The sequence below is a fragment of the Lathamus discolor genome, chromosome 6 (genome assembly GCF_037157495.1).
Source record: "Lathamus discolor isolate bLatDis1 chromosome 6, bLatDis1.hap1, whole genome shotgun sequence".
In the NCBI taxonomy this organism is placed as follows: domain Eukaryota; kingdom Metazoa; phylum Chordata; class Aves; order Psittaciformes; family Psittacidae; genus Lathamus; species Lathamus discolor.
The window spans coordinates 69,240,381-69,528,738 of NC_088889.1; the positions used below are offsets into that span (position 1 = coordinate 69,240,381).

Here is a 288,358-nt window from a genome sequence, read left to right on the forward strand (position 1 = left end):
CTTAGTTCCACGTTTTCTAATTTATATTTTCTATTGCACAAGCCCCGCGGTTTTCTGAGGGCCGGCAGATAAGTTTATATGAATATTTATTGATTTATTTCCTAAACTCAGCAGGGGAGCGGCAAATAAATTTAGTGCTTTCTTTAAATAATTCTCTTTCTACGAAGCAAGATGTCATTCGAAACTTTTAAATAGGCATTTAATTAGCCTGTGTGTGTTGCCTCTGAACAAAACCCTGCTGGGAGCCTTTGGAGCGCTGTATTCCAAAGAGGCGGTCAATATGCAAAATTGATGACTACACTTTCTTTGTGGCGGGGCCATTGTGCCCCGGTTGCTTATGAAGTCTAATCCAATCATAAATTGCAGCCCCGGACCAATGGAGAAGCCCGGAGCTCACCCTGAATGAAGCTCAAGTGGAGAACTTTGTTGAACCCCATTGTTGGGGCTGTCACTTTTGAAAGAGCCCCAGCGGGGCTGACCAGTATAAAACCCACCGTCCAGGAGGAAGGGGCAGAGAGAACCCCGACAGGCTCGCTGTAGCAGGATCTTTACTAAACGAGGTTTCAAAGCAGAAAACAAAAAGTAGACAGACAGACAGACAAATAAACAAACAGGGGAGCGGCCCCGGCCCTGCTCCGAGGACGGTCCCGGCGATGATGTTCCCTAGCCTCATCGCCCCACCGGCCGTATATCCCAGCCTCCTCCGGCCGACCCCGACCCTCACCCTGCCGCAGTCGCTGCAGTCCGCTTTTTCCAGCCATTCCAGCTTCCTGGTAGAAGATTTGATCCGGATCAGCAGACCCACCAGCTACCCGCCCACCAGGACTGGCGCCTCTGCCAGCATGTCCCCCCCCGCCGCGGCGGCCAGGACGGACTCGGGCACGCCGGAGCTCACCAGCCCAGCCGCCGGCTCCAGGAGGATCTGTTCGCCACAGACTTCCAGCAGCGACTCCACTTTCCTCAAGTTTGGAGTCAACGCCATCCTCTCCTCCGCTCCCCGCACCGGTAAGAGGTTCCCGGACCGTCCCCCTCCCCTCCCCCATCCCCATCCCCAAGGCTCCGCGGAACCCACTGCCTGCTGGAGAGCAGGAAGACAAGGGTAGGAAGGAAAGGGAGAGCCCAGCATAACCCCTCTGCAGCGCCGGTATTTAAGAGCTAGGGGCAGCGCTGACAGGCGGCCGATGGGTCGGACGAGAGGAGCGGGAGGGTGGGGGGCAGACGCCGGGGGTGTCAACAGGGCTCAAGACCGACTCTGTCCGCACGGGTGCCTCTTTGCTGGCAAAACCATCGCCGCAAAAGCACTGCTTTCCCCAGGGCTCAGTCTGGCTCTTTATTTTGGGGGACTGAAAATCACCCCTTGCAACCGTCCCCAGACCAAGTGACAACCCCAGCCGTACCCACTCCAGCCGGTGGTAACCCTCTGCTTAATTGCCTTTCTTTTATTTACTAGAAACTTCTCCTGCGTTGCTTCAGAGCGTCCCTCCAAAGACTTTTTCCTTCCCGTACTTTGAAGGATCCTTCCAGCCCTTTATCCGATCTTCCTATTTCCCAGGTAGGTCTTTAAAAGTCTCTCTTTGAAAGGGCGGACCCATCTTCTCCCCTCCCGGGCACAGCTCGGTGGTGTTTCTCCATCAGCCCGTGTTCCGCCCCGGGTTACGCGCTAGTCGGAGGTTGGAAGGAGTACAACATTCACCCGTCAGTCGCGCCAATTTGATGCCCGATTTAGCACAAGCAGTGACTGCTTGACATTCCCCTGCCCGCTCCGCCCGCTGACCGGCAAATCAACCGGGACTGTTACGGTCCCGAGGCGAGGAGGCTCCGCCGCTTGCTCTTCCTCCCGGGGACGCGCCGCCGCTTTCAGCACCACGAGGGATCGGTCAGCTCCCTGCTGCGCTCCGCACTCGCGCAGAGCCAGGGCCCCGGCTCCGCGGCGGCGGAGGGATGGCAGAAGGGGGGGGGGAGGGCGGGGTTGCACTCCCCGCTCCCCGTCAGCCGCTCCCCGCCCTGTCCCTCCCTAGAACCAGCCCAAACCCTTTGTGCCCCGCCGGGCTGGTGGCGGTTACAGGGGCATGGAGCTCACGGTTAGGCTTCTCTCCTCCGCCTTCACCGCGGGCTAGCCCTCCCCTCCTTTACCTCACTTCATCGCTTCTCCCTCAGCCCGTCCGCCGTGTTCAAACGGCAAGGTACCCGAGAGAAAGCAAGCTACGGCTGGGTGGGCGGGGGTGTGTGCGGTTCTTACAGTGCTGAAGTGTTATGATGCCGATAGAATAATTAAAATAAAATCTAATTACACAAAAAAGCAGTTAATTTAAAAAAGAAAACACGGAGAGGGAAAAAAAAAATAACCCAAGCTCTTCCATTCATCCTCCGGATAATGGAATTTGCTTCCTTTCTCCAGCATGTGAATAGCCTAACAAAAACAACTTGAGCTTTATAAATAGCTTTTCATGTCCATTTAATGAAAATGATTTGAGGAAAGAGACGATTGTGCCATCAGTATTCTCCCGAGGAGCCTGGCATGCCGTTGTGTTTAGTTTGAAAGTGTAAATCTCTTTTGTTCCAATAATATATGGCGTTAGCTGCTTGTCCTCAGTCTTTTTCTGTTAGTTCATTACTACACAATTACCATTCACGCTTCATTAGCGTCTCTGTTTCTCTTGGGGAGGTTCTCCCCCCCCCCCCCCCCTTTTTTTTTTAAGGCGAAACTCTGCCCTTTTTATCATACCAATGCCATTGGGAACCAGGCAATGTGCTAATTAGCTGTTACTTTTCATGTCTTCGGATTCAATCTCCAACTTTGGGGAGGGGGGAAGGGAGGAAGGGAGAAGAGATTAATATAAAAAGATGAATACTGATTGATCAAAACTGCATCTGAAGAGGAGCGGTTTTGTTTGGAATCAGAAAAGTCCTCATTTTCATCTCGAGCATAATAAAGCATCTGAAATAAAAGGGCCTGAAAAAAAAAATCCAATGCTTCTGAGCAGGAGGGAAAGCTGTTTTATTATACCTCTATCTTAGCTGGTACGCCTCTCTTTGCCTTTTCAGGCCAGAGACCTTTGAATCTCTCAACAAAACCAGCCACTATTGATCCATTTTACACATTTGAGTTGATAAATCTAATCCCAGCAATCACTGGCTGAAAGGGGGTGCTTAGTTAAGACTAAAACTCCTTTTCACAGCCCCAGGTTGATGGGTGTCTACCCAAAGGGCAGGGAGGTGGCAGTGGGAGGCTGGTCTTGCTCTGCTCAGTGCTGTGTGTCCCCCACCTTCAGCAGCTGCCTCCACCGTGGTCCCCATCCCTGGCACCTTCTCCTGGCCGCTGGCTGCCCGTGGCAAACCCCGCCGGGGCATGCTACGTCGAGCTGTCTTCTCCGACGTGCAGCGCAAGGCGCTGGAGAAGATGTTCCAGAAGCAGAAGTACATCAGCAAACCCGACAGGAAGAAGCTGGCAGCCAAGCTGGGCCTCAAGGACTCACAGGTGAGTGGGGTACTAAGTGGGTAGCTGGATTCCACACCCAGGGGATCATCCTGGGAGAAGGGGATGGGAGCAGGGAGAACTGTCCATGACCAGGAGAAAGCACAAAGGAAGTTGCGTCAACATGAGCGTCAACAGAGCCGAAAGAGCTGCAAAATTCCCAGCTGGCTGATTAGGACAGGGCAGACCACAATATTATTACCCACCCTGCCCTGACCAATCTCCTAGGGTCCCGATCTGTCATTCCTGCTAGCTTCAGTATGGGCATGAGCACAGTATTGAGGGGGCAACCAAAGGTCTTTTTCGGATCCTGTTTCGCTGAACTGTTTCATTCCTGTGTCGCTTCATCCCCCAGGTGAAGATCTGGTTCCAGAACAGGAGGATGAAGTGGAGGAACTCCAAAGAAAGAGAGCTCCTCTCTTCTGGTGGCTGCAGAGAACAGACCCTACCTACCAAGTTCAACCCTCACCCAGACCTCAGTGATGTAGGCAAGAAATGTTCAGGAGAGGAGGAAGAGGAGGAAGAAGTTCCCCCTGTGTGCCCATCCAGCCCCCAGCATCCCTTAAACTACCACCAGTGCCCAGAACATCTACACTTGAGGGACAGACTGAACTCCCAGATGTCTCCTTCTCCATCCCATTCTAGCAGCCCCAGCAAACCTTCAGACTTCTCAGACTCAGAGGAAGAGGATGATGAAGGTGAAGTGGAAGAAGAGGAGATAACAGTCTCTTAAATCACGTGCTTGCCCCTAAACATCACATGGGGACATTGCAAAGATTTGAATAAAAACAAGTGCTATAAATTGAAGAGGTGATGTCCCACCCAAACGTCCACATGCTTCACCAGTGCAGGTTCTTTATCATATAGCTGCAAGACTTTCCTACTTATGGGTATTCCTTACTCTTTGCCCCATGTGGAGGTTATCATATTCATAGCATCTGCTACCATTTTCATAACACTCTCTGCTTTATAATCAACATACGCTCAATAACCCTTCTCCCAAAAAAAGGCATCAGCAGCTCCTTGCTTCATGGCAGGGAGGAAAGTGTAGCCTTTTGGGAAGGAAACTCCCTGCTCCCCACAGATAAGAAACAACAAAAAATACAATATAGATGTTGTGGCCATTTTTACTGCCTTTCAAGGGAATTTCCAACTACTACTAAGATTTCCAAGCCCCAGAGACTGGTCTGATGTAGCAACCCTCTCCTCAAAGTAAACACTGGGGGACACAAATCAAACACTGCTTCCCTTCTTACCCCCAATATACTTGTGCAACAGACCCATTAAAACCCCTGTAATAACTTCTAAGGTATACTGCAAGCGTGCCTTGTATAATGGAAGCCTTACCTATTTATATGTTTTTCATTGTAATTTATACATTGATATTACATCCCAAGCACTGTCTCACCCACCTTTTCCTCCCCCCCAGGCTTTTGCTTATTTTCCACTTTGCTTCTGCAAATCCATGGTGTGGATGGGGAAAAGTGGATATGCCTCTTCGATTTTTGACTGAACTTTGCTGTCTTTGCACAGCTTATATGAACTGTACACTATTTTGTACACTTACTCTGTATGGATGTTTTATACCAAGGTTATTGTGAATGAATATAACAGTGGCTCAACAAGGCTTCTCTGACAGCTAAACTACAGACAAATGTAGCTGTTTGATTGTGTAACTTATAAAGAAATGCTTTTATTTTGTATTTTACCATGTACAGACTTTAAATATATAATAAAGTGAATGATTGTCAAATAAAAACAAAAAGTAGATTTCTAAATTTGATCATTCAATAATACTTGCTTCTGGTTTACAGGTTATTGTAGGTTGTCTGGGGCCAAACAGGGAAGGAAAAGACAACTACCTTTTATCAACAGTATAGTGATTCAATAAAAATCTATCAGCTTCAAATTAAATAACCTTACAAGAACATCTATCTGCCTTTTAACTAGGAAGAAACTTGACCCAAGTATAGATTTTCTACTGCTAAAATCAATACAGCTTCTCCCTCCTTGCATTTAAATGCAACTTAATTTCTGCTGATGCTGTCCTGCGCTCCCCTCTAAAGCCTTTCTGACTCTCTTCCTTCCTTCCAATTATTGTCCAGAGTGGTCAGAGTGTGGACATTTGGCCTGCATCACCCTGCTTAGATGCTGCAGTTGGTAGACTAGGTGTGTGTCATTAGAATATTCTTCACCTTGCTAAGATACTACAGTTTGCAGACTGGGAGCACGTCATTAAATATTCTTAGGGGGCAGAGAAACAGAACAGAAAAAAATAAACTTAAGACAGCTCTTGAGCCTCAATTCCAGTCAAAGATCACTTGTACAACACAAAGCAAATCCATAACTACCTGCATTTGTTTTTAGATACAAATACACACTGCAGAAATGTCCATGCTTTCTGCCTTGCATACAGGTAGGGTTCTGCTAAAAGAAATTTCATTAAAAGTTCACTTGTTTTCTGCTCCGTAGACTAATGCCCAGCACTCAACACACCAAACCAAAAGAAATCAATGCAGCAAACATAACCTGAACACAGTTGTCCATTTGCACCACTTCACTATGCTACCACAGCCATGAGGAAAGGCATGAAACAGAGCATTTCAGTTGGAAGGGACCTGTAACAATCACCTAGTCCAAATGCCTGACCACAACTTAAAGGATGTTATAAAAAACATGTAACTAAAGGGCACTGTCCAAAAACCTCCTAAATATAGCTAGGCATAGGGCATTGAGCATCCCTCTGAAGACTGTTTCAAGTGTTTAGTTACTTTCCAGGTAAGTAGCTGGACACACCTGGGCCAACCTTCTTCCTTCTCACAGCCAGGTTGGAAATATCTGACACTGGGGAAGGCAGAGAAGGGGATTTAACTTTAACAGTGAGCTCAAGGCAGGAAATCCTCAGTTATTTTACCCCTTAAGAAACCAGCTGGTTCAACATCTGTGCCTCCTGGAACTCTGATCTTCCCCAGCATGGAAGAGAAGCTTTTGGAGAGCGGAAGAAGAAAAATCCCTTTCTCAGGGAGCCTGTGGTGTTGTTACCTGCTATATGGCAACCCCATCCCCTCTGGTCCCCTCCTTGGCTCAAAGGCTGCTCAACCAGTGTCCCACACAACTGGGAGAGCTGGAAGTGTTTTCACCTGTGCCAAAACTGGGGCAGACAAAGCAGGCATCTTCCTGCACAGTCCCATACCAGGAGTGCTGTGCTAATACTGCCATATGCCCATGGAAAAAACACTTATCCATAGGTGTGGAAATCATCTAATAAGCCCCAGATGTTAATACCATATGCAGGAAAGAATGTTTATCCCATCTATATGAAATAATCTTTCCTAACAGAAAGTCCTCTCCAGCCACCCTCAGTTTTGGTACCACAGAGCTTGAGAACACCACAGTTGAGCCAAAAAGAGGAGAAAAAAATAAATTGCCTCTTTTGAAGAACACATGCCCTCCAGGGAATTTTGAAAGTGAAGAGCACCGTAAAGAAATACCGCCCAAGATGCAAGGCCGTAGTTCCCAGAAGCAATCAGTGAGGCTCATGAAGCGCTAAACCCCCACCAGTGCTAAACCGCCACCCTAAGGAAAACCAGACTTCACCGAATCACAGAACCAGCCAGGTTAGAAAAGACCTTTAAGATCCTCAAATCCAACCGTTCCCCCAGCACTGCCAAGGCCACCACTAAACCATGGCACCGAGGGCTTTGTCTACACAGTTTGTGAACACTGTCAGGGACAATGACCCCACCACTGCCCTGGGCAGCCTGTTCCAATGCCTGAACACCCTCTCAGGGAAGCAATTGTTCCTATACCCAGTCTAAACCTCCCCTGGTGCACTTGAGGAAGTTTCCTATTTCCTTGTTCCTTGGGAGCATAGACCAGTCACCTCCTGGCTCCATGCTCCTTTCAGGTAGTTGTAGAGAGCAGTAAGGTCCCCCCTGAGCCTTCTCTTCTCCAGACTAAACTCCCCCCCAGTTCCCTCAGCCGTTCCACATCACACTTGTGCTCCAGACCCTTCACCAGCTCCACTGCCCTTCTCTGGATGTGCTCCAGCAAGTCTGTGGCTCTGTCCTCTAGTGACCCAGCTCTAATCCTGTTGTTTCAATCCAAGAGACTTCTTCAGAGACGCTCAAATTCAGGTCTAAAAACCGCTGATGGTATTTAAAGATCTTTGCCTGGAAAGTTTCAGGAAGAGTTTGACACAACAGCTATGGAATCTACTGTTGTCAAGAGGAACAAGGCAGTCTTCCTCCTGATTGTGTTGCCTCTTCTCCCTGATCCACACACCTGCACTGGCACATAGCTGAGCCTGATGTGATCACTTTGAAGAGCAGAAACCTTCTCTGTTTTCTTGATTTGTTCTCTAAAGGGACAAGTGACAGGACAAGAGGAAATGGCCTTAAGCTGTGCCTGGGGAAGTTTAGTCTGGAGATTAGGAACAGTTTCTTCCCCAAAGGGTGTTCAGGCATTGGAACAGGCTGCCCAGGGCAGTGGTGGAGTCACTGTCCCTGGAGGTGTTCACAAACTGTGCAGACAAGGCCGTCAGTGGCATGGTTTAGTGGTGGCCTTGGCAGTGCTGGGGAACGGTTGGGCTTGATGATCTTGAAGGTCATTTCCAACCTAGGTGATTCTATGATTCTCTGAAGCAAGTCCTCAATGCCTTCAGGAAACCTGATGGCACTGCTGTGCAGAAATAGATTGATTTAGCTGATGGTAAGAGGGCTGGGCAGAGGGCAGGAAGCCGAAAATGGTGGAATGACATTGCCAGAGTTACTGCTGTGGATGGGGTTTAGCAGCTCACCCAAACCCAAGCTTATGAGGTTGTTCTTCCTTCACTGGTTTTGGGCTTGGTGTCCTAACATCTGTTTTGCACTGGGTGGTGCTGGTTCATTATGATCCTTGTAAGAAAGGCACTTGGACTCAGTAAGGTATCAAAGTGCTATTTATTAGAGCAAACACTGTAAGATGAGAATAACAGAGATAATTTTATGTACCCTTAGATGGTGGGAGTCTCAAGTGGTGCAGCATCGAAGGGGCCTCCAATCCACATACAAAAAAACAACTGTATGCAACATTTCTGCTGTCAAACAGAAAGGATGTACTCATGAGAATGTCTGGCTGTATGGTTAGATGAGGGTAAGGACCAGGCTTAATCCCTGGTACTCAGCAGGAGATGCCTTCAGGCTCCTTTGTTAGTATGGGCTGGCTGAGTTTATCATAGAATCATAGAATAGATTGGGTTGTAAGGGACCTTCAAAGCTCATGCAGTCCAACCCCTCTGCAATGAGCAGGGACATCTCAAACTAGATCAGGTTGCTCAGAACCACATCCAGCCTGGCCTTGAATGTCTCTTTCTTTTAAGAACTGAAAGGCCACAATAAGGTCTCCCTGGAGCCTTTGCTTCTCCAGGTTGAACAACCCCAACTCTCTCAGCCTTTCCTCATAGCAGAGGTGCTCCATCCCTCTGATCATTTCTGTGGCCCTCCTCTGGACCCTCTTCAACAGGTCCATGCCTTTCCTGCCCTGAGGACTGCAGAGCTGGATGCAGGACTGCAGGGAGGATCTCACCAGAGCAGAGAAGGGCAGAATCAGCTCTCCTGACCTGCTGGCTACACTCCTTTGGATGCAGCCTGATATATGAACGTCCTTCTGGGCCACAAGCACACATTGCCTGCTCAGACCCAGTCTTTCACCCACCAGTATCCCCAGGTCCTTCTCAGGGCTACTCTCAACTGCTTTTCTCCAGTCTGTATTGATAGCGGGGGTTGCCCCAACCCACATTTATGACCCTCCACTTGGCCCCATTGAACCTCATGAGGTTTGCATTGTCCATTGTCCATTGTCTTAGGGACAAAAGATCCGTGCAGCAAAACACCATTCTGAAGGCAAGGATGCTCTTGCAGCACAGGGCACAGCACAGGCCTGGGCTTACTCAAGTTAACTGTGATGTGGATCACCAACTCCTTGATGTACAGTGGTCTTTGAGGCAGGATTACTACAAGATCTCACTGGAAGCATAACCTCTTCCCAACTGCCTGTAGATCCCATCTCATGTTAAGGTCATTCACACCTCCTAATTGCCCAGCCCTGCACAGGTGAACATCATATAGGAGCAGGAGGAGGAATTACAGATGCTTAGCCAGAGCGTGGTCTCCGTCCCTTGTAACTAACTCAGTCTCCTTGTGTCTCCCGCAACTGAGAAAATCGGAAGTATTTGTGTATCTGAGCAACCTGGTCTAGTTGAAGATGTCCCTGCTCATCGCAAAGGGGCTGGACTGGGCCATCTTTAAAGGTCCCTCCTACTGTATGATTCTATGATCAAGAAAGGAAAGAAGAACATGGATTTCTCTATGTGGCTAAGCAAATGGAGATGTTGATGGGGAAGGATTTGCCAACAGTCAGTCCCTCTGCCAATGGTAGAAATGAGAGCTGTCCTCAGTTGCTGCGCTCAGTTCTAACCCACGAAAGTCTTCTTTACGGCTGTACACCGTAGAGCAGAGAGAATCAGACTGACTGTCCACATTAAAAGCTAGAAACTAATGATGAGTACGTGGTTCCATACCATAAGCACTCAGTTATTACACCTAACATAGAGATTAATATCAGAATTGTTAATGTTAATAAACTGGTAAAATGAGACTGTGCACAGGAAGTGCAGAAGAGACAATGGGAGCTTTAAGGGTGTCAGGAGGCATTTCCTCTCTGGTTCCTGAAGTAACTTCTTCAAGATACCAGTGGAAAAGGTCAGCAGAAAGCGAAGGGTGGAAGTACATGTCACAGGCTGTGCCTGAGTTCATAAGTGACTCCAGGGAATTCCCCTTTCTGTTGCAGAAAGGAAGTCAGCACTGATTCAACGGCTCTTAGAAACGATGAGGTGGATCCAGGAAGGATACAAAATAAGAATAAAATAGGATGCTGGAAACAGAAAAGCAGGGTAATAAAGGTAAAGACAAGATGATGCAAACACACAGAAGAACATGGGGAACGGACAGGGCAGCCAGAAAGAAGAAAGGGAAGAAGACTTCCTGGGAGATATTAAGCATTTTGGTGCCAGTCCAGCACTGATTCAAACATTGTCCAAGATCAGGGCTGGAGCATCTTCCCGGGCCATTTCTAAAACACACGACCCTGTGAATCAAAGGAAGTTTACACAACACAGACAAATCTGTGAACATGTTCAAAACTATTTGCCTCTGGCAAACTGTTGCGGAGGGGCAGACGAAGCCCATCTGAGGTACAGTTTGCACTGCTGCATTGTTGAAAGAAGACTATTTTCAGGTTCAACTGAGTGCAGATCATCAATTTACATAGAATCTCTCAAAACTTTGATACAGGTGGATCTGTCTTACAATTAATAGTTTATATCAGTAAGCAGAGGACACATAACTACAAGGAACTGTTAAAAAACCCAAAGCAAACAAAAGCAGAAATATAAATAGTAAATTGAAATAGGAAAAAAAAAAAAACCCACCCCACTACTACTGTTAGGAATTATTCATTATGTTTAAAATGCAGAGGGGTCTGGATTTATCCTTTCTGAAGACAGTACTTTTATTTTAAGATTCTTTATTTGAAAGAAAGGATAATAGATCCCTACTTTTCCTACTGAGCAATGTGCATTTATTACCGTATATCAAACATTCAAGGCCAGGCTGGAGAGGGCTCAGAGCAACCTGATCCAGCTGAAGATGTTAGACTAGTTGCACGGGCGTTAGGCGAGATAAGCCTTGAAGGTCCCTTCTGATGCAAAACCATTCAATGAGCCTGTAAACAGAATTGCTTAATGCCCGTAAGTTTCCTTCGAATCAGCTCCCTAAAGACGAGAATGAAAAGTTTGAAAGGCCTACCAGAGCAAGTGAAGACTTGTAGATGTTCTCATACTTACACTAGACCTCTTCTTGGAGATCCGCGTGATGCCAACAAATACTCTGCTTTTGCAAAGTTACCAGGAAAATTTTGTCATGTTTTTTTTTTTTCTGCAAATGAAAATATGTCATGGCTTTATTCTAAGTGACAAGTCTGATCTGCCCAGGGTCACCAAATTAAGTACTGCGAGAAGCTCCCATCCCTGGTAGTGTTCAAGGACAGGCTGGACATGGCTTGGAGCAACCTGTTCTAGTGGAAAATGTCCCTACCCATGGCAGGGGGTTGGAACTGGATGAGCTTTAAGCTCCCTTCCAACCCAAACCAGTCTGGGATTCTGTAAAGGTCATTCTGCAAAAGTATGTTCAGACTAGGCCTGACACACACTGCACCTGCAGTCCCTGTGACCTGCAGCGACTTGTCTTGAAGAAGCTAGAACCAGCTGGTATCAGGATACATCCTGATGGCCACGTACTGTTTGACTTTGAGCGTTATGCTGAGACACTCTAAATGGACAGACCAGTCTTGTCTTGAGCAGATCTTGATGTGTGCAAACATTAGCTATGGGCAAGAAAATTGCAGTGGTGTAGTCCCTCCGCTAAATTTCCTCCTGGATGTGGGTAAGGGCTGTTGGCATCTTTTCACAAGTACTTATGGGAAGCCAATACAGCAAAGTGAACCTTACAATCTTCAAATAAAAACCCAGAAAATGCTGATTAAGAGTTCGGGGAAGCCACAAATCTGAATAAATAAGCATCAAATTTATTGAATCATGAATAATTTAAGACTGGTACAATCATCAGCTTTATTCTCCATGACACAGGGGGTGGGGAAGGGGGAGAAACGGGGAGGGTAAGAAAGGGGAAGCATGATCTCAAACAGACCATTCACAAATTCCAATCCTAAATGAGAACTGAAAATTAAATAGGGAGAAGAGCAAATGGAAAACATCATAAACATACACAAAATACTCAATTCCTAGTTTTTTCTCTTTAAAAATGGCTAGAAAAAATTCATCAAAATGCAGCACTTTTAATCAAATATTTACATTTCTATGTTACAATGAAAAAATGTACATCTTATAGAACATATTTCATAAACTGTTCCACTGGAAATGACTAGATCAAAACAGCAACCTTCCATTGAATAGCAACAAAGATTTTTTTTTTTGCTTTCTTTTTGCAGTTTTTTTTTTCCTTGAAAGCAAATTGCCACATTTAGACAAGATTTCATACACATAATACCGAAGTTAAGCATCAACAATGAAATAGCAGTTTGCATCTTCCAAAATGTACAAAAAGGCTAACCAACCCCCCTCCCTCCCCTTCCCCAAATAAACCACATCTCATTTATGGCCTGTATTATTCTTGGCAGTTCTGAAGAAAATGGTTTTCTACTTTCAATTTATAACTCAACACGAATGTTGCATAGAATTTTGCATTTCTTCCTTGATGATTTTTTTTTTTTTTTACACAAGCCAACTTCGTAAGAAACAAAAAGGCAAAAATATAAGGAAGTGTTTTGAAAAAGCCTTAAACAGGAACAAAGTCACTTAAAGAAAGACTTGAATCTATGAAGAGGCTTGATAAAAACTAAGACGTGCGCACAACAGGTAACCCTGCTTCCTGAAGTTTCAGAAGAGACATTGAATATTGTGACGTTTAGAATGACTAGCCTACTCCAAACTGCCTCTCGCTGTAATCCAAGCTAGTGTCAATAAAAAATAAGAACAGAAATTCCTTCCTGAGCTTAAGCACAGGATTAAAAATGAGAAAACCAAAAATACCCCGTTTCCCACAAATAAAACATCATTTTAAACATGTCTTACAGCACCCGGTTAGAGGTTAACTGAGCCGCTTTCTGGGATATCAAGTCCATTTAAAGCCCTAGCCCTGCAACTGGATTTTTTTTTTTTTAACAGGCACACACTCTATCTGCATGGATTCAGTTGGGGGATTAGGTACTGAAATTCACAGTAGTAGCAGGTAAAGTCAGTGCTGGGAAGCAGAATTGTCAAGACTACTGGAAAAATTCACCTCTCTCGAACTCATCATCAGCATGCTATGTGATTCCATACAGATTTATCCCATTTTTACAGTACCAAGAACTGGATTAGAAACATTGACTGAGTAAGCCTTGGTATTTCATTCAGTGAAATAACGAAATAAGAGTTCGTAAAGTTAAAACAGTAACAACACCAAGCTCTTCCCCCACCCCCATCATCAAAATATTTAAATTTTTCTTTTAAAATATTTTTCTTTAAAAACAAAAAAAGTCATCAGCACTTAAAAGTTGTAACAGGAGCAGATTCAAGACCAGCTCAGTAAGACAAAGTACAGTTATGTTACAGTAAGTCATGAGGTATAATAAAACGATCCTCTCAAGCTGAGTCACAGAAGCATGAACTTGTCTGTTACTTAAAACCCACAAGCTCTTAAAAAAGTGTTTGTAGTAAGTTTTCTTTCTGTACATCGAAAAACCAGCATATTCCTGTAATTTATTAGTGACAGCATTTATTACAATTGAAAAGCTTCCCCCCGCCCCCCGCATGGATAAAACAGCTCTTCAGTGATTTATCAGCTGCAGATTGATATGAACCTGAAACATTTTCTCATTTCCTTCTTTTTTTGTCACATTTAAACAAATTCTAGAATCTCTTACAAACAATATTCACAGCAACTTATGATATTCCAAGAGATGACTTTAGCCCTGTTTCTTTAAATAAAACCCCGTCATAGACAGCACTAATTTAATCAAACACAATTAGTACAAAATAAGGCATTGCTTTAAAAATCAGCACCAAAAGATAGCTGGAAAGGCTCGTACAAACCCATACTGAGGAGTGGTATTTTTGCTGAGGTACAGCTGATGCTGTGGTGATGGTGGTGTAAGCTTTTGCTGCCATCAAAAGGAAAGTGCAATTCTTTGGGAGGTGTTCTTGTTCCCAAAACAGAAGTACCAGCCTGAACACCGATAGTGTAGTTGTGTGCGTTCAGAGAGGAGAAAGAAAACCAGGTTCACGGCTCTGCCAAACCTCAAAGCATGGCCCAGCTGAATTTAAAAGTACCTTCCCTCCGTGGTTTCCAGACCTGAATACTGCTGAAGTCCTATCATAGTTTTTAATTTAAAAGAAAAATCACAAATGTTTTTACCAGAGTAGCACTGGAACTGTTACAGAGCTGAGTTTTAACTAACCCATATATATGTTTGTGCTGATTGTAATGAAATCTCTGAACAAAACCTCAAGTTTTTATTAAACAGCTGTAACATTTCATGGCAAGAATTCGCAACTGAGAGTCCGATCAATCAGTTTCCAGAGGTGTAGCTCACCTCTGTGTACAGGGGTCACCAAAGGTCCTTCAGAGCTGTATGACTTCATGGGGCATGGATCTTTTGCACTGACTTCCACGGAGGAGGGAAACTCCCTCACCTCAGTGTGAATACATCAGTGTAATAGAATCATAGAATCAACTAGGTTGGAAAAGACTTTTAAGATCATCAAGTCCAACTTTACCCCAGGACTGCCAATGCCACTGAAGTCAACTGAGTTGGTTACGTGGATGTAAGTGGAAGAGAATCAGGCCTTAACTAGCAAAGGGCTACCTGATCTGTCACTTGTGGTTGGACTGACTGTTACATGGTGCTGGAAAAAACCTGATTTGTTCAGACTGTATATATATTTTTATATATTCCTATATATATATATATCTTTATAAACACACAATGAAAGAGAGCCAAGGTCTCAAACTGGCAAGGAGAGCAGTGCTTCTTTTCCTTTTTTTTTCTTTTCTCTTTTTCCATATTTATTCAAACTTCCCTGTTTTGCAGCTTTGCCTTTATTGAGTGTTATTACCAAGGCAAGTGATATTGTTATAGCACCAGAACTCTATGAAGCTGAGTTTAATCTGCAAAGCTGATTGGTAAAAGTCCAGCCCTCACCTAAATGTGTTTGGTCAGAAGAAGCACAGGCAAATATTTCCTCTCCCCTCTCCTTCCGGACAGTACATGGCACAAAGTTGCTTCATAGCTGTGAAGTTCCCCCTCCCGCCCCTTCAACTTTTACTACTGATGATTACTTTTAACATCTTCAGTATCTTAGGCATGAGAGCTTACAGCAACTAAACAGAAGAAAACAAAGTAATTAGTGCACAGTTCTCAAAAGAAAAAGAATACAAAGGTTGCTTGGGTTGCCTGCACCCAGGTTCAAGACTGATTCCAAGTGTCTTGTTCTTGCAGCTCTAATACTGAGATCCCAGCCCAGGAATGTGTTCTTTTCATGAGTCTGTGAGCAGGACTCTTGCTAAGTGGGAGAGCGATAATGGGAACCACCTCTTTCCATCTGAGGAAAATCACAGCGTCGACTCCAGAGATGAATCAAGGATGTCATCGTGATGGCTGTTGCTGTTAGAGTCACTATCGTAACTCTGAGGACTCGAGTAGTTGGCTGCTTCTTGCAGTCTCATTAGCATGTTCATCTGCAAAGGCACAGGTCATCACCGTTATCTGTATTCTGAGGCAGAAAGAATATCAACTCCATATGAAAGCCCCAGTGGCACTCACTTTGCCAGTGGGTAAAACAAAGGAAAGGAAGAAACAAGCAGCATAACTGATAATGAGACTCTGAAGAGAGATATTAGCTGTAAATTGTGTTACAGCAGCCAGGAAGTTAGTCATAAAAAGACTACTTTTCCAGTGAAGGAGAAAATGAGAAGATTGAAGGGGTTACTTGACAGCTGTATTTGACAAGCATCCTACCCCTCTTCCTCTGACCCATGGAAATATAGACAGATTAAATGAAGCAAATCTAAACATCCTAATACCTAGCTCCATGTTTGCATATGTATATATGAGCTGGTAAAAACTGGAACACACATTTCTATACTACCAACTGCCCAGAAAAATGAACACCTTGACAGAACAGTTTCAGGGTGTTCAGCTGGCACAGCAGCTTCAGTAGCTGTTTCCTACTGGAAGAAAATGTGCATCCAGTGTTGCCTCCAAGCTCAATTTATACTTTCTATACAATTACATGTTAACATTTTCCTACAATCTTGTGTGGTATTTCTGATTCATAAATTAGTTCATGTATTCTTTGAAAATCTCAGTTTTCATTTGGTGTCAAGAATACAGCTCTCAAAGTCACGCGAATTAAAGCAACAAGCCTATTTTGCGATTGTGGCAAAAGAGGCTAAAAGAAAAGGATCCACTGTGCTATTCAAGTATGTGCAACAAGATCACATATTTAATTCCACACAGTAGGAATTAAGTTTATTACAGTCACTCCTCAAAAAATGAGTCCTCAAAGTATCCTCCATGACTGAATGGGAAAAGCTTCTTCCTCCATTTCTTGCAAAACTGAACTGGCTTTCCATGCAAATTCATTCTGAGAGTTCACTTGATGACTTCTCTAGGAACACTGGTTTATCATTCTAAAGCTTTTCATCACTCCTCAGCTGTCCTTTACTTTCTTATTCCTCTTTCTAATCCCTAGAAACAAGGGAAACGAAGCAGTTCTGCCGTTTCAGAAATGAGAGAGCTTACCAAAGGATCTCCCTCGGCATCGCTCACTGGAACTTGTTTGCTAGTTGAGCCTTCCCGTGACATTGAGTAGCCATCAAAGCCCACATCTTCAGGCCGCAGCTGCAGCAGAGGAGGCCACTCATGGTGCTGTGGGGTGGCTGCCCAGGGGTAAGTGTCCATCACCCATTTGGCAGGATCCTCCCAGGGTGCTCTCCTCCCATACAACTGGAAAAGCACAAAACCACATAAAACATTCCTATCAGTGAACCACTTAATTCGGTTCCTTCCTAACCAAAATTAACATACCTGGAGAAAGCTCAGGGAGGACTTGTAACAGTCTTCCAATACCTAAAGTAGGCCTACAAGAAATCTGGAGAGGAATTTTCTACAAGGGTGTGTAGTGACAGAACAACGGGGAATAGCTTTAAACTAGAACAGGTTACATTCAGATTAGATCTCAGGAAGACATTCCTCTCTGTGAGGATGGTGAGGCACTGGCACAGGTTGCCCAGAGAAGCTGTGGATGCCCATCCCTGGCAGTGTTCAAGGCCAGGTTGGACACAGCTTGAAGCAAACTGGTCTAGTGAAAGGTGTCCCTGCCCATGGCAGGGGGTTGGAACTGGATGAGCTTTAAGGGCTCTTCCAACCCAAACCGTTCTGTGACTCTGTGATTCTTGGACTGCAGAAAACACTTGTGAGCAGAGATGAGCATAAACAAGTGACCCCAATGACATACAAAGCAATTTTTAATGGCAACTGATCTGGAAGTGTCTTGACCACCTCCTGTAAGACTGCAGTGTCCTTCTCTTGACACCAGTTGGAAGAAAGAGAGACCTGAAAGTAACCTCACTTAATAAAGTTAACTTAGATGAAATCAGTATATGAAGAGGCCATCAACGCTGGCAACATCCGGGTCACACCAGCAGCTGCCTTATCTGCATTTGCTGTTGTCAGGAAACCACCCTCAGTGGAATGTGTAAGAGGAAATGTGAGACCTGTCATCAGGCAATAATGATGTATGTCATAGCAAAAGGTTTTCAAGTCAGAGGAATTCCTTTGTATTCAACCAACAAAAAGCACCAGTAGGATTTGTGGTTATGTTCCTATTTCAAGAAAGCAAGCTCTGTTCCAAAACCTTTTCCTGTATTGAACAGTGTTACTGAATCCAAACATGTTCCTCCCCTTGTTATATTCAGTTTGCCTCAATTAGCTAAATACACTTGATTTAATGCCACAAGACCCTCTAAAGCATAAATACAGCTTCAAGTGTCTTTAGAAATGCTTAATTCTGCTTTATAAATTTCAGCCTAAACATCTTTCAGCAACTGGAGCTGGTCACTGGCATTTTGTCACTCGAATTCAGAGAACTATCTCCTTGCTGCACAGTGCACAAGGGGAAAAACCAGAGCTCTTACCAAGAAATTCATCAGCTTGCTGACAAATCTAAGAGTATCTCACTTTTCTCATCACTATTTCTTCTTTGGGTTTTTTGTGGTTTAATTTTTTGCATGCCCAAAGTATTAAATTGCTCTAAATACTAATTTCTGCTTTACTCTGAAGCAGCACTCAGCCCAAGCAAAGTGCCCAGCAGATGGTGCTAGCCAATCTTTAACAGCCTCTTCCACAGCCCAAATACTCTTCAGCCTTCAGCTGCACTGTATTATTTTCCCAGAATAACATCTTCAAGCTGTGGTAAACCAGATCTCCTATTTTAAATCTGTTCTTGAATTTACAGCACATGTCAGTTGCTAAGTGAAGAGGATTTTATGTTTTTCATGTCTTTCCTATGTAGGTCTGTGTGGATCCTGGCTCGCTTATGAAAACTAGCTAGGGAGTAAAATTCCCATTTCAGTATATGAAATCATGAGGTACCTTTAGCAGACCAAAGACTGACAAACTCACTACTTCCTTCCAGCAGCCAGGTCTGTCTATCCCTTTCACATGCACTTTTTCTAGGGAGCAATTAAGGCAGCAAGGATCAAACAGCTTGCTTCACAAAGTACTAAAGAGGAATGACTGGAGTATGAGCGATGGTGGCAGGAAGCTACAGGGACTTTGATTCCTCTTTTTGCTGGTGCTGCACTCCATAATGATACACCAAGCAGGAAGAACTTGGGTTTTATCTAACCCTCTAATTTTCAGATCCCTGTTTTGAAGAATAAAAAAGCTCAGCTCCAATAGCAGCAATTATTCTAAGGATCCATTTGGCTTACTCGCCTTTGACCCAAAATAGTTCCCTAAATGAGAAACAGAGATACAAAATTAGTTCCATTTAGCTCCACTGGGATCAGACTGAAATCAACAGTCCACCCTTCCTTTCTGGCATGCAACTTCATGAGAGAAGAGGTGTTCTCAGAGGAGCCACTGTGGGTGTGTGGGGGACAGAAAATAGGCCAAAATGAAACACGCTAGAAAGCATTAGCTTGTTAATACTGTACAACACTGTCTGAAACATTATTCTTATCCATCAACCAAACAAAAGAGAAGTTACTTAAATAGAAATGAATTAGTGAAACTTGGGGAAAAAGAACTGAAGCAGATAAAGAATCTAAAGCACAACATGAGAAAGTGACATCCTTACACCTGCAATGCAAGCCATTCAAATCACCTAAGGAAAGATGCAGGTATCAGGCAAAACCAGCAAGCAAAAAGTTTTATTAACTTTGTTCTACAGGTCTGTTACTAATCTGTTTTTACTTTCCTCACTTACTGATCAGCAACGTGAGAGCTACAAGCAGCCCAAGCACCACTGTGAGTATCAGTTTTCTCCATTTCAGCAGGAAACAGAATCATGTGCGCTCCTTTCTTTTGTTTTAGGTGAAAAAGATTACTGGCTCCCATTACCTTCCTTTATAGGAAGTTTTATGTAACAGTTCTGTTCTAACAAAGTTCCTCTCTGTGCTCTGCACTGTTGGATCTATCCACTGTTGTGTCTAAAAGTCTACCACAAAGAAAATGAGGTTGTCAGGCACTTGACAAATTTCAAATGGCAACAGCAGATTGCCCAAATTTTAACCCAAGCTTGTCGAAGAACTCATGTATTTCACAGATTTGTAAGAAGCCATTAGTAGAAGCTCTTCATGGCAAGGCATCCTAACAAACACTGCAGTGGTGAGCCCTAAGCAGTAGCAGAATGGCGAGAACTGTACTTCATAAACATGAAGGAACCATTCTGCAACACAACTGTTTCTCTATGGAGCTTGTACGTGGAGGTATTCCATGTTTCAGAAACACTTCAGAGACCTGTGTGATGGAGAACCTACAACTTCTGCAAGTGAAGTTTTATAACTGCTAATTATTCTTACCAATGACAAGCCATATCTTTCTTACAAATTGGATTTTTCTGGTCAAAACTTGCCAAACATCCACTAGGCTTTTTTTCCCCATGAAAGGCTAAAGCAGAGGACCAGAGACCAACAAAAATATTTCAGCTTCTTCTTGAATAAACTGAATAGTTTGAGTTTCTCATCTCCCTCACTGAATAATGCTTCCAGTATCTTAATGATACTTACTGCTATTTCCTGAACTTTTTCCACATTTTTATCTTTATAATAAATATTTCTACTTGGAGAAGTACCTTCTTCTCTTCCTAACTGTATCAGATGTAATTATGCCTTCAGAATGGCATTAGTCCTCATATCAAAACACAAGCTCCCAATGCCTTGCCATGATTTCCTATTCTCTATCCATCTTTAGCAACTTTCCAACCTTCTAGACTCTCGCTGTGATCCACCTTTTAATTTCTGTATGTGTGATCTCATGTTTAGCTTTCATGCATGCAATGTCCAGGATTTGCAGATATTTGATGAGGCTATTGCCAAAACTGTCTTTCCAATTACGTGCTGTATTCTGTGAAAAGAGGACCAAAGAATAAAAAAGCCCTTTTTTTTCCATAATTGCATGGCAAGTCCACAGCAATCCTCCACTGAACCCTCCTGAATCCAGCAAGCTTTATAGTTCTGCAGATGCTAAGAATTGCATGGTGATGCTTAAAGCTATCCAAATTGCTAGAGTATGAATCAGTTACTAAGTAGAGGCAATCAGTGATGATTTCACTACGGACTCTGAAAGAATTATAAATGAATCCTGTAGACTGAGAAGTAATCAAAACATCACAGATACTGATCCTGTCACTCATTAATATGTCTCTCTCTCCATATACAGCTTTGTTCCTCCTCTGTTGAAAGGTTTGATTTACAAAGCAAAATTCTGCATAACTAAGTTACTGACCACAAGTATTTTTCAGTGGCATAGTAGAATTTGAAGGTGTGCTTCTGGAACAGATAATTGAAAGATATTTTGGTGTCTGACTCCCCCCACTGAAAATGTCAGCAGTCTGGCATCTGAACACTTCTCAGAAAATCTAATTTGGACTTTCAGTGCTTTCACTGCCCAATTCAAAATTATTTGAAGAGAATAATTCTGCCTAAAATTAATGACAATTTAGATTACCTTTTCAAAGACATGCAGGTGTACAGCGTGCAAGTTATACCTCCAGAAAGTGTTGCCATTATTCAGTTTTGTCTGATGCTGTGTTGCCTTTTCAATGGATACCACTCAAGACCTATGATTTTTCATTTTTGCCTGCTCACCTGCAGCCCTTCTCGAACCGCCTCCAGAAGATATGGGATGATGGAGTAGTTCCACAAGTCAGTAAACCAAACTCTAGAACCATCTACATCTATCGGACAGGAGAGGAAGAGCCGTGGACCTGGAGAGGAAAATTCAGATTATTACACTCAAATTCCAATCATGATATGCTGCAAAAACAGGACCAAACAACTACTTCCAAGTTATCTGGAGAAAGAAGCCAAAGATGTGAGAACATAAGTAGCTAGCTGGTGAACTGCTCTTTGCGAGAGCTCAAAAATCCTCTGAATCAAATTTAAAAACTACAGACTTCAAGGTGAAAACAACCAGATTTCCTAACACAGTCTGTAGCCAGGACTTCTTATTTAGAAGAAGAAAAAAAAAATGTCTATAAAGATTTTGTACAGTTTGCCTCAGAGTACGCTGCCGTCTGAAAGTAGGGGTTTAAACCTTTTTAACCTGATCTAGAACAAAGAAATGTACAGATACACCCCTTATACAAGGAAACAAAACACATCTATTTACATATACCTGGGCATACAGACAGAGCACTTACCAATAGTAACATCAGAGGAGCTGTGAGCCTCCAAGAATTTGTTCAGATGTTGCCAGACCTTGGGAATCCAGTCAATAATTTTAACCAGCTCCGTATTTCTCATCCTCCCACTGATCTCAGTTTCAATTAGTTTTCTTCTCAGGAAACGGCCCAGAAAGCCTTTGACTGGCTCAGTGTGGTTAGCACATAGCACCCATCTAGGGCAGAACAGCAGAGATGTTGGTTCATTCTCTTTCATGCTACTGAACCTGACTATTGTGGATTACATTTGTCTTATTTCTAGATTATTATCATGATCAAAATGGGTTATCCCTGTTGTATATGTTTCTTAGCCAAAGTTACTTTGGGATGATGAGCTCAGTAGCTGCAACAACTTGTACTGTGCATTGTTTCAGCTTATTTCTCATTCAGTTTGCTTAAATATTGTCTTACTTAAAATTTCTTACAAGATGAAATATCTGAACAATCCTCTGGAAGTATTATGAATTGCAGTTACTTCAATTACAGCATCATAACAAAGCTGCACGTTAGGGCAGCAACTACTGGCGAAGGGTATTTCTCCCTCAGTTTGCTATTTCACCTGATAAGAGCAATTTCAGATGACTCAGTAGCCACTATTCCTTTGCCAGCCCACAAACATAAACGAGAAACATGAATAAACAGTACCTGAAATTATGGTGAAGTTGAAGATTAGGTGTTGAGGAGGTGGCTTGGTTCATTGTACCAATAATATACGGACTATTAAAAAAAACCAAAACAAAATCAAGCCAATCAGACTTGTTTTAAAAAACAACAATCTCGACATTACAAAGGGTTACTCAAGCCTCTTCTGTCAATCGTTTTTGAAGTTAATTACGACCGAATAATTTACTGCGAATCTGAGTTCTAAGATCATCAAATTCTCAAAGTAAAACAGAAATCTCAAAGCAGGATATTTCTCTACAAATGGGGCTTCAGTACTGAAGATCTGCTGCATGATGTGAACACGTATTATCCAAACCCTCTACTACTATTTCATTACTGATTTTAGACAAACTGATCGTTTAATGAAGAATAAAACTTCTGGAATGCTGTCCACAATACGGACAGTCCACCCATCTCAGTCCACTTGACCAAATTCATCTAGGTATTGGGTTTGTGATCATATTTTGCAACAGCAGTGGTCTTACTGCAGTACTGAAATGTGGAATGTGTTCTCAGAGTATTTCATTACCATTTGTGGTACTTGCAGTTTAGAAGTCCATTAAAAATCTCTCCTAGGGAGCTAACATGATGCAAATTATCCAAAATTATTACAAGAGGCATATCCACAGCATTGTTTTCACTGTTGCACTGGTCTGCTAGGTTGGACAGGTACTGGCGGAGCTCCTGCAGAGAATATATAAAGAAAGAGAGAAAGAAAGAAAGTAGTTTTCTTCATATTCCTTGAAAATACAGTCAAAATAAACTGCTACCTTTGTAATAAAATCTAAAGCAGAAGAGCCTGAAATTTTACAAATGCATACATTTTCCATGAGAAAACAGAATAATATGGTTTTACTTCTCCTTTCTAAGTTATGCTGAAGATTCGAACGACATCTGTGAGAAAAGGGCTTAAAAGGGGGGGGTAAGATTTTGTAATTTGGTATGTGTTTTCTCATTCATGCTGTCCTAATCTGACACTCAGAGATCTGAAATGTATTTTTCGTTTCAGAAACTTGTTCAACTCTCTCCACAAATGCATTTATTCCGTAGCACACCTCAAATTTTACCAGTCGCCTACAACCACAATTCCTACCATTCCTTTCCTCCAGAGGAAAACGTGCCTAAGGCCATTAAATATAGAGTTTGTTTTTTTCTTTAATGTAGACATTCATTGGAGGTATATTCAGCAAACCCCGCAAAACATCAAAAAGCACAGACATGCCTTACCAGTGCAGGAATGTGTCTGGACAACAGTCACTCCAAACCCAGCATATGCAGATTACAACTGCTGATACATGCAGCTGCAGAAACTCTTCACAGCCTAGAGTTGCATTTGAGGGTGTCTGGAAGAATGCCCACATGCAATAGGGATTGCTTAAGCTTCTGGGAATTTTATGCAGGTGTTTAACTTCCTGGGCAATTCTCAATCTCCTGAACACTTGAAAAACCATGACACCTTTAGGTGTTTAAGTATACACCTGGAAGCCTACTATTTCAGGCCCATAGTCAGGTGAATCTGCAGTTCTGGAACCTTTAATATTTTTCCTATCAGGATTAACATAATGCTTTAAAAAGAGAAGTTTTAAATCAGTTTTTGATGGATTAGTAACAGAGGAGTCCCTTGTTTTTCATTAATCATGCAAGGATGATTTCTGTGTCCTCACCTTACTGGATTTATGGTCCACATTGAAGGTTGCAATAATGCCATCAGTCAACTCCCTGCCCTCTCTAAGGACCATATACTCAGACAGGCGGTTTGCTAGGTATGTTTTACCAGTGCCACTGGGGCCAGATAAGATAATCCGTCTGTGTTCCATCAGGAGAGAGACATAACGCTGCAGTATAGGCTTTGGAATCAGTGATTCAAACACCAGACCATCCAAACTGTTCTCGCAGATACCTGCAACAGGAAAAGATTCCTCATTTAGAGGGATTCACCATCTTTAGCCAAACTGCCTCAGTTTTTAAAAGTAGTTTTCTTTTTTAACCAAGTAGTTATGATGATGAAAAGCAAATCAAGATTTGTTGAATTCTGCCCCATCCCTGGCAGTGTTCAAGGCCAGGTTGGATGGGGCTTGGAGCAACATGGTCTAGTGGAAAGTGTCCCTGCCTGTGGCAGGGGGTTGGAACTAGATGAGCTTTAAGGTCCCTTCCAACCCAAACCATTTTGTGATTCGATGAAATAAATAGGTAGTCAAACCAGAGAATTGGAAAATGTTATTTTGTGACTGTACCAACATTGTATGTTGCAAAAAGTAGGAAAACCCCCCAAAATCACACTTAGTAAATGATTCCAGGCCACACTTTTCACATGCAAACCATCCATTTTACAGTACTTTGCCTTGTACGGTATTAATTAATCCAGAATTTACCTGTTTACTTTTGAATCACTACACAAAACCTCCAGCTATCATCAACTCCCCCTGCTTTCCCAAACACTTGTAATTAAACGTCTCTGTACGCTGATAGTTATCTCTTCTAACAGAACACTACTGATAAGCATTTATGCAATGTCAGCAGTCACTTTAGGCAGAACTGGCTCAGGAAAAACACACTCTGCTTCAAAATAAACAGCAGGAAGGGAAATTGGCAGATCACACAGCGAAATGTTTGCACCTCAATGGTTACTTGGTATATTAAATATTTATACAGGCAGCTTTATATCTCACAGGTATATGTAAGTGATTTTCCATAAACTGATTAAATACATTTCTGTTTTACTGAAAACTGTTATCACAGATGAACCTTCAAAGTACAAGTCAAGTCAATGCAAGTTAAATGTAAAATCAGATTGCAGCTTTACAGATACGGCTAGACCTTAAGCAATATTTCATTTGGGATTTACTATTGGACAATGTATTCCAAGTAAGCAGAATACCCTGGGTTTACATCAGGCCTCAGTAAATTGAGGTATTTCATGGCTTATTTTGTCTTTCCACTGATTTGCTACCCATGGTAACTGATTTTTTTACACTAATATTAAAAAATCAAACTACCCTTAGCCAAATTTCAAAGCTGAGCTGCAGTGTTTGGCAAGGGTCTCTCTGTATGCAGACCTGTGTTTGAGATTTCACTGGTGCAATGTTCAAAATGCAGCAGGTTGAGGGTTTTTAACCCTGAAACCTAGTTTCCTAGTTCAGTTTTCATATAAAAAGGGTTCCCTGAGAAATCAAATGAGAAATTATATGAGAAATGTAAGAAGTAAATTCTTAGCAGTACGATGTAATGAGAATTCAGAAAACCATACACTTTGAAAATAATCCAGATTTTAAGGTATCCCAAGAATTCTGGGATCCCTCCTTATTGGTGCCTAATGGAGGATTCTTCAGCGAGACCAATCAAGCAAGTTAAATCCAAATGTTTTTGTGCTCTGCATGAAGGAAATAACAACTATAGCTCTCACAAAGACGTAATGAAATTCTGAGGCTTTATACATTTGGAAGGTACTTTGCTGCTCAAACAACTCTACCCCATCCCTTGTGGTGTGAGATCTTCTCTAGGACAACTCCAGGCAAGAGTTCAAGATATGTGGAGAAAACTGCTGAGTAATTTTTTCATACTGTCACAGGTTGAAAATCTGCTGAATTTATAGATGCTGCATACTCTAAGTGCTGTCTCTATCACATGAAAATAGAAGGACCAGTAAATAAAAGGCACAGTAAATAAAAACCCACAAGAAAAAGTTTCTACTTCTTTAAGTTTCTTGACACAGCAAGCTTTGATAAAACTGCAACTAGTGAGAGCTACAACAGACAGGTCAAGCGTAACTACCTTTGACGGTAACTGAAATAGTGTTGTTTTCTCCAACTAGATAACCACAGGGCAGCAGCTCAGGTGTCTCTGCACTGTTAGTGCGTTTGATTTCTCCAATGCTGTAGCCCAGAACACTGTCTGAATTCAGCCCCAGCTGGCTCACAGGATCCACGTGAATGATATACTCCTAGGGTGAAAAAGGGACATGGGAAGTTAGGCAGCACTGAAACCCAGCACTGAAAGCCAGGGGGGCCTTCATTCTATGCTCGAATAGCCATCATCACAGCAAATTCAATATTGCTTGGCACCGTCATAACTGAACAGGACAATTCAGGCACCCAGCAAATTGTACTCTCTAACCTTAAACAATCGTCGTACAACCCCATCCAGAACATCCCATTTGGTCTTGCCACTCACTCCAATGCAGCCTATGAGGAAGGTGCGAGGCCTCGAATCCTAAATGCACAGAAATGTGAAGTTAATAAATAAATCCTAACCGTATCAGGCAAGTCTGTTTAGTATTATTAAAAGAGCTTTTTTTTTTCTTCCCTTTCATTTTTTACTGTGGTGCATCTTTACCACTCTCTATGGTGAATTCTGAATGCTATATGAAATCCTTTTTTTCTTCTAAACATCTTCTGCAGTGTTGGAGTAACAAATCTAAAGGACACTTATGCAGTGCTGACGTTAAGCAAAAGGTTTTTATTAACCAACCTATGAACAATCCAAAATGACAGAAAGACTCTTTGGAGAATTCTAGGCAGGAAAGTTCATGGGATGTTCATTTTCCCATGACTTCACAATCAACTCTATTGCTTTTGCAAGGTTTATTCTATTTACTTCCAGAAATGCTGCCACAGACATAGAAATCTACATATATACATAAAAATTATACATGGTTATATGTATAAATAGTTACATAGAGACAGCATTATAATTTACTGCCAATTTGCTTACCCAGGGCTGCAAATATTAACAAAATCTGCTGAGTCAAATTTATTTCTGACTAGTCAGATTTTTTGTGAGTGTGTCCCTTTACAAAAGACACAAAATTATTTCTTAAGTACACCTGTAAAAACAGGTATTTAGGATTCTTTCTTTCAATTACTTGCAAGTGGAGACTGACAGATGTCATTCAAAATGGGATAGCTGTACCAGAGGAAAACCTGAACTAGAATGATAACATACAGATGTCCTAGTTTGGATCCATTAAATTCTTCCAGAATATTGGCGCTTCCAGCATTTCAGTGCACCTTCTACTGACACACTGGATCATTCTCATTATTAGTTCAGAGTCAGGAACTATTAGTTCAGAACCAGTTAGGTGAGTCCATGAGACAACCTGAACTGACAGTGCTGGGTCTCAGCAGTTCCATGGAAGTGGGAGGGAGCTGAGTGCCTTGTCTAAGATTAGTGACACACCAATAAATTTGAATTCCCTGGCACATTCCACAGTCACTTGTATTTTAAAGCTAGGCACAAAACACAACTCACCTCCTTCCATTTAATTTCATCCTGAAAGTTGACAACTATTTTGACGTGTCTGCCTCCTTCTTTCCGGGCAGAGCCATCTCCAGTGTCATCTAACAGCATGTCTGTGAATAGAGAACATCAACGGCTTCATAGCTGTACCTTAATAACAATGAAGACTATCCTGGTCGATGCCAACACACTTACTGTAGTCAAACACAACACATCTGGGCTTCACATGCCCCAAGGTAAAACGTAAGAATGGGTTTACTGACTTCCCTACCAAATATCAGTATCACTTAAAAAGCAAAGGGCATTGAAAATTATTAGTTACTCTGTATTTTCCTTCCTATGATATATCCCCTGGGAAATGTACACTATTAAATGGCTTTAAACATGACTCTTGGCAGCTGAGGTCATAATTGGACAACTCCAATCTAGGGTGTAGCAGACCTATGACAACATTTTAAAAGGAGGCTTTGTGCCAGCTCCTGACATATTTCCACACCTCAACTGTTAATAATTTTGATGCTTTCATTTTTCCATGGCTAACCAAACCAAATCATCCAAGTGCAGGATAAAACCTGCCCACTGCCTTTCTCATTAAACTCACCGAGACTGGTTGACTCTGTGAGGTTCAAACTGTGTTGAGAGAGACCCACTGAATGTCTTGGAGAGGATGAAATGGAAACCTGAGACTGAGCCCTGCTACAGCTGCCATGGTTTTCAGATTTCAGCCGATCATTCTCTGCTTTTAGTTTTTCAATCTCACTCTTGAAAAGAAAGTCAGGAGTTAGAAGGCACAGTGAAAACACACTTAAAAGACAGCAACATAAGTAACTTCAGAAGAAAGAACAGTTCAGCAGAAATGCCATTTTCATATTTTATCTAAATAAATTAATGATTTTAATTCTTACAACGTCCCTTCCATGAAACTTTTCAAAGTATTCTAGAAAACATAAATGTGGAAATTCACTAAACACTGAAATGCAGCTACATTAAGGCAGAGAGCATGGGAGCATTTTAAGAGGCTGCTGACAGTCAAACTGATCTTCCCACATGTTTTCAGGGTTGAAACAGCAGTTGAGGGCAGCAGAATTCATGTGTTCAAGCTGACTCTTAATGAAGGTACGAGGTTTAACGCTTGCAGGATAAACACAACTTTAAGTAAGCATTTAAAAATTTCAAATTTACCTTCTTCCAGATCTTTACTGTGGGGCAGGTTGGCCAGTCTTTAACACATCAACAAAACTGCAATATTTGAGGTGGTTACTTCTTACCTGCATTCTGTTCATCGCCTCACGAAGCTGGTCAAGCTGATGAGCAGAGCTAAGGGCTTCTAGCCGAATGTCAGTCAACTTCATCTCCTTATCTCTCAGCTCATTTCGTAACTGCATAACTGTTTCAGCCTCACTGTCAGTGCATTCAGAAATACTGAAGAAAATGGAAACACAGACATTGAACATGACCATTTGGTACTTTTCAGATGATGCTTCTCCAGCATTTATTAGTAAATGACGAATAAACTCCTTTTATTCTACAGGAAGCAGGCAACAGTTTGGGCTTATCTGATTAGCGATACGTAAGTCAGGTATTAAATATGTCATGGAAAAATTAGAACCTAGTGAAATAAATATGTCTGAGGGTTATTAATCTTGAATCCTGAAACAGAATTCTGGAAATCACCTACTATTGGATAGTTTTAGTTTTTTTTTCATGGTAGTTGCCATAAAGGAAAATGTCTAAAGCCAAAATCTAAATAAATGAGGGGGGTGCAGGCAGTAAGAGCAGTTGGCTGGAGACTGATGAGTTTACAGACAGATTTAAAGCTCACCAGGTGTGCACAGCTGGGTTTCCCTGAACTGTTTGGGAGGGCTTTGGAACTCTACACCTATTGAAGCATGATAAATTCCTGCTCACTTCAAAGCACTCATGCTTAAAACATTTTTGGTGGCATTTTTCTTCCCTCCTCCCCCCAATAAGAAAAAGATTCTGGGTGAGTAACATTTCAGCACATTCATAAGTGTATCTATAGAAAGATCAACTACACAGCTGCAGGCTCTGAAGGAGATTTCAGTTAAAATATCTCTCCCTAAATCAGGTTAATGAGATGCTTTCCCCACCAAAAAGCCAATAAGCCAAAATACAGAAGTTTTACTTGTATTCTGTCCTTCCCTGAGTTTACCTATTTACCTCTTTTCATACAGAGATGAGACACAGCACATAGCATTTTGACTGAGGATAGATGGGATCAGAATTTGACAAGTTTCTGGCCTTAGAATTCTAATGCACAATTTGCTGTTGTTAGCAGAACCTCACTCGGTTAGGCTCAAGACACTGAAGAAGCTTCTAATAATTCATGAGGGATTAGATTCACCTACTAACATTTCATCACTATTATATGGCTGGAAACTATTGCTATTGTTTTCACTTCTTCATGTGAAAACAAGCGATGGGCGAAACATCAAGTCCGGGTACTTACTCAAATGCATTTGATTTGAAATCAGGCTGGAAGCTTTGCATGACATCTTCAAGGTCATAAGGCTGCTTGTAATTACATGTTTCACAATACTACCTCTTACAACTTTCTGTGTTTATTTATCCTACTCAAGTGACAAAGCTACTGACAGAATTAACATAAAATCTGTTTTACAGAGTTACCCAAGCACATTCTAAAATGTGAGTTCAGACACAAGCTAGCATGGTAAGGCAATTAATTAACTTTATTTCACATGTGGCCAAAACAAAGCCTCAAGACTGCCTGTGACCTTCCCACGAACATAATTAAGCAGCACAGCAGAAGTCCTGCCTTTAAAGTCTACCTGCCATTCTCATAGAAACCCAAGCAGAAGGGTATGGTTTGGTCATACTTTAAGCCTATACAATAGCTTGCTACCACCCAAAAGAGTTAATTTGTTTCTCACTCATCTTCCCCAGCCTGCTCCTGGCATTTGCTGCTGTCATGCTTCCATGCCTATGCCAGCTCTGGCACTCATCTGAGTCTGATCAGAGCCCTGAGCTGAGCCAACCCAGCAATCTGGGGGAAAAATCCCTGTTTCTGTCAAACTGTTTTTCACATAATTAGCACATTGCATCAGCTCAGTGGAGTTGTCTGAGAAGTAGCAGAGCCAGCGCAAGGGAAGGAGCAGGCAAGGTGCCTGGGTAGGTATGAAAGAAAAAAAAAAAGGAGTGGATCATCTCCATTCATCAGGCATAAGCTGGTAGATGAGTTCAGCTGTATCATAAAGTATCCTGTTGGATTTCCAATAAATCCTTACCTTTATCTGAATTTGTCAACTTAACTGGGAATTCATCATGGCAGATCAGCCACGTAAATCATCATGGCAGACTAGCAGTCTTTAGCCAACAGAGGAAAACAAAATCTCAGACTTGCCCTGGCTTGTTCCATTAATAGCAAGAGATCCAATTAATTCTGCCCTTTAAGGTCACCCTGGTTATAAATACTCTTCATACTCAATATGTTCTGCTGGGATAGAATCCCAATAAAATATAAATTGTGCTACAGTAACAATGCAATGATTTTTGGCTTCCTGGACACTAACAGGAAAGCACTAGGTTGGGAGTCACCTTACATATCTTTAATTCCCTGAATATAAAATTCAGCTATTCTGTTCTCTGCCTGTAATCTCCTTTGACTACAGAACATTCAAAATAGGCAGTAGGTGTAAGTGTGATCTTCATTCCTTCTTTTGCCAGTGTGACAGGACTAAGGATTTCACCCCATTTAGCAAAACACAGTACCCCTCTGGTCAATAAGGTAAGTGATGCTTGGGAGAAAGACCTATCAGTGGCAACAGACCAGCCCTGATCTACAGCACAGTCTAGCCTACTGCATCTCCTGCTGTGGCCTCATGATGAACAGCTGTCAGACTCTTGTAGTGCTTGTACAGATGTGCAGGTTCTTAAACAGAAGAATCGAAGGTGACAGGGTGGTGTCAGGTACATTTTGCCTCTGCTTGTTTCTGTAAAGCGGCCTAGAGATGTTTTTTCAAGCCAGCAGGAAAAACTTTGGATCTCTTGAAAGTACAGTATTTCTCTTTTCCTCTACCAATGCAGCAAGATGCCTTCCATGGCATTTGCTGTTTAGAACTTAAATCACTTACAGAGAATTGGAATGAGAAGCTCTCAGCAATGATGTTGAAACAGTGGAGTTATGGTGTGGCAGCTTTGGTGAAGAAGGTAATGAAGAATCAGTCATCTCCTCAATATCTGAATGAGAAGATGCTGACTTGGGAGATTTCTTTTTACCGAAAGCTTGCTTGAAGGAGCTGCGTAACTGAAAAAACCCCAAGAACACAACAGTAGGAACATCATTAAGAATGGAACCAGGCAAAAAAAGCTACAGAATAAGAACTTTAACATGCAAATACTCCAACTGATATAAAGCCACACTCATGTACATTTTAATACAGGTAAAAACAAATAAAAAAGCTTTTTTTCCTTGACTATGAGATTAATAATGTCAATAGAAGTGGATATCAATGCTTCTTATTTTTAATTATTTCATAGCAAATTCTGTTCAGTGCAACAAGCTTGACGGCGATGTTCTAACAACTTGCAGTTACAACATGATGTGGCTCAGCCAAGGTTAATGATGCTGAAATGGTTAGTGATGTAAATGGACAAGTTAGCTTTGTGTCTCATAGTGTAAAGTAGGTCTTCCTTACCTCATTGACCTGCCAGAAGAAGCGCAAGCAAAAGGCAGTGGGGGAATGAAAAAAAGACATGTTTTAACAGGAAAGCCAGGAAAGATTTGGCTTTCTAACACAAACATGATCAACAATCAACAAAGACCAACAGTTACTTTAAAACTGGAACTCTGTTATCCATAAACAAGGTGTTTCAAAAGACATATGGTTATTTTTTGTTACTTGGGGGAAACACCAAACCAAAATCTCTTAACTATTTAAATTCTATTTTCTCCTTAGCTCAGACAGAATGTTTTGGCTAACAGCCAAGTTAATATTGTGTTTTTTATTGTAGGAACAGGTATTTACCTACCTGCAATTAAAATAACCTTTTTTCATGTGACTGCCATATCCAAACAACAAAAAGAATGAATATTCATGTCATTAAATTGATGTTATCCCAAAGTTACAGTTTAACAGTGCTCAAGAAGCATCTGGACAACGGTCTTAGATAAATGATTTAATTTTTAGGTTGCCCTGTGTAGAGTCAGGGTTTGGACTTGATGATCCTCATGGGTCCCCTTCCAAGTCAGGACACTCTATGAACACCATTTAATGCTATTGCAAATTAACCGTTGTAAACAGGCTGGCTTAGTATGAGCTGAAAGTTAATTTTAAACTAGACAAAGACTCCTACAGTGAGAAATGTTGAAAAACTGGTGTTTCAGCTCTGAATGGACGCTGTGTTGTTTCCATAGATAACAAAAAAATCTTGGCTGAGAACTTCCTCAGTATTTGTGGAATAGACAACAATGGGTAATCAGACCCAAATTACATACTTTTCTCAGTAAATTATTGACTGAATTTCCATATGCATTTCACGGCGATGATGTACTCACCTTTTAAAACAGCACAAAAAGACTGCCCTTTTTCTCCTACTTCCTGAAAACTTTATTTATTTATTTTTAATAAGGAGATGTTTCCTTAACCTTCTTTAAAAATAGTCATCTGCTTAATGATAAGTGTTGATGTAGGATAATACCTTCTATGTTACAAAAACAAAGAACTGAAGCTAAAGCAAAAACTTAGTGTTTTTCTTAACTAAGGCTGAATGGTTATGAATGGTTTGTATCACCAATTCAGAATTGCTGGCAATTTCAGTTAAAGCACTTTACTTTCTCTATAACTAATGTATAACCTAGCACAAAAAGGATTTGGAGATGACACTGTTTCCATTCAACCAATTATTTCAGGGGCAGAGTGGAAATACTGCTGTTATGAAGGACCTGGAAAGGTATCAAAATTAAACCACTGGGACAAGAGAGAAAGAAAAACAAGAACCTGCTCAGAAAGCTGTTTCCTGCAGTTCAGGAGTTTCACAAGCATTTCTGAGAGGATACTGTGCAAATACAAATCAAGGTTTTACCAGCTCTAACCACATTTTGTATTTATACGGATTTATCTGAACATCCAAAAGATCCAGGAAGACTTAAATTCAGTAGGAAGGAAGGGATGGATTGCTTTACTGGCTACAATAAAGGATCTAGGGAGTTTTGTCCAGACTACAATCAGACTAGGATGCTAAGGCAATTATGGTCTAATTGAAAATGGAGTTTAATATAATGTACCTTTCTTCCAGTATAGGGTACCTCATACACAGTACATGATGTGCCAAGAAGGAAAAATGTGAAATGACAGGTAAGCAAAACTGTTCAAGATTGGTATTTTTTCATTGTAGAACTTCATGGCAATGCTCAAAATAGAGTTCTTAAAGTGTTTAACATGTTCACTTAAAAGCAAGCCCTACAAGCCAAAGAAAAGAAGAATCTCTCACTGTAGATTTGCTTTTACTTTAATGACAAACGTCAGGTTTTCCCTAAGGGGTTGGACAACATATTACTTTTCACCAGAACTGATCTTTGACAGCTATTTCTAATTGACCTTTCAGCTGTAGAAGCTAAAACTCAATACTATGGAGAGTCAACACAAGCATGCACATCACTTAGGAATCAATTAAACCTTCAAAAGAGTTTACAAAGGATTTCAGCAGTGCATAGTCCTTGTGCTAACCTACTGCAGGAGGGGAGGAGGGAGGAGCTGAGCAGCTTGGTTTCACTGGGCATGTTCTGACAGTTTCATAAAGTATACTCACCCAGTTCTTCCTCTTCTTTTTCTTAGAATCACTCTCAATGTTGCTCCCCACACTGGAGTGACTGGTAGCACTGTTAATACTGGAGACGCTATCCGAAGAGTGTTGTCTGCGGATCCGCAGGTCTGTGGGTTGAGCAGCTCCAGGTCCTGCGTATGAATGGAGGCAATGTCAAAATTTGCAATTTGGTGTTAAATTGTGCAATCTAAAAGAAACATTTAGGGAAACAAACACCTTGACAATCACCCCAGCGTAATTCAAACACTGCTGCTAATCACAGAATGACAGAATGGTTTGGGTTGGAAAGGACCTTAAAGCTCATCCAGCTCCAAATCCCTGCCCCAGGCAGAGACACCTTCCACTAGACCAGCTTGCTTCAAGCCCCGTACAACCTAGCCTTGAACACTGCCAGGGAGGGAGCATTTACCACACCTTTGGTTAGCCTGTTCCAGTGCATCACCACCCTCACAGGGAAGAACTTCTTTATATCTAACCTCAACTTCCCCTGTTTAAGTTTAAACCCTTCACCACCTGTCCTATTGCTACAGTCCCTGATGAAGAGTCCCTCTCCAGCATCCTTGTAGGCCCCCTTCAGATACTGGAAGGCTGCTATGAGGTCTCCATGCAGCTTCTGTTCTCTAGACCGAAGAGCCTCAATTTTCTCAGCCTGCTTCCCATACAAACCCTTCTTCATACAGGAGGTACTCCAGCCCCTAATCATCCTCGTGGCCTCCTCTGGATTTGCTCCAACAGTTCCATGTCCTTCTTATGTTGAGGACACCAGAACTGCAGACAGTGCTCCAACTGGAGTCTCACAAGAGCAGAGTAGAGGGGCAGGATCACCTTCTTTGACCTGCTGGTCACACTTTTTTTGATGCAGCCTAGTATATGATAATCACTGTTTCTCGTAAATTACTGGGATAAACATAAGATGTGTAATAGACAGGACTGTATTTTAGACTTTAAAATGGAGATTACTGAAAACACTGAAGAAAATAAACAAGTGTCTGACAGCTCTGAAATGGGGATCTCTGCTCCCTGCTGCTTCACAACAGCAGCTAGATGGGTGAATTACTAAATGATTCTAGTAAGATCAGTGAATTTTCCACACTGAAGGTGGAAAAGCTTTGTTAAAACATCTTCTTGGTTTACTTTTCCATTTTTTTCTGTACAATTTATCATAGTTTACACAGACACCTATTTCAAATCCCCCATGATCCCAAACAAGTTAATTAGAGCATGCTTATGAGACAAAGCTGATCTTTGATGGTTACATCAGCTACTCCTGAGAGGACAAAAGTCTCATGAGCACTGCACAGTTTCTATAGGTGATGCTATACTGCTCACCTTTGCAGTTGAGCTCAGGTGTGTTGATGACTCCGTTGATGGCAGCCTGGGCAGCAGCATTTTGCTTCTTCAGTAGTTCAATTGTCTTCCTTAACTCATTCAGTTCTGAGTCCTTCAATAAGGGTAAAAAAAAAAAAAAAAAAAAGGTGACATGTTGGAAAATGCTGATAGTATGATGGTAACTGCTCCAAAGAAGCCATTTTTCAATCCGGGAATTGGAAGCTGATAGAGAATTTCTGGAACATATGTACAAGGAGATGAAAATGAGGTTTGGCATGCATAGGGAAGCACACCCTTGATAAGCTGCAAAATAGCTTGGTTATTATGATACGAAAGAATACAGAAGCTCTGGAATACAGAAATATTGTGTATATTGAATTGTGTACGCTTTAACATACACTACTTAATTGTGCATATTCAAGCATACTGTCCAAAACCCCAGTGCTGACTGTCTTGCAAGGGTTTTTCTCAGCATTTCTAACATGCACATGTGTGGATGCACTGGGAAGAAATTTGTTGCAAAAATATGCAATAATGAAGATGTGTGTCCAAACCAACAACTTGTAGGAATGACCTGCTCACTTGCCACAACATCCCAGTGCAGAAAATGAGGACTCTCTGAAAAATTTTGATTCTATTTTACTCTGTCACCACAACCGAGGAAAGGAAGCCAAACAGCACAAAACCCCCACAACCACAGAAAGAGCACAAGCAGCAGTGCTGGAAACAGAAGTTTAGACTTCCCCAAATCCTTTCCAAGCTTGCCTTTTGTTCCGCTGTCATTGTCAGGCTCTGCAGTCTGATCGTCATGTTCCCCAGGCTCTGCTCAAAAGCTGCCACGAGGTGAGCCTGAAAGTCAAACCATACAGAAGTAAGATTGTTCTCTCCTCCCCAAACAAGCACATTTCTGCAGCTATTTAAATGGACCACCTAGGGAACTGCACCGTTTGTCATGTAAATGATACAGACTAAAAACACTGATTATAAAAGGTCAAATGAGTAGAGCATGAGTTGTGAAAATGCTTGCAAACAAATTACCAGGAATTATTTATTTGTGGAAAATCAGAAATGACAAAGGTAATCAACCAACTTCAGGATTTTAGCAAACATTAGCCTTTCCTGTACAACTACTACAGCAGCATGCTATGGAATGATACAGTTTTAGGCTATAAACCCTTCCCTGCTCAGCTGCAGCTGCTACCAAATACTTCAGAAAACAGAGACATACGAGTAATACTGTGACCTGGCACATCAGGAGATTTCCTGGAGGTGGCTCCTCACTCAGCTACTACATCCACTTCTTAAAGACACCATGACCGCAATAGCCAGGACAGCTGCCCCAAATTGTGCTGGCTATTGCAATCACATCAATATGCACTAACGAAGGATCTAAGAGTGGTATTGCTTTTTCTAGTTTGGAATTCTCATCTATTCTGTAAAATGTGCAATCCTACATCCAGAATACAAGAAGAACAAAATTACCTCATGGATCCCTAAGGAGTTAGGGTCCTTTGAAAAGCCAATCTCAAACTAATCTAGTTCATGTGCTTTTCTCAGCTGTTTAAAGCTGCTCGGATCTTGTGATAAATGGAAAACACGTTTTTGAAACAGAAAGACTTATTAGATTGAATTTTTTCTTGAAACATCCAATTTATTAACTGAATCTTTCCAAGAATGCTTTAGGGAATACACCTTGTCACCTGAAAGTATCCCTGACACCAAGAAGGCATGGAAGGATGTCCTTGGTTATCTAGCCATGTCCTCAAGCTATTGCAAGCAATGACATGACAAGACACCCTGTCACAAAATGTAGAGAGCAAAAAGAGGCAAACCAATCCATATTTCTGAACATCTGCTGTTCAGTTCTGAAATCAGACTTAATCTTCGACTTTTTATGTGGGCAATTATTAGCATGTATAAGATTACCTACTGATAGTTTTCAGGTGCCCTTCATATGGTTAAGGGAACTCTTGTCACAGAGCTTTTCACAAAAAGTTTAAAGGGGGGTTGGAACTAGATGATCTTACGGTCCTTTCCAACCGTAACTATTCTAGGATTCTATGATTTTAAGTCTTTTTCCGAAGTGTGCATATACATATATATATATATAAAATATATATATACCCCCAAACAACATATATATATTGTACATATATGGGTGTGTATATATATATATATACGCACACCCCAAACAACAAAATGTCACTCCTAAGTTTTAGGAGGACACCCTAGAAAACAAAATAAAACAGAAAACAGTAAATCATAGAATGGTTTGGGTTGGAAAGGACCTAAGATCATCTAGTTCCATCCCCCTGCCACAGGCAGGGACACCTCACACTAGATCAAATCTGGCCTTGATAAAATATAAAGCAAGTTTTTAGATAGAGAAAAGCCAGGTAGAAACATCCCTCCAAATAGATCACTATTTTCCTCATGGAGATTTAAGGCAAAAAGGTGCTGCAGGTTACAGATTTTCACTGTGCTATCCCAAGAGGAGAACTCCAAAAGCCAAGTTTGGCAGTTGAGTCCAGAAATGCCTTCCCTGCAGAGAGGGTAAGGACTACTTCAGCATTGCAGTCAGTCTGCCAGATGCTTAACCGGCCAATATATCTGCACCTAACTCAAGGAAGTTTCCAATATTTGAATATCTGCTTGCAACCAAGGTCCATGTGCTAAATATGATCCAAAATGTCTGGTGCTTGGCCAATTACCCTTTTTTGTTTTCCCATGAAGCACTGAGAACCCAATGTTGACTACATTAAGGACATCAACTAGGAAATGAAAATGATGGTAAGTTAAAGGAAGGAAACACAGATCGAGAAGCTGGGAAGGACCTTGGTAAGAGGGAACTATGCTTCAAGTGAAATGACATGGCACCGTTTTATAGATACATGTGTGTACGGATAAGGATGTGCACAAATAACAGAGACATAGTTCAATATGTATTTGTCTCGTTAGGCACAATAATCTACACAAACTATAAAAAATACTTTATTTTGCTATTGGAAATAATTCTATACACAAAATGACACATAAAATTGCGTGAAATCTTTCCAAATGGAAAAGGACATTCTCTCGCCTAAATATACACAGAACAGCAAAACCTTTCACAGAGCTATTCCTGACTTGTTCAGCAGCAGCACACAGCTGACTTATCCTAAATAACTGTTCTCACATTCACAATGAAAACAAACATGAGCAGTACAATAACACGGGGATGTGCATCTCTCATTCCCATCAGCCCCTATGAAAATAAACAGAGCTAAGCCTGTGAGAAAATAGCAAAAAGTCATTTAGAACCTCATATTACACATGTATGAAAATCTAAATATTTATTTTAAAAACACAGACTGCAAAGCTTCTGTTTTGGAGGATGAACAGGGAACAACAAAACTGATATTCAGGAGTCCTCAGCAATACTTTGCAAAAGCAGAAAAGAAACAGGCAAGCAGGACCACATGGATTAATAATGAGATACAAACCCTTAAAGCTTTGACCTAAACCTTGAGAGAAAGTTGCTCTTTCAAATATGGATCAAGCACCTTATAATTACTCCTATCTGGAAACTGTTCAGCGAACTATGCTAGAAAAGTTATCTGCACCTCCTAGTTGGAGAAAAACCTTTTCAAAGTCTTGCCCCTGCTAGCCTGAGAAACATTAAAAGCTGCAGTGTCTATACAGGAAAATCCAGGAAAAAATAATCTATTAAATAGAAAGATGAATTCAAAATGCTTAAGTTAAAATCACTCTATTAAAAAAAATCTTGTGCAAAGGAAATGTCCCTAAAGCAGTGCCTTAACAAACAGCATTTATGAGTCTTAACTTTTTTAGGGAACAGACCTAGCCTTTTTAATGGAAAAAAAAGAGTACGTTCTCTGAAGAGGTGGCTACAGACTGAAATCTGTTACTAGGACAGTTATAGCAACATCTCTGCAGCAGACCGTTGGTGTTTTATGGACAAATAAGGGGCAATTCCAAGTCTAAGAAGTTTAAATAGCATGAATAAAACCCTACAAATGGAAAAGGGAATATTATACATACTGATGCTAACTTTTTTTGGGGACTCCCCAACTCCACACTCCCCCAAATTACTCCAAACCAAACAAAAATGTGCAGCAGCTGTTAAAAAATATTCTCCTTTTTGGAGACAGTGGTAGTAACCATGCACAAAGTCTTGGGTAATTAGTGGCAGCTTAGACAGGCACAGAGTAGCCTGTGCTACTCACTGCTCTTGGAGACAGGCTACTAACTCCTGTATTAACAGCCTACTGAATCTGAACACTCTATGAAGAGGAATGCAGCAAAAGTAAGGCAGAGCTAGGCTGAGCTGCACAGCTGGTAAGTTCTTTGTTTGAAGGACACAAGCTCACAAGCTTAACAAGGTGATAAAAAAATGCTTTCTCACGTGTAAAGGAAGCTTCTGGATGAAAACCAACTCATGTATTCAGTCCCCTTTGTATATGAAAGGCAAACATTTAAATATTTAAGTTCTGGCAGGTTTTCTAAATTCTTCCTTTTCCTCTTGGGAGAGCAACTGAGTGGTTACATGCAGTCAAAGCCCTTTTACTTGACTTTTCTATTAACTGTGTTCTTGGTTTTGCTTTTCCATTTTGCAAGCTGGATGAAGGACTCTGATGCCTGCAGTGACCACCACAGTAGATTTCCTCTTGAATCCTTCTTGTGATAGGTGTTACTGCTCTTTACTGTGCCAAGTTTTGTATTCTACCTATTCAGAGAGATGGTAGACAGGAATGTCCTCTTCAGTAGCACATGTTCTGATGTTTATTCATTCCCACAAACTAGGATGTCAGTATGATCCAATGACTATTCATCTGTAGTTTATTTACTCTAGCACTGCTTATTTTTCTAGCAAGCTTCTGTATTGCAGATTTCAGCACAGAACACAAACTTACTCAGGGTCATACCAGTGTTGCCTCAATACCTCCTGGCTTCCAAATCTTTCTTTTTCTAAGTGTCTTATAATACTTATTCATCAAATTCCTCAGGGGAAACAAGCAGAAGTAGTATCTACACTGGTTAATAAAAATCAGGTATGTTCACTCTTTAGGCATAACTTGAAATTAGTTCTCATAGCCCCTTATGCTACTATTACCTATCATGCCATTAGCCTACATCTTAATGAAACAGCAAAATATAATGTATTTCAATTCACATTTCTACCAAGTTTTATTCTTGCCAATTACAACCCTCATCTGTATCTTATCCCACAAACATGTGTTTACAAATCCAATGGGATTTATAAAGCAAGACACTATCTATAAAAAAAAGACCCTGTCTTAGTGATTTTTCTCAAGCTCTGAAGATGGTTTACATATATACATATATATATCTCAAAAGCCAAATGAATATTATAATGCAGTATTTAAAGAAAAGCATCAGACAATTCAGTAGGACACGGGATGTTACTTCTGGGAAGGTTCCATACGCATGCAGTTATTTTAAACTGAGTGTTATACACATGAAATCTTTTTGTCACTTATTAAAACTGGGCTGGCAACGGCCACAAAACCTGGCACATTAAATGCATCCCCTGCTAGTGTTTGTTCTCAGAGTTGTACTCACGTTGGCAGTCAACTGAGTTGTCAGAGCTGACACTTTTTCTTGGGATGCATCCAGCTCTCTTCGTAGCTTGCGAATCTATATATTTGAAGAGATCACTTTATTGCACTGTAGTATGGAGAACTAAAACAGCAAGACACGAAATGCAGAGTGCCTTGACAGAACATTTATGCCTGTCAAACATAATGCGCTCTTACCTCTGACTGGCACTTCTCTTCAGGCTGTAAAATAAAAACAAAGGAAAATAAATGAGAATATTACAACATAACCAGCCTGACAAATTTATACAATATTTCAAAAGGTTTTTTTCTTTTAAGTTCTCATGTGAATTCCTTATTTTGGATTCCCATATCCATATTCAATCTAAAATAACCTCTTAGTGTATTTATGTTTCAGGAAAAAGAAACAGGCTGCTTGTACAGTACTTCTTCCTGCAGGAAGGAACTGGGCTCCAAATCCCAGCCTACAGATCAGTGCACCTCCAAGTCTGAATCATGGACTAGTAAAGTGCATAAGGGGCTGCATGAGGCTTCCAAAGAGCCAGGACTGTCACAGAACATGCCTGACCTCAGACAGTAATTCTCTTCCTCCCACGCTCAGCTAGCTCTCCACAGAATGGAGAGCACGTGTTTGCATTCCAAAGTGATATGAAATAAAATGACTCTCACTTGGATGCTGAAAAACTTGAGGACACACAGCTAGTTATCCAAGAATGCAAAGTGGATGTACTGGTCATCTGCTGTGGCCTTGCATGGTAAAACTGTGGCTACTATGGCTTGTTTCTAACCAAAGTTTTCAGCTACAAAGAAATATATGGTAGGAAGTTACACACTCCACTGCCCTTGTGTAAACATGTCCACTAGCAGACACCATGAAAATTATACCCATCAAACCACTCTATTAGAAGCCACTTGTGCTTGGGCAGCAAGCACATAAACCAGAAGCTTAGACAGCAGCTGCTCAGAAGCTTTCATGATTATAAAACAAAAGCCAAGAGGAAAAGGTCTGTTTTCCATCCTTCCAATACCTTCTATCTATTCTGGCTTCATATGGACTTTGCTTGAGCTGAAGTCAATAATGAAAAGTAGTATTTCAATTTATTTTCAAGGTCTTAGCTTATTAATAGTGAAACATGTATGAGAAATAATGATAAATAGCTCTATGGTGTCTTGGGAGACTTTGCAGACAGTTATACATGACCTTCCAAGAGCAAGTTCTTGTATCACATACACTCGTTACAGCAGTGGTAAGCACGAAGACACATCATACTTGCATTAAGAATTTGAAATTGAAGACCCTGTTCAATTAACATATACTTTAGAAGCAATTCTTCTCAGAAGCAGCTTTTTAAGAGGGTTTCATTTTAAGAAGCCAAGCCTGTGACCAAAGCATGTCAGGAATGACTGTAGTTACCACCCCAACCAGCTACAGAAAAGCCAGGGAAGACATGGTCTGCGTGTTGCAGCCCCACCTCCCCATTATAGCACAGGTATAGTCTTATCCTACAAGGTCTTCCCTAGTGTATGTTTAAACAGACATTCTTCATAAGATTTAGAAGAAAATAAGCAAATGCAACACTCATTAAAAAAAACGACCCCGTGTCTTCACACTCCAGTAAGCCTTGTTTTACGATCAGATAACCTAACTGAATATATACTTTTGAAGAACGTATTACTGGCACAGTGAGCAAATGGCTTCTTTAGAATTATTAACATCTGTGCATTAAAAACTTTTGTAGCAAATCATTAATACAAGGCTGGAATGACTTTATTCAGCAAATTCTGGGGTGCTTCAGGTAATGAAGTCAAAATCTCAGATCTACTGAGGTCCTCTGAAGCAAAACTTATTCAGCATAGTTGTAAAATATTGACTTGACAAGTAATCTGGCCATTCTGCAAAGCAGTAATTTGCTTTTAGGCCATCAACATCTGTTTGATGAGGACACTGCTAAATATCCGCAGATATCTTTCTGAATGTAACCATTTCTTTTGTAGCTAGCATCTGGAACACAATCAAAGGAAAAGCCCTTTTTTCGCCCTTCCTTGAATGGCAAAAATAATTAGCACAATATAACTAGTCAATTCAATCATTTTTTATTAGCAAACCCAAACTTTTCACTTCATTATACTTACTGTTGAATAAATAGATGAGGTACTGGATACCAAAGAGAGAGAAGAACCATGCACTAAAAGAAAGAAAATAAACATTATGAATATAAATACAGCAACCACACAGTGGAATCATCACAGATCATCCCCTACCAACGACCAGCCTACTGAAGAAATACTTTCCCAAATTTCATCATCCATCATAAACTTAATTATATTATTGCATCAACTATGTACAGTTTTAAGAATGCATGGTCAGGTAATACAAACCACAAATGATTTGATAAAGCTGTTTTAACAATTTAATAATACCTGGGTTTTGGGGAAATGAGGTCAAGAAGATTAAAAAGAAAAGTTTCAATGTAGATTTGTTCAGAAATAAGTATTTCTCTGTACAGCTTATCTTAAGAAACTTCCAGATGCTCCAGCAGCAGATGTGGAACATGCAGAGAAGAAACCACTGTCTAATTTTGTGGCTCTTAGTTGTCCTCTGAACGCATCTATGTCTTCCTTCTGCTGGGGAGCTGTATTACAGGCATCGATGAGCTGAACATTCCCTATCCCTGCAGAGGTTTTTGGTCTTTGTTTAAAGCAATGACACTTCTTTAACAAGGCCAAGCTCATTCTCTCATAGAAAAACTACCAGAGTAGCATGGCTATAAAACCATGTGAAAAGAACCCATTTCAAGCAGGTTTTCCATTTAAGTACAGATTCATTAACATATATGTGTGTGTGTGTGTGTGTTGATTCGCAAGGATGTTTCCATCACCCCAGTATTAGGATTTACATATAATTTTATTTTTGATTATGCTATTAAAAAAACTACCTGAAGCTATTCTTTCTGGTATTGAAACATGCAACATTACATTTATTTTTAGAAACAAAATACATTTAACTGAAACTTTAATTCAAACTTCAGGTAACTTCATACAAATCATATGAAATCCTGTTAAATCACTTCTTCTTTCATCTAAATCCTCCAGCCAAAAAAAGGGCTTAGAAAAGCTGCCACTTTGCTCATTGCCTACTGCAGTGATCCTACATTCATAATAAATAGGCTCTGCTTTCCCACTTGACATTATATCCTAAGGCAAGGCTGGGAAGAGAAGTAAACAAAGTCTAAGTTGGCTTCTGGAAGAATTTACGACAATTTAGAAAACCCACAAGAAAGTAAAAAAAACCCCTCAAACCCGTTTACTTTTTCTGGTTAATCATACTTTCAATTAAAATGATCTTTCTAGTCAGATGTTAAGGACTGTACTGCATTAAAAACATAAAAATAACCAGTGTGAGTCAGAGCCAGGGGCTGTCTAATCGCATGCTCCATCTCTGGCTGCAATTGCAGCCCATGTTTATGGAAAGAAATGCAAGGAGCAAGCAGATACCCAGTGATTTTTCCCCACGTACACCTTTTCATGTCTGGGAATCAGCAGAGATGGAAATTCCTGAGATGGAAACTGCAATCAGACTGTTACTTTTCATAGTCACTGTGACCTCCCTAACCATTAATTTCCCTGTTTCTGAATTCATTGACATGTTGTCTGTATGAAAATCTCTTCCTGTGTTTAGAAATACAGTTCCTTGCAGTTGTTTTAGACTTGCTGCTACATCATTCAATAAGTTCCTTGAGTGTCTCCACACCCCTGTGATATGAAAAGTAACGGATAAACCACCTCTTCTTAATGCACTAAATTAGGTATTAACACCTCGCCTCAGACATAATTTTTCCAAGCTGAAGATTCCTTATCAACCCTCTTCAACATAGAAAGCCCAAAGTACAGGCAATATTGCACAAAGCCACCACTGGACTCATCCAGGGAATATAAGATTATTTTCTGGTTTGCCCCTCTCTTCCTCTGTGAAGTTTTTACTACTAGAGATATATTCAAGACAGGAACCATACCAACTGGCCAGAGAAGAAACAGATCCCCTTAAAATGTACCGAGACACACACATTCTTCAGTTGACATCAACCGGAACTGTCAAGATCACACTGGGACTTTAAAGGAGGAAATAAGACTGAAAATGGAAAAAGTGAAAGAATATGTAACTTTGGGAATCCTACTGCTTTGTAAGACATTATCACTGCACTGTTTGAATGTATCTAAGTTGAGATTTCTAGTCTCAAGGACAACTTAGGAGTTAATACTTTTGTACTATTTCTTTTTAAAGTATCTTCAGATGGCTACTTTAAGGCTATTTAATCAGGAGCCTGAAGGCAGTTAGGCTCTTGATGTGATTCTTGGGTTTTTGCAGTTAACATGCATCTGCACGCAGGCTACAAACCCAAAATTGTTTTGGAGCTATTATTTTCAAGCACTATAAACGCATATGCAAGCATGTGTTATTTTTAATCATAAAATCATAGACTGGTTTGGATTGGAAAGGACCTTAAGTTCATCTAGTTCCAAACCCCTGCCATGGGCAGGGATGCCATACACTAGACCAGTACTCAAAGCCACATCCAGCCTGGCCTTGAACACTGCCAGGAATGGAGCATTTACCCCTTCTTTGGGTAATCTGTTCCAGTGCCTCACCACCCTCACAGTAAAGAACTTCTTCCTTACAGTTAATGTTGGAAAAGAAATGGTCTAGCTGTGATCAGCTGTCTGAAGAGCTACTCAGAAAGAGAACTACTCAAGCCAATAGCACAAAAACGAATAAACATCTATATCCCAATGCCAAATCACTGCATTCCTTTCTCTCTAGGAGGGTGAAGTATCAAGGTGGAGCCAGCAGCAGCACAGCTCCTGGGGAAGACTGATGGCCAGAGAAGCAAGGAAACTGGACAGCCAAGAGATCACATCAGCTTTAGGCTGTTTTCCACCTGAAGTTCAGGATAGTTTGGAGGTTGTTCCTGCTGGCATCTTCCAAGTCCTGAAACCCTTCCTATCAAGAGAGTTATGTACTGCAAAACTAACACTATGGAGACTAAAGAAAAAAAAAAAGGCTTTTAAGAATTAATCCTGGCCCTGCTGAAGCTGATAAGAAACAAATACCTTGTAATCTAACATGCTAATAAGTAATTCAGAAGTAGGGTGGTAAGCTTTATTTAAGACCTGGATTTACGCTTGACTGACACTGCCTGACTACATAAAATCAATCTGGTACTTCTTCGACATATCATGGTAGGGTCAAATTCCTTCCTCATGTATAGAAGTTATCTTTTTCCACTGCTTTCAAGTTCATAACTTTGCAGAGTTTTCTTGGACTTCATTTTTATTACATGAACTCAAAACACTTTGTAGAGCTTTTCACATAGCTCTTCCCTTTTATTTTTTTAAATGGTTCCTCTTCAAACATGCAATGTTTATTAAATATTCTTCCAAATTAGCCTCTCTCCTGGACAAGAACTTCTGAATTATAAGGTCCAGTTTGACCTCCAACATGCCAAAATGGATTTGCTGCAAACCTAAAAGCCTAAGGTTACATTTTTTTGAGGATGTCTTCAATAAAACCCGAGTAAGTTTTGCTGTAGCAGCTGTTTCAGTAAATAATTTAAATTTATTGCAGATGCAGTGGTTTAAATTCCTTCACAGATTACATTAAGGAACTCCTCAGTAAGATCAGACTTTTCATCACAGAATGAAATTCAACTGACTAAGTATTTGGTAACTTTTGACTGTTTACAATCACCCAGCTTTCTGAAACCACGGCACTAACTAATGTTAATTCCTTCACTGACAAGAGTTTTCAGTCCTACAGCATTATTCTAATAGTTTTCAACCTCTTGAAGATCCCCAGCCACAGGCCTCTTAAATGCAGTTAAATGTCATGGAGTTAAATTGGCTAAATTCAACATCAAATTAACCCTGAATTTTCTGGAGCCATATCCAATATACATTTTTTATCTCTTCCAATAGCAGAAAACTGATGGGATAATCAGTATCTCTGGCAAAGATGCCTGGCTCTTGGGGAGCAGCAACAACAGGGCACTGGTATTAACACTGCAGAGTTAAGTGCGGATCTTCAGTGGTGGGGAAACCAAGCCAGCGAAGGCTTGTGTGCCCAAGTGACAAAGTACTTGATAGCCAAGCAAACTTCCAATCCTTGCCAGGAAGCAGATTTAAGACTCAAAGATCTCATGCTGAAAGCACCTCCTATAACCTTCTTACAAACCACTCCCAGCACTCACCCCATGCTTGACTTCTCAAACTGTAACACTTTAGGGTTTTAATCTGTGCTCATAGCTACTCCTGCTACTGTCACTGATCAGTAGCAACTAAACTGTTTCTTTATAGGTAAAGGGCTTTTTCTTGTTATATTTACACGGGGGCTTCTTTTATCAGCTACGATTACATATTTGAAGAGACAACAAGGAATTAAAAAGAAAAGCCTAGATGTTTTGAAGTTTCCCTCCTGCGGAAGCTTTGTGATATCAACCCAGGACACTCAGCAGGAATAAAAAGTAAAGACAATTTGAATACAGATGAAATACTGGAAAAATTAACTTGGATAAAAACAACAAGCTGGCCGATATCAATTATTTATAACACACATAGAACTGTGAAGGCCCAAGTTCAGGAGAACAATCCTATTTAAGGGAACACTTTAATAAGAGCACTTTAAGTGTGAACTAGTCATTTTGAGATTACCAAAAATGATATGCTTATACTTTCTTCAACAGTGATAATCTAGGTACAACACTTGCATACCTTCCTATGCTCAGCCAGAAGGATCACTGAATAAATATAATCAGAACAATGATGACTAGGACTAAGGGTTTTATCTAATAATGAGAGCTCTGCTCAGAGTGAACCATGCTCTGAAGCCACCCTTATGCTGACCTGAAAAGCACCAAATGTATGCTCAGTTTATATGAGAATACCATCTCCTGATCACTTCCAGCACCACCACATACTTTACTGACCTTCTTCAAAGCCATCGCGGAAAGAGCCAGACCGGCTCATAGTTCTGCTTTTCTCATCCAGGGACATGGAGCTGTTCCTGAAGCGCGTGTCGCTATAGGGGTCATAAGGACCATCTGCATTGGAAAGGCTGTGGGTCCGTAGCATGGCTGGATTTGACAGGCTCATCTGGGCTGCAGTGGTTGGGCTTGCTATAAGGTGAAGAACAAACACCAATTTATTTGCTTGAACACAAACTATCATACCTAATTTTTTGTGCAACTACCACAAGAGCTCCTTTTTTTTTTTTTTTTTCAAGATACAAATCTTTGATGTCACCCACTCCAGACCTCTGTTATTTTTCTAAATTCAATGAATTCAAGTCAGAGGTATGCAAACCAAGCTAAATGAGTAAGAAAACTCAAACAAATAGGGTAATTTCAAATATGGCTTGATATGTCTAAGCTCAGTCAACTCAGTTAACACATTGTAGGCACGAACTAACTAATCCCCCCTTTAATTGGCAACAGCCCTTCCTCCAGAAGGACTAAAATGCCCGAAGGAATTGAAACTAGTACTTTGCCTATTCAGAACAGGCCTTGTGAACGATCCCTTCAAAGCCTTCAAGTTCTCAAAACCGAACATTTTCATATGTATTTCAGTCACAAATTTTAAGACCCTAGTTTCCTAGTAGTTTTATATTTCAGAATTGTTTCTTTCCATTGTGAGCTCTGAAGAATTAAACAACTTCAATTTTGCCTCAAGCCAATACTCTCCCAGAGAGCGTTTAGAGTCAAGAACACCTACTGCAATTTCACATTTTTTAAAATAACTTTTCTGCTGAAATTACACATGCTATTTACAAAGCACTAGTTGATTTGGGGGAAAAAATGAGAGCAACAAAATCACTGTTCAATTGGCAGGTTCCTCTTCGTGTGCTGTCAATGCCTGCTTCTATATACAACATCAAATAATACAGACAATTGTAGAAGATAATTTAAAGATGCTCAGCTTTGATATCAACACTTGCTATTTAACTGGTGGCGAGGCACTGGAACAGGTTGCCTAAAGAAGTGGCAAATGTTCCAACCCTGGTAGTGTTCCAGTCCACACTAGACAGGGCTTTGGGTGACATGGTCTAGTGTGCCTGCTGGGTCCCTGTTCACGGCAGGGGGCTGGAACTATATAATCTTAAGGTCCTTTCCAACCCAAACCATTCCGTGATTTAATGCAGTGACCTCTCTTGACTCCCAGTATCTCCAGGCTCTTAAGAACACAGAAAAATTTTTTTTTTTCTTTATTGAAATTGCTTGTGGCAAAAACAGCTTTTGAAGCTTATTAAGGTCAATAATCTTCAATTTTCTCCATAAAGAGTTAACTTTCTGGGCCTATGATGATACTTCTTCGGCATTTTTTTGACCATCAAAGTACTTTCATGAACTTTCATGGCAGTTTGTTAGCTGCTGGCAATGTAATTATACTGGGTGTACAGTCAGCTGAACTTTTGTTAAGTGTCGGTGGTTTTGTTGGTTTATTTAAAGCTGTTTGTTTAATCTGTTTCTTTTGAAAAGTGCACTCCAAGAAAGGCTCTAAAAGGTCACTGCTGTGGTAGAAATAAGTGACTGTGTCTAAGCTGCTGCTAATTCACGTAACACAAGAACTTCATAGGTATAGGCTTAACTATTAACATATTATTTATAATTCTAGAAAAGATGGAGTGGCTTCTGAAAATCAGAAAGAAACAGAAAACATCTGTTCAATGCAGTACTTTCCAAATGGCATTTAACTTAAAGACAATATATTTACTGTTAGGGTTGATTTATATACCGACACAAATTGCAAAGGCAACTAAGTGATATTTAATCAGTGCACCAGAGATGAGCACTACTAGAGCTTTAGATGAGGTTATTTCACCTTTTGATATGGTCAACTAAAATCTGCAATGCTTTATGGATCCTGTCAATCAACTTTTATTGTTTCCTTCATTTAAAAAGAGTTTTCCTTTATCAATGTAGTAAAGTGAAAGAATGGTATTTTTTTCTGAATTAAAATTCTTCTGAGTAGGAGGGCTGGAACTTGATTATCTTTAAGGTCCCTTCCAACCCAAACCATTCTACGATTCTATGAAACATAATTATTACATAATATGTCAGACTGAACTTTATACAATTGTCAAAGAAGCTACCTGTAAAATACATACAAAGATAAAATATCTCAAATTGATAAGACTGGCACATATGGTAAGTAATATTAATAAACAGGGTAAGCAACACCTTAAGTCCTTTAAACACCCCAATGTGTGATAATCACTAACAGCTTTACCAAATAGCTCACAATTATATTAAGGCATCTGATTATCCCCAGAGAAGCATTTTCAAAGAGTTACTCCAAATATGCCATCTTTGGGCATACAGAATCATAGAATCACAGAATCAGCTAGGTTGGAAAAGACCTTTAAGATCATCCAGTCCAACCATTGCTCCAGCACTGCCAAGGCCACCACTAAACCATGTCACTAAGGGCCTCATCTACACAGTTTGTGAACGCTTCCAGGGACGGAAACTCCCACCATTGCCCTGGGCAGCCTGTTCCAATGCCTGAACACCCTCTCTGGGAACGAACTGTTCCTAGTATCCTGTCTAAACCTCCCCTGGTGCAGCTTGGGGCCGTTTCCTCTTGTTCAATCACTTGTTAGTTCGGAGAAGAGAGCAGCCACTTCCTGGCTCCATCTTCCTTTCAGGTATTTGAAGAGAGCAGTAACGTCCCCCCTGAGCCTTCTCTTCTCCAGAAAATGAGAGAATAATGCTAATTAGTCATGCATTTCAATGAACGCGCTTCCTGAGGTTGAATGTGGAACTCAGAGCCGCTAGAAGAAAATTATATTGTGTAATATGCTTTTTGCTAGACACATGAAGTATTGCTATGACAATTCAAACAGGTAATTATTCACCAAGCTGTGAGAAGTTAAATCTAGTTCCAGAGGGTGATGTTACGCTGGATCCAGACGAAAAAGGGGAATTGCCAGCAGTATCCTGAAGTCCTCCCGCTGAATGGGAGCGTAGCCATTCCTTAGCATCGTCTTGATTACGGAGCTGGGAGGACGGAGCATACCTGCAAAAACAGTTATTTAAGAATGGCTGACATTTACTTATTTAAAGTAAAAGAAAACCCTAACATGAAATGTCACAAGACCTGGGGAAGGAGAGAGGGAAAGAAAGATGGTGGAAGAACGCTCATGTGAAATTTAAGGATTAAAATTATATAAACCCAATGTAACTCTAAATTAAGGACCTGCTCCAAGCTGTTTTTAAGCTGTTCCTAATTCATTCCCCCTCTCTTTAGGGGAAAAAAAACCCCACAAACTCCATTCCTATGGCTTCGGAAGTAGCCAAACTAGTAGTGAACAAAAAGCTACAGACAGAACTTTTGCACTCTGGCACTGTAGAGTGAAAAATAGGGTATGTTCCATATGTATGATTTAAAAATAAAGCCATAATATGGAAATCCTTTCCTTACCTAAGGTTATACTAAAATTCTATCACTAGTTTAGTATCCTGGTACATCACTAAGCTTATCTGGCTTTTTGCCATATACCCAAATTCAAGTCAACAAAGCCATTATCAGATTTTCAACATGCTGTGACCCCATCATTCATATTCCAGAGACATGAAATACAATGGTCTGTGGAGGTGTAGCCCATTTAGTTCAAAACTAATAGCATTAAATCATCATAGAGGAGACGACGTTTAGCCTTTTCAGAAGGCAAAGAAAAAAGCAGAAACATCGTCTATGCCAACATCAATGGCAAAATACCCACTGGCTTTGGCTTAAGCAAAGTTTTAAATCTGCTTTTGTATATGCCTGAAAAATAGGGATGTTACCACAGGTGTTAAGTGAAATACGTGATAGGATGCAGGTATCAACAGAAAGAGCGTCATGGAAACACTCGTCTGCTAATGGATTTCAGTGCCTGTCTTATGCTCTGCCATTTGCTTTTGAGAAATATTTATGAGTTCCTAGCTCTCCTTCCAAAAAACACTTGAAGCCTATTATTAGTTGATATTATCTATTTAATTAATCAGCTTCCCTCCAACTACTGTACACAGTAAGATACCACTTATGAAGACTGTTTTAAATCCATGTGAACACTACAATAAGTAACATTGCAAAAACTCAAAACCACTTTCAAAAAATGCTTTCATTCATTCTGCTGCTTATGCCTCAACACTTAAGCAACAGTCCTTGACTATCTGCATCTCTTCAACTTTGCACATACATCACTTTATTAAAAAAGGAGCTTTTAAAAAGCCAGTTTAACACACTAAGGCATTCTATTTTTCAGCACTAATACCTACCTGTTCAGCACTCAAATGTTTGGGTATTAAAAGAGAGTCCTTACTTATTAGAGACATACATGAGAACCACAGAAACATTTTAAACCAAATGCCATTTTAAGAACGGCTTTTAGCACTTGGCTTCATGGGCCGAAAAACATTGTTTAAGGCACAGGATAAATTACACCTTCAATTTCAAGGGATCAACTCAGTGATCCCTGAAGCTGCATTAAGCAATTTGGAGGCTGTACTTTTCTACATTGTCTAAAATAGCTTCAGTGAATTTTGCAAAACTTAAAGCATTTAATTAATACACCTGATGTTGATTATTTTGCTAGATAGAATTGCTTGGATCAATGGAAAAATCTTTTTTCGGTGTGCTTTTTTCATGTTAGAAAACCTTACAGAGAGATACAAAATGTATGAGGAGACAACTGCCAAAAGCTTGTTTGGGGATTTTGTTCTCTTTTCTAAAGGAGTAGCAGTTACCCCTAAGAGTCCTCTATCTCTAGGTATTCTGAAGCAAATATTTTTTAATTACTATGTCCGATCTCATCCTAAAAGGTTTGGCAGGAAAATCTTTTCTATTTGTATATCAACATCAACGGTCCTGGGTAGAAAACAATCTCAAGCCATTCCTTGCAACAGCCACAGAAGCTGCAAAATTATTGTTTTCAAGTCATGCCAAGTGATGGTTTATGAGATGCTTTTCAGCAATTTGCCAGCAAAAGCCACAGTTCTTGCTTAAGCGGAGAAGGCACTGGATTTAGAAAAAAACTGACACAGTAGTCAATGCCTTCTTTGAGGATTAAAGAAAGAACAAAAGAAAGAAAGAAAAGAAATAATATTGTTGCCACCTCTTGCAAACTGTGACCATCACCACCACCAGCCACAACAGAAACACAAAGCAAACTCCAAAGCCACAACAAAAGCTGTGTGGAAACACCAATACCTGAGTCCCTTCTTAGGCAAAGTGTTCCTATCAAGATGTGGGTCGCTGCAGAAAAGTTAAAAGAAAAGAACTTCAGAGAAGAACAAATAGGAAGGTATCAGACCAGGATGAAGGACGTACAAATATCTGCATCACCTTTTCAGAGGAAAAGGTGCTGGGGCCTTCCCACAGAAACATGCAAAAACCTTCTTGGACAGGTGTGGATTAGCACAAACATGCATCTGGTGCCATGCCAATGAATCTCATCTGTTCACAATGTGATCTTGCCATTTCTTCTACCCACAAGGAACAAAAATGGTTCTTTAAACGTCAAGCTTTTAAAACTATGCTTTTCAGCAGGCATGAGGTAGACTATTTGTGAAAACTGATGAGCATCTTCAAGTCCAAAACCCACCTTCCTGTCATTTCTTTCAGCAGACACCGTTTGGTGAATGCATCTAATTAATGTTACACAGCTGCGATGTATAGCAGTAGAAGTGTTGAGCCCAGGCTGTTTCAATTTCCAAATCTCAGCTTAAATTCCATTAACACAGCAAAGTGACTCTATCAGTCATCCAAGCCTCACGTATTTAAGTTTGTATTTTCACAACTGATGAAACTGTAACTAAGCAGAATCTGTTAATTAGTTTTTTTAAGAAAATATCCATGCGCTTAAATGAATTCATTTCATGACAATCCTTACAGCTAAATTACAGCATGGGACTAATTAATATCATAGCAGTGAGTAGAAGTGAGCTAGAATGTTTGGATTTGGGTCTTTTCCTAATTTTAGCATTCCTCTTTAGAAGGACGGGTGCACCCAAGTCTCTGCGGAACACTCATGAGCCAAACTGCAATAGAAGACTGACAACACAGAATGACATGGGGACTTCACGACAAAAACGACAGGCCTGAAAGGCAGTGGGAAAAGCAGCGGGAAAAGCAGCATGCCAGAGGAATGCTGAAATGCTAGTGAGAGTTTAGACTGGTAGAAAGAAAAAGCACAAGATTTTCAAATTGCCTTTGGAAAAGAACTGAGGGGGAGAAAAATATACCCTTCCCCCCTTAAATCTAAAGACGTTCCCAGTAACAAAAAGCAACACCAAATCCATGCCAACTCTCCCGTTCTCCAGACTGATTTAGACAGATAGATGAGGTGTTTGAAGGGACTCTCACTGGCATGTCTTTGTGTCAGCTCACACCTGAACGATGAACACAGCAGAGGACTCAAGTGAGCACAGTCTGTCACAAAACAATTTGCTTCACTGAGATGGGCAACAGAACCTACAGCCTTGCGCATACTCCTGTCCTGAGACAGCATTACCTGTCCTGTCTCCTGGGCAAAGTATTTCGGCAGAATTTGGGGCTAGCAGCAGGGGAAGAAAGAGGGCTAGAAGAACCAGTCCAACAAGACAGAAAACAAGAGAAGGTATATTAGAATGAAGAGATAACAGAAAGGAGTTATAATAAAGCACAAACAGAAACCCAAACTCTCAGAACATTATATTCAGCGGTAACTTTTTCCACTGACATGCAACTACAGAAATGTTGCTACCTGATTGCGTAAAGACACATCAGGATAGAGCTGACTTCCAATGCTTGCAAGGGTACTACTGCCTTCTACAAAACATGTCTCAAAGACCATGCACTGCAAGTCATTGTCTGGTTTATCCCAATGTTAGCTCCATGATAATACAGCTCTGATGTTGAAAAAAGCAGCCCCATTCCCTCCTCCCTGCTCAGTCTGTCCCAGGTAATACTCCGTGTGTCCACACAGATACTGATAAATTTTATTGCATAAGGAGCTGGGGAGCTGATCAGTCTGAAACACAATTCAGGTGATCATTTTTCAGTTGGATCCATCTCCCAGTCAGGTTCACTAAGCATTCACATGACCGCCAGCACCAAAAACATTGTAGGGAACACAGCAGCAGTGAGAGGCTGAGAAGGGATGAAGTGACTAAGGAAACAGGGACATACATCTCTTTTCAGCACGACTTCCAGCTTGAAAGCCTACCAAATGTTATAAACGAGAAGTTTAAAATAAAACAGTTGGCTTCTCAAATCAAAGTAACAATAATAATGGGTGTTTTTTTGAATATCACTATCAGATCAACTAACAGAAGGCCTTTTTAAGGATAACAGAGGATGCAAAATTCAAATATTGGGTAGAAAGAAAACCTGTCACGCTGGCTACCACAGCAAATTAAAACCTCAGTATAATCTTTTGAGAAGCACAACTTGATTTCTATCTGCAATGTTGGCTACTGCTGCCAGGTCTTCCTTCACATTTGAGATACAACCAAACATATGGAAATGAGAGAAAAACCCACTAACCTTTCAGACAATGTGGTCTTAACACTGTTGGTTCGGACAAAGGGAGTCAGAGAATCATCTTTAGAGGCTGGAATCAAGCCACTGGAGGAGTTATGGCTCAGCCCACCTCCACTGCTTAGAGAGATATCAATGGATTCACAGCTGGTATGAAGACTGCTGACAGACTGATATCCAATGCCATCCTTGCTAACAGCAGAAGAGCTACTTGCGTTGGTACCCCACGTTAAACTGTTGGAAGGAGCTGAATGTGCTGAACTGGGACTCGAAGCTAATGGAGACTGGTTCAAATCTGTGTTTTTACTATACAGGGGACTGCTGCCCCCACTGCTCAGCATACCACTGCCAGATGGCGAATCCAGATTTCCCTGCTGGTTCATAGTAGCGTGAGGATTGGAGATGACTACTGAGTTTTTCATATTTTCAGCTGTTGTGATGGGAACTTGTTTATTAGGCTTGCCACCAAAAAGTCTGTACAAAAGACAACATGAAAAAATACATAAAATGGAATATGAAATGCAAGAGTATTTTATATCTAGACCATATCTCTTCTTAGCTTCACAAAAATAAGATTAAGTAAATGATTCTAGACTGGACATATGCAACTACAAATTTATGAATCCCCCTGTTTTCATTTCACCTCCAACAAAGCCCAGAAACAGTTACGAGACCTTCAAATCTATCTTAGGTGTGTCTGCTCTGAATCATGAAATACTACTTTCACAAAGCTAAAATACAGCTTCAACAGAACTAAAATACAGCCAGATCATCTTCTGCTCCTTGAAGGAAAGAAGATACCAGAGGAACACTGCACCAATTAACTTGAAGCATGGAATATTACAGAAGTTGAAAGCTTGTCCAGGTAAATTCCATGCAAATCACCAAATTCTCTGTACAGAAGCAGCACTTGTTACGATGTAAGAGGAAAACTACCTACTGATATCAAATGTAGGTTTGTATCATTTCAGGGGCCAAGATGGCTGGAAACTATTAATTTTTGAGTGTAGAATGAGGTTTTACCTGCTTTGGCACCTGGGACTGGCTCACTAAAAGATTAGCTGAGTGCCAGAACTAGTGCAAGAAAGGGGATACAAAAGCACGGCTGGAGAAGGATGACTGCAGCATGTCCAGTTTGCATCACTGCTGCCTGTGATGCAGCTGCACTGCCAATGAAGAAAGTACTTCAGTTCCCTCATTAACAGGCAACAGGAAAGTTCTCAGCAGTGCAAAATTGTCTTGCTTAGAAGTAAACATGCTTCAGACTAGATTATCAATCATTCCAGGACTGATCCTCAAAACTATAAAGGAAGCATTATCTTTTGACTCTAGCTGCAAACATTCACCCCAAAACATTGCTTCTGTTTCTACCACTTGGCTCCAGTAACTGCCTTGGCAACCTTAGTTTTCCTCACACGTATCTATATGGATTTGCTTCTTTGTTATGGACAGTGTGGAGTATTGGGGATGAAATCTTTCAAAGGGGTATCTATCACACTGTAGTCCTCAGAAGAGAGGACTACAGCACTTCTATACAAGAGGTCCTACAGATTTACAGGTGGGTAGGCACCACGCAGAACTTTCTATGCTTTTTAGTACCCCCAGGGTGTCTGCACAACACATGCACACTAAGGCACCTTGTTCAACACTTCTCAGAAACACAAGACCCGTAACAAAGTTGGGCACCCTGCACACAAGTGCAGTAAGCCCAGTGATGCCCACAAGCACTGTACTTACTGCACAGGTGCTACCTGCAGCTCCAGAGTACCTGTGCAAGATACCTGGAACACATCTCAAGTGGATGGCTGCTGTTGCATGCTTGCCACAAAGTACCTGGACAATACTGCTGGATCAGGATAAGATGTACATCTACACCTATCTCATCATCCAGCATTGCTCTGTGCCATCATCAAAATGAGCGTGACCAGCAGGCCAAAGGAGTTGATCCTGCCCCTCTGCTCTCGTGAGACCTTCACTTGGGAGCACTGTGTGCAGTTCTGGTGTCCTCAACATAAAAAGGACATGGAGCTGTTGGAACAAGTCCAGAGGAGGGCCACGAGGATGATCAGGGGGCTGGAGCACCTCCCGTATGAAGACAGGCAGAGGAAGTTGGGGCTGTTCAGCCTGGAGAAGAGAAGGCTGCATGGAGACCTCATAGCAGCCTTCCACTATCTGAAGTGGGGCTACAGGGATGCTGGGGAGAGACTCTTCACTAGGGACTGTAGTGATAGGACAAGGGGTAACGGGTTAAAACTTAAACAGGGGAAGTTCAGGTTAGATAGAAGGAAGAAGTTCTTCCCTGTGAGGGTGGTGAGGCACTGGAATGGGCTGCCCAGGGAAGCTGTGAATGTTCCATCCCTGGCAGTGTTCAAGGCCAGGTTGGATGAAGCCTTGTGTGGGATGGTTTAGTGTGAGGTGTCCCTGCCCATGGCAGGGGGGTTGGAACTAGATGATCTTAAGGTCATTTCCAACCCTAACTATTCTGTGATTCTACAATCCTATCAGCACTTGATGTAAACAGGTATTTGTGGTTCACCTGGACATGACACCATGCCTCACTGGTTAGAAAACACTGACTTAAGACAAGTCAGTCTGAACCATAAAACCCATTCCTACAGGGATTTAGAGACATTTTGAGTCTAGGTTTTACTTAGAGTTAATCTTATTAGAGTATAAGAAAAATGTCTAACCATGGCCTTCAGTGGCAATACCAGTTTAGGGTATTCCTGCTCCTACGCCATTGGACTGAGGGCACTGTACTCTTATGAGATATAATCTTGGAGATTATAAAGACCCCAACCACCTAACCCACAACCAAAATACAGTTTTACAAGCTGCTTTTAAGCTAGGCAGCTTCACAACCTCAAACTGCTTCACAGCCCCTCTTAATACAACTGAAAGGATGCTGCACTGCAGCTCCAAGAGAAACACGTTGCTGCTGCAGCCAGTGTCTGGTTGAACCACAACCTCACAACAAAACACATTCAGATGTGGTCTGGAGAGCATTCCTTTGAGTCCAAAGAAAATCCAACTCAGCAAGACAGTCACATTAACACAGAGATTAACTCTGGCAGGATATACTCTACAAAGAAGGATATCTGTTTACTCCTGTCTATTACTGACATGAATATATCTGAGCTGGCTCTTGGGTCATGAATGTCTCCCATACACAGAAAAGCAGCGTATTACATACTGCAAATCATTAATGGCTAATTTAATAATAAAATATATCAGTATAAATGATGCTTTCACTTAAGGGACATGCCTGATACATAACACTGGAGCTAAAGGCAATACTGAGAGAACAGAGACAGGCCCCCATGGCAGAATTATAGAATTTCACTGTTTGTGACAGCATAAAAGTTACACACATTTACAGACTTACAGGTAACTCTCTATTGTTACAAAGGTATGGTTTCCAATTTACTGGATAATAATAAAAAATTCACAGGGCCAAGAGGAAATATGCAAGAAAACATTTGCAACTCATCTCAACTGACTCGGAAAATTAATATTGAAACCTGTATTCCCATTCTAGAAATCAGTAATAAGCAGACGAGGGAGGTACCATTTTGGTATGCGGCAATTTAGACAGTCTGGTGACAATCCAACAGTGAAAACTGTAAATCGAAGAAGGGAATAGTTAAACTGAGCCTCAGTGTCTTCTCTTTGAAGTTCCATGTATTTCTAATTTGGACTTCATGATCTTAAAGGTCTTTTCCAACCTAGTTCATTCTACGATTCTAATTTAGCATTTCAATTACACAGCTAGCAATGTGGCTTTCTAGTAATAAAAAAAATAATTTCCAATCAAATGTCAAGATTAATGTGCCTTGCAACACTGAAAATCTGCATGTTTCATGGGGTGTACTATAGAAATTAAATGTCTGTTGGAGTTCTTCTCTTTAAGTAGACATTAATGGAAATTAAATGTTCTAAAGGACATGGCCTATCTAATGATAACCAGATATAAAGTATCTTGAATTACCCTCACATAGGCTCTTTAAATAAAACCAGCCATCTAAAAAGAAGCAGTTTACAACTCTTCACAGCATTAGCCTAAGCTGCCATCCCAGCCATTATGCTTGCATTGGTGCTTCAGATGGAATGGGGCTTTCTCACATCACTGGAAGCAGGATGATGTAGCGTAACTGTATGGGTATTATGGGCGTCAAGACAAAATGAAATGCAAAACACTGCAACTTGAAACAGACAAGCTCACTGATGTCAAATTCCACTGAAAAATAATATTAACAGAACCTTTTACCAGTATCAAGGCTTTGAAGCACACCGCATCAATAAATTAATTCCTGACCAACTCAGAGTTAATATTAAGATAATGTGTGGGGTAGTTGTGGAAAAATAGACCACAGAGAAGATTTTTGTTTAAAAAAATATAAGAAAATTTAACCCAACTTAGGCAGTAACTTTTCTTAGGGTTCTTGTACACAGGTGAATAACCTGATGTTGAGTCCCACAAAACACTGGCCTAATGCAGACAGCTGAAAGACTGGTTTGGTAAAGGCATACGAATCTAAGTATAGCAGGTCAATTTATGCTGTTGTCATGATGGAAATCTCAAATACTCTCCTGCTGTCAAGTTATAATTTGATCCACCATTGGAGTATTTCCAGGTTTGTTACACATACATTGGTGCAAGACCTCTTCGGTCACCTTCACGTAAGAAAACTCTTATTCCTTCAGCACGGATGAAGCCTTCAGGTAAGATTTTTGAAATACACTCATAATCACAATTGCCAAATTTTCTCCTCCCCAAATGTTCAATTTTTGCTGATGTTGCGTGATGCACTGAGTATTTACAACACTGGCCAACCTGTTTATGCGAAATTCAATGGAAATACAAAGACCTTGATGCAAGACACTAAATAGTAAGTGCTCCACACAACACAGCCAGGCCTGGCTTGGAGAGTCCTGCTCATTCAGCTTGGACTAACATCATTGCACGATCAACAGATTCAGTGCCTACCTGCGCAAAGTGGGAGAGGCCACATCAGGGTACTTGGCTCCTTGCTGGTGAGTACTTTGAGCTCCACTAGAAGCAGTCTGTGATGCAGGATTCACTTTAACAGAATTACATGAGGCCACGCTTTCGTTGTCAGACGAAATCCCTTTCTCTTTATCAGTTTGATTGACTAATCCTGGCAGAGAGTTTCCAAGGATTACCTTGGCAGGCTCTCTCATTTTTGGGACAGGCAACCCGGCTGACTTGCTGCTTATGTTGGAATCTATGCTACTTGTGCTAGATCTATTCCCAGCTCCACTTCTACTGCTGGATTTACTGGGCCGAGGTAAACTACGATACTGAAGATTAGTTCGGGCACTAAGCGCTAAGTAGCCATCATCCTGGTTCTGGGAGCCATCCACACTAGTCTTCCGACCAGGGGTCCTACCCATGAGTCCAGATGACTTTGGGATTTTTCCCAGGGTAGCTGATCTACTGGTGATCGTTGCCCCACTGGCAGTGATTATAGTCATGCCTAAGGCTGACCCGCTCTGTTTCTTAAATCCAAATGTATTAGCATTAGCAGCAGTTGTTCTACTGTTACTTGTGGGCAGCTTTTTGGATTCATCACCACTGCTGCGTCCTGCATCTGATGGGGAACGCTTAACATGTCCAGCTTTAGGAGATAGTCTACCCTTTTCTGATACCTTGGCGTCATCAGTTTTCCCTACAAAAATAGAAAAAGAATTCTAATATTTAATGACTTGAAAAACATCAAGCAAATGATGAAACTCAAAGCAGCATGAAAAGCAAAAGCGTGCTAGCCACCAAAGTGCAGTTAGAAGTCATGATCTAGTCTGCACTGAACTTAGATGCCACTCTAGTGAGTTATACATGCAGACTCGCCAGAGACAGTATGTGGTGTGTTTGCCCCCAAGAATACAAAAAGCAGAACAGCGTTATGTCATAGTGACAGATAAGAAAAAATGTTTCCCTCTGTAGCTACCATAGAGCAATCCTCTTTAATCATTAGAAAGAAGCAGTGTTAGGCCATTAGTGTAATTTTCCTACAAGGCATTGTTCAAGGAATTATCTAACTTCAACCTTTTCATACACAATTGTGTACATGTCCAAACGAGGAGAGGTATTAACTTATATTACTTGATTATGCAAATTCAATCAATTTCCATTCACACATCTGCAAAAGCTAAAATCACTGTACTTTTCTAAGAAAAGCCAGAACTAAATAGTGTTTAGTATAAATTAACATGCTGGTTTAGTAAAGGGAAAAACAAAATCTCCTTAACCACACATACTGCATGTTCTTACAGTTAACCTTGACTTCAAAAGCTGAAATTATACTACCTATTCTGCATATAGCAGTACTGTGCCCAATAAATAGCTCAGCTTAAGACTAGAGTTGTCATGAAAACAACTTCCACGGTGTATTAATCCAAAATATACATTTTCAAATGAACAGAAATATGGACATAAAAGATGCTGCAGAGGTTAAAACAATAACTAAAAATAAAGATAGCACTACCTGAAGTTCAGGTTCTGCCTCTGGAAAGTATTTAAACTGTTTTCATACTGAACATACTTTTTGGCTTGTTTCTATCTTACACCTTTTCTCACCTGTTCCAGGTGTCTTTAATGTGCCTGAGGTGGTTGAAGGTTTAGTCCTTGGTGTGGTAATGCCAACTTGAGCTGACATGCCCCGTCGCCAGGAGCCCGTCTGTGAAATAACAGTGTTCTTCCTACCAGAAGTACTTTTATCAGATTCATCTGACACATCAGAGGGATTCCGCCTCCATTTAGATCCTGGCTCCATTTTTATGCCGCTATCAGATCCTCCGTCTGATTTCTTGACTTCATCACTGGACCATAAGGAATTCCGCTCAACCTGGGAATGCTTTTCTGCATCAGTCTAGGACAGATAAGGAATTGCAAATACAACCTTCAGAGCAAGCCCTTCTTTTAAGAAGCTTCATAAATGAGAACCATCAAATGATTCATCAACTCAGTAGTCATTTCTAAGTACCAACAAACATAACATACCTTTGATACAGAAGTCACACAAAGAAATTATGTATCTTTTTAATATGCTAGGGAAAAAATACAAAAACCCGTAACAGCCATGCCCCTTAGAATAAAGACAAAAGAAAAAAAAAAAAAGGGAAAAAATCCACTTGATTTATAAAGGACGTATTCAGCTCTATGACATTTATAATCCTCCATCTCAAATTTCTGACTAACTCTTCTACTGCAATGCCAAAAAACCCTTTCAAACCTGTGCAGCCAGCTCCCCTTTGTTCTTGCTGTCTTCCTATCTCTTGTCTAGCAATTTGATCTCCAGGGTATGAGGAGGCATCTTTTTAAACAGATTTGAAGATATGGAATGCTGTTCATTCTAATTTAATGTAGTAGAAGGACACCCACAAGCTGAAGAAAAACGAAACCCCAACAACTTTCTAGCAACATTCAAGGGTGACTTAAATATGTATGTTACCATAGTTTTTAATTCATGTTCAACTCTTAAACACTGTTTACCCTATTTCGCACAGAATGCATTACCAATCCTTTATGGAGAATTTTGCAAAGCTCAAAGTCAAATACAGAATTTTTCCATTGGCAAGCCTTTGCCTAGTTCTCAGAAATGGTTAAATCTATTAGCCTATATAATTATTTCTAATGTATTCCCCATACATTATAATTTTCTATTGCTAACAATTATTTCTGCAGAATTCTACTTCTCCTGTCAGATGATGCTGATTAATATGGGCGAATTTTGTTGTACCTCAACTATTTTGCAGTTGGGCACAAACAATAAATATCCACACATCTGACCATAATCCACACAACCATCCCGGCCCTCAAAAGACAGCTGAAGTGTTCTCCAAACATCGCAGTACCATGAAAGACTGACAATTCAACACTTGATCACGAAGCTCCCAAGTAAGAGGCAATAAATTCTGGAAAGATGCTGGAGTGCCATCTCTTCCCTACAGCCTTAGCAGAAGATGAACGTACAGTAGTCAAATGGTAGCATCACTTATATGGAAATTATTTTAAATACCCCAAAGCATTACAAAGCTCACCACCTTTTACTCCTTTTGGATAATCAGAAAAACACAGGAAAGGATGTGAGATCATCTACCATGCTTTCAAAAAAATTAACTGTTTTATTCTTTAAGTTCCTAAAGTTTAAGAGTTTCAAGCTTATGACTCTTCCTACCAGATAGCACCATTAACAAGAAAGAACCTAGGCGAATTGTGGCTTAATTTCCTCTGCTTTTTACTGTAATTATCTTTTTTCTTAAAGCCTGAAAAACTAGTTAAGCAATCAGAATGTGAAAGCTGACACCACACATCATAATGGTCTTTCTTTATTCACGTGAAATAGTGAGGGCCTGGGTTATTAGTCTGCATATTGAATCATTACACTAACGACCATTTGCTGAATTATGGATTTAGATACTATTTTCTTGTGTTTTCCTCATGCTAAGCAAATGTTGTTCCCCTGCCCCTCCATTCAGAGACAGCAACACAGAATAGCTTGATTAAACACTGCTTCTCTGAGAAACCTGTGCCAGCGCCTCACCACCCTCACAAGGAAGAACTTCTGCTTAAGATCTCATCTCAATCTCCCCTCTGTCAGGTTAAAGTCATTCCCCTTTGTCATTAAATTCCTTTTCACAAAGTCCCTCTCCAGATTTCTTGTAGGCCCAAGAGAGGATAAGCAAGAAGAAACAAATAACCGACCAACAAAACCACCTCATCATCATCCCTCACATACTCTCATTAGTATATTGCTTCAAGTACCTTCTCTGGAATTGTGTATTTACACTGTTCGCTTCCAAGAGCAAGAAATACACCTACTTTGTAATTACAGAGCAATTCTAGCTTTGGTTGAATGAAATATTCCCATACCTTCTATTTACCCACCTCTGCACCTGTAAGAATAGTACAGTCTCAACAGAGAGAGCAGTATTACAAGAAGTCCTCTATTTTTGCCCGCTTCCACTTCATTCCACTACTACACCCACAGCCAAAGTTTTCTGTAGCCTTTGAAACACTGCACACCTACCCTTGAAGCCCTCTGGCCAGAGATGTTTCTGTTTCATGGTAAACACTGAACAGCACAGAAACATGACTAATCAAAACCAAAACACAGCTAAACCTGGCTTGGGGATTGCAGCTGAAACTCCGCCTCCTGAAAGGGCAAAAGTGGGTATATTATTTGCTGGAGGTTATGGCAAGACACAGCAAGCATGAACTGGGAGCAAAGCCTGCATCCGACTCAGCTGGGAGCAGTGGTAACCACTAGGATTTCTCAGCTTCCCCCCACAGTTCTGTAAATCCAATTATGAAGCTGTGAACAGACCCAAACCATCTTTGCTCCAACAGAACTGACAAGCTATCTTATCTAACAGCTTAAAGATGCTCCTACTTTCAATTTGAAGGAATTGTTTCCATCTTCGGATCTTTTTAACATTAATAAGCTCGTTCATGTTCCTCACTCGTATCTTATTTCAGTGAGGTAAGGCATTTTCAAATGCCCACGTCTTAGTTTCTTGTTAAAATGTATGTATGATGTGACTTTAAAGACATATTATATGCAGTGCCATGTAAAAGGTAACTTATCTACGTACACTGTAAGAGAAAAATGTTAGGGCCCCAAATGTCATATATCTGCATTAAGTGCTTTGGTACTTGACGTAATCAGAGCAAGACAAGGGAACATGGTAAGGCAAATCCTGGTTCTTATCACTAGTTTGTTCAGAACCAACTAGTGAACATCTTTACAGCACTGCTACGAAAAAAGGCTACAACTATGAATGTCTACAAACACAGAATTAATATCATATGAACATCTTGCTTCTCAAAGATGGGGAAACTACAGCTTCTCGAGTAAGCTACTCAGCAGCTCTGAAAATCAGTTCCTTAGCAGAGACTTTTTCCCTACTACAACCATGTAGTCTTCCTCTGCAGAGATGATTCTGCATAAGTTTCTGATTTTATCAGCAGACACTGACATGTCAGGGCTCTCTCCCTTTGATGGTGCTGTGTTATTTGTCCAGACTCCCAGTTGAACACACATTAACTTCAAGCTCCCTCTTTAATTTTCTGAAATCATCTGAAAAAGATGTGCTAGAATCACAGCAGCTTAAAAGTGCCTACTATTTAGGAGAACCAAAGCAGTCGACAGCCTGAGCAGAAAAGTCCACACCCCTCTGGAGATGTCTGTCTATCCTTTGTGGCTCACCACCCAGGGGAACGTAAACCTGGGCAAGGGCCATTATACAGTATCCAGGTAAGACACAAAAGGCACACATACAGCATTCACTGTGTCACGAGATCTATTTTGGGCAGCATAAAATCAATCCTGTAAGCTATGAATGGTTCCATCACTCCAAGCTATTTTCATTCCCCTGGTTTACAAGATTAGGATATTCTGTTTAAATGAAAACAAAGTATTTTATGGACAATAATTTGCAGACAATATTAATACCTAGAATAAATAATGTCAGCAACAAAAACTGAAGCAGGTCACAGACACACATGAAAAACCTGCAAACAACTTGTATGCTTTAGCTCCCAGCTTCCTCTTCTAATGACTATGCTCTACTGTCTGTATAAGCTTCAGGTGCTTTTCTTCTTGTGCATGCTCGCTTAGGTGCTGTAATATATGTGGAGGAGGAAGAGGAGTTCGTCAACACAGATTTTGATCTCTCAGAGGTGTTTCCAAGAATCCGATCCAGAGGAAGATAAAAGTCAAATGAGTTTCTATTTTTTTCCTTAGGTTAATGTTAAGTTGTATTTCCCTTTTTTGTCCATTTTTCCCCAATAGTATTATGATGTTAAGATGGTAACAATTGTCAAAAAATACTTCTAGTTGTCTATGCTACTCTCTGTGTTACATACTGAAAACGCACGTGATAGATCTTAACTCCTCTCAACTTGTATGGGACTTGTAGCAGCAGTTTTGAGTGTACATGCAATTGCTGATACACAACCAGAGGCTAACTGGAAACATTTAATGTAGGCTCAAACATGCACCTTGTGGCAAGGGAACAAAGACTAATATGTGCTTGCACCACAGTCCTGGAGGCAGAGCAACACTCCACAGCAACCACACGTCTACATTAAAACTGAAATCAGATTTAAGGTCCAGTCATGAAAAAGAGAGGAAAGAAACAGAGGAGAAGGTCATACCTACACCCCTCTTCTCTACCTGCTGCAATGCCAAGTCACTGCATCCCGGTTGCTTTGACACACAAAACCTTGATCAGGTGGGTTTACAAAGAACAAAGCTGGACAACACAGACCTATATTTTTCCAAACAAAATTACATACAATTGGGAGAAAAAAAAGCTGCTTCTATTACTGGAAATCTCTGCATTCTGCAATCTTATTGATGAATGAAAAGTCATTGGATACCTTCACTTGTTTTACCCTCGTTGGATGCCTGGTGTCTGAGCACAAAATGTACATGTGTGCTGCTCATGGATGTAAAGTTTATCCTCCTATGAAATGCTGCCAAAACTAGAAAGCCTTCAATACCATGCAGCCCTGGAAGTTTAAAGTGATCTATTTTGTTTGCCTGGCACTCCTTCATTTCCAAGGGAAGTGTAAGTAATTTCTAAGTGGTCATGTTTCATGTTGACTTAATTGAACCCTTTTCTTTCAGAGAAAATACAATACTTTTTCCAAAGCTAAAGACAAATAATATAATCCCATCTACTGATGCCTATTTTCTGTACAGCACTGCTGATGGGAAGGCAGAAGATATCTGCTGCCACACCACAGCAGCAGAGATGCCATGGATTCCATGCACAGAGGAAATACTCCTAAATGCCATGTATAAGGTGGTTATTATTTTTTAACATTGCCTTTGCAGTGCTGCTGTCTATACTGAAGGCTGTGTGTTCAAGTCCATCCAACTTAAAACAGTTACACCTATTCCACAGAGAAAATAGCAAGTATCAATGTTACCTGTGTAAATCAGACATCTTACCTGTGCATCTAAGTTTTTGCGGGAGGAGGCAGGCGTGTTGGCATAGGAGCTGATAGAGGAGCTAGTGTTAATGTCATCAGTGCTGAGGTTATCTATGGTGTCACTGATCCCACTGCTGACAGAGCTGCTGTCATCCCAGCTGGAGAAAAACACAACAAAGGTGAAAAAAATAGGGTTAAAAGACAGAAGCATCATCCAAAAGGAGAAGTAGTATTTCTACAAACCTTATCCCACTTGCAGTTACCAATTGAAAACAATCTCACATTTTCCTAACTTACCTTCTTTGCACTTCCGACTCTAAATCCACACAGCTCATTAACTATAGAGTTGCCACAAAGCCTACTGTATACCATCTATTCAGCCAAGAGCACCAATGATACAACTCTTCTTGACTCAACTGGAAGTCTGCATGAGTAAACAGATTTTCAAGTGACCCTCAAAATTTATGCCTGCAGTGCTAGAGTAGGGCAAGATGGTGCTAACAAGTCACCTCCAGGTAGGCATAACACTGATTTGCTAAGCCCTAACACAGAGATGGAACTTAAATGCAAGGAAAAACTTCATCCTGAAGCAATCTTTTGTTAAAACTGAACTGGGCAACAACCTCGATCTACCATCACAGCATCACTGGTCTCAGAAGACTTCAGTAATTGAAAGCTTAGTTGTTCAGATGCTACTTAACCCTCCTGCGCTATACAACACATCCTTTTCAAGGAGATCTATTAACTGCTTACTATTACTATTCAAGGAGATCTATTAACTTACCAGCGTGTGATAGTGTCAACATTTTTCAGTTAAGTGAGAAACACGTAACTGAAATTTAGGACATAGAGAATACCAACATAAAACATCTATGCCGAACACTCGCTATATGAGTGTTAGAACAGACAGAACAAAAAGTCAAGCCAGATGTTCCACTCCTAAAATGCCCTTAAAAATAAACTGCTGAAGGAAAAGATTTATAAACTGGCTTAAAAGCACTCCATCTCAGAGAACAATAAAGCTGGGATTGGCAAGTAGCTCTGTGAAGACATTTCAGTCCACTGATGGATAACTACTACTGGGAACTCATAAACACATATTTCATAGATCATTTGTGAAAGCTAGAGAGGTAAGCTGACAGTTCTCTAGCTATTTATCACCACAGACTCAGATTTTGGAAGCTCCACACTGTATTCCCCTTTACATTTCTGTCTGCTTTCCAAACTTGTAACCAAGACATTGAAGTGAGATTTTTGACCTTAGAGCGAAAGCTATTCACAAGGTGATACATGCATTTTAATACATGCATTTAAAATTTAACTGCACGTTGTCTAATTGAATTCTGTACAGAAAGGCTATCTATCCGGTTTCTCGAATTTTACTCATAGCTTCACCACTGATTTACTATATAGCCTTACTATAACCTTTGGTAACTCTGAAAACTTCGGTCTCACTACAAATGAGCACCCTGTATGGGTTTTAACGATGCTCTCATGCTTTTTAACTGCTTTTTGCTTACTTGGGTGTATTTTGTTCACCCACATCTACGTGAGGCCTTTCAGGGACCTGAGCACAGCTTAACCAGCAGCACAGTTGGCTGAACTGCCTGCAGAAAGGGTTATTGCTTGAAGTTGCTCTTTGCTACTGCTTTGTTCCCGGTTACGGTTCACATCAATCTGCCAGCACAGTTATTTGCGCCAGTTCTCCCATATCACTGCAGACAAGGCCAGCTGGGAAGCTCAGATCAACAGCTTCAGCAAGCCAGATTGATTTTGCCTTCAGGAAATCTGGGAGTGCTCAGCCAGGCTGCTCTGCTGGCAGAGGACAGGGATGGGGATGGACAGGGACTGACACTGAGACACCAGCCTTGAGGCAAAAACCAGCCAGCCAGATTTGACAGACCAGGTCAGTTTTATTTGCTATTTTCCAAAATCTTCCACAGCACAGAATCACAGACTGGAACGGGTGCAAAGAGACCTTAAAGCTCATTCAGTTACCCTGCCATGGCCAGGGACACCTTCCACTAGCCCAGGCTGCTCCAAGCCTCGTCCAACCTGGACTTGAACACTGTCAGGGATGGGGCATAACTGAATAAAAGATGTGCTGACCATACCAAAAAATCCATGGAATCTAAAGAGAAAATCCTATTTCCCTCTCTCCCCCCAGTGCCTAGTGTGGAAAAACTGAAAACTTGGAAAAGAACTGAAAGACTTCTTTGAAGCACCTTTTTTTTTTTTTTTCCTTAAGAGTAGGCAATTACATCTTATAATACAAAATTTTAAAGTTCTATTACTTATACATTTTAGATTTTAAAACCAGGCCCAATAACTGATATTTACGGCTATTTCAAACATAAAGCCATTGCAATTCTTAAATTTTGTAAATGCGTCAATAGTTATGAAAAAATTATTAAAATAACTGCATAAAAGAATAGCTTATGTAACTATAGCTACAAAAGAAGAGCTTGTGTAGCAACTAAGTATCTTTTCTACTTCTGTACCTGTAATAAAACCCTAATAATAACAGTATCAGCAATGACAATGTTTTCCATGTTTAACAGTTTAATTTCCTTCTATGGAGATACTGCAATGGGGGGAAAAAAAAAATCAATCAAAAAACCAACAGAAAATAGACCCCCACAAAACCCCCAAAACAACACCCCCCTCAGCCAAACCCAAACAATAATGATAATCTGTGTGACTCATAGTTCTATCCTGAATGCACAGAAACATTCACCAACCTATCAGATGTCCCTGCTCATCGGCATCTAAAGAATGCAGCTGATGTTAATCGTAAGTAGTTTTACTGGCATCAACCATCCCTGCTGACTTCAACTGGGCAATCTAAGGCATTATGGAAATACCTAAGGGCCCTTTGGAACTGTGACATGTGCCCAAGGACAAAGGTAAAAACATGCACCTGAATACACTGATGGTTGCAGTTTTCCTTTAAGTGTATCCTCAGCTTCAAGTCTTCCATGTTCGGATGGAAACCATGAACAACTCAAGCTTTCTGTTTTCAAGTTAACTAATCTGTTGCTAAATTAAAACAGATTAGCTATTCTGAAGTCCAAAGATAGATATCTAGCATTTTGGCTGCCAGAAGCCAAGCAACACAGCTCTTGTAGGGATGATGGTGACAACAAGCGATGCACACAGCTGTTGTGACAAGGTAAGATGCAAGGTCACATACGCAGTTATTGATGCTGTCCTTTGGACTAAAACTAGAGATGGTTTTAATGCAAGTGTGATGCATGTAGAATTCAGTGAACTCTGTAAATCAGACACCAACGCAATCAACCTTATGAGCTCACAAAAATACACTGCTAAAAAGTAATGCAATTAAAGCACATGTAACTGCTACCAAGGATCCATTTTACACTAAAAGCTCTTCACACACAATAGTGTAAGACATGCCACTGCAGGTCTGTATCTGCATGTGGGGAAACACTGCAGCTTCACAAAAGGACAGAATCTGTGAACACACTGAGGTCTCTCAATTTCATGTTGTTCGTGAAATAACACCAAGTCTTCCATATAAATTAATTCACTTTTACCTTGATCCAGTGCCTTGATGGTTAAAGTCAAAAGCAATGAAGCAGAATGGGGAATCTAACAGCCCTAATTAAGGTGTTCTTGGCTCCCAGCACCAAGATAACATCTTTGTAATTTAGCTGGTGCAATTAATAATTTCTGATGTCAGCAGAAGTCTACTCAACTATAACCTGAAGCTGAAATGTTTGGCCTTTCCTTTCTCTATTTGATCAATCACCTGAAACTTTACTTTGATTACTGAAAATTACAAAAAAAAAAAAAAAAAAAAAACCCAAACCCTTAAAAAGTGTATTACACATGAAAATACACAACCACCCACTTAAAAACTATCACGCCATCACTTCAGAACTCCCACAAAGCTGCCTCCTGCTCTCTATGAAACTAAGCACCCTCCTCTCCCTCCCCATCTCAGCCTGATCACCCTTATGTGACTACCAACAGTGCTACTACAGATCACCTGTACACAGCACCAGGTCAGCTACTCAAAGCTGCTCTTTGAAAGAAGGTTTGCAAAGCAGTTGGGCTCAGGCTCGTATTTGTCCACAGTCTATCAGCACTTTTCCATTTTGCATAATCATCATCCATGGAATTGGCTGCTCTTTGTCAGCTAGGACAGGAAACCATTCTGTGATCCTCAGGACAGTCCCCCTCTGCATGAAAACTTCCCCCTTCACATCCACCAAAGCAAAGGAGTCATTAAAACCCAACTAAATAAAGCTATTGTTAAAGGCTGAAAATGCACTCTTCTCTACAGATGGGTGTGGATTTTAACTTTGCTGGATCTACACTCAAACCCAGAATTACAATGAACTGCTGAAAAATACATTTGTCCAAGACAGGGCCTTGGGGCTTTACAATATTTCAAGTGGAAACATGGTAATTATCCCCTTCTACCTAAAAATTTAACTATTTATGAGTTGATGGGAGAACAACAACAAAAAGTCAAGGTGTAAAATGATGAAAACTTCACAGCATCTTCAAAGAAATAAAAGGAAAAATAAAAAAGCCAGATAAATGTAGATGTGCTATAACTAAGCACTGCGGTTTGTACCATTTTCTTCTGGGATTTCCGACAACACTGACATCACTTTATGAGAAATCCAAAATCTATACACAGCTCATTGCATAGTTTTCCTTTCAAATTGTTCTTAACGGTGACAAATAACCCTTTGTGTAAGAAAGGATGGAAATGTACTTTGAGAAAAACAAATTCAATTAACGTATTTTACACTGTTATTTATCACCCATCTTCCCCTCATCTTCAGTTACTCTCTTCCTATTACAGCTCATTCTAAAATAAACAACTTTTGTTTCTAACCCAAGGTGAAGCCCAGAGACAGGACGGTTACCTTGAAACACTCTGTAAAGCCAGACCATGAAAAGTGAAAAGTAAACCAGGCAAAATGAATATAAACCATTTCCAGCTGTTTTTTTCTGAAGAAGAACCTAATCCTCTTAATGACATTTTCTGGTGCAGAGTGCTTTAAGTGTACTGTGAGCTATTCAGGCCATTTCCATGATCAGTGACTATATGGTTTACCACCACCAAGCTGAAATGCAGGCCACTGTCAAGCTCTGTTTAGAATTCAGCCAAGATGTGGTTTCAACATTTACACTTAAAATACCTATTTGTAAAAAAGAACTCACAGAAGAAAAGTATCAGTGAGTGCCGAATAGGGCTGGGTAAGAAAAGACTGGTAGAAGCCGGAAAACTGCATGCTCCTTTTATCTCTTTATATCAGTGCTAATAACCTTACAAAAACAACTGTATTTTGTCCCCTAAAATCTGACCAGGAATTTGATGAAACCATTGTCAAAATTGAAACCAATACAGCTGAGAACACACACACATTGGAGTTGCTAAACCTGGCTTATGTCAGGGAGTTTACTATCAGAAACACTCTAAAGCTTCATGAAAGCAATCTGACTTTCTACTAAAGCTCATCACCTCCAGCTCGAAAGCAAAAAAACAATGGCACCTTCTTCCCCTGCATACATTTTGCTCAGAGACCCTTCAGCCCATCACTGCCTGGAGCCAGTAAATGCAGCAGCCAGCACAACTGTATTCAGTTGCAAAATACTTGACTGGTGGAACTTGTTTTTTTGGCCATTGTTCACAACAGCAGTTCCCCTGGCATTGCAGAGCCTCAGGGGAAGGTGAGGAACCACAGCAAGGCACCGCCTTTGACCCAAGTCCTGAACGAACACAAACTCCCAGCTAAGTCTGAAAAATTCAGTGTAAAATGTTCCAACCAGCTACCAACCCATTCTCCTGGACTCACAACCTATAAACCTCCTTCAGTGTTCCATCTGGAGACACTGTGTTTATAAAGCAGTTTATAGACCAGACCTACACCTGGGGCACAGGGCACCCCTGCAGACAGCAGCAGACTCAACAGCCATGGGATTAATGCACATCCCTGATTGCCCATGGGATTGATCCTCCTCCATGATTGATTCGGTGCTATTCGACTGACTCCCAATGACCTGCATCAGTGAAAAGCTGGAGAGAAAATCCGCCTTATCATATCACAATAAGATCAGTGTTAAATCTTAGTTGTTACTATGCAAAAAGAACTGTGCTTTGTTATGCCTTTGTTTCCAAGACAGCAAAAAGCGCCAAGGAAAGTCTTCTAATGAAGGTCAGAAATCCTTGTTTGTACAGAAATTCTTTGTTATGTACAAAGCCTCTGAAGCTCTCCAGAAAATACATCCCTGTAAAGCGTACAGCCTGCATGGGACAGCAATGGACTGAGCAAATCCACAGACTTGTCAAACCAAAGCTGCTGGGGATCCTTAGAGTGAAGAAACAGCAAGGAGCTCCCTAGGAAAGATCTAGGTGTGGATCACCACTGCAGTATGCCTCCTCCTCCTCTTACCTCTCAGCCAGGCCCCAGCCCAAACACCTCTCTCCTCCAGGCAATAGAGAGTGAACATAGAAACCTGGGCGGTCCGGTGTTGGGTTTTCTCCTGCCCTTCTTACCAGTTGATACTTTCTTCTCCCTCAAAAGCAGATACCTTCAGGATCACATCACATCTTCACAGAAAGGCACTATTAAAGTTATAACTTCAAGAAGGTGCAGCACTTGTAAGCAACACAGACACGGCTTATCATGCCCAGCTTCTTCCTGTATGCTCTCCAGCACTGGAGTGAGTTGGTGTGAGAGCTCAGCAGCTCATCACCACTTAATGGTACCTGGCAGCCTGAGGCTCCAAAACACAATAGAAGCAGGCTTAGAACACCAAGAATAATAAGAATAGATTAGCTAAATTCTTACAGGACTGATGTAAGTAAAACGTGGAGGGAAAGGAATGAAGGGCACTAACAGAATGAAACTATGCAAGACCCATTTAAATTCCCTGCTGCTCAGTGTGCTTTTAAAGACTCTTGGGGCTGGACCCATTTGCCCCCGGCCAGGGCCACTTGCCCAACTGCTCTCCCAGCACAAATGGCCAACTGGGACCACTGGGCAGCCTCACCCAGTGAAAGGTGGCTATAAGACCTAGTCCCAGAGCCAAAACCTCTAGCAGCTGGCAGGTAGAATATGGCTCCTTTGCTTCCCAGTCTTGTTTTAATCCCTCCTGACACTCTAATCACACACTGGTGACACATCAGTGACACCAATGCAAATCTGTTAAAGTCTGCAGGCTGTAATCCCAGCAGAAAACGCAGAGATACACACACACACATACAGACATATATATGCATGAAGACCTGAAGCAATTCCCAGTCACTGCTGAAGTTATTCCACTCTCAAAATAGACTATAAAGCTTCTACATAAATTGATCAAGGCAAAAACCTGTGCACCAGCAAAGCAGATCTCACACATGAGAATGGCTCCTCTCTCACTCAGCAGTCTGAGCTGCACTGAAGCACATGGAGACAAAGATAATGCCTACACTTGCACACTCTTCTCCCATCAGAAAAAAAGGGAGAAGACCACAAAATTTGTCTTTCTGAGCGCATTAGAACCTGCTGACAGATGCCTTGAAATAAAGCTTGGCAATAGGAGGTGTTAATTTGATCACAGAGCACAGCACTGCTTCTCAGGAAGCCAAATCACTGAAAACCAACCTTGTTATCACAGCAGTGATTTACAGAACAGACATATTATAAAGTGCAATGTTTTATACTCTGTAATATGGAGATGTGTGGAAGATGTCAGCTACTACCAACTCTGAAAGCAGGTTTTTTCCCTACAGAACTGCAACATCCAAAGTAGTACCATTAATTCCTGGTTTCGGTCAGCCTTGAAAATTAGGCTTATTTGAAAGAAACCGTAAAAAGGAAAAACATCTTCTAACCTTACTCAGACAAACTAAGAAGCGAACAGAAATTTGTGCAGGAGAGGAAAAGCTGTGTATTATGTCCTAAAAATCAAGTGCACTCTGGGCTGTGATCTGGCCTGAAAGAGCCTCACACACGCCTTTGTTTCCCTGCAGAGTGTGCTCATTCCCACCGATGTTCCTCTTTCGCACAGAAAGCATACTCACGGTGCTAAAATACAACAAAGCCCCCCAGTTTTCTGAGGCTAAAAGCCTGGAGTGCTAGGGGAAAGATAGGTGGTTAGACTGCAACCTGTGCGACAGGCATAACTGTCCATAAACCTTGCAGAACCCCAAAGCTAAGTCAAAAAAACAAACACAGCAATAGCTGTCCGTTCTTACATAGGGCATTTCCTATCATGTTATTCAAATAGTTACAATCTACTAAAATACATACTGATTTCATGGAGCATACAACGGTTCAAATGAAACAGTGCAGGGAGAAAACTTCCCAGATTTACTCCATCCCCTAACGTGTTCCCAATCGCTGCCAGTATTGACAGAGCTAAAGCTGTAACACAACACACTTCCACGCTTTTAAAAGTGCAGAAAAAAATCTCTTACCTTGAAATATTCCCTGGCCAAAGCACTTCTCCACTTTGTTGTCCATGAATTCCAGCAAAGGGGCTTAGATTTATTTTGCAGGTTGATACCTTCATTAGGCTACCATCCAACACCCCCCTAAATAAAGCAGTTTGTAACTTGACTACGTACCAAGAGAGTTAGGGAAATAAAAACTGGAGCAAGGCTGTTTTCCAGCACATCCAGCAGCTCTGAAAGACACTGCAAAGTAAAGCCTAGCTAGAAGGTGATCATCAGAAACTTCCCCTAGAAAGAAATCTGATCCCTCAGCAAAATTAACCTCTGAAGTGCTGAAAAAGTGCGAGGTCAAGACTTTCTGCTGGGAGTAGGTCATCTGTGAAAAGCTGTAACCTGATGGCAGTACAGCAGGCAGACTGGGTGCCTCCAGAGCGCATATCGTACCCTAGGAAGTAAAAGCTCGTGTCAGCAGCCCTGTGCTTGAAGGTACTAAATGGCACTATTCGATCTCATCTGAAGGACTGCAGGCTCTGGAAGTGTATTTCCTACTCTACTTTTAGAGAGGGATTCAACAACATGGCTGCTGAAACAACGAGTTTCATGAGAATGTAGGAGAAGACATATCCCAAATGTTTTAACATAAAGTATTTGGACTGCTGTTAAAATATAACAGTATATTTGGGGGGGGGGGGGGGATAGAAAAACATTTACAGTGCAAATAGTACTGAAAATAGCAGTTTACCCACTGGTATCCCCAGTAAAGACCTTATGCAACAGGGACAGGATATGTAAGATTTATCTGAGTATGGACTAAACACACTAACCCTTACTTACAGTTGTAAAGTAAGGGGATTTTTCCTTCCCCTTATTTCAATGGGATACTTATATATATTTGGTTGATTTATGGTGGTTAGCATTCAAAAATCTTATTTTAGCATAATATAAATACTTTCTGACAGGATTCTTCCCAGATCTCTGCTGCACACATGAGATTTTCTTTTAATTCTAATAGGGGAAGTTACACCAGCTCTATTTACTGCAGGTAGTAGTGCTCAGAGTCAGTATAATGAGTCTAATGCTAAATGCTGCACAAATGCAACCTGTAAACACTAAAAAACCTGTAGGACAGTGAGGACTGGAAAGCTGGTCCCTAAGAGCTTATGTACGCTCATCATTTGTGGGGTCTCCTGTGTGCTAACAGGCACAGAGCAGGAAACGATCCACATACCCCCCCCACTCCCCCCAAAGAAATACTAGAAATACAAGAGGAATGGCAGTAGCTGAGACAACAGAATGTTGGATAGCCATGACAAGTTTGGCATGGTAAGCAGCACTGGAGCTTGAAGGAGAAGACTTGTGAGAGATCAGGGAGCCCTTGGGTGAATGAAGAACCAAGGGACTGGTTCACTGCGTGCAGAACAGTCGGTGGGAATAATGCTACAAGCAGGTGAGTCTGGGGACAAGGAGTGAGAACAGGGAAAACGAGGTTAGGGGTGAGGAGTTAAGGTGAACTTGACGAACAGTTGCATGCTAGGGAACTGTACTGCAAAATGGAGAAAACATATTAAGAAAAAATGCCTGAGCTCATGAAATTAAGAGCCTAGTACTGTAATATGCACAAGGGAAAAGGATTAAATTCAAGACAGAGCCTATAGTGTTCATCATATTATGTTATTTAAATAGGGACCCACACAAAACACTGCCTCTTGCTGTGTTTTATACATTTACCAGCATTGACCAACACACTGACTTCCAGCCAAGTAGGAATATGTAAATCCATTCCCATTATTACACTAAGCACGAAACTACATTTCCAATCCAGCCAGACTAGATTTCCGTTGTCCAGGTTACCAGTGAGGGATCACAACATGAAAAGGAGATGGGCATCCTTTCAGATGGAGGAAGTAGAGAAGACAATATCATGCTGTTGTCTAAGCCTCACCTCAAGAAAAATATCAATCAGTCATCCCAAAACCAAAGAGAAGAGAAGGAGAGTAGTTAGAAGTCAGCAACACCCATGTATTTACTAACTGTGCAACTTGGGTGCCCATAATAATATCTTATATAAAACCACATCTTTTAGCACAACGCTGCATTTTTGGTTGAAAGAGTTAAAGTGCAAGTAGTCAAAGGCTATAAAATAAAGACTGTGGAGATGTTCTGCTGCCAAGACCTTCAAATAAATGAGCCACAGTCTGAGCTTGCCTTTCTGAGCCGGAGTCTATATTTTAGTGGCCACGGTGTTACTATAGCAACACAGAGGACTGGTAATTTAGGTGCTGGTGAATGTGACAGCTTGCAATTTAGAACAATAATACTAATAAAAGTGGCTTGGGAAAAGCAGTGTTCAACACAAATGCTTGTGTTTAAATAAATAAAAAAAAAAAAAGCTGTTCATTTAATTCTTCTCTTTTTTTGATGATTCAAGTTAGTCTGATGGTGAATAAAAGCCAGAAACATGACTCTTCTGCTTTTTGGTATGTCTGCACCCCAGAGTGCAGTCAACCCAGCCACTTCACGATGTGCGTGTATGTAAATGCAAATCTGCTGATGCCATTATCTTTGTTGAAGATCAGACAAGAATCATGTAGCTCTTTAAAAACAAAAGTAGGTATTATTCATAACGGAAGCAAGGGAAAGGACACTCCTGGACTTGCGTCTGCTTTCCTTTCTTGCCTCTGCTGAGTGTAACTGGTATCCTTTATTAAAAAATCCTGCAGAGTGCTCCTCATTCATTACTTTAATCACAGAATAGTTACTAGAGATAACTCTCAGATATTACATATACTTAAAAGAATTACAACTGGAATAGCAAATCTTTCTGCTCATCTCTAACATCCTTCCTGTCTTAATCAAAGTAGCTCCCACAGATGCGATGTTTCTTAATTATCTGCTTACAGAGTTGTATAGGAAATCGGTGACTGCCCTGTGAGTAACAGTAAATAAGAACAGCCTGAAATACTCTAATTCCATTAATAATCAAATCTGAAATGGCAACCTAGGAAAACAAAAAAAAGAATCAGAACATCCCATCTGTTGAATTGCCAGCTCCAAATAAAACCAAACCCACAAGATTAAGGTACAGCGTTACTCTTTCTACACCAATCTACAGCCCCATTGTCCTTCACTTTTCCTGGCAGCCTTTCCACTGCAAAGGAGGAGGGATTTTGCAACATAATACCCAGAATATTAAATACAGAGGGATATTTCCAGATAAATTTTACATGTAGCAACAATCACATTTTTTATGGGTCAGGAAGTTCAGAAGATTAGTGTGTTATGGCTGCAGTTTATAAAAGTGTTTGTGTTAGAGGTTTCGCATAGCAATCGGGTGAGATATGCAGCAAACAACTATACATTAAGTTCTTTTACGGTAGTTAAAACTGGGGAGAAGTAAAGAGACCCCAGGTATTAATTTACCTAAAGAACAGCTGCTTAGAAAAGACTGCAAAGTATCCTAATACTCAGTGTAATAAAATCATTGCACCTCCAATTGCTTGTTCTCTCTCCCCACACTTGTGTGCTATTCCCATTAACCTTAGCAGGAATTGTGTTCATGGTCTGAACTGAGCTCAAACTGTGTGCCACAAACAAAGACATATCAAAGAAATGTGTGGCTTGATTCTTATTTGAAAAGGTCCCAAACCATAATTACAGGCTTGCACTCTAGGTTAAAGCAGCACAAATCTTGCTGGCTTTCAAACTGTTCCTTAAAAAACACCAATATGCTTGAAAACTGGGGGTTTATGGCAATATGTTAATTTGCTTTGTATTTTTTTTTGTCATTAGCTCAGAGCTATCAGTTAGGAGCTCCTAAAATGTCTGCATTTGATGACCGTAGTGATGGTGAAACTAATGCAAACAGGGTAGACTGTTGTGCAAAGACATGTTGTTCTAAAGACACTGCACTTCAGAGTCCTTGGAAGCTGTTTTGTAAATGTGCAATATGAAGCATCTGCCACATTTCACCCTGGAAGAGACTACTTTACAACTGATGTCCTAAAATAATCTCAACTGTAGTTTTCTAAGCCTTTTTCCCCCCCTTTCTTTCCTTCTCAAGAACACTAAGGTTATTTAAATGAAAAAAAAAAAAACCCCAAAAACATTTCTAAAGCCAAAACACATTCTGAGCAGACTCAAACATGCTTCTGAACACACTTAACTTGAGCTTATAAAACACAAAGATACCTTTTTAAAGTACCTTCACTGATGAAATCTGTGCATCAGAAAAGAAAACGAGGCACACAGCAACACTGCTGCGCCATTAACACTATTAGACATTACACTATAGGGCTGAAATTGTATGTATTAACCTAAACAAACTATGTTCTGTGCTGAAATAAATTAAAACAAAACAAAACCTAACAACTTGTTATACTCTTATGTAACTGTCAGACTGTCAGTCCTGGGAACATATTTCTAGTTAAACCCAGAAGAATATAGGGAGCAACAGAAACCCATCACAAGAGATATGACAGAAAATAGACCCCAGCTGCTATAACCCTCTGAACTTGTGGGGTTTCAGTGTGCTTCCAAAGGGAGCTTGGGAGCAGAAGTGAGTCTGGAAAAATGAATACCCATTTTTTAATTCCCCTTATTCTGCTGAATGAAAGATGCACAACATTTGCAGACTGGTAATGGATATATGCTATGAAATACTCTTCTTCACTTTCTTTAACCTTAAGTGTAAGAGTCCTCTCTCCCCTTAGAGCCTTCCCCAAGAGCAGACATGTATTTTATGCTGGTGCTATCTGGATTTCTATTCAGAAGTGAACGCATGAAGTGCAGAACACATTAGGATTGTGTTAAAATTACTCATATAGGTAGTATCATAGAAAACAAAGTAAAAAAGCAACCATCAGTGTGTAAACTACTGCATGGGTACATATGCAATAAATAGGAACCAACCAGTCATAGATTTCGGGAAAGACAGAGAGATTTTTCTGATCCCAAGGCAAGTCCCTTGCCACCTAACAGCAAAACTTCACTTGACTTGAAAAGTGGGGATTCCAGCCCTGAAAAACTGTGCATACTCAGAGAAGCCAAATATGGGATAAGATTAATGATTTGGAAAAAGATTAGTCATTATTGCATTGATAATGGCTCAGGAAAATAGTACGAGATAAGACTAAGCATCTAACTCCCAGGAACTCCTTTTCACTGACCAACCACTGTGGTTAAAGAAAGCCACAGCTTCCTCTGAAAAGGTGACATGCATGCCTGATGGAGAAGAAAAGACTGCTTATGTATGTGTAACGCATGATAAAAAATGGTTTTATAACATTTTATATTTACTTCAAAGACTGTTTAAAAACCACCAGTAGCCTCCTTGGAGCACTTGTGTTGACACAAGTGTGAGGCATACTTTTCACTATGGCCACTTCAAAAGAATAAGGACATCAGAGCGAATAAACACAAATGGCTACTTTCTAGTGGCAGTGAAGAAACAAAAAAAAGGCATACAACTGGAGACAATCCAATAAAAACAGAGGATGCTGAGCAGTGATGCAGCTTGCACACTATTATCCGATAGGAATTCAAAATGAACACTGAATCCAGGGGTTATACTCAGATGATCCAAACATTTATTTCTAAATTTAAGCACATTACCAATTCTCAAGCTCCTGGAATAAGAAATGTTACAAATGTATGTTCAGATATAGCAAATACTCAAATAAACAAGACTCTAAGAGGACAAACAGCTGTTTAGAAAGAACAATCTATAGGAAATGGAAAAAATTGGTCTTAAAATGCAAGCAGTTTCATCTAGTGAAACACAAGTATGAACTATCATTCCCATTGTTTTAAATACAATTTTCCTTATGACCTTCTCCAAACCATGAACGTCAGTCCTCTTTCCAAAGAGCATAACATTGCCAATCACAGATTTTTACACATATGCCACTGACCAAAGGGAAAAATATAATTCGTCTGATCTAAACTGCTGAATAGAATAACAATTTAATTCTCCACTGTTACAAGACTTTCTTGTTCTCTGCCACCACTAAGATTTTCAGCTTTATCCTCAACATATGAAGTAATAAAAGCAGTGCAGCTGGTATGATTGCTTTCTTCTCAGGACTCTGAAATGAATGGGATGAATATATATGACTGATGTCCACATATGATTTATAGTTTTCTAAGCTTTCTAACATGATGCCTTTGTCAACAAGCAACATAGCAGAGAAATGAAACATCAGCTATGAAAGAAGCTATACAAATGCATAACCTAGGAGTAAAGTTCTTTATGGCCAATGAGGTAGAGAACAAGTCAGAAAGAGAGAAGATTTTAAAGATATGCCAAGCATAATATCTGCACTTTGATACTTCTGGTTGTATAAGCAGCTCTCCAAGTAGTTGTACTATGGTTTTGAGAAGTCCTCTGAAACTTCATTTACAGTCCCCTCCCACCTCCATCCCCCAAAATACTAAATCCTTACTGCTGAATCAATAGCAGTCATTAACCATCTCATGGCATCCACTGTAAAAACACTGCTGTCAACTCTATATATCTTAAGTCAAACCCAGTTCAGCTATAATCAATAGAGTTTGCCCATCTAATTGCTTCGGCCTCCCTCTAATTAGATGCATCTCTGCATTTACAGTTGTTTATTGCTGTCGTGGCTGTTAAAAAGCTAATATATCCCATTAGATAAGTAAAATAATTTATGCTAATTCAGTAGAAATATTAAATCAAGAAAGCATCATTATAGCTTAATCATCAGTGTTTGCAAGTCCTTTGTATTACAGAGTCTATAAACATTCAAACCACATAAACTCTTCAACTGAGTAATGAGCAGCAAACAGAGATGCAAGCTTTCAACTTCAACAAATATTGATTTATCTTTGAGAGTTCATCTGTATTTTTCTAATAAAACAAAGGGATATACCTTACCTGTACAACACAAAGACATTCTAAAGGTCATATCTGAGCCAAAAGACATAAATAGAATGATAGACTGGTTTGGGTTGGAAGGGACCTTAAAGGTCATCCAGTTCCAACCCCCTGCCACAGGCAGGCACACCTTCCATTACACCACATTTCTCCAAGCCACATCCAACATACCTTTCTCAGATTACCTTGCAAAATCTTCGCACTCTTTTAAACATCCTTTCCCATGTTAAATGCTTTTTTCTTATTCTTACTTTTATTGTCTGTCAAGTAGACTAACTTACCGCTTCCGAATCACAGGAGACTATTAATGCAATACAGAGTTTCACATTCCCCCTTTCTACCATTGTTACCCACGTCTGGTTAAGTTTTCTTAAATGTATAATCTTCCTAACACAAAAGGTAACTGAATCAAACCAGGTACCTAAAAGAGAGCAGGTCTAACTAGTGCATACTTCTGTATAAGTCTTTCTTAGCTCTACATTTTCTGGTTTTGTGAATAATGCCAGCAGCTATAGTAACTATTATGGACTAATATTTTTGCTCATTCTGAGAAAGAAATTCTTAATTAAGCAGTAAGAAACCCCCAAGCTTCTCAGCTAAAACACTGACTTTAAACTAGTATTTCAAAACTGCAGCTGATGAGAAACATGTCCTCCATGAAATCCTTATCTCAAACACCTGTGGCAAGCAACTTGCCCACATGAACTTCTGACCTTCACTAAGCCCTAATAAAATTGTAGCTGTAGATCACCAGAGAAGACTAATGGTCCTCTAGATTAGAGTATTGCAGCATACATTTCAGGTAGTTATCATACCTTATGTTAGTTTAACCTTATTATGGGAGCTTCACTGGAGGAAACTTCAGCTGGTAGACCAGCTGGTATCAAAAGGTCAACATTTTAGTTGCAGTGTCACTAAACTGAAAACTTATTTTCCATTGCTCAAAATTTACTCACTTTGAGAGACTTCCTGTGCAAATACAGAGAGCCTAAGGGTGAAATATTCTGCTTTTCTTCCACCAGAAGGACAAGATGGCAGTTGACACGTTCAGACTCCACAGTGTTCCAATTGGGTTTGCCATTTTTGCCTGTGCTCCTGAGCAATGATGATTTGAGTATCAGTTGCACTCCACAACCTTAGAAGTCTTTTCTAACCTAAATGACTCTCTGAATCTATGACTCTGCTAGCTTAATGCTACCTAAATCTCTGTCCTTGCACACATGCTCAGCAGAAGCTACCTCAGGATAATGGTAGTGACCATGAGCCTATTGGTGAGGGACATATGGTTCATCCCCACAGCAGGTTACTCAGAGCAGAGACTGCAGTAAGTACATGAGTAGGCAAAATGCAGTTCATAGTTTCCATACCAGGGATGAAGGTCAATGTAGGTACAGTAGATTATTGCAGTCACAGCACAGAAGAGTATGGGGCTTGGGAAACAGAGGATCTGCAGAAGGAACAGCAAAGTTTAACGGGTGCAAACCGGGCTGGTACAACACCACTTCCTTCAGATCCCACCTGAGTGCTCAGATGGGGCACAGTTCTGCCTATGCTGAGTGAACTTGAGTGAGCAGCACCTCTTCAAAATTATTAAACCCATTCATATTTCTCTTGAAGAGCAAATCCTTTTAATTGCTATAGAGGCTATGATAACTGAAACACACTGAGTGAGCTGCAGTGGGATGTGGAACACCAACGGCAATAGCAACTGGATATTGATGTGGCAGCAAGCTATTGCATTTAATAGTTGTTTTCTTTTGAAACTAAACTACTAATTCCAAACATCTGTGCCTTATAGGGCCCAGATTATCTGACACCGGATGTCATTATCTGATACCTGAAAAATTAATCTGGTAATGACTTGTAAATTTTATACTTTGAGTTTCCTAACAGATAAATATTTCTATTATATACCTTATGAACTATGTTAAATATTTAGTCTGGAATGCCAGATAATAACTCTCAGATCTTTTCCCAAGATACTGTGGGTTTGTGTTTGGGGGTGTTTTTTAAATTTCATTGTAAGTAACAAGCTGAAAGCACAGCTCAGTGGTGTCAAAATACTATCAGGAAAAACATTAATACAGCTATAAATACAGAAGGCACAGCTACATGGTGTTATGAAACATGGGTCAGAGATTGCTGAACTGGTGCTACGCTAGCTTTACCGACGCACATCTGAAGATAATAAAGTGGGTCTGGATGCAATGCAGATTCAGCATGACACAACCTCAGCTGTCACATCATTACATTTTATAGGGTATCATGCATTTCTACTGCCAGGCAGTCTCAGCTACTTGTTTTATTTAAGCTAGCAGGTCAGGAGGACAAGTGGGAAGTTTCAGTTAGACATAATGAAATGAGAAACGCTAAGCATCTAGAAGATGTGTGGGAAAGGAGGGAAGAGAAGAAAGAGTAAGTGGAGCTGCCCTTCAGGCCCAGTTTACAAGTCCTAAAGGTCAGAAATACTATGGTCACAAGATACAAAGCTACAAGATATATCCAACAGGGGAGATTTAGACTAGACAATAGAAAGAAGTTCTTTACTGTGAGGGTGGTGAGACACCGGCATAGGTTGCCCAGTGTCTCACCCATCCTTGCCCAGTGTTCAAGACCAGGTTGGACAGGGCTTGGAGCAACCTCGTCTAGTGGAAGATGTCCCTGCCCATAGCAGGGGATTGGAACTGGATGAGCTTTAAGGTCCTTTCTAACCAACCATTCTGTGATTCTATAAACATGGCTCTGATTCATGTGTTCAAAACTACCCACTCTGTTCCACCATTCCGCAGAGCTAGATCTCACCTTGTCCTCCCCCCCAGGTGGCATAAAGTCAGTATAAACCCATTTAACTTTGTGTTCTGGTAGAAAGGCACAGTAATATTCACAAGTAATTAACCACCAAGGGGTTAATTATTACAATGCATCATCACATTACTATGCATTCATGTCCCCTTTTGTTTAATTTTATTGCCATTATAATCAGGTGCAAGGACAGATGTTTCAGTGCGAGACATGACACTAATCCAGAGCTGCTTGTATCCAGGTCTCTGGTCTGTGACCTTATCTTCAGGGCTTATCTAGCTTGGTATTTATTTGCACTTGAAAACTTTGCAATATTCATTAATGTGATGCCTCATTTTACAAATGAAAATGCTAAGGACAAAACCTAAGATGTGTGTTATTGGCTATGTGCAGTGTGTAATTAACACAGATATTATCTGTATGCAAATCATGTGATTGAAAATAGTGACTATTAGCATAACAAGCACGTATTATTTCTTGAGCTGCAACTCAAGCAGGCATCCTGCTGTGGTCTAACGTCCTTCCTTTAAATAGCACCATCTTTTCTTTCTTCATTTACACATTCTTCATTCCTCCTGATGATTAACAGCACAGAAAACAGGGAGACTCCCTTTTGTGCCTTTGTTTAAAGAGGGAAATCTTGTGTGTTTAATTGCCCTCAAGCATCTGATCCAGTTCAAAGCTCAGTGGAACCTCTCCTGTGGTACATTCCCCTCCCACCCCCATCATCACTGAACCACAGGCTGTTTAAATGATCCTTTAATATATGCAACTTCACCTACATTATCTCTAATTCTTAACTGATAAGTTAAAAGCAGTTACGCATCTTTTTTGGTAGATTGAGGTTTTTTGAAAAAAAAAAAAAAAAAAGAAAAAATGGAAATAAAGTGTGAGAAAACAAAAGCTCAACTATGCAAACTCATAAACTTTTTAAATGTCATGCCACCCTTCTCAGATGAATTTAACCTTTTAAACATTCCAGCCATGAAACATAACAGAAAAACATAATTTTACCTTTTTCTTTTTTGGGAGGTCTGAGTAAAGCTTTCCTGCTGGATCAGTTCTGCTAGCCATGTCTGCTAAGAGTTCTGCATCACTGATGTTGGCACTGCTTCCTTGCTCTGCTCCCTACCCTGCACAAGTCCTGAGGTCTCAGGGTCTCTGATGGACTCTTGAACCTTTCCTATCATTTCTGTAAAAGCAAAAGCTTCCAAAACTGTTCCTTGCCCTGTAATTCCTTCCCTGGCCCCATGCCTGCCGGGTTTTATGCCTCCTGTTTGTTCTAAGGCCACATCCTCTGCTTCAGAGATGGCTGTGTAACAGTAATGAAATAATTAACAGGGGTAATGATAGCAATTATTTATCATTTGCCAAAATTGAGCCATTTGGCCTGAAGTTTTCCAAGCTGTGTGCCAATCTAAGAAATTACTTTGGTCTCAAGTTAAAAACAGCACAACAATTCCTGAGTATCATTAGAATATATAATGATCTTACTATTAAGTTAGATTGATCTTTCCCTGAGAAAACTTGTCTTGCAATACTAATTTCTTGCTTTGCTCTGAAGGGCACTGGAGAACAGGGACAGTAAATCAAGAAGGGAAGATGAGACTGTGCATGGAGAATAAGTGAGAAAGAAAGAAAAGGGAAAACAAATTTAGATGGAAGCTGTGAAGTTGAAGGCTGGGACCTGCTGCACAAAAGCCACAGAACTGGGACAAGAAGCCTCCAGTGGGCATGGAAAATGGAAAAGTAGGTGTGGGGCAAATTGGAAGGGAAATAACAGAAATGAAATTGTCTGTAAATATACATTTTGATTTAGAATCATAGAATGATTTGGGTTGGAAAGGAGGACCTTAAAGCTCATCCAGTTCCAACCACCTGCCATGGGCAGAGACACCTTCCACTAGACCAGGTTGATCCAAGCCCTGTCCAACCTGGCCTTGAACACTGCCAGGGATGGGGCAGCCACAGCTTTCTCTTGGCAACCTGTGCCAGCGCCTCAGCACCCTCACAGGGAAGAATCCTTATACCTAATCTGAAGTTCCCTTGTTTAAGTCCATGACTCCTACTTGACTTCAGGAGACAGATCTGCTGCAGAGGTGGATCACTGCTCTCCCATGAGGATGGCTGGTACTCGGGGAAACCCTATCTGCTTGGCGCAGCAGATGGACCGTGCACAACCTCAGTCTTCTGCTAATGCCATTTTTCATCTGCAAAACATATATATATAGACCCAGACTCTTCCCTACAACTCATTCTCTGAGACCCTGAGGATGTATGTGGGCTTACCTTCTAACCAAACACAACAAAAGGTGACACAAAAGCAGCTTAGAAGCAGTAACTGGAATCCAGCTAGAAATTTTTTATTAAAAAGATGCTTTAGGGCACTCCCCTCCTTTACTTTGGCAAGCTTTAGATACAACTCTCAAACTGCCAGTTCTGCTACTGCTACAGCAATGTTATAGAGATGTTTTGGAATTTTTTATGAAATAGCATTAAATGTCCTGTTGGTTTATACAAAAATGTAACTTTCCACAACACAGACAACTCCCTTGGACTCTTTGTTAATTCTCATAGTTAAATCATCCAGGGGGGAAAGTGTGGGAGTGCAAGGACTTCAACCTTAATTCTTTCCATCCCACTTCTATGACTCCACAATAGCCAAGAGTCCAATAACACCTTTCAATATCTTGTGTTGATATTATTTCCAGCAAATAATTTGGCAGGAGAAACAGAGAGAAATATTCATAAAGAAACAACCCAAACAGAGGAGGCCAAAACTGAGATCCCTGCTCCAATCAGGCAGACGAGAGACCTCAACTCGACTTTTTAGATTAGAACATTAATTGCTGCATCACTCCTCTGTAAGGGACAAACAAGAACAAAAGCCCCTAAACCTTTATTTTCTGTTTTATCCCAATGCAGTGAAATTAAAACAATTTTATACCAGTGTCTCATCTCTCATCTCTCTGTCCTATTTCAACATTGGCAGCATGTGGCCATCTTGTTAAGGCTGAGCTGTGAAATGGTGTCTTACTTTGCTATCGGAGGCTTAACATAAACTAGTACTGATAAAGACAGCTCTATTTCAGTGAATTCCTGTAGAATAAAGGAGTGGTCATTGGATATGTTTGTTTAGAACCTTTAATGAAGTGAACTGCACAAGTAATGATTGGATGAAAGGATAAAATTCAGTAGATGTATCCCCCTGCTACTAGTTAGATTAATGCAAGCATTCATATTTTGCATTGTAACAGGCACCCCTAACAAACTATGAGCAAAGTTCTTGCCTTCTGTATTAATAATGAAATAAAAGATTAGTCTGGAAGGCCCGTCTTTGCTCATTCATACCACTTTCCCTCTAATATGGGATTATACTTTGGTTCATAGAGATTCTAAGGCACAGAGAGTAGACTAGTTTCCAAGTCAGTAAGTACCAGAGAGGTTTTCCTTATAATCACTCCATGTTTTCCTTGTTTCCCCTGAATCCATTCTCCTTAAGTTATAGTTACAATTCACTTCTATTCATGAAAATGTCCAAAGAAAGTCTTATTCTTGTCCCATGATCTCATCCAGACTTGCTTAGCCAACTCCTAAGTTACCTCTGGCTCTCATTTTTTTTCCTTCTAAAATAACCCCTTGTTCCTAAATGATTCAGTAACATATCCATTGCCATAATAAACTTAACCCCATTGCCATGTACTACAACTCCTTCATTCCAATGTTGTGAAAATCTAGAAGTGAAATCAAAGACTGATGTCATTAAGTAAGAGGAGAATGTATCCAAACTGGGGAGTGAGTGTGTGATTCAAACAGGTTTCATGGATGAAGTTGAGTTTCAGTAATGCATGAAGGAAAAAGCAGACACAACAGAAACCCACCATTGAAAGCACAATGCATTGCTTAGAAAGAGATAAGTGACTGCAAGAAAAAAACATTTGACAGCATAGAGGGAAGGATGTAGGAAAGGTAGAATAACTGGGCCATCTATGACGGGAATTGTGGTGGTGGAGGGAGGGGAAAACATAGAGCATGACTCACAGTACAGAATGACTGTTTTATCAGTCACATGTTTACCTCATTACAGCCAATGTAAAGTCAGCTCATAAAACCTTATGAGAGAGAGAAGCAAAATATTGCTAACCCCCCAAATCAGTCAGAAGCTATTGCAGAAAGGGACCCTAACTCTAAGCCACAGAGTGGAAAACACCTCTGAGACTACCGTCTGGATGTTGGAGGCCAAACCACTAGTATGCTTTGACCGAGACAGAATGACAAGCAACTTCATGTTGCCAAATAGCATATTTGCTTTTAATCTATATTCAGAAAGAGCTTAGTGGTTATTGTTGGAAGACAACAAAGAATTTCAGCAGAAAATAGAGCACAGAAGTCATACCCTGACTTCAGTTCCAAATCACAGTCTTCTGATCAGAAAATGTCTGTATTTCTTTTGCATGCACATTTAAAAAATTAGATATGTATAAATGCAGATTTCTTGCCACTACCTGATCCATTCTCATGAGTCCTTTGCTTCAGAAATGCTTTCAAACCACAGATGGATAAATTCACTATCTAGGAGTAGAGAGAAAATATGCACAGTCCCAAAATATAGATTAAGTGGAGTATAAGCTTTTCCTGGATGAACATAACCTCTGTGAACCTCAGTTGGCACAGGATACTCATATTTCTTTCCTAGTCTCATGTTAGTTATTCTTCCTTCTTTTCGTCTTTCCTCTTTTTCCATAGAGATATACAGTTGTCTGCGAATACATCCCTAGCTATTCCCTAATCATATTCCATTCAAGCCTTCTGCATTCCAAACAGGTCCAGTTTTGCAAATGCAACATTGTATTTCAGTCATCCCTGAAAATAAAAATTAAATCTCTGCATAAAAATGCAAATGAAACATTAAAACCATGCATGTGCCTATCAGTCTCAAATAACATCAACAGTTTCAAAGAGATGTTTAAGGCATTAGGTCATGTTATGAAGAGTATCTCTAGCTCCAAGTTTCATAACAAGAATAAATCAATCTTGACAATGAACATGAAAAAGGGAATAAAACCTTTTTGAACACTCAAGGTGGTTTCCTCATTTCCCCCAAACCAAAACAAATTAATTAGTTGATATATATGAAAATTAACTTAAACTAACAACATAATCAGAGAAGGTAAACTTTAAAGCTAAAATTAGATTTAAAAGATACAAAAATATTACTTGGGGCTGATGAGATCATATGGTAAGTCCACAGTGGCTGTTGAGCTGAGCCTTTTGTCAGTTAAGGAACAGCAACAACAACAAAAAAATCATATAGCTAGAAAGAGCTGACCTCAGCCCTTGGACTTCGCTCAGGCAGTAATCAGGCTTCCAATGTTTAGAGCTGATCCTCTAGCTACTTATTGACCATATATACCTGGACACACATAAACGTAGCCTCTAGCAACACAGTAGTTAGTCAGGCTCCCTGTGCTAGCTCTGCACACAGGCTTCACGCTGTTCCAATGCCACTTAGGTCAAATTAGTCTCAAATTGCACCAATCAGTATGAAAAAAATTAGATATTTTGTTTTTAGTGAGAATATAAAATCCTGTTCTAAAAAAAACCAAATTATACACATCCTCATAATACTGCTGTAGCAGCACAATGTAGCTCCAAGTGTTTCCACTGTAGAGCAGGCAATTATTTAACCTAGCCAAATGTATATTTCACTGTATATACTCAAGCAACATAAGACTATAACGTGAAAGCCTTTATGCCTGTTAATGTAACAGCAGAGCATTTTTAAGCCCCATGGAGCTGTGTTAATACTAGGCTGTTTAAGCCTTAGGATGTTGGGGCTCAATTCAGAAAGACCAGGAGCAAAGTGACTACTTGTTCTGTGGAGTCTCAGCTTCACTGTGAGTCCTATTGTCATAAAAAGGTCACAAAGACACCTTATCATGCTGCTGGGAAATCCCTATACCATGAGGAAGGTGAGGAATGGAGAAGAGCAGAACAGAACTTACTAGATAAGACGGGTATAGACCGCAAATATGAAATAGCTTGTTGGCCACCAAGGAAGCTACTGTGACACCAAGGAATGGCCTGATATAAATGCAGTAACTCCAAGAATCCCAGGGCAGCAAAAATATGGTTATGCACTTTGTCCCTGCCACTCCATTCCCTCAGCACCTTTACTGCAAAATTCATTACTTCATTACTTTCTTAACCCAGGAGCTGCCATTCAGGACAGCTGAAGATGAGTGCTTATGAAATACACAGCATGTTAAATACGAGCTCAAAGTTGTGGATACCTTTAGTATCTGTGTGCTATGCTGCAGATTTGGATGTGCACTGGATATACCAGGCTATTAGCACCATCCAACATTTTAGTTGTTCATTTAGTTGTTCAAATGTTTAGAATATTTTAGGTGTTCAAATTAGAAGCCCCATTTCCCTGTATGGATCAAAGCATCTGGATATACTGAATTCCTTGGAGAGTTCTCACTGATGCAATAGAGGTTCTCTCTCACCCCACCTGCAGTACCATGTTTGAAAGCTTTTCACTGGAGGGGACAAGACTGGGAATAAACAACTCAATATTCGATAGACATAATCAATAGAGTAAAGAAAAAGAAACAAGAAGCTCTAGCAAAGCACAGAAGAGCCTGCAGGAAGACACGTGCATCTCACCTTTTGACTGAGCATTTTGCTATTATTTTGCAAGCAATACAATTACAGGAAACAGCCAGCCAGTAAACAGAAAGCTTAGATCCTGGTTATTAACATTAGTCTGTTTATTAACATGTAAGCTAATACTAATAGAATTTTATTCTGATCACAAAAGAATATACAGCTGTAGAACAGAAGCAAAAAACCCCTAATGATATGTACAGTTACAGACAACTTCAAAGCCCCAGCAAACAAAGAAGGGCAAACAAAGACTAAACGGAGAATCGTTAGGTTTCCTGCTAGTGAGATATTTAGTAACACACACAATATCTGAGAAAAAAAAATAAAATCTGTCTTGAAATTTGCTTTACAGCAACAACGAACTTCCATGCTCTTCAGACAGCCCCAAACTGGGATTCTTCTTTTGGAGCTCAGCGGCTGTCTGCTATTAGTTTTATCTATTCAATCTCCAAATCCCAGACTCAGAGGTTACTGGTGTAGGTCAGTTGTGAGACTATGTTGACTCCCTTGACATTCAGCATGGAAAACCAAATAACAAAGTCTGCACTATGTCAGCATGCATTTCACATTCTTTGGTTTGTCATGCAAAGCACAAAGACTCTGATACAGTTCAAAACGGTCTTTGTATCTACAATCTTGTTTACCCTTAGAATACAAGCTTCATTTCCCACATGCCTAAAGTGTTTTAAAAGCCACTTCATACAACAGAGAAGACAGTGCTAATTTCTGGCAATGGAACCAGAAAGAGTGAGGGTTTTAGAACAGCCTCCAATTCAGCAGTCAGATCAACCTGATACTTACACACATCAAGTGGGTGTATGAAAGGAAATGTCACTTCAGGAAAATCTAGTTCCAATGGTGTAGGATCATGATTTTGCCATCCCTAGATGCAAATTATTCAGCTGCTTAAATTTGGCAGGTTTTCCTGTTTCCACAGAATCAGTATCTACAGTTCTGGCAAAGGTAAGTTCACTTCAGCTGTACCCACACCACAGTGCAACCTCTTAGGGGAAGTGACAACCTGTCCACAGTGGAACACACAGGCAAGAAGAAAGTCCTAACTTCACCATGATGAGTTGATCCCTTGATGGCACCTGCCACCTTCCATTAGCTTTGCAGTCAACTTCAGCTCCTGGCTTGAAGCATTTCAATTTTATGCTAAAGCAGAGGTGTCAGTAGCCCCTCAAATACAAAGGGATGCAGGACCAGAATCACAGCAACAAAACCAAGGGGCATAGCACAAGGAAAAGGTTTCAACAAGAAATGCAGTTCCTAAATTCACTCTCTCTTCAGAGTTTACGTCTAAGCAAGAAAGCAATTCTGAAGAAGGGATTTAAAACTACAATGACAGTCAAGCATGTAAAGATGGTCTAATATACTAATCTTGGAAGGAACAGCTTGCAATTGTGGGGCGTTTTGCTTGCTTGGTTGGTTTAGTTTTAGTGTTGAATGGTAGAACTGTACCTGCTCATTGGAAGAAAGTTCTTGAGAAGGGCAAAGAATTGATCTCAATTGCCTTGGCAGCCTGTGGAACTCCCAGAAGAGAACAGGGTAATTCCAGGCTTGCTGGACACACATAGGTCCTAACTGCAGGAAAACCTGCTTTTTTGTTGTGGCCATGGATACACAGAAAAGGGATTCTCCCATAGGAATACAAATTGTATTTTTACAAAAATCAGGCACAAAGCTGCTTTAGGTACCAACCCACCCCCACCTCAATCATGTATCCACTATTGCTACATGACAGGATAATCAAGAGTCTGGATAGAGGCTTTAAACAAATACAACCTCTGCTAAGAAAATATCTGTTTAAGTTGTCCACTCCTCAAAACTCTTTCTAGCCTTCAAAGAGCTCTCAGCGTAAGTTGGCTGTTGGAAGCAAACTCTTTTCTGACCATCATGCCATGAGTAAAATTAGGCCAAGCCTGAGAAACAGACAAATCTTTTCAACATCTCTCTATTCCATCATGCTTCTCTAAACAGAATGGACGTTACCATAAATTCTACATTCCCTGAATGCAGTATACTTCATCCATCTTACAATATGTATTGCGCAAAGCATGTGCACGGACAAGGGTGGTGGTGGCAGGAAGTACTGTTGAAACCACTGAATGAGTTCATATGGAACCTGGTTACCCAAGGGGGGCTGTTCTCAAATAGCCACTTCATCTGAGCCACTTCCCCTCCTTCTTATCTTCAAGGGAGTTCTAGAATCTTCAAAGAATAAACCAGAATATTAAAATAGTAACCCTGATAGATATTAAAAACCATAGATTCAATACGGAGACAGCCTTTACAGCCTGTAATAATGTGCTCCCTCTCCCCAGTTAACCCCTCCATGTTACACAGGTGATAAATCATCCCTCTCTTTTCTATAGCACACAAACATTTTATGATGCTTTTCCTTGATAAATCTTCCTCTGCTCCATAGGTGTTGTCTGTATTTAAGAGTTAGTCTAAACTACTAAACCATCATGGTAAATTTAAACAAGTGTTCTTCAACTTACATTTAGTAATGAAAAGTCTTCTGTCTGTTTTAGACCTGAAGAAAAGCTTACATGCCCAGAAGTTTGTCATCTTTAGCCCACTGAAATGGACCTGCTAAAAGACACGGCTACCCTTGACTAACTTTACCTTGTTTGGAAGTAGAATGTCTTTATTTTTCCCTTTTGGTACTGCTAATTCCAGCCCTCAGGTCAGTAGCCCAAGCTACTATACCTTTGCCTTCAGCTACTATGTCTTGCTTAACTTTGCAATTACTTTTTGTAACTTAAAACCACTTTGGATTACACCTTGTTAAAAGATTCCTTAGAAAATTAAAGTATATGGTATTGTGACTCTAATCAGAGGATCCAAAGGCCATAAACCTCAAAGAATCTTTGCAATGTGAATTTCCCCGTTTCTGTGAGTCAGTTTCTCAAGATAAATGTGGGATCTTTCAAAGACAGATAGGTATCTGTAGGTACCAAGGTACAACTCACATATTTAGAAGCAGTGTATTTCTTTCTAACCTAGTGATAAAATCCCAAAAGATGATCAAGCAGAGCAGAAGATGTGTTAGACAGGAGTAATTTCATCAGTCTTGTGACTTTGCTGTTAAGCAACTATGTATCAGCATGTATTTACTAATTGCAGTGACTCATAGCACAAATACACTGAGCAATGAACGCTCATGTGCTGACATTTTCTGATCTATGTTATCTTAAAACAATTTAGAGGATTTACAATTATTTTCTATAAAGCTATGTTTATTTAGTATATGGGATCCTTCTAAAGGGGTCTTCGCTTTCCTAGAAAAAAATAGGAAAAGTAATATTCATATATTTATACTTTTTTTTTTTTTAATGATAACAACTGAATGCAAATTACAATTGCCAGGGCTTTCTGGAATTGAAAGAACTAGGAACTGATGGCATGAAATCTTCCTGGTAGAGTGGTAAGAGCTTGGCAGCAACTTAGCTGAGATCTCCTGAAGTCCATAGATGATTTCAATTAATACAGTTACTCCTCCTTCTGACAGAAAGGACATCCTCCCTCCACAAACCCATTCACATGAAATACCTGATGAAATTCCCTGCAAGCTCATGTACTGTGGAAGTCTACAAACACGTCAACACTCCTGAGGGAGCACTGCAGGAGCAGAAGATGCTGTGGGGGAAGGAGATGATGGGAATTCCACTACCATTACAATGCAGGAACATCTATTTCTATGTATTTCTATAAGGGTTGGATCCATCTGAATTTTAAGCTATAACCCAGTCATATTTTAACTTTTTAAGACAAAGACTATTCTGTCTATGTGTCTTCCCCTCCTCATCTGCAAAGCCAGGAACTGCAGACACCTACATTTAATTTTAGCTGCATTGTCTCAGTTAAGAAGGAAAACCAAATAAATATACACTCAGGACTTCCAACTGTCTTATCTTACAATGAAACTACAAAAATTTCCTAGCAAAAATTCCTTTTTTTTTTAATCTTTTATTGCAACATTTTTTCATTTTCTACAATAAAGTAGGACCTAAAAAAAAGAACATTTGATGCAGCTTCTTATGTGATACCCATCAATACCATGTCTGTAATTCTGCTTTCAGTGGCATTTGCCTCCTTCCAAAAGCAGTGACATTTCCTTCTCTCCCCACTTTTAAGAACAGGCCAATATTGCCCCCAACTTGATGACTTGCTTCAACTTGCTTTTCAGCTCTTCTGAAGTGTGATCCAAGTTCCCATGGTTATGAAGGCAGTCCAACTATCTCCCTCCAGCACTCAACACTAACCCACCGTTTTAGTCATCACTGTAGCAGGATTCAAGGAATTAAATTGCAGTTAGTGAATTCAAGCAAACTCCAGTCAAAGAGTTGTACTCCATGAATGAATGTGAAGTGTTGACTACTACCTGAGCCCAGAGACATAATCCTAAATAACATTAATCTGTTTTCATGAAATGCAAATTAACAGCAAAATACTACTCTTCAGCTATTTTTGAAAGCCCTATTTTTTTTACCATATGTAGAAGATACTATAAACCACAGCATCTGAAAAAAATCTGCACTTGGTATCAATAGTGATAAACCCGTGCTCTGCATGGAATGCCCTTTGGCTTTCTGCTCTGTTTTGGCTTCACTTCCAGTTCTTCTTTCCTGTTCATCTCCTCTCCTAATTCCACAGAATCCTCTGGGATTATCCAAAAACCTTGCCAAAAGCAGGAAGTGCTACCAAAAATGCTATGTACTGCCAGAAGCCAGCTTCAGTCACAAGTCCTTCTAAGAGTTAAACTGAATATGGCCTTGTTTTTAACTAAGAGTGTGACAAGACTGTCCTTGTAGTCATCATAGACCTGAACCATGAAACAGAAACGCTCCTGAAGGACATGCTAAAGACCCGAGTCATGTTTTACCTACAGTTCACCAATGCTGTAACTGTTGTAAGTATCGTGACAAGGTAATCTGCTATCTGATGAGAGAGGTCCTTATAGTCAGAAGCTGGGAAGACCTTTTTGTGCCTTATACTCTCATGCAACGACATGTAATTCATGCAGCCTTAAATAACATCTGAAAATGAAACAATCCAAGTTAGTCATGCTTGGAAGTAGTTATTTAAGCACTTCGTCACTGAGGATTCTTCGAAAAGCCATATAGACATCTCCCCAATAACAGCATTAAAGCCACCCTTGACAAGCTTACATTCGTTAATATAGTCTTTTTTTCCTATTCACAAGGATATGATAAATCATCATAGGTTGAATTGTCTTTTGTAAATAATAGGTTATACAAGAAAGCAATTATAGAAAGATTTACTAAAACCTAAGCTTCAAATTTCTTTCCTCTTATCCATATGGCTTTATAAATGCAAGTTACGTATATGAAAGTAAGGGCAGTAAGTCTCAGATTAAGCAGCTGCACCTGACAATATGAAATCAACTTAAGTAACCAGATGGTACACACCAAGTCCATATATGTAGAAGATTCAAAACCATAGGTGGCTCATTTGCAACTTTAAAAAGAGAAAATAATTTCACAAACTAAATAAAAAGGCGTTTTCAGTGCTTTTTTTCATTAAAAATGGCTTTGTTCTGGGCAAACACAAATTGTCTTGAAGTGAATAAACAAGCTCAGCTGTGTTGTGCAGTGATTCCATTAACCTGGCAATCAAGCATTAAATTAAATTGCCTTGTTTGGATTTCCCTGCTGCAGGGGAAAAAGTACCTTCTAAGATCTGAGCCACCGAATAAAAGCTTTACCACTAAACTTCTACAATTAGCAACGCAAGAAACTAACCAAGTCAGCATATTGCAAAAATTCCTCTGATAAACCTTTTAATGATTAATCTTATACTCAAAGGTTCATAGCCCCTCACACTCCTCCCATGCATTCAATTAACACCTGCTTTAAACAAGTTGAATGTTATCTCCATCGTGTACCCATAAAACAGCTCAGCACTCCTGCTTCCTGCCTCCAGTCACACCAAGAAGACAGCGATTCATTACCATACTGTTTTATTCAACTCCTTTTCCTTATGCCAGTTTTCATCCCATGTTGCAGCTATACTGCCAACCATACAGTCTTTATTTACTGTATGTGAAGTCCATCCCCTCCATATGAACTCTAAGAACGATTTTTTCAAAACTGAAACAATGGAAACAAACTACATTTCAGTGTGCCACAGTCCCATTCTAAATGGAATATATTTAAACACACAACTAATCTCTGTTGTGGAGCATATGCAATTGGTCCTGATGTGTGGTGTCTTCAGGGAAGAAACTTAGCAAATAAAATGTGAGAATAATTTACATGCCAAAAAAAACTGTTGCAAGCACAAAAAATACTGGACCAGAGAAGGAATCAAGGACGAGGAATGTATCACTAGCTCTCCAGAAGGCTGTCACTTAAACAAGAATATAATCTATATTATTGTATGTTTAAATATACCAGCCTGCTCTTTACTAATATCAAGAGAACACAAAAGCAAATTTAGTACAGCTTTCTTTAAAAACAAGGATAGATTCTCTAGCAGTTGTATTCCCTTAGTAATCTATGCATCACAACCAAGAAAGTAATGGTCTTATCAAACTGAGATAACTACATTATGTCCCTGGAAAGTCTTATCAATAACAAAATGAGAAAACCACGACATTCAGAAACTGGTTCAAACCTGTACCTCAAAATCCATGTTTTATACTTAGGGGCCCCTCACAGAAGAAAATGAATGTGCTGCACTTTACATCAACACCCATCAGGCTTTGAGCTTGGAAGGGAAAGAAGCAGCTATAGGCTGATGCCATTAAAAGCAAAGGTATTTAACCCATATACCTCAGCTCTAACAGAATATAGGTCTCATTACTGTCCATCTCCCTAGCATCATTTATGATCGCACTCCCATAAATTATGGTTTTTAGTCCCCTAATTCTTGATCTTTGGCCTTGACTGTTCACACTGAATCACTGGACTTGGAAGAATCAGTAGAAATGAGAAGAAAATTTGGTCATTTTTATTTCAAACACTATCAAAATAAAAGTTTTATATTTTCTTGTGCTGTATCCTGTGCACAAAAACCTAGATGAGATTCCAGCAAAGCAAATCAGAAGACATCAAAGTCAGCATTTATCCTGACACCTCTATGAACATACAAACCTGAAATACTCTGGAGAAGGTTATATCCATGCATTCAGTATCTGAATTCCCAAAGCTATTTCATCTCTGGGATCCAATATGCATTAGATACAGCGCGAATCAAGCGTGGTTTTACAGGTGAGCACTTGCTGATGAGACCTTACCTGTCAGCATCTCCAAGCCCAAGTGAAGTGTTGCGCTGCATTGTCTCCCGCACTGCAGCCATGCCATCAGGCAGCCGGTTTAGCCTTCGAGTATAGAGCCCCAGACCACCATCGGTCATATACCTTTAGAACAGCAAAACAACAAGTCAAACAGGAAAGCTTTTATATATTATTGTATTATTGCTCCTATCTTCTGCATGTTTTTAATTGTATATTGCAATTTGCTCACCTTTAAGTGAAGAATACTACTCAGAATATAAAGCAAGGAAAACTTTCTTTACTAGTGCAGAAGAATATTTTTTGCCTCTCATTGTTCTCAATAATATCTTGTAGTCTCTCACATCAATAAGAATTGAATTTCAACACATTTCAACAAAGGAAGAATACTTAACTTTCATCAAGGTTGCCTAGCTGGAAGTAATTTAATTTGTGAATGCTATCATTAATGATCCTTTCCTGTCCAAAAAAATGCATGTTTCATATATACCCTCCTGAACTCTGTGTGGGCTAAAACACCATGATGGAAATCTCAACCCTTTGACAAGTTAACTGCAAAAATCACATTGAGTACATCCTAGATTTTGCCAATGATCCATGAACAATGAGTACCCCAAGATTTACGGTGAGAAATCAAATTTGCAGCATGAATGGAAAGGTTTTGTCAGCCTTGTTTTGGCTCCTACATTGTACTCTATCTGCAAGTGTGGCCTAAAGACATCTGCATTTAAAAAGTGTTACTGTTCTTAGATATTAAGTGCCAGGTGCATATATGATACCTCACAAATTGCTAAAACAGCACTTTCTACTTTAGACAAATGAAAAATGAATCTTAAATTTAACAGAGATGGTGGACAAGAACACATAAATGTCACCAAGAGCAACTCCTCACTATAATGCATGTCGTGTCATTCAGCAGTTTTGCTGAAGTCTGTACCAATGTGTACAGCAATTGCCATCATATCATGTAACTTCAGGATGTGGTGATAACCAAGGAAAGGAAGCTTTAAAAACTGTACAATTGCCCAGCAGTTTGATTTATGAATAAAATGTTTTAATATATTAATATTGAAACTAAGAAGTTGAAGAGTAGCTCCATGAGCTGCCCTATATCAATATCTCAATAACGCTTTTAAGCATCTTGCAGCATTTCACAACAGTAGTTCCAAGTAAGGTCCAAGTGGCAGAATAACACAGGAGGATTTATCTTTTGTAATTTCTGATACAGATACATGCAAGCTAGCTTTAAACTAGAAAGTCAGGTCCCCTTTGCCTCTCATGACACTGGCAAGGAGTGAGCTCTGTGCTACCACCACTAGTTTGCCAGCCCAGGTACATTTCCATGAGCATCACCGACAGTTTTTAGACACCTGAGACTGTAGTAATAACTCCAGCAACCCTGACAGTACAGCTGTTGTCTCTGGCATACTGCTGGACACATAACATACCTCACAGAGTTTGCAGCTTATGGGACTGTATCCTCTTAATCCTTTAGCTCTCTTAGCAAATCGACAGCAGTCCACAGAGTAATATCCAGATATGCAGGGATATTCCTCCTGCTTATCAAGGCACAGAGGTTTTTTCCGAATGGCAAGACACCCTCATCCACAGGAAGGAAGGAGAGATGATCCTAGCTGCAGCCAGCAACGTCTTTGCTGGCAAGATGTTACTGCAACAGGCGTACTTCACCCAAGTCAAATCCAACCACTAAATTTATCAAAATGGGCTGGTAAAGTGTCAAGAAGCCTTGAACAATCTGCTGGTTACTGTTTCAGGTATATAAATCTGTACAGGGCCTTCCCAGGAACAACCCAGGAGTCTCTTTGGGGAGTCTAAGAAAGAGGTTGCTAAGGCTGTTAAGTCAGACACAAGAGGATTCCCCATTCAGTAAATCCATCGGGACACAATTCTCCGAACTCTTAAAGCCTGTAAAAAGCATGAGGAACAGTTGCACTATAACTTGTGTAGAATTCACCTTAGGTCTAGCATTCTAACTTCTGTCTGATATAGTACATAAATATTTTGTCATGGAAGAATATATTTTTCCTTTGAGCTACTAAAATAAAAGTGGAGCCTATGACCATATTGTTATACAAACATGCAAACAGCATTCTGCAAAAACATCTAATGCACATACATTAACAGGTTTATTGCAGATACTTGTCTGCACATGAAACATGTCTCTGTATGAATACCCATTGTACATGTACTAGAAAATACAGCTTTTGGCTTTGCTGTCAGATTTTTGGTATGTGACTAGTCCTTTGATAAAAAAGATCAGCTACAGCTGAAATAGATTGTCCTCCATGCTTTTTACTCAAAGTAGGTGAAATGAAATATATTACTCGTTAGCCATGCTGAAATTAATGGAACGCTCTTTCACTACCATCAACAGATTTTATCTTCTATGTAGAAGCTCAGCAAGCTGATCCAAATTAGAATACCTATACAGATAGAATAATACTGCAGTTGCATCCAACTGGAAACTGACAGTCACATTTCCATAAATCTTTCACAAGTCAATGGAAGCTGGATGCTTCTGTCATCTTTGACAACTAGATTGCGAGTTTTTTCTAACCAAGATCCTGTAAACACAAGCATATAGACAATGACTTTTACCCACTATACCAAAAGGACAGGTTTCTTAGAATGCAAAATAGTATTTTGAAACAGGTTTGTGTAACCACAGATTGAAAGCTTTCTATCTTTTCATTACATGCAATGTCCTCTACCCAGGAATGTTTCATTCCAAAAAGGTGCCAAAACTAACAATTCCTTCATGCAGCAGTGAGTTGAAAGAAAAGAAGGAAAAGGTACTAGCTTCTACATTCTGTGGGGAAAAGCAATTTACAGTAAACACACTTTAAAATAAGTGAGAAGAAAAAAATCCCTATTATTCATTGTACAGAGGAGATGAGAAGTTACTGCGGCCACAAATCTCCAGCTGTTGCTTCCTTTTCCTTCCTCCCCATCCCCTCAAACTTAAACCTGTCGTGGCTCTCAGAAACGGTTGTGCCTTTATGAAAACAACTTCATTACTGCTGCAGATTTTTGCTTTATGAGATAGGAGAATATAATGAAGGCATATTTTTCTAAAGACAATCTTAGAAGGTTTCACTCAGGGAGGAATAAACCTAAAAATATTATCCTGCATGCATGTCATTCTAATAGAATTTATAGCCCTACACACATCTACACAATGTGGAATGCCAGTATACTAGCTTATCCTCTGCAATGACATACTGCAGTTATCGATGATGTGTCATGACTTTTCCTATTAAAAAAACCTGACAAATTTGCACTGGATGCCTTGCTAGATTTATGAATCTTGAGAACTATGTAAGTATATTCAGTGCAAAAACAAGCATTTCAAACTATTTTCCTACCTGCCCCAAAGTAAGAAGTTTAAACATATGACCTGGGAAAAAGCATAGTATCCAGACTCTGTGACTCTAATACAGATGGGTAAATACTACATATTCAAAGAATTTAATAATTCAGATGCTTTAGGAACAGTACAAATAGCCAGTGGGGAATAACTGCCTTTAATGAAGTCCAATATAATCATACTTAATGAATGGACAGTGACGATGTTGGTTAACCTGAGTTTCTAATCTTTTCAGGAATTAATGCTTAATTATCTCTACAGGTTCACTTTTCATCAGCAAGGAAATAAAATTAACCAAACTTCTTGGATTATTAAAAGACTTAAGTTAAACAAGAGCAGAATTACACACTTCTAACATACAAGTGGAGCCCGCTTTCTAGGTAACACTATTTTTCTAGGAGAAGGTGGCTCCCTGCCCTGTACTATGGACATAGTAATTTGCTTTGGAGTTCCCTGGACAATTTGGACCTTTAAACTTCTATTTTCTTTAGCCAAATACACCTTTTCTATGCCTCTGAAATCTTCAATGCCTTTAATAAGTCCTTCCAAGTGCAATATTTTGAGGGTATTTCTGATGCTGAAGAGATTTATTTCCCTTTCCTGAAAGGCACACTGAGGAAACAGGAATAGATTATGCCAGGGGTTGGTATAATCCAGCAGTCTGAGTCACAGGACTTCTGTCCACACTCCCTACTTACCCATGTGTGCAGCCAGCCAACAACACACCTACTTTTATAGTCTGACAACTCTACCACTTCATATATATTCATTTCATTCCTTAACGTATGACTATAACATTTTTTTCCAGTTTTGAAAATAGATAGCCAAAGGACAGGCATTCTTTACTTAAGTATTAAGGAGAGAAGGAGCAGCAGGTAAATCAGCAGCACACAACAGACCAGACAAGCCTACCCTGATCTACTCAGCACCACATGGCTCTGTAATCCCAAACCCACAAGCAGGAGAGCAGCAACATGCCCCCAGACTGAAGCGGATTCTGCCAGCCTAGGTGCTCCTGCCTTCCTTCCTCTTGGTGCTTTGGGTTCAAGGTTAGTTTGGAAATGGCGGCCCAAGTGCCTCTTGGTAGAAGACTTGCATAGCAACCCGAGTGCTTGAAACTTGAAGAAACAAAAAGCTTCTAAGTTTTACAGCTTTTGGATTATTCCATAAATCAACATCTGCTTTGACATGCAAAAGTGTTCTCTTTTAGCTGCAGCAATAACAATGTTGTTCTTAGTGTTTTCCTTTAAACATGTATTTTCACTAGGCTTCATCTCTGTTGTCGTTACAGTTAGTTAAACAAGATCAAGAAGCTTAACAAGCTTTGAGTATTAAAGGAGTCTAACTTCGCCAGTTGCTAAAAACCAAGAGCACAAAATTCTCCACTGCTGTTTTGGAAATATGATGAACATGATCAAAATTATTATATTGATGTTTTTATATTAAATATAAATATTATTTTATGTTCCATTTGCTTGCCTCAACTTATTGCCCTTTCTTCAGGCTGTTAATGAGAAGAAAGAGCAAGCTAAAGCCTTACTTATCACTCTTCATCTAGCTTGGAGTTGAATGGTCCTTCAGAAATTAGTGGAGCACCGTATCTTGAAAGAGAACTCTGGCTACAGCAATAGGACTTCAAATGCCAACATTAACTATTAACAGCCCTCAAAGCAGGCTTCAAAGAAGCCAGATGATTAACACGCATACAAGAAGATAGAAAGACCTGAGATAGCAAGACCTGGGAAGAGACAAGGACAGCAGAAATCCACTTATTTTGCAGAGGAATTTGGGTATGAGTCTTCAATGACTTTTCTAGGAGACGAAAGCATTAGGACTTCATTAGGACTAAAAGAATTCTTCCCCATGTAACCAAATGACAAGTAAAAGCTGAATTATTTTCAAGATGCAATCTTGCTTAACTATACTTATGGCCATTTCCCACATTTGTCCTAAACCATCTCTTTGGAAGTATCTTTACGGTTTGGGATCTTCTGAGTAGGTTTAGTTCAATCCAGTGAGAACACCAAGTTAATCCTGTGGTTTGCAGGCCTTGTCCCAGAGCTGTGAGCATTTCCTGTATGCAGGAGTCAGGCCACAGCAAATGTTAAGTCTGGGGGGAAAGCCTTTCTAGCCCAAAGATATGTCCAGCATACCTAAGTTAAAGGTGAGTAGCACAGAACAGTCATTAAAAGACAATTGTTCCCTCCTGTTTGAGGGGATTAAAATCCAGATTACTCATTTTACAGAAGAATTAGTCTGAGAAACAGAGTAACCTAACATTAATGCCAGACTAAATACTCTCTGGAGCACTCTATGGGCATCAACCATCCGCATTATGGAGCTGGGCCAGTGGACAGTGAAACCCCAATGGATCACCTCATTGTAAGATTCATCTGTGGAGAGTAAATCACAACAGCCATTATGACATTTGGAAGGAACCAACCCTGGTGTTCCAACTCCCAGATGGTTTCTGAAATTTATCCAGTCAATCACTAACATGAAATGAATGACCAGAGATGGCAATCTGACAAAATGAGGTAGACAAAACTGGAAAACACCCAAGAGATCAATCCTTTCAGGTGTGCATACACCACTCTAGACCCCAGTGAAACATGGGTGGAAACTCATTACTTAAGAGGACAAGGATCACACCTGCCAAGCATAGGCTACAAGCCTGGAGCAAGCTGAATATCCATCAGAACCAAGTAGCTGTTCAATGGGGTTTTGCATATGCCAATTTTGATTTAAATGCCTAATCCTTTCTCAGAATCTATTTCAATGAAAATCATAGTAATAAGCCATTTTGCATTTGCCTCTTTAATTTTGTCAGAGAGAGGAAGGACGTGTGATGAAAGAGGTGCAATGAGAGAGTGCTGCTTCTCTACGGGTTCTCAGCAGGGTCAGCAGCAGAGGAAGAATTTCTCCTTTGGACGCCCTCATGCATGCTACTTTCCTGCAAGTGAGCCACATGGACAAAATGTGTATGATTGCATCTCCCTCTACTGGTTAGCCCCAGTACTTATTTTGTGCTTTAGAAACTGTCCTTTTGCTCAAATTACAAAAACCTGTTGGCACAGAAGAAGCAGCTCAAACACTGCTGAGGTGTTTATCACAAAAACAAGACCAGATTAGGATAATGGCTATTAAATGGTATTTTGGTAGTCACTGATGTTAGGACAGTATGTACCAGTAAGCAAAAACCACAACACACTACAACTTGTTGAGTTCGTTTTACTGACAAATACTACACATGATCCAATGTGAGTCTTTTTAGCACTATACCAGTAAAAAAAATAAGCCTGACTGCAGCTATCTCTAAGGTTGTGATTTACAGGCCTCTGATGTCTGCCTGTGCTAAATCCTACACTGCAAAAATAAGTTCTATAAGAGCATGTTATGTGAGATACCATTTGTGATAAATGTTCAGTTTTAGTGATTAAGCTGACACCAAAACTATCCCTGAACTGAGTGCAATATTTCAGAATATTTCAAATAATATACATTATTAATATTGAAAACACTTGCAGTACCGTTCTTGGAATATTACTGTGATTCAAACACTGTCCTAATTTTTTCTTCTCATTCTCACAGCACCAGGACATCTATGATTTTAAAACCAACAGCTAGTTCTGAAACAGTTCAACACAACTTATTAAAACAAAAACCAGAAGTCAAGGTTTCCCAATACCTTTCCATAAAAGTCAAGATTTTGAGTTGCCTCAGTCCTTCATTATTTGTGTTAATTATCTATGTACCACATATTGCTACTATGTTGCAATGTTGAAAAGGTCAAAATATAAGCAACCAGTCCTAGCAAGGCAGAAGGCAGCTCAAATAAACACTGCTCAAGTACAGAAGAGAAATGAAATAAACCTCCTAATGATGCTTAGTAATGTTATAAGTGTAAGGAATGCAGTTTTACCCATCCACGGTATTTAGATGAAATTTTATCACTAAAATCATACCATTTAAAGAGCAATGCCCAGTAGAAACAATAACCCACTGTATCTCGAAGTGTGCATCAAAAATACAGTGGTAATCACCATGGCAAAAATTAAATGGGAAAAGGCTATAGGTAGCACTGAATCAATGTACAGGGAGAAACAGATTCTCATTCTCACCATGATTAGCTCAGCCGCTCTTGATTTCCAGCCATCCCTGGAGACATTCAAGGTCAGGCTGGAAGTGGTTCTCAGCAACCTGATCTAGTTCAAGACTTCCCTGCTCACTGCAGGGGGGTTGGACTAGATGACCTTTGAAGGTCCCTTCCAACCCAAACCATTCTATGACTCCTGCTGCAGGCAGCTTAGAAGGAATAAGCTTACCTTAACTCCTGTGACCAAGATCAGGTTCTCATTAGCAGCAAACTGCATAATCTTTCCCTTTCTCTAAAACCTTAGCCCAAGTGAAGGGCTGTTTCACCACACAAGCCTGACATCTGAAAAAGATGCTTCACTGTCTGACTGGTAAATAGAACAAAATCAACTGAGCTGAAAAAGTCCTACAAATACCAATTACACTTCAACATTCAATTAAATCAGTCCTAAATTTCAGCTTTTCCTCTCAAACTGTCCTTTGCCTCCTAAGAGATGTAACACCTAGATTTCAGTCTACAACAGAACTCTATTTCAGTGATGGTTTTGGTGCATGTTACCCAAGGGTAGACAGGCCTCTGCACCACAAGGATGATTTTTACCTAGGGCATGATGCTTGCATGTGGGTTTGACTGAACAGAGAGGATAAAGCCTGATTCCCCAGCCCAGAGTGACCTACTTTCCCTTTCAGCATCCTTTCATTCATGTTTCGACAGGGCTTTGAGCAACCTGGTCTAGTGGAAGATGTCCCTGCCCACGGCACGGGGTTGGAACTGGATGCGTTTTAAGGTCCCTTCCAACCTTAACCTTTCTACGATTCCCTAATTCACCTGCTTGTAGTGTTACCTGGGGAGCATAAAGGCTTGAATAAACAAGAAGGAATCATAAATCCGTGAGCATCACACACACAAAAGCATTAATAAGTTGTGGTGATAGGGATCTGGAATGGGAATGTATCAGCCCCAAAGCATCAAATAAAAGGGGAGGCTAATAAAAAGGTAGAAACTGTCATCATTCCCCCATGGCAACAGCCACCGCACCTGTGGGAGATCTCCTGGAAGGAGAATTTTAGCATAGGCCTCTGAACACCATATGCAGGCTTAGCCCTTCTGTCCTCATCTAATGGCTGAGTGAGGTATAACAGAGTCACTAGGTAATATTTCTTAATGAAATACACCTGAGAGTGAGCTGGGCATGCCCCAAAGGCCAGCTTAGCAGGCAGCAGACCCATGGTGTGTGCATGGGGCAGCTCACATCTGCCCTACCTCCAGGTTACAGCTCTAGGGTGGTTGAGCTGTCAAATCATCAACTCTACAATTTGTTGGAACATAGCTGGAACAGCCATTCTTCTGCAAAAACTTGTTTTGACAAGCTGTGCTTGTGGACACAAAGCCAGTTCCTGAGAAACTTTGCGATCAGCACGAATGGGTATATCCACACCGGCAATTCTGAATCAAAAGCTGCACACTAGGGCAGGGGAAACAGGGGCAGAGGATTAATTACATTAAAAGTAAATAATTTGCAAAGGCTTTTCTGACCAACAGCTCTTTTGCTCCATTCTAAGGACAGATAAAAAGAAAATTAACCCTACATATCACTAGAGAGAACTGAGGGGAGGCAAGAACAATAAGACGTAGGTATGTATATGTTAGTAGTTAGAGGGAGACTGAAGTGTTCAAAACCTCCCTAACAACCCCCCAGAAGCTATGAGAGTTAATGCCCCTACCTGAGACAATCTCTAGGGTTGGTAGGTGACACAGTTCTGGGCTTTGAGGTGAAGTTCTGAAGCCTCAAGCTCAGCCACCAGCTGAGGGAGGAGGGCTGGATGCTTATTTCTCACCTCACACAAATTCTACTCATGTTGCTTTGTCATTCGGTTGATGTTTTAGCTCCCTCAATAAGAAAATTTCTTAACTTTGATCCACCCCCTGGAGACTTTCTTGGTTTAAGAGATATTTTCTGAATGATTGGAAAAGATATTCTTTCTAAGCCTATGAAAGCAATCCTGGGGTCTGCCAGGGCTCTGCTTGAGCAGATTTATTAAAGGAGGCCAAATGAAACTTCCCATGACCCAGTACATTTCAAAGAAAGCATCAGAGCACAGGGCTAATATAGTTTATCTTGGATATTGGATTTATTTTGGCTGTAACAAATAGTTTGGCTTTCTGCCCTATCAGTTTGCCAATGAAAACAAAGATCCAAGGTTTTCAAAATGCAGGGCTGTAGCAAGTCTGAAAAATGACACAGTGAAACACATACCAGCTAATAAAGAGCTATTCATGCTATAAATGCCCTCTTGTGCTGCTTTCCACATACTATAACTCAGCTCCTGGAAATATTGGGCCTGTGCACCCTAACACTGATCTCGGAGATATGTTCTGCAGGGAGTCACACGGAAGCTCTTGTTACAACCTCTCTGACTTCTAAGCAGTGTATTATTCCTCTCCTACTAAGACACAATACCATCCTATTTTTTTATTATTGGGAATAAGTGGACACTGGGGAAGATAACTTCTGAAACAGGCTACCAAAACATTTGTTTGTGCTGGAGATGGTAATCCAGCATGATCAGATGTCAGTGAGACTCAGCAAAGGTAACACTCTCAATTTTTTTTCTCTCTCTCCATTGGTACTGGTATTATATCCAGTGCTGCCACTGCAACTCAGTACTGCAACATTCCCTTTTCAGGAAATACACACACACACGATTGCTCTCCACAGACTATGTAACCCCAATATTGTGGGGCTGCTTCCAGGAATGCTCCCTCCAAACACCCAACAATGAAAGGACCTCCAAACCGCTCAACCTCCAAACTCTGCCCACAACCTGGCAAAAGATCTGGATCTGATGATGGACTGATCTATAATACAGATTCTGTCCTTGGAACTAAGTCAATGACTACAGTAGTGCTATATAAATCAATAAACTAACTCACATTATTTAGCAAAATAGGCTTTTGAAGCTAAAGGCAAAAGATGTAGAAAGAAATATTTGTACACAGAACTTCTTGTCCTAAAGAACTTTAAATGGAGATCTCATTTATCAGTCTGTGGCTGGTTATATGAGTGAAAACTGAAAGTTATCTACCTCCTTTAAAAATCAGTGGGAAGTAAGAGGCATTCAAGTTCAAGACAGAATCACTGAATCCCAGACTGGTTTGGATTTGAATGGACCTTAAAGCCCATCCAGTTCCAACCCCCTGCCATGGGCAGGGACACCTTCCACTAGACCAGGTTGCTCCAAGCCCCATACAACCTGGCCTTGAGCACTGCCAGATAGGGCATTGTTTGAACACTCAAGGTTAGGAGTGAGGTGTTGTGGAGTCTGTGACTCTAAATGTTCTACTCCCCTTTCTTGATATTATTCTTGGTATGTAAGTCACTGCTTTGGTGACAGAGGTACCAACTTGCAAAAATATTTTATTACATTTTAAGTCCCTTAGACCCAGAATCTAAAGACCACTCTTGTATTTACCGACTATGGAGACTTTTATGTTTTTATTTTTTTTTTACCCTACAGGATGAACAGAGACACCCAGAAAAAGAAATAATACACAGAGATGAGTGAAGGCACCGATTTCTCTGGAAATGTCATTCACAAACTCAACAGCTTTCGTATTCTTTCCTTTGCTTCAACCTGGAACCTGAACTTTATACACTAAGTAAAGAGCTGCAAAGACCGGGGCTCCTCTAGGATATGAACAGCAGAAGTCTGAGCTGACAGAATTCTGCTAGGGACACTTATCAGCTCATAGTCCAGGTGTTTCAGAGAAACCATGGAGCTACTCAGAAATTGTTTTTTTCCTCACTTCTAGACCAAAATTACAGCCACAAGTCTGAATAAAAGTCACTGCCCAGAGGAAAAGCAGTAACTGTTAGTACAATAAACACTGCAAAACTCAGGTGTAAGTTGATTTATTTGAGGAAAGCACAAGGTACTTTAGTGACAGGATGCATTGCTAATGCAGCGACAGCTACTGGTGCTTTATCTGAAATAGAATTTTATAGAGGACTTTGCATCAGCTTCTTTACTACAGGTTTCCCTAACAAAAAATTAAAATAAAAGGTCTGATCTTTTAAAAACAGGGCAGTGTGAAAGCATCCAAATATCCCCAACAGCAAGACTTGATGGAGGTTTCCAGACTGGTAACTAAAATGGTTAAGTTAGTGACATGGCAGGAGCTGGATTCCAGCTTTCTATTTCAGTAAGACACTAAATCTTCCAAATAAGCTGATGCTACAAGAAGTGTCACTTACTAAAACCTTAAAGAAGAGCAAAGGATGTAGGAGGGCCAGACAGGGAAAAAAGGCTGCTACAAAAAGAAATATGCCATTTACATCTGAAAGATCAGTTTTAACATTAGTCTAATGCTGATATACTTGAGCTAAGAAAAAATGACTGTACTTTCTAGAAGGAATTGAAAACAGATATATTGAATTGAATACTGACTTTGGAGCAAAGAACACGTGCTTTTTCCACTCAAGAGGTGAAATGTTGATGTAAAACCTTGTTAATGATGTATCAACTCATATTTCTTCACGCTAACTTTTTTTTAGCCTTTATTTTGTGCATGCAGCTATTTTACCCTACACACAGATGTAAACTCATTTCCCTTCAGTGAACTGCCCATCAAAGTCAGGCAGCATAAAGATTCAGTACAAGTACAGAAAATGCCTCACTCTCTCCATCTCGTGGGCATAAATGAATGTTGCAGCATGTGTTTGTCTACCTCAAGGAACCCTGACTCAGGAAAACATTAATCATGCACAACATATGTCCGTATATAGGTATATTTTCTTAACATGCACTTAAAGCTCAAATCATGCGCTTAAATCCCAGTGACTAAATTATCTCTGATAATGAACTGTCTCTCCAAATGCCTATTAAAACTAGGACAGTATCTTTGTTTTGTTTCTTTCTCCAAATAATCACAGAATCACAGAATAGTTAGCTTGAAAAGGACTTTAAGATAGTCCAGTTCCACTCCCCCGCCATTATTTATTAATTCCCCAAATAATCCAAAAATCTCCAAGTAATCGTAGCAGGCTGAAGGAGGTGCTCCTGCCTCTCTACTCTACACCCCACTTGGAGCACTGTGTGCAGTTCTGGTGTCTGCAACATAAGAAGGACGGAGCCGTTGGAGCCATTCCAGAGGAGGCCACAAGGATGATCACGGGCTGGAGCACCTCCCATACTGGTGTTGGCACCGGTCTTGTTTAACATCTGTGTTGGTGACATGGACAGTGGGATTGAGTGCGCCCTCAGCAAGCTTGCCGGTGACACCAAGCTGTGTGGTTTGGTTGATACGCTGGATGGAAGGGATGCCATCCAGAGGGACATTGACACACTTGTGAGATGGGCTGATGCCAACCTTATCAAGTTCAACCATGACAAGTGCAAGGTCCTACACCTGGGTTGGAGCAATCCCAGGCACAGCTACAGGTTGGGCAGAGAAGAGATTCAGAGCAGCCCTGCAGAGAAGGACTTGGGGGTGCTGGTCGATGAGAAAACGAACATGAGCCGGCTGCAGCGTGCGCTCGCAGCCCAGAAAGCCAACCGTATCCTGGGCTGCATCAAAAGGAGCGTGACCAGCAGGTAAAAGGAGGTGATCCTGCCCCTCTACTCTGCTCTTGTGAGACCTCACCTGGAGCATTGTGTGCAGTTCTGGTGTCCTCAACATAAAAAGGACATGGAACTGTTGGAACAAGTCCAGAGGAGGGCCACGGGGATGATCAGGGGACTGGAGCACCTCCTGTATGAAGACAGGTTGAGGAAGTTGGGGCTGTTCAGCCTGGAGAAGAGAAGGCTGCATGGAGACCTCACAGCAGCCTTCCAGTATCTGAAGGGGGTCTATAGGGATGCTGGGGAGGGACTCTTCATCAGGCACTGTAGTGACAGGACAAGGGGTAACGGGTTAAAACTTAAACAGGAGAAGTTTAGATTGGATATATGGAGGAAATTCTTTCCTGTTAGGGTGGTGAGACACTGGAATGGGTTGCCCAGGGAGGTTGTGAGTGCTCCATCCCTGGCAGTGTTCAAGGCCAGGCTGGACAAAGCCTTGGGTGAGATGGTTTAGTGTGAGGTGTCCCTACCTGTAGAAGGGGGGTTGGAACTAGATGATCTTGAGGTCCTTTCCAACCCTAACTATTCTATGATTCTATGATATGAAGACAGGCTGAGAAAGTTGGGGCTGTTCAGCCTGGAGAAGAGAAGCTGCGTGGAGACCTCATAGCAGCTTCCAGTATCTGGAGAGGGCCTACAAGGATGCCAGAGACCCTCTTCATTAGGGACTGCAGTATTAGGACAAGGGGGAATGGGTTAAAACTCAAACAGGGGAGATTTAGGTTAGATATAACGCACACATTCTTTGCTGTGAGAGTGGTGAGGCAGTGGAACAGGCTGTCCCAGGAAGCTGTGGCTGCCCCATCCCTGGCAGCGCTCAAGGTCAGGCTGGATGGGGCTTGGAGCAATGTGGTCTAGTGGAAGGTGTCCCTGCCCGCGGCAGGGGTTGGAACTGGATGAGCTTTAAGGTCCTTTTCAACACAAACCAGTCTGGGGTTCTGTGAAAACTGTCATTAAACACACTTAAAGAATCACATACAGTAGATTATTTAAGATGAAAATTAAAGGGACTTACCCACTTGTGATGTCATCAGCTCTGATATTCTTGCCCAGCACATCCCCATCACTCATATAGCCAGTGGCATCCATGGTGATGCCTTCCAGATCAATTTCATCACTTCCCTTGTCCGAGATGTCCACATGGCAGACACTGCTGCCACGAGATGCCAGCTGCCTCCGCAGCGGTGCCGAATACATGTAGCGTCCTGATTCCGTGTTGATGAAGCGGCTGGCATTACCTCGTGGAGGATACCCATTTCCCATTGATGGAGCGTCGCCTGCCTGCAGGCGAGGGCTGGATTGCCCAAGTCTCCACGATAAAGGGGTCGGTCGTCCTGTCAAGCTGAGGATGCTGCGGCCGCTGATTTCAGTGGTGACGTTGGTGTCAAATGTAGTTTCCAAAGTGCTTAAAGAGAGAAATGCACTTAATGGAGTGTGTCCTGCTGTATGGTTTCAGGGGATTGCAAGACCTTACACCCTGAACATTCACCAAGTTACAGACTGTGAGTAACAGCATTGACAGAACTTACCCGCCACAACACCTTGAGACAGGTCCATTCTTCCAGCACTGCTCTTACATAATGCTACTCTTGCACCCAGGCCACCAAGTGTTCATCATGTATGTATTTCCCTGCCCATGGCAGGGGATTGAAATTAGATGACCTTAAGGTCCTTTCCAAACCTAAGTATTCTATGATTCTGTGGTTCTGTTCTATGAGAGTTCAGCTGATATATAGAGATTGTAGGACAGCTTAGTTGCAGCTAATCCATAGCTGCACCTTCTCATACCCACTGCTTTTCCTTCCCTGCTCAACCAACACAACGTTACTTTTTATTTTACTGTGGATATTTGCTAAAATAAGCAGCATTGTACTAATTGCAATATCATGTTACATATAAACTGTATCTTTCAGTTTATATGTATTTACATATTACATATAAAACCCTACGTATCTCCAGTTAGAGTAACTAAATCATAGTGAGCTGTCACATTAACTGAAAGTTCAGAAGAAAAACAGCATTGAGAGTTCATCTTTGCAAGCTGCGCCTCAATTTTAGATACAAAGCTAAAACACAAAGCGTTTCCCCCCATGAATTCATTTGGGGCTTTAGTCTACATGGCACTGAGCTCCAAGTAGGACCCCAACCTCACTACGTGCTAAAGAGCTTATTCTCCCAAACTTCAACACTGAAAAGATCTAAGTCACAGGTTGTTCAAATGTAATGAGAGTCTTTGTTTATTTAGAGCATATTTTAAATCTAGCTGAAGATTTCCAAATGCTGCTTTACAAAGAAAAAGCAGTTCTATACATGGATGACTAATAATATTAGAGAAATTTGCTTGTGCAAAGATTGGTCAGGAATTCAAGTTATGCACTTTTTCAAGTGGGTCAAGCATAGTTCACCTGCTTATTTAAACAAAATATTACACATTAGGGGAGGGGGGTGTAATGCACTGAAGTTGTTAAAGAGTAAGAAACAACTGAAACTGTAACCTATATTCAAACATCACTCAACACATTTAACAAGCACTGATCATTCCTCACCTTTGATTCTATAGACATTCTATAGACAACCTGCCATCATCAATTACTCAGAATACATCTCAGTAAACACTGAACATGACTCAGAATCTGTGCTTTAAAGACCAAAAGCACAAGATCAGTATTATCCACTGCCAATGGTGATCATTTTTCAAGGATGCGCCCCACCCAGACCTAAGAGATAAAATAAGAGCACAATGATTTCCATGACTTTTTTATAAGCAAAGCCATGCCATTACCTGTGAGTGACCTGGGTTCCTCTCAAACTGGACATGGTTTCCTCTAAGTTCTGCCGGAGATCAGCGATGTTTTTCACTGTTCGTAACCGCCGAGTTTCTGGATCCTCTCCTACAGGGAAAATAAGCCATGAGAAAGGATGAGGCAGGAAAAAGCACACACTTGAGCCATTACCTCTGCCTCGATCTGGCTCAAACACATTTTTTCCTCTGACATCCTATTATTTAATGCTCTAAACTGATGATGATTGACATACCATTCCCCTACAGCCAGCACCTGCTGTTGCTGCAGCCAGGCTGAGAATGAGCCCTGTACTCTTAACTTTATTTTAGAGGCTGCATTTGCACTAGAGCTTTCTGTGCTGTCATTTCCCCATATGACCCAATTTAAATTCTGGTTAACTTTCAACCTCATTAGAAGATCTGCTCCATCAATACCACCCTTTCCATCTCTTGTATTGACACAATTAACATCAACCAGACACAGCCAATCTGTCCAATGCTATATTTTCACTAGATCTTTTTCCCACTTTAAATGGGTATGATTTCTACCACAAGAGCTTTCCAATAAACTAAATAGTGTTCACTAGCTGCTCCGTGCTGAGTAATGTTTTAGGTAAAATGGCAAAACTTTATGCTTGTCAACAACACAACACATTTATCATTACTTAAATGTGCCACATGACACACAGTTGGGGGATAACTTCTGGCTTCCCCCACATTTAGAAATCCCATTCTTTAAATACTCTGTTCTAAACACATTTAGGTACTGTTCTTTAAAATTAGTTTATATTCATTGAAAAAAATCCTCATAGTGCCTCAGCATAATTTATTTTTATAAAATAAAGAATATAATTAGTGCTTCAGCATAATGTATTTACTTGCTCTCAGTTGTGAACTGAGTAATGTCTTGGATGCTAGCTCAATTAAGCTATATATAGATAAACCTTCAAAGAGATTGACAAGAAGTGGATTTCTAGGAATGCAAATATCATCCTTTATAAGCTGAACCAGAAAACCTCCAAAAAGCTGTCACAAAGCTTCTGTTGGGCACAGAGAAAATTATTTCATTCTAAAGGGTTTACAACTCATGACCAAAGAAAATACTACAGCAAATTTAAAACTTGTAAGATTTTGTATCTGCCTTCTCTGCACAAGTGATGCGTTCTTAAGCTGCCAGGATACTGGTCACCCATACAACTGCTAGCTTAGATGGCCACCTATATTACACAAATCAGAAATTGTAAGGACCAGATAAATAATCATAGAATCACAGAATGGTTTGGGCTGGAAGGGACCTTAAAGCTCCCTGACATGGGCAGGGACACCTTCCACTAGACCCGGTTGCTCCAAGCCCTGTCCAGCCTGGCCTTGAACACTGCCAGGGATGGGGCAGCCACAGCTTCTCTGGGCAACCTGTGTCAGCTGCTGTTGGAACCTGCCCCATTATTTGCTTTAAATTTCACGTTTCTGAAAGATGACAGGTTGGTGGCACAATAAAACCAAGTCACAGCCTCTTGCATGCAAAGCAGCAGTAGCACAAACAACTCACCAAAGTGCTGGAGCCCTGATTATGGGGGAACTACCTAGGGAGGGGAATATAGACTTTAATTTTTATATCATAATTAGCCTTTCTGAGATGAACAACAATGGCTCAACAAAAGCTCAGGTAGTGCCCACATTAGTATTTTTTTTTTAATGTGTCTCTACTCCTCAGGAAATAATTTCCCTGAGATGCAATTCACTTAGGCCAAATGATCCAACAATTAAGTTCTGGCTGGAGTGCAAATAACTGCCTCACAAGACCCATTCCTTTAGCCAGCAGATCTCTGGGACAGAAAGCATTGTCTACACTCATGGATCTACAATATTTTTAAGTAAAGAACATCAATTATTTATAGGCCTTTAGCCTCACAAAGGTCACAGTGCTCTTTTACAGATCATTAATCTCACAGATATGAAGGCAAATGGTAGATAACTTTCTAAGAGAACATACATGAGACAAACTAAACCAGTTTCTATTGAGATCACTCCTATCCCTAAACTGATACAAATTTTTTACTGAAATGGCATTCAATTGCTTAAATTGTAAGTATACTTAAAAGACAGACATTGGATAGTGCCACTAGAACTTAATTGTTAAATTCTGTTCATGAGCAGGCAGCATCATTAAACTATTTAGCTTCCTTTCTTCCCTACCTATGCTCTCTTTTGGTTTATACGTGCTTTTAAATTAAAAGTATCAATAGCTGCTATGTAAGGAGAGAAGAAATCTGTCCCTTATTTCTTCTAATTCATTTAGGTTGAGGGACCATTCTGTTTTGCATGCTCCTTTTTCTCCAAGATCCTTCTATGTACTGATGCTGTCAGAGGGGTTTGGTGGCATGCGGCTGGGTTCTGCATCTCCACTGTTTCAGGCTGTCAACCATCTTCTATTTTTAGATACCAAAACTTACATATTCTACTTGAATAAAAAATCTCAAGGATTTTATCCCTTTTGCCATTTATTTGCCTTTTAAATATTTAATCAACCTAGGTATAAATTGTACACACAGATATGCTCATTTATGCATTCTCCTCACAAATGACTCTGCCTCTTGCCTTTGCCACCAGCATATGTGCACCCAGGTGTAAACCCAGCACTGACAGAATATGTAATGCAGTATGAAATTAATTCAGTTGTGAAACTTTTAGCTAAATGATTGTTCCAAGCAGGACAATCAGTTTCAAAACTCACATTAAACTGGAGGACATCGAGATTAAGTGGATGAAAAAAACTTGCTGATGAGAACTACTCCAATAGTATGCAGTAAGCAAAGTCATAGACCCTGAAATTGGAATAGGAGGCTTGACTGTGACTAAACCCGTATCTTAGATCTTTAGCAGAACATGGTTGCTAAGAATTGTTTTGTTATATCAGTAAATTTTTAAATTATGCTTTAAAATTACTGCTAATCATAGTATACTTCTTACAGGAGCATGAATTTAGATAAATATATGAAGTACTTTCTAATTTAGACTGATAGTATTCTAATTACAATCAGTTTCAGCTTCTGTATGCTGGATATAGCAAATTGTAGTTGGATTTTGTCTCCTATTGCTGCAAAGACAACTTCTGAAATTGATCAGATTTGTGTCAGCGATACTGAGATTCCTCCAGACATATAAATGAACCAATATATCAAGAAAATTAATATAATGTCTTCTGTAAGCTCTGAGGCAAAGTTTTAAAAACAAAAAATATGTCAAATGCTTGGGAATACTTAGGATCCTTCAAATAGCTCAATCCTGAAAAGGGGCTGAACACTTCCAAGAAAAACATTAAGTATCCAGCATTCCTAATGATTTCAAGATATCTGGGGGGCACACCACTGTGCAGAACTTGAGCATCCATTATTCAGATTATTGAAACACGGTTTCCATTGCTGAAGAGCTGAAAGAAATATCATAACTCATCACAACTAAAACATTACGAATAAAACCAAATTAAATCCATCCCTAAAGAGGTGACTTCAAACTTGCTTTGACCCATTATTTAACCAGACCACAGTCAGAAGCTCACGTTGCAAGACATACCTGAGAGGTCTTCGAGAGCAGGCTGTCCAGTTTTGACATAAAGAGCAGAATCAATGGTGACCCCTCCTGTGCTGGCCTCGGCTGTTACGTTCCCTTCATTGTCTGTCTGTGATCTGGAAGGCAAAACAAAAGAGATGTGCAGTTACCCTCCATCAGAAGTATCTCAAGTATAACAAGCAGGCACCTCAGTAATAGGCTTCACAGCTTGTCAGACAGGGCTAAAGACAACTGGATTTCCATCTAAATTTTAATTCTCAATAACGTCAGTTGTGGCTAATCTGAGCTTGCACTGCATGAATATAAAGTGGGTGGTGGGTGATGGCATGTTGCATGCCTGCTGGTTTCCCTTCAATAGCTAGCAATGTCACTTATTTGTATTTTAAAATAAATAACTGGGTAAAACCAACTTCAAACTTAAATTTCTTATCTGACATCATGGCTGTCAGTTAATGAAAGGTGATGTTTTAAGACCTTCTTGTCAGATTTGAGTAATACATCTTGATTCCTTTCTTTTTACTAGTTGCACTCTGTTCTGCTCCTAGAGCCACATCAACAAGTGGCTGGAAGCTCTCCTGCCCAAAAGTTAAGTGCTGTACAAAAGTGAAGATAAAGCAGGTAATTACTATTGCAGTATTCTTCATTTCAGCTGATGCTATAGGAAATGTAGAACAATTTCTCATATCTTTTACTCAACAAAACCAGATCTATACTCAAACTAAGATGAACACCAAGTAAAATGCTTTTTTTGTTGTTTTGGCAGGACATTATAGTGATAAACTTCACAACCTAACATACCACGAATACATTTTTGGAGGATATGAGGGATAGACAATACAGCGATCAGTTTGCAATCACAATTTTCTATTTAATTATGGATTAAAATAGTACCACTGCACTGGCAATTATTAACTCGAAACAAATATCCAAAAATTACCAGTATTAGATCCCATCTTCAGACCAAAATGTAACAATAATGCTGATGTATGTTGCAAGGGCAAGGGAAATCAAGAGCACAGAATCTCAGAACTGTTTGGGCTGGAAGGGACCTTAAGGATCATCCAGTTCCAACCCCCAGCCACAGGCAGGGACACCTTCCACTAGACCAGGTTGCTCCAAGCCCCATCCAACCTGGCTTTGAACACTGCCAGTGATGGGGCAGCCACATGTACTATTAACACAAGTTTTAGTCAGATTAATTTTTCCCAACTGGTTCTTTTTCATGGGTCAACCAGCTGGCATTTTCTTCTATACACACAGGGGTATCACTCAAGGGGTCAGAAGAATCAAGGGTCTCTCCCCATTCTGCATTTTTACATGGGTAAGAACAGTACCAGCTCAAGAAGGTGTTAGCATTCTCATCTTAACTGTTAGGAGGATTGGATACAACAGTTATTTACCCTCCTACATATCACAACTTCTGACACATCTTAGTCTGATGGCCTTTGCCAATGGTTTTTGTGTAAATCATAGAATAGTTTGGGTTAGAAGGAACTTTAAAGATCATCACAGTCCAACAACGTATAAATTGTCAACTCTTAAAGCAAGAAACTTTTACAGAACTTCGCAGGCCAGAGAGGCACTCTTCATCAGGGACTGTAGCCATATAAGGGGTGATGGGTTCAAATTTAAACAGAAGTTCAGGTTAGATGTAAGGAAGGAGTTCTTTACTGTGAAGGTAGTGAGAGAAGTATTACATGCCTCACCCCTGGCAGCGTTCAAGGCCAGACTGGACAGAGCCCTGCGTGTCTTGTTCTAGTGTGAGGCATCCCTGCCCAGGGCAGTGGGTTGGAACTAGATGATCTTAAAGTCCTTTGCAACCCAAACCATTCTATGATTCTATGACTCATCTTGCTGTCTCCGCACCCCGCCAAAATGAATGTCCAAAATCAATCTCCTTATCCAAGCATCGTGTTCAAAACAGGTCACTGGAGAAGTTCACCGTACCTGTACATGAAGGGAGCTACCGTAGCAGTGTTCGGGTGGCTGTATTGCTGTTGGGGATGAGGTAGCTGAACACTCACAGTATTGCTCCCTGTGGTGTGTGTCATCGCAGCGGCGCCATTCACAGCTTGGCTGCTGCTGCTGCTGTTGAGGCCTCCAACGCCTTTTCCTTCGGAAGAGGCAAGGCTGGACGAGGAGCTGGAATGCCTGCTGTCCAGCTGAGATTTCTGATGAGAGAGCCCCGAGCTGGCTTTCCCGCTGCGGCTTCTCTCACCTTCCTTTGTAGGAACGGGGGCACTTGAGGATTTCCCTGTGGTGTTTTTTATTCCTGGTTTTGGTATTCCACTGTGAGAAGGGGCAGAGGCCTCCTTCTTGGCACTATTCAGCTTTCCTCCTTTAGGGATAAAGCTTGCGATCTTGGAGGACTTTTTTGGCATCTCTGTTGTCGCTAGTGCTGTCTGTTCTTCTTTTGGTTCCTCTTTCAGGTCCAGCTTTTCGGTGATAGATGTTCTCTTTGCAACGTCTTTACTTTTATCCTTTTCCTTCTCTTTCTGCTTCTCTTTATCCTTCTCATTACCCTTTGGAGAGCTTTTCTTATTAGTTAGTGCCCTGCTAAAAGTCCTTTGTGCAATTCCCTTGAGTGCAATTTTGGGACTACTGGACACGGATCCCGGATTGTTCCCGTTCTGATTTGCGGCATCTATTTCTTCATTCTCTTCAAAGCTGAGAAGCGTCTCCAGCTTTTCACAGCTGTTGTTCTGAGACCCTGGACACTCGAACGTTGTCCCTCCTGCTTTGGAGCCTCCTTTGCTATTGAAGAGTTTTAATTTTTCAAGCATAGATTTCTGACTGTTGGGAGTTGTTTTGGCGATTTCCGAGGTTGGCTTTGGAGGCTCTGGGGTGGGCTGCTTTACAGATAACATGGAAGACGTAGCTGTGTGCTTAGCACTGAGGGACTTGCTGCGCCAAGGTTTAATAGCAGAGCTGGGCTGAGGGATGGCTGATGAGTTATTGCAGCTAACAGTACTGCTGCAGCCTTGAACTGAGGATGAGACATTTTCATTCATTCCTGTGGGCTGGGAAGCAGGACTGTCTGCAGGCTCTAGAAAAACGACAGAAAACAACCCAAAAAACCAAAACAGTAGTACCTGATATTGTAGCTAGCCTGAAATTACTTCTGTATTGAAGCAGTAGGAACTTTACACTAATAACATTAAAAATATAGACACATGTTAGTATATTCAACATCAGTATCACTTAAAGTAAAAGCTTTATTTTCGTACCCAGCAAAACAGGAATGAGCTCCTACTGTATAATTTACATTTACTTGCTGTTTCAAGGAAAAAATAATAAGAAACTCCTCCAGTTCAAACCAAAACGTGTTCTGCAATGTGTTCTCCTTTATTAAGTTCATAATACTTTTTCATTAGCAAAAACACAGCACTATTTTGTAACTAAGGGTTCCCTCTGCTTTTGGCAAAATACTTGCTGGCCAAGTTTGATTCTTAGAAAAACCTCAGGCATATAAAAAGAAATGCAGGAGTAAGGAAAAAATTATAACTGAAGTCCTTTCAGTTATAGGGGAGGGGGGGATGAGAACTTCATATGCAAAAGGTAGAAGAAAACTCCATGTACAGAAAGAAAACCAATTCTGTCCTTATGCAATGAGCCTAAATTAAGTATTACTACATAATCCAGCTGTAAGAAAAACTAGTGGCAGTCATTTACAGTCCTCCCTCCCTCAAGAAAGCAATTCTTTTATTCATTTAGTTCCTAGTTCCTTTTAATTTTATTTGTTCTCATTAAGAAATTAGTTCAGAGCTTAAAGAGAGCTTGAAAAATCACACTCACCTACAAGTGGCCACTTCTCCTCTGAAGTTTCTCTTTGCAGAATTTCCTTTCTGGAGACGTTACTCTCTCAATTATCACAAATGTGTTTTCTGTTAAACTGCTCATGTTTCCAATTAACTTTTGCCATCTATGTCTGTTTGCCTGCCCAGCAGCCTGCTGGGGATTAACGGCTCTTACCTATATTACCCTGCCCTCCAGCAATAAAGTAAACTGTGTATAGAGCTGCATTTTTTTAATTCAAAAATCAACAGCGGTTGGGAGCGTGCGTTTTCGGCAGCAGGAGCAGCCCTGTGAATCCATCCCTGTAAATCACAAGTTGAGGCAACCACACAGGGGCTGGTTTACTTCACTTTCAGCTGCTCAGTGAAGATACGGCTCTGTTAACCTCCCTTCTCTGATCCAAACCAGATCTACTGAAGATTTAAAGCACATACATCTTCCTGACTTAGTGCAGAATCAGGTTTCTAAGAGTATCAGAGACTCCTTAATAAGATCCTCAGTCATTTCATATTATTACAGACAAAGCGGGATAGCAGGAATTAATGACACTTTAAAAAACATTACTGAAGTCAGAAGATTTTTCTGGACTCTGTTATTAACCAATAGCTATTATACAGGCTGGTTTTGCTAGTCCTTTTCCTATGGCAAACTACCCACATGGAGCTGGACGGAAGCAAGAGCTGAATTACAGACACAGAAAGGAATCGTACTTCTTTTAAGCTAGTGCCAGTCTGCTGACTTCCAAGGCACTACTCCTGCTTTACTCTAGTCCAGAGGGAAAACCAAGCCACCAGATGTCCCAAACAGCAATACCACCTGGTCCTCTGGTTGCTCTGTTCAAGCCTGCTTAACACAAGATGGGTTAAACAGGCATGAAGAAGTAATAGTGTAGGAGTTGCAGTGACCCCCAGTGCGAGGGGAAGCAGCAACCCACCATCCTAGCATCCTACCCACAGACAGGAAAGAGGAAGGAAGGTCATAACTACATCAGAAGCTGCTGGAAATGTTACCCCTCTGCTTTCAACAGCTGTGCACCATTGCTGTTCCCTTCATACCTCTTGCTGTACACTGCTGCTTTGTTATTATTTTGACTTCTTTAAATCCTCCTACCCATCAAAATCTACTTCCCATTGCAACCGTAAACCCAGAACAAGCAAGCCTTTGTCTCAGCCTGCCTTCTACAGAAGACGCCCAGCACTGTAATGAGAGTGTCACAAAAATCCCAATTGTGCATCATGTACAATTAATTTATATAGCTTCTTTTAAAGAAATAATAACTGCCCATCTCGATAATGAGATACTTCCACAGAAACCGGAGATTCACGGTACTTTCGACACTAAGCTCCTAATCCAAATGCCCTTTTGCCTAATTATGCTAAATACATCTTGACACAAAGTGTATCCATGCCCATAAATCATCAGAGCTGCCAGTGGTTCATTCATGTTTGGGATGGACTTAGAACTGGGTCCAAGGGATAAACCTAATGCACTCATCAATATGGGGAGGGAACCCTTTGCTTTCTAGGAAAAACTGATTTGCAGGGAGTAAAGGGAATGGGACAATGTGGGGTGACAAACTGGAAGTTACTAGTACTAAAGGATGCAACTACAAAGTAGAAGAGCTGTTTGCACACTTGGTTAGTACAACACATGCAGCAACACAAACCCAGCTCAGGATGAAGCAGCATTCAGTCTTGAGCATACAGCCAACTGAACAGTCTTGGAAAAGAAATCTGAGTTCTTCCCAGACAGGTTCTTAACAAGAGTTTGGAAAAAAATAAAACACAGGCAACGTGTTATTGGTATGGACCAAGCCATCCTGCATTCACCAGAGCTCAGAGCCTATGCAGAGCCCTCGTATGAGCTGTGACCTGCAGGCTGAGGCACACACCTGAGATAAGAGTTACCTGAGTACCAGGTTGTGATCTGTAACCCAGCTGTCACATCGGACTCCATCTCGAACACTGAACTAGCCATTAACACTGCACATCTGCTGTGGGAGCAGAAACCAGAGGCAGCCCACATCAAAACAAGGTTCCTACCAGCTCTACAACATTTTCCTGAAAGTCAATAGCAGGTGTTGGTTCATTTGGAGCATCAACTTCATCCTAAGAGCCCTGGTGGGTGCTCCAGTCCACAGACATTTTGGGGAAGAGCTTTGCTTGGATCAAGTGAAACAGTTGGTTTTCCAAATCTAAAAAAATTGTTCAAAATTTATTTCCCAGAGAAATTGAGAACTTTTTGATTTCTTCTTTCTTTGAACATTTTCAGTTTGTTGTTTTTAGTTCTGTTTGGTCACTACATGGAACACATTTGTTTCAGGTTGTGTTTTTTAAACAGCATTTGCTTTGTGCCCAACTCCCCCACATACACCCTCCTGTTTGGAACTTAACCATGCTTCTCTTGCCAGTGGCACAGGATGAGGACAATGCAACTCCATTTACAGTTGCTCCTTATTTACAGACATGTCAGAGAAATCAGAATTAGGACAACAACAATATGAGCATACCATTAAAAGAAAAGAATACGTTGCAACATTAATGTAGCTTTCAGAGTCTCTATCACGTGTTATCCAGGAGGTGAATTCTGTAAACGTTGGATGCTACACATCCAAAATGAATGGAAAAATATTTATAAACTCTTAAATACACGTTAAGCATCTACACTTCGCAAAATGAAAGAAGATATTTTCTTACACAAGCACAGTGGATTTTGATTCATACTTGGGTCAAATACAGTGAAACTGGAAATTCAAAGTCCTCAGGTTCTTGTTACATGGCACCATGCAAAGTTAATACAAGAAACAAAAGGTTCACTGTAAAACATGCTCAGGAAAAACACCCCCAGCTTAAGAAAACCTGGGTCTGTAAGATTCTCCGTTCCTTTATTACAAACAAGGCTGCTGGCTCTTTTAGTCCTCAGACAAAACTTGGTAAACGAAACAAGTTCTGCTGCCAGAATGTAGATTCAAATGCGAGGTTTACTAATGAAGCAGTAACATTAATACACAAATAACACATCAGCATGCAAAGGGGAAAGTTTTATTTAGCATAGCATAGGCCCTTCTTTCATGAAAAGGAGGGCAGGTTTCATGCATCCAATTAATAAGCTTATTATTTCCCATGTGTTCCTTTGTGAGGGAGATATTTTCTTTCTTCAGTAATCTGCATTAACTAAAACTGACTATAAAAGAAATGTTTTCAAACTCAAGCTACAGCCTACAATAAATAATGATCACTTCCCTCTTTTCAAAGTAAAATCTTGGCCTGAAACCTATTTTGTTCCTAGTATTCCTGTTAAAAAAGATGTTGGTGGTCTAGTTCCGATGCCAATGCACACTGTAGCATGGGTAAATCTGATTTCAGCTGCTCCTGCAAAGTCTTCACTGCATCTGCAAACCTACCCATTTATAATGAAAACAGCAACAACAAAAAAAAAAAAAGGAGTCTGAAAGCTTATGATTTAATTCTTCCACTGAACTCTTTGAGAGCTTACATTATAAGGTCAGGAGAAAACGTATGCAATTTCCCATCGTTTGTCATGTTGCTCTAAACAAGTTGACTTTGATTTGCTGTAACTGAAAACTTTGAAACCCAACCACTGTAAGCATGAAAGGCAATGCAAAGAAAGGATGTTCTCATAGTTACTCCTTCTTAGGAGGGTCAAGAACTTAACAGCAAATCCACCACCAAACTCTAGGAAGCAAAAGCAGATCTCCACTACATGATGGTATCAACTGCAGAAACCACTGTGGCAGTTTCAACATCTTCCATGTAGATGAGTAAGTCGTGAGTGTTGACCCTTCCCATCCACCCACCCACCAGAAGGCTCCTTTGAAACACTACAAATAATGAGTCCTATGGAGAAAAGCTTTTTAGCTGAGCTATTCTCCTCTTCAGTAATGACCTGTCATGCTCAGCAAACCGCTGAAGTATGGAAATAACTGCATTTCTGCCAGGAGCCAACTATAAAGATCACAATCTTTCCATAATCCAAACCACAAGCAGGTAGAGCAGAACATTCCCAACAAGAGCAACCTGGCATGCAGCCCTTCCTCAAAATAAGCACAACTCTTTGGACCCATCGACGTTTCTGTTTCAATTGTAAAGCTGCTGACCCAGGAGAACTACAGGTGGGCGGAAGGGACTGGCTATGGCTCAGGGTGGGCAAGAGGCATGGCCTCCACCCGCATGAGGACTGAAGCTTTATGTTGTCTCTTCTACTCCGGACCATGACAAAAAGCAACTGTTTTTTTTAACCAAAGACTGACAGATAGGGAAATTCTGCATAACCTGAGAAAAGCCCAGACAGGAAACATTTTGCTTTGCTGAGCAGAGTTGGTTCCTTTGACTTCTGTCTACTGCCTTTCCCTTTAGGGGTGATTTAATTTATAGTAACCCAGGACAAAAATTACCTTTATTCCTTGGCATTTTTCTTTCCTTCCATCATATCTATTTCTTCAATCCCAGTGCTGTAAAGCCTGTAGCTTCAATAGCAGTTCCATGTATTCACAGAAATGGTTTGTCCCTCTGAAAACCTGCACTGAAGCCTATGGATGTGGCAGGAACTCAACTATATCTCTGTAAAGTCACCTAAAGTTCACACAGATCTCCAAGCATATGAAACAACAGTTGTGCTGTTGCTTGGTTTTACATTGCCAAGGCTCAGTGTTTTTGCTGAGGTGAAGGGAAAGAAAACTGGAGCACAGGCAATCCATTTCTCATTGTCTTGACATAACTGACTAAGACACTTGAATTCCTTGTTGTTTTTGCTTAGTTACTGTAAAATTCAAAATGCTGTCCACATGATTGCCTGAGAAAGAGGTTGGAGGTACCTCTATCTACCACATAGTGGTAAGATGACCATAAAGATAATGAAACAAAGTTTACTGTGCTGTTCAAAGCAAGTTGCACTCTCCATTTAAGTACTAGACAAATACCATTCTAGTTCATTACTGTTTTCTTCTCCTTGTTTTTACAATCAAATCCCCCAAGATTTCTCATAACAGATTTATTCAAAAGCATTAATGAATTCCAGGCAGGGAGCTGTTATGGAGCCTTTCATTAAACTTTCTACATAGTTGGAGTGGGCAATATGTACACTTAGCAGCCTTGATCTGACACATCTCTCCTATGGGTAGGTTAAAATGAAACAGGCCATATACACATTATATGAGACTTGTACTTAGTAAATTCTGTCCATTGGCCTATTTTGACTACTAGTATTGGCTCCAATGAGGGCTTGGAATTACTGTAGAGGCAGAAATGCAGGCAGATTTTTAACAGAGAAGGGACAGGAGAAACTATCCAAGAAAACTCCCACTGAGCAGTCAATATGCCAAGCTAAACTACGTTTTAACTCAGAAATGTAATTCTCTGCTCCGTGAGAAGTGACACAACTGCCCAGCTGTACACAGTAAAGTGGTGAATGCCATTGCACACTCAAACATGGATATTCTGTGTTTAAACAGAGGAGTTGAGCCAAACTGTACAAAAATGCCAACACGTTACCATCATCTACTTGTGAACATAAATAAATAGGCAGAAATCTACTAAATTTTTATGTCAAAACCAGCTGACAGACACATACTTCTATTCATACTAGGGTCCTCTTCATTTCGTCTCTCTGTCATTGAAACTACAGTCTGTAGTAACAGATCTTTCAAACAAGGCCAACATGAAGGTAAGAATCTACTATTCATGACAGTAACAAAAGGTTGAGCCATGCCTTTGTGCTCATAAGCCACTTCAGAGGTGGTAGCCATCCTCTGGCACCAGTCATTCATTCTTTAGGTATATCTGGTTATGGATGAGGAACAGGCAAAACTCTCAGGAGAGAAGCCACAAACACAAGGACTGGATGGGACTTTGAGCAACCTTGTCTAGCAGAGGGTGGGAGGTTAAGACTAGATGAGTTTTAAGGTCACTTCCAACCCAAACCATTTTATAACTCTAAGACACCAGAGAGGCTGGACAATACTGCTATATAAGGAGAGGAGGCTTCCACAGATGTAGTAGAAACATGCTGGCACTTCCAGAAGCCTGGGACGTAGCACCACTGCTATTTGCTTTCCTATGATTTAACTGTGAATTTTCTTTTCCATGGCTGTTCTTCTGGCACAATTCACCCAGCAATAAATTTACAAGAAATTGTAAATAGTTATTTTAAGAGGAAACATCTAGGAACTGTAAAGGCCATGAAATGCTGGGCCAGCTCTTCAGCTGGTCTAAATTAACATAGTTCCACTGTCTCCAATGCCACTATGCAGATGTACACAGGGCAAGAAGCTGCTTCTCAACATTACGTTTTACTTCAAAGCTCAAATTTTTATCCTCATGAGCTGTACAGTTACAAACATGTCATTGGCTATTGTTTTTGGGGTGGTTTTTTGTTTGAGGTTTTTTTTTTTAGTTTGTGGGGCTTGTTGGGTTTTGATTTTTTTAACTTTATTCAAATACATTTTTTGGCTCCTTTTAGGTATTCTTAAAGCTTATACCAACTATGGCAAAGTGCTGTGGTCTTGTAAAGCTCCTCTTCAGCCATGATTAAGCCTTCAGCTGGCAACTGTTTAGTTAAAAGAGGGCATATTTCTGGATGCCAAATTCAGTCAGTTGAACAGTTGTAAAATTAAGCACGAATACTGTACACTCATATCTTGTCCTATAAATGTGCCATACTGCCTGTTATATTCTAGCAGTCTTTAAGCTGTTTTATGGGCACACATCCAACACAATTATGTCACTAAAGATTCACTAAGATGAGGCAACCGTTAAAAAAAAAAAAATTATTAGAAAAGTGAAAGGGTGCAAGTATTATCCCAGAAGATACACACATGTATCTATCTCATTTGCCCAAAGATGAGTATTTTGTTTGGCACTAATGATTCTCATGAGGGTCACTTTCTGACCTAAGCCAGTAACTTAGGTTTGGGAAATACAGAGGTATTAATACATTTCATAAATTGGAGAAACAGACTAAGCCAGTACAATTACATTCATGGAAGCAGACTGAGAAGTTCTGTGTTTAGAAAGAAGAAATGGAATGCCTAAATAGAAAAAGTCAAACCATCAGCTAGGCAACTGTATTGCAGAAAAGAAATAGGAATTACCCTAGTCCACAGCTGCTCACCTCTCTAATGGGACACTAAGGAAAAACAAATGTCATTCAGGAATGCATTATGAGTATCAGATAGAGAATCATAGAATGTAAGTCAGAGAATGTAATTATTCCATCGTACTCAACACCAGAGTAAGGCATTGGGTAGAGCACTCTGTCCAGCTCCAGCACCCCTCTAAAACTGACTGACTGGAAAGAGGCCAGTAGAGATCAAGACATATAGGAGATTTATCACAAGGAACCTACGAGAAGAAGATTGAAATAGTAGAGACTGTTTAGTCTAGAAGAGAGAAGGTGGAGGGGAGACATTGTAAGCCTTCAGATCCGTGAAGACTTATAAAACAGGACAGAGATGAAAGAATAGCAACAATGTGCTTAAGTTTTAGCCAAGCAGAACCCTGGTGTTCTATTAAGATCAAATGGAAAATGCAAGGGATACACTTAAAGAGACTGTCAAGTCTCTGCCATGAGACAGATGCAAACAGAACAGGGTAGCAAACACCTCTCAGGTACAGGTAAAGTTGATTTTTCTCCAGAGGTGGAGTACAGGCTCCCCTGATTACTTACAGATGCAATTCTATAAATATATAACGTATGCTGCAAACTTATCATAATTTTAAACACAGTTATTTAAACAGACTTAAACCTGGAAGGCATAGCTATGCTGCAAACTTATGACTCAAGTTTATGTAAGAGTATTAAAAAGGGACAAAACAAAACCTCAAGATTTGCCCAGGAAGAAAATACAAACCAAACCATGAGTTTTCTTGGGGCATCTTTCAGATTATCCCACACTCCTTCCTTTTTCTCTCTTATTTTTTGTCTTGCCACAATCTATTCAAGATCACTTTACGATATCAAAGGCAAAATAATACTGAACATTTGGTAAGTACCTTCAATGCATGATACAGTTCAAAGGTTATACCAGCATCTGCTTTTTGGCAGTGCACAAAGAATGACAAAATACCAATTACTCGGGGTATGGATTTGTTGAGACAAATTAAGTAAACTTATCATCAGTGTGATTTACAGCAAAGCCCCTCAGGCAGTACAAACAGTATCTCTTGACTGCCAGCACAGAGGCAGCATCCTAAACACTAAGCAGAATATGCTATTTGCTTCAGACCTGACCTACACCAAACACTTGCACATTTTAAAGGGTGGAATGACTTAAATTTATGAAATTCTCATACTCTTGCTGTGTTTAGTCAATCACATATATTCCCCAGTGAAAATCTGAAAGTATGGGTAAACTGGTTTCAAACTTCATGGACTTACGCCTCTTTATAAAATCTTTTCCACTTTTGCAGTCCTTTTAGTCGCTTTTGCACCACTGATAAAATCCACACTTCATAAGATTAATTCAATTTTCAAAAGAAAGGGAAACCTAAAAATAAAACTAATAACATGGCAGATGTATGTCCTGTCCTTAAACCAGGAAAATACAGAACAGGAGTGAAAGCAACTACTCCAGAAGTCAAAGAAGGGAAGAAATGAATTTTTTTCTAAATCTACAGACACCATTTTCAGTCATAAAGAAAGTTATGACTGCCAAAATAAATTAAAAAATAATAATTAAAAAAAGCAAATCCTTTACTTCCTGTTATCTGGCAATGAGTCAGCTGTTTTATTCTATAATATCATTTCCCAGCTTTATGACACTCATACACTGTTCACTGACAAGGAGAGGAATCTTTCCATCTCAGGAACTCTGCTTATTTTTCCTTTTCTCTAATGAAATGTTAAGCCTTTCTACTGTTCCTGGTTTCAAAAGCCTTCCTCAATCCACCTCTCCCCCATCCTCCCTCAGCAGCCTGGCATAGCTGGGCTCAACACTAATCCTTTGGCACATTTAAAACCAATTTCAATGATGACCTAGAAGTATACACCAAAAGGGGCAATGCCTTTTCAATACAGAATCATAGAATCACAGAGTGGTTTGGGTTGGAAGGGACCTTAAAGCTCATCCAGTTCCAACCCCCTGCCACGGGCAGGGACACCTTCCACTAGACCAGGTTGCTCCAAGCCCTGTCCAACCTGGCCTTGAACACTGCCAGGGATGGGGCAGCCACAGCTTCTCTGGGCAACCTGTGCCAGCGCCTCAGCACCCTCATAGGAAAGAACTTCTTCCTTTTATCCAACTTGAATCTCACCTGTTTACGTTTGAACTCATTACCCATTTATCAAATTTATATAAACTTTAGTATATCAGTCCTCAGTTGGAAGGTCATTGGTCAAGATGCCAGGCTTAATATTTCACATTTCTGTCTTATCTAGCAACAGGTCTGCATGCCACCAGATGTTGCAGTGACCTACTCAACAGGGAGCACTGTAATTAACTTTGTGGATTTGCGTGAATTTTCTTTTCTAGAAGATACCACCCCAGCACTTCAGGACTATTCAGTCTTTGATCAGTAAAAGATGTTATAACAAGTCTCAGCAATCTGAATGACAACTGTTACATATATATATATATATATACATACATATATAATATATATTATAGTAACTGTTACAATATTGTTTAGTCTCGAGAAGAGAAGGCTCAGGGGGACCTTATCACTCTCTACAACTACCTCAGGGTAGGATGAAGCCAGAAGGTGGCTGCTCTCTTCTCCCAAGCAACAAGTGATAGGACAATAAGAAAAGTCCTCAGGCTGCAGCAGGGGAGGTTTAGACTGGATATTAGGAACAATTTCTTCCCCAAGAGGGTGTTCAGGCATTGGAACAGGCTGCCCAGGGCAGTGGTGGAGTCGTCATCCCTGGAAGTGTTCACAAACCATGTAGACAAGGCCCTCGGTGCCATGCTTTAGTGGTGGCCTTGGCAGTGCTGGGGAACTGTTGGACTTGATGTTAAAGGTCTTTTTCAACGTGGCTGAATCTATAATTCTACGTTGTTACACTGTTGGTAGCTTCTATTAGTTGCCAACACTACAATGACTTCCTAAAAAAAAAATCAAAAGTACATTGCAAGTGGTTTTCAGATTGGTTTAATGAAGTCCCCACTGGGCTCTCCAGAAAGTATCCCTTGGTTACTTCAAGATAGTTTTGAACATGAGAGTAATTGACCACAGACAGTAATGAACCTGGAAATCTGGACTTAGTACAATGCCAACGGAAGAACTCTTCTCAATGCTTAAACCTCAAGAAGTTGACCAGCACAGACTGTGCAGTAAGCTACCTGCAAGGCCAAATCTACACAGAGGTCCTACTTTAACTCTTCTTATTCAGCCAAGCAATCCTGCCTAATAACTCCCCTAGCCTGATTACTAAAACGGACAAAACCACATAGGACAACTGCTGGTTTAGGCACAAAGAGATTGATTTGCCAACACTGGAGTTTTATTATTGTCTCCCACAGTGGAATGAAAATGTTACAAGGTGGTTATGGGCTGTAGATACAAATTAAGCTGCTATGAATTGTTACAATAAAATCTGTTCATTTAAACCTTTTGCCAGCCCTAAACCAAGCTGCATCAATGCCACAGGAATTTAACCCAATTTCTCAGCTCCCCTGCCACAGCTCTTATGATCACTATCGCTGTACTGCAGCCAGAGAACATCTTTTGCTTTCATATCCAGGCTTCTATGCTGGATGCTACTATAAATGGGTAAAAGAATTAAAATGCTCACTCTCTAGCAGGAATTTCTATCGTGCTTTATAAGCCTCGGTGCTCTTTTACACCAATTCTTTTTAAAAAAGTTCTTACACTATTATTTGGCACAAAGGCAAAAGCCTGGGTTTTGTCTCTGTTGACTATTACTAATTTACTTGGAATGGAAAAACTGCATGAGGTTAAACAGAACATACGGGTTCCAGTGAGGAAGCTTGTGCAACATCACTTTACCATCCAAACAGTACAGGAGCCAAACCAAGGCATTCAGAACATGAAATATTTCATCTGATTTTATGTGCAGCTACAGAAGAGGGCTTGCCCTGCATTTCTGCATGTGTTTAAATGAAAGATTTTTCATTCAAGAAAACTACTAGGATCATCTGAGTTGATCTTGAAGATAATAAATATGGTTCTGAGAGTTTCACTCAGCAATTTCTGGGCCAAAACTGTAACCCCCATCTGAACATCAGCTCTGGGCAGATATTAAATTATGACTCATTATGTCTGATTTAATCTCTTTCAATGGCTAATGATCCTCATTCTTAAAATTTCTATCCAGTTTGTGGTCTGAATTGGGCTAATTTCAAATTCCAAACAAACTCAATACTCGTACGTTATCTACCGAGGTAATAAAGAATCCATATTGCTAGAAATGTCACTACCTGTAGGTATTTTGTAGATACCAAGTAAGTAATTTTTCTTTTAGACAAAGAATATAAATTAACCTTTTAAATGCCTAACTGCAAAGGAGGTCTTCCACACCTCAGGGCTCTTGTCTATGCTTTATCAGAATTCCTCCTTTTTCAAAGCCCATTTGAATAACTTCAAGATATTACAAGAATTCTGATCTCATCATACACATTTCTCACCTTGCTTCTTGTAAGGGCAAGGCTTTTTCTCCCTATTTCTAATGTAATATTTTTAAATTGAATCCGAGGGCTTAACATCATCCAAATCTGCCACAGAATCTACCCTACAGAATACCCCAGTGGCCTTCTGAGCAGCGCACTCCTACTAAAGCTATGACAAGATATGCTGTGCTCTCTTGAACTGCACTGGTAAATATAACTGTCCACATAGAAAGTGCACACATTTGTCATATGTAACCACACACCGCAAGACTGATTTGCTCAGTAGAGTGGAGGTTATGCATACTTGCTAAGCTTTTAATCACTTGGAAGGCAGTCCTAACAGTAATATTAGCCGCTTACTGCTGGCTCCATACAGGTCTGATCCATGCAAAATTGTCACTGCAGTAAAACCCTGTCTCTTTGGGATCCGTAGATCACAAAGAAGTATGGGAAGGATCCCGTACTTCCCTGTGTCTCTACACCACCGTCTGTACTGGAAGTATTTTAGCAGTATCAGTAGCGTAAATAGGTCTATGGAACGTGTGCCTCTTGTCCTGTCACCATGAGCCCTTGTGAGTATAGTAACTACCCGTTACATACTAAGTCAGTAAACATACACTGTGTTCCCAAGTTAAAAGAGGTTGCCCCACATTTGAAAGAAATAAGAAGCATCAAGTAGAGGAGAACATATTTTTCTTACTCTCCTGCTGGTATACTATATCCGTACCTGAAAAATCAAGATATGCAGAGCTAAGATTATAGCTGAGTCAGCAGGCTCTGGTTTCAGAGCCCTCATGAGACTTACATCATGTCAGTTTGCAAGAATGCTACTATTAAACAATCATTTCTTTCATGTGAGTGCATGAATCTGTATGCTTAGTTAGTTTTTCTAATACTACCTATTTAAGAGAAACCTGCCATGACTAACACTGCCTTCTCCATGAAGTTGTATAGTAAACATTCCCTTGGATCTCATGTGGAAATAGTCAAAGCCTGGTAGTGCTTTTTTCCTACTGATATTTTAGCTAACATTCAATCCAAAGGAAAAGTGTCATTTTTCCCACAGACTTCTACTGCCCTCTGTAGGATTATTTTAAATAAAATAGTAGGAATAAAGTAGAAGGAAAAACTAAAAAGGAAGTGTGTAAGACTGTCACATTACTGTATCACTTCATAAACACACTGGAGATGGCATATTAGTAATGTTTCCTACAGCTTTGGAAGTTCAGGGATTTTATAGACTGTGGATTCAAATCAGAAAGTAATAACAATATTCCCATACAATGTTAACAGACTTTTGAGAATTCAATATGAAAACTGAAGGCCTGAAAAATCAGTGCAAACAGTGGATATATGAGGGTGTTCAGAGCTAGTCAAAAATCCCCTCCATTCTGCAGGACTGCAGGCTGCTTTCAAAAGCATTTCTCAAAAGCATTGTGTACAGCTAAGCACAACACTGAAATATGTTCATAGGAAGATTGATTCTATGAGAGTCTTTACTGAGGTTGTATGCTTCAGTACCTCAGTTTCATTCCTGATACTACCTCAGACACAATTCTACTCCTTGCTATGGACAAAAAAAAAAAAAAAAAAAAAATTTCTTTACTCTGAATTGCACTGTCAAATAAAATTTGGCTGGTTTTTATTTGGTGATTATATTAGACATGGCAATGTGAAGCCTCAATAGAACCAGTAACTCATAATTTACATACAGGCATAGAAACACAAAGTTCATTTTACACATTCATACATGATACACATGATAATTTGAACTCATAATCACTAGTTCAGCAGTGACCTTGGGAGGTGGCTGATGCTTTTCATGATACAGTATGCTTGTGGTCCTGCTTTTGGCTGGAACAGTTTATTTTCTTCCTAGTAGCTGGTACAGTTAAAGAACATCAAAGGACATGAAAGGAGACCAAAGGTATACTTACATACAAGGCTCCATATTTACCCTGCTGTATGAAGGGACTCCAATAACATTACAAATCACAAGCCTGAGTGGCTCACTATTTCCCCACAATCCAAAACTGCAATTAGACTTAAAAATTGCACTTTTCTTTAGGAAAAAGAAGCCTCTAACAACAATTACACACATTCAAATACCCTGCCTAGAATGTTACTGCAATTATAAACAGTCACCTTCAACTAGGCCAGGCTGCTCCAAGCCCCCTCCAACCTGGCCTTGAACACTGCCAGGGATGGGGCAGCTTCTCTGGGCAACCTGTACCAGCGCCTCACCACTCTCGCAGGGAAGAATTTCTTTCTTATATCTAATCTAAAGTGTACCACAGCATGTTATTATTTTATGATGTAAGGAATGAGGGCACTGAAATTTCTTTAAGTTTGGGGGGAATATCACATACGAAGCATGCGGCTAACTCCAAAAAGCAAGTTAAATCTATCACTCCCCAACCTTAAAGCTGTCCAGAGGACTGAGCTAGGTTCCAAGTCCTTCTTACTAGAGAAGGCCCATCTCTTCTCCACATGTTGAAACTGGTGTCAAACAGCATGTAAACATTCAGAAGGTAAAATAAAATACTGAAGACACAGTGTAAAGCTGTAAAGTAAATATAAAGTGGGGAAGCGAGACCGGTAGCTTTTCACGTGCTCCTTTGTTAGGAGTAGGTACAAATCTCAAAACAAATGTGCATGCATCCAATAATCTCTTGTTTTTATGTAATAGTGTAATTCCTTTCAATGTTAGATAAATCCTTTCCCTAAGATTTCTGGAAAAGCAGTGGTCTCATAATTAGTTAATGGAATCTTTCAAAAAAGTAGGTTGTTTATTTTCCAGTAGCTATTCCTCCATGCTCCACTGACTGTCCTTCTCATTCCTGATGTATTCTCTTTCAATTAATGCACTTTTATTGCCACAAGACACAGATGATTGACTAACAAGACTAAGCACATTTGGAGGGAAAGGCCACAGATTAATAACAGATGAAAATCACAACCTACTTTGCAAAGAAATGATTCAAACACAATGCACCGAAGGCTACCCGCTATCACAAAGCGACCACTCGTGCCAAAACGCTCTGCCAAAGCAGGCAGATTTCCCTTTCTCCCATTTCCTTCTCCAAAAACATGCAACAGAGCTGATACTGATTCAAGAAGTGAAAATTTACCAAGACTGGCACACAACATGGTCATGGGAGTCTCATTTCCTCAGGCAAAATACAGGATATGGGTCAGAAAACTTGAATTGTCCTAACACTCTGACAATCAACTTTGGCTGGCAATGTTACAATTAATTTAAAGTAAGCCAAAAATTTGTCAGACCAACTGCTTTTGTTTTTCATGGATGCAGACCAACTTCGTGTCATGATTAAGTAAAGTTCACGTTCCACTTACATAAGCTTTCATTTTATTTATTAAGACTATAATTTATGACTGGAAATTCTGACCAGAGCAAAAGTTTGAGTAATAAATGCAACTTATGTGGGCTGTCAACGTAAACCCCAACCTTGTTTCTTTCAGTCATTTGTAATATTCATAGGAAGCAGATGATGTTGCATGCTTCTTCAGCAACCAGTTTCTCTTTTTGAAGAGATGGATTACAATGAAGAATGAGGGTTCAGAGAACAGGCTGTGTAAAAGCAGCTGACATTTAAGTTACTCAATTGACAAATTATTGTTATTTCTCTGTGTGTGAGGACTTCTTTTCTTTCTTCTCTTCTTTTTAAGACTGAAACCAGCACTTTACTTTCCTTATTTAGTAATGCTGGTAAACTGAGAGAAAGCCAAGAGAGTTCAAGTTCTCTCTTCAATGCAGCCTAACAGCAGACCACCTATATGCAGGTTGGGATCATAGAATCCTATCACAGAATCACAAACTGGTTTGGGTTGGAAGTGACCTTATAGTTCATCCAGGTCCAACCCCCTGCCATGGGCAGGGACACCTTCCACTAGACCATGTTGCTCCAAGTCCCATCCAACCAGTCATCTAGGCAACCAGCATATGCTTCAGGATGAGACACATCCCACATTGCTTCTTCCTAACCCCGGAGTTACAGAATATGATCAAAAGAGGAGAATACTGACAAGGAAGAGATAGAGGGAGGCTGGAAAGGCGTTACACAGGAAAACAACTAGATGATCTTGAGGTCCTTTCCAACCCTAACTATTCTATGATTCTATTGCTCATGCCATAGCTTGTCAAGCTTTTTCTTTGAACTGCAAGCCAGATTCAATTCAGATTTAGAGATGACTGTTACATGCTGATGTTACAGTAAAGGCATTACTATTTGCATAGTGTATCCTTCTGAAATAGTAAGCACGGATTGTCCCTGCCCATGGCACAGGGGTTGGACCTAGATGACCTTAAGGTCCTTTCCAGCCCAAACTGTTCTATGATTCTATGATTTACCAAGGTAGAATGTTGCTACTTTATTAGCACATTATGCTATTATAATATAATGTTATTCAGCTGTAAACTTAATTTTCTTCTTAACGTAAGTCTGATCAGGGTGATTCAGAATGTCCTTGGAGGATGCTGAAGACCCTCCATTGCCACCATCACAAGATGATGTTTGGGGCTGTAATGGCTAGATGGGGTAGCATTCCAAAAGTCTTACGACATGCATAGAGAACAGTTTCTAGACAATGAAAAAAACACAATGTTCTGAAAAGAAGAAACAAGCAAGAGAATCATAAGCAAGCTGAACCAGACCAGTACATTTCCATCAAGCAAAATCCTCATTACTGTTAGCAGAAGTTATGCACAGGCAAGAAGGAGACTGAAGCCTAAAGGCTGTGATTGCCAAGTCACTGTAAGAAGATCTTACTGAAATTGAATGCTGATCTCTCTCTGCAAGCACAATGACTTTGTCAAGGATACAGAATTAGCTGCCAGCCCACGGCAACTATTTGACCATACCAGACTTAAGAGTTATTTGTTCAGTTCTCACCAGCTATATCTCCCAAACTCCACTGGTAAATGCAGCATTATAGAGCTCAGAGCTACAAATTCAAGTTAATGAATGCTGTCAGATTACTAGCTTAGTGAGGGACACGAAGTCAGTAAATGTCATTCAAAAAAGCACCACTTCAGAGAGAACACAGTACTTGGCATTTCCAATGGACTGTCCTAGACACAGTTCCACTGCAACATTTATAAAGTTATTAACATGTTCCTGTTTTCAAATCCCATGCTATACAACTCTTGAAATGAGAATTAAATCATGTACTTTTATAATTTACAGGCTCTTACACAAGAGTGCAAAGCAAACGGTACTATTTATCATATAAAACTACTGAAGAAATCTTTAGTGGTCATTTTCCACTCCTGTCAAACTGCAACTTAAAATGTCTTATTTTCTGATTAATACATTCCTCCTTAGCTGTGTTTGAAGCAAAATGAAAAACCATGTTTTCTTTGAATCTATTTTTCGCATGTACTTTCAGGACAGCAAGCCACAACTTCAGCTATATTAAAGGAGGATTGTACCTTTCTCAAGAAAAGCCAGATAGTTTTTGGACTGCAAATGTCATGTTTACAACACACGTCCTTGAGACAGTCTTACAGCTCCTGGAGCTTACTGGAAATTCAATTTCACCCCAAATGAAGCCACTATTAAGAAAAATTTGAGGATGCCAAAACCTCAAGTGCTTACCTTTGTCATTGGTACTTGTTGGTGTTGGAGGCGGAAGTCCAGGCTTAGATTTGTCATAATTGTTAAAGCTCTGGCTGCGTCGACTGTTGGCACTAATAGAACCACGAGCTTTAGCCTCACTGCCTGCAGCGGACACCCTCGTGGTGGGACCTGGAAGTCTGATGAAAGAATTACAATATGATTAAATATATTTAGGAAGCACTCTGGGAAAGAAACTATGGAATACCATGCATAAGCTGAAAAGGATAAATACCACAAGTATATACTTATAAGGGTCTTTGTTTTTTTATGAGAACAAATAAAAAAAATCATCCCTGATGAAAAATATACATCAAACAAGCTATAGCCTGCACTGGTTTCTATTGGACCCCCCCGCCCCGAACCAAAATTAACGGTCACTTACTCTTCAGTTCCACGAATCAGAAACAGTTCAAAGTCAGTGAAGCAATACCACTGGTACAAGATTAAGGCTACATGAGACACTACTGTTCTTAAACCAATCACTGGACACTTTGTTATTTGCCAGACACATCAGGCTACCCTTCTTTTAGAAATAACAGTGATGAACTCCCTTACTCAGAAGCATATAACACCTCTGCTCTGAAAGCTACAGAGCCTAGCAGCCAAGACCCATAAAACTTGAACTTGATTTAATGATTTGAGCCCCTAAAAATCATGCAGAGCTTAAGTGCTCCTTCTTAGGGCAACCACAAAATCGGTTAGCTGGTGTAAGCCTCTGGTTTAAACTGGGGCAACCTCTTCCAGCATTTGCTTACCGTAGCCTGTATTTACAAGATTTAGGTAGGAAAAGAGAAAACGTAGTTAGGATTCTGCCATAAGTAGACAAGGAGGGATAGTAGTTTCATGCTTTTCAGGCAAAAGGGGAGGAGGAAGCCTCTTCTAAAAAGCCACTGGCGTTGCTTCTCAAAACAGTATACGTTCTTGAGTCTTTCGAAGTCGAAGTCCATACATTTTCATGTTTGTACTGCATTTCATGCACTAATGAATCCATATTTCTACATACCAAATAGATGAAATAAATTAAAAATTGAAAGATTTGGTAGTTCAAAATGCATACCAAAGAGTTAGTGAAAAAGCTCACTGCTTTGAAAAGCAAGGATATTACATTAAAGACTAGAAAACAGAACCAGTTCACATTTCCTACAGTAGCACTGAAAGGGACTGCTCTTTGCCATCTTTATGTTTTCTGTATGGTAGAATCTTTTTAAAACCTCTTTATATAAAACACAAAAATCCAGCTCTCTTAAATAACTTGTGCCAGTAACAGGCTAAAATGAAGAAATTCCAGTTGTCAGAGAGAATGGGGATGCAACCAACCAAATCACTGTTGTTTCTCTGGGAAGGAAAAGAAGCCAGGAAGAAGTCTGGCAGGGCTTCCTAAATAAACTGACTGCTCCAAGACCAGTGAAGAAATAAGGAAATACAAAAAGAAGCATAACGAAAAAGAGCAAAAATGTCAGCAGCTGCATGCGCATGCTTGCAAAGCTCAAGAGAGGATACAACATAAGGGCATCATTCAAATACAAACCCAAAAATTAATTTACAAACTCAAACCACCACATACCAGGCACAGCACATCATGGTTCTGAGACTGACTTTGCTGAAGCCTTTAGATAAGCCCCTCAATTTATCCATCCTTTTTCAACACCAGGGGGTGGTAGAAAATTGTACATACTCATCATTGCAGCAAAGTGTAAATGAGAACACCCCAGAGATACTTCATCCACTGTAGACTATGGGAAAAAGCAGAGGCAAACCAGGGGCAAACACTGTTCTTGAGAACTTGGAAGTCACCAAGATGTAAAACTAAAGTTCATCAACAGCTGGTTTTCGGTTGGTGGGGTTTTTTTTTGGTTTTTTTTTTGGGGGGGGTTTTTTTGTTTTTTTTTTGTTTTTTTTTTAATAGGAAATGAGCTAGGTTTCCTACAGGTAGGAAGATCTAGGGAGACCTTTTAACAGCCTTCCATTGCCTAAAGGGGGCTACAAGAAATCTGGAGAGGGGCTTTGGAGAAGGGTCTGTAGGGACAGAACAAGGGGGAATGGCTTTAACCTGACAGAGGGGAGATTGAGATGAGCTCTTAGGCAGAAGTTCTTCCCTGTGAGGGTGGTGAGGCACTGGCACACGGTGCCCAGAGAAGCTGTGGCTGCCCCATCCCTGGCAATGTTCAAAGCCAGGTTGGATGGGGCTTGGAGCAACCTGGTCTAGTGGAAGGCATCCCTGCCTGTGGCAGGGGGTTGGAACTGGATGAGCTTTAAGCTCACTTCCACCCCAAACCATTCTATGATGCTGTGATTCTATGAAAGAGCAGAAGATATCTCACCCAAATGTTTTTACCCACTGATAAAATATTTTGAGTACAGGCCAACCATTGCTGGAAGGCTACTAGAGCTCCCAGTACTGGGAGGGGAGTTTTCTAGCAGGGCTTGACAGGAGGGAAGGGATAATGTTCTTGTACCAGTGGGTAGGAAAAGGCTCCCACTCACATCCACACAGGCTTTGCAAATCTGTCACATTTTCAAGAAAATAAAGCTACTCAAACCATGTGACTACTCAAAAGGTGGCAAGTTTTCAATTCAAGTCAGTATTGTCACTGCCAATAAAAGCATACCAAGAATAAAAGCCATATGTGTTAAAAACACTCTTGAAGAAGATCTCATTTCTCTTAGATTTCCCCACAGCCTGCAGTTTAACTGACTGTTTTTAAGCCCCTGCTTTTGGTATTAGGCCAAGATATTTCACAGCAGTGCCTGTGAAATCTAGGGAAAAGAAAAATAGGTTCAGGGAGATGTTTCTAACTTCCTACTATGAGAGACAAGTACTGAGCTTGGAGAATACTCTCCTTGCTGCTCTTTACTACCTCTTCTAGGCAAATACAAACTGTCAAGCCATAACTGTGATCGAGGGAGAACATGAAAAGGAGCCATGGAGCATTTTAACAGGGGTCAGCAGAACTCCATACAAACTCGCCAAGCTGAATAAAAGTAATAAGTAACAGTTCACAAGCTTAGCAAAACCAGTATAATTTAGCAATGTAAAACCATATAAAAATTTCTAGTAAAACATCATACTACATGATAACAGTGAAAGTAACCATGATTATCAACCACTTTTATAACACAGCAATCCTTGTGATGACTGATTTGAGATGGTCATATGACCTGACATGCAAGTCATGCTGGAATTCAGGAAAACAACTAAAATACCCATTAATCATTTTAAGGGAGGTCAGATGTACTTGGCTTCAGAGCACTGTGGAGTGCAGGAGCTCTGATGAGGCAGACTCACATGGTGCTGTTCAGGCTCACAGTGTACACATGATGCTCTCCTGACTAGCTAAGCCACTGGCCTGATCATAATGGCTTCAGTACGGCAGATCTAAACACAGTGGGGAGAGCTAAACACAGTGGGGAGAGAACTCCCAGAACCATGTTTTGTTCTCAAAAGCAAAAGCTGATAAGGACAAGAAAACCAAATTATTTTCTTGCAGGCCAGAATGCATTCCACACCTTGAAAAAAACCCAAACCAAATAGTAACAAAAGAATCAAAATACATCTCATCCTTCCACATTGCAGCTGTGTGTAAAGCAGCCTAGTTATAAGCTGTTTTCAACAGGAACCCTAAAACATGCAGCCAGAAATATTGCAAAAGGGTTATTCATGCTTTGCAGAAGATGAAGAAATGCTAACCTAGAGGACTTTTTCTGACCAAGAGAGAATCTGATGACTTTGCTTTGAGATGAGTCCCTGGGAGATGCACTGTGATAGGAAAGAAAAAGTGGAAGATAACATTGAACAAAGGAAGTTAGCTTTTTTTTCTTTTTAAGCCACTGAACTTAGTAACCAGTTGTAGGGAAGACAGAGCCTTTATGGATTTCATGTGATGAAAAAAGCACTTCTTGCCTAAGTATAACTTCAGGTCAAAGCTCCTCCAATCTGAAATTAATTAATTTTTATAGATTAATGAACATGCAATTTTGCATGCAAACCCCAACTTTACCACTCTTCCTTCTCAATCTTTCATTATATGTATTTTCTGCAGAATCTGAGCCAATTAACTTTAGAATATACTAAGACATTTAAGACCTTCAGGGTAGATGTTTTCCAATTTAAAACCCAGCACAATCCACACAATGGACATTGAAGCAATATTCAAATGGTCCCATACATCTCTGCGTATTTTTGATAGAAAAGTTGCAGAAATGTTTAAATACATCTTTGTTTTACTGTACTTATTTCCTGTGCAAGTTTATACATACTATAGCAAAACTATGGTTTTCAATTATATGAAAATGAAGTTTACACCCAAAATGAACCTGATTCACAATGTCAGATATAAGGAAAAAACAAATGAGCTCTGAGTAGCCTCATTTGGAAGGCTTCATTTAAACTGTTTATATCCCTCACAGAGCAGCGCTTAAGCTGGTGTTCACCTTATTTTATGTTATTTTAACACAAGCCTTAATTTGAGATTTATGAAAAAAAAGCCTTCATAATTTAGCAATTGTGCAAATATGGCTTTAGCCTTTAATCCTGCCCACTTCTCCCCACTAAAACCCCTCACTTCTCCTAGCAGTGGAAGGGTCAGACAAGTAGGAGGCTATACATGCATTCACAGTGGTACTGCTGTCATAAACTGCTTTTATTTTAACTTGGAAAGAGCACCCCTATGATTAAAGACATCCAAGGGACAAAGACCCCCTCTATTTATCTGTATTCTGACCAAGGAGCAACAAAATTCTGAGAACTATTTTTCATGTAAGCCAGCAGTGATTATTTTTGACCAGTAAGCCTAGATTTGAACTTGACTGTTACCAACTATGATGAGCTCCATTTCTTTTAGCACTGTTGGAGCCTTCCACTTCTTAGTGAGAACTGAAACTCTTGTGAATTGAGAACCAAAGTTGGTTTTCAGATGCCCAAAGTCTATATCCTGTAATGGCAATGATATATGTGCTTTGCTAGTAAAAAAAAGCAAAAGGAATACTGATAAAAATACTGTGGTGACTTGGTCTAGTAGGTATTTTACACCCATTGGATTGCCTATTTCCACCACAGAGAACATATTTAAGCACATCTGGTTTGATTTCCAAAGGTGTGAAGTCAATTGCTACTCAGTTTTCAATTTCCAACACTCTTGAGTCAAACTGAAGAAAGAAGTTCCTTTGGCTTTTGAAGACCTTTATTAATAAGAAAAAAAAAAAAAACACAAAACAATGAAAAAGAAAAACAAGCAAACAAACAAAAAAAAAAACAATTTAAAGGCAATTTCCCCACCTGGACTGCATTTCTGCTTGTGCTTTGAACTGGTGCGCAGCTTGTGGGGACTGTTGGCACAGAGTCTGGAGTGATGCTGGGACCTGCTGCTGCAGTACCCCAACCTGGCACTGGGATGGAGGCCCTGCTTGCTGGGATGGATGGTGCTGTGCTTGCTGTTTCTGTGGCTGCTGTTGCTGTTGCTTGTATCGAGATAAACTGAAGAAAAGGCCCAAGATGGCCTTTAGATTCCCATTCCTGATTTCTGTAAGGCAATGTTCAGAAGTCACTCATCAGCAACCACTCAAGACTGTACAGCAGGTCAGCCACTGCACTCCTCATAATGCTGCCTGAACCAAGTTCCTTTAGGATATGACAGGCTTTCTGCTCATCTAATCAGCATTACAGCTGATTACCAGCAAGCATCAACTACAAATAAGTAACTAACACCCCCTGTGGTGAGTGCACAGCATCTCACATTTCTGCTATAGTCTCTGTGTTAACACCAGTATGCTTAAAAATAGTTCCTTTAAACAGCTCCTTTTAACTGAAGTAACTAAAAAACCCAATCCTTCCCAAACATCAAGTATATTAATCAACAGCACAGTGTACATGATTTGTCACTCCTAAATTTGCACAAGGAGGAGAAACTACTCAGTTATAACACACTATTATATAATTTCTGGAATATCAGACTAATTGTTTCCATAACAAAAATCTGGTACAACTTTTGCACTAGGAAGTATGACCATAGGATGAAGTAGCTTTATTAAACCAGATAATTACCTGTTTGATACTATCATAAACCAAGAAAGAATGGATACCCAATGGTACCAAATAGATACCCAAGGTACCTAAAGATAGTTTGACAGCGAATGAATAAACATTTCAGTTCCTAAAACTCATCCTGCTCTTCTATGCAATATCAGATGCAAGGATGTAAAACCAAATAGAAATACAAAAGCCATGTATCAAAACATGCAGTTAACTGATTTATCTTAATTAATATGCAAGAGCACCAATTCAGGCTTGCAGACAAACTTAATATTGACTTACCTATTTAGCATGTTTAAATTCCTAAATTAAAAAGTGAATTCAAAGTGCTACATCAAACAGCTGAACTAGTCCATGCACTATATAGGCCACTCAAACCAATAAAACTTACTGCTGCCCTTTGCTTTTAAATCCCTCTCCATGGATTGGATTAGTGCAAGAGGGGAAGAAAAGGACATTTGCCAAGTGGCCAGTAGCCAACCACAAAGGTGAGAACCAGAATCTCAATTTCTTTCCTCAGTTCTAGCTGAAAGGTTGCTCTGACTTTGTGATGGTCCCTGCTCTACCCTTTATTTGCTCTCCCGGCCACATTTCTGCTCACATTGCTCATCTTTGCTGTGTAACAAGCTTCTCTTCATAACCCCGAGCCCTTTACACAACAAATCTCAGGCTCATAACAAAATTTTACTCTGCTTTCTATACCAGCTTCCAGTTTTGGTGTTCTTTTCTACCCATACCTCAGTGTACCTCTTCTTCCCACACACTAACCTAATGCATATTTCCTCCCTTCTTTAATTTTGTTTTGGCTTGTGCCTATCTCCCCAGAGACTCCTACACCATATCTAAATGGTCCTGGTCATTACCCAGACCCAGGATATTCCTTTCCTTCCGCCTCCTATTCTTGACTGAATCTCCTTACCCATTTTTGCCTCCCTGCAGCCCAGCCGCTTCCCCAGTGCTCTCTCCCATCACTGCCCCCATTTCCTTGTTTAAATGATTATAAATCCCAGGGCCCTTGAACTTGAATTTTTTGTCTTCCTTTGTTTTCTTAGCCAGTTTTAGTCTCGTCCTGAATAGTGGGGTCCCAACGACTCCTGCATGTTTTCCCTTTCTGCAGTCCACTCCTGCTCCCATACAGTGCCATGCCTCAAACCCAGACTTCTGCCCCTGCCACCAGCATATGCATCAGGCAGGTTCCTTCTCTAATCCACCTGTGGTTAGCTAGGGAGGACAGGGATGGAAGTACACAATAAAGTAAAACATACACAAAAGACAGCAAGGCACAGTAAAATAAACATTCTCCTTATCTTCAGCAAAGGACTCATGGGAACTGTAAGGAAAGTAGCACTTAATCACAGCAGAAGCAAAAATAAACAGACTCAGAGGCACTGGGAAGTTTAACTGCACAAATACAGGCCAGAAGATAAAAGAAACTACCATGGGTCTGCACGTTTAAACTCTATGCACTTGAATTGAGGACCTGATTTTCATGTGAAGTGAGAGGTTATTCTACAATAACCTACCTAAACCTGTGGCTCTCTATGGCTGTTTATCTTCTGCTGTATTTATCAGAAGAGCAACCTCCTTTTGACATTTTTCTGAGGTGACCAAAAAAGAATAATCAAACGAAAAAACAAGTTTCAAAAGAAGCAGTCTCTTTCCCTCTGGATTTTAAGCAAAATACTTCAAACAGGATTTTGAGAGGTAATTCTGTTCCTCTTATCTTAAAGACAGATTGAGGTAATGCACTTGGAGTCTGCACTTTGTACAAAAAGAGGATTTCAAAGAGTATTTCAACCTCACTGCTCTCTGCTCATCAGGGCAGTCTCAACTGCTTCCTGCTTCAAGTCCCCTCCAGTCCATGCCTCAGCTTACCCTGCGTATTAACTTCAATAAGAATATGTATGTCACCCACCCATTTGAAATTTGGAGCCCAAAATGACTGTCATGTATATTGGAAATAAACACTCTCAACATTTGAGAGGAAACTGTAATTTGGTTTGTTGGAGAATCCCCACAAATCTACTCTTTAGATATTTCCCTCCTGGGATCAATCCATCCCTGCTTGTTTCCCCTACAAGCTATGACTTCCACCACTGCCGCTTGCCCATCATCTTTCTCTGTCTTCACAAAAATACACTGGACTCAGTGGAAATTGGGGAGGGGGAAGGGAATCAGCGCAGGACAAATAAAAGGTAAAGAAAGGTCTGCTGGATAGACTGTGAGAGAAATGTTATCTGATTCCTCTAACTCTTGTGAATGAAATTCCTGTAAATCATCAACTACTCACTGTGTACAGAACACAGATCAAAGCAAACCAATGAAGAAGAAAAACAGTCTATCATTGTTACTTAGTCAAGCTTGTTTGCATCTGCTTTTTTAAAACTTATATCTGATTCTGTAAAGCACATGGGACTAAAAAAAAACCAGAACTAGTTACATAGATCAGACTGGTTAGCCAAACTGGCTAGCAGGAGAACAAAATAAGAATCACTGCATACTCCTTAGCTTAAGGAAGGAAAATGCATGAAATAATTAATTCCTACACCCACATTAGATATGCAGGCATGTTTTGATAATTAAAGAGCAATTACTTGAAGACTGTAGATAACTGTACGCAACATGGCATAATCAAAACCTGGCAGCATGGGAAGTGTCCTACCCATGTACACTTCAAATAACACTGCGGGATAGATGTGCTGCAGAAACAAAAAGTTCTACCCTGACACTGGAAAGGACCTAAACGACCTAAAATGGAGGAACTGCAATACTGCAGAGTATGTCCATTGAAATTCATTTACCTACAGGAGCGGGAATGTAATTTCAGAGGCAAAAGTCTACACTGAATTGTGTTGTTCCAAAGTCTACTGAGACATTTTATTTCATCACTTTATGGCTTCATGGTTTGTTCAGCTGGTTGTTATCCAGCTAATCTGTTACCCAGAAGAGGTGCAGCTGCCTACCAATTTGAGTTTCTACTGCACATTTGTGTTCTCCATAACCTTCAAAATCTTTGACAGCGAGGAGATATTGTGTGAAGGGGGTCAAGTTTAGCTGGGCAACTGCAATTCCCATAATCTAAAATCCACCTTGGTGTGGAAAAAAGTTTAGGAGCATGGGTTTGGAGAGACAGCTCACAGCAATGGGCAACAAAAAAACTGCAGCAGGAAGAGAATTTTCCAGCATTGCCATAGTTTTCTTTAGTAACTACAAATGAAGATTTAAAATCTTGGAGAAGGGAATGACTTTATGGCTCTATGTGCTGAGGAAGAGGCCTGTTTGTAGCATAGTATGGTCATCATCAGTAACTGCAGATCCATGGCATCTTCACTGCATAAATCCAGAAAAAAAATAAAAAGACTATGTATAAAGTGGCACGCAAATATCAAAGCAGTGGTTTTTAACACTGGAAGGATGAGACACATGAAGTCCCAAATTATTTCAACATTTAGGAGTTGTCCAAAATCCAATTTCGAATCATTCACTTCTCTCCATGCTAAAACGGCGCTAGCGAAAAATACGCCTTCTCAAGCAACCCAAGTGAGCCTTCAATGTTTATTCCCATTTGGAAGTAATCACAATCTACTCCTTCCTCTTAGATGAGGAGTTGCCAGTGAAGTAAACAATCTGCAGTTGACCTAGCAGGTCTTGGCAAGTTGTGCAGGAACATTGGCGTGTTTGGTTACAACACTCTTCATTTTCAGTGATTCTATGCTCTCTCTTGTTCAGTTTCCCCCTCCTTCCACAGCAAGTTAAGGAGAGACTAAGAACAGAAATCAAATTGATTGCTGAATTTAAGACTTTGTATTTTATAAAATCTATTCCTTCTCTCCCCACTCCAGCTGTCACTTTTATCTCGATTTAGTGGTAGAGTTAGCAAATGTTCTCATTCCTATGTTGACAGCAAACATTACTGGTATGTTCTTAGCTTCTGTATGAATTAGTATGTTAATTCCTAGACAGTGTAAAAGAAATGGAGACAAACAAATTCAGCTAAGCCATGGGATATATCCTGCTGAGTCTGCCTTGTGATTTGGTGGCAGGACAACGACTATTCATCATGCTGTCCCTAACCCAGTGTGAATAATGCTACACTTAACTTTGCACACCCAGACACTTCTCTCATAAACTAACACGCTGAGATTTTTAGATTTTGCATCATATCAAGACAGGCAAATAATGTGAAATTTATTATATTTTTACAATAAGCACATATCAGGTCAAAGTTGAAATTGGATTTTACAGCAAACCCAGTTGCGTTTGCTTTTTACTAATTTCCTGGTAATCAAACTTTCTGACGTAAAAAGTTTTAGCTCATACTTTCTTTTCTTGACACGAGAATCCTTCTTATTCTAACTGAATTATTGAGGCATAGAATGCAGACAGTAGCTGGGCTGTCTATAGTAAAGCTCCTCTTTGGAGGAAAATAATTGTTACTGGTGTTCTAACCCAGCTTAAGGACACACCACAGAAAAAGACAGCTAACATTCAGCCTCCTCCTCCTCTACTACTAGTTGTGGTATATTCAAGTTAGAACAACGTACTAAATATCTGCTACTTAGCTTTCCACGCTCACAAACCACCTCAAAATTAGTGAAATTACATTTTGATTACACATTTTTGAAGTGGCTTCTAAGATCTCACAGATGAGGATAAGGTAGGAGTCTTTCTTCTGAGGACAGCAAGGAATTCTTGAAGCCATTTTCCAAATTGTCAAAATGCAATTTTAAATTGTAATATTTAATAACTTTTAAAGCTACTAATTTTATTAACTAGAAATGTATATTATATAATAATATAGTAATTGAATAAATGCTTTTATTTTATTTTTTAATTTTAATGTAATGTACGTATGTAAAAGCTGTGGACATGATGGTTTCACCATAAAGTTCATCCCCAGTGGTTATCTGGCATACATTTGATACACATCTACCACTGATAAGGGAAAGTGTGCTTCAGCTCAGACTTCAAATCACTGTCATAAAGTGCATGGTGCTGGGTTTTGGATTTGTGACTAAACCACTGTTGATAAGGAACCAGTGTTTTGGCTATTGCTGAGCAATACTGGCATGGTATCTACTAGCAGGACATGGTGAGTGACTGCCTTTGCATCACTTGGTTTGGTTTTAATTCTCTTTCCTTCATTCATTAAACTATCTTATGTGTTGTCTCACTCCTCCTCTTCCTGTTCTCTCTCCCATCATGCTAGGAGTGAGCCCACCACACCTACACATCCTTGCTTGCCTTCCTTGTATGAGCCACAGGATTCCTTCAGAGGAAGAAAACATGCCTCTAACCGTAAAGGCAACGAAGGATACTACTTCAGGTAAGAGAATAATTGAAAAATGAGAAAATCATGTCTCTCACAAAGCAAACAACTGCCAACAGTTCACTTTAAATGTCTGTGAAATGTAAAATTTAAAAATAACATAATGATATTATTCTGTACTGTGTCCTTTAAAGGACTTAGATGAGAAATTTCTAGGATTTTTAACAGAAAGAAACAAAGAAGTGACTGAATTCCAATACACTCTCACTGATTATTTTTGCAAGTCAGCTTTGTGGAAATTAGATATGTATTTTATTCACCTTCCATATTGAGATGGGGGAAAAGAGATGTAAAGACTGCCAAAAAATTAAATTATCCAAACTAATCTCCCATGACACTCCATGTTCTGGTTGCAATCACAAGCAGTAATTCAGGTTTCTCATTTAAAACTGAAATTTTAAGCCACCGATTGACTCACCTTCTGCTGACAGCCCCTGGATGTTAATTCCCTTAGCAGCCAAGAAACTCAGGCATGCATCTATGTTTTCAATCTGTTCAAGGACAAGTAAAGAAAAAATCAGATAGATACAAAGAGAAAATACATTGTAATAACTGTAATATTTTCACTGCCCGCCACCCTTTATTTGCACCCAGTGTTTGTACCACATCAAAAGTCCCTTTGCTCATTCTCTGGAGACCATAATGTGAAACCTCCTCAGTTACTAAACTGATTAGTTTGTGGGTCAGGACTTTCTGTTATTTGCACTTGCATGAAGCAAGTTAGTTAATACTCTAACCACGGCAGGCGATCTTTACATATCTTACTAAGGGTCAAGGATGTTATGCCAGGATTTTCAACCTACAGTAAGCATAACAAACATGAAACCGAAAATAAACCCGGGGGCCGCATTTGCTTGAGAAGGCAGATTGCCACTTGCTCTTCAGTTGACAGCTGGCAGAAGTTTCCACAAATCACGAAAGCAGTCAAATATAAAAACTGTAACAGGAAACCCCGGCTGGAATCCAAAGTATGTCCACTCGTGACATTCGCTGCGTGTTGGAAATGACAGACAACTGCTTGGTCGCTGTGGGGCAAATCCTGCCCTTCAGAGACATGGTACAAAGATACTAAATCGCATGGGATCAAACTCATTTTGATCAGGTACGGTCTCCTGGTTGCCCAGAGAAGTGGTTAATGCTCCATCCCTGGCAGTGTTCAAGGCCAGGCTGGATGGGGCTTGGGCGACATAGTTTAGTGTGGGACAGGGATGCCTGTCCGTGGCAGGGGGTTGGAACTGGATGAGCTTTAAGGTCCTTTCCAACACAAACCAGTCTGGGATTCCATGATACTGCACAACAGGTCTGACTGTTGGTGACTACAGCTGCTATATACAGGCAGGACTCAGACCCTTCCTAACAAGGTCAACTCAGGAATGGTTGAATTAGGCCTTTTTTCCCCAGTGTACCTCAACATTGCAGCAGTGGTCTTGCAGTGTCTTCACACGTAGTTTCTCATCAAGCTATCACCAAAGCTCTGTTGTCGTCTTCAGAAGATGCAGACAGATGCCTGCTGCCCCCCCACCCCAGACCAAGACACGGTTTTGGTTTTGGACAGCCTGATATAGATGAAGATGTCCCTGCTCACTGCAGGCCACTTGGACTAGACGAGATTTGAAGGTCCCTTTCAACCCAAACTATTCTATGGTTCTATGCAAAAGCCTAAGCTGAGACACCTCAAAAGGCTGCAAGGAACAGCATTTTAGGAGATACCATGTTTCATGTGTGGATGCACAGAAGACTTGGATAATACCATTGAGCAATTTTTTATTTCATCATGATGATCAGTAAGTGACAAAATAGGGTCTCCATGTATGAACAGCTTGCAAACATTAATTTGTTAATTCCCAAAGCATCATAACCAAATACTGCTTCCACTTTATAGACAGGGAAGGATACAGACAGCAAGCCCCACACTTGCTCTCAATGAACCACCTTTCTTCTATGAAGTTTGGAGACATCAAAAGGGAACGTGAAAGATACAGCTTTCCCTCTCAGCTCCTGTCTGCCCTCAAAATATATACAAGTAAGGGCTGTATGGCATTCTGGAGGCTGAGCTCTCAGCCCTGACCTGCACTTTCCATCTTTTTTAAAGTAATAAAGTACAAGGGAAGCTGCCAGAAAACCTCCAGCATGGATTTCTCTCATGGTACTATTGCGGGTTGGAACTAGATGATCTTTAGCTCCTTTTCAACCCAAATCATTCTATAATTCTATGATTTACTGTCTATAAACTTAACAATAAAAGCATTGTCTTCTACCAGAGAAACAAAAAAATTATTGACATCACCTAACTGTGATTTCAACAATTATAAACACTGATACACTCAAAACTTTTATCAACCTCAGTATACTTTGAGATATATATACTTTATACTTCCAAACCCAGACAGACACCAAAGAACACATTTCCTGTCATATTCAGACCTTAAAGACTGTAGCAGGGGGCAGTTCAAAGGTGCATTTATCCACAGTTCAAGATGATACAACAATCTCTACCCATTTCCTTCCTCAGTGCTCAACAACCCTTTCAAGTTTTCAACACGGCTCTTTGGTTGAGGTGTTTGCGACTCTGCCAGAAAGCCAAAGTTCACCTTTGCAAGAATAAACACCATATAAAAGCGTCAATCTAGTTTTGCTACCCGCACTTAACAAGCTGCAAGAACATTTCCAGTCTTCCACAGCTTCTTCCCTAGGACAAAGCCTTGGGTTTTACTGAGCATTTTAGCCATGCCCAGACTAAGGGATGACCCCCCCATCAGAGCACTAATGCTTGAGGTGTGGACGTGGACCACGGGTTGAGTCACCTGGACCTCACTGCCGTAGAAAAAAGACAGACAGTATACTTTGCCACACCAGTAGTGATGCCTAGCTGAAGGCTGTGAGAAACAGGGGCTTTTTGGTGGAAAAAGAATTGAGGGGGGGAGGGATGGAATAGAGTAATACAGAACATGGACTGCCAAAAATCTATGGTGCATTACAGTCAAGAACTCATAGGATATTTTCCTCTTTCTGTAATATTTTGACTCCTATGTCAGTACTTAAACCTACACATGATGAAATAAAGTGTAGTAACAGAGGCTTGCAAAAGAAATCTCTGGTAGAAATTCAAGGTGCTTCCCACACAATGACTGGCTGGTGGCCTACATAAAAGTGATCTGTGACTGCTGTCCAGCTCCAGTGGAAACAGGCTCATGCTCACTTGGCACTCTGGTGTCTTGTAAGCAGCAAAATGCTCAGCTCGGGAGCTGTCTTCCAGCCCTCCAAAGTGCTAAGAATGAAAACAATGATTTTCAGATGTGTCAGGGAAGCAATCACTCTTTTTTCAACACTTTGAAAAAAAATCAACATTTTTTTCCTACTGTAAAAACCAAAGAAAGCTACTGAAACCTTTGTGTGCCAAAGAGGTGTGAATACTATTTTGTGGCCACTAGCATTAGTGAAGAGCCCTAAGCTTGGTTTAATTAGTCTAATGCATTAGAAATCACACTCTTTATTTAAAAAGAAGCATTTCCAACAGTGTAACATTTAATTAATTTCACCTATAAAAGCTCCAACAGAGGATTCTGTCTCTAGTCCCTGCTGTACTAACATAAGAGCTAACTATTTATAATCTGCAAGTAATTGTTTTATGGAGAAAGTGCATAGAGGGTTGGAGATAGCAAGCTAGTCTGAAGTAGTAGCATGGTACTCATACCATTTAGATGAATTTACCTAGGATAGAAATGAAGCTCTCAGATAGATCTCAGCTAAGCAAAGACCTTGTCACCCTGCACTGTTGTGAATTCCAACACAACAGAGCTGCGTCCTTGAAATTACAGTATTCGGCAGCAAATCATCACTGAGACTCCATGAGTTCTTTCTTGGCCAAGTCTATGTATCACTTAAACCCCTCAAAAGTAGATACGAAAAGACTGGATTTGCAAAGGGGAGTGTGTATTTTCTTTTTCACTGTGAGGTTTTTGGCTGATAATTCTGATTTCCCATTTGCTTTGCCAGCAATATTTAACAGAGCAGAAGCAAAACGGGAAAGATGCCAGTTGGATGCTCTCATTTCCCACTTACCCAAAATAGGGGAAAGCTGTGCAAAAGGACAAGGAAAGCCAAGGACAGACATCCACGATGATCATCTCACTCTGACACATGAATAGGAGTGCCCAAAACTGAGCCTGGCCATAAGCAACAAACGAATTTGCAATCTTGAACTGCTGCATAAATAAGCCATCTGAGGTGTAGTCAACTCTCAAACCCCAGTGTCAGTCACACACCCTATATGATGGTATTCCTTCTGAAATGTCCCTTAATGCCAGGCTAGGACAGCTGAGCCCGTACCTAACGGCAGCTCTTCTCTGGGGGCTCCCCCTCCTTTCTTACAGCGAGGAGATAGCATGAAAAAAATAAACTCCTATAGAACTAAACATAAAATATCAAGTGTCACAACTCCAATCTCGTATTCACAGAGGCAAAAGGCATATTTCAGTCAGCTACCTCAAAACATCCTCTTAGCATAAATCTCTGGGCAGCATTTTCTACCTGGCCAGATGGAAGCAGAAGGCATCCTGGCTAACTTTCAAACACCGCACCAGCAGCAGTTGCTGGTTGTACACCAGGAAGGCCATCAGCTTCTTGGTGGAAAACAGGATTAAAAGCTACTGGTCACACATACTTACTGATTTCTAAGTATTTTTGTAAAGGACATCACTACACACTGTCGGGTTTCATTCCCACCAGACCTGCATGCGCCTTGTTCCTTCCTAGCTTCTGCAGAGACATACCAATTTAACTGCTTCACTGAATTCCTATGTATGGATCAGAACACTTAATGCTTATTTCACTGTAACTTTCCCAGGTATTACTCAGATTAACCTCTATTCTCACACGTACCCTACAGTAATTCATGCATTTCCGACAACACAAGCCACAAAACCCACATAAATTTTTGTTCTTATCATGTAATAGCAACTTCAGTTTCTATTCTTGTCAGTGCTAGAAAGAAAACATGCCCTGGCCTGTATAAACAGAATAGGGAATGTAAGAAGCAAAATGAAACCCCAAAACAAATATCTCCATCCTGTAAATGGAGACCCATGGGTGGGCACCAATAGATGCTGAACATTGACTATATCAGACAAAGAGTTGAACATGGAAATGGTCTACAGCCAAAGCTGCCAGTCCAACTCTGGCAAGTCAAACACAGGGGGTAAACTGTCACTAGTTCTGCTCTTGTAAGAGAAACAGCTGTTTTCCTCCAACAAAAAATCAGTATTAAACTTATGGTAGGTTCCTTCACTTAGAAACCATGGGAAGTTATGATGCAAGACCTCTGCTCCCAGCTTTTACAGTGATAGATAGGGAGTTTTTCTAAGCTTATCCAGAAAACCCCCTACTTACATTAAAGCCAGTGCTCTCCATTTAGCTTGAGGCTCCATGTTATGTCCAGTATATTAGTTTTCAAAGGAGAAAAAGAAGATTGATTTCATGTGCAAGTTTTTCAAGTTTCAGAAGCCTTTATGCAATATTCCAGCAGAATTCACATATAATGCAGAAACAAGGAAAAAGCTCACCACAAGCTGTTTCTTGAGGCAAAAATCTATTTCTTTTCTGTATTTTCAGATCTAGCTTTTATACTCAGTATTTTTATACCATAAAGTTTAGGAAGAGCATAAACACTGACAATCCTTACAATGCTAGAGTTTTGGGAGAGGGATGGTTCTCCCTTCAAATAATATCTCATTTGCACTACTTCCTGAACATATATATATATACACACACATCAGAAATACCAAGACAAATTCCATTCTCCCCATAAGGATATAAATACTATTATTGCTGTGCATAAAATAAATCTTCATTAGTACTTATCCCAATGAAGATGTATCTTTTTTTTAAAGAAAACAGCATGCCGCTTCTGACTATTTGGATAAAAGCCTCTGTCAAAATTAAGTTTTAGGATTTTGACAGAACTTGGTGGCTATGTTAAAAATAATAGATGGAATGTAAGGACAAATAAAGCTAAGTCATACTCTGAAGCCAGGTTGCAACAGATTCAGCCACTGAAATAAAAATCTATTATCATGGGTACAGTTTTCACATGGAATCAGAATGGTTTGGGTTGGAAAGGACCTTAAGATCACCCAGTTCCAACCCCCCTGCCATGGGCAGGGACACCTGCCACTAGACCATGTCGCCTGAGAGTTGATTCTCTCTCTGCTATAATTGCATTACTTTGGGTTTTTAAAGAAAAGGACAGTTTGGGCACTAACCTAAGGCTAGAGAACTAGCCTAAGCCTCATCTCTTGCATCCCCTCTGCTATAACCCAGGGAAAACCTTAGCTTTCCTGTCCCTTCAGCTCTTCCTCAGGAAATAATGGGACAAACATTCAATATTCACTCACAACATGCCTAATAGAGAGAAAAATGGGGACTGTAAGCCCCACTGAGAGATGTGATGCATGCTGACCAAGATTTCTAATCACATCAAAGAGCACCCAAAGGGTGTTCTTGTATTATGAATGGTTTCAGGCAATCCTGGACAACTCAAGTCCTGCCAAAGCTCATCTGGTCTGGGAGAGGGAGATGGAAGGGTTTATAGAAATTGTCTCAATTTAGTTTAAAATTCAGCTTTCTAGGTTTATTTAGTCAAAACTGAAATTTTCCTATGGAGAACAGAAAAAAGGGTATTTCTTCGACAAAAACTTCTTTGACATATATACCTGGAAATATAATTTTTGGATCAGCTTTTCAGGATCAGGCCTTAAAGATATTTGAAAAGTTGAAGTGGGTAATTTGTGCATAATTTGAAAACTTGAGATACCCTAAATTAAGCTGAATTATACAACAACAAGGTCAGCTTGGCAGAACAAATACCAACAGAGTATCCTGCCTCTGAAGAACCATTCATTCAGGATATAGACGAACTTTTTGCTAGTCTCAATAAACACTTGACCACATTCTACACACACCACACTAACTGTACATTATTGGCACTAAATCTCTGTTTATGTATAAGTGAAGGCAACAATAGCTGGGGAGAAACCACAGCTGTGCTCAGCAAACACATGAGGAGGAGGACAGTGTGTCCCATGAACAATTCAACTCATTCACTTCATTTCCGCTATCCCTGGTTGCTTGCAGAAGCCCCTTTTCTACCTGGGGTTTCCAGACTGAAAGTTATGCTTTGAGTGCTGTGCAGTTGGGATTAAATGTAAAATATGACTGGTATCTAGTGAAGATGGACTTCTTCCCAAAACATCCTGGAATTCTAAAGAGCATAAATGCTTAAAAGGGAGGACTGACGCTAAGTCACCCAATGAAATAAACACTTGCACACGGCTGTATGTCTTCCAATACTAGCTCAAGTGTTGAAGGCTCTGCTTGTCACTAATGTGAATTTGCAGCAGAAATCCAGAATTTCACAAAATTCATGTAGCAAGAACTGAAAATGTTACGACAAACAGCTTTTAGCTCAGAAAAAAAATGTTTTGTATTAACACTGCTGCCCTTATTAAACAAATAATTATAACAAGAAACCAACCTACCAATCAAAAATTTATCTGAAGTAATGCCAGGCAATTACAGATTCGCTCTCAGTGCAAGGGTGATGACAGCGTATCAGTCAAGAATCTGGTTCTGTTTATTCAAATACACACAAGTGGGTAAGCAGCAATGGTCACCTCAGGGCTGTGTCACTGCAAGGACCTCTCGCAATAGAGAACTCAGCAGTTGCTGGTTCCTAAAACAGCTCCATGGGAAGGGAGCTACTGCTAAAGCCTGTTCCCAGGCTGACATGCATACTGGTATCTTGAGGCCTGAGGGTGACAGCTTCACCTGTTCCCAAAGGATTGATTCCGGTGGCTGAAGGGGCATCAACACATGTGCCCCATCCTTCCTTGCACATCCAGGATCCTTTCTGGGATCCTGGATAACATCTGCTACTGAAATCCTCCTGTGTATTTGCATCGGACTAGCACAATAGTACTGTTTAAGTAGATAAAAATCATCCTACATAAAAGAAAAAAGAACAGATTTTCTGGGTATTTATCATCTTTGCAGACTGATTAATTAAAATAACCATCATCACACGCAGTTACAGTGCATAAGCAATGGCCTAGATAACATTCACCCTCTATAAGAACCTTAACTGACCCCTGACAGACTCCATACAACATTTAATCACAGCACAATTTTTGCTCATGGCACCAAATTCAACAGTGGGTTAATATAATCCTCTGCACCTAGTAGAGCCTCACCAAGGAAACACCATGAAGACGAAGACAGTCTAACGCCTTCCATGATTTCCTGTTTTTTCCCCATTTATGCAAAACATAGCAAGAAGCTGTGTTTTTGCAAAGGACTGCATAAAAGGTATACTTATGTAATAATTCTACATAAGTAACAGCCATGGCAAAACCCAATTCTTTTTCTAGGCTGCAGTGCAGGTGTAAGTACATAAGTGGAAGATAAAGTGATCTCCACATGCGTATGTGGAATGACCCTGGTCCTGTAATGCATCTGCTGCTTCATGTATTTAGTCCACACAGCAGGGAGAACCATAGGTGTTGGAAATGGCATAACTCAGATTAACAGTGAAACAAACGACCAAATAGAATCTAATTCTGTCTTTGTAGTTAAGCTCACATCTTCCAGATTTTCCATAAAAATTACTTTTTCTCTGTTGCTCCTTATGGAACCTCACACTCTTTCAGAGACACGTGATGTTTAAGTTCTTACATCACTACAGGGCAAAGAATTAGAGCACACCATCAGGGACCATGAAGATGATCCTGGACGGGAATGACAGACAGCCTGTCATCAGCAATGCCTCCAAAGGTACCACATACACCCACCCAATGAAAACAGTATGTACATACTGCCCTACCTATCTCCACAAGCAGTAGGGGTTTGGAAGCCCTTCCCTGCAGAAATTAAACAAATACCTGTCCACTAACACTTTGTCATGCCTTAAGGCAGGGAGATGTATCTACTGGCTTTTCCCAATCCAGTCTAGCTCTGTTTGTCATGTTATTTTCTATGTGGGATGATGGCAGGGTGAGAGAGTGGCTTGTGATTTTATTTAGACTGCAAGCGTTGCAGCACAGAAACCTATGATCGAACTGTGCCTGTCTCACTGATGCCAATACACAAATGGTAAGCGTGAGGGAATAACAACAGTCTGAATCTCGGGGTGGGGGTACAATAAGATACAATAAAATGAATCTTAACAAGGAGCAGTAGTTATTATGAAGTAAGGAAAAAGGACATCTAAGTACAAGTAACCTGGCAGATGACCTCTGTGGTAAGTTGTTCTTGCATACATGACAACATGGGTTCATACATGATCAACAGAAACCCAGGGAGCTTAGAGAAAATGCTTCAAGCATTCCTAAACTCAGTATTTGGCCAACTGCCTCCACAGGCAGTTGGAGCTGAGCTGGCATCTGGCACAGCTCTGGGTGACATCTTCCCCTCCATCTAGCCTTCAGCTGTGAGTAACGTACCATGGGTGAGAGCCTAAAGATACCCATTTGTTAACTACAGTAACATTCAAACAGATTCAATTTCTAAACATCTACTGTAGTGAGATAAAAACTTCCCAAAGCAGGGGGGAGGCTCACCAGAAGACAGGAAAGTTCTCTTTACTGCACTGCTCAAAGCAACCTTGGAGTAGGATGACTTGAAATGATATGGCTATATTTAACCACTGGGATATGTTTCCAAATATCCTCTGCTAGGAATTTGCAGAGGAAAAACATGCTTGTGATGCTTTTGATCTCTCCAGCAGAGCTGAATTAGCACAACATGCCCAGGCAGCAGAGTCCTCCTCTGCTCTGGGGAACGACCAGACCTCAGCCCCACAAATCCAGAGGGGTTTTTGCACCCAGCTATGGCAACACTTCTGCAACACTGGGTGCTTAAAATGCTCCAAATCTTTAGAGGAGCAGGTTAAAGTGGATGTCTGCTCTTAAGAAACAAAGGCATAATTATTTTCCATGAGAAAAATAAAGAGTATTTCCTTTTTTTTGGTCCCATTTCTTTGTTAATTATTTATACAAAACACCCACTTAGTGGGTATTACACACACATAGTTTGCTGCATGGCTGATGCAGATGGTTTCAGCTCATCTTATTCCTGCAACCAACTCATTAATGTGTTCCCAGTTATACCCTTGAAGTACGGGCTATATCACACCAGCATTCACCTTTATAATTTCAATCCACTAAAATGTTCTTTGAGAAAAAGAACATAGAAATATGGACAGCATGTGCCATAGGCACAAACAGTAATGAAGATTTCAACTTCTCTTGCTCTTTTTCTCAATAAAATAAAGACTAGGAGCAGAGGATGGAGCTGGCAAGGGTCACATTGAGGAGGGAAGCAGATATCTGGCTTAAAAAGTGAATTAAAACTCCCAGCACCACACACTTCAAGACCATGGTCCTTGCCAGGCTGAAGAATATTCATACAAAATGTTCTTTGACATTGGGCGTCGCATACATAACAGAACAGCTCATTTTCAGAATACAAGAAAACAGTCAAATATTAAAATGACAGTTGAATTGCCATCACTGGGGTAAGGAAAACACAACTTTCACCTTGACTTTCATAAAGTCCTTGGGAAGAAATGCAGACCCAAGTTGCAGTACAAGATTCTTTTATGTCTGCAAGACCGTAGTAGAAAGACTGAGCAGTATTATTTTACTGGTTCAGCCTGATATCTGCATCAGAAAGATAAGATTTGTGAAGAACTTCTGGTCAACACACACAGAAAATAAATACTACCTTTTTGTTATTTGATAACTGATGCTTGTATACACAAAGTGGTCATCCTTGAAAATAATACACCCCAACTGCAAACCCACATGCAAACCAGTTATTTCCTCCTCTATTTATAGGAGGGAACTGTGGTGTTGCTTCAGCCTACATGCTTTTCTGTTGCTCCAAATTCTTGTTTTGGTTCTCCCATATTTCCCCAAGCCTAGCATGGAACACTGGAAGAGTCTGGTGTACCCTCCTACAGATCCCCCAATCCCTTCCCTTCAGCACTGACAGCTTTGTTACCGCCCCACTCCTTCCAGCTTCAGTAGCAAGGGTAATACACCATCACTTCTCAGACATGCACATCTAATATTCCAGTTCTTTCTAGGGCATCATCACCTGTCATTATTATTTTCATTTTATTTTGAACCTTAGAAAAAAAAAATCTATTTTCTCCATTAGTCTCTTCTCACATATTTTTTCTTAGAGATATATATATATATAGGTATATAGATATGTCTTATCTCTTTCCAATGCCACACTAAGTATTTCTTACCATTACATTCAAGGTGGAAAACGCCCTCTACCTGTCCTGTAAGACACCCTGCTGGTACTTCTTTTATCCTTTCTTCCAGTCCCATCTTCAGCTGTGCTTCAGCTTTTGCCTGTGCCTGTCAACATACCCCTTCACTGGCAAGTGTCTGACTTCATATTTTCAACATTAGCTTTCTTTACTTGTCTCTCTCCCCAGCCACTTTCTAGTCTAGCTGATATGGATCTTTCTTTCCTTCACCTCACTCTCCACTTTCATGCTCTGATTTTTCAGATGTCTTATCCTTTGCCTTTTTCTTCTATCATCTAATCTCCACCATTATCTCATCTGTTATGATTTATCACTTACACGTAATGAGTAACACAACCACCTCCCTCCCTCTCTTTGCCGTGCTATGCAAGCAGATATATCAATATACAAGAAAACGCTCAGCCATCATACTGTGCTAAAACATTGCCTGTGAAACCTCCTTCCAAACCCAAGCATTTTACACGTTTCATCACAGACAGAACACAGTCCCCGTAGAACAAGAATTCAAAAGGCTGTCGTTATAGCCAGACTTGATACGTAACATACAGCATATAACAGCCCGCTTAAGCACTCTTATTTTTTTATCTTATTACAAATATAAGTGATATGAACCCTTTTCAATAGGTAACATCTGCAAAGATCCCCAAATCAATAAGGATAATCCTAGAAGGGCAGGTATTAAACAATACCTTCTATATAGTCCAGATTCTGCAGGATGCCAAATGTTGAGCTCTAGTATCATCCCAAAACAAGAGGCAAATTGAAAGAAAGGAAGAAAAAAAGAGATCTCTTGTCCTTCTATAACCAAGTTATATTAGCAGAGATAATCCTATTTGGGTTTATTGACCTCATTCTGTTTTTCATGAGCCTTCAGGAGTGGAAGCTAGTCTTGTTTTGCCCTCCTTCACACAGTTATCAAGAACTAAGCCACTATTATCTGAAACTTCATTCTAAAAATCCAAATGCAGTTGTGGTGAAGGTCTCCAAACCTTCTTGGTCCCAGAGGCTCTGCTCCATTCAGCTACACCCTCTATTAACCACAGGATTTTCCACATGCCAGCTGGAACTAATCATCCCAATTACAGGCTTTTGTGGAGAGGAATAGCTACAGTAAAAATAGCGAGGTTTGGGAAAAAAACACCACCCTGAAACAGGTCTTATGCAGAGGACAAGATACAGCATAGATTATATAGAAGCCAGCCAACTCTTATCTGGAGCAAAGGAAGACAGGGATACTCCCCATAGCAGAGAAACAAGACAAAATGACAACAGGGGATAGGTTCTCACCTAAATGATTTTTCATGGATTCAGTGGGGGTCCTTGTCATGTCATTCCTGGCACTGGGACAAGGTTGATAAGCACTGATGGTCCCAAACGGTTCTGCAGTACTAAACTTAATTTGACAAGGCTTATTAGTGCTGGCTTTGAGCCTGACAGACCCAAGCTGTCTCTAATGCTCAATTTGGGTAAATTTGCATGATGCTCTCCAATCGTGGAGCAATGGAAACAAGAATGCAAAGAGACCTGATCTGGCTCTGTGCTGAGCTCACTAAGGTTTGGCGGGCTTTGTTGGCTTAGCATTGTGCCACATAAAAGCAAATATACTTGCTTTCACACCCCCTTCAATGGCTTTGAAAGATACAGATGTGCTCCAGCTTTCTAAGCTGACACATCTGGCTGGACGTGAGCTGGCTCTTCACAATTCAGCTCACATGTGTGTTCACAGCATCAAAGATAAGCAACCACAGGGGGAAAGATGATGATACAAGGCTTCCCTCTGAGGTCTGTTGTATTTCTATTTAATGAGCAAAGTCAAACATTCATTTACAGTGTCTCCCCCCAAAAATTTACTCATCTTACAGACACTACCACCTTACAGACACTACAATAAAGACACCTGCAGCTGACAGATTCACTTGAAAATGTAAGACCAGACATCACCTGGTTCAGTGTTTGAACTGATGGGACAGCCTTGCCTCTTGTCACCTCTCAACCACAAATACCAAACATAAACACCAATCCCCACACTCTGGAGAATGCTTGTAAGCTCTAAGAGGAAAGTGCATGGAAATGTAGAGAATGAAGACTGCTGTATCTAAACAAACACTCTAACACACTCATTTTTTCCAGGAATGCAGGAGACCTTCAAAAGGGTTGTCTCCTTAGACACTGCAAGCAATTGTATGAACACCACCTCTATGAAGATACTCAGGTTCTTGCTTTACTACCTTTATTGCAAGACGATAAAGAGCTCTGTAAGTATGCACACTTAATAAAAGCAAGCCAAGAGCATAATCCTTGTTTTTTCTCATGTGAAGGAAAACTGCCGGGTGTGCCTTGCTATGACTGATGCATTAGGTCTCATGAACAGGGGATGCAGTCCAACTCACCACCCTCCTGAATGAGCAACCATAGTAATATCAGAGCAAACACTTCTTTCCAGTGCTCTTCACAATTCCTGATGCAGCACATAGAATCCCAGACTGGTTTGGGTTGGAAGGGACCTTAAAGCTCATCCAGTTCCAATCCCCTGCCATGGGCAGAGACACCTTCCACTAGACCAGGTTGCTCCAAGCCCCATTCAACCTGGCCTTGAACACTGCCAGGGATGGGGCAGCCACAGCTTCTCTGGGCAACCTGTGCCAGGGCCTCACCAACCTCACAGCAAAGAACTTCTGCCCAAGATCTCATCACACTCTCCCCTGTGTCAGGTTAAAGCCATTCCCCCTTGTCCTGTCCCTACAGGCCCTTGTCCAAAGCCCCTCTCCAGGTTTCTTTTCAGCCCCGTTAGACACTGGAAGCTGCTCTAAGTGACTGTTAGCTACAATGTCCTGGAATTTGTTACAGATGCCAGTCCTGAATGAAAAGCAGTTCTTCTTATGATACACTTGTGGAACACTAAATTATAGTAATTGTCAAAATTTCCTCAATTATTTATACTCTAGACAGCTGCTGTGGCTACAGCAAGAAGAGTAACCAACATCTTTCAAAGCAGTAAAAAGTAGCAGTGACAAATCTTTTAGATGACTTTAAGCAAGATTCATAACTTCCAAGAAACAACAAAGAGTCAAAGCAGAGCAGCAGAACACATTGTGGTTTCTGACTGGCAAACAAACTCTCATCAATATTCAATCTTTCATTAAAATATGTGAGTGGTTGTGGGCAGTTGGGAACAGTCATAAACATGAACAATATGAAAACAGCTTCACACACAGGACAGATATTCACATACCCCAAAGTGAGCATTTGCAAGGCAAAGCGATGATTTTGGAATTGATATTGTAAAATTATTTTTTCCTCAAGATACAGAAGGAAATAACATTCTTTAAAGTATCATAAATATTAAGCACCCCTCTCATAGGATCAGTTTCTTATTATTTGCATTCCTAGTAAAGTTCTGCCTAGCTTCAGTAGCATACTCATGAAGTACTACATGCTTTTAATTTCGATGCACTCATTTTTAGTTCCCCAGCTTTAATTACTATATATAAGCAAGATAACAACCAACTTGTTCCACAAATTAAAACTTGGCAGTCAAACCCACCTTGCATACAGTAAACATCTTAAAGTTTGCAATTTGAAATTTGTTCATGGAGTGCACTTTGATAATTTATTTATTTTCAAAGGATATAGGAACTCCTAATCCAACTTTAAATCGATAGCTAATTCTGCTTTTTCAGTACTGCTCTCTATATTTTTATACATTCCTGTGTAATTATGAGGTACTTCATAAATATAAAATACTGATTTTAGTATTTAATTTTAGTGAGAACAATACTGATTGTAAGTATGTAATAAATTATAAGGCCTTATTCAGCTACTGTGGAAAACAGGGCAAAAACTGTAATATTAATGTTCTTCAGATTGCACCTTTGCTCTCACTACTGCAAAAAACTAACTAAAGCCTCTTAGATGTCTCAGACATTGAAGTCACACACTGTCAGTTCTCAACCACATACACACAAACAACAGACCGCTTCACTACTTACCATTTGAGACCTATTTTTAGGGCAGCCATTGATGTCTTCAATCTTTTCATTTGCTGAAAAGCAAAAAAAAAAAAAAAAAAAAAAGGAGGAAATAAAATAAAAACTATACCAAGGACATTTATTCCAATTATCCCCAGAGTACTTGCTGCTAGCTAAATCAAGGGGTTCAGATTGTAGTTGTCCAGTCAAAGGGAATGTGTGAAGTACAGAGACCATCAAAGCAAAAGCAGCTGGAGTTTTCTAGCGGGTCATGCCTGCAGAGACAGCTGGGGGCAGAAAACAAGTGGTCTGACAACATCTTGTGTGGTGAGGGGTAACTCCTTTAAATTACAAAGAAGGTTTAAACTCTAGAAGCTGAATACTGATTGGGTGGAAAAGTCAACATGATCTGTGTATAGATGCTTGCATATCACTGAATTTGCTTGGAGAGTGAATGCAGGTCTTAAAACTATATGGGAAATTTATGATCAATAACTAATACTTTTATTATTTTGTTTATTTTAAAGCACAAAGCACTTTGGAAGCTTCTTGGCCACAGCTTACAGGCAAATCTATTTGCAGAAAAATACAAAGTTCCAATCTTTCAAGTCCCAAGTGAAATAATGAAGTTGCTGAGGTGGCAAATGTTTGCCTTAGTCTCAGATTGCAGAGTTTCACATTTAGACCCTGAAATGTGTGATGGACTGAAGACCAGTTATAATCAAAGTCTGGTTTCCCACAGTTTTTTCACTGTAATAAATGTTGTTCACAACTGATTTGATGACTAACAGATTGGCCTCCCATCGATTCTTGTATTAAAAGCTTTATTCTACCAATCCCATATTCTTAGGATATCAGTCAGAACTTCATCTCACTTCACATCTTTCTTCAGTTAGAAGTATCAATGTCCTACCCAAAATATGGTAGAATTATCACTAGAGAGCTCTACTAGGTTTGATCCCAGGATTCTGGTTTGAAATACAAACCGACACCTTCCCCTGCAAATGTAATAATTTCCATGAAAATAGCTATAGACAAAGGCATACATAGATATAGACAAAAAGTATAACAAGTCACAGCATAAATTTGAACTTGAGTAGCTGTCTGGAGCAATCACAAATGACTTTTACAAAGATCTATTCTGTTCAAGTCAGTGCAATTAATTGCAGTCAGAGCACAAGTTACCCAGAATATTTATATATACCTGTAAGACAGGCTATCTTGGCATATCCACCACACTCACACTAAATAATGTGCCCATCACCTCCTATAATGCTGTACTGATTGCCCAGCACACTCCTGTGCACATTTTATTTTTTACTGAAACTAGTTTTATATAGCTGAATAAGTACTTAACACTAATGAAATGTCTGCAACCCTCTTTAGAAAGCCATGGCTTTTGTGTCTGATCTGACTTTAGTTGTAGCCAATCAATCAAAAGAATGATAGACTGGTTTGGGTTGGAAGGGACCTTAAAGCGCATCCAGTTCCAACCCCTTGCCATGGGCAGGGCCACCTTCCACTAGATCAGGTTGCTCCAAGCCCCATCCAAACTGGCCTTACTCCATAAAATATCCTAGGCATCAGTAGGAAAAGTCCTATCAGACTGGGCTGAAGTTTAATTTTAATGTCAATTCTAATTCTTGAAAATCAAAGTTTCTCACAGGGAACCAACTGACATTTTTATGTACTACTGATTTCAGAGAATGCATATCTGCATTTATGAATTTAAATATAGGTACTATGCTTATATGGCGTTATTAAGGCATCTATTATTTGCATATTCTTTTATAGATTCAGATTTTGAGCTGAAATAAATGAGAATGCTATGAATGTATTTTAATTGACTATATTATCATTAGCCATTTTGAACTGAGAAGATTAGCTCCTCTGAAGTCAAACGCAGCGATGTTTGGTTTCACACCTTTTTTAGATTTGCTCCTTGTTTGGACGCTAAGGTCAAAGAACTACCTAGTTATTACTCATTTTAGAGTTTTCTTTTCCCATACATACAGCTATTTCATTTAGGTAAGCAGAAAGGACTGCAATCACTGTCTTGGCATATTCACTAAGTCTTATGGAGGCTTCATTAAAAAAAAAAAAATTAAAAAAAAAAATATATATATAAGATTCAACCACATTCATTCTTTTTCCAGGTTTGGATATTAAGTAGTATTTCAATATCCACGGTGTAAATCTCGGGTGGTGAACACAAGAAAAACTATCATTAATTATTAAACTTGAATCGATTCCAGTGACTTGGATGATCTCGAGATACTCCAAGCACATGAAAAAAAGGCAGCTCTTACTGGCTGCTTTTACACATATCACACCATAACATAAAAATAACTCTTCTGCACTGCATATAGATTTCTTAATATGCAGCCTTGGTTGTAAGAATAAGAGCTTGTATTTTGCAGGCTAGTGCTGAAGCTGCTTCTAGGTGTGAAAGTTATCACCATCTTAGTGACAATGAGATGCAATGAGCCTAAGGCCTACACAGCAGATACAAATTACTTTCTTCACTGCTAATTTGGAGGATTCAACTGAGAATGTTTAAATCTGAACTTTCCTTCACATGGAGAATATTCTCTGAAAATTAAATCGTTCAGCTTGAACTGTAACTTCGGAAGCTTGCAGGCTTAATCTTAAATATTAGCCAAAAGGCAGCTCTAAGAATGGCTGAGAAAATGCAAAGGTGAATCAAAGCAAATATTACAGCAGGCACTGCAATTTCTGTGTAATTTAGAGGGAGGAATCTGCATTTCGTAAGAGTTTTCACAAGTCAGTACTCAAACAGCTACATTAGGTGTTTGGTACACCTGGGTTCACATTTTTCATGTTTTGATGGTGGGATTGTTACACATGTGGAAGCTTTCTACAACAGTGTTACTCAGGGTAGCTAGTTAAGCCTGAAATGAATCATCACCTAACTGTTCCTGGGTTTCCAACCATTTTCCCTAGTAAAGGAAACAGATACAGGTTGAACCATTGTCAACACATGGTTTTATATCTCTGTAGGTGCAGGTCTGTAGAATGCTGCTGAGATATAACGTTGCTCTAGGACAGAGTTAAAATTTTTTTTGATGTATTCTAGTGCAGTTCTAGTGGGGTCATTGGAATGATGCCTCAGAATTGCACCCAGGAACTGGGCTTGCAGATTTGTACCTTACATTAAGGAACTAGCTCAGTTACAGCATCTCAAACATATAAATGTACATGCACTGATGTCTTGTTATTTCGCTGCTGTCTTCTTAATTTGCATCTCAGATCTGTCAGTTTGCTTCTGACAATAGTTGTCCTAATTCCCATTAGCAGGCTTTCAGATTCCATCCATCTCCACTGGGCTATGCATGAGCTTTGCAGCATCCCAAGAACCAGATGGATGAGCCTCTGAAGGAACTAATGAAGGATCCAGGCCCTAGGGAAGAGGAACAATAGCTTTACATGGGACCAACAGAGGAAATGGTTTAGAACCTTCATTTCTATGAGTATTAGGGCAAAAATGAGGGAATTAAAAGCTTTGTGGCAATGAGCCTATATTTGAGATTTGGGCTAATGATGCGTTATTCTCCTCACTCGAAAACTCATTACGAAAGATTTCTTTTTTCTGCCATACAAAAATCATATCCCTTCTCCTTTCAAAGCTGTATATATGGATTTTCCATATCCAGCTGGACGTTCAACACAGCAGGCCGGTATCACTAAGAAGTATGTTCAGATCAATCCCCAAAAGGTATCAGAAATGAAGATAAAGGAGGATAACAGCATTGTGGGCAGAAAAAAACCCGCATTCATCATTTGCTTTTTGTAGCATTCAGCCATGTGAAGCAATATTGCTGTGTCAGGAGATCTTAATCAGCAACAGTAAATACTTTTTCCACTATGCTTTAAGACAAGGCTTTATCAAATAAATTAGCAAAGTCTCTGAAGGAAAATTATCTACATAATTCCATGCAGTTTGATGGATTTCCCCCCTGTGTGTATGTAGAAGTTAGTGAATTTCTGAGCAAGCTGATACAAAACCAGAAGGTCACTCACCTACAACCTGGATTATTTCGGCTAGTAATACTCCATCAGTCACATCTTGCTGTAGATCCTTTATCAGCCTCTTGTGGCCAGATTTTGCTAGATAGTGATTTGCCCAATCTGTGTAAATCTGTTAGAAAAAAGATGAACAAAAATAGTTAGTCATAATGCAAACTTGAAAAAGGAGAGGTCTTTGCTTCTCTCAGTACCGGAGGGGCTGTTTTAAGATCATTGCTTTTTTGCTCTTTGAAACAAGTCAACAACATTCAAATTTAAAGTATTGCGCAGATGAAGTATTCAGCTTACCATAGTAGGGCTTCTCCTATTCAGAAATCTGAAATCAAAACTCACAGAAGACGACAGGAAAACTCTTGACAACGTTACAGCTTGAACGGATCATCACGCAGTCAAACTGAACGTTCCATGGCAGTAATAAGTTTGCAGAAGAGATACCAATTTCCACCTAAGTAATTATTTTTGCATTTTCCCTTTGACATTTCTTCTTCATAACAGTTACTGAGAAATTTAAAATATTCTTTTTCCAAGAACCACTTCTGGGAGGTATTAGCCATATAGCAACTTCATTTTTAAGAAACTACTTTGTCATTTTACCCAACTTTTGACAAGGGCCTGTAGTGACAGGACAAGGGGGAATGGCTTTAACCTGGCAGAGGGGAGATTGAGATGAGCTCTTCGGCAGTTCTTCCCTGTGAGGGTGGTGAGGCACTGGCACAGGTTGCCCAGAGAAGCTGTGGCTGCCCCATCCCTGGCAGTGTTCAAGGCCAGGTTGGACAGGGCTTGGAGCAACCTGGTCTAGTGGAAGGTGTCCCTGCCTGTGGCTGGGGGTTGGAACTGGATGAGCTTTAATGTCCCTTCCAACGCAAACCCAGCTGGGATTCTGTAATTCTAAACCCCTACCAATTCTAGTAAATTCCATCTCACAGGTTAAACAAGGCCATTACACTGATTTTCATCTCCCATGCAAACTTCAAATTGTTGGGATTTATTTGAAAATGTATTACCTGAAACCTAAGCACACAAAGCTGTCAAAAATGTCTCTTTAATCTGCATTAAGTACTGCTCCCCACATTCTATCCAAAACCACCAGAAAACTTACAGAATCTTTTCATGCTAGGTTATCAAAAAGAAGGAAACACACTTGATTAGGAACTTCTGCTTATGAATTAAATAACAGTTCTTGTTCTTCATACAGGACTTTTTTCTTCATGTCACATTTATATTCCAAAGAAATAGAGTAAAAACTACTAAGTAACAGAATTTTACCTATTAAATACCCCAATATTAATGTTCACCCCTGCTCAAAAGTATACTGGAAATATCTGCATCTCAATTCAGCCTATCAGTAAGTAGGAGTAGATTGATTGTGCTTTCTACAGCATGACACATGCCACTCCTCCATGGTCCTACAAACCACCACGTACTGGGGGGATTTTTTGGTTGTGTTTTTTCACTTAAAGCACTAAGCTGGTGACAAACACCTCAGACATGTGGGTGAATCACTGACATGGAAGGCAATGTCTGCACAACAGTATTCAGTCCCCAGAAGCCCAGGGAAAGCTCATCCTGGGCACTGGCCAGGAGTTACTGTTTTCTTTCACTGCTACTGATAGATAGAAAGAAAAGAGGATAAGGAGAAGGATCCTAGTACTTCAGGGCTGTGGTCACCATGCTATCAAGATTCCTATCCCCAGCCTTAAGGAAGCAGATGGAAATGATAACCATTTAAGTAATATTCTGTCTGCTTGCAAAATATTGTTGAAATAAACATGATTTAGAGCTATTCCCCCTCTACCACCCTCTCCTGAGCTATGCAGCACTCTCCATCATTGTATGTCATAGAATCATAGACTGATTTGGGTTGGAAGGGATCTTAAAGCTCATTTAGTACCAACCCTCTGCCACGGGCAGGCGCACCTTCCACTAGACCAGGTTGCTCCAAACCCTGTCCAATCCACGTCAATGCATATCAAACACTATCCAGCCCGCATCAACCCAGATCCTTTAAATTACTGACTAATATAACCAAGCTACTAATTTGAGAAGCATCTTCAGCATCACATTGAAAATGCAAAGCTTATGTCCTTCTCCTTCATAGGAGTTAAAAGCCAAAGCCTAAGAGTCAAGTATTTGCCAAATGGGACAGAGGAACCTGGGAATAATACAAGGATTGCAGTTTCACTCTCCTCTTGCACTTGCTGATTCAATCTCAACAGGATGAAATGAAGAACAGATATTTTGACTAGAATTATACTGGTTATAAAGTCTTTGTTTGTTTGTTTTTTGTTTTATTTTTCCCAAGCCTGTAAAACACTCGTGGTAGCAGCAATGAACGAGTCACTCAAAATCGGTACCATGTGTCCCTATTTTTCATCATTCATACTCTAAGTTTTATCTTCATAGTAGCGGGATGCACATTTCCTACCCCGACAGTGTCACAGACCTGACCAGAAAAACATGCTGGAACACCTCTGTGAAAAAAACAGAGCCAAAAACCACCTCAATGAAAACCATCTCAATGAAAAACTCTGAGTAGACAGGAGTGATTTCCCTGGCTGCCTGAAAGAAGAAAAGGGAATAAACTCCTAACCAACCCACACTCTGCACAAACCAGACATTGCGTTCCTTAGCTCCTGTTACAAGAAAACATTTTCCGCAACAGGAAGCTATTTTTAAAGATCCAATGACATCAAGGAACTAGGATTAACTTCACCTGCTTTGCGGCTGTATGGTTCTAGCTTCCTTATCTACAAGACAGAGCAGCAAACAGGTTGCAAACCACTCACTTCACAATCAATGGTTCTAGCTTCCTTATCTACAAGACAGAGCAGCAAACAGGTTGCAAACCACTCACTTCACAATCACAAGGGTCCATCCTACACTGTTACTGCAATTCAGCTGACAACCAACTTAACAAACACAATAACTACGTTGCTTTTAATGGGATGGCTGTGATGAACGTCCTAATTCACCACAGAAGAACTTTCAGCAAATATAAGGTTATACTTTGATGCATCGGTTTCCATGATGCAGATCATCGTGCAATCAAATAAACGCTTGGATTAGCCCTGGAGTTAACACAACACAGGAACGGAGAACAGGCAGTGGAGACCTCTCCTGGCAGAGCCTGAAATTACAGCATCAGCAAGACCTTGAGAGCTAGTTAGGATTGATTTTTCAGTGAAGTGGCAGAGTGAAAATGCATGCCTGGCATTGCAAAACTGCCGTTTCATAGCTGCTTCCTACTGCACTAATTCCTGCTGCATCCGCAAACACCAGATCTTATATTCATGCCCTGTAAATAAACAGAACCGCAGCAAAGAAGTCCCTAATTCCCCTCACAAATCCTCCTGGTGAAGGAGACAACTGGAAACACCCCCAAATACCCCCTGTCTGATTCAGTGTCTCCAATAACACATAACAAAACTCCCTCTGGTTGGCAAATTATTCTTGTAAGCCCTACCCTGTGTGCTGAAGTCAATGTCTGCGTTTGGTATCAGGAACTGCAAGCAGAGCTTTTCTGCTGGTTACAAAATATTCCATTAAATGCATCAGTAACAGGTCCTTTTCCAACTCAAACCATGATATGACAATAATTTGCACCAGGATAGCGAAAATATTTGGGTTTGGGGTATCTAAGGGTGTGGAATACTATTTGATTCAGGCAGTTGTTTAGGAAAGCCTTTTGCAGGGAAATAAAAGTATACTAAAACTTTGTTTCTCTAAAAACCTTTATTATACCACATTATTTTGCAATATGCGTAACATGCAATTGTATTCATGTATTTTTAACCTGACTAGGCTATTTATTTAGGAGCTCTGAAGCATTCTTATGGATGCAGTATTATACAGGCATATTGTAGTACCTCCTCATGGTCCACTGCTCATTTTTTATGGTATATACGAAGCTAATTATGGAAACTTTCCAGCATGTTTTCAAAACGTGTTTGTTGCAAGTCTTTGTAACGTGCTACACAAATATGATTCCCAATGTTTCTTTTCCTTTTCCATACAAACAAGTGAAAGAAAAAAAACTAGTGTACAATGGTTGCTATTTCTAGACACATGAAAAATGTTTCAAAGCACATAGTGTTTTCAAATGTTCAAACCCAGGCAAATAAGTGAGAAAACAATAATAAAAGGAGTAGGAAAACACTGCTGAGAAACTTCCCATTTGTATATGCCTGTCTCTGCAGAGGAATTTTAAATGCTCACCTTTTCAGCAAATAGGTGACAAAGTCACAAGTTTGAATATTCACATGAATATTACCTGAAGTCACCTTATTAAAAAAATGGAAAATCTTGTGATACGAAAGACTTGATCCACTATAACCCAACAGATAACTGCTGTATTATACACATATATATAATATATGGAGTCATGGAATCAACCAAGTTGGAAAAGACCTTCAAGATCATATGGTATATATTTCATATATATTATACTAAATATATTTATATTTTACATATATTGTATGATAAATATTCTCTATAAAGCATATATATATTAAAGTATGGGCTTTTAAAAACTTGCAGTGATTTCACACAGTATGAAAATCACTGGAAGCAGCTTCATTATTTTACCTAAGGAATCCAAGCATACAATGTGATTTGGGCATTATCACCATTAGCAGGTCTTTGTGCCTTAAACCAGCCAGTTTAATGTTTAACTCAGGTCTAAGTTCTGGCTTTTGTTAAAGGTTGACTCAGCTGTTGGGCAGATTATTTCTCTGTAGTCCATGATCCCAGGAATCAAATTAACTGGGAACAAATTAAAAACAAATGTGAAAGGTTTTTTTTTCCTTTTCCCCTCTCCTCCCCCCTTTTCAATCCATCAGGTTTTAATTAAGAGTGTTACAGATAAATATTGATTTTGGAAATATTCAGTGCATTATGAGTCAGAGCTAAAATACTATTGCACAAAGTAGCAAGGTCTTGAGCAAAAAAACCCCCCAAACAACCAAACAACCAAGAACCCCCTAACGCCTTGCAAAGCTGTTTGTAAAGAAAAGGGCCTCAACATTAGTAAGTCTTAAATCAGGAAGAACACCACATTTAGAAATTCAGTGGGGTTTCTCCCCTTCCCCTTCCCTTAGCTTTATACCTGCTTGTTTAAAGTATGTTTCAGATGAGAGAAGTCTTGCTTTCCAGGTAGGAGACCTCTGCATTTTCTTGCCACTTCGAGTTTCAAGTAACTGCACCAAGAGACTACATCTATCACACCTCAGTCTGCCTGCCCCGCATTTGAACACTGAATCAGCAGAAAAGGAGCTTTTTGCACATCAGGTTGTTTCTTCCAGACCACACAGCTACCACAAAGCACTTGGGGTGGGCTGGGGTACATACTGACAGGGAAAAGCAAAAACCCTCAAGCTTCTTTCTACTTAGAGTAATTCAGAGTCTTTTATCCTTGGAAAAGGCAACCAAACAGCCAAATAAATTAGTTTGTCTAGGAGCCATAACAGTCTGAAGCTGGCATCTCAAACCACAGTATTCCTTTACCCCAACACATTTTAGAGGCAACAGGCCAATACCTGGGCTTCTCAGACATGCCAATAGGCAGGTTCTTCTTGATCTGCTGGCAGATAGGGCCAAACACAGCATCTGTAGGACCATATTCCTCTGCTCCCACAGTCAGTATAACCCAGGAAACAGAGCATGAATAAACTCATGAACGCAATAAATCCAGGAAGATCCTTTAAAGATCATGAAGGAGATCCAGTATAGCTATGGAGCTGCAATTAGATTAAGGTACTAGATATTGCTATGTACTCCAGGGTCTCCTTTAAGTGGAATTCAGTTCCAAATAGGGACACCAACTACCCAATGTTTTTTGCCTCCCAACTCCTATTCTGAAATATGGTCATAAAGAGGAAAGGCTTCACACAAAACTAATCAAAAAGAATTTCCCTCTTCTAAGCAAGCAAGTAGAAAATATGCCTGAACCTCTTCCTTGTTACTCCCTCTACATGTCAGCTCCTAACCAGGCTCTGCTTCTTCCGATAATTACTGGGAATTTGGTAACAGCCGAAGAGTGTCTTTTTGACATCATGCAGCATAATTAAAGCAGAGCAAGGCTATTTCCATGACTGAACAACAGGGTTAGCACATCAATGAACTCTATCACAACGCCCATTACAATGCAACGCCTGTGTTGCTGCTAACCTGAGCCATGCTGCATACTGATGTTCACATGCAGAAAAACACCCTGAAACCTAAAATACCAGAAAGTGTATATTAAGATAATGCTATAATGAGAATGCCTGCAGTTGTTCCAGTACTGCAGGGGAGGAAAGCCCATCAGATGCTCACTGCTGCTCAATGTAATGGGGTTTACACATGCAGTGTCATTAAAAAAAACATTTTTGACTGGTAACACTAATTGCAGTCTTGTGCTGATCCATGCTACACTCCAACACAATGATCTTTACAGGTATCCGACTCCAAAGTCCAGGGGTATATAGCTAAAAGCCAAAGGTATAGCTTCAAAGCTCATCTCAGAAGCATCTCTGGCTCCAAGGGAGCACACTAAAGATAGCAGCAGTTTTCAAAGTATGTTGGGATTATGGCCCCAACAACATTATGGCTGGTATATTGCCGAGTTACTGGCAAAAAGACAATAAGAAGCACGTGCTAAAAAACAAACAAACAAAACAACACCACCAAAACCCACCAAGTTTAACAGCATCTGTCACAAATCTTTTTCAGAGATTTTTGACAATTTGTGGCTGTACTTGCCCCCATGCCCTTAAATCCTGAAGCAAGTCAGTATCTATACATCTGTACCATGACACAAATCCCACTAAAAACACAGTACTGGCTCTTCTAGAATGAAGAAAGCTACTACCCAAAAGACTGGGTTTTTTTTCTCCAATGCAAAATCTTGCAAGAAAAAAAAGAAAGCAGCTTAAAAAGCAGGGCACAGAACAGACGCTGTGTGCCCACATTAAATGAAAGATATTAATGGGGTTTGAACAAGGAGTTTTGTGTGCTCCTTTTCTTTAAGGATGCAGCTACAGGTATGTAGAGAGTAGAATAGGAAGCAAAATCCACTGACCATAGGGATGTGCATGAGCCCCCAGTGATGCTCAGCTCAGAGGCAGAAGAGGACATACAGGGTAGGCAGTGAATGGTTAGGTTGGTGTGGACACACCAGCCTTAGGCTGCAATCTGTCTCCTCTCCAGCATCTCTCAGAGACACTGGAACCCCCCTGAAAGTCAGGATGGGGAACTGGGGACTTGCTTATTACTCCATCCTACCAGCATCTTGGCACCAGGACTAGCAAACTGGGAGGAAACCCCCAGAAACTCCAAGTCTGAGGCAACGATGGGCAGGTGAGATGGTAAAATGACCTTCCCAAAAGGAATCCATACATTTGCAATCCCCTAAAAATAGTTGTTGTGATAATTGATTATCAATTAATATCTAATACGATGCCAGTAAGACATTATTCATTATCTAAAGTGATGGAACTTTCCAGTTATCATCAACTATGGGAATGCAGCTGTAACCAACTGAGGTCTCAGTTCCCACTTCTCTGAGGAGACAAGAGGTTAACTCTGCTTCCTTTTTGCCGTTTATTAAGCGGAACCAAACTTAACTGATTTATTCTATTCACATGTGCAAGTGTTTGTTGGAACAGCTTTAAATTATTAGTCAGTTGGTGGGAGGTATTCCACTGAATATTTCATTTTACTGGACACTTATGGACATTAACTACCCTTTGGAAGTTAAATAGGGAAATGGGTAATTTAAGCAAACACCACCGGGACTATTTATTTCTCTCTCTTTTGAAAGCCTTATTCCCGGCTGGGGAGAGCTATTCTCATGCATATGACTACTATTCAAAAGCAACTGGCTGACTCACAGCACATCCAGCCAAGTGTGTGTGTAAATTTTAGCTTGGAAGCCTCTCTAGTAACAGAGCCTTTGGTTGCCCACACTTCAGGGCAGGCACCCCTTCCTCCCAGTTGGTGTAAAGCAGATCTTTGGGGGATGCTAAACAAGTAATACGCTTTAAATTGCCTGAATGGCACCTTTCTTACTATAAGCCTACTGGATATTTTACTACATGTAACATGAAAGAGGGAAAAAAGGATGTTTTCTTCCCTCCTTCCCAACCATACAGTTTCTGAACCCCATTATTGTCAGGCACTGCCTATACAGAGGGGTAAATATTTCATAGCAAACAACATTTTCCTACACACCAGCTAGAAGGTGAAGCAAGGTTGGCAACTATGCTGGTATCCAGAGAGCTCTGCTCCCCGGGCTCCCATTATCCACATTTGCCACATACAAAGCCTCTTCAAGCTGGAGCCACACACTAAGCCAAGCAGGTGTCCACTCTCTTGTTCCCCCTTGCCAAATGTTTTAAATCCTGCATAGAAATGAGATTTCATTCACACCTGCATCATTTCTTTGCATATCCAAAAGTGAAAGAGAATTTAAGCTTGCTGAGCTAACCAGCAAAACCCATTCCAACACATATTTGGCCACAGTAAATCAAGTAATTTATCCCATGCCAACAAAATATAATTGACCTGAGAGAACAAGAGAAGCAAATGGACTATAAAAAGTTGCCTAAAGTGCACACCAAATTATTTCCACATATCACAGTTCTCATATATGAAATAAACCCATTTACATTACTACCACACACAAATAGCAACAGAAAAGGGCTTATCTGGAAAGGTGATACATTGCTACTCCGGAGAAACCACAGAAAATCAGAAGCTGCAAGCTGAAGAAGAAAGGCGAAAGAAACAAGAAAACTTCTGAGGCTGAAGTAAGTTACTGTTCAACAGCACCACTGCCATTATCAAGGAGCTGCTTACTGTTTTATAATGATCACAGGAAAATTTACTTCTCCCACGAGCAGGGACATGGAAGGTCATACTACTTATTGGCATATTTAACGTGAACATATCCTGCTCAAGCCCAGCTCTTCTTTCTCAAGGGGTCCACAGTTAAATGATGACATATATGCTGGCACATGAAGCTCGGGTGGCTAATTTTAGCTGAAGTCATGCATGCACAGTGCTCACATTTCTCACACTGTCATATTTTACAACTCCCACAACTCCTTGCAGCTTGTCCCTTACACAACCGCTGCTCCCTTCTCTTACTACTGTCTCTAACAAAGAGTTTCAATGTTCAACATCTATTTCAAACAGGACCAATATATTTTATAGACACGCTCTGTCCTGTGTTCAGCAGGAGCAGTCATTTTTTCTCCTTCTTAGTAGCTGGTGCAGCGCTGTGTTTTGACTTTCGGCCTGGGAACAGAGCTGATAACACAAATGTTTTAGTCTGACCAAGGACTGTGAGCCTCATGCTCTGCCAGGGAGGAGGGGAGGCCGGGAGGAAGCAGAGACAGGACACCTGACCCAAACTGACCAAAGAGGTATTCCATACCACAGCACGTCATGCCCAGGATGTAACGGGGAGTTACCCAGAAGGCCGAGGGACTGCAGGGTTGGACGAGGTGTTGGTCGGTGCTCGGTTGGGTGGAGTTATTTGTTGGCTGGTGCTGAGGTGTTGTATTCTTTCCTCTTGTTATTTCCTTTATCATTATCATTACTGGTGGTAGCAGCAGTGATTTGTGTTATACCTTAGTTACTAGACTGCTCTTGTCTCAACCCATGGGAGTTGCATTCTTTTCAATTCTCCTCTCTGTCCCTCTGGGAGTAGAGGGAGGGAAAGAAGGGGGGGAGTGAGCGGACAAGCCGTGTGGCTGGGTTTAAACCACACTCTTAAATAATGAAGCTATTAGCAGCAGGCATTATGTTTGGTAGCTCTTTTGTGATAGACACCTGTGGGCATTGAAAGACATTTACCAAAAAAAAGTGGGTTTTTGTTTGGGGTTTTTGTTGTTTATTTTGAATTTTACACCATCAGCGGACTTTCTACTCACTATAGAGATAGCCCCCTTCATCTAAATGCCCCCCCAATGCCTGCAGAGATTTATGCTCTGAACTGAAACCCAAAATCTTGCATACCATATATAGTCAGCTTCATCCTTTCATTGCAATTTGGAGTGTTCACAATATCGACCATTGAGTCATAGAATAGATTGGGTTGGAAAGGACCTTAAAGCTCATCCAGTTCCAACCCCCAGCTGCGGGCAGGGACACCTTCCACTAGGCCAGGCTTGTCCAAGCCCTGTCCAACCTGCCAGGGATGGGGCATTCACAACATTTGAAGGCTGTATCTATCACAAATGCAAGCTAAAAAGCCTAAGGCTGGACTAGACTGAGTGGACCCTGCTGAGCAAGGTTCAGTGCAGATACCAAGGGCTGTCCTCTGGCAGGACCCCACAACATACAACTCACTCTAAATCTCATAGTTTGGCCACATTGCTGGCATTCCCAAAAAATACAGAGAACTGGCCCTTCCCAGCTGCTTTGCCAGAATTAATTGTACTAAAAACATAACATTGCCAATATTGCCAACGTGAGATGACTGCTTCAGCTCGCCTTGTGCCAAGCTGAAGGATAGATGTCTTGACATTTTAACTGCTTATTTTGCAAAAAGCACACTTCTGCCAGAGCAAAATCTATGTGGGTCTTTTAAGTGCTCCATGAAAAGTAAATACCTCTGTAGCCATGCTGTCTCCAACTAGTGCTCCCCTCCAGCAAAGCCCACTCACCACCAGCAAAGGCATGTGTTTGCTCTGGGGACAAACAGGGCTTTGATTGAGTTTGAAGAGAACATAATAGGCTGTGACAATCCAAGACATGAAGTAGCTGTTTTACCTGCACAGCATGAAGTGCTGTGCCTCTGATGTGCCCAGGACCATGCTAAGAGCAACAGCTCTACTAATCCAAAGACAGGCACTGAATGGAGTGGGAGAAGGAAGGAGGTCTGCACATGTTCCCCACCCCCCAAAACCCTGACCATTGAAGAAGGGACAGAGATCTAACTTCAGGCTGCTAGAGTCTTAAATATAGCTTTATGCTATGAGCATCCAATACAACAATACTTGACATGGTCTGTTCCTAAAAACTCAGTGTAATTTCAGCCTGTGACAGGAAATAAAGTCTTCTAAACTTTTCTAATGAAGACACACTAATTCTCTTTGCTTGGAAAAGGTGCAACAAGACTGCTCCAAACAGCTGCTATCATTTCACTGCTATTTTTCACCTGGGGTTACAAAGTTGTATGGCTTCAGGGTCACCTCCTCTGGGCAGAGAGCCACACCAGTGTGCAGGATCAAAACAAACTATTGCTGCTGTACTGCATTCTGAGGGAACAAGGATAAGTAAAATTATCTCCAAAAGCGAATAACAATCTGAAGAGGGCTGGAAATGAAACCTGACTTGCCATGTAGCATCTTAAGCACGCATTCATTCCTCTATTGTATATTCTCATGAATAGTTAGAGGATTAATTCACCAAAACAACATTCACAGTTGTGAAGCAACTCCAAAGGGAAGTAAAATTGGTCTCAAAGGCACATGACTAATCCATTACAACTCCTAGCAACGTGTGAAGATGAAAGTTTTCTGATCCAGAAACCCTGTAAAGGCTTTTCTTAATTTTCAACAAAAGCAATTTGCCGTGGGGATTACGGTATTACAGAAATTGGCCTTTGTTTCACCCGAGACACCAACTCCTAGCCCTCTTTTAGCCAAGAAGGGCAATACACCATTTCATTTGGGGTCTGCATAGTGTTCGATTGAAGAAATTGAGTCTTCAGGACCTGGGGCTGGACAGGTTTAGTCCATACCAAGACCCTGAAGTCACCACAACACTATCCCCGGCTCCTGTGAACAGGATGTCTAATGCCACTCAAAAAGCCATGAATCATGTGCACTGCCTTTCTCTGTAAAACATAATGTAGTCCAGTGTTTAAGACTTCGCACAAGAGCAATGCTTCTGAAGTTGCCAGAAGTTGGTGAGAGGTAGTGCTCTCTTGTGTCTCTTGGAAGGACACAAGGCAAGATGTAACCAAGACAGGGATGCAAAATCAGTGCAACTGAGTTCTGAAGGCCAACAACCTATTATTCATTGCTGTTATCTGCCAAGCAAGAGCAATGCAAAATCTGTGGGTGGAAGGAACAAAAGGAAAACAAGACCCAAACTTGAGGAAGCACTTGACCACACACCTGCTTCAGGCATGTACTCAAGTCTCAATTACTTAGCACTCATTCTGAATAGGAATGCTGCACTGAGGTTGGTCACTGGAGAATTACATCCTAATGCCATTATTTCTAAAGATTATAGATGATCAGAGTAAGAATGAGAAGTGGCCAATTATCTTCTAAGTTTTTGTATATTCCACCCATGCTTCTGTTTTTGTAATGCTCTTGTAATGCCCCTCCTGCTCTTGGGCACTGTCACAACTGGGACAGTTGGCTAGACAAATCTTAGGTGCGACCTACTTTTGAAAGACCTATTTTTATTTTAAGCTGCATTTCTAAAAGAGTGAAAAATACTTCGTGACAGCTGAGCATGAATTTGTGCAGCAAAAACTCCATCCCAAACATGCACGAAAAGACTGAAAATCTCAGAAGGGTTCAGCATCCCAGTCAGAGCCAGATAATCCCAAAAGCTTAGCTTCCATGTGGCCATCAAAATGAATCACCACACTTCCAGAAACTTCAGATACTTAAAAAAAAACAAAACAAAAACATAAACAAGTGCTACATTTCCAGCATTTTAAAAATTTGATCCTCACTTTTCAACAGGGAAAAAAGAATATATACTTGTGTCAACACACAGATGGGGAGGACTGCCCTTAAAATGTTTTGCTAATGAGACCTTGAGATAAAATTTTCACATTTGAAAAACCTAACAACTATTTATCCACAGCTCATGTTCATCCATATCCACATTTAGCCTGGGGAAAAGAAGCTGTGTGGAGACCTCATAGCAGCCTTCCAATATCTGAAGGGGGCCTACAAGGATGCCAGAGAGGGACTCTCCGTCAGGGACTATAGTGATAAGACAAGGGATGGTGAATTTAAGCTTAAACAGGGGAGATTAAGGTTAGATATTAGGAAATTCCTCCCAGTGAGGGTGGTGAGGCGATGGCTCAGGTTGCCCAGAGAAGCTGTGGCTGCCCCATCCCTGGCAGTGTTCAAGGCCAGGTTGGACGGGGCTTGGAGCAACCTGGTCTAGTGGAAGGTGTCCCTGCCTGTGGCAGGGGGTTGGAACTGGATGAGCTTTAAGGTCCCTTCCAACACAAACCATTCAATGATTCTATAGGTGGTAGCATTTCTGATCCTTTACTATTTCTGTCATTTACTATATTGCTACACACCCTGGAAATCAAGGCTACAGCCAAAAGCTTTCTTCATGCCTAGGGCTCCCCAGGGTTTTGCCACATTTGACACAAAAGAATAAGGTGATCTTCATAAATTGTTCCTGCTAAACAGCTACCAAATCATGCAAGTTGTTTTTCTTCTTTTTTTTTTTCCCCAAGCAACAACAAAATAAAATGCTGAATTAATTCCCACAAACATAACAAAGCTAATCTAATCACCTTGCAGCTGGCCATCTGTTTCACAGATACAAACCTAACTGAATCTTCTACTGACTGATAACTCTCCAAATTAAATTGTCTATGCTAACCCTGCTTCCAGCTTAGTTCCTTCTGCTTTCATTTAAAGGGTTTGGAGTGCTTTCTATATCATGATCTATATGGCAATTATATAGTTAGAAGACAATTGCTAAGGGTTAAAGCTGCACATCTGGCACCAGATTAACCTCAAAAAAGGGCAACGTCCCCATCTATGGTGGAGGCCAAGGCAATATAGGAAAAAGAGGTTCTAGAGGATGGAGGTTACAGTGAAAACTCCTTAGTTCCCCTTTCTCCACTACAGTCTGTCTCCCAAAAGCAGAGACCTTTCCAGTCAAATGTATGTGCATATTTATGAAGAATTTAAGAAATACCCCTCCTAACAGGAAACAGGTAATCTCTGTTAGTGATTACAGTTCAGAACTATAGAAAAGTACTTTTATCAGTATTTATGAGTATTGTCAGCCTGGAGAAGAGAAAGCTCCAGGGAGACCTTAAAGCAGCTTCCAGTGCCTAAAGGGACCAACAAGAAACCTAGAAAAGGGCTTTGGACAAGGGCCTGTAGGGACAGAACAAGGGGGAATGGCTTTAACCTGACAGAGGGGAGATTAAGATGAGATTTTAGGCAGAAGTTCTTCCCTGTGAGGGTGGTGAGGCACTGGCACAGGTTGCCCAGAGAAGCTGTGGATGCCCCATCCCTGGCAGTGTTCAAGGCCAGGTTGGACGGGGCTTGGAGCAACGTGGTCTAGTGGAAGGTGTCCTTGCCCATAGCAGGGAGTTGGAACTGGATGAGCTTTAAGGTCCCTTCCAACCCAAACCAGTCTGGGATTCCTAAAGGTCATTTACGGACACACTGGCAAAGACCCAAGTTCCGAATTCACTGTCTTTGGGATGAAGAACAAACCTCTGCTGACCTCCTGCATTACTGGGGAAGGAGAAAGTGGGGTGGATTACTTCCATCAGAAAGGGGCTGCTGGAAACAGGATGTAGATTCATAGGCTCAGTAGACCACTGATAGCAAATCCTACGCTCCTAATTAGAGAGGTTCACTAAAGTGCCACCCGCGTATGCTTTCATTGATCTGGCCATTTAAATCAATGCTGTAGGGCTCTACTACAGTTTCTGACACTGAACCTCTAACGCAGCCTTCTACCAAAAAAAAAAAACCAAAACACAACCCACCCCATATAAAAATCCAGTAAAATTCATAGCAAGCTAGTGATTAATATTTTATAACAGTATTTTATGGCTGATCATGAAATGAAAGTACAGGCACATTTCCCAGCACCACAGGAGGTTCAGGCATCTCCTCCCAAAAGCTCCTTGCAGAACCAGCAGCTACTGCAAGGCCTTCTGCACGTTCCTGAACAAATCACTCCAGCAAAGGAAATAACTTTTGCACTGTTCCTGAAGCTTTAGTCAGAAATATATATAGCACAGACCTTTAACAGTTCTGTCAGGAGGCACAGCAACTGTAGATTTAATCTATTTTCAGCACAAAGGGATTTAACATAATGATATTTAATGGGAATCGCCAAATCTGAAACAGCCTACCATGCTAAGACCTGATCATTTTAGTTCCTTTTCAGCTCTGTTGAAACATACCTTTGTAAAATGTGGATAGCTGGAATACTTCTACTCTTAATACTCTTTTAACAGCTATATGTAGCAAGGAGCTTGATCAAAAGACCTGAAAGCTCTGGAAAGCTCAAGTAGCACACTGCAGTGACAGACTACTCCACTCAGATCCCTGTGTCATTTTAGGCACACCTACATAATCTCTTTCTTGGTCTGAGATCCTGAATTTAGTTTCCGACATTAAGTCCTGCTTCCGCTGGTACACCTACACATCAGAAGGTGTTACTCCAGCAAACTTACGCTCCTAAAGTCAGCTGAGTTTAATGAGAAGTAAAATAATATGGAATTTATAGGGAAGAAACCGCTGCAACTAATCCACCATCGTCATTTTACTGGGGTCCACAGCTATAAACATTTGACTTTTTTTCTTTTTAAACTTTGTAAACTCTTCATTTTCCTTCAGACAAGACCATTCACTTTGATCCATGCAATAGATGTGGTCACACAGTACGTAGGTGGAAGCACAAGTTTATGGAACTGAGAGTGGTTTAAAGTAACATCAGATAAAAATACTGGCTGAGCTGCAGATAAAATCTGAGCAATTTACTGCTAATCACTGGGGAGGACAGAGCCTGCCATCACAGAAATGAGGTGCAGGGACATCAGCAAAATCAGTTCTTCGTTTTTGCCTGAAGCAAGGGTGGGAGGAATGTAGAACAAAGAGCATGCTGCTAGTTAAAAAAAAAAATAAAAAAAATAAAAAAAAAAGAATAAGAAAAAAGGAGGGGCAGGGAGAAAGGAAAAGAAAGGAAAAAAAGAAAGAAAAAAGGAAATGAGGGAAAAGAAAGAAGGAAAGGAGGGAGGGAATAAAGAAAGAAAGGAAAAGACACTGTAAGAATCAGCAGGATAGATTCAGGCAAACAACAATTTCTGGGGCAGTTCTATTGCAGCTCAGACATGGACATCACTTTAAGGACCTGAGGCGAGTGACACTTACAGGCATGTGTTAGAGGAGCACATGCTTGTCCCTATCAGAGAGATTCTAACACGAAGACTAATAAAGAAAATAAATCCAACTGAGCTATATAAGAACTGACAAAGGCAGCAGCTGTGCTGCTCCACAAGGCATGATTATATTTAGTGTAGGAGTTGGGAAAGATGGATCCTTACACACATTAGTTTCAGTTCATCCACTCTGACCCCAACACTCTCTAGGAGAGCCAAAAATTCTAGAAGAAACTATAAGTAGATCAGAACAAATTTAGTGATATGGTTTAGTGGTGGGCTTGGCAGCCGTGGGATGAAGGTTAGACTTGATTTTAAAGATCTTTTCTAACCTTGTTGGTTCTGTGATTCTATGAAACATGAGAAGGATCCAAATTCAAAAGAACTCTCAGTGATTTAATTTATAGAATAAAAAAAATAGATTGGCCAAACTTTTTTTGTCAAGTTACATTGTAAGGAACCTTCAAGGTTCAGACTGCAAGGCAACCATGGAGCCACCATGACCATGAAAAAAAGGTAACTCCAAACATATCAATATCTTATCAGCTGTAGCAGTAATTCCATTTAAGATATAAAGAAGCAAATCAATATAGGTGTTATGTTAAGTGCTCTCAAAATTTCATGAAACCATCAACCCTGTCAGCTCAGTGCTGACCCTGTCAGGAGTGGCTGAAGCCCAACTTAGATGTTCTAGTACTCTGCTGAAACTGTTTTCTTCTACAGGTAGATCAGGAAAATTAGCTTCTGCCATTCTGATTTAGAAGGTACACTAAACAGCTCACATGCTGTGATGATAACCACGCTAGACACTACCCCCAAAAGACTACTGTTTAAGTCCACACTATTGTTTAAGTGGACAGACACCCTCGGAAAAGTCATAGAATCATAGAATAGTTAGGGTTGGAAAGGACCTCAAGATCATCCAGTTCCAACCCCCCTGCCATGGGCAGGGACACCTCACACTAAACCATCCCACACAAGGCTTCATCTAACCTGGCCTTGAACACTGCCAGGGATGGAGCACTCACAACCTCCCTCAGCAACCGATTCCAGTGCCTCACCACCCTAACAGGAAAGCATTTCCTCCTTATATCCAATCTAAACTTCCCCTGTTTAAGTTTTAACCCGTTACCCCTTGTCCTGTCACTACAGTCCCTGACGAAGAGTCCCTCCCCAGCATCCCTATAGGCCCCCTTCAGATACTGGAAGGCTGCTATGAGGTCCCCACGCAGCCTTCTCTTGCAAAGATACTTTCAAAGAGCACACAGAAACAGCAGAAGCTAACATTTCCGAGCACACGCTATAAACAGTACTGATAACCTGGTACAATAGTGCCTGTAAAATAAACACATCTCATTACTACACTTGAGAAGTTCCTACAGGTTTTGAAAGACAGATGCGTATTTCAGCCTGTGCCATTAAGTCCTCATAACTAAATTTGTTAGCTCATAAGGCAAAAACTTAGGCCAACTGTGTTGTAGCAGTACTAAGAAATAATTACTGAACATGAACTGAGGCGATAACTAGGTAAGAATTGGAACTACTTTAAAATGGAGCACAGTTAGATGTTGAGATTATTGCTAGAAAATGTAAAAACCTACCAGTGTATGTGCTATACAACATGTCATGGAGTAATGCTGATGCTTGGTACCCTAAATTGTAGTTAACCTATCTCTATCAATGCATCAGCTAGTAAAGACAAGCCAAGCTCCAAGGGAGAAGTTGTTAGCACTTGCCTGTTGTATATAAGGGGCAAGGTCTGTGCAGTTTTCTATGCTGACATTTGTCCAGTGTTTTGCAAACCAGTAATGCAGAAAATAAGCTCTTGGCAATACAACGCTGAATGAAACATTTACAGAGGATGCAACTGCATTCAGCACGTTTAGTTCTGTATTTGTGCATTACCCATCTTTCCTTTTTTAGTATACATAGTAGTAAATAGCATACTGAAGTATTCTCACAGTCTAAATGAGTTAAGTCTTTGTAGTGTTTTATTTAGTATGGTCCTTTACATTTTCTTTTCATAAACTATGATGTGACAGAGCTTAGGTAAGGAATAAGCAAGGCATAAGCTTTGCAAATGCTCCAGGGACACCTGCTTCATGCTGCTGACATTTTATTTCCCCAACTCTCTGCAGATGCTCGCCTCAAAAAGCAAATAACCTAAATATCAGATTAACAGACTGAGATTTCCACGGGCACAGCTAAGACCAGCAGAGCTCATAAAAGTACTTACCAGCTCTGGGACCAGTCTCCACCCCCCCAGAAGGATTAAACACAATTAGCATCAGTTGTGTCTAACCAGTAAAGCAGATGTCTAACCAAGTAATAAACCTATAACTTTTGCAGGGGGTTAAAAATTTCCTTCTCTCAGCCAATATTTAGCAAATGATCTGTGGGCCCCCAAATGTACTGCATACTGATTGATGGTATCTTGAGAGTCCCTTATTCTCTAATCAGTCAATTCATCAGCAATCACTTGTCTGAAAAAAAACACAACAAAAAAGCTTGCTGAGCAAATGTCAGAGAACATTAAATTAACCAGTGGAAGATCAGCAATGAACAGCTGACACTAAATTGAACCCAACACATGGCCCAATTCACATTATTGTTAAACACATGTAGCCCATTCTCCGGTTGCTCTACCTTGAAAATGACATGACAGCATCTTTACTGTAGAAAATAAAAAAGCCTAATATTAAAGTACCATCATAAAAAACAAGCTATTGTTTTCATGCAGTTTGGATTCAAGGTATTGTTTTACCTTTGAGTATAAACGAAATTTATTAAGCATTATTATTCAGCCTGGAGAAGAGAAGGCTCCGGGGAGACCTTAGAGAAGATTCCAGTGCCTAAAGGGGCTGACAAGAAACCTGGAGAGAGGCTTTAGACAAGGGACAGGACAAGAGGGAATGGCTTTAAACTGACAGGAGATTAAGATGATATTTTAGGTAGAAGTTCTTCCCTGCCTGAGATTCTGTGATATTTGAAGTAAGACTTTTCAGACAGAAAGGCAGCAGAGAGAACATTTGAGCAGTCATGGCCTCACCATAATGACCCTAATAATTAACTATCTTCTACTAAAAAAATGCAAGTTCTGGTTGGCTGATAGACTGAATACTTGCTCATATGTAAAATCTGTATGAAAAGTAAGACATATTAAAGACCTTTCACAATGCCTTGGTAAGACTTCACCTGAAAACTATTGTCATCATCACCTGTGTTCAAGGAGGAGGAATTCCAACTAGAAATTGTACAGAGAAGGACTTGAGAAATTAAGAAACTGTCTTGCAAAAGAAAATCCTAAGAACTTGGTTTATTTAAACTTGACAGAGTAAGATGCTCTTTGCCTAGAAACAGCAGGCAAGAGGAGATTGGCTAACATGCATGCTGGCAAAAACCCCCAAATGCATATGCATAGGCTATGCCTAAATCAAAGCAGATGAATGAGGCTGGAGGAAGGTTTGGGGGCAGCCTTCCACAATAAGTAAGAGAATGCAAGCCAATTGCTTTTAAGGATTTTTATCCACAACATGGTACTATCGTTATGTTAATCAGTACGTTGCAACACTAAAGTCTGACACTGATAAAAAAAGCATAATCCCTGTATCTTGCTTCCTATGAAATACCCACCATCTGCATCTATCCCTCTGCGCTTTACAATAAAGAGGAATTACCCAAAACCATGTGCCATTGGGAGTAAAAGAAATAAGGGTTTTGCAACAGTGTATGTAGTATTTAATCTTCCCTCAATGTCCTGCAAAGCACAGAAGTAAATAAACTTAAACCAAGATGGCCTCCAAAAAGGCATCCTGTACCCCAAACAGGAACAGTTTTTGGATAGTCAGCCTCAAATCCCTTTCCAGTCTGTGGACTGCCATAATCACTGAACAAAAGTAAATCAGGCCCAGACCTCTAAACCTGAATTCTAAAGGCAAACCAAAGGCAGACAATCAGATTAATCTGGAATATTTAATAAAGCTTAAAACAAGCAACATATAGCACCTACATACATCTTTCAGATTTGCACTTCTGAAGTTCCTTATGTATTTTTTAATATCTGCACTGAAAAGTGACAAATACAGCTTGTAACACACTGAGATCCAAACAACTATACACGCATATTAAAGCATTTACATCTTATCAGATTTTCTATTTTTTTGGTTTGATTTCTGCAATGACATCAACTCCTTACTTAAAGAACTCTGCTTAACACAATTCTAAATGTTTAACATTTATAGAATATTTAAATACCTATATATTGTATGGAACAAATACACACTGTGGCCAGCAGCTAAGCACAGGGGTTGCTATGAAGAAAGCTAACTCTATCCCAGCTGGTCCCAGCACACACATATATGTTCCAGTTGCAGAATCCAGAGCTCCTGGAGTTAAACAGGAATACAGTCTGGAAAGTACGTGTACCTAGTAATTTAGCTAACTATATGATACAGCTGCTGTGATAAACTTATCAAGGTCTCTCATAAAAGGGATGTTGAAGTTTACCTCTTTGGAAAGTACCTCTTTTTGAAAGTACCTTTCAGTACCTGCTCAGGATGATTAGAGACACTGATGTATTTTGATGTCTTTACAGAGAATACATGCCCACATTATCCTTGTTCTCCTGGCTATGAGCGTCAAGGAAACAGATTTTCCTTACTCTTAGTCAACCCAACAGCCCTTGTTTCCTTTGACCTCGTCTTTCATAAATAATACCACAACTACACGTAATAATCTATATGACGTTTCTCCTGCCTCCTTCTAGTTTCATTGCATTCATACTTCCTTAGCTCTACCAATCCTAACTTTCCTGATACCTCTTCAGAACAAATTGGCCTCTTTCACAGCCTTATGACCCTGCAGCCCACTGTTGCATCATCTCTCTTGACTGATCCTCCTGAGGAAAAAGATGCATGCACCTTTTTAACACACTGTATGCCCAAAGGCTTGTGTCAAAAGAACACTTCCTTAATGGAGATTAAATAGAAGGGTAGGAAGTGCATGATTATATGCAACGGTGTCTTACAGAAATATCTTAACCTATAAGACACAAAATTGTTCTTTGCTCTTTAGTTTAACCTCTGCAGAGTACCAGTGACTAAGCCTTCAATCTAGACATCTAACAACTGGCTGAGGTTCCTAACTTTTCAGCTTGGAAAAGCTCTTTAAGAGCCTGTGATCCAATTCCAACATCAAGTCAATTATCAGCTGCAAGATAATGCTATGATGAGTCAAATAAACTGCTTATAAGTCACTAATACAGATGGCGAAAGCTTATGGAGCTGCAGTGATGCTTTCTCTTCATGAAAAGTATGGCTAAGTCAACTAGCAAAAATAGGTCTATCAAAACATAACTTTTCAAAGCTCTTATCACCCCAATGCATTCTACTGTTGCAGTTTTTAAGTTAAGCACTTGAAAATCTCTTCCAGAATGAAGTGGTTCTTCCAAATAAGTATGTTTCTTTGCTGTATGCTACATATTAGTCCAGAAGGCACACTGAGATAAGAGCATTAAAGGGAAATGTTTAATAGAGGGAAAAGCCATATGTAAGCCAGGACAGAATTTTATACATAGTGATAAATCTTTTAACACTCTCTTCACAGGGAAAATTCTGAATTAACTCACAGTCAGAATCATGGAATCAATGAATGAGGTTGGAAAAGACCTTTAAGATCAAGTCCAACTGTTACCCCAGGACTGCCAAGTCCACCATTAAACCATGTCAGAAGTTGCACAAGAACAACTTTCACGGGTTTTTTTAATCCAGTGGTTTATCCAACTTATGGCCCATAAACATCTGTAAAACTCAGGTACTGGTATCATTCACCTCCTGGCACACATTTGTGGATTGATGCATATTTCTTGTCTCATGCTATTCAACATGTTAAAATCTAAGCAGAAAAGAATTACAGGAGGAGAAAATTCAAACCAGAATTCTGTCTGCTTAAGTACCAGTCAAGTTTCATAAACTGAAAATAGAAAAAAGAGAGGTGAATAGGGAAAGGTGAGCAGCCTTCTCTTCACTTTTCTCCAGCTCTGTATATCCCACATGCCTAATCCCAAATGAGAAAACAAGGAAGCCCAAGGAATTGCAAATGCCCCATCCCTGGCTGTGTTTAAGGCCAGGCTGCACAGGGCTTAGAGCAACCTGGTCTAGTGGAAGGTGTACCTGTCTGTGGCAGGGGGTTGGAACTGAATGAGCTTTAAGGTCTCTTCCAACCCAAACCATTTTGGATTCTATGATAAAACCTACTTCCTTCCTAAATAAAATAGGATAAAATAATTTACAACTAAACTACAGTAAATAAAATCCTAACAAGCTCATATGTTTGCACCTCTGAAAACAGTTTCTGAAGCACTGTTGTTTATGGTACATATCGCAATAAAACCCTAGCTCCTGATGACACCCATGTGGTTCCTCCATCAAGATTCTTTTATTCCAGCTAAAGAAACAAAACTTTTAATATAGGTTTATCCTGGGGTCATTTATTATTCCACATCAGACCCAGAACATTTCTTCTTGAGAAGACATACATGCCATTTTCATTGAATAGTTGCTTGCAGGGTAAAATAAAACAAAAAACCCACAACCCTGGCAAGATTGTATCCAGATAGGTTACCATGTTTCTATTGATAGAATAACAGGAAAAAACTTGTAAAGGGCTAGGAAGATGTCAGTTGCTCCCACTAGCTGCGAGGCAGGGGCTGCTCAAAACCAAGCCAATTTAAACCTTGCATAAAGAAAAATGATCACGTGCTTTTTACAATAACTGTCAGTCATCATAAAACCAATGTATTACCCCTTGCAAATCCACAAAGTGAGTGGGAAATGATCATAAAACAGTGAGTGGGAATGATCCTTGTTTCGATTCCATTAAAAAAAGGCAGTTGCATACGGCATGTAGCTGACTGGTAACAGTTAAACCAAAACACATACTAACTAAGAGAGAGGTTTTACACTATATATTGAAATTGTATAACAAGAAAATCAGAATTAAACATGTATTTTCAAAAGCCCAGGAATAAGGACCCCTAGTGTCAAACTAGGCGGGTTAAACAGCCTTGCTCAAGTTACCTTGAAAAGGAGCAAGCTACCCAAATTTAGTCTTTTTCTCCCGGGAGCTGGCAATACCTTTGAAAGAAGGCACAGTCTATTCAACAGAATATCTTAGTTATTGTCTGGCCACTCCTCTGAATGTCCAGGAACCAACGTGCTCCAGAAAGACTGGCAAGAAGCCTGCCATAGAAAATCCACCACAGGAACTATACCCTGCAACAAAAGCAACCTTCTCTTAAGCAGGTAACTCAAGATGACAGGCAAATGTGACCATTTTGTCAGAGGTTTTTCCCATCCTCCCAAACAGATGACTAACATAAAAACTAAGATCTTCAAAGTTTTCCCTAACAAGTCTGGAATACTTTAGGAACTCTGTGCCAGTTCTTGCTAGGTTACAAGCAATGTAAGTGAGAAAAAACCTATATATATACTATCCATAGTGAGCTCACCCTAAGCAAATGCTGACAAACATTTGCTCTTTATTTCTTCCACGAAAATTCACTGACCCAAGGGAGGAGAAGGGAAAGAAAGCAGAAGGAAAGTGGTAGGGCATGGTGCTTCGTGGGCATCCTTTGGGCCCTTTAAGTCTTCACCAGCAAAACCGGTAACACTAACTCTCCTCCATGTCCCAACACCCAAGTACTTGGAAATCCTTTCAAAAGTTGTGCCAGAGAAACAGAGACAACTGTAAAAAAATCCATATTCAACAGTACAACAGTTCAACTTCATGGACAGAGAAAGAACAGACAAGTACAGCTTCACTGGTTGCTAGAAAAGGCAATTTCTCATTTGCAGCCAAGTACCACGACAAACACCTGAGGATGTCTCATTCCAACTTATTCCCTGCAAGACACAGGTTATTTATTTCATGTTTATTTTAAAAATTCTGGGTTTCAGTTCCTCTTTTTAGCTGGTGCCAATTAAAAACAGGTTTGTGGATTGCTGGGCTTTTTATTTTCAGATGTCGAAGACATTTTCAAGTGGGGGTTGGAACTGGATGAGCTTTAAGATTCTTTCCAACCCAAACCAGTCTGTGATTCCATGATTTTCATTGGGTATCATAAGGTCTATTTATTTTTATACCTACTTAGCTGAGTATTTTTATTACTTATTATTATGAAGAATTTCTCTGTTGTTAATTCACTTTATCATTAAGGACCAGCCAAGACCTATAGAAGAGCTTCCTGCCAAAGGAGCTGGTAAATCCAGCACTCCCCTCTAGCAGCCTGAGCATTACTGGGGCAGATTTTGTCGTGCCTTGAATACCAGCAGCTGTTTCAGTTCTCATCTTCTCCCCTCTGCTTGATTTAATAAGTTCTTACCGGTGCTTACTGTTTGTAAAGTCCATTCGCAGCTGGTTTAAAAGCCAATGTATATGCAAAGTATTTAATACACCTGTGCACAAAGCTCCTTCTGCTTCCTAAAGAGATCTTTGCATATGAAAAGGGACAGAGGAGGCTCGCTCCAACCTCCCTTCCCCAAATACTCGGCTTCAGCTGGAACCAAGCTTGGGCAACCCCGCCCTCCCCCCCTCCACCCCCACGCCGTGAAGCCACACATTCCCACCGCCAGCTCACAAAGTCATTATTCCAGTGGCTACTCATGCATGAAAGATCCCAAACTAGCAGATCCCAGCTAGTGAAGAGCTGCTTTTCCATCTGGAAGAGAATACTCCTTCAATAACACCTGCTTATCACCTCATTCCTTGCGAGGAAAGCATGTGAAAACACAGAGTTACATTACTAGAAGTACTATAAATCTCAGCGAGCACATAGCCTGATACGAAGAGGTGCTGAGTATCTTTGACTCCCACATGGATTTCAGAGTTCTCACATAGAAAGGATTAGACATTGGAGCAAATACTTGGGTTTTGATTCTAAATTTCTGAGCACAAGAAATCATTCCTATAAAAACCGCATAGAAATGGCATTTTCTTTGTTTAATTCATCTGCCAGAGGAGAGAGAGAAAACAAATCTAAAGCCATCTCAGACAGCCACTGTCTTGATATTCTTTACATCAAATAGCTTAAAGAAAATAGCTGTTCATGGGAAAAGTCTAAGTTTTGACCAGAGTTTAAACCTTGGTATAGACAGTAATTCAAACATACACGCAGGTACATGGGTTTCCTGATCTCACTGATGCTGCAAGAATGAAGCAGCCACTTTCTGCTTGCAGATAAAACGGTGGGGTTTTCTGCTTGCCTGGGAAGGGGAAACATAAAAGGGGGAGAGGAGGAAATTTAAAAACAAGCTACTGAGAAAACAAAACCCCAAAGTGTTCCCAGCTGGCAAAATTATTCTAGTAAGACTGAGAGAAAACTGATTCCAAAAAGAGAGAGACAATAAATACAGGGAGGTGAGGGGAGAGCTATACGCACAATATCATTTAAAAGTAACAATTGAGTCACGGGCTAACTCCAATGATCAAACAACACGCAAAATAACCTAAAGCAGTCCAAAAGATGAATGAGTAAGTAACAGATCCAGCCGCAAGCCTATTACAAGTCTGCATTCCACCGGGAGAGAAGAGCGTTTCAGCATCAGCCCTTCCAACCCACCTAGATCACCAGTCATCAGTATTTATTGATCTCATCCGACCCAGAAACTCCAGTTTGCTCACGAGGAAGACGCAGGGGACACAAAGCGCCGTACAGCCATCACCGAGCACGCCCGGGCTGTCCCGAGTCTCGCTCCCAGTCCCTTACCAGCTTCATGGTGGTGTTGTTCTGGTCCCAGCGCCACAGCATCACGCTCATGGTCCCGCCGGACACCTGCCGCCACCAGCCCGCTCAGGGCGGCCCGGGCTGGGGCCGGGGGCTGAGCATCGCGGAGCTGCGCTGCGGGGACCGAGCACCCGGGTGGAGAAGAGCCGGGGAGAGCCGCGGGTCCCGGCCCGCAGTGCCCGCCCCCCGCCCGCCGCAGCGCCGGCTCCCGGCCCAGCATCGCCATTAACCCCTTCGAGGAGCGGGGCCCTCGCCCGGCCGCACCGAGCAACCACACGGGGGGGCAGGAGGGGGAGCAGAAACAACGCCTCACTTACCCATCTCCTAAAACCAAAACCCAAACACAACAAGAAGAAAATAGTAATACTAGCAGTAGTAATAGTAATAAATAATAATAGTAGTAGTAATAATAATTAATAATAACCCAACCAAACAGAAAAAAAAAAAAACCCCAGAAAAAACCCCTCTCACACACAAAAAATCCCAAATAAAACAAAAAGCAAACAAAATAAGAACCCCAAAACAGACAAAACAAAAAACCCAACCAACTGAAAACAAGCCACCCAAAAAACCTCAAATCCAAAATAAGAAAACCCAACCCAACATCCCCCCCCAAGAGAAAAAAACCCTAAACAAACAACCCCCCAAATCTCTTTTCAACCCCCCCAAAGACCCCCAAAGCACCCTCCACAAGTACCCCAAGTCCTTCCCCCCAAAACTCCTCCAGTAAAATTACCCCCAAAATCCTTCCCCCACAAATCCACCCACCCAACCCCTCCCCCCAAAGCCCAACAAAACGAAACAAAACCAACCCCAAACAAAGAAAAACAGAATAAAAAGATTTCAAAAGAGGGGGATGTAGGGAATGGGAGCACAGTGAAGGTGAAAGGCAATACCTCACTAACCAAAAAGCTGTATTTGAAACTAGGAATGAAGAGGTTTCCAGGCAAGCCATACTTCAGGAAGACGCAGGCAGGTACTGGGCACATCTTAGAGCAAAACCAGCAAATTACAGTCTGACAACCTGCTGCTTCTAAAGCTGTTTCATCAGCATTTAGTGCTATGGAGGCTGCTTCTAGCTAAGGCTTTCCTTTGTACTGAAGGATGCTGGTTGAGAAAGGACCAGACTTCCCCTTAGGAAAAGGGAAAGATGAAAACCAGAGGAGAATATACTGCCTTCCGAATTATTCGGCACGTGGAAGGTCACGGATCAGCTCCAGGCACATTGCTATTCAGTTATTCAGATTATTGTCTTGTCTGTCAGTAAGCCCAGACCATACATTAACATGTGAAACTAGATGAGTTTTAAGGTGTCTTCCAACCTAAACCATTCCATGATTCCATGTGAACTCAGGTTCACATTTGCAAGTAAACTAAGGAAGCCAGTTATGCCTCTGTACATGAAACCCAAAAGCATCAGCAAAATCCAGCTCTAATTTTTAACTTGGAAGCATAACTCCAAACTGCATTTCAAGAGGTTACCAATAGTATTTAGAGTATTCAGAATAGCTGTATTTCATGGCAATAATTATCAGTTTGCCACATGGTTTGTATTTAAGACATGAAGCTCTATGTAAATGTCAGACTATTGCACAGCTTCTCTCCTGCATTCTTCCTAAATCCTTCATCTGTTCCCCTAAAGCACCTTACCCTTCATAGTATACAAGATACTCAGCCTTGGGAAAATCCGTGTTTGATCTTGGCCAAGGTCCTATGAAATCCCCAGTGGGAAATAAGCCTCGCACCACACTGCTGGTTGTTGCTCCTCACCCTTCTGCTCGGGAGAAGTTGCTACACCCAATAAAGAGGTGTCATGAGGCAACATGAAGACCCCCAGGGGCTCCAGCAGCTCACAGGACAGGAGCAGCCCATCCAGCACTCCCCAAGCCTGGTTTTGGGGGTGGTTTCTTTGGTTTTCCAACCTCAAATGAATGATACACAACTATGGGGGGAAAAAAACCTGCTTTTGAAGCAATTCCCTTTTCCCACCCTCTCTCCAAACATAAAGTGCTAGTCACTTAAATATAACTTTGCTGGCTGCAGGAGGAAATGTGAGAAATCACCACAGGCATAACCCATGGCTGGGAGCCCAGGTCCTGTGCACTTGCTATCATTTTCCAAGTGCTAACCACTTGGATATTCCTGCCTTTCCTTGCAGAAGAGCACCCAGCACTCTATCTGCCACTGAAGATGGGAGGTTTTGTTCTTAAAAGTGTCCGCTTCTTTGCTAAAGTGCTTGAGGCTTTTCCAGGATGAGGTTTATGCTTCTATGCTTCCAAAATTTGAATCTATGATCCTGTACTTGGAAAGAGCCCTTCTTCAGGTCCACAGCTGGCCGGGGGCATGAAAAGGAGTAAATATAACACATGAAGCATGACCAGCAGGTTGAGGGAGGTGATCCTGCCCCCCCTAACTCCGCAGTTCTGGGGTCCTCAGCATAAGAAGGACATGGAACTGTTGGAGCAAATCCAGGGGAGGCCACAAGGATATCAGGGGCTGGAGCACTTCCTGTATGAAGACAGGCTGTTCAGCCTGGAGAAGAGAATGTTGCATGGAGACCTCATAGCAGCCTTCCAGTATCTGAACGGGACCTACAGGGGTGCCAGAGAGGGACTTTCCATCAGGGATTGTAGTGATTGGACAAGGGGTGATGGTTTTAAACTGGAACAGGGGAGGCTTAGGTTAGACATAAGGAATAAATTCTTAACTGTGCAAGTGGAGAGGCACTGGAACAGGTTCAAGGTCAGGCTGGACAGAGCCTTAAGCAACCTGGTCTAGTGGAAGGTGTCCCTGCCCATGGCAGGGGCTTGGAACTGGGTGAGCTTTAAGATCCTTTCCAACCCAAACCAGTCTGGGATTGTATGATTTTTTTCCCACAGTAGAGCTAAGATGTTAAAAAAAATAATAATAACATAAGAAAATTCTACCCAAACTTCCCACTTTCTTAGCTTTGCTGGCTAGGCTGTTTCACATACCCATTCAGCATTTTGCTGAAGAAACATGGCAACAAATCAGTAAATAAGAGTCAAAAATTCTGCACATAAACATCCCCAGAAGAAAAAAGAAAGTCCATCTGCTTACTGAAGTCTTTTCCCGAACAGTTCCGCTTCTACAATTTTTTTATGCTTGAAGTCTTCAATTGTTCTAATTTCTGACTATTTTTAAGTGATAAGGAAGAAAGAATAATTGCTGAAACAAACAATAATAATTTTTCTTCACTGTAAAAAGAATTCCCCAACAAATTTTGGTAGCTTTACTAGCTATAAGTAGATAAAGAGCTGAATGCTGAAAGCATTTAAAGACTTCATGCACACAGGTTCCATTTGAACCACAGAAGTAAAATTTGAACCCCTTCCTGAGAATAAAGAACTCTTGTTCTTTCACTTCAGGCCAACGTGGACCAAAACCCTTGCACAGCCAAATCTTCCCAGTCAGCCTTCTACATCAGCAAGTACCCTGCTGAAAGGTCATTCCCCCACCATTCAAAAGAGAAGAAGATCAGAGCCCATTTGAAGGGTTTGAATGTAAGATGTATGGTCTTGGGGAGGGTCACAGGCAGACACAATAACCCACTGACAGACCTATGAATGAATGAATGTACTTGGAGGGAGAAGCCTGGGTGTGAGGCCAAAAGAATTTTGTAAAAGCATCTTACCAGCACCTCAGAGTAGTGCATGCTCCTCACCGAGCTTCAACTTGTCCCTTCCCTGCTGCTGAGACAGTGGAAACATGGCAAGGCCTTTCCCACTCTCATGCTGGCATTTGGCTAAACATCACGCCAGGATTGTGTTCTGCTTCAAAAAGCCACACCAGCTTCAGACAAAAAACTGAAGGAGACTCAGGCGCTTTACACTTTCAGGATTAGTGCCCTTACAAAAGGCTGAGACAACCCACAGCACAAGTCAGGGTAGCCTCAGACATCTCCTAAGCTTCTTAAAAGGTTGTTGATCTGTTCTGCCAGTCGGAGCAGCCAAATGTTTCCATTCAACCCTCAACCTGGCGCCAAAACCACAGAATATGAGAAGCAAAGGAGATGCCTCAGAAAACGGCAGGTTCTTGTCTACCATTGCAGGGGAAAACTCCACCTTTGGGACCTTTTCATGTTGCTTTAGTGCTCAGGAGAGAGGGCAGATCCAAATCTGTACCTCAAAGAGGGGCCCAGCTACAAAAACACCAGATACAGATGGAGGGACATGGGCTTTAATTCTCTTCAGCCAACCAGTCTTGTCTCTTTGAATACGGTTTGCCATCTGTTTGTACCTTAACTGAAGCGTGGCTCAGATTTGGAGTATTTTAACCCTCATGGTCCAACACAGACACACACCTAATCAGTCTGAAATACTAATGAAGCAAAGCTCCTGAGGTGAAAGTCTAAATTCTGTGCCTCCCAATTGCTTTTTTAATTAATTAATATCCTTAATTAAAATCTGTGTTACTTTTAGATGCTTTTATTTAATGGATTTTCCTAAGCCAGCTTTGGTTTGGGTTGAAGATCCCCTGAGTTCTGATAGCGTTGCCAGGTGTAACTGGAATTTATGTCTTCCATTAAAAAGTAAGACTTTGGAACTGCCTTTAATCCTCCTATCTCTCTTTTAGGCTCCCTCAACAGAGTGGAAGAGATAAGGTTGGGATTGAAGTCGGTAAAATCTGTATGTGACCTCTTGCCCCTGGCAGCATCACAGCAGGAGTTCTTCCCTAATTCCTGTGCCCCGGCTTTGCTGACACATCTGGAGATGCCTTTCCCATACAATGCCTAATTTCAAAAGAAATCAAGGATAGGATATTTGCTTGTATTTGAATTCTTTAACCATTGAGCATTAGAGGTCTCAAGAAAGCTTTATTACGAACTTTGACAACGTGTACACTATGACAGAGAGGATACCAAGCTGAAACTTGGAAAGAGACATGATTTACATCTCTAATAGGCACCTAAACATCTCTGCTAAAGTGCTCAGCAATACTCTTGCTATTCACCAGTGAATCTTCAATGACAGAGAAACATGTGTGTCCCCAGTATACCCTGCACTCTAATGAGACATCATTCCAGTTCCCACCACTTCCCAAATAAAACTTTTGGGAAAACAGGAGGAAACAGGTGTCAGAGACATTATGAATGAACTCAGTGCATACAGTTATTGTCTGGGCAACATTTACTATAAAGAAAGCTCGGGGAAATCCGTTCACTAATAAGCCATTGTCTGCCTATGAAAAATATGTGTGCTAACAGCTTGCTCTGCAGTCACTGAACAAAGTCCCCCTCTTGGACTTACCTGTTACTTTTGCTTTTTAATCACATAACACTTCGTTATGTTTTTTAGCTGGAAAAGGCAATGTATTATTAGAAAATTTTATTAGTGCTCTTCCATGCATTTTGCTTAAAAAGACTCAAATTTTCTATTCATTGAAAGCTGGATTTTAATTTACTTTTACTAAATGCCAATAACCACATGGGTTTTCCTTATATGATTTACAAAATGCAAACGTCTACAAGATTAAAATACTGCTTAAAAAAATATCTTGAAGCCGTCAATAACTATCGTTTCCTATGCATAAGGGGGGAGAGAAGAGGAAACATGGTCACAGAATCATAACAGATGCTAAACAAGAATTCTCATTCAACGAAAACACTCCAAATGGTGTTGAACAGCAGCCTCTGAATTAAGCATTTTCTAAACCAGCAGATAAGATACCTTGTATTGAATAGAATCATAGAATCACAGAGTGGTTTGGGTTGGAAAGGACCTTAAAGCTCATCCAGTCCAAACCCCTGCCATGGGCAAGGACACCTTCCACTAGACCATGTTGCTCCAAGCCCCGTCCAACCTGGCCTTGAACACTGCCAGGGATGGGGCAGCCACAGCTTCTCTGGGCACCCTGTGCCAGTGCCTCAGCACCCTCACAGGGAAGAACTTCTTCCTTATGTCTAACCTGAACTTCCCTTCCTGAAACTTAAATATAAACCCATCACCCCTTGTCCTACTGCTACAGTCCCTGACGGAGAGTCCCTCTCCAGCATCGTTGTGGGCCCCCTTCAGGTACTGGAAGGCTGCTATTGAAAAGCTGCAAATACTGGGAGCATTGTTACGGGAGCCAACAAAGGGTCTACCTGAACAGTTCACCTTGATTTTTAGCAGTTGTTGGGAGGTTCCAGAGAGCAAAGAGACAGCTTGTGCTGGATACCAGCCTTCAAAGAGCAAGAATGTGATGGCCTTGATAGTAACAGACCTATCAGCCTCCCACCAGTCCTAGACAGAAGTACAAAATGAGGGATAGAAACTCAATCAATAGCTGAAGCAGCTAGTCTTATTACTGGCAAACGAGCGACTTCTCCTGGAAAATGTCTTGTTAAACAGTATTTTCTGCTGAATTTACAGAAGCTCCTGAAAGCGATAACACAGATGTGATTCTGCAAGTAGGCTCTGGTCTTCATGTCTCCCAACACGCTGAAATCTGGAATAACAAATCACCCTGGCATACATCAGCTGGGCTGAAAATGAGCTTAAAAATACATGATAAATGGGAAATTATCATTAAGAATATAAGCAGCCTGTGTTTCTCAAGATTCATTTTCAGCCCTATTTTTGTGAGCCAGCCATAGAAAGGAGCAGCTACGAAATCTGCAGGTGGCACATCAGTAATGGGAGAAGTAAAAGATAAAAAAAGAATATAATCAGAGTTAAAGAATGCCAGACTGGTTTGGGTTGAAAGGAACCTTAAAGCTAATCCACTGCCAGCCCCCCATCACAGGCAGGGACAACTTTCATTAGCCCAGGTTGCTCCAAGCCCCATTCAAGCTGACCTTGAACACTGCCAGAGATGGGGCAGCCACAGCTTCTCTGGGCAACCTGTGCCAGCGCCTCACCGCCTTCCTAGTTGAGCTCACTGCCCAAAAGTATGCGTGAAGACATAGTTAACAACAGCATCTGCTGACTTTTTAGGAGTTTCCAGACGGGATATTTTGTACTGTCTGCAGTACCACTCACACAATTAAATCTTATTTATTTCCCTGAGCTGAGGGGATAAATAAGCAATTCAGTTGTACCCACTCTGGTCAGGTATTTGAGAGAAAAGGAGAAAACCTCTTACTCGAGCACTAATATCACCAAACACGTTATGCTGTTCTACATACGTTAATAAACCCTGAAGACCACTCACTATTAATCCCTAATGGGTTATTCCCTTTAATCAAGGCAGGTATTTGTTTCCTACAGCCAAAGCAAAAAAAAAAAAAAAAAAAAAAAAAGGAAATGAGAAATTAGAAAGGGTTATTGCTTTTGCCATAACACAACACTGCGAGAGAAGTACGGCAACTGAAAAGTAAAACTGTTAGAAACTGATCTCATAATGATCTGAAAAGGACAATAATCCAATAATAATTCCAATAATCTTTGCTAAAGAAACCATTAACAGATCCTGTTCCAAAAATCTCTTAAGGCAGTGTTATCTTTGGATTGTGCCTATCTGAAGGTAATACCAGCTCTGTGAACTGGCATGCTCTGTACCCAGTTTCCCAACATCTAAAAGTACAGAATACAAATTCAAGAGATTTGGCAAGATTTAAACAACTGAAGGAATAGATGCTGAGGAACAGCATGGACAAACAGCCTCTTCCAAAGACACTGTTCTACGGTGGTATAATACACCAAAGATGTTTAGATCTCATAATTTCCATGTCTTTTCTTGACCCATATGCACCATCCATCCATTTGTAGAGCCCTATTCTACTAACCAAAAGAAAGAGGCCAAGGAGCTTTCCTCCTCCTTTAGCAACTCTCTGTGGTAGCCTCCAAAGGCCAGAGACCTGGCTGTAAAAGCATAAGTTGGTTACACAGGATTAAAAATGTTCAAATATGTTGTATGGCCACTTGAACTAGAGAGACATAGAACTAAAACTCATCAGTGAAACTGCATTTATAAAAGAAGATGGAAAAACATAACTATCTTCTCTAAAATCAGAGTACTAGTGAAGCACACCCTTGTCTAAGCTTCTTGCCATTTCACAAATGCAGTGAAACCTCTGCTTTCCTTCTCAGATTAGTGTGGGCAGAGGAAAAGATTTTCTTCAAGATACTGATAAGCATTTGTGAAAAGAACCTTTTCCAGCTGCATAGCCAGAGCTACCATCAGCTTTTCACACAGACACATCCATAATAAGAACATTCTATCTGCAATCAAAAGCTATACATACATGCATAGGGTGCACAGAAAGTTATTTAGTGACTAAGCACTTCCTTGAATCTAGCTTTTTTCTCCAAGGAGATAACACTCAATAAAATTTGCGTGAAAGCTGTTCCTTTTAAAGTCTGAAAACTATTGATAAACATCTCTGTAGAAAAGATACTTAATAATGCTATCAAACAAAAATAGATTGACTTACATTGAGACTAAGTCTTGATGCAGGTTATTTTAATAGAAAGATTAAGTTTCTGCTGAGTTTTTCCCAAGTACCCTTACTACCAACAGTTACTTAAAATTAAGCAATCCTTTGTGAGCAGATGCACAACAGTACGAAAAAGCGTTCAAATGACAGTCTGTAGATAAAGGTGCTCAATACTAAACACCAAAACTTCTGGGACCCATCCCACAAAAGAACACACACTAAGACTTAATTTACAAATACCTGTTACTCCAAGCCTTAATTAGCTACCTGAAACACTTGAGAAGAACTGGCATTCACCAGCTCCTCTTGACAAAATCTTTCCCTTCATACTGTCCATGAACTTAAACGAAGCAGTGGCTAACTCAAGAGCACAAAATTCTGTGAACAAAAAGGCCCATATTGTAGGTTTGAGCTGAAATGTATATTCTGAATTATGTATGCATACACATATATAGAAATACATACATAGTCCCTTCTACTAACTCATAGGCTACATTTAGAGTTCAGTCCATAGAGTAGTTGATCTGTAAATACTGTAGTCAATTTACTATTGACTGAAGTGCCATAATCACAGTGTTCCCAACAAATTTGATTTCAAGGAAGACTTCCTGACTAATTAGGTTTCAAAGAACTATTCCTGGCATCCACAGAAGTTTCTAGGCAGGGCTATGCTCCTCATGCTTCAGTTTCTATCACTGCCTTCTGAACCTGCTTCTGCAACATTAAACAAGTACAACATCCAGGCTCATTCCAAGGTTTTTGATGATGGCAGGAAACAGTGTTAATGGATGAATAGGGTCATCCCATTAAGTTCTGATTGTTTATGCTGCCCTCCCTTCACTCCCTTTTCCAACCTCTGAGGCACAGATGAATTCAGGGATGTATCATCTCCATTTCAGTCATGAGCCATAACCAGTCCCCTGAAGACAACAATTTAGAGATACAAGCACAGGCTATGAAAAGCAGTGAACATTCTCATGAAAAATACTTTTTTTTTTTTACTCTGGAAGAGTGCTGGTCAAGGACCAACACTGCCAAGGACAGCAGAGATGGAGTAGATCTCATCTCTTACCCAAACCATCAAGTTATCAGATAAAGGAAATGTCTTGGTGCAGGTTTGTAACTCAAGAAAGGCACATTCCCAGCTGTTGAACAACATTTGGTTTTGAAAGCCTACACATTATAAATAACTGGACACATGAACTGAAAATTCTTCCCTGTGAGGGTGCTGAGGCGCTGGCACAGGGTGCCCAGAGAAGCTGTGGCTGCCCCACCCCTGGCAGTGTTCAAGCCAGGTTTGATGGGGCTTGGAGAAACCTGGTCTAGTGCAAGGTGTCCCTGCCCATGGCAGGAGATTGGAACTGGATGAGCTTTAACGTCCTTTCCAACCCAACACATTCCATGAACCTATGGCACAGAAATAGAGGAAAAACCCTGGTCCCATGCTAGGGATACTTACATTGGCAACAAGAATGCTATGGCCCTCCACTCAATAAATTCACACTTCATTCAATAACCCAACCAAAAAGGATTTCAAAAAATTCCCCTATAAGATTTCTGTACCCGCAGTGAACCTTTTGCCTGAGCTAGGAAATTATAGTGAGAAACTGAGAAACACTTGGGTTTTCTTTTTAAACACAAACAATACTGTTGTGAAAAACACAGTTACTTGATATGATTACACACAGCAGGAACGACTTCTTCCTCAGCATACCCAGAGTCTTTAGAGTTGAATGTACCAATTCTTTCTCTTTACACAGAGAAACACTAGTTGTGCATTTCACAGTGGTATGGCAGGCTGCACTCAGAAGAGCACTCATTTGACATTACAAAACAAAGATACAAGGAATTAAAAAATTAGCTCCTCAATGACAGAGCACAATGCATGTCTCTTCTGATAATCTTTTGAACTCCAAAGATAAAAGCAGTGTTGTAACTGCATACAAGATGCACAGTAACTGAAAGTTTCACAGGGTAGTGAAACATGTTGTAGTTCCATAGTACGTTAACATCTTAAAAGATTAGCCTGTCAAAGCAAAAACTTCTCTCTGCAGTTGTCTGAGTTCCTTCTGCTCTTTTGTGTCCCACTTCCAGCTGGTTTTCTCTTGCTTCCTCTGCCAGCCTCTCCTTGGCACACTGCTCTTCTGGGAAGCTGGAATTTCCCTTGTGAAAATTCCGCCCCCCCCAACAGGGGCACTTTGAGAACAGCAAAAGAAACAAGGAATTTGTACTTACTACACGTTTTTCCCTATTCCTCATGGTCGTTTCTTGAGATTTTTTAAACAATATGCCAGAAGTCCAATGAGTGGATTCTCTCTTTGAGAATATCTGAAATGCTTTCAACTTCTGTCTCAATTTTCATCCCATCAATCTTGTCAATTAAGAAAACATTGAAATAGCTGCAAGTTTAAAAGAGTTTTCAGCAGACTACAAATCAGCTAAAGACATAACTTGGCTGCTCTACAGGCTGAAAGACATAAATGCAAGGAACAGGACTGAGAAGAGAAGCAGAAATGCTAATGACAAAGAAAGAAAGGGAGATGATATTTATCATGAAGGCCTGCTCTAGGCTTTATCAAATGGAAATGCATATTCTAATTCATGATACTGCATGCATACAGACAAATCTCAACATGTTCCTATTGCTTTAAAAGAGGTTTCTCTAAAGGGTAAACAACTGATAAGCTGCATAGGTAGGGGTCCTGGAAACAACTTTTCTCGAAGCAAAGCTTTTCTAGTCACTCAAGTTGATGCTGAATTGATGCTTCTGGTCTTCTAAAGGGATTATCGCTGCTTTGAAAATAAACACAATTCTACTTTAAACGTTAATCAAGTAGGTTTATGGTTTTGGTGGATTAGTAAAACAGCATAGCTATGGATATAGATTTAAAATTTAATCTTATTTTCCCATATATTATCATCATTAAGGGTTACTTCCACTTCACTGGCATTGTTACTTTTCTGTATCTCAAAATATGATAAAGTGACTAAATACAAAGAAGCTACAGCAGGCCCCACTGTAAACAACCAGCAGCATTTTGTTGAGTTCATTTCATATTGCCCTAGTGAACAGAACACATCCTGACCCCAGGAATGGCAAAAGGAGTTGGAACTGGATGATCTTAAGGTCCTTTCCAACCCTAATTATTCTATGATTCTATGATTTTATGATACTACTGTTCTGAGCCCATTTCAAATCACATTAAAAAAAGTTGGTTTATATTTACATTACAGTGGCAAAGAAAATGCTAATTACTTTGATTCACTCCCCACACTGGCTGAATCTAAACTATGATATGCAGCCTAGTCTGATTTGAACAAAGGAATTATCGTTTACTAAAATAACTTATTTATCAATACCAACGTGAGATGCCTCTCCAAGAACATAACATTAGCATTTTGTCTGCAGTTCACTTAAATGGTTAAATAGGTTTTTAGTTATAAAATCATATTAGAATATAAGGCAGTGTTTTTCCCACAAGTGCACCATTTCACGTTGCTTGGTTGTCTAACTAGCTAAATACCTTAGTACTAACATTATTACTGCTCTGTTCTAAATGTACCTTAGTATAACGACCAAAAAAATAATCCAATTAAGATATGACTCTTTTTTGCCTTGAAGTGTGACCATGTAACTTACCATTTCACCTTCATATTCAACTTGTGTAACTAGCAACGACATCAGCTGCGAGGCAGAAAAGAATCAGACCTGTTTTGTTACCTAAAAATTAAACACTACTTATTTTTATTAAACATTCTTTCATTAGTATCAGGCAATGCCCTAAGGAGGTGATACTAATACCGCTTTTAAGCTATTTAACAGATTTTAAAACTGTCAAACTATGCTCTGAATACCCTAAAATGTGCTAGTTGTGACCACAATGTTATTTTTTCTTTTTTTTTTTTTTATTATTGTATAAGTTAGCAAAATAATAAAGCTCAGTGCTCATTCCCAGGTAAACTACATCAGTATTTATTGTGAGAGGAAGCAAGAAATGGATCTCAAGGGTTACACTGAGAAAACATGTCTACCCAAGTATTATCATAGAATCACGGAATGGTTTGGGTTGGAAGGGTTCTTAAAGCTCTTCCAGTTCCAACCCCTGCCATCGGCAGGGACACCTTCCACTAGACCAGGTTCCTCTAAGCCCCATCTAACCTCGTCCTGAACACTGCCAGGTCATTTCCAAGTACTGTAAGGATTAGGCACATATGAAGCAGAAAGAAAAAAAGGAACAAATAAAACCCAACCATCACACATGAGAAATAAGGTCTGGCTTCTATTTCAGAGTATATTAATAACTGAAATTGTTAACAACTGACAGACAAAAACTGCCCTGCTTCCTGCAGCTATAACCACTTCTACGCAAAACCGATTACTGCTAATAAGCCTAAAAAACAAATAAGCCTTAGTTATAATGCAGAAGAGCAAGTTACAATAAAGCTATACTCTCTACTTGGGATCGTGCCCCCCTGCAGCCAAAAATTCAGTGGGATAGTGGCTTCAAAGAGCCAAGTGAAATCTGCATTTTGTATTTGTGAGGGAAGAGACTTCAAACACAAGGCAAACTATTCAGACATCTTCCAGGTCCTGTAAAACCAGCACACTCTGCCTAATTAACTGTATTGGTAAAAGAAATGGGAAAAGGACGTTGCTAATGGGGGAAGAAAAGTCAAAATTACTACAAGTGACCCATACAATCTTAAGAGTCATTATATTAAGCATCATTATACTAAGCCCAAGTCCTTGTTTCTGGACTGCTGCCAGGACAGATTTGCTCTGTCACCCTGCTGGGGTGCCATGGGTCCTCTTGATTCTGACAGCACTGTGGGATCTGTTGCCTCTGAAACATGGAGAGTCTTGGTTGCTTCTTTGGAAACACAAAGATAATACAAGGACAATATAGGTGCTTCAAGAACATTATTCCCCCCTCTTAAAATTATTTTCTTTCATTCTGAAAGATCTAACAATTCATTGAATTTCTGAACCCAAATCCCAAGGAATTGCCTCTGATAGATTTACACTTTTCCCTGAAATAAAGAGATTTTTAAGCATAGTACATGGCAGCTACAACAGAGGGAAAAAGACATTTAGGTCAGACCTACGGGTCAGGTCAGATTTCCATACCCAACAAAGATGACCTTAGCTTCCAAGAGCTGCCTGAAAGATTCATAGCACATAACATATGCCAGACCTTCACTGGAAACCATGACAAAGCCCTGAAATACTCCAGCAGATGCAGATGTTTTGTAGAGACAGACAATCTACAGACTATGCTACAGAGTGTGGCTTTGTCACTCCACAGGAGGGGCTGAACAGGCATCTCCTTTTTTCTTGGTAGCTATAACTTAATCTGTATTCCCCTACTAAAAGGATTGCAATAAAGCTCTATATAATGAAAGAACAATTAAGTCATATTAAGTGCAAAAAGTCATAATTTGCTAATGATCGACTAATTTCATCAAGATAAGACACTAACCTCTTACAGAAATCTAATTTGCCCTGGTAATGCAGCGACTGGACCAGGCTGAAGCAACTCAGGTCTGCTCATTAACTGCTTCCATATGCCACCAAATCACAGCACGCTCCTGATGGAAACGCTCTGTGGCTGGGAGGACATCTCAATACCTCCCATTTGATTTCTGTCCTGTCACCCTGTATCAGGGCAGAATCTTGCCTGTATCAGCACAGGCACATAATGCATTCACAAATCATACTCATTTTATGAGTTTCCAGCCACACAAGTACTCATGCCAGGCCATCCAAAGCCAATCAGCTGCTTGCTGAAGCTGGCCACTGGTATTGAGCCAGATGCAGTTAAGCCTGAGGATCAATTAAAAGAAATTAAAACACTAACCACTGTCCTGTTGCCGCCTCAGCTGCACCAGGGTGACAGCAGCTATACATGCCATACCTCACCCAAACTACCAGAAAACCTATGGACTGGTAACTACTGTCCCCCCGCTCTCCCCAGTCAGAGCAAATTGTCTCCACACAAACAAGGCAAAGCTTCCACCACAAACACCAGCTTGGGCAGGTCAAGTCCTACCAGCAACAGCTACTCCCAGCTACTCTTTTATTCTCCTTCTCCGAAGGGCTGCCCACACAAACCACCTCTCACACATTGCAACCAGCTCCCCCAAACCTTGCTGCTCAGAACCCGACGATGCTCAAAGAAAAGTTCAACTATTATTAATTTTTTACAGCATTGTCTATGCCCAAAATAAAAATCCTCTGTATTTTATGGCCAACATTTATTTCCTCACTGAAAGAATTATCTATAATAAAAGTGTATCTTTAAGGAGCAATTAGCAATTCTAATTGATACCCAATAGTTGTTCGGTTTGTCCAAAACCACCAGGTGGCAATAGCAGCTCAGCCAACTGTAGGAATTGCTTACTACCCTTTTCCCTTCCCTATCCTAAGCTTCTTTTCAGTTCCCAGCAGTTAAATTCTGCCTCAGATTAGCCATGTAGAATAAAAAGAACCCTCACAGCTATTCCTATTTAATGATTCCAAGGATTGGGTCTAACCTAAATAGCTCCCAATAATCTATGGATGACCACTTCCAAGCTTGCAAATCCTGTTGTTTCAGTGCAGGAGGCATCACTGCCTCATGCAGGCTGTCCATTACTTCTGCAAACTGACCGCCTCTTTAGTGGCTTTTGGTTCAGAGAGGGTTAGATGTGGCCCTGAATCTCCCATTACCTGTAAGCCACTTAATTTTCTGCTACTACAGAACACCATTACTTCTGTTTTCCAACTTCCTTATGAAATGAGACTATATGTACTCTCTCATAATAGCATGCAACACATTACTAATTCACTATCCATACACTACATGTGCCCAAACAGCCCCAAAACAATAGCATCTGGAAAAACAGGAAAACAAGATGCTTTTTATAACCTGAGAGCAACAGAAATACAGCAGACCTGCAACTAGACAGAAAGCTTGATCAAAAATGGTGCTTATATTCCTCAGCTTTCAATAAGTATTCTATGTAGGTGAGTTAGGACCCAATGGGCTGATTTTACTACTTATTTTGTGTAAGTTGGATCAAGAGAGAAGGGAGGCATGGTGTATGGAAATGAATTCCCATGCATACATACGTAGAGTTGCAGGCATCACAGAATCACAGAATCCCAAGGGTTGGAAGGGACTTCAAAAGATCATCTAGTCCAACCCCCCTGCAAGAGCAGGGTAACCTACAGTACATCACACAGGAACTTGTCCAGGCGGGCCTTGAATATCTCCAGTGTAGGAGACTCCACAACCCCCCTGGGCAACCTGTTCCAGTGCTCTGTCACTCTTACAGTAAAGAAGTTCTTCCTGATGTTAACGTGGAACTTCCTATGCTCCAGTTTACACCCATTGCCCCTTGTCCTATCACTGGATATCACTGAAAAAAGCCTAGCTCCATCATCCTGACACCTACCCTTTACATATTTGTAAACACTGATGAGGTCACCCCTCAGTCTCCTCTTCTCCAAGCTAAAGAGACCCAGCTCCCTCAGCCTCTCCTCATAAGGGAGATGTTCCACTCCCTCAATCATCTTTGTGGCTCTGCGCTGGACTCCTTCAAGCAATTCCCTGTCCTTCTTGAACAGAGGGGCCCAGAACTGGACGCAATATTCCAGATGCGGCCTCACCAAGGCTGAGTAGAGGGGGAGGAGAACCTCTCTTGACCTACTAACCACTCCCTTTCTAATGCACCCTAAGATGCCATTTGCCTTCTTGGCCGCAAGAGCACATTGCTGGCTCATGGTCATCCTCCTATCCACCAGGACCCCCAGGTCCCTTTCCCCTTCGCTACTTTCCAGCAGGTCAACCCCCAACCTGTACTGGTACATGGGGTTGTTCTTCCCCAGATGCAAGACTCTACACTTGCCCTTGTTAAATTTCATCAAGTTTCTCCCCGCCCAACTCTCCAGCCTGTCCAGGTCTCGCTGAATGGCAGCACAGTCCTCTGGTGTGTCAGCCACTCCTCCCAGTTTTGTGTCATCAGCGAACTTGCTGAGGGTGCACTCAGTTCCCTCATCCAGGTCATTGATGAAAATATTAAACAGCACCGGTCCCAGCACCGACCCCTGAGGAACTCCACTAGTCACAGACCTCCAGCTAGATTCTGCGCCATTGACCACAACTCTCTGCCTTCTTCCTTTCAACCAGTTCTCGATCCACCTCACTACTTGATCGTCAAGCCCACACTTCCTTAGCTTATCTATGAGGATGCTGTGGGAGACAGTATCAAATGCCTTACTGAAATCAAGAAAAACTACATCTACCGCTCCACCATCATCCCTCCACCTAGTCACTTCCTCATAGAAGGCTATAAGGTTGGTCATACATGACTTCCCCCTCATAAAACCACGTTGGCTGTTCTTAATGACCCCCTCATCCTTGATATGCCTAGTGATGGAGTCAAGAATAAGTTGTTCCATCACCTTTCCAGGGATGGAGGTAAGGCTGACCGGTCTATAATTACCACACTCCATTATGACACTGTAAACCAAAAAGTAATCTCGCCTCATCCAGTATCCCAGGAATACTGTTTCTGAACTTCTCAGGCACTTTAGTTACCTAATCTGCGGAGTCCGGCTTTTGTTGGTTTTTAAACTGAGTTGTAAGAAGAACATACTCCTGGGTAAACCCACATCTAAAGTTGCATCTCTGATCTGACCTCATCAAAGTCACATTTGGAATGATGATAAGGCAGGCAAAAATCATAGTCTCTGATCTATACCTGCTTTTCAGACTTACTTAGAGGCTGATCTAAGTGCTGGATGACTTCAGACGGTCTCCAGCACCACGAAGATCAACAGGGCCCTCTCTCCCTATCAGCCACACTCCTGGTCTGCACTCACTGACCCAGTCAGAAACCATTTTATGTGATCCTAAAGCACCCCTTGAACAACTTGCATAACCACTGCTCTCTACTAAGATTTTTCTGTTAAATGAGACACACCCATACCCATCTCTCTCTTTCCACACCAGCTACTGAAGGGACAGCATGAACACCAAGGTCTCCTTCGGGGGTGATGTGTCCTTCCTGAGCTGAGTTAGAGGAAGAATTTGAACAAAACACTAACAACTGATTCTTTTAAAACAGCTATCTGACACAGACAATCTCCCTCCCGCATATTTCACCTACAAAATATTAACCAATTTAGATGCACATGATAAACCATAAAACCCTGCGAGCTCTATGCAGTACAATGATCTAGAAGAGAAATTAGACCTTGGAGGAACATCTCCCTAGAGTCTCCCACTTTTTCCAGCCTAACCCCATGCTCTAACACTGGCATACCCTGCTGTGGAGATGTACTGGGAAGCAGAAAGGAAGCACCTGGCTCCCATGTGCAGCTTAAGGCTGAGCAGCAAGAGCAGTCAGTCCCAGCCGCATCCATCAGGAAGGGCTGAGTTATGTGACTGGGAGGGAAAAAGAAGCAGTCAGCTGCAGAATGTTAAGGCATGCCCACAACTAGGAGAGGGGTGGAAGCATTAAAAACCTTAAAGACCTTATCAGAAGTCTTACCCTAAGACTTGGAAAGGAGTTGTGAAGACAACAGAAGGTGGTGGAAGAAAAGGAAGGAAGGATATTATTATATCATATTTATGATATTGTATTATATTAGTCTTCCACCCATCACTGTGGACTTGCAAAACTGAGCACATTCGTCCTTAGGGTATAAAGGACTTCTCTTATGGCAGGCAAAAGCCTCTGCCATCATCTCATCTGAGGAACAGCTCTTCAAATGCAAGCTGCAAACTAGGACTTTCTGTCCCAGGTTGCTTCAGCCTTTAAACCCAGTTCCAATATTGTCTGTGGTTTTATTCATGAAGCTAAGTTCCGACTTTGACTGCAAGATACATTCTGGCTCTTTCAGAATTTAAAATAAGAAATTACCCAGCTGTGATATGCTTGTTATTTCACACTTTCACCCACACTGTTTGGAAATTCAGTTCAACAATGACAACCTGAAAATTGGTTTTAATCACAACTAATACATGGAGTATTTTTCCCCTATCTTTTTGTTCCTAACATCCCATAAGGACTGAAAACGATGTGTAGAGTGGCAGGTGAGGCAAATAACTCTTAATGTATTACAAACCAACACATCTTTAGCCACAGGGGAGAGGCTCAGCAAAATAAAACCAGATACCAAGAAGCCCAAAACACACTTTAATCTGAACTATTCTTTTGGGCGTTCAGCCTCAGGCCTAACATCACAGCTATTCACAGTATCCACTAACACTTTTGTGCCATTTGGAAGCCAGAGGACTAACATCTCCCTTCTGGACTCTTGACTGGAAGCAATGCAATGCTGTACAACCAGCTGGACCTCCACAGAAGAGGACCATGTAGGTAGGGTTTGGGTCTGTGTTCAACCTGGTGACATTTGCAAAGCCAAACGCAAAGCCACCCTGCCGCATGCAGCAATACGGTAGCTCTGGTTCTCTAGAAAAGAAGCTATTTTTAAACCTCAGTAGCAATGTGAACTGCATAAATTAGCATAATTCCAGCCTCCACGGAGAGTTCCCAGCTGACTGTGTTACATGCTACGAATTAGCACTCTGCAGATTCCTCGCTTCTACTAACACAGTCAATCATGTCATTCCCAGGGCTTAAAATCCCCTTTTTCAGTCCTCCAAAATCTCAGCATCCCTTTTCACACTCGTCTCTTCCACCTCAGAGCAGTACTTTCAAAGCCTTGGATTTCATTACAAATCTCCCAAGGCCTTCATGTGTAACTGGTGGTTGTTATGTGGCTTCCTAATTGCAGGACATCCTACTAAGGACATCCTACTATTTTCTCTGTGTAGGCAGATGGCATGGAAGTGGAGTGCAGATGGTAACCCACAGCCCACAAACCCCTCATTATAATTTGAAATGGAGCATGAAGCTCTTTGATTCTTACCTTCTCCTTAAATTATTTTCAGCATTAAATTGCTGTTGTCAGAAGGCACAGTCAAAGGTAATGATATCTGTTTATAGTTGAGAAGCTTCTCCTAACAAAGAGGTCATGATGAGCCTTCTATCTTCACAAGTTTTATTAAAATCCATAAATCATGAGTGGAAGGGATTTTAAATCAAGTATCTCTTGTTTTGATTCAAGTATTCCTTACTGATTTTATTTTCTTCAGGTAGAAAGCAGATCACACTGAAGCATGAATGCTTAAGAGTCACACAGTTAGCTATTTAAGGTCATCTCATGGCTCCAGGTATCACTTTACCTGAGCTGCTTGGAATTATAAAGGATTTATCTCCACACAACACCTGTGAGATAAGAGAGTTGCTGCTGGTAAACTGCAGCAGGAAGCAAGGAGGTGACTTGGTCTGAAGCCACACTGATGGCCTGTGGGTATTCAGGGTCCACAGGCTCACCACTGCATCCTCCATGCCCTTTTAGGACTGAAAGTCTTCCCGGCACAAAGGCACAGCTCAAAATGAAGGTGCCATAAAAATTAGTTCTATGGAATCAACCAGGCTGGAAAAGACCTTTAAGATCATCAAGTCCAACAGTTCCCCAGCACTGCCACAGCCACCACTAAACCATGGCACTGAGGGCCTCATCTACAGAGTTTGTGAACACTTCCAGGGACAGGGACTCCACCACTGCCCTGCGCAGCCTGTTCCAATGCCTGAACACCCTCTGGGGAAGAAACTGTTCCTAATCTCCAGTCTAAACCTCCCCTGATGCAGCTTGAGACCATTTCCTCTTGTCCTGTCACTTGTTCCTTGGGAGCAGAGACCAGCCACGCCCCGGCTCCATCTTTCTGTCAGGCAACTGTAGAGAGCAATAAGGTCCCCCCTGAGCCTTCTCTTCTCCAGACTGAATACCCCCGATAAACGAGCCCTGGTGTCTTTCAAGCTTTTTCACAGGACATCCAGTCTGGGGAACTGGCTTTCCTAACCTTTTGACCAGCTGGAAAAGTCCTAAAAACTGTGACTTAAAAATATCTGTGGTGGAAAATAGCAAGGAATACAAGAATAAGCATTAGAGGTCAAGCCTGGATCCCTGAAAAGTTTGTATTAACCAGTGGAAAAGCATTAAAATAAAGAAACTTCTCCTGTAGTTATAAAAAGGAAACAAACAATACTTCAAGCACCCAAGTGACATGGTTGATGAGGATTTACTAACTTACAGTCGCTCACACACAGTGTAAGTGAGGAGTTGACTAATTTGCTCCTGCTCCAAAAGCCTGGAGTCAGACTTGATCAACACAAACAGCATCATTTGTTGGGAAGTTCTGACCTGGTGCCTGACACCCACTTACTAGACCTCACCAGCTCAGTGATAATGGAACCTAGAAGACTCACAAAAAGGTTTCTGTCCATTTAAAAGATGAATACATGTTGCTTAACTAAATTTACTGCTTTTAAGAGTAACTATTAGCAAATTTTTGTTTCCTCAAATGGTTGAAATGATTTGCACGTTATACATCAAAACCATTCAGATGTTCAACTGAGTTATGGTATACATACACTATGACATAAATTATTTGACTATATAATCCAGGGCTGTAACCTTCCTCAGCATGCAGGCATACTAATGATCTTACACATGGACAACACAAGATGAAATAATGATACAGTTCATTGCTGAGGGCAATTTATCATGTCTACATTCATAGAAGAAGATTATAGGACTTCATCTTCTTAGTGGTTTCCCTTTCACAACAAAGACGACATTAATCAGTTTTCGTTAGGGAAGACATGTCCTGTCTGTTGTACTGATGTGACTTTCATGTCCTACACACCAAATACAGCAATGATGTCAGTTGAATAACTACAGGATATCTTCTGATTGCTGGGGGTTTTTTTATTGTCAGATGTCTAACACATTTTCAAGTGGGGGTTGGAACTGGATGAGCTGTAAGCTCCTGTCCAACCCAAACCAGTCTGTGATTCTACACAGTTTTTTTTTCTCTAGCTCCATGACTTGTGGTTAAAAACTAGTAAGGGTCTTCAGAAACAGCTGTTCCATGGGAAACCTCTGTTCAAATCTTGACTTCAGAGAATAAAAATTTCCAGAGCAAGAGAAACCTCCATCATAAGTGCCTTAAGGAAGCCCAGACTTCATGCCATGGTATCCCACAGCTCATCCAAAGGCACATTCAGAGGTCTTTGGCATAAATTTTGCCCATTGCCCACGGAAAGGCAAAAGAATTTTGGCAGAGGATTCCATTTCTGATGCAGTAAGAGTGACTCTATCACACATCTGTTCCTCTGTGGGAAGCTGAATCTGCCTGTGACAAGGTCAATTTTGAGAAGGGCTGGTATTAAAAGATTATGCTCCCTCCATCCTCTCACTGAGGCTGCACTAATTATTTCAGGGGAGAGAAGGAATTCTTTGATCCTCCAACTCCTCTTTCCCTCACAAAGTGACTTTGCCTGCCGGCACAGCACCCACAGGAATAGCAAGGCACGGTCCAATTCCATAGTCGTGGAATTAGCCATTTTCAACCTTGAAATTTAACCCTAAGAAACTGAGTATACAGTAATCCATATAATCCAGGCCTCTACACCTGTCCCTCTTCCAACTAATCTCGCCACCCTTCATCATGTCACATCTTAATTCAGAGTCCTATCTGCTAAGGTCAGTGTAAGTGGATGCACAGAAAGTCACAACCAGTATTTGTCACACAGAGGGACCAACTGCTTCCTTTGTGAACCCTGCAAGATACAGAGATATCAACAGAAAGCAAAGCCCTTCCCTGGCAACACAGAAATAGCCTCTACTAATGTTCTGGGAAGCAGCAAAGAGAAGGAATAAATAAATAAAGAAGTAGATGTAGCGTAGCCCCTGATAATGCGATCTGGTGGTATTAAGTTTTCTCCTGAAGGAGTTAAGGACATACCAGCTGCTCTACATTAAACCGAGCTGGCATTTTAAATCATGCAAATGAGCTGAGCTACCACCCATTTCAGCCCAGCATTTAACAGCAGTGCTATAAATGATGCAAAGTCCTGGCCAACCCAAGCCCTGCCATTTCAGCTGCTGTCAGAGAAGAAAGGAGGAGGGGGGTAATTGCACAGAGTGATGCTGCAGCACTTCACAAGATGGTTTACAAAAGACTCCCTTTCACCGCTGGTATTGTTCGTATGACCAAAACGTGCACATGTGCATGGAAAGCCTGAGGCTTTTATTTGTGGAAAGTCCATTTCTATAAGCTGGTAGGAACCACTGAAAAAAAATACCTGAATTAAACGATTTGCCAGTGGAACACTGATATTCCAATCTCTCTTTGCTTAATGCTGCATAATAAACACTGAGTAGATGTGACAGGCCACTGGCTCAGCAATGCTGACACAGCAGCCTACTGTGGCATCAGTCCCCACCACAATGTCCCACACCAGCGAATAGTTCTCAGGCTATGAAGGTAATAGGTAAAATTTGTGTTTGTTCAATGCAAACCCCTTTTCTACCGAATATCAAGAGCTCAGGAGGCAGTAGAGGACCATATCTTACCTAGTTCACACTGTTATGGCCAAGAGATTAAGTATCATCACAAATACTAGGAGAGTGAAGGATACGCTATTAAGTAGTCTAGGGCCTTTGTAGACTGGCTTTTTGATTTCAGCTTCTTCCATATACATTTTTTTTTCCTTCTTTCTTTTTTTGTTTTTCCTCCTTTTTCAAGTGCCTACTGCAGCAAGTAACCTGTTCAACATGGGAAAGCTGGAATCGATTCCTGTGTTAAAAATACATGTCTTGCTACACAACCTGATAAACCAAACCACTGGTGGAGTATGACCCACAGGCATTACACCCCACTGCACAATCCTGTGTATGCACCACAAATCACTACACGTGGTCCAAACCCTACAAGGTAAAAGGCCAAAATGCTCCTACCTCTTACAGGGAGGGAAATCTTCATTGCTGCAGTGAGGGAAGTTTGTATCTGACTGCTTGGAAACAGGATCCTAGGCAACCACTGCTCTTCCCTCTTGAAAAGCAGAAAGTGGTTTTGTTTTGTAAATTAAAGCAAATTCATTAGAATTCCTCTGGCGAGGTTGTGTAGGGATAAATAGGACGTCGCTGCCTCCCTTTTCCAGCTCCATGCTAGAGGACTGTCACCTTTTTGCCAGCTTTCCTTGGCAGTGCTCATTTGGCACATTACCCTGGAGAATCAGTCCCCTGTGTGCTCCACAGTCTATCCCGGAGGAGTAAGACACAGCAATGCTGAAAATACTCCTTCCCAAAATAATCCGTCCCAGTTAAGGTCCAGACAAGTCTCGGTTATGTATGGCTGTCCTGAGAAACAGACTTGACCCATGGTTATTGAGCAAGAAAAAACGAAACCTGTTTCTAAGCCACTGCTTCAAATGGCAAATGCACATTTGATCTTGAAACACAAATGACATCTTGTAAATTAGTTTTGAAGGCTTAAATACCTGTAAGACTCTTGGAAATGATAAGTAATCTGTAACTGAATCAAACCTGTCTTACCAGACCAATCCATTAGTTACTGTCTCTACCAGCCACAATCAAAGTTGTGCACTGATCTTTGTGTCCTCTACATCTGTTCCAGGTCTGTGTTCCTCTGACACATGCATACAAATACTGTTCTCACATTAAATTTCTCTAAGAAATTATAACTTTTCATCACACTACATTGGCTTAAAGAGGATTTCTGACTCCAAAAGACATGACACAAATCTTTGTATCTTACAATGCTATGCCTGATAGCTATCTATCTGCTAAAGGAAGCAAATGTGCTAGACCCCCTGTGCAAGTTGATTAGAAATTACTTCCTGGTAATTAATGTCATAATCTGAGAAACAGCCAAAATAGATGAGAGGTGGAAAAAGAGCTGTTACAGTCTTTGAAATATACCTGTACAAAACCAGTATTTAGCTTATCAGTACCAAGGTTATCTGTATTTTCTAACAGTGGACATGGCTAAAGCAAAAGAAATCCACTTCTAAGTATTTGTTTCAAGATATGCAAGCATAACAATAAAATGCCACATGAGTTAGATCAGCAACATGAAATCCCACAAGGGCATTCATTTTGTTCTCCAGATTCATGAATGCATAGAATTAATAGATGGCAGAAAAATAAAATATAAAATCAATTTCCAGTCAGCCCTTTCAGTAGGAGATAGGGGATCCTATCAGAGAGATTGATCTCATAATGTGAAACAAAAAGGTCTTACTACAACAGTCTTTGCAACTGAGAATGTCTCTCCATTGTCCAAAGGGGCAGATCTGTCAAATAGGTTACAAGGAGGCTGAGATGCCAAGAAATAGTACAGATCCTTGCCTGTTGTGGCAATGAGAAGAACAGCCTCTGAAGAGCTCCATGACAGACATAAAATACCTAAAATTACAATTCTAGACTGTCACATGTCTCTTCCACTTCTCCCAAGACCCAAGCATGTGCATCCTTACGCAGCCCTCCTAGAAGATGCCATCATCCTATATAACTCTTCCTATACACCTCTGAAAGAGGAAGCTGCCTGTTAGCAAAAAGGCCTTGTCAGCTTCTACAGGATTATTAGGGAGATGAGGAGGAACATGGAAATTATTGAGGAAGTTAGTTAAGTCCTTTCAGCTGGAGAAGGCATAACCAACAAGATCCTTCCATTTGGAGAAAGCATTAATCAACAAGATACCAGCACTGAGAACAGCTACACCTGCAGCTGTACAGCAAGCCAAGGGTTGTTTTGGGGGAGGTTGTGGCAACAAAAATGTCTGGATTGCTCCAAGAAGGCTTTACAGCCTGGTCTTCTACACCTCTGGGACCACCATGGCTAAGAACCCGCCCTTCCCCTTCCCAATTCATGGAGGGATCAGTGCATCAGGTACATTGGCCTCCACTCCTGTGAGATCCCAGAGCTTGAAGGAAGGTCTAATACTATTTAGAACTCTTATGAATAGGTAGATTTCCACATTCAAAGGAAGTGCTGATGAATCCATCAACTCATTGCCCAAGAATACATGTTTAACAGACCTGACCATATTTTCCTGTCAAGCGCAGCAAGCACTATTGCAACTAAACCAATACCTGCCAGTCCCTAGTTCCTTGGCCTCTACAGTCCAGTTTTCCTTCTTGCCTGTATAGAATCATAGAATCAACTACCTTGGAAAAGACCTTTAGGATCATGAAGTCCAACCTTTACCCTAGGACTGCCAAGTCCACCACTAAACCACATCATAAAATAAAACCTCAACATCTGCTACTGGAAGTAGCCCACAGACGCCTGACAGCTCCAACACTGCCTTGCCTGTCTGCTACCTACAGGCAATTCTCAAGTCTACACCATAAACATGAATTCACCAATGCACACCTTTGGATTATACCACAGTGGTCATCACATAAAGAACAAGACAGAAGAAATGGACCAATATTAGTGACAGGACAGGTAAAATAAGGACACTCTTTCCAAATTTGAAAAAGAGGATAAGGCAATTTCTAGCCATAGCTGTAGAGAAAAAACCCCACACAAGGTGATAATAGGAAGAGAGCTTAAGGAAATATTCAAGAAAAGGGAGGGACACGGGGTAAAATTTAAGAAGAAGCCATGGGAGTAAACAAGACATCATCAAAATACAATGATATTACAGTCCAAAACTGACCATGCATAAGGGAAAAAGTCCTGGTAAAGCCTATTTTGAAATCCAGAAGTTGGATATTTTTTCCTTTCATGCATTGTTTTCCCACACATTGCTTCCAATTCTAAAAAACCCAAAAGTAGAATGAAAAATAATCCAAGGACAACACACCTAAAAATACTCTCAAGAGAAAAAAAAAAAAAAAAGGTGGAATCAGGGTAAAATTTCAGATCTCAGCCTGTTTTAAAATAAGAAGTGACCTGTTTTCTCAATTAGTTATTTTAATAAATGGTTTATTTGTTTTAAGTTTTAGCAGTTATTTCCATGCCTGTGCATTACAAAACTGAAGAAACTGAGAATGTTTCCACAAACTATTTCAGAAAAAACAGTTTACAGATAAAATTAGAGGCGTACAAGTACGGGCCAAGTGTCTGACTGAATTCCAGTTCCTGGTGAATGGAAAACCATCAGCTTCCTGTTACAAAATGTACCAACAGTTCATGTCTAATAATACACTGAAAATCTGATCATTTATTTACTTCAAATATAGCTGTTCCTAAAAATAATATCCAAGCAGGGTATTTTTAGCCAGGTAAATTTCTCAGGAGAATGAGATTCTACAGTTTGCTGCAAAGAATAATGGGTTAAATTTTAAAAGCATCTCTTGATTTATACCAGAATAAAAGTAGAAAATTTAGCCCCAAACCTTAAATAACCAGAAAGTAAATGGGGAAAAAATGGAAGAATACAACACGCATCCTTCCGTTAAAGGCCTAGCAATCACCTTATTCAGAACCGTATCTTTTTAAATAGTACTTAGAAATAGAATCATAGAATAGTTAGGGTTGGAAAGGACCTCAAGATCATCCAGTTCCAACCCCCCTGCCATAGGCAGGGACACCTCACACTAAACCATCCCACCCAAGGCTTCATCCAACCTGGCCTTGAACACCGCCAGGGATGGAGCACTCACAACCTCCCTGGGCAACCCATTCCAGTGCCTCACCACCCTCACAGGAAAAAATTTCCTCCTTATATCCAATCTAAACTTCCCCTGTTTAAGTTTTAACCCGTTACCCCTTGTCCTGTCACTACAGTCCCTGACGAAGAGACCCTCCCCAGCATCCCTATAGGCCCCCTTCAGATAGTGGAAGGCTGCTATGAGGTCCCCACGCAGCCTTCTCTTCTCCAGGCTGAACAGCCCCAACTTCCTCAGCCTATCTTCATACAGGAGGTGCTCCAGTCCCCTGATCATCCTCATGGCCCTCCTCTGGACTTGTTCCAGCAGTTCCATGTCCTTTTTATGTTGAGGACACCAGAACTGCACACAATACTCCAGGTGAGGTCTCACAAGAGCAGAGTAGAGGGGCAGGATCACCTCCTTCGACCTGCTGGTCACACTCCTTTTGATCCAGCCCAGTATACGGTTGGCTTTCTGGGCTGCGAGTGCACACTGCCGGCTCATGTTCATTTTCTCATCGAGCAGCACCCCCAAGTCCTTCTCCACAGGGCCACTCTGAATCTCTTCTCTGCCCAGTCTGTAGCTGTGCCTGGGGTTGCTCCGACCCAGCTGTAGGACCTTGCACTTGTCATGCTTAAACTTCGTGCGGTTGGCATCAGCCCACCTCACAAGCGTGTCAAGGTCCCTCTGGATGGCATCCCTTCCCTGCAGCACATCAACCAGACCACACAGCTTGGTGTCATCGGCAAACTTGCTGAGGGCGCACTCAATCCCACTGTCCATGTCAGCGATGAAGATGTTAAACAAGACCGGTCCCAACACTGATCCCTGATCGGACACCACTCGTTACAGGTCTCCAGCCAGACATCGAGCCATTGACCACAACTCTTTGTGTGCGGCCGTCCAGCCAGTTCTTTATCCACCGAGTGGTCCATCCATCAAATTGATATCTCTCCAATTCAGAGAGAAGGATGTGGTTTGGGACATTGTCAAACGCTTTGCACAAGTCCAGGTAGATGACATCAACTGCTTTACCCTTATCCATCAATTCTGTAGCCCCATCATAGAAGGCCACCAAATTGGTCAGGCAGGATTTCCCCTTAGTGAAGCCATGCTGGCTGTCACCAAGCACCTTGTTGTTTTTCATGTGCCTTAGCATGTTGTCCAGGAGAATGTGCTCCAAGATTTTACCAGGCACAGAGGTGAGACTGACTGGTCTGTAGTTCCCTGGGTCTTCCATTTTCCCCTTCTTGAAAATGGGGGTTATACTTCCCTTTTTCCAGTCGTCGGGAACTTCACCTGACTGCCACGATTTTTCAAATACGATGGCCAGGGGCTTAGCAACTTCATTCGCCAGCTCCTTCAGGACCCACGGATGGATTCCATCAGGTCCCACGGACTTGTGTGCGTTCAGATTTTTAAGATGGTCTCGAACCAGATCCTCTCCTACAGTGGGCCCAAGGTCTTCATTCTCACAGTCCCTGCGTCTACCTTCTAAGAACTGGGTGGTGCAGTCAGAGCCTTTGCCAGTGAAGACCGAGGCGAAGAAGTCATTCAGAACCCCAGCCTTCTCCAAATCCTGTGTAGCCAGTTCTCCCGAGAGCTTCCTCAGGGGGCCTATTTTGACCCTAGTCTGTTTTTTGTTTGCTATGTACCTGTAGAATCCCTTCCTGTTTTCCTTGATCATCCCTGGCCAAGTTTAATTCTAACTGGGCCTTAGCCTTCCTAACCTGGCCCCTAGCTTCCCGGACAATATCCCTGTACTCTACCCAGGCCACCTGTCCTTAATAATAATATTTATACTGTCTTGCAAGCTTGGGAAGTTCAAACAAAACAATTATTGATTCCAATCCCGCTTTATTCTACTTTGGTAAGAAAAAGGGACTTGTAGGCTAAAAGCATTAAAATACTCTACAAATTGAAGAGAGGTTTAAATCCAGGGGTGAGATAATCTGGAAATTACAGAGTAGATGATGGTTCTCAGAAGACTCTTCAAAGGAAATCGAAAATAGCCAAAACCAGCCTTGAAATCCCAAAACCAAGCACTGAATCTATCTCAATAAAATAAAGGCCTTCTTTACCAATACCTACTGGAGACAAAAAATAAAAAAGAGTACAGGTGATGTTGGTCTCATAATTTTCTTCCTTTCTGGTACTTCTCAGACAGTTGAAACTTGGAAAAAGTTTGTTTACCAGGCACCTTCTTTCTAATTTGATTTTTTCCCCTTGCTTTTTTTCTTTTTGATAAGTAAAACTCAGGTTTACTGCCAGGAGTTTTAAAAAGCATTATCTGTAGTTCTCCTCTACCAATATCCTTGTACCTTTCTCATCTCCAGGAGATTACTTTAGGATAGGTTTCATATGTCATACCAACTGGTTTTTGATGAGAGTATTTCTTCCCAGTAACAAGTGACAGGACAAGAAGAAACAACCTCAAGCTGCACCAGGGGAGGTTTAGATTGGATATTAGGAACAATTTCTTTCCCAAAGGGTGGTCAGCCATTGGAACAGGCTGCCCAGGGCAGTGGTGGAAACACTGTCCCTGGAAGTGTTCACAAGCCATGCAGATGAGGCCCTTAGTGCCATGGTTTAGTGGTGGCCTTGCCAGTGCTGGGGAATGGGTGGACTTGATGATCTTAAAAGGTCTTTTACCAACCTGGTTGGTTCTATGATTCTATTTTGCAGAAGACTAGAAAATATTCCTTTATGATGAGCTCCATGAAGCATCTCAGCATGGCTTTCAACTACCAAGAATACTTGTACAGCTCAAGTGGTGCCTGGACACAGATGCTTTTGTCTTTCAGTTTCTTCACATCACACTTGCTTTTCAAAGTACAATTATTTTATCCCTATTTGAATATTAACAATTTTGATATATCAGCTAGGAAGATCTCATACTTCTCTGTTGAAGCCAATTCCAGTTCAAACAATCCTCCAGCAGAGAATGAGTGTCTACGAGAACTGAAATACAACACATGCATCAAGAAAGAGAAGTTCTATTGAACACACAATGGACAAATTATCTGTGAAAAGTTCAAAAAGTGCTCTAAAAGCTGTCAAATGCATTCTCCAGGAGGGCAAAGGCAGGCAGGGGGAAAGAGAGCAAGAAAAATACATAAAATAATAACTATTAACTCATTTCTGGTTAGAGGATGTCCTGCTTGGTGCTGCCACACATCAAGTGTCAGAGCAGAAGGCAACAAAAATTACTTGCTAATTCAAGGACAAAGCAAGTGAGAGTGTTCACTGAAGAAATACTATTTTATGGAGTAAACGGAGAGTTTCAAGGACAGAGGGAGAACATATGGACACCATATGCAGAAGCATTTTGAACTGATTAACAAATAGCAGCAAAGGAGAAAGATAATCTAACAGTCAGGGGACTAGCTAGTAACTTTCTAGAGCACTGCAGATTTCATGACCTTGGGTAAGTGTCTTTATGCGTTTGCCATTCATTTATAAAATAAACTCCATGTTAATCATAACAAGAAGACAACTTCCAAACTGTTTTCTTGTTTTCTATCTGGTAATACTTCATTTGGAACAACCCCATACAATTTCATATTTACCAGTATGTATCTATAACCATATTATGAAAACCATTGTAATAATAATGAGAAGAAGAATTTGGCTACTTCATAGCCTCAGGTTGCTTACAGTGTGGTGTGGCAAAAAAATCCATCACAAAGCAAGATTCAGCAAGGTTTTTTTCCACAGGAATGTACTTAGGTGCATAAATAATTATGTGAGCAAGTTAATTAAATACTATTACAAATTTTAATACTATTAAGATTCTATTTGTAGTTATATCTTTTGATAGCCTGAATCTACAGTTCTTAGATTTTCTCAACTCTTCAGTAAAATTTCTCCTTTGTACACACCCTCAACATGTCCTCATTTGGTATCTTCCAACACTGCAAAAAGCTACCTTTTATGGTTAAGATATCTATGTTACCAACCATGTTTCTTATCATTTCTTTTTATAATTAGCTCAGTGGTGATAGCGAGACCAAATTTTACATAGGTCACACAATGGCACTGAAACCACTCCATGTTCATCTGACTTGCAATTGGGTACACATAAAGATTTGCTTGATTCCTATCCCTTCTGCAAGATGGTTCTGTAGTAAAACTGTAAAGCCTAGTACCACGCATAAAAATGGTTAATTCATATAAGAAAGGCAGGCATAATTTCTCTGCAATTGCTCTATTAATCTTTCTCTCCATGAAACTTCATATTAGCAAGACAGTGATATGGAATATAAATGGCTTCTGATAAAGTTAATTAAAATATAGAAAAGTAATTACTAATATCTGAACTATATGGCTCCATGTGGGTTGCTAACGACATGGTGAAGCAGAGAAGGCCAACCAAAAGCCAGCAGATTGCAATGCACATGTGGCTCATCAAACAGTTAATGTGAGCCTAAATTTGAAGCATGGAAAGATACTGGAGCAATCTATTAAGTAATGAATTTGTGAGCAGCTAAAGTACTTTATGGCAGCACACAACTGACTGAAAAGCTCCCTGAAGTCTGTCAGTAGTGTGCTATCAACATTGGAATGGCTATCCAATACATTTTTGGCAGTGATCTGTAATGGAGCTTTTCCACCAATTCCATTCCATATCATCGTTGTTGACTACAGAATGGCTAAGGATCAAAAGTTTCTAGTCTCAATGGGTATTGCAGATGTTTTTGGAGAACACAGATATAGATGATCTTCACAAATTGTGAAAGAACAACTAACCACCAGGAGAAAAATTTAGTGTAAGACTAGAGAACAGGGAGGTCTAAAACACCCTGGGTCTAGAATGACCAACTCAAAATGACCTTCACAAACTGGGAAGGCAATGTGAAGAAAAATCTAGGTAAGCAAGGTAGTTCTATTGCAGACAATGACATCTATCAAGTCTGGAACTAAATTAATTTTAAAAGGTCTAGGCAAACTGAAGAGCTCAGTAGATAGAATGAAGCACATTAAGAGTTCTAGAAATCCTGAGAGAAAAGGTTAAAAGAATCACGTTTGCCTAGTGTAGAGCAAAAGTGGAGAGGAACAACGTAACACCTAGTAGAGCATCTGGCTTCACATCATCGAATCCCAGACTGGTTTGTGTTGGAAGGGACCTTAAAGCTCTTCCAGTTCCAGCCCCCTGCCATAGGCAGGGACAACTTCCACTAGACCAGGTTGCTCCAAACCCTGTCCTTGAACACTGCCAGGGATGGGGCAGCCACAGCTTCTCTGGGCAACCTGTGCCAGGGCCTCGCCACCCTCACAGGGAAGAACTTCTGCCTAAGAGCTCATCTCAATCTCCCCTCTGTCAGGTTAAAGCCATTGCCCCTTGTCCAGTCCCCACAGGCTCTTGTCCAAAGCCCCTCTCCAACAGGACTCACTCCAACAGCTCCACGTCCCTCTTGTGTTGTTGCCCCAGAGCTGGACACAGGACTGCAGGGGGGGCCTTCCCAGAGTGCAGCAGAGGGGCAAGAACCCCTTCCCTTCAACTGCTGACCACACTCTTTTCTACATAGCAGGAAAGTGTATGCTGCATAACTTCCAGCAAATTAATACTGCAAAGAAGTGCGCAGTGAAATAACAAGTCATCCCCCATGCCTCCCTGCCAAACATTAAGGACAGTTGTAGGCAACTGGTGAATACACATTCTTGAATACCAGGTTAAACAGATGCATGTGACCTTGAAGTGTTCTAGTGGAAATTGTGGGACCAATGAGTTAGGTCTTGGTGCTTTTAGGACTGCCAGTTACTTAGGATACAAACAGTATTTATTATTTAGTTTCTCCAGAGAATAAAAATCAAGAAGCTAGGGAATACAACACAGCAGCAATAAAAATAAATCCATGATCTCCTTTGGTGGCTTTCACAATAACATGGCAACGGGCTCTGCCCCTGGAACAGTATCTTCCTTCTTGCACCCTGCACAAACAATTCAACCATACCCATGGACTCCTAATTTGCGATGACCTCTGTCTTAAATAACTAATGCAAACTTAGTAGCCAAATACACACAACTTCTTCAGACTAAGAAATACCCTTTTGTATGTGAGGAATCACTATCTTGCTATCTATTTGACAGAAGTTTCTCTGGTAACAAAGTTAAATATTTCCAAAACAATGCTATCTAAATATGGGTCCGGTTTATTGGTGGTGTTTTCAAATTAGACAAAAGCACCAGTGCAGCAGTAGGATACTGTTGTGCTCAACAAAAGGAATATAATATGGAAAAATGGAGTGTGTGTATCGGTAACAATAAAATAGGAATGATACTGCCATGATTCATTGACCTGAGGTTTCCCAGTAGCATTTACAGTGGGCTTGATGCTAAAACCCTCAGACCTTTCTTTGGGAACTGCTGAAATACTATGAAAAATGCTTTTTATAAATCGCACAGCATTTTAAATGACACATTGCCCTTATATGGCCTTCAGGCACAAAACCTGCAGTTACTGTGCAATCCAGCTGACACATGTAAAACCATATCAAGAAGAACAAAAAAACACATCAAAATATTGACAAGTTTTCACTGACACCACATTTCTGAGGTGGGACATTAAAAAATGAGTATTGGAATGAATACCACCTGCAGTGCCCATATGCTGTCAAGAATCAGGCTCAGGATAGGTCCCACCTGGCACTGAAAAAGCTGATGAACGCAGCACCACTCTGCAAGTGGCTTGAAACATGCTAAACCAGTATTAGAACATGTTCACATTGTTGCTTCTAGTCTACGCACTAGACATAGGCTCTTCTGCAGAATAATCAGTAAACGAGTTGCAGGGAAAAGGCATCCACAAATGAAAGTGGAAGCATATATACACCATGATGGAAGAGAAAAACTCATGTTTACAAATAAATAAAGGTGGACAATCTATCTGTTTCAGCCCTCCATCCCCTCTCGTACAGTACATGACCAACCAGATGTCTTAAAACATTAGGTCAGACTGTGCTCTCTTCCTACTCTGTGCATGCAACTGAATTCTGTGTAATGTACTGCAAAGAGGACTAACTTCAACAGGACTAAGAGCAGCTCCCTAAAATACTACCAGAACATCCTGTGGCTTATTGATTACAAACACCCTCAACAGCAGTTTGAATTCACTTGTGTTGAAATAAAAGCTGAATTCTCTTGACTGAATGCCTGGACCACTAAGCAGTTGTACAAAAGCAATGCTTCTTCACCATTTGTGTTGAAAGTGGCCTGATATCAGCTTGGGTTTTGACAGAAATAGCTTATGCCTCTAGCTCCAACAGGGAGTCTGGGGCTTCAAATTCCAAGCTGAATCTCAGCAAGGACCAAAGCACCAGTTACATGGATGTCAGTCATTTTTATTTCTTTGGTTTTTTATAGAATGGTTTGCATTGGAAGGCACCTCAAAACTCATTCAGTTCCAACCCCCTGCTATGGGCAAGGACACCTTCCACTAGACCACGTTGCTCCAAACCCCATCCAACCTGGCCTTGAACACTGCCAGGGATGGGGCAGCCACAGCTTCTCTGGGCACCCTGTGCCAGCGCCTCACCACCCTCACAGGGAAGAACTTCTGCCTAAGAGCTCATCTTAATCTCCCCTCTGTCAGGTTAAAGCCATTGCCCCTTGTCCTGTCCCTACAGGCCCTTGTCAAACACCCTCTCTAGATTTCTTGTCAGCCCCTTTAGGTACTGGAAGATTTGATTCAAGTGTCACAATCTTTCTTTAACCCACACAGGAGGATATTATGTCTTCCCCCTTGGACTGCAAACTCCATGCGGTGACCAAGATCTACAAAAGACAGGTGACAAAACATTCAGCATCGGTTCAACTTGTGCATCTAAACTCAAAATGCCACAATAACAACAGAACTTCCCTCATACGGAATACCAGGTACAATAAAATAGTGAAGGCCACATTGCTGCTTAAGATAAAATATCCAGAGAAGAGTCATCACTCCATAGGACGTAGCTATGATTCTTGAGGCATTTAGTCCTAGTGCAGTGTTTAAGACGAAGCCTTCCTAGGCTTATCATCAGAAAGCATTTCTATACCTGAATGTAGCTGAAGGTTTTCCAAGATAAAAATACTTCAGCTGCTGACACAGCATCTGGCACGTGTCCATCCATCCTGTTCTCCTTCCTTAGGAGGAAGGGGTGGTAGAATAAGAAAAGAACAGTGACCTCGATACAACCAATCTGGAAAAAATCCTCCCTTCAGATACAGACCAACATTCCAAATTATGACCTTGAATGGCAAAACCCTGCATGCTTATGTGGGCAGAGGGATCAAGGCTGAGAGTAATAAAATAAGGCTGTGCTTATTCAAGACAATGGGTAGTAAAACAGACCTCAGCGGTTCACACCTTAAAAGGTACTGGTCATTTGCTAAGCCTGTTACCTAAATGAGGTTACTGAGAGTGACAAAGTGATTTCTCCTGCTGTGGAGGTTATTCAAAAGGTAAATTTATTTGAAGTTTTTCTAGGCCAAAATCACTCCCTGTTGAAATACAACAGGCTAGCCTGAAGACCCTTTCAATATCAAGAGTATAAAATATGGGGTTTGTTCCACATCTGGATAAGGGTTAAAACCACCACAGTATTCCCGTTACTGCTGCAAACAGCTAGCAATGGAAGGATCTCTGATTCATAGAATTACAGAATGCTTTAGGTTGGAAATGACCTTAAAGCTCACCTAGTTCCAACCTCCCTGCCATGGGCATTCTAAACTGTTATGAGTGATTAATAACACTTCTGCACAAATATAAATTTCTATGCAGAAACCCAGGTGTGTCTGAGAGAAAGAGCAGCATATAATGAGCTTTTGCTGGTATTTCATAATCCCAAGGACAGGATCCAGCACAAAGTAAAAGTACTTGTTTCTCCCTTAAGAACAAGACATGAGGCACAGGTTGGTCAGTATGCTGCCACCACCCTGCCATCAGTACTTGACTGTCTCCTTTCCCGGCTCTCAGTCCCTCAGGAACTGCTACAGTCCTATTTGTCTGGCCTGAGCAAACCAAGACATCACCCTGTCTACCAGCAACAATCCTAAAATCCAGGGCACAGGGCCAATCAGTAGTCAGACTGGTCTGAACAGAATAGGGTTACGAGAACATAGAATTAAAAAACCTAGATGGTAGGGATTATCTGCCTGAGGAAGGAAAAGATAAAAATAATAATAATAAAAAAAGGTATCTGTCATCATTCCCCTACCCCAGAGTAACGGTATCACCTTCTCCTGGGCTCAGATCTTGTCATGGATATGGCTGTTGCCAAAATACACCACGCTGCTCCACTGCAATATCTGTGTAACATTAATCAATTCTGCTTGCTGCAGCAGCCCATCTGGTTTGCTCACCCTGTAGTAAGCGAACACGTACTCTGTGTGCTTACACTACTGGTGAGCACACCGGGGCATCAGCAGCACAAGGCAATGTGAGCCATGCTGGAAGTGTCACTGTGCTGATAAAAATCCAATGAGCTGAAGAACGTACCTTCCTCCTCCCTACACAGAAAGCAGCATCTCTAAAAATATGTCAGTAAACTGATACACATGAAAGGGAAATCTAAAAGATGCTTAATGGGCTGCATCTATGATGTCATGCATGTGGCATTAAACCAGACAATTCCACTCGAGTGTTCATTCCCTACATAATCTATTTGATCTAGCTGCACTGAGAATGACATGCATATGGTAATTTCAGCTCAAACACTGCCTCCCATTCACTCCTCACACAACTACAAATACCTAATGTTCAAACAACTAATGCTCTGGTACAGTACATAACCAAACACAAAGCACATTCCTGACAACCAGCAATCCATTCCCATCCCAGCTGTTACACTCAGCACCTATAGAAAAAACACAAAGAACACCCACCCCATAAACAACATCTCTACCATCTCCCTTCCATAAACCCCCCTAAAGTCCAAGCAAAGGCAGTATGGAAGGCAACACACGGGCAAACAGCACACACTGCACCAGCCCTCACCACCCCACCAGCAGCTCCACCATATGCTGACAGAATTACAAACCCATCCCTGGATCACACATGCCACTATGCAGAATATAAACCATCCTACCACTGCAGACAGATGTTATTACATACACACTCTCACTGCTGTTAACACCACTGCTATCCACCTCTGAAAACCTGGTGCACACATTCAGTATAGAAATAAATCCCTGCATACACCAACCCCAACACCGGGAGCCTCCTAACCTGTGTGTCAAATCCATTTTCTACAGAGCCACTCTTCCTTGGTGGGAGTCCATCTCCTCCGTTTTGTTGTCCATTCGAAGATTTGAGAGGAATCTGGCTGGAATACAGTGGCTTTGTCACCTCCACCTTGTTCCCAAACTTCAGGTAACAGGGCTGTGGGATGGTCCTGGCCGTTGGGACATGCAAGATTGGAGCAGCGCTGTGGACGGGTTTAGGTAGTCCCGATTTCATTTTGGAGGCTACCAGGATGGCTGGCATTTTCTCTTTCTGCTTTCCTAACACGTTTCTGTCAGCAGCAGCAGCAGCAACAGCAGAGACAGCAGGCAGGGAAAGAGAAAAGGACACGTTGGGGAAGCTGCTCTACACTAAAGCAGCCTGCTTTTCCGCAGGGATCTCCAAAACCAGCTTAGAATTTAAAAGCAGCAATAAAGCCTACCAAGAAAACAAACAAAAAAGAAAAAAAAAAAAACCAACAGAAAAAAACAGGCGGGTAGGGGGCAAAGGCAAAACACTCAAGCCTAAAATCCCTCCCAGCTTTATGCCAGCCTTCCACCTGTTTCCTCTAATTTTATTTTCAGTTCTTCACCACTGTCCTCCTTCCTATTTCTGCTGTTATTTAACTTGCTTTTTCCTTTCTTTGGCTGATTGCCGTAATTTTCTTCCCTGGAAACAGGAGACTTTCACTCCATTATCTTGTCAGTGCATCTCCAAAGTGAGGCAGCCTTTTGGAATAATAATCATCATCATAAGAAAAAGGAACCTGCTGCTGCATATGCTTCTCCTTCCATCTGCACTAGAGAGCGAGCGAGTGAGCAAGCAGGATTTCCAGCTTAAGATGTCTTTCTTCAGTCTTAGCCAAGAAGCAGATGTAGCTCAGTGTGTTAATGACTGATGCCCTTGGATACAAGCCTTACAGAATCAAGCTTCTTAAGCCTTAAAAGCTGTGAACAGGACAGGGCTGGAGCAGGAGGAGAAACGTCCACTGACAGCTAAGATTTTAAATAAAAACAAGCCAGTGGCCACAGAATTTCCTGGCTCCCCCAGTGCCGAGCAGGAAACCTGGAGAGAAAACGAAACGAAGCAAAACCTAATAAAACTCATTCAGCTGGCAGACGGAAGGGAGAGCAGCAGCCACCACCTCATTTTCCCTCCCGCAGTGGAGCGGCTTCCCACCCGGAGAGGGGAGGGAAAAGGCACTGCAACAGTCAGGAGGCCCCCGGATTGGTCCTGCCTGGCTCGGGGCAGGCAGGGAAAGAATAAATCCAAAGTGAAGTAAAGCAATGGAATCAGTCCCCCCCCTGCGCAGGGGAGGAGTGGCTTCAGCTCCCAGGGAACGCGGCGGCACTGCTGGTGGCGGGGGCTGTGCCGGTTTCTTTTTGAAATGGAAATAAAAAACTAAAGCCTTTTCAAATCCAAACACCTGGGAATGACTCATTGTTCGTTGGTGTTCGGGAAAACTCCCGCTGCCAGCATTAACAGGAATCTGAATAAGCGCAGTGAGTAATCCAGCCCTATTATAGCAACACTTTGCCTCTCGGAAGCTTTCTCTCCGTGTCACCGGTTCCTCCTCACACCGCTCAGCAGAGGCCATGATCCGTGATCCGTTATAGCCCCCGGATTTCCCATCCCTGCCAGGCATTCCACATTTCAGAGCTGCACATATCCTTTCTTCTGCCCACAGAGCACTGGTCTGGACGGCAGAGGATTATCCGCATGGATACTCCAGGCATCAGGAGATGACTCCGGACTTGTAAAGGGGGTCTTAGCACCAGAACATGCAGTGCCACAATGCCCAATTTTCAGGTAGCCCGTAATTACAGCCAAAGGCTTTGAGTTACCACACAGGCTTCTCACTTAACATACAGAGAGGGGGGAGTGCCTTGGAGTAATATTCACAAAGCCAGCGGAAGACATGGAAAAGTGCATTTATAGGAGCCCTCCAGTACCTAAAAGGGCCGACAAGAAAGCAGGAGAGCGACTTCTTACAATGGCCTGTAGGGAGAGGACAAGGGGAATGGCTTTAACCTGACAGAGGGGAGACTGAGATGAGCTTTTAGGCAGAAGCTCTTCCCTGTGAGGGTGCTGAGGCGCTGGCACAGGTTGCCCAGAGAAGCTGTGGCTGCCCCATCCCTGGCAGTGTTCAAGGCCAGGTTGGATGGGGCTTGGAGCAACGTGGTCTAGTGGAAGGTGTCCCTGCCCATGGCAGGGGGCTGAAACTGGATGAGCAGGACCTCAGCACCCTCACAGAGAAGAACTTCTGCCTAAGATCTCATCTCAATCTCCCCTCTGTCAGGTTAAAGCCATTCCCCCTTGTCCTGTCCCTAAAGTCCTTGTCCAAAGCCCCTCTCCAGGTTTCTTGTAGCCCCTTTAGGCACTGGAAGCTGCTCTAAGGTCTCCACAGAGCCTTCTTTTCTCCAGGCTGAATAAGCCCAACTCTCCCAGCCTGTCTCCAGAGCAGAGCTGTGCTCTGCTGTCAGCTTAAACACAGCTATATAGGAAATGTCAAAGCCCAGCAACTCGATGAAGAAAGTCTGATTTACCCTATAAAGGTCTGTTAGTTATGGAAGCAGAAACGTGGCAGATGCTCCAGTACTGTTTCCATTGTTGGGTGCTGAAAACTCAGCCTTGCTAGCTAAAAGGCTGAAGTATGAAAAACTTGAAAAAGCTCCAAGTCTGAAAACAAGGCTAATTTTAGGTCTGTAATAAAATCTAGTAATGTTTAAGAGCTATTAGAAAATCTAATTGACAGCTTTATGTTCTGTTCTTCACTTACACATTTTATGAGCTTCAGGCCACCAATCCGAGATGTTCAAAACTTACCAGGTTTTGTTGTTGTGTTTTCATCTTGGAAAACTGGCTAGGTTACAGGACACCAAAACAAGACACCAAGTTAATTTGAGAAAAGAATATCCATTTCATTGCTCCTTTAACAATTGTTGAATCTGATCCTTTGGTGATGGTGGATTGAATATTCCACAGCTAGAAGAAACTACTCCATTTCTTGGTGTGCAGTCCTGCCTACTGAAGATGATGACTTCTGATTACACTCAATCCATGCTCCTAACAGTTGATTTGCCAAATCAGTAATATGGGCCCCTTCTTTACTAAGGCTTAACATGACTTTTTGGTAACACGTTTGAAGAACAGCCTAGAATTACTGCTTCTCTTAAGGATTTAGTAAAAAAAGACTATTTAAGAAAAGAGTTTGCATTGATAATCCATTGTTATCTAATAATCATGATTTTTAATGTACATATATATATATATAAAGCATATTTTCCTTTATATATCCAAACACTACAGCATAATGCCACTGAAATGCACATTAATGTATCCAGTGGCAGTGCAGCCACACCATGAGGCCATAAATTGTTAACACGTCATGTTACAGGTTATATCTGCAAAGACAAGCAACATCAATTTTGGTCTATCTTTGGAAGTGACTAGCTTGTTTTTAAATAATAATAAGAAAACCCATATTTTACCTGTTTCTGAGGCTGGGATTTTAAAAAGAAACTATTTCTCTTGGACTTTGGATGGGATGTGGGAACCTATCTTCCTATCTTTTTTGAAAAGCCCCACTAGTTTTCCCTTCCCCTGTTTCGATTCACCCAAATCTCTATCTAAGCTATAAGAGGAGTCAGTTAAAAAGCAGGCAGATTATCTAAAAAAAAAATAAAGCAAGAGCTTCATTTCTTCCTGCCACAAATGTCAGATGAGCCAGTAAGTAGGGGAATGTTCTCTTGTTGTTTGATGAGTATCTTTGCCTGAGTAATCACAACATTCCCCCTTATCTGCCTGTAGTCCAGCGAGCTTCCACCCACTCCCCAAATGGGGGAATATGGAGAGAAAAATGCTATAAACAAGCACTTGACTTCTCTGTTATTAAAAGAAGAAAACCACACACAAAAGCCCCTGGTGATTTGGCTTATATGACTGAGTTTTAAGCTCCAGAGACACCATTGCTCAGGATTCAAGCTGTAGCTACTTAGCACCATGGAGCATCATCTCAAGTGCCAAGACCCCCAGAACTGGCTTAATATTCTCAAAAGTGGATTGAGCAGACTCATGTGAGCTGCAAACCTTAACACATCAGTGGAAACTATTTGAATATTTTGTAGTTCAAGAGCTTGTAGGGAAGTCAGCACATTGCCCAAAACAAAGCCAGTAAACAGAGCAAAACCCAGGGTTGACTGCTCTTGAACAGATGATCTTTATGAAAGAGATGGATGTTTCTGGAACAGTAAACTATTGAAGCTGCCTTCATTGCTCAGATACTATCAATTAACAACTGAACAGGGTCTTTAGAATCAAGTGGAAAGAAAATGCCTGTATGGATATTGCACATGTGTATTGCAAGTAAAATTGAAAGCTTTATGAAATGTAGCAAAGGATCAAAGAATAAGACCTTCCTTTCAACTTGTGGTTATTATCTGTCCTCAGCGTAGCCAAATGTTACATTAGTATAAGTGGAAAAACTCTGTAGAATTATTTTATCAATTAGAACACCTTATTAACTGGTCTGGTGATTCAGAACTGCTGACGGAACTCAACTCAAGGCTTGAAAACATCTTCATTAATGCTATCCTTGCCTTTCAGGCATTCCAGATGTAGCTGAAATCTCCCAGAGAATTGTTTTAATCTGAGATGAATATTCCTAAAATGTCACCAGGCTCTGTCACTATCAGAAGGCTTAATCGCTCCTGCAAAATCCTTCTCATCAAACTTCACTGCAGCCAGGCAGGCAGCTGTCCTATAGACTGTGGGCACATTCAGCCTTGGCACAGCTCCACCAACTCAAGTCAAGTTATGACAGGAAAAAATACGGCCCCTATTTTTGGTACTGCAGGCATTTTGCACATGCACATCCATCTTTTGTCCCCACTCAGAGTAAAAAGCCTGATCCCATCGACAGATTTATGATACCATTTCATAAAAGAACCTACAAAAGTGTGAACGGGATCAAGCTCCTGATTTTCCTGTTGTGCTCCCACCGGAGGAATGGTAGAGGTTAGGAAAGATAAATGTGGGTGGAATCATTATATAATTTGGCATCCGCTCACCCCAGCAATTATAATCTGTACATGTGAGTTCTTTATATAGAGCAGAAATAAAAAGAGGAAACCTTGGTTCTGTTCCCAGCTCTTTTCACAGAAATCTTGTCTGTATTACACTAATTCTGATCTAAAAATCCCTTTTGTAATCCCCTGACACGTTTCTAATTCACACGGGGTTTAATTCTACCTCATTTTATAACAGTAGCATGTTTTAACAAATACACCAGCTACGTTTCACCTGGACAGGAACACCCATTACACTGGTTTGCAAAAGATACATAGGAAGTTTCAGTAGCCACACTAGTGATACAGGCAGTTTTGCATGGTGACACAAAATGGCACCATTTTAAGTGAGCATCTTCTGAACAATGCTCATATTTAATGCTGTTTCTGTACCAGAACACTTCACGGGTTTGTAATGTAAGCATGATCAGTAGGACCTGGCATCACAACTGCCTGAAATACTTTTCCTACCTTTTTCCAGCCTGGTATTTTTTTATTTCATGATGCATTCATCATTGGACTACAGGCTATTCTACATAAATCTAACTCTGGCAGTGCTTCACTCAAACGCTATGTAAGTTTCCATTGCCATAGCAAATGCTTTTTGATCAACATCCACCTCTTTGATTTCATTATGATTCCATCACTTTTGGATCTTTAGTCATACTGGTTCCTCAGAATCTACCAAACTTTGGGCTCAGCTGGCTGGATACAGACACACTGACAGGATGCCCTTGGAAAGGTCCATCTCTCTGCATGGAAAGTTCATTCCTCAGACTTAAACTGATCAGGAACAGGAGTGAAAGGAATGTGGAATGTAAGAGCTTGCTTCAGTTGTGGCTTCCCCATCTCTGTCAGTGTTCAAAGCCAAGCTGGACAGGGCTTGGGGCAACCTGGTCTAGCGGAAGGTGTCCCTGGCCATGGCAGAGGGTTGGAACTGGGTGAGCTTTAAGGTCCTTTCCAACCCAAACCATTCTGTGATTCTATGAGCTAATGCTTGCTGCAGTGCAGTAAGATTTAGATGCATATTGTGTATCTATACAGTAGTCACAGCAAGGACCACTGTGTAAAACATATACACTTGAATAACCTTTACGAGCTTAACAGCACAGCTTTGTCATGCCAACCTATAGTTCACCTTGACTTATATCTCTCTTAATGCCTGTGGCCATAAGAAGAGAACCATCTGTTTGCCACCATCTTCCCATGCCACTGACAGCACCTGGAATAAATTTTACAATACCATGTTAGAAAGATCTTTGCAAGTTACATCTTCCTAACAGAGATGTGCATCTGGATATTCTGCATTTGTCATGTGTCCTTTGTTTCCGTAAGTTTAATAGCACTAGCTCCTATATTATTTTATGCCTGATCTGACATTGCTTATGGCTTCATGTCTTCAAAAAAGCAAAGAAAACATCTGTGACTAATGAGAATATCACAGAAGGAAGGTTATGATGGTCCAAATACCACAAACAACTCTTGACTTTCAGAACCATCACATTAAAATTAAATATGAGGAACGGGACCAAAAATAAACACTCTCATCCCCATGCTGCTATTCTCCCTGCCTTCGCAAGAAGTGGCATGGAAAACAAAATCCACTACTTACAAGCAAATAATATCACATCATCAGGTAGTCACGTTCTGTAACCTTGCTGTCCCATTTCAAATACACCTGCTTCATCATGTGAAAGAGGTGTCAGAGCCTAAAGGCAGGAACCATCTGAAGCAGGTTGGAAGAAAAGGCTCTATTTCAAAGCCTTTTATTCAACTGGATCTGCTTAGGCATTCCAACCCAGCCTCAGCTGCCATCAGTCTCTCCCACATCAGCAATTCTGAACAAGCACAAATTGGCCAGATTATCATTAAGCAACTTCAGCTGTTTTGTAAAGAGCAAAGGATCACTATTCAAACTAAATGGCAAGAGTCAGGTTTTCATCTGCTCTAAATCAATGGAGTGTCTCTACAGCCAACATCAGAATTTGACTTCAAAATTAGAAGTATTTACCAAAATTTTCTTCTGATAACTATTCCAATCATATCCTACACTCACATTATCTCTTTCCCCACCAGTACACACTACCAATCAATTTTCATCTAAAAAGTCCTCTTGTCTACTGAGCCCATGCATTCCGTTCAGTTGATGATGCACAGTGCAGTTCTGGAGCCATGCAAGTAAGTGATTCTGGTGTTCACCAACTGCCAAGTAGATACCAGAGAACAACAAATATCATCCCACACTTGCAGGCTTTGCCAAGTACACTTCACAACCAAAGCCTGCAGGCAGCTGCTCTTCTCTAGAAGCCAAAAAGATAGACCATTCCCATAGGACAACGATTCAGGAGCTGTTTGCTGCTAGAGGTCACCTGCAATGCACCATATAACATCACAGTGATTAACTGCAATCTATTTCTGATTACCAGGAAGAAAAAAAAATATATATATAAACCCAGATTGCACACAGTGATATAAAAGGAAACAGAAAGTGCTAACACAATGCCCTGATATGAAGGTTGCCAACCTCCACAGCTCCTTCAAAGAAAGATTAAGTCCTGGTTTGATATTTATAGAAAACCAAAGTACATCCTTAGAAGCTAAAATGTGGGGTAAACTAATGGTTGTACTGAAATTAAGGCAAAACTTTGATTTACGCAGACATAACTCTGCTTCCAGCTAAACAACCATGCTCATTCTGGAGAGTCAATGTCTAAAACCCCAATCTGACACTTCCAATACCAGTGTGGCGAACCATCCCAAAGCAAGCTGATGTATGGAAAGCCAACAGAAAGCACTGATTCATTGTGTATTTAAAAATCACGTGTACATTTGAGGGAGAGGTTGCTTGCACCTGCCAAGCATTGGTTTTAAACCAGAAAGCTGCAAACGTCCCTTTGCAAGGCCATATTCAGGAAACAGTTATCCTGGTATCTCTCTATTAATCTGACAAAGAATACTCTAAACTAAACTGCGGCCCGGCCACCATGCAGCCTCATGCACGGCAGTATCAAGCTTCCCTTCTCATATTTCCTTGGTTTTCCTTTGTTCTCTCATTCTCCCCTTAGCAAACTGACAAGTAACCTTCCTACTGGTTTAACACTGATTTTTTCCCAAGCTTTTTGTGATATCCAGTACCCAAAAATGACATAAAACGCAACAACTGAATGTTGTCCTAATCTTTTGTTCCCTATCAAAGCAAAGGAGGTTCCCAGTGTACAGATTAATGACATGTTTGTTGCCTTAAAAAGCTTTGATATTTCAACATTTAATCAGTTTTACTTTTTTCAAGTGACAGGATATTATTCCTTCCTAAGGTTTTCTGCCAGCCTGAATTTTACCTATGATGGTGGATTGAACTCCCATTGTTAAAAGGTATGGTAAAACTTGCCAGCACTGCATTTGCCTTGCTGTCAGTATTTGGAATATTTTGGGAAGACGTCAGTGTCAAAACACCAAACACCCAATATGCTGCAACACTCCTATGGAAGATCTGGCTGATGTTTGTCATTAGAAAACAAGCAACAAACAGAAGGCACAGCACTGAGCGAGAATTTTTCTGTATTTCATATTTTCTCTTGCCATTTTAGTATTAAGATCATTGTTATATACAATCTTGGTGGTTTTTTAGACAGATGGAATTCAATTGATGGAATGATTTTCCATGTTCTGAGACACAATCACCTCCTGTAGGAGAATTAACTTGAGCTTCGTTTATTCCAGGAGTCAACCAACCTGTATTCAAGCTAGCCCAAGAGGAATAAAAATAAAGATAACTGTGTGGAAATTCAAATCACTCAGCTGTAAAAGCAGTAGTAGTCAATCATTCTTGTCACAACATTTGTATATTATTGGTTGTGGGCAAATGGGTCAGCTTGTCATAGGCAAAGTGCATGTCAGATGCTCTGTATCCTTCCATCCCCAGCTGGCACATGAAATAACGATGTTACGGATGCTGAAAGAGATGCTGCTGAATTTCCAAATGCATCCATCTGTTTAACTTCCTAAAATTACTCTGAAGAGCTGGGTACAACAAACACATCTGCTACCTCAGCACGTTAAAAACGATATCTGGAAAATAACTGGCAAATTATAAACCTTTTCAGATCGCGATCCACATGCACGTCAACGTGCAACATCTGTTCCACCTTCAGTTACACCTCCAGGCTTAGCACCTCCCGCTTCCTGAAGAACCGAGGCAAGTCCTGGCCTAACACATAAACAGCTCTGTATCTCTTTATCTCATTGTTGAAGTTTGTTTAGGAAAACATCACTAGGCATCCATCGATTCGACCATATCACCCCCCAGAAGAACATCTTCTACACCTACTCTCAAACACAATCCAGTATGGAGCTACGCAAGTCCATTGAGGCATCCAAGAGGCTGAACAAAAGAGCTTATCCAGCCTGGAAAAGAGATGGCTTCAGGCGTATGTAGCAGCAGCCCGTGTTACCCATGGGAGGGTTTATCGAGAAGACAGAACCACGCTTTACACAGCAGTACCCAATGGAAGAACAAGGGCAAAAGGCATTAAGTATAACAAGAGGTTCATACTGGGTACAGGGAGAACCTTCCACTGAAAGGACAGTCAGCTTGTGGCACAGGTTGCCCAGAGAGGTTGTGCCGTCTCCGTCCTTGGATGTTTTCAAGACCCAACTGTATAAAGCTTTGAGTAACGTGGTCTAATCTCATAGCTGACTCTGCTTGAAGTAGAAGGTTAGAGTGGAGACCTCCTGAGGACCCTTCCAATCTGAACTACCCCAACAATGCCCGAAAAAAACATAAAATACAATATAATAATAACAAGAATCATCATCATCTGTTAGGATCCAATGGAAGAACCTTAGCTGGAAATCAGCTACTCCATCACAAGAAAATGCTTAGGCAGAAAGTCCAGCAGAAGATACCGACAGATCAAATTTTAGGAAGAAAACTGTAGCACATGTTTAAGCATTGTTTCTCTTTCAGTTCTTCTCCCACATCTTTCACACACACAAATGTGTTGTCACTTTGGATTATGTGAACAGATACTCACATTTGCAATCTACATTAACCTAGCCTGCATTAACAGCAATTTCAACACTTAATGCAAACCATAAGGCATTTTTCACCCTAGGGTATAACCACAGCACCAGGACACCTCAGTTAAGTTCCTTTGCAGTTATATCATTAAGGAATCCCAATTTCATCTGCAGAGCACAGGTAGAGAGCTGGCATGACATAAGACAGGAAACACATGAGCATCTTCCACCATCTGGTGGCCACCAGAAAGGCTGACAAGATGCAGGATGACACTAGAGATTTCACCCAAGGAGCCTGCTATACCCACTGGAGAGGCAAGGAGAACACAGTGGACACACAAGAAAGGCAGCTGCTGAGGAATACGTTAACAGCAAATTGGGAAGAAAGGTGCTCTGGGTAAATGCACATGAAGTATGCAATCCCAGACTGGTTTTGGGATGAAGGGACCTTAAAGCTCATCGAGTTCCAACCCCAGCCATGGGCAGGGACACCTTCCAGTAGACCACATTGCTCCAAGCCCCGTCCAACCTGGCCTTGAACACTGCCAGGGATGGGGCAGCCACAGCTTCTCTGGGCACCCTGTGCCAGCGCCTCAGCACCCTCACAGGGAAGAACTTCTGCCTAAGATCTCATCTCAGTCTCCCCTCTGTCAGGTTAAAGCCATTCCCCCTTGTCCTGTCCCTACAGGCCCTTGTCAAAAGCCATTCTCCAGGTTTCTTGTCAGTCCCTTTTAGGCACTGGAAGTTACTCTAAAGTCTCCCCCAAGAGCCTTCTCAAGGCTGAGACAGACTTTCAGTAACAGATATTAGTCTTGGATACACAATATTAAAGCAAAACCTTTGCAATGCATTACTTTGCAGCAGCACTAACACTGTTCTGTATGTATATAAATGAGAAGCAACATTTTCTTTGCTGTAAATAGCTTGTGCAATTAATAGCATTTAGCTGATCCTGTCTTTTTCCAATTATAGACTCATGATAAAATGCCATTAGTTACCTCATGCAATTCTGAGACCACCTAATGTGAGAAGAGCAATTTGAAGATGAGCTGCTCCTGCTAATTATCAGCATTAAAAACTGAAATAACAATGTTCACTTTTCAAAGTGAGATGATTTCCTGTCGCAGGCATCACTTTCCATTGCTCTCCCCTGCCAAGTGTTACTGCTTTCGCCTGAGCATTCATGCACTGAAACTTTGAACACACAACTGCTATCATAGAGAAAACATTTTGGGTCACCATTTTGGGTCTTTCAAAAATAACTCATTTATTCATGCTTGGCTAATTACCCTTTAGTCCCTCTGCACAGACACCAAATATTTGTGTTTCTAGTTTGTCTTCTCTTTTTCAATTTCAGACAGCTGCATCCGTTTCCAAAATCATCATCATGTTTCCACCAAAATGTTAGGAAAAGAAATGCTTCTGGGCAGTATTACTGCTAGGAAGCAATAAAGTTACAATTATATATGCATGTGCATGCATGCACACATACTGTAAGCTGAAGAAAAATGTGATATCTTATTTAGCCTGAGAAAACAAGAACAGCACTTCTACATAAACAGCAAAGGGTTGGCACTATTCGCAACACAGCATCACGATGCTATTCCAGTCTCTGTTACCCTGTGCTGAACAAGCATTCCCAATTCAAAAGAGTAATTAGTATACCGTATCAAAATCAGACCATGAACAAATACCAAAGCTTTAACCTTGCATTAGGAAAGATCAATGAGAATTCATCACTGTAAGCCTACCACAAGCAGTTGCTGATCAAACAAGGACCAGGACAGGCAGCACTGTGCCTAAACCACTTGTGCTGCTCAGAGGAAGCTCAAACCCCATAAAGTAGTAATTATCTGTCAGGCATCATTTTTATAATCATCATCACTTTATTAAAGCCGACTGAAATTTCCAAGTCTAATACCTCCTTCACAGCTGCTGATCATTTTGTCAACGTACAATACTCTGGTATTAATTGCAAGTTGACTGTAGTGATAGGAGAAGAGGTAATGGGTTCAAATTTTAAAAGGAGAGATTTACATTAGATATAAGGAAGAAATTCTTTACTTCTAGGTGGCGAGGCACTGGCAACAGTGCTAAGCTGCGCTGGGGAGGTTTAGACTGGAAATCAAGAACAATTTCTTCACAGAGAGGGTGTTCACGCATTGGAACAGGCTGCCCAGGGCAGTGGTGGAGTCACCGTCCCTGAAAGTATTCACAAACCGTGCAGACAAGGCTCTCAGTGCCATGGTTTAGTGGTGGCCTTGGCAGCGCTGGGGCGCGGTTGGACTTGGTGATCTTAAAGGTCTTTCCGACCTGGATGATTCTATGATTCTATGAGGTTAGAGCGATGCTGGGATAGGTCCCACACATTTCTCTTTCTCCAGGGAAAGAGCAGGCAGAAGGCCAGCTCTCACAGCCATATATCTGAAGAGAGCAAGAACATGTTATCAGCTTAGCTAGGATCATCAGCCAGTGCTGCAAAGCCACCGGCTGTAAAAGGAGCGCTCCAGCGACCATCACACCCTTCACCACAGCTTCCCTCCTTCATCTGGCAGCCAAGGCCTTTCTGCACGTACATACAGTGCCACCTGCAAACAGGTCACCAAACCTCTGACCCGGTCTTGGCAGCATCCAGTCCTGCTCCGCATGACAACCTGGCATCCAGGCTTGGCAGCCACCTCTGGCTCCAGCTTCTTGAACAGCAGGCAGGCAAGGGGAACAAATAGCAAAAAGGGACAAATAGCAGATGGCTGTCCCTATCTCCACAACAATTTAATCACGGTGGTCTTGACGACACTGACATGCTCCATGCCATCTACAGCCACACTGCAAGGTGAGCAAGCTGCTCTGTTCCAAGGGCAGCCCTTGCCACCGGCCACACTGCAGTGCTCCAGAAGTGTTTTAAGTGTCTGCAGCCAGGGCAGAAGCTGCACTTCCTCAGCTTGAATTTCAAAATGTGAACAGAGCAAGATGTGACCAGAGCAAGATGTGACCAGTTCAGGAAACAGGAAAAGCACTTGAAATTGCAGGAGAGTTGGGATACTGGAAGCCCCGAACACGGGATGAGTGCCCAGTGCTGCCACCAAGCTCTGCTGCTAACGTAGGCAAACTGGCCTGACAGCTTGACCAACGCCGCAAATGGGCTTCCCAAAATAGAAACAAGTCCTAGAAACCTAGAACAGTTAGGATTGGAAAGGACCTTAAGATCATCTAGTTCCAACCCCCTGTCAAATTAGTTGCTGCTTTGGAAATGTAATACTAATGTGATTCTGTAATTTCTTATTGCCTGAAGCATACAGCTAACATCAGTTCTCAAACTGTAGTAGTCTACAAACAGGGTTCTTTGACATACCTAGGGACTTCCACACACGGGTGCAGCAGCAGCTACAGACAATAGCTGTAATTATTTCCAAACCAGTATAAATCACAACAGGGGAGCTGTTGGAAGTGGGGACAGAGAGCCAAAGTTTGACGAATGGAAAAGACATTGAGAGCACCACTGGAAAAAACTTTGGGATATGCAAGCAAACTAAAGAAGAGTAGAAATAAATAAAGTATAATAAATAGATTATAGATAAAAACTATCTATAAAGCAATCTAAAATAGCAGCTTTCTCTTTTGATGTGAACATCTGTTTCGATTTTGTGTTTACAGCACTTCTGAATCCCAAACAAATCCAATGCAAAATGGAGAGGGTTATGCAGATAACATTGAGGGAAGGAAGAAATAAAGGAAGGTACTGTTTATCTTTTCTTTTACTGTCAGTATTTTGATTCCCCACACCATAAACAGGAGGGTGAAGGGACTCTAATGCTATTTGAAACTTTGTAAACTTAGTTCAGTACCCCTGATCCAAATGTTCATCCTATTTTCCCTACTATGCGTTACCACCCAGAGTCAGAGCACAGCATGTGTGTGTCTACAGGCACACACACACAGACCTTTGTGTGGCAGAGCTGTGCTAGGAGCAGATAATTGCAGCAAATAAAAGGCATCTCTGAATATAACAATGTGGAAGCAAATTCAATTGCTAAGGACTTTGGCTGAAAAGAGTCCTCAGAAACAAAGAACCAGCCACATTAGAGCAATCTTTCATACTTGTATAAAATAAATAATTGAGTCATGGACAGGGAAAAGCCTGGGAGCACAAAGAAAGATCACAAGTGGAAACTGGAAACTGTCCCAACAGTCCCATATTTCAGCTCCCTCTCTGCTTGGTATTCTTCCCACTCAGGGTTTAAGCATGGCACCAAAACTCAGTCTTAGTCTGTGATCGAGGCCATTAGAACTCTCGAATTAAGGAAAACCTGGCAAGGTGGCAATAATGACCCCCTTTGAGTAATCAGAGTATTGCTGTACAGGATGCTGACAGAAAATAGTCCCTTTGTGCCAAGGGGCCTGTGAGGGGAGTCATTTGAGAGAAAATGTTATCTTACACACTATAAATACATGAAAATAAGATTAGAGGCAACTGTTGCTGTGACAGCAATTAGCTTCCCCTGGTCAATACACCCCCTCACACTGCCCAGATTTTTAGTTCACTGGTTACTCACAAGTGACATTGCCAAACTTACTTCTGTGTGTTTCCCATCCACCTCTATTATCCAAGGACTGCCCTCACCTTCACCTGACTTCACACTTCCTATCAGACAGACAATCAAGCATCCCTGCAGCATTATAGAATCAACTAGGTTGTAAAAGACCTTTAAGATCATCAAGTGCAACCATTCCCCAGCACTGCCAAGGCCACCACGAACAACAACACGGTTTGTGAACACTTCCAGGGACAGTGACTTGACTGCTGCCCTGTGAAGCCTGGTGCAAGAGATGCATAAGGCCACACCACAAAATCTGACTACTAGCCATAAAGCTACTGATGGGCAAAGTATGGTCTGTGTCTTAAAGCAAAACAAAATGTTGGCATGCAAACTTGCCTCACAGTCAATTAGACTGAGCACTCACAAGAGCTAGGGATAGGATATTTCCCCTGAGATAAAATATTTTAAAACATAGGTAACAGAAGACAAAATCCTTGGGCAATAAATAACTCCCAGGTTTGAATGAAGATGTACAGAAAAACTAAATCAAGACCTTTGTGCTTCCATTAGTTTGTTCGGCTTGGACTCTCGAAGCACTTCACAGCAGAACCTGCAAAGTAATTTTCTTCTCAGAGATTTCCTTCATGAGACGGAGCAACTATTGAGTAATGGAGCAACACAAGTCTGACATTCTTTATACTTGTTATGGAAGAGCTGACCTCTGCTGAGCTTCCTGAAGCACAGGGACTAGAGAGCTCTAGCTGCTGCCACCCCTGAGCAGCACTGAGTAGCCCAAAGTCACAGTGGAAGGGCATGGAGATGGCAATACCATGACCAGATTGCATGCCCATGTCCCAGCCATCAGTGCAGGGACAGCCCTGGCACCCCGCAGCACACTCCCACTTTCAAACGGCCTCCAAGTGTCCATTCTGACAGGAATTATGATAGGATATGGTAATTAGGCCACAGAGCCCAAATCTTTACCTCCCAGTCAGGCTGCAACTCCCTGTCTTTATCTGAAAGACAGAGGGGAGAAAAAAGAACCAGACAGTTGTCCCTCCCAAAATAAAAATAACCATAATAAAACATTCCTGTTCCTACAGCAAGTCACCTAAGTGTTCACAATGCTGACAGCTGACAGCTCGGTGTTTACACCTGCAGCTTTTCCTTGCCCTGAGTTTGGCAGGCACCAGAAGCAGGAATGGAAATCATCTGCGAGCAGACAAGCAGCTGAAACCGATAGGAACAAGAAAAGCAACAGTGCAATGAAAAGCAAACTCAAAGCTAACTGGACAACAAGCTCTCATGTTGGGATTTCTATTTTGTTGTTTGCTTACAGCTTGGGAGATGGCAGTGGGACTGTAGTACTTGAGAGCTGGAAAAGAAGCTAAAGAATCATAGAATCATAGAATAGTTAGGGTTGGAAAGGACCTCAAGATCATCCAGTTCCAACCCCCCTGCCATGGGCAGGGACACCTCACACTAAACCATCCCACACAAGGCTTCATCCAACCTGGCCTTGAACACTGCCAGGGATGGAGCACTCACAACCTCCCTGGGCAACCCATTCCAGTGTCTCACCACCCTAACAGGAAAGCATTTCCTCCTTATATCCAATCTAAACTTCTCCTGTTTAAGTTTTAACCCGTTACCCCTTGTCCTGTCACTACAGTCCCTGACGAAGAGTCCCTCCCCAGCATCCTTATAGGCCCCCTTCAGGTACTGGAAGGCTGCTATGAGGTCTCCACGCAGCCTTCTCTTCTCCAGGCTGAACAGCCCCAACTTTCTCAGCCTGTCTTCATACAGGAGGTGCTCCAGTCTCCTGATCATCCTCGTGGCCCTCCTCTGGACTTGTTCCAACAGTTCCATGTCCTTTTTATGCTGAGGACACCAGAACTGCACACAATACTCCAGGTGAGGTCTCACAAGAGCAGAGTAGAGGGGCAGGATCACCTCCTTTGACCTGCTGGTCACACTCCTTTTGATGCAGCCCAGGATGCAGTTGGCTTTCTGGGCTGTGAGCTCACACCGAAGCCGGTTCGTGTTCGTTTTCTCATCAACCAGCACCCCCAAGTCCTTCTCTGCAGGGCTGCTCTGAATCTCTTCTCTGCCCAACCTGTAGCTGTGCCTGGGATTGCTCCCACCAAGGTGTAAAACCTTTCACTTGTCATGGTTGAACTTGATAAGGTTGGCATCAGCCCTTCTTACAAGCGTGTCAAGGTCCCTCTGGATGGCATCCCTTCCCTCCAGCATATCAACCGGACCACACAGCTTGGTGTCATCGGCAAACTTGCTGAGAGCGCACTCAATCCCACTGTCCATGTCAGCGACGAAGATTTTAAACAAGACCGGTCCCAACACCGATCCCTGAGGGACACCACTCGTTACCGGTCTCCAGCCGGACATCGAGCCATTGACCACAACTCTTTGTGTGCAGCCATCCAGCCAGTTCTTTACCCACCGAGTGGTCCATCCATCAAATTGATATCTCTCCAATTTAGAGACAAGCATGTCGTGTGGGACAGTGTCAAATGCTTTGCACAAGTCCAGGTAGATGACATCAACTGCTCTACCCTTGTCCATCAGTTCTGTAGCCCCACGCAGCTGAGTGATGAGTTCCCTTAAGCTTGAGAACCTATCCTTTAGGCCATTTTCGTTCCAAGATGTTAATTTCAGGGTACATCACCATATCTACTCTGCAAATCTATGCACTGAGGAGCTAATTGTTTTCCCTTTAAACCTACTGAAGCGAGGGATGAAACACAGTGACTTGCAGCAGAGAATTCTCCCCATTTCTGTCCTTCCAGGAAAGAGAAGATGGGGCAAGAAAATTGATCAAATAAATTGAACTGTGTTAGAGGCAGGGACCATAGCTTAGAGAGCTTTAAACTTAAATGCCAGTAGCAAGTCTGTAAGCTCCCAACAACACAGACATGTAACAGTTATTTCTGAAGCCTAGCACAGAAAGACAAGGGCTTTCATGCTTGCCTGTTTGCTATTTATAATGGATACACAATCCTTCTGTTCTATAGTTTACAATTTTCTTATCAATGTATTTTACAAGATTTACAAACAATCTGCATGTCCATCCCATCTCATGATGCTGACCCACAGGCAGGACTGACACACTGGAAAGACAAGGTTACCAGGACCTGCTGTGTGCCCCATCCCTAATGCACCTATTACTCTAGCTTCCCATAAAACAGGCCACGATTTGCTGCAGTTCACAGCAAGCCACACACAGGCAAAGCAAAGATCAGCACTGCTCTCAACTGAAACAGCTTGCTCCAAACTAGTACTGGTACAATCTGGCACTGGTGAGGCCACAGCCCAAATCCTGTGTTCATTTCTGGGCCCCTCACTACAAGAGAGATATTGAGGTGCTGGAGCAGGTCCAGAGAAAGGCAACAGAGCTGGTGAAGGGCCTGGAGCACAAGTGTGGTGGGGAACGGCTGAGGGACCTGGGGGGTTTAGTCTGGAAAAGAGAAGACTCAGGGGAGCCCTTACTGCTCTCTACAACTACCTGAAAGGAGGATGGAGCCAGGAGGGGGCTGGTATCTGCTCTCAAGGAACAAGTGGCAGGACAAGAGGAAAAGGCCTCAAGCTGCAGCAGGGGAGGTTTAGACTAGATATTAGGAACAATTTCTTCACAGAGAGGGTGTTCAGGCATTGGAACAGGCTGCCCAGGGCAGTGGTGAAGTCACCATCCCTGGAGGTGTTCACAAACCCTGTAGACAAGGCCCTCAGTGCCATGGTTTAGTGGTGGCCTTGGCAGTGCTGGGGAATGGTTGGACTTGATGATCTTACAGGTCTTTGCCAGCCTGGTTGAGTCTGTGAGTCTATGAAACTGCAGTGGTCCAGCCTCTACTCATCCCCTCAGCTACCCCACTGCACATCAGTCCTGCCATTGTGGCCCTCTGCTGCTCCCAGCATCAGTGACCTTGTGAGTCATAACCCTCTATGTCAGCTGGTACATCCTCAAATCCACTAAAACATGACCTGGTGTTGTATGAGGCTGTCAGGTCACCGTGATGAGTTACTGAAAGAGCTGAATCACCCATTTTCCAGCACACTCACTGCAGTCATTGTCCTAGGTCTGCAACTGTCCTTGCCTCAGCATCTCACCACGTCAGCTTGTGCAGAGCTGGTGCTGGAGGTTCTGGCACCCATTAAGGCTACATGACCAAGGGAAGAAGCTCAGAGGAAGGGTTTTGAGCTGAGCTTTAGGGGCTGGTGGCATCACCACCAAAATAAGAAGCCCATCACACTCCAAAGAAAAGCCAACAGAAAGCCAAACTTTACTATGAGCATAGATACACCTCCAAGTCTGTTAAAAGCAAACCCTCACTAATGGCTCTATAAACCCCTAGGCCAGGCTTTTGGGAAGGAGGCAAGTCCCAGTTATCATGCTATCTCTGCAGTCTGCCAGTACTGAGAGACAAGGATTAAAAATAGAACTGATTCTGACTGACAAGCCCCTGATTCACATCTGAGGCTGACATCTAGCTATAACATCAGGTAAGTGCAGGATCAACACCGGTTCTTCACACTCACAAAGGCAAAAGGTATTTTTTCAAAGGCTCAACAACCAAAGGAGAAAAAAATCCAAGATATAGTTGTTTTAAACCAAATGTCATGCTAACAATAGTCTCACGGCACTGCAATGACCAGAAATGGCGCAAATATATGCAGATCTCCCTTGCATACATTCACCTCAACCCCACAGTTCTGTATCAGGCCACACAGGTTTGTCTTCTCCTACCCCTAGTCCCTTTGCTCTTTCTTACTCCTTAATGCCCAGATAAATCTCTGATCCTCATGCCATGCTGTCACTAACGAATGGCATGAGGCTGGGATAACAGCTCTTTCCTTTTCTGGCCTGCAGTAATACAAATTACACCCTCACAGACCCTGACACTACTGGTCTATTTATTTCTCAATACATTTTATCTTTACCAAAGCAAGAAGGCATCCCAGTTTCACTTCCTGACAGACATGAATAGTGAAGTGGTTCAAACATCAGGCAATGAATACTGCAAGGAAATGTTGCAATACCTGTAACTTTTGCACCCAAGCTGAAAGAAAAAGCATGAGGAACATTCATTGCTGGAGTTTTGCAAGTGTGGCTTCTCTCTGCCACACTCACTGCAAACCACAGATTTTGAGTCTAGCCAGCCATTTACGTTGCTCTTAGCAGGTACCTTCTACACCGTAACTCAACGTCTGCTGAGAAGTTGACCCTGCATCCTGTGTTAAAGCAGTCACTGATTTCTAGAAGTTATTATGACTATGCCGTTATAAATATCCATTTTGGGGCATAAGCTGGAGTTGGGCACATCTTATCTTTATATACAAGCAACATGCACATTCTAGAGAAAATATGTAAGAGATACATGAGTCTGGCCAAAAGGGGGGGGGGGGGGGGTTTGCGAAGATCACTGGATAAGGAGCTTAAGCGTATGTATTTGAAGATGAGAAGGCTTCAGGGGGATCTGCTTGTGCTGTATAAGCACCTTAAGGGGGATCACAGGGATCTGGGGGATAGATAAATTTGAACTAAGCAGCAAGAGAAAAACACATGAGCAGTCCTAGCCTTTAAAATAGAAGTAATTTCCGTGAAACAAAAGGGTGGTGGTTTACCCAGAACTGGCTGCTATCTAGCCATGTGGAACCTCTTTGTTGAGGAGACCTCTGCAGCATACAAATAATGGAAGAGCCAAGAAAATAAAAACAGATTGCTTGGGTACCAGTGATACCTATGGATATGCATGGGATTAAATGCTTAAACATGATGATTTTGCTCATGCACAGGGCTTATGTTTAGCATCAGTAAGGAATATCCTTTCTCTCCTCAGGTTACCACATGGAGCTGGGGAGATGGTGACTTCAAAGACAGTAAGAAAAAATTGAAGAGAGTCTTGCTAAAGAGATGGATGTGGAATATTTTTTGTAGCATTCAACTGTACAGAATAACTTCTAACCCAAACACAGAAACATCAAGGACATACTTACTGCACTGTTCTTAAATGACAGAGCGGGAGAGCAAGACGTTAAAGTGTCTCTCGCCTGCCTGTCAAAGACTAACGTAAGGGGGTGTAGGGATCCCTCCTGGTTCCTGATCCCTGTGCTTTGGGCTCTGACCCAAAAATCCAGCAATTCTGTTCCAAACATACTCTCAAACTGAGAGCAGCACAGGTTAAATGCTTGAAATTGAGGGTTTCCCCTTGATGGGAAAAAGGAACAGAGGAGAGCTCTGACAGGCATCTGCCAGAGGCTGAGATTCAATCACCCAGAAGCTCTTCTATTTCTTTTACTGGCAAGCTGGTACATAACCAAAAGAATACATTTTAAAGGGAACAGCTACATTTCAGATGGTGAGGTTACACACAAAATGTCTTGAAAAAACCAAACAAACCCAAAACCACAAAGTCATATCTAAAAAAAAAAAAAAAAAACCGTACAAACCCCACACAAAGCAAGGTCAGTGCCAAATTCAGTCAGGCCCCAGGTTCAATCTCCTCAAAACAACCACTTTGATACTGAAGTACATGCTCAGAGCATAGCAGAAAACACTCATTCCCATTTCTTCCACCCATCCATCCATCCACCCGACCTGCTAGCAGAGATGGGGCTGAGCCGGCACAGAGGTTAGCTGGAAGCTATGCCCACCCATCAACAATCATAGAATCATAGAATCATAGAATCATAGAATAGTTAGGGTTGAAAAGGACCTCAAGATCATCTAGTTCCAACCCCCCTGTAATGGACAGGGACATCTCACACTAAAAATCCTGCCTCAGACCTTTGAAGAACAAGATATAATCCACCAGAAAGCAACTACAGCAGGATTTTGTACACAATCTGTGCGGGGGTATCCCAACAGGGACAGGGTCTCTGTGAGGGGAGGCCAGGTACATCCAGCTTTGCCCTGGATGTTTAATGGCAATTTGAGAACCAGCCCCCTTTCACAGAACTGAGGAATTCTTCAGAAATAGGAGTTACCCATACCTGCTCTGGTGGAAGGTGTCCCTCCCCGTGGCAGGGGGTTGGAACTGAATGAGTTTTAAGATCACTTTCAACTCGAACCACGCTGTGACTCTCTGATTACATGCCCTGTACAGAGCAACTCATGAGATACCTTTCCTAAGGGAAACTCTTGCCAGTGGCCAAAAAGCTGGTATTTTATTTTTGCTGGATTGGGTTTTTACACCAGCTTCTTACACCAGCTGAGATGAAATCTGGATCTGCTGCTGTGGTTTCATCTTGACCTTCCTGTACTAAACAGGAAGTCCTTGTCAATACAATACTATTTAAGCACCGGCCTCGCTAGCCTGTGCTGTGTCTAGATAATCCAGCCTAATGAGAGATTATTTCCTGTGTTTGAGGCTGACAATATTCAAAGACATTCTAGGATTGTGCAGTGATAAAAACTGAGCTATATTAAGATGATGACAGCATGAAGCTATTAAGTTTAAATACAGATTGGAAGAGAGAATGGCCACTGCTTGCAGTGTGTCTCAGCAAGAGAGATGGCAACAACAAACAAGCAGGTTTTCTGATTCTAGGATTGACATCTTCACTCCACGTGCTGGACACAATAACCATACCTGTGTCTTAAAATGCAGTAGGGTATCTGAAGCAAAAGACTAGCATGTAAGTGTTGAGTACAGGCTGAGTGCTGGCTTTTGTCCTCATTGGATGCAATTGGTCAAGACCTAATCATATTCATAACATGCAACAGCAAAGGTAAGTACAAACAAAAGATAAAGATCAAACCTCAGGCAAAACTAAGAGAAGCTCCTTGGCAGTTTCACCCCTGGGGAGCTGCTGGCTTCTGGAATAACCAGGTATGTCAAAGGAGTGGCAAACACTCTCTCACAGTCACCTGGGGGTATGAAGTAAGGTACAGTTTTCCCTTGCTTTACCAAAATGAGCTAAGACCAGACCTGAGCCAGTGTGCTCAAATTAATATCACAGTTTAATTTCTTTTCCAGTTTCAGAGGGCACAGGCTTACTCCTTCAGTTACTCAGCACCTTATGTGGACATTATGGATAACTGGCTTGCTCACCAGCAACTAAATCAAGGCTTAAGCCAATATGCTGTAGACTGTAGCATATTTGTAGCCTTTGGGATTCAACAGTGAGCTATCCCTTCTGTGGGGAAGAAATACTAATGTCCACTGTGTTTGAAGAAGAAGCATGCTCCTGTGTAAACAAGCCTGTATGTTCCAGATGAAGGAAATGAAGAGTGGCAATGCAGCACATCCAATAACTCTCAGCCAGCTGTCAGTCTAGTAGGAAAACAACAGATCAAAAGCAAACTATTTTCTCCCCATGCATTTATGCACAAAAGGCATTTTCTTATCATCATTCTCTCCATTTTATAACATCATCCTTTAGATATGCAGATTATGAAAGCCAAACCAAATACTTTATTCTCAGATTACATATCCTCTCCACTGGTTTGTACAGGGCAGAGTTAGATGCCTGCCTATGATTTCAATTCACTTGTACAAAGAAACAAATGGAGAGCTGCACGAGACATGAATAAACAAATAGTAACCCAAGCTCTGCAATATGATATAAACAGCATCATTGGACCACCTCTTTGGACCCATTACAGTGTTTCCAGACTTGTTATGTACACAGTAAGACCTTCAGGTATACTTGGAAGAGAATCAGAGAGAGCTTGATGGCCCAGCCTACAGGTGAACAGCCAGGAAGCACTACTTAAACACCCGTGGTTTACTTGAGGAGAACCTAACAGGTTTATCAAGACACACATGAGAACTGCAGCAGCCCAGGCACACACAGAATTTCATCTCACCTGCCATCAGCTGTTACTAGGGAAAAGTGACACTAAAAATAAAAAAGCACCACAAACCCTAATTTCTTCCCGTATTTCTGACTGATGTGACGCCTTCCTTCAACACACTAGACATTTTCTCTATGATTTTCTGCAGTTTCTACACTCTTATGTGCTATTTCCAAGGCAACCCCACACTAGAATTTCAATGGATTGAAGGAACTTGCAGGGTTCAAGGCAGACTGAGCTGCTCTATAATCCTTGTGCTGCTGAAGAATAGAAGTGTGAAAAGCAGAAAAGTATTTACAAGTAGAAAAGCAGAAAAACTATGCTAGTCTTCCTGTACTTGCAAGCACAATAATAGACGCCCTAGATGTCTGAAGGCCATACTAGTCGAGAAGTTAAGAGTTAGGGCTGCACACAGAAAGAGTGATTCTGATATGGTTAAAGTCAGGAGCAACCTGAATTCCGTTTCCCATCCAAGGGGAGAAACAGCACTACTACAACACTCTTGAGCTCATCCCACAGTGTGTACCTAAAATAGTTCAGGTGAATCACATCCTAAAAATGCCTGTTTCTGATCTTCAGCTATAGAAGGAGCCAAAGGCTATCAGTTCAAACGTGAATGCCTGCAGAGCTCCAAGGAAAGACAAATTCATTTCTCATTAAATGAGATTTTAGGCAGAACCAAAGAAAGTTCCTTAAAATTACGCAGTAGTGAGGTATCCCCAAGTGGAAATGGGGTCCACTACAAATAGCTATCCAACCCCTCTGTCAATATTTAAAAAGATTAAATTATTACAGTATTACTGTACAAAAAAGGCAATTGCCAATACAGAAGGAACAGGATGACTTGATTCCACTGAAAAGGGTAATTCTCACAGTGAAGTTAGTATTTCCACTCTCCTAAACTAAATAACAAAGAGGATTCTTACAGAAGAAAATAAAACAACATTCTAGAAAGCTACTCACTGTTTCTTCAAGATAAGTTCGGTCCTTAATGCAAAACTGGCCACCTCACAATACAGATTGATGATGGGGTAAGAAGTGAGCAGCACCCACTTAGCTCTACAGTGAGGTCAATGCACATGAAGACAACATTGCTGCTGCATATTTCAGTCCAGCTTCTAGAGTTTCCAAGTCTGGTATCTCAGAAGCGTTAAATTTCCCAAGTACTAGTATAATTAAGAATACTACTAGGAAAAAAAAAACACACTGAATTGACTGCACATGCTTGGCTAATTCCCAGCAACTCTGCCTCTCTCTCTTACTTTTTGGATGCTCAAGCATGACCCTGTAATTCAGAAGTAAACAGTTACTCAGGAAAGCTACTGAGGCAGAAACCAAGCCGGAAACATCTGAGCAGCACGCACTGGGGTTGTCAGTGAATTGACTCATTGAAGGAGTCACCGCACCGACAAGCAACACACGCTTTCATTTACATAGAACATACTGGACTTGTCATTGCGGCATGAAGAAAAGCAGTTGGCCTCTGCTGATCAGAGCATTTACCCTGAAATGATGAACGACCACCACCAGCCTTCTGAAGAGTCAGTCTGCCTACAGCTATCAACTCAGGCTTACTAACTTAAGCTCAGCCAGGGTTCTGCTCAAACCACAAACACAAACTGGTTTGGGTTGAAGGGACCTTAAAGCCCATGCAGTTCCAAGCCCCTGCCACGGACAGGGACACCTTCCACTAGACCAGGTTGCTCCAAGCCCTCTCCACCCAGCCTTGAACACTGCCAGGGATGGGGCAGCCACAGCTTCTCTGGGCAACCTGTGTCAGTATCCTTTTCACATTTCCAGTGTGGCAGTTGAGGTTTACCAAGGGATTATCAAGGGCTCTTTGTCAGGACTCTGCACCTCACCAACCTCACAGGGAAGAACTTCTGCCTAAGAGCTCATCTCAGTCTCTCCTCTGTCAGGTTGAAGCCATTCCCCCTTGTCCTGCCCCTAGAGGCCCTTGTCCAAAGCCCCTTTCCAGGCTTCTTGTAGCCCCTTTAGGCACTGGAAGCTGCTCTAAGGTCTCCCTGGAGCCTTCTCTTCTCCAGGCTGAACAAGCCCAGCTCTCTCGGCCTGTCTCCAGAGCAGAGCTGCTCCAGGCCTCTCAGCATCTCCATGGCGTCCTCTGGACTCCCTCCAACAGGTCCATGTCCCTGTTCTGTTGTTGTCCCCAGAGCTGGACACAGTACTCCAGGTATGAGTAATCTCTACCATGAGCAAGAAATTTTCCCTTCTAAGGGCCTGTCTCACCTTAACCAGTTTGCTTTACGCTTTTCCTAACTTGGGGGAGGAAGGAAAGGGTGGAAGAGGCTTTCGTTCCCTCATAACAATAGATCATGACCTGACAAGGATATCTTCTGTTTTATTGGAGTTAAAAACTATCTCACACACAAACAGCAAGTCTAGTTGTTTCATGTCAGAGCCTGACAGAGCAGAAGCAGGGATGTTCTGCTGTACCAGGCAGTCAGGATTTGGGGAGCTTCTGCGAAGTTCATTCACATCATGCAAAGTCCTTATTCCCAGTAGCTCCCAGAGGGTGGCTGGTAGGAGAACAGGCAAACACTAGGCAAGGAAACAGAGGTGAGATTTCCCTGACATTGCTTGCATGGGCTACAAAGCAATAAGCTCCTAGTTCTATTCTGGGCTCTTCCAAACCCTGTTTGCCATGGGCTGCTTGTAGATATCATTGCCAACCGTCCAAAACTGTGTGAATTTCTGTCGTCATGATAACAACCCAGGTAGCTCTGACTGCAACACAGGAATTGAGGGTTAGTGCCCAGCATCAGTGCCCAGCATTCAGCAATGCTGCATGTTCCAGTACTGATCAACTTCCATCTTGAGAAGAAATTACCCATTCACTTAAAGCAGTTCTGTTTCCCTGGGGACGAGGGAAAACCAGACCCTGCCAGCTTTATCTCTGCTCACGAATCACGGCCCAGTCCTTCTTGTCTCCTTGACTACAGCTAAATAAAACAAGGCCAGGAATCATTCACTGGCCATTAAGAGCCTGACATAGTGCCATGACTGCATTGCAGCCGTTAAATTTTGTGGCAGGGAATTTCAGGATGTGTGTTTCATGCCCTGGGTGTGGCATAAAGGGCATCAAGGGGTGCCTGAGGTTTCAAAATGCACTGAGGTGATAGTGTTGGAGGACAGTGCAGGATGAAGGGAGACAAGAAGGAAGAGGTGTTGCTCCAGCACATCAGAGGAATAAGCTGCCCCAGGACCTGCTAACAGGGAGGCTGGACTATGAGCAGTGCCATGGCCGAGTTTGCTCCCTGAATCTTATATAAATTGCAGTATAAATATAGCCTGTATGAGTGCAAAACATCACCCCCCAGTACTAAATCTGAAGGTCAGAGCTGATGGACACAGGAACACAAAGTCCCACAAGTGAGATGGTGATGGTCAGCAATGAAAACCTGGCTTCTGAATCAACACCTTATACTCCAAACCCCTAAGGTACTTTTGCTTACTGGGTTAAGTAGCCCCCATCATAAAGACAGCCTGTCTTGGTTTAAGAACAGCACTGCACCAGCTACTAAGAAGGAAAAAAATGACTGCTACAGCTGAACCCAGGACACAGCCTCATCCAGTGCCTCAGTTTAATTTCAGTTACCGTCTCATCAGCTACTTAAAGACACATCAAGAACAGCCTCAAAAACTTGATGCAAAACCAACCCCTCTCCATGAGAAATAATCATCTGAATCAGTTTTCATATCATAAAAGGGGAAAAAATGCTGACTGTATCTCCTTCTGCTGTGAAGTCAAAGGGTTTATTCCTGTTAAAAATAAATCCAGAAGGGCAATCTTTGCTTTTGCTCAACTCCAAGGTTTCAATGAGCATGAACTGAAAGAGAAAATAAAAAAAGCTACTGATGCATTCTCCTAACCATGCACATCACTGAGCTTTTCTACACAGACTAAACGGAGTATGTAAAGCCTCAGAGCAGGAAAAACATGATACAACGGGATTTTGGAGGAAAAGGAATTCCTAAGAGCAATACACGCACAACTTGCCTACACTGGCCTTGCCTAATTAATTGTTTCTGTAGAAAACTAGTACTACATGAATGAAGCAACCTCTTGAGAAAAAACTACATAAGAACTAATAAAATGGGACATGTGAAAATTATTGCCAGGAAGTCTCTAAATCTTTGCCATATATTTTTACAACATGCTTGCCTACGTTTGACCTCAGTGCAATATTTATAAAACACAATTGTCAGAGAACTCCAGCACTTCCTTTCTGCAATCCCAAGGTGGTATGTGAGCTGGTTTCAGTTTAGCTCAGCACGAATCTTAGTGCTTCAAACAGAGAATGGAGTTGACCCACAACCAAAACAGTAGAGATAGACAGAAAAATCCTCCAGCAATAACAACTTCCTCCCCAGGAACAGTTGTAAGGTTTCAAACTCACGCCCAAGACTGTCAAGGCTGTACTTTCATCAGCCATCACTCTACCACAAAGAGACTGACACGGTAATTTCAAATATTACTTGATTTCTCTCTTTTTTAACGTGAGTTTAAATCCACCCACTCTACCAGCAACAGATCATATGGTAACATGCTAAATTATGTTACAAATACCAATACCAATCATGTCAGCCAAGTACCACACCATAAAGAGAAAATAACTTGCTTAAATTAGATTGAGATGAGCTCTTAGGCAGAAGTTCTTCCCTGTGAGGGTGGTGAGGCACTGGCACAGGTTGCCCAGAGAAGCTGTGGCTGCCCCATCCCTGGCAGTGTTCAAGGCCAGGTTGGACGGGGCTTGGAGCAACCTGCTCTAGTGGAAGGTGGCCCTGCCTGTGGCAGGGGGCTGGGACTGGATGAGCTTTAAGATCCCTTCCAACCCAAACCAGTCTGGGATTCTGTGATTAAGTATTACAGATGGTCTTTGTGACTGGAGCTTATAGTAATAGCTACAGATGCATGGAAGTTAATGTGATCCTGAAAACTACTCCAGAACATATAGAGGCTTGACAGCCACTTTTGACACCTGAGATGTTCATAACGAATGTACTGCCTATACAAAAACAAGTGTTGCTTCTGGATCACTGCTTTCACAAGTGGATCAATACACATTCAGCAGAAAGAGCTCGCTGTTATATCTGCTGTGAATTAAGTGAACAAAATTTTCTCATGTAAACATGGGCACCATCAAATAAAACACTCCCTGAACTGCTGCAGTACAAATATTATCTGCAATGAAAGAAATGAGGAAGTCTCTTTTTTTGCCATACTAAAAGATAAAATGTTCTGGGATGGCATCCAGAGTGTTCAGAGTGATCATGTATTCAGACGATATGGATTTAAACAAGGCCACTTTGTTTCAAAAAAACTCAAGGATAATCCAAAAGAAATACAAGTGTCATTAGGTCTGAGCTTCCATATCCCTGCGAGAAATGTTGAAAACAAGATACTGCCTCAGCCACAAGTGGTTCTTACACCTCTTCCAGTACAGCATCAACTTTTAGGGGATCAGAGGTTTTCATAGTGGAGGGTTTGACAGGACCCTGAGCAGCATGGTTTAGTGAAAGGTGACCCTGCCCATGGCAGGGGGGTGGAACTGGATGAGCTTTAAGGTCCCTTCCAAACCAAATCAGTCGGGGATTCTGTGATTCTATATAATTTTGCCAGCTGTAAAACACAAGCCACAAAGCCAAACCCAAACCTCTGCACTAGACTAAGAGCTCTGTAATCCGGCATCTTGCTGCTCCACTGCTTAAGCACTGTGTCAGTGAGAATGCCTCAGGCAATATTCTTTCTGATAAGTCTTTTCCTGTTGGTTCATTCTTGATCAGGAAAGTAAGGTGGTTCACACATCAAGGTTTAGGGGTCCACTGAGAAGGTTCCACCTTTGTGTCAACCAGTACGTATCACATAAAGGTGGAATATCTTCAAAAAGCTCTTAGAATGGTGTCCTGGGTTCAGCAGTAGCAGTCATTTTTTTCTCCTTCTTAGTAGCTGGTGCAGAGCTGTGTTTTTGACTTTCAGCCTGGGAACAGTGCTGGTAACACCGATGCTTTTAGTTACTGCTCAAATGTTTGGTCTGACCAAGGACTTTCTGAGCCTCATGCTCTGACAGGGAGGAGGGGAGGCCAGGAGGAAGCAGAGACAGGACACTTGACCCAAACTGACCAAAGAGGTATTCCATACCACAGCACGTCATGCCCAGGATGTAACGGAGAGTTACCCGGAAGGGCTAGGGCACTGGGGGGTTGGACAAGGTATCAGTCGGTGCTCAGTTGGGTGGGGTGGGGCAAGTTATCAGTCGGCTGGTGTTGAGGTGTTGTATTCTCTTTGCTTGTTATTTCCTTTATCATTATTATCACTGGTGGCAGCAGTAGTGATTTGTGTTATACCTTAATTACTGGACTGAGAAAGAAGGCGGGGGGGGGAGTGAGTGAATGAGCTGCGTGGCTCGGTTTAAACCACGACAAATGTCCTGAATGGCAGTAACTGCATTACACTGACCCTGTTGTGATGGGTATTAAGTGTGAAAGTTTGTCACCCGATTAATACCTCACTTTGTCACAGGCATGCAGAGCAGAGGAATTGAAAATGTTTCCAAGAGCTGGGGCATGTTGTCTCAGCTGCAAACTTCCCTCTCTCCATGTGCAGAGTCAGAAACTGCAAGTGTTTTCTCATGGAGCATCAGGGACTTCTAAGCACATGGTTAGCCAGGTTATCTGAGGGCAGGTCTGTTTCAATTACTTTTTCTTTTAAAGCGGTCCTTTGCTGGGCAGTGCTGTACTTTCTGACTTTGTCAAAGGAGAGCTGCTACAATTTCTAGGTCACTAGGTCTCCAGTTCTGCCCTCTGGGTGTATTTTCACCAGACTCAATATAGTTAGCGTGTCAGGCATCCCCACAGTAAATCTCTGCTACTGTCTGTTGCTTTAGAGAACCATTGCTTTCATGTAAAAATATGACTGCTGTTATTAAAAGGTATTAATAGACTTCAATTTTTGTTTTAATAAAACCTTACATTGATTTACCCAGTCTAAATGGGTCTGTAAATGGTAGTTCATGGTCTGAACTTACCTAGTTTTAACCATAATTCATCTCTTTGCTGATATATATCTACAACATATGATGAATTACAGGAATAAACAGTAAATTTAAAATACAAAAAATACATGTAGTAAAGAATATACACAGTCATACTGTAGTACACATTTACTGTGTAAGTCAAAGAAGGCCAAAGTGCTTTGACTGAGTCATGAATTGTATTCCTCCAAAGATTTGCTAATAGTGTTTAGGAGTTGAAATACAAGTCCTGTTACCTGCCCTCTTTCTATTATGGGTAACTACAGTTTGTCATCCATTCCACTTCAGTTTGATGCTGGTGCCAGTAGAAGAGCATTGGAACAGGCTGCCCAGGGGAGTGGTGGAGTCACCATCTCTGGAGGTATTTAACAGATGTGTAGATGTGGTGCTTAGTGCCACAGTTTAGTGGTGGGCATGGCAGTGCTAGGTTAATGGCTGGACTCAATGATCATAAGGGTCTTTTCCAGCCTAAGTGGTTCTATGATTCTAAGATTCTGAACTGCATCTCCCTTGCTCTGACAATGAGAAAGCAAGAAATTAGTGGCCCACGCTGTACTGTCTGCTTGACACTGTCCTCATGCAAACAACCCAGCCTGGCACACCACTGAAACGCCGGTGTTGCTGTATTAGAGGGGAAAATTCCAGTTCCTCAGCACTGCTTTCAAAAGACACTGCATTCTTAGAGCTCAGCTGACAGCACAAGGTATGAAAACCACTGTATTAATGATATCACCACACTTTTTGTTTTCCCTTCTCTTCCTTTTGAAGTAGATTAAACTAGTGGCAAAAGCCATCATTATAGATGTCATGCCTAATAATATGATTTCCACAGTAGCATCGGACTCTTCCTCCCTAAAGAGAACAAAAGCACACAGTGTGCAGGGCTCAGAGATGATTCCTTTGTTCACTGTTAGTACATTCTTTAAATTGGACTTCCCCTTTAACTGCTTCATTAATTTACCATAAGCAATGCATGGGACCAGATTCCAGTCAGTTCAGATTATCTCCCAAGAACTTCACAAAGCACAAATTCCCAAATCCCAAAGAAAAAAATTAACATTTCATGTCTCTTGCCAAGACACCTGGAAATATTAGGAGATTGTTTCCCAAAAGCTAGGACATTTTTCAAGCATTTCCCTTCATTTCTTTCTGTCCATTATTACTTCTCACCTATGTAAGTCCAAAGATTTAAAAATGCTGAAAAATAACCCCTTCCTTTAGTGGAGTTTAATATGAAAATATATTTGGAGGTTACAATCATGATCTGGTTCACCAGAGACAGGCTTAGAGCTAAATACCACAGTTTCAGGGGATGCTGATCTCTTGATGGGGAGAGTCCAGAGAGCAGTTCATGGCAGGGTTGATTTAAGTCAGGTTTCTGTTTGGGAACATCAGAAGTAGTAATTATGTCATGTACAAAGAGTTACAAAACTCCTCACTAATACATGATCACTGACAAAGATCTTTTGGCAAGGGACTGAGTCTGGCACATTCTACTAGGGAGGAAATACTGTGGGTTTTAAAGTATGTTCTACTTTTTGATTTAGAAGTCAGTCATTTTGTTAGTATCTTGGTCCTATGGTACTGACACGTCAGATTTCAGACAAAAAATTCCAACAATTATTCCTTCCTTTCTTCTTAGCTCTCCATTCACTCCTGGAAATTTCCGAAGCAATACAGGACCATTTCCAGAATGAAGTTCAATGGTTATGTAAGAAGCCAGGTCTTTCTTGAGGGTTCTGCAACTTGGAACACAAAGAAAAATGTTGTCCCTGGTCAGAACTGATGCTGTAGGAAGGCAAAATGTCACTATCTCTACTCCAAGCTGTGATGTTTGTTCCCTTTATATCTGAAGGAGAACAGACCACAGTTAACCACTTGTTCCACTTCCCACAGCCTCTGAAAGCTTTGGGCTTTCATCCTGTTCAGCTTGCTAAAGGCAATACATTCAAAAGGCAGAGTGACATGTTTGTAGGCATGCAGTTGAGTTTTTAAACAGCTCCATCTCTTTAGCTTAGTTTAAGTCAGTTCTTTCAGAGAATCTCAGTTTTACTTTGAAACGGAAGAGCACTATGTACTACCTAATTTACTAAATCACCTGTGGGTCAGACATACAGGGCTTTCTGCTTCATAAAGCTGCAGTTTTAGAGCACAATTCCTGACTGATGTGACAAACTGCTGAGCTGTAATGAATTATGCCACAGGTCAAATCTCCAGCTGCCAGCCTTCCACACATACTAAAGTGGAAAGGATGAATTCTTCGTGCAAACTGATCGAATATGTACATGTTTTACTAGAAGAGAACCAGAAGATGCAAAACAAGCACTGAAGAACTACAACCAAATGTCAGTTACTACCACTACACCAACACCAGACTGATTCAGGTTTCTGATCTTTAGAAGGTGTCTCCACCTGCATGGAAGGAAGCAACAAGATGATCTTAAAGGTCTTTTCCAACCTAGCTGATCCTAAGACGCTAAATAAAAAACTTAATGAAGAAATAATTTTCAAGTCTGTCACAGCAACTATATTGAAGTGCCTGATTGTTTCAGCATGCACATCACACCTTCTCCCTCCATTCACACTATATACAATATATATTTCCATTTTCCAGGATAGATTTCTTACACACTTAAAAGGAGAAAGTGTGCCTTATATGCTACATCAGTTGACTTGGCTAAAGCTGTTGAAGGCTACAACCCCTATTTAATGGTTGCAAGAGATTTGGACAGTCAAACCCTTGGATGAGGAAGCAATGGTATTTATGAGACTAAAATATTTGGGTTCATCTGGCTTTAAAATGACTATCATAGAACAAAGAGGAGCCAAAGGGGCAATCAACAGCAACCACAAATAGATGCTTTCACCATTCAAGCTCTAATTAATGTGGAATGCCCTGGCTAGAGAGAACAAGCCAGTTTCACTAAATATTCTAACACATCACTCTTCCTGTCCTATGTCAAAAAGGTTATTTCAGCTCAGCACAGAGCAGCAGCAGTTATTTTCTGATTATTTCACTAAAGAGAATGCCTGTATCTGACGGATATTCAGATTTTCAGATTTTCTTCTCCCTGCATCATGTTGCTTGTCTGCCTTGCTTATTCATTAGGAGTTTCCTTACACACTGACTAGATTATAAATGGAAGAATGGTAAAGCAAATAAACAGAGATTACAGCTGCAGCAGTTCTGTCTTTAGGAATTAAATCCAAGCCCTAAACTGCAGAGGCAACTCTCAAAAGTCAAGCTAAGTAGAACATGTACATTTGCAGTCCAACCTCCATTTAAAGTGGATGACAAGTTTAGCAAGGATAATTCCCTTCAAATATTAGCTGATGGGAGAGGCAAGGACATTTGCTCCATGCACTGACAGTATTATCCTCCTGGCTCACTGGGAGTTGATCCCCCGCTGTGAGCTGACAATAAGAATTTTCCTTCTCAAGTCCCTGATGTGGGGGCATTTTACTCCAAGATGGTGGGAAAGCTTGGGGGGTTTATTTTAAACCACGGCAGCAAAAAAATAAAGATTAATTGTGTTTAGCTGCATATTTCATCTCACTGGTTTTAGCTAATTCACAGTCAGCATATCCTAGGGTAGAGTTTTAAAATCTCAGATATCTTAGTCAAAAATTATGATAGTATATAGAAAAAGAGAAACATTTTAGGGTGCTGAGAAAAAGAGACATAGTATTTTAACCTATATATGTAAAATATGTGGGTTTTTTTCCAGAAGACTAATATTAATCTACCTGCGAATCTGTATCCAAAGCTCAAATATCCTGCTATTTTTGCTTCGGTTTCCTAACCACTTTAACAATCAAGATGCACAGCAACGTGTTAATCTGCTCTAGTGTTGTTTCAAGTGTACTGTTTCAAGTTCAAGTTCTAGACAGTTTCAAGCAGATGGTGCTTGGACAGAGCCAACTGAAATACAAGGAAACTGGGACACCCTCACAGCTATGGCCAATGGGCTGCATTACAACTCACAGAGAGCCCAGAAGGCAAAGCTCAGTCTTACAGCCAGGCCAACACTTTCCAGGGAATGTGTTAGGACTGAGATGCTCATGGTATTAAAAGCCCACTTGCACCATGCTTGGCAAAACACAAGAGGTTTTTGGATGTGACCCATGACAACCTGGCACTTCTTTACCCATCAAGGAGAGAGTTCTCATCTTTAATCATTCTGAACACTCAGGTTAGTAATGTATAGAAGTTCCTAATGCTACACAGGAATACATTTTTGTTATTTATATTTACTACAGAGTTGATTTTTTGTCTTTTCTATGTGTAGTATTTACTATTTTATTGCTCTACAACTTGTATTAACAAGATCATTTTCTTCTTTTTATAAATGAAATGATTACATGCTGCTTTTCAGCAGTACAGGATTCTTCACAAGCAGTAGGAGAGAAGCAGCAGCAGCAGCCTTCAGGCATGTGCTGCTGCTGGGAGCAGAGGAACTGCAGCACCCCAAACACCTCAGCAATTCCCTGGGAAAGCTGTATTAACCCATTTCTCTGGGTCAGCCTGTCTCCCACTCCCACAGCTCACTACTGCAAACACTCTGCTCTCTGCAGCGGGTCCAGGTCACCAGGGGCCACTGCCTTACTGTGATGGGCATGAGCTTTATTGTGCTGAGCTGCTTTCTCTCCTGGGAAAAGGGAAAGAACATTACTCTTCACAAGGAAGGAAGCAGGGCTTGCTCTTTACACACGGAAGCAGAGAAATGGCCCACAGCTAAAGCCCAGCTTGAATTCCTGACACTGAAGTGCTGAGGCAGGACTAGCCCTCCCTCCATCCTCAGAAGGGCATGGAAATTGGAAAATGCTGAACACGGCTACTGGGTTAGCCTGTGCAATGCACACTCTGCAGTACACTCGTTAAATATTTTATCCCTTCTGATTAATTGATGGATGCTTAATTCTTAAATATGCTCACAAAATTCCTGGCAAGAAACAAAGGACTGTAGTAGTTTAGTAACCTGCTCTCCCACAAACACTGTACCTATCTCTCCTTATGAACAAGAGCATCACCTTCCAAAACACAGGAACAATTTCAATTAATTTAGATTTACATTGAAATATTGTCAGATACTTCACATTTCTGAGGCACAATTTGCTCAAGATTTTTATGTATGTTGCAAACATTAAAGAATGCCTGCAAGGTCTACTACATACAGCAGTAGATCATAGCCTCAACCATATACATAGAAATGGGTTTGATCAGCACTTTAATGAGTATTCAGCAGCCCCAGCCAAACCTGGAAATCCAGGTAGGTTTTGTACACACTCAAAAGAGATTTTATCTACCACAAAGAGCGTGCAATACAGACAGATGCAAGAGACAAAGATAAAAAAGCAAGGTTTATGCCCCCATTATAAACCCAAGGAATGGAGACACTGAGAAATCCATTGGCTCAAGATGTGCAGAAAAGCCATCTGAAAACCATTCCATGCCAGAGAAAGAACAACCATTCATGATAGTGTTTGCCAAAGCAAGCCTGACCAAAAACATCATCAGAAACAACTCCCTCTTTATACGCACAGTATTGTAAGTTTCAGGTATTTACACCCAAGTTCTTCCTCTGAACGTCTGCACTATGCTGTTCCTGACAGCAGACTCAAGGAGACTCCCCACCTTCAGTGGCTGGCACCAACCCACATTGCATGCTGAGCAACAGCATTCCTCCAGAGCCCTCTCTCTTATTGTCATGAACATCCAGACTGCTAAAAAGCAGCCCCCTTGGGTTGCAGCTGCTCTGAACAGATAAATAACCTTTGACTGATAAATGAAAGCTGACAGTCAGTCAGACTCCTTCTGTAGTCAAGCTGCACAAGCTTTCATATTCAATACCACTTCCAATGCAGAAATTTAACTACAGGGCTCTTCACATTCATTTGGAACATACAGCTGCAGCTCTGGGGGTGTGTGCTCTTTATTCTGAGGCTAAGTTTGTCAGAGGGTTGTGGTGGTGGGGTTTGTTTTACAGTAGTACTCAGGGCTTCAGCAGCAGACTCTTATTAACTGTTACAGATACAATAGCATAGACTGAGCAGGTGATTTACTTACTGCAGAACATACTGCCATGATGGAGAACAGTGATTTCATCTCAGTTTAGAGTGGAAGCATTTTGGAGGCAATCCCTCATATGCCTGGGGGTGGATGAAAATGATTTTGTACAAGTACTGTTATCCTACTACTACCACCATGCTCACTACTAATTGATGCTTGGAGCTGTGCTAATGAACTCTGGAATTGAGCTGCCTGCACCCAGCCCTTGGCCAGGACAGCTGGAAAATGGTCAGTAAATGGAAAGATATACGAGGCACACAGGAATTATGAACAGAGTAATGCATCCAACCAAAGAACCTGTTTGTGGTCTCCACACCTGATGCAGAAACACTACCTCAAATTATTCAGAGGAGTGCTCACACTAAAGAAAACTCCAAAGAGCTAAGTATCCATCAAGTAACCTGATGACTCCTTGGGCTGTACCCTGGGGAGATGCTAGTGCTACACAGCCAGCTGCTAGGAAACAAGTTCAGACTGCTGCACACTTAAACTAAAGGAGATGGGAAGCAGAAACATATGCTTCATCAAAACCAGATTCACAGCAGGATGCAGAAATAACCATATGGAACCTACTTTTAAATATAAAATGAAGGGATTTCTATTAATACTAATGTAATGCTGTAATCTCCAGTTTATACCTTTACTGATCTTGGATGCTTGCAAAAATATTTCAAATAACGCTGAATATATTTTCCAGTTGCCTTTTCAATTCTGTTTCATGGTTCTTTGCAAGCAGGGTACGATTAACATACATATATCAGATGTATGCTTTTACCATTTGTTCAGCAATTATGCGCATTAACTACTTAATGATTTGCAGCTTGAAATCTGCAAGTCCTCTTTGCCCTGCTTTCAGTTTTGACTGACCCAGTCAATCGAAGAAGCTTCCAAATAACAGCATTGATAAAGATACCTCAAATCGGGAAGATTAAATTAAGTCATCCCCAAATTACACTTTTTTTCACTGGATATGAAATATATAAAATCATTTATATGAAACATGTGAAGTCTTTGTATGTTCCGGAAACACGGACTGCAGCACAGCCATTCTGTATATGTGAATTGACTGAGTACAGCTATCTTGACATGAATAGAGTTAAAGCTCAGTTTTACATACAGAAGATTCCCTGGCAGCTCATTTTTATATCAAAATGCTTTGATCAACATTTAACAGCTAAACGTTGATCAATGCTACAACAACATATAAAAACGGATTTGTGCCATCTATAAGGATGATGCAGTACTTGAAATAATTCCAGGGAGAAACGTAGTTTTACATATATTACATCCTAAAAAACAGCTACACACACTTTTTTCTTTGCAGCAGCAAACTGTTTCAGGGAGAGAAATCATCTCTTGATTTGCTGACATCATGCTTTTGTATGGATGAAGCTGCAGGCTGACCTAAAGCAAGAAAGTCAGCAAGAGTTCACTTACCATCTTTTAAAGAGCAGACCTACTTGCACAGCAAAACTGCTGGCTGGGATTTCCAAATGGCAGCCAGACACATACTAACGCAGCACTTCAATGAGGCAGGAATGTATTAACATTTATCAAACAGAACCACAGTTAATTGGGTGCCACCGGGAAAAAGTTCTCCTGCTCGCACGGTAACAATGGAGCATATCCTGTGGGTTTGTGCCCTACATCCCATACACACACCTTTATCCATCATTAACAGTCCTTGCTCTTTGCCCTTCTCGGTGACATATTCCCAGTATTCTCCATTTCTTCCAAGTCCCTGAAGACTCACCACCTCAGTGCTATCTTACTACTGCTGTTGCCAGCCCTCTTCCTGGCAGTACCTTTATTTCCCCTAAACAATCCAGAGTTTCTTCCAGATGTTTTCAAAAAACCTCCAGTGTCCTCACCGCAGCCTGAGGATGCATCTCCCTCCATGAGAAAATCAGTTTGGATGTCTCCCCTCTAGTGGTTTTCGTTAACCTCACCAAGGCATTTACAGAGATTCAATGCATCTGCTCCAAACAATTCTGTGATTCTGATTCTACTGCTCCTTCAGATACATTTGAAATTGGTAATTGGATGGTAAAGGTACTGGAGGGAGGCAGAGCAGAAAAGATGAACTAGCAGATAAAAGGAGAGACAGAATCATTGAAGGAACATTTCAGTTTCTTAGGAAAGTAGCTTAAATACACAAAGGGAAGTGAAGGGAATCATCAAATCATAGAATCAACTAGGTTGGTAAAGGCCTTTAAGATCATCGAGTCCCACTGTTAAAGAGTGAACCAATAGCACAACACTTCCCAGTAAAGCAAAACCACATCAAGAGACGGGAGATTCCCTGAGTGCAAGGCTAGGAAGAACTGAGCACATCTCGGAAACACTATTTCCTGAGATTTCAAATTACTGCCCTGAACAGTACGGCTCCCACCTTATTCCCCCAGATTGAGCAATATGCTGTTGTGCAAAAGACAGAAACACCTGATCTGAGTATTTGCAATTACTAACTCTGCAGGTTTTTCCTCTTCAGAAATATTCTCTGTTCTGAAACATGGCCAGTGCCCATTGCACACCTTTTTATAATCTTTGCAATTCCGTTCATCAGCTGAGAAGGGGACTTTTACCAAGGAGATGGCTGGTGACATCCCACTTGTTTATCAAGGTGGAGTATTAGTAGGAAGTCCAGCTCTTGAGCCCCTTTCATGTCACAACATGTAATGGCCAATAAGAGGTGGGCGAGAGAGCCGTTTCCATTCTTAGCTTATGGGCAAGTAAAATACCATGGCTTATCTGTGACTTATCAGTCTGTAGTACAATCCTGCGCACTGGCAGATGCCTCTGTTGTGCAATCCAAAGGCTGCACTGGAGTCACCTCAGGAAACAATTCAGCCTTTGTTGGCACTGAAAATCGAAACCCATGAAAACAATGGGAACATTTTTGGGTGTTCACAGCAATACAGGAAAGGGAAGTGAAATCAAAAAATGAAGCAGAGTTTCTCCTGGAGCCGCTTTCCCTGTCTCTGTTCAGAGCACAGGCATTCACGCTTTGAACTCCAAGGCATAAAACCACAGCAGAAATTCTTCCCTGTTAATGGCAGAAAGCCATTCCTGATGTTTGATAACTGTATCCTAGGCTGTATTCCTAGCAGCATGAGCAGCAGGTCAAAGGAGGAGATTCTCCCCCTCTACTGCACCCTGGGGAGACCCTCCCCTGCAGTCTTGCATCCAGCTCTGGAGCAACAACACAAGAAGGATGTGGAGCTGTTGGAGCAAGTCCAGAGGAGGCCATGGAGATGCTGCAAGGGCTGGAGCAGCTCTGCTCTGGAGACAGGCTGAGAGAGCTGGGCTTGTTCAGGCTGGGAAAGAGAAGGCTCCAGGAAGACCTTAGAGCAGCTTCCAGTGCCTAAAGGGGCTGCAAGAAACCTGGAGAGGAGCTTTGGACAAGGGCCTGTAGAGACAGGACAAAGGGCAATGGCTTTAACCTGACAGAAGCAAGACTGAGATGGGCTCTTGGGCAGAAGTTCTTCCCTGTGAGGGTGGTGAGGCGCTGGCACAGGTTGCCCAGAGAAGCTGTGGCTGCCCAATCCCTGGCGGTGTTCAAGGCCAGGTTGGACAGGGCTTGAAGCAACCTGGTCTAGTGGAAGGTGTCCCTGCCCATGGCAGGGGGTTGGAACTGGATGAGCTTTAAGGTCCCTTCCAATGCAAACCAGTGATTCTAGGATTAAAGCTGGGGTCCTGCACATCTTTCTTATAACTAACTACCTATGGTTTAGATCTACACCTAAAATAGTCTTCAGCCGTAAAACTTGCTTGAAAATCATGCATTAAAATGCAATAAACTTACTACTTTAAATGTATTCCCAAATTGCATCAATTGATTGCTTACTTCTTCCTGTTTTGGACTCTCAGCACAGTCTTAAATTAAGAAACATTTATCCAGGTAAAAATGATCCCACCACATTGACCTATATAATTCAGGAATCTACACAACACGCTCTACCTTTAGGCTGCATTCAACTTGGTTGTTAGACTGAGGTCCAAATATATTGCATATATATCCCACATACACCCCTTCTATTGCACCCCTACAGCAGCTTAGTTTGCTAGGCAGATTATAGGAAACTATATTTTCTCGGATCATTGAATAGTCATCAGCTAGAACAGATGGGAGATGTGAGAGGACCTGAGTATCACAGGCTGTGAGGCTTCTGGCTTCATTCAGGAGGTATCACATGCTAACCAAAAGGAAGGGATATATTCTTTCTGTAGGATGAGTTTTAAGAAACTCATTCTTAAAAGTTAGTTTCTGAAAAGCAAGACGAGGAAAAGGCCTCAGGCTGCATCAGGGTAGGTTTAGGCTGGGTATTAGGAACAGTTTCTTCCCCAGAGGGTGTTCAGGCATTGGAACAGGCTGCCCAGGGCAGTGGTGGAGTCACCGTCCCTGGAGGTGTTCACAAACCGTGTACACAAGGCCCTCAGTGCCATGGTTTAGTGGTGGCCTTGGCAGTGCTGGGAAATGGTTGGACCTGATGATCTTAAAGGTCTTTCCAACCTGATCGCTTCTGTGATTCTAGTGATGTGGTTCAGGCTATGGGTGAGAGGGGTGTCCAAAGTGAGAGTCCAGGCTATATGGGTGCACTGTGCAGATGCCAGCCCAGGAGGTGGCTTTTCCTGGTGCATTAGCAGCTACTTAATACAGCCCTGGAAAGAGCTATGTTCTAGCAACAGCTGAAAACGCTGTTCCTTCAAAACACTTTTGTGTCACCCTTCGGCTCAGCCTCTGCACAAGTACTCTTGCTATCGATTCCTGCTTGTTGCTATTACTACAGTAGCATGCTTAAATTGATTCTTAGTGTTATTATCTCACTACATCCCTGGATTTACATTATGAGAGAGAGGAAAAAGAGGGCAAGAGAGGAATTATGGAGAGTAGGTCTTTTGCCTGATTGGATTGTTAGCTTCCTGTGAAGATAAAATATGCACATTTAGTATTAGGCCTTTGTTGGCCACTCATAGAGAACAAAGAACTAAATAAGCACTAATTACCAGGAGCTAAGATTAGTCTCTCCTAGCCCACGGAAAATATAAAGGTGAGTTTTAATATGCGTAGCAACAAGATTAAGCGACATGAATCCTGACAAGAGCCCTAAAAAAAAGGGAGCCAAGTAAATTATCCCTTGTGAGCTAAAAATATAAAGTGAATTTGTACCAGAATTCATTATGGCTTGCCTTGAAAAAGCCACAGCTCCTTCCTTCAGAAGAATTCAGCCTAGCACAAAGTGGCACTATCACATCTCTTCTGCAGCTGTAAAGAACTACACACATATCTCCAAAATTCCTGGATCCTATTTACTTGTGATCAGGAAAGGCATTTGTTAAGTACTGGCATTGCTGCCTAGGTCAATACCCTCTGGAGTTTATACTGTGATTTTTCTGTGAATGCCCCAATTCCAGTGACACCGGGTGCTCTCTGATCCAACAAAAATGCCATACAAGAGGGAAACACGTGGCCCACTTTGGAACATTTTCTTTCTAAACACTTCTTGTTTAAAGTGAAAGAACTCAATCAAACTAAATATAGCTAAGAACAACCATAAACATGCAAGGTCTGAGCAGAATTTAAAAAAAAAAGGCATTTTATGTGTCTATCCAACTGTTCTGGTATAAGAAATATGTGTATATAAACAGTTATATAGAAATATATATATATAAACCACTTCAGACTCAAAAGAATGCCTTGCATATACAACTTGCCATGACAAAGTTCAGCAGTTTCAGGGAGTCTGAACTGTGCTCAAGTCACCTAAAAGCAGACGGAAGCAGGCTCAGCAGGGTAGAATAGAGGAAGAAAGGAAGCAGGTTGCAGAAGAGGGATAGTCTTATTTTCCAGTAGCAGAAACATTTTTTCTATTACCTTTGCAGGTGTTAGCCAATTTAAAGAACTCATGAGAAACTATTTAGAAAATCAAGTGGAGCATTTGGAACAGTATTCAACTCTTGTGCATAGTGCTTATTTCCCCCTGAGTCTGTTACGTAAAGCTAATTGAGCTGGTTTCCTACAGCTTTTTGACTAGTGGTTGGAATTGCTGGAGTTCAGTAAAACATGAGCTTCCTGGGACTATTCTGAGGGGTTTTACGTGGCAGATGCATTGACAGCATTTCTCCTTTTGCAGGCTGAAGAGAGAATGGGCTCCTACTGCTAACTTTCTGTTGGAAAAAGAACTAATCTGATCTCTCCTTCATCGGAGTGGCAATATTCACCATACTTACAAAAACCTTCCAGCCCACCACCAAGGAAATGGTTAAAATAGGCCAGAAGCTAAAAGAGAAACATCAAAACGACATCCATGTGATGCCTACAATCCATAATGAGTATCAAAAAATGTTTCCTAACTCATTAATATGAATAGGATAAACTAATTTGTCTCTCAACATTTATCAGTTAGAATACCGCTTTTTGGAAACAGGCCATTCATTCAACACAGCAGCGTATTAAAAATTCTCCAAGCTCGGAGTTGTGACGATTTCTTTCATGTGGCTACACGAAATGAAGAAGATTCAATACTCCTATGATCCTTCCTTGGCCTTGCTACTGACTTCTAGTCTAAGACAATTAAAGCTAAATCCTTCTCTCTAGAGTTCCCAAAGCACTTTCCTTGTCTAGGGCTAATCAAAATCTTCCTAAAAACCTCTTGGCTTCACTTCCATTTTTTGTTCCCACCAACATTCTGCACACAGAAGCCAAATGTAACTACTCAAAGAGGAATATTAATAAGCAACAGAAGACCCTCAGCTTGAGCCTGACCTAAATGTTTATGCCCTTGCTAACACTGAAAGTGTAATTCAAAAGGCAATAAAGAAGTTACTTTGGAATTAGATGATCTTAAGGTTGTTTCCAACCCTAACCATCCTGTGATTCTGTGATTCTACTTAAGAAATACCAAAGAATCCAAATTACTAGCCAGCTCAACACAAAGGACAACTAGCATCCAGCAACAAATGGAAGAAAATAATTTTGGGATAAAGTTATATCTCTTTCATGGAAAATGACATAAAATTTAACAAAACAAACAAAAAAAAACCCACTCTACTCTTGGTTTTCTCAAATATATACTAATAATGTTTTCTTAATATTCTCCCTTTTTAAATTATATGTCTTTTGTAGGAACTCAGATTATTGATTTCCTGCAAAACACCTCCTTCCTACAGCACATTCTGTAACCATGGATAACTTGGAACCTCACAGACTTGAGCCAAAACCACCTCTGCTCAGTTGTCTGCTGCGCCTACCAGAGAAGATGCCAACCAAGTATTTGCCGAGCACACCCACTTTTTCAGCAACTCAAACTATCACGTGAAATCAACTGTCGTGCAGGTATTTCCAATCAGAATGAAATTATTTGGTTTAAAGCTCCATATAAGTGACTTCTTTGGTTCATTGAGATGTTTTTGACCTTAACAAGTAACTGTGCAAGTTGAGTCCACTTCTGTGCCTCTTTCCAGTCATTATTTTCCAAAGCACGCCTATACTAAAGTGCATTCATTTCCATGCATTAATGAACATCCTCTAAACAGTGTTCTGCATGCATGAAATTGATTTATCGAAACTCATTATCAGCATTTTAGTATAAGCAAGATGCATTTCTGGCACTTACTGGGGAAGGAACTACAAGCAGAGTTCCCCAGAGTAGCTGTGGCTGCCCCATCCCTAGCAGCGTCCAAGGTCAGGCTGGACAGGGCTTGGAGCAACCTGGTCTAGTGGGCGTCCCTGCCCATGGCTGGGGGTTTGAAGTATGTGATCTTAAGGCCCTTTCTAACGTAAACCATTCTGAGATTCTATGATTGTATGAATTCTGCCTCTTCTTCATCATACCTTTCAAAGAAACTATAGTATTCAGTATGCAGATCACATGTATTTTCAGTAATGGCCCATTCTTCATATACAGGCACACTTATTCCTGATTCTAGTTAATTATTTGCCCAGTACAGTCATTCCATGCACATGTAAATAGTGTTCACAGCATAGTGAAATGAAACACATGCACAAACAATAACTGTAGTCCCAGACATCTGGAGCAGATGCTAATATTTTTCACTTGTAATAAGAAAAACTGAAAGTTTACTGCAGAAAAACATAGTGAGAATGACACCATCCATCACAAGGAGGTACCCAAACTCTGCCTCTTAGCTACCACCATATGACCTTGCCCAAAGGGCTTCACACGTCTGCTACCAATCCTGACACCATCAAAACCTCGAAGACCACAGAAGTTCTAAGTACCGAATGTTTTGTGAGATAAAAACACACTCACTGTCTATCTTTACTCTTCCCTTCCGTGAGAAGCTGCCAGGAACTTCCCCTATGGCTAATGCCAGCCAGCTCAGAGATGGAGCTGTCGCTGGCCAAGAGCTCATCAGTGACCATGGTAGTGCCTCTGGGATAACATCATTAAGAAGGGGAAAAAAGCCCTGCACAACTTCAGCTGGAGAGAAGAGTGAGGATATGTGAGAGGAACAGCCTGGCAGACCCCAAGGTGGGCACAGAAGGAGGCAGAAGGTGCTCCAGGTGCCGTAGAAGATGTTCACCTGCAACTGTGGTGCAGACCATGGTGAGGCAGGCTGTCCCCTTGCAGCTCGTGGAGGTCCACAGCACAACAGGTGATGCAGAGTATGGTGAGTGATCTCTCCCTGTCCTTACCTCAACCCATAAGCCTTTCATTGCATCTACTTTCCCCTGTCCAGCTGAGGAAGGCAGTGATAGAGCAGTTTCAGTGGGCACCTGGTGTCCAGCTGGGGTCAACCCACCACACTAGTGCCTGAGGTCAAAAGCTAGATGTTTGCATGAGAATGTAACTGTTCATTCAAATAAAGTCAGTATTTGGCATGCGAAGATCCGTTTATATATTTCTATGCCTAACAAGATACAGAAAGTCTTGAAACACACAGCTGGGGGTGAGGAATAAATAATCAAAGCACTCAAAGCCGTTGAAGACAATGCCCACATTGACAGTTCCTAACAACAAATATGAACCCATGGTCTCCTCACTCCTGAAAATCCCACTGCAAATATAAATGCAAAGGAAATAGCAAAGAAGCAATAGAAATAGAAGGGCAACACTTTGAGTGAAACCTCAAATGATGTTAAACATTTTTTCTTGCACATCTCTTTCATACAGGTGCTCAGTTTCACTGTGGTAAGCACTGTCTGCACTTGAAAACCCTGATGATGGCTGTTTAAACACATGTTCTTATGCCACCACAATATGGGAATTTAGAGATGGAATTCTTCAAGTGATTCATGATTCATGTTTGCATTTCAATCTACAGCACTGAAAAGCTTCAGTCCTCATCTTTCTGCAGAAATGTGCAATTTGATGCAGAAATGAATATTCAGATGATGAAAATCCTTTATGTGAACAAAAGCATCTTAGAGAAATACCAGGCTGCAAATCCTGGTTCTGGGAACCAGAGAGCAGAAGATAATGACTGTCTTTTTCAGTCTGTCATTGCAGGGGATCATGGAGAGCGCTGAGGACAACACAACACCCACGCCAGCAGTTAACCCAGGGCAAATGTAATGCCTTACAGTTCAAAATGCCAGTACGTTAAATACCACTGCATCAGTCACACGTGCCAGGGCCAGCCAAAAATAAAGATCACAGAACCAAAGACTGGTTTGGGTTGGAAGGGACCTTAAAGCTCATCCAGTTCCAACCCCCTGCCACGGGCAGGGACACCTTCCACTAGACCAGGTTGCTCCAAGCCCCGTCCAACCTGGCCTTGAACACTGCCAGGGATGGGGCAGCCACAGCTTCTCTGGGCAACCTGTGCCAGGGCCTCACCACCCTCACAGGGAAGAACTTCTGCCTAAGAGCTCATCTCAGTTTCCCCTCTGTTAGGTTGAAGCCATTCCCCCATGTCCTGTCTCTACAGACCCTTGTCAAAAGCCTCTCTTCCAGCATTCTTGTATCCTCTTTAGGCAAGGCTGCTACATCACAAGATGTAAACATGAAAAGCTTCCCCAAGACAGTTTGGCTTCAATTCTTTGAAAGTGTCAGTAACAAAATTGGGAATAATTTTGTTCCATTAACTCTCCTCTACATAGTGTCCTTTGAGGAATTTCCCCAGACCAACCCCCACGGAAGAGAAAAGCATTTAGGTGGTTTACTTTCCTTCACATTGCAAACCTTTTGAATTCTAAGAGCATCTTATGTACCTTAAGGAACAACATAATTAACAGGGTTTGGTTGCTTCTAGTTCTAATTTTTCAACTGGAAACAGACTGAAAATGCAGTTCCTGGCAATACACAGAGCAAGTTCTAGATAATTAAGACTTTTAAAAACACATTAGATGCTCAGAAATGAAAACATCCAAAATTACTAGACATTACAAAACTGTTACACAGATACATATGCACTTATACTGCATGTCTAAACATCTCCTCTTGGCCAAAATGAAGGGTTTCGGATTAACAAAACAGGATTAAATTGCTTTAGGCTGGTGCAATACATGAGCCTGTATTAGTGTCATGTGGATCTTCTAACAGTTTCGGAGTGACTAGGTAATTATTTTTTAATGACATTCTGGAGAGGGCCTAGAAGTCTGATTGTTGAAGCACAGAGGCAGTTTATTTATTTATTTTCACTCACTACTGCTACATTCACCCTGTTCATTCACCACAAATGAACCTTTGACTGCTGAGTGATGATATTGATATCAAAAATAAATAAAGATTAAATCAAGCTTTGGTCTAAATCCTTGGGAATTATTTGGCTGCTTAACTCTGTGAATTTCTTAACTGGCATAATAGTCAGAGACCTTCCTTGTCTTTTAGCCTCTTAAACGTGTTAGGAAGGTCAGAGCTGTTAAATTGCCAGCACCATTGACTAATGCATATTGATCAAGGAAGGACCGTAAAGCTTACCCACTTCCAACCCCCCTGCCATGGGCAAGAACACCTTCCACTAGACCAGGTTGCTCCAAGCCCTGTTCAACCTGGCCTTGAACACTGCCAGGGATGGGGCAGCCACAGCTTCTCTGGGCAACCTGTGCCAGGACCTCACCACCCTCACAGGGAAGAACTTCTGCCTAAGAGCTCATTTCTATCTCCCCTCTGTCAGGTTAAAGCCATTGCCCTTTGTTCTGTCCCTACAGGCCCTTGTCCAAAGCCCCTCTCCAGGTTTCTTGTAGCCCCTTTAGGCACTGGAAGCTGCTCTAAAGTCTCCCCTTGAGGAGCCTTCTCCAGGCTGAACAAACCCAGCTCTCTCAGCCTGGCTCCAGAGCAGAGCTGCTCCAGCCCTCGCAGCATCTCTGTGGCCTCTTCTGGAATCCCTCCAACAGCTCCACGTCCCTCGTGTGTTGTTGCCCCAGAGCTGGATGCAGGACTGCAGCGGGGGTCTCCCCAGAGCGCAGCAAAGGGGAAGAATCTCCTCCCTTGACCTACTGCTCATGCTCTGGGGACGCAGTCCAGCACATAGGGGGGTTCCCGCCTGCAATCACACACCTCTGTCTTCTGCTCTCTCTTCATTCCGTAACTAGTCTTCAGACACTTATTAAACAAAAAGACACATCCCCTCCACTTCTCTATTTCCCTTTCTATAAAGCAAGAATTTCAGGTTAGGCACTTAAAAGCTGACGTACTAGCTTAGACCACAGGGCAGTGGAGTCCCACCTCCTATGGGACCACCTCCAGTGGTGTCAGCAGCAGCTGCCCAGCAAAGGCTGCAAGAGCAGCACAACCACACCATCACATCTCCCCAGTTTACCAGGATCCATAGCCCACGGACACTCCTGAGCTGCTGCTTATTTAGTAACCATGAAGAGATTTCTGCTACATCATGCAGCAAGGAGATCCAGAGGTTAACCACATGTTGTGGCTAAAATCCTCCCCTTGCTATTTCAAAACTGTTATCTGCTGAGTACATTACATCATGTCCTCTAGGTTACTTTCATTCAGTACCTTGAGAGCTAAATGACCAGCTAGAATAATATTTCATAAGCAAAAAGCATTGCTATTAGTAATATGTTTTGCACAAAGACCCAGTTAAATAAAAGCACAGGAGACTGAGGTTTGCAACACTGCTGTAGAAACATAAATGCTCTGCTCAAGTATTCCATTTAATGCTCTATTTAGAAGCTATTTATTAAAAGGTGAATGTCTGATAAAGACATTTTAAGACTCACTGTTTACAAGTGGTAACTTGTTTTCCTTCTGAATCGATGAACTTTAGGATCACGTGGATTATCAGAAACGATTATGGTTTCTAGTTTTATTAGGCATATTTTTATAGTGTTTCCAGTATGTGTATTTCCTGTTATCCATCACTGTGTTACAGCATACTCTGCTATTTGTTATGATAGCCTGACCCCAAGTGATCTCTATCTAAAATTCAACCTTTACTTTTTAATTTCAAGTCAAACAAAACTTGCTGTAGCTATGGAAAACATCTGTGTGAGCACTGGTAGCCACTGCTGGCCAGGACCAATCTTCCCTCATACACAGCAGTTCATCAGATCCTCAATTTTTGCCTGAACTGAAAAGAAAAAAGGCAAATCTTATCACTCACTTTGTGCATTTGTTTCTTCTCTAACAACTCTGAATGTCCTCAGCAAGGTTTAGCTGCTGTATTAGCAAAGCCTCTAACATATCACAATCCCACAGGGTTCGTGGACATAAGAAAGGTTCCCACCAAGGATAAGGCTGCAGCTGGAGCCACCAATACCAGGGACCAGAGTTTAGTCATAGAGGCTTAGAAACCAGACAAGATGAAACCGATGTCTTAGCACCAGAAAGTCTAAATATGAGATGAATTCAGGGGGAACCACACTTGCACTGCTCTACTTCAAGCAACCTGGAAGGTGTCCCTGCCCATAGCAGGGGGTTGGAAACAGATGAGCTTTAAAGGTCCCTTCCAACTCAAGCCATTCTGTGATTCTATTATTTTAATGGATATTTAAGGTATTCAGATGCTGTATCCCTTTTGACCTCCTTAGTCACACATCGGAGGATGTTGGGAACAGGATGTCCCAGCACCCCTTCACTGAAAGAAGGCCACTGCAGTGGGGATGCAATGAGAGGCCTTGGAGCACACTAATAAGGCGCTATTGATTTGCCCATCACAAGCAACAATTTTACAGTTAGGCACTACAGTTTTTTATCTTCTTAAAGAGGAACAGAAGCCAGCTAGGAAAAAACCAACTCTGTTGAGAGCTGAATTGGTGAAAACCAAAACATTTTACTCCTTTGTAGAGAACTACCTAAGCTATAGGTGATAAATTATATTTAAGAACATGGTACATCGTTGTTCTCTGCCATGACAGTATGCCCTTCATACACATATAAAGTCAATAGAAATTGTTTCTTGGTTGCTGCCCCAAATCCTCGGATCTCCTCTAGTTCTGTGGCAACTATGGTCATTCACTCTGCAAAACCCTGTGCTTTTCTGCTTGTTTTACTTGCTCACATGAAAAAAACTGCAACTTTTATTATTCAGGTAAAGGGACAGTAATCCAGATAGAGGATTAAATTACTTATTGTGTTTTATAGTCAATCAGGGAGACTCCACTTGATCTTTCTAACCTCATCATCTATTATTCCTATCCACCTGAAAAAGATTGCAAATTTCCAAAGCTTACTCCAAAGTACTATGCAGCTCAAACAGCAGTTCTGTAGAAAAACTGAAGCTGAGATAGCTGGGCTACTTGGGTTACCACGCTGCTGTTTTTACATGACTTGTCTTTGATGCAAAAATACTGCCTCATATTTATCTGCTGTGAGTTGACCTGTTCCTAGGGCATCATAAGCTCCTAATAGTGTCCTCCAGCAATTCTACTTGCAGTAAAGGCTAAATATGTGACCAATAACAGCATGTAACGTTAGGAAAAGCATAAGAAAAAGTATGTCTTGCTTACAGCTGGATAAATGATGCAACCATTTTGCAACACAGCCGTGTCTCCAGAGAAGTGTGTCCATCAGGATGTCTGGCCAAACATCTGCCCCATCACACTGTTCTCCAAACAGTTTCTCCAATAAATACTTTCAAGATGCACCTATCTGCCAGGCAGGAAAGCCCAGTGTTGCTTTTGCAGAGTTAGGTGATGGTTAGAAAGCTCAATGGGTAAGAAGAAAGTGCTCTCCTCTTCCTGAGGCAGTGATTCAGGAATGCATTTGGCATTCACATTTGAGCACATGCTTCCTTTGAAGCACATACTCAAACACCAATTCACTCAAAAGGAAGCAAAGGGTGCAGACATGTCCTTTGTCGAGCACAGGTAATATTCCCTTCCCAGGCTAAGCTGACCTGACAAAGGTCAGGTTTGGACATTCCCGTGTTTTCTTGCTACACTGATACCAAGTTTTTTCAGGCAATCGCATTTAGTAATTCCATAAGGTGAAGAGCTGGAATACAAACTTAGCTTATCTGCAAATGTAACTGCAGATACCATATTTCAGATACAGTGATCTGAAAAATAATATCACTATTATGAAGGCACACGCAAGGTACAGTGGTGGCAAGAAGGGGCATAAGCAGATCTTGGCCATGATCAGCCCAGAACATGGAGGGGATAATCCTGCCCTCAGGGAGTTTTAAACCTGATGATCCTCAGGTTTCACAAGCAGTTTAAGGCAATGTTGTCATGAAAAGACAAATCCTGTGACCTCAGCCCCTCTTTAGTGCTCTTACCAGCAACTGGGCATCTCATGCAACGAGCCAGGTAAAGGCACTAGACCAGCTGAAGCCAACCTATGGAAGGTTGCTCTTCAGCTTCTTCATACCAGAGACAGAACAAACATCTCACCTGGAACCTGCCCACCTTTTCCAAAGGTAGCCAATGCACTTAGACCAGCTTACTCCAACTACGAAGCCACAGACCTAGTGACTGACACTGGATGGCCAACAACATCATGCAGCATCCTGCTCCTGACTCCGCCCGCCTCCCAAGCATTTTGCACCACTGTTGAAATGCAGTAACTAAATTAAATTCAGCATATGAAACAGGAATTGAGAAGCTGCTACTGCCAACATGCCAAGCGTTGTTAATTTAACTTCTGATGCTTTCAAGGTCTATCCAATTTGGAATTTACTGGAAGGTTAAAGCACAGGCTTACTGGCACAGAAGGACCTTAAGCAGAAAAGCAAGTCAATGTAGGTTAGGGGTTTCTGACAAGAAACATTGATTTAGATGCTGCAAGATTTATGTCCTTACCACCAACGGATTCAAATTAAGTGATTGGTAATCTAAGAAATAAATTTAAAAATCATTAAACCAAGCCATTTGCCTGAAAGATGGTACTTCTGTCCTTACTGTCATTTGATGAGACGTTCCCTGGCAGATGATCTAAGTGATTTATACCAGATAATCAAGGTTAAGAGTTTCTCCCATTTGGTGCTGTTGCTGGGACTGAGCCTAAAATAAAAATCACAATCAGAAATGCACAACTATGAGCTTTTGGTTACAGTATTTGAAGGAGAAAGTTGCTGTTATAAAAATCTATTTAATTCAAATGTAGATGGAAATCATAGAATCACAGAATAGTTAGGGTTGGAAAGGACCTCAAGATCATCTAGTTCCAACCCCCCTGCATCAATACTGACATTTCTCAAAGTTTGGGTTTCTTTCAGACACAGGTTTTGATCACTGTCTTTGATCAGCCATGGAATTTACATAATAGAAGATGATGGTTTTCAAAACAACCCAACCATGAATTAACCATCGTAAGTGGATTTGGCCTACAAGCCAACACGCTGCTTACAATTTAGAATAACATAGTTCAATTACAGCAAGCAATCTGAATTTTAAACTCATAAGAGTTCAGAGGAGGATCAAAAGTCCAGAGAAGATGCTGCGAGGGCTGGAGCAGCTCTGCTCTGGAGACAGGCTGAGAGAGCTGGGCTTGTTCAGCGTGGAGAAGAGAAGGCGCTGGGGAGAACTTAGAGCAGCTTCCAGTGCCTAAAGGGACTACAAGAAACCTGGAGAGGGGCTTTGGACAAGGACTGTAGGGACAGGACAAGGGGAATGGCTTTAACCTGAGAGGGGAGACTGAGATGAGATCTTAGGCAGAAGTTCTTCCCTGTAAGGGTGGTGAGGCGCTGGCACAGGTTGCCCAGAGAAGCTGTGGCTTCCCCATCCCTGGCAGTGTTCAAGGCTAGCCTGGATGGGCCTTGGAGCAACCTGGTCTAGTGGAAGGTGTCCCTGCCATGGCAGGGGCTTAGAACTGGATGAGCTTTAAGGTTCCTTCCAACACAAACCATCTGTGATTCTGTGATGATTCTGTAATTCTCTAACATATAAAGAGTATCATTTTCCCTTGTGAAGGACAGAGCATTAGTTACCGTAACTGCCACTGCTTCAGTGTCTCTTGTTCTGAAGAACTCAAGAGCTGCAGCTTTCATCCAGCAAGTGATGGACTGTAGGACAACATCAACCCATCAAAAGAAGTGATAATTTACCAAAATAACAGAAAACAGTCTCATTAACAGATGAGAAAGCCTCAGTACCCAAGTCAGCAGCTCAGACCCCCAGCAGCCCATCACTTCAAATAGATTACTAAGCATCAAGCACCAGGCAGCAGTGCGGACCAGGCGAAGCTGCCAGTTCTCTCCTTGTCAACAGCCAGTACGTGGATGCTTGAGGATTCCAGATAAACCATGGAGAACATCAAGATAAGAAAATGACTGTTCTCCCATCCCCCCAGGAAATCTGCTGTCATTTTGACAAGATTCTCCATGGACACGTGAATATAAACCTATAACCAGTGAGCAAATTGCAACCTTCACAAACAGATCTGAATATTTACATTTGGATATATACACCCAGCGTATATGTATCTTGGAACAGGTTTGTAAATGTTTCCACTGTGTACTGCTTGTAAAATTGCAGCATTTGGAAAAGTGCCCTGAATGCTACGTCACTGCATTTGCTGCCAGGGTAAGAAGGGGGCTCATAAAATAAGCATTAGCAGAACACAATGTGAGAAGCAAATTTTGAGATGGGATTTCTTTGGGTTTGTGCTTTTCAAGTATCAACCTCAGAAGTGGGGAGGGGAAGGGAAGGGAAGGGAATGGAAGATGGCTTGCCAAATGATGTATTCTGACTGATGACAACTTCTCACAATAATGACATCACAACTAGAAATGCAGATGTTGAAAGCCCAGCTTAGATTTGACTGAACATCTACTGCAAGAGGAGGTGCTTCCAGCACAATTCAGATCAGTTTTTAAAAGTTAAATTTTCATTAAACAGTCATAAACCATCCAAAGTCTTAAACCTCAGATTTTCCTTCAGCAACAGACCAAGGCTTATTCTGTGCTTTGACTTTTTCTATGGCATTTAAACTCATAAGTGTTTAGAAGAAATTCCTCCTCCACACCTCACAGAACATCCTTCCAAGGCTATTCCATGGGCTGCCTTCCTCTTCTTCCTGCTGCAAAGCAGCTCCAAGAGAACAAGGGTG

The 288,358-nt window shown here is 41.2% G+C and overlaps 2 protein-coding genes and 1 long non-coding RNA gene across 6 annotated transcripts; 2 read left to right on the forward strand and 1 right to left on the reverse strand.

Moving 5' to 3' along the window:
- The first annotated feature begins 477 nt into the window (after positions 1-477).
- DBX1 (developing brain homeobox 1) lies at positions 478-5,159 on the forward strand. Its single transcript, XM_065686080.1, has 4 exons — positions 478-1,005; positions 1,451-1,552; positions 3,273-3,478; positions 3,831-5,159. Exons 1-4 carry the CDS (start codon positions 654-656, stop codon positions 4,206-4,208), a joined length of 1,038 nt encoding a protein of 345 aa, XP_065542152.1. The 5' UTR covers positions 478-653; the 3' UTR covers positions 4,209-5,159.
- A 6,916-nt stretch (positions 5,160-12,075) lies between these two features.
- Positions 12,076-235,617, reverse strand: NAV2 (neuron navigator 2). Of its 3 annotated transcripts, XM_065683423.1 has the most exons (39): positions 234,388-235,617; positions 171,382-171,499; positions 167,362-167,414; positions 152,456-152,528; positions 145,956-146,199; positions 144,369-144,437; positions 140,660-140,817; positions 121,610-122,708; positions 119,666-119,778; positions 116,093-116,201; positions 114,326-114,715; positions 100,209-100,331; positions 68,167-68,305; positions 62,784-63,075; positions 61,173-61,875; positions 56,192-56,659; positions 55,179-55,244; positions 53,876-53,920; positions 51,540-51,700; positions 48,613-48,801; positions 43,766-43,818; positions 41,831-41,854; positions 41,637-41,711; positions 36,819-36,902; positions 36,054-36,165; positions 34,710-34,855; positions 32,033-32,205; positions 29,189-29,342; positions 28,522-28,681; positions 27,933-28,033; positions 26,799-26,894; positions 26,457-26,625; positions 24,350-24,585; positions 23,215-23,369; positions 22,668-22,739; positions 22,002-22,198; positions 21,448-21,566; positions 16,877-17,080; positions 12,076-15,810 (listed from the first exon to the last, which is right to left on the reverse strand). In XM_065683423.1, the coding sequence occupies exons 1-39, from the start codon at positions 234,643-234,645 to the stop codon at positions 15,685-15,687; spliced, it is 7,326 nt and encodes a 2,441-aa protein (XP_065539495.1). In that variant the 5' UTR covers positions 234,646-235,617; the 3' UTR covers positions 12,076-15,684. The 3 variants fall into 3 exon arrangements, with proteins under 3 accessions (XP_065539495.1, XP_065539493.1, XP_065539494.1); XM_065683421.1 differs by lacking the exon at positions 144,369-144,437; XM_065683422.1 differs by lacking the exons at positions 55,179-55,244; positions 100,209-100,331; positions 114,326-114,715; ... (8 more) ...; positions 171,382-171,499; positions 234,388-235,617 and adding an exon at positions 76,594-76,840.
- On the forward strand, positions 151,919-173,720 carry LOC136016360 (uncharacterized). 2 transcript variants are annotated; one of them, XR_010613572.1, is made up of 4 exons: positions 151,919-152,034; positions 160,775-160,863; positions 165,503-165,627; positions 173,486-173,720. It is a non-coding gene; the product is annotated as an uncharacterized LOC136016360 (long non-coding RNA). The 2 variants fall into 2 exon arrangements; XR_010613571.1 differs by lacking the exon at positions 160,775-160,863.
- Positions 235,618-288,358: the final 52,741 nt, after the last annotated feature.

Bases quoted from the DNA above. Each gene is read 5' to 3' on its own strand.
- DBX1 (XM_065686080.1), top strand. From the start codon at position 654: ATGATGTTCCCTAGCCTCATCGCCCCACCGGCCGTATATCCCAGCCTC. The intron at 1,006-1,450 runs GTAAGAGGTTCC...TTTATTTACTAG, and splicing joins CTCCTCCGCTCCCCGCACCG to AAACTTCTCCTGCGTTGCTT. The intron at 1,553-3,272 runs GTAGGTCTTTAA...CCCCACCTTCAG, and splicing joins CCGATCTTCCTATTTCCCAG to CAGCTGCCTCCACCGTGGTC.
- NAV2 (XM_065683423.1), bottom strand. From the start codon at position 234,645: ATGCCAGCCATCCTGGTAGCCTCCAAAATGAAATCGGGACTACCTAAA. The intron at 100,332-114,325 runs GTAAGTCCCTTT...GCTGTTCTAAAG, and splicing joins GCTGATGACATCACAAGTGG to GTATATGACCGATGGTGGTC. The intron at 68,306-100,208 runs GTAAGGTCTCAT...GTTTTTCTCCAG, and splicing joins GGGCTTGGAGATGCTGACAG to CTGGGATGACAGCAGCTCTG.